The sequence below is a fragment of the Diceros bicornis genome, chromosome 12, assembly GCF_020826845.1.
Source record: "Diceros bicornis minor isolate mBicDic1 chromosome 12, mDicBic1.mat.cur, whole genome shotgun sequence".
NCBI classification, from domain to species: Eukaryota; Metazoa; Chordata; class Mammalia; order Perissodactyla; family Rhinocerotidae; genus Diceros; species Diceros bicornis.
Window position 1 is genome coordinate 4,779,900 of NC_080751.1, and position 230,704 is coordinate 5,010,603.

Below are 230,704 nucleotides of genomic sequence, written 5' to 3' on the forward strand. Positions count from 1 at the left end.
TTATTTATCTATTTTTTCCCCCAAAGCCCCAGTAGATAGTTGTATGTCATAGCTGCACATCCTTCTAGTTGCTGTATGTGGGACTCTGCCTCAGCATGGCCGGAGAAGCGGTGCGTCTGTGCGCGCCTGGGACTGAACCTGGGACCGAACCTGGGCCGGAGCAGCGGAGCCCGCGCACTTAACCGCTAAGCCACCTGGCCGGCCCCATGCATCTTTTCCTGAGGAAGACTGGCCCTGAGCTAACATCCGTGCCCATCTTCCTCTACTTTATATGGGATGGTGCCCCAGCATGGCTCCACAAGCAGTGCGTTGGTGTGCGCCCAGGATCCGAACCGGGGAACCCCAGGCTGCCACAGCCAAGCGTGTGCACCTAACTGCTTGCGCCACTGGCCGGCCCCCTAAAACTATATTAAACACAACCAGCAGAGGAGTATTCTCCAGCGATCCCCCCCACGTAGGGCCAAAGTCACAGAGACAAGGAAGTACAAAGCAGCAGGGAGCTTGGTAAAATGAGTTCTGGGTCTTTCTTACAGTGATACTACCAGCAACCAGCTCACCAGAATGAGGCCCCTGAACATGTGGATCCCAGAATGATTTGAGAGAAATAACCTTAAATGAAAGACAGTATATGGCTCTCACTCTTTCATTTTTCTTTTTTAAAATTACATACATGTATTTGTTTCTGCATAGAAAAATGTCTGAGAAGATGCACATCAAATTATTATTAGTAAATATTTCTGAGAGAAGGGATAGGCGGGAGGAGGACAGTTTTGTTTTCTACTGTCTACGTATTTTATTGTTTACAATAAGTAGATATGCCTTTTCTGTTTCTGACACAATTAATACATGAATACAGCCTCATAAAACTTTTTCAAACAATATAGATATATCTTGAGTAGTATCTTGAGTAAAAAGTAGAAGTTCCTCTTTCCCCCCTTCCCACACCTCCTTCCAGTTAACCGCTGTTACTGGTTTGGTGTGCATCCTTCCAGGTATTTTCCTAGGCAGCTATGTACACAGGTAAGCACATATACAAATATTTAGATTTACTTTCACATAAATAGAATTGTACTGTTCATATTATTGCATAATATTTCATTTTTATAAGTTTTTGAAAGTCAGAACGTTTTTCCCGTGGTCCGTAAACATATGAAAAACCTATTGTATTGGTTTCCCATGGTTGCTGTAACAAATCACCTCAAACTTGGTGGCTTAAAACACCAGATATGCATTCTCTCGCTGTTCTGGAGGCCAGAAGTCCAAATGAGTTTCACTAAATCAAAATCAAGGTGTTGGCAGGGCCATATTCCCTCTGAGGCTCTAGGGAGAGTATACTCCTTCTTTTTTTTTGTGTGTGTGTGTGTGTGAGGAAGATCGGCCCTGAGCTAACATCTGCCAATCCTCCTCTTTTTGCTGAGGAAGACTGGCCCTGGGCTAACATCCATGCCCATCTTCCTCTACTTTATATGGGGCGCAGCCACAGCATGGCTCGACAAGCAGTAGGTCAGTGTGCGCCCAGGATCTGAACCAGTGAACCCAGGGCCGCCGCAGCGGAGGAGCGTGTGCACCTAACTGCTTGTGCCACCAGGCCTGCCCTACTCCTTGCTTCTTCCAGCTTCTGGTAGCTGCTGGCGTTCCTTGAGATCTCATCACTCCAATTTCTGCCTCTGTGGTTACCTTGCCTTCTCCTTTATGTCAAATCTCTTTCTGCCTGCTTCTTATAAGGAAGGCACTTGAGATGTCATTTTGGGCCCACCCAGGTCATCTTGAATAATCTCCCTACTCAAGATCCTTAACTTAATCACATCTGCAAAGGCTCCTTTTCCTTATAAAGTAGCATTCACAGGTTCCAGGGATTAGTACATGGACTTATCTTTGGGAAAGAGCTATTATCAGTCTACCACACCTATCATCCTCGAAGAAATGCAAATTGAAACAGCACAGAGGTACCATTTTTTATCTATCAGATTGGCAAAGATAGAAAAGAGTAGCAACAGTTGGCATTGGTTGTGCTGAGAAACATACAGCTGCTGCGTATGCCATTGTGTAACATTTCTGAAGCGAAGTTTGGCAATACCTATGAAAAAAGCTTTAAAAGTGTAAATTCTTTGACTCATCTATGCACTTTATACTAAGGAAATAACCAGGTACACAAGTGAACCTAAAGAAGTGTTTTCATCTCAGAGAAAAGCTGGAAACAATCTCATTGTCCCCAAATAGGGACTTGTTAAATAAAATCATGGTGCATTCATCCAATGGAATGCTATGACATTGTGCAAATATGTTTGTCAATGTGGAAAGAGGCTCATGATAGTGAGAGAAAGTAGCAGATTAAAATTAATATATATAGACTGCTGCTTCCCATTATAATGGAGTATTGATGTCAGATTGACTTTTCCATCAAGAACAACTATAAATGCTGGAAAAAACACCAAAATAAAATATCAGCGGGGCCGGCCCCGTGGCTTAGCGGTTAAGTGTGTGCGCTCTGCTACTGGCAGCGCGGGTTCGGATCCGGGCGGGCACCGACGCACTGCTTGTCCAGCCATGCTGAGGCGGTGTCCCACATACAGCAACTAGAAAGATGTGCAACTATGACATACAACTATCTACTGGGGCCTTGGGGAGAAAAAGGGAAAAATGGAGGAGGATTGGCAATAGATGTTAGCTCAGGGCCAGTCTTCCTCAGCAAAAAGAGAAGGATTGGCATGGATGTTAGCTCAGGGCTGATCTTCCTGACCCAAAAAAAAGAAAAAAAGTTAAAAAAAAAAAATAAAACATCAGCAACAAAACCCAGCTGATCTGAAGGCATCAGGCCTTCAACTAAATCGTCCAGGACTTAAGGAGTCAAGATACCAAAGAGAAGGGAAGTTCATTGAAGTGAATTTGTATTTACTGCTGTTTTATCCCCTCAGAGCATTTGGTGATGTGCAGCATCAGGCATAGAGGCCAAAAAAGCAAATGTCTAGAGCAGGCAAACCATAGCCTACTGCCTGTTTTTTGTAGGGCCTGTAAGACATGAATGTTTTTAACATTTTTAAATGGTTCCCACTTCAAAATCAAAGAAGGATAATAGTTTATGACATGAAAATTATATGAAATTCAAATTTCAGTGTTGATAAATAAAGTTTTATTAGAACATAGCCATACGCATTCGTTGACATATTGCCTATGGCTGCTTTCACACTATAATGTCAAAGTTTAGTAGTAGCAACAAAGACTGTGTGTGGTGCTCTCATTGCTTCATACTGATGCTCACTACACTACAGATTGTAGTGATGCAGTGTTTCAAGTGCCATATATATCACTATACCATGACATTTTATTTTATTTTCTTATTATCAGATGCATACCGTAATGTCAGAACAAGAAAAGAAAAGTGGACTATGAATGTTGTGCTTTTAAAGCGTAATGGAGTGTGGATTATTTTATTATCAAATTAGATGGTAATGCATTTTGTTTATTATGCAACAACACTGGCTATACCAAAAGAATATATGTCAACATTAAATGATTAAGCACTCATCACAATTTTCCCAACTGAGAGGAAAGGAACAGTCAGAAAAATTAGAAAATTGAAAACAGAATATCTTATCATAGAAAAATTTCTTCATAAAGTAAGTTTCCTAGACAATTATTTGTTAGTCAAGCAGAGAAAGCTATTTACTGATGGTGAGTTAATTAAATTGTGTTCGATTACAGTAGCCCCAAAAGAGTATCTAAAGAAAATAAACTTCTGTATGACTATTAGCCTTTTAGTATTGCTTAAAGAGTTGAGGACATTGGGAACAACATCAGTAGTCAATCAGAAAACAAACCAAATGATTTCAAGTGGTTTTCCGTGGCTCTTGATGAATTGACATATGTTGACAATATTATTCAGTTATTGTTAATTCACAGAGTCAATGACAAATTTGAAGTGACTACCTTCTTGAATAGTCTGTGTGGAATAGCTACAAGCAAGAATATTTTCAAAGAAGTTGAGAAAACACTAATTCAGTACAATCTGAAGTGGAACCTGCTAAGATGTATTACAATTGATAGAGATAAAAATATGTGTGGCCGAAAAAGGCAGACTTGGACAAATTTACAAAGCTTGTGGAAAAGCAAGGTCTGTGGTGTTCATTATATTATTCACCAGCAAGTACTTTGCAAAAAATATTTGAATCCATTAACGTATTATTGAACCAGTAGTGTTGATGGTGAACTTGATTCACTCTTGTGGACTTAACCATCATCACTTTTGTGAATTTTTATCAGAAATAGAAGCTGAATATCCTGACTTGCCCTACCATACACCAGTTTAATGGCTTAGCAGTGGTAAAGTTTTATTGTGAGTTTTTGAGCTCAGGACTGAAATTGACATTTTTCTAAACAAGAACAACTGCTCTCAAGCACTATTATCAAAGTCATACACTTGCTTGTAGCTTTTGCTGCAGACTTGATAATGTCACTTAATGAATTAACCTAAAATTAAAAAGCAAAAAAAGCCCTTATATGTGAAACTTACACTGTGGTAAAGTAATCTTGATGACAAGTAATGTTGTTTGAATCGCAAGTACTGTTGAGTACTTTCCATGCTCTCAGAAGTTAAAACAAGAAGTGAGATCTGCATTTCCACATAAATTTGCAGTGGATATGACATCATAAGTACAAGCAGCAAAGGAAAAAGTAAATAAACTGAACATCACCAAAATTAAAATTTTTGTGCTTCAAAGGATACCATCAAGAAAGTGAAAAGACAATCCACAGAATGGGAGGAAATTTTTACGTATTGTTTACATGATAATGGACTTGTACCTAGAATATATAAAGAACTGTTACAACTCAATAATAAGCAGATAAATAACCCAATTTAAAAAGTGGCAAAGGATCTGAACAGACTTTTTTCCAAAGCAGATAAACAAATGGCCAATAAACACGTGAAAAGTTATTCAACATTATTATCTATCGGAGACAGGCAAATCAAAACCACAATGTGATACCACTTCACATCCACTAGGATGGCTATTAAAAAGAGAGATAATAACAAGTGTTGGTGAGAATGTGGAGAAATTGGAACCCTCATACACTGCTGGTGGCAATGTAAAATGACCCACCCACTTTAGGAAACAGTGTGGCAGTTCATCATGTGGTTAAAATGGAGTTACCATACGATGCAGCAATTCCACTTCTAGGTATATATCCAAGAGAGTTGAAAACATATGTCTTGGGCTGGCCCTGTGGCTTAGCGGTTAAGTGCGTGTGCTCTGCTACTGGCGGCCTGGGTTCGGATCCCGGGCACTCACCGATGCACTGCTTCTCCGGCCATGCCCCACACACAGCAACTAGAAGGACGTGCAACTATGACATACAACTATCTACTGGGGCTTTGGGGAAAAAAAGGAGGAGGATTGGCAATAAATGTTAGCTCAGAGCCGGTCTTCCTCAGCAAAAAGAGGAGGATTAGCACGGATGTTAGCTCAGGGCTGATCTTCCTCACAAAAAAAAAAGAAAAGAAAAGAAAGAAAACATATGTCTACACATATCTAGTGTAACAATCACAGGAAGAAGACAAAGGTCATGAGCGCCATATTACAATTCTGCCTATCACAGTCAGTAGAAAATATCCCACATTGAAATACAGACAGATAAAAAAGAAGAAGAACCAAAAGAGTGTATAAGAGACATGTGAACACAGTAAAAATGTCTAATTTACGTTTAGTTAGAATCCAGAAAAAGGGAGAGAAAATGGGGCAGAAGTAGTACCTGAAGAGATTCCAGCTGGGAATTTTTCAGCATTGACTAAAAACATCAAGACTCAGATTCAAGAAGTTCTACAGATGCCAGGAAGATAAAAACAAACAAAACAAAACAAAAACACAACCTTACACATCATAGTCAAACTGCTGAAATCCAAAGACAAAAAGGAAACCTTACAAACAACCAGAGAAAAAAGAATCACAATAAGAATTTTGGCTAACTTTTCAAGGGAAACAATGGAAGCCAGAAAGCAATGGAATGGCATCTGTCAGTGTTGAGAAAACAAGTGCCAAACTGGAATATGATATTCAGTGAACATGAAGGCTGAAATGAAGATGAAGGCAAAATAAAGGCAACTGCAGACAAAAACTCAGAATTTACTTCCAGCAGACCTCTTCTGGAAGGAACATTAGGAGAGTTCTTTAGGCAGGAGGAGAATGATCCCAGGTAAGAACATGGTAAAACAGGAGGTAATGAAGGGCACCAGAGTAGCTGAATATATGGGTAAGTATAGATGATTATTGATTGTTTGAAACAATAATCTAAATTTTTTTATGGTTTAAAATATATGTAGAATTAAAATACATGACAACAATAGCACAAAAGGCAAAAAGGGAATAATGAAATTAAACTGCACTAGAGTTATCTGAGAAAGGGTAAAAGTACTATTTCAAGGTATGCTGTAATATGTCAAGGATGCATATTGTCATCTCTAAGATAACACTCACAGAATAATTAAATAATGTATTACTAACAAACTAATGAGCAAGAAAGAAAAAAATTAAAGAACAAATGGCACAAGTAAAAACATTAAGATGATAGATTAAAATCAATGTATCAGCAATTATTTTAAATGTATTTTGTTTAAATATTCCAAATTTAAAGATAAGATTCTAGATTGTATTTTTTATTTTTTTTTATTTATTTAATTTTATTTTATTTATTTTTCCCCCAAAACCCCAGTAGATACTTGTATGTCGTAGCTGCACATCCTTCTAGCTGCTGTATGTGGGACGCGGCCTCAGCATGGCCAGAGAGGCGGTGCGTTGGTGTGCGCCCGGGATCCGAACCCGGGCCGCCAGCAGCAGAGCGCGCACACTTAACCACTAAGCCACGGGGCTGGCCCTAGATTGTATTTTTTAAAAGCTGCTATATGGTGCTTACAAAAGCTACACCTGTAACAAGAGGATACATTGGTTTGAAAGTAAAAGGATGGAATAAGATTAACATGAAAACACTAACCTAAAGAAAGCTAGTTCATTATACTAAGATTAGACAAAGTAGACTTTAAAACAATAGTATTACTACAGATAGAAGAGACATTTCATAATCATAAAAGAGGAAGACATAATAATTCAAAATTTGTATTTATCTAATAACAAACCTTCAAAATATAGGCAGAAAAAAACAGAACTAAAAGGAGAAATAGACAAAACTACAAACATAGCTGGCAATTTTAACATACTTCCTTCGGTAACTGATAGAACAAGCCACAAAAAATCACTAAGGATGTAGAAGACTTCAACAATACAATTAACAAACTTGACTGCAGAATCTACATGCTTTTTAGGTGCACATGGAAATTGCAAAGAATTGCCATACAGAGTATGTTCCTTAACCAGGGTGGAGATAGCTAAAAAACAATTTAAAAGAGGAAAAAGGGTCTGGCCCTAAGTCCTAGTGAGTGAGTTCCACGTGCTCTGCTTTGGTGGTCTGGGGTCCGCAGGTTCAGATCCCAGGCATGGACCTACACTACTCATCAAGCCATGCTATGGCAGCAACCCACATACAAAATAGAGGAAGATTGGCACAGATGTTAGCTCAGGGCCAGTCTTCCCCAGAAAAAAAAAAAAAGGAAAAAGAAAATTTGCAAATCTCCAAATGTTTGGAAATTAGGCTATGTGTGTGTGTGTGTGTGTGTGTGTGTGTGTGTATATATTTTTGTGTGTGTGAGAAAGATTGGCCCTGAGCTAACATCTGTTTCCAATCTTCCTTTCTTTTGCTGAGCAAGACTGGCCCTGAGCTAACATCTGTGCCCATCTTCCTCTATTTTGTATGTGGGACACTGCCACAGCATGGCTTGATGTGTGGTGCATAGGTCCGCACCCGGGGTTCCCAAAACGCAAACCCCAGGCTGCTGCAGCAGAGTGCACAAACTTAACCACTATGCCACTGGGCCAGCCGTAGGCAATATATTTTTAAAGAGAGAAGGGATACTTTAGTAATGACAGGGAAACATCAGACATTAAACATAAAATATTTGAAAAGCAAAAAGATATTATGACCAACTATGCTAATAAATTTGGAAATTTAAAAGAATGGAGAAATTCCTTGAAAAACTCAACTTACCAAAACTGACATAAGAACTAAAAAATCTGAATAGTTCTATTACTATTAAAGAAGTGGAACCCATAATTTAAAATTTTCCCACAATATATGCTCCAAGCCCAGATGGCTTCACTAATTCTTTCAAACTTTTACGGACAAAATAACACGATCTGCTTTGGGTTGAATTGTGTCCCCCCAAAAAGATCTATTGAAGTCCTAACCCCCAGTATTTCAGAATGTGACCTCATTTGGAAACAGGGTCATTGCAGATGTAATTAGTTCCAGATGAGGTCATATTGGAGTAGAATGGGCCCCTAATTCAATAAGACTTGAGTCCTTATTATAAGAAGATAGACATATGAAGACACAGAAACAGAGAATGCCATGTGAAGATGGAGGCAGAGATTGGACTGATGTACTTACAAACCAAGGACTTCTGGCCATTACTGGAAGTTAGGAGAGAGGTGTATTACTCAGGGTTCCCCAGAGAAACAGAACTAATAGGAATAATAGATAGATATAGATAGATGTGATAGATAGATGATAGATAGATAGATAGATAGATAGATAGATAGATAGATAGATAGATAGATACATAGGTACATAGATACATAGACACATAGATTAGAGAGGGAGAGAGATTGGTTGATTATGAGGAATTGGGTCATGTGATTATGGAAGCTGAGAAGTCCCAGATCTGCCATCTACAAGCTGGGGATTCAGGAAAGCCAGTGGTGCAATTCCAACCTGAGTCTGAAAGCTCGAGAACCAGGGGAGGTGATGTTATAAGTTCCAGTCCAAGGGCAGGAGAAGACCAATATCCTAGCTCAAGCAGGTAGGCTGGAAGGGAACAAATCCTCCTTTCCTCTGATTTTTGTTCTATTCAGGCCCTCAGTGGATTGGAATATGCCCACCCATGTTGGGGAGGGCAGTCTACTTTACTGAGTCCACCAATTAAAATGCTAATCTCATCTAGAAACACCCTCACAGACACACCCAGAAATAATTTTTAATCTGGGCACCCTGTGGCCCAGTCAAGTTGACACATAAAATCAACCAACCACAAGAGGCATGGAACAGATTCTCCCTCACAGCCCTCAGAAGGAACTAACCCCGCTGACACCTTGATTTTGGACCTCTAGCCTCCAGAACTGTGAAAGAATACATTTCTGTATTAAGAAATTACTTAATAAATTTCTTAATACATTACTGTTATAAGCCACCCAATTTGTGGTACTTTGCCAGGGCAGCCCTAGGATACTAATACACAATCTTAGATAAACTCTTCTGGAGAATAGAAAAAACAGGAATATTTACCAACTCATTTTACGAGATCAGCATAATCTTGATACTACACCTAACAAAGACATTATAAGAAAGGAAAGTTAGAGGTAAATCTTTCTCATTATCATAGATGCAAAAATTCAAAATACAATGTTATCATACTTAATCCAGCTATATATAATGAGGCTAATACATCATGATCAATTGGGTTTATTCCAAGAACACAACGTTGGTTTCTCATTAAAAATTTCAATAAGTATAATGTATCACAATTACAGAATAAAGGAGAAAAAATATATGATCATCTCAATAGATATGAAAAAGTGTTTTATAAAATTCAACAATCATTTCTGATTTTTTTAAAGAAGCTCTTAGCAAGCTAGAAGTATAAGAGAACCTCTTTATATGATAAAGGCTATCAATCAAAAAAGTTTACAGCAAGCATCATGCTTAATGATGAAATATTGAAAGCTCTCTCTTTGAGACTGGGAATGAGAAAAGAATGCCTGCTAATATCACTTCTATTCAGCATTGTAACAGGAGATCCTGGCCTATACACTAAGGCAAGCAAAAGAATTCAAAGGTATATGAATCGGAAGGAAAGAAATAAAACTATCATTATTCCCATACAACATTATTCTGTGTGTAGGACATTTAAAAAGAATTTATAGAGAAGCTATTAGAACTAATAAGTGAAATTAGGAAGACCACCAGATATAAGGTCAATATAACAAAAATCAATTGTATTTCTACATACTAGCAATAAACAATGAGAATATGAAATAAAAGATAATATTTAGATAGCATCAAAATATCTCAAATACATAGAAATAAGTTGAACAAAAGATGTACAAGTCCTTTACATAAAAAACTAAAAAAGAACACTCATAGAAATTAAAGAAGATCTTAACTAAAAAGAAAAGGTAGGAATATTCTAGTTTCATCAACTGGAAGACTTAATATTATAAAAACATTAGTTCTTCCTAAATTGATCTATAGATTCAATACAAAGCCAATAAAAAAATTCCCATTTTTTTTTTGTGGAAATTGACACGCTGATCCTGAAATTGATACGTGTGTTAATCGTGTTTTTTATTTTCTGGATTTCATGATTCTCTGACATCTTGAGGGCCTGGCTAACCCATGAGAGACTGCCTCTCCCAGGGCTAGCTAATTCCTAGAGACAGCAAATGACTCCCCAGTGAATGAACCTTTCATATGCAAACCAATCAACCCAAAGTCCACACCCTCTAACTGCCTCCTTTATTGGGCTCTCACCAGGCTCCCACATTCTATGCCAATATTCCCCTGCCCTAATCACCCCAGGACTAGGTACCAGACAACTCAAGACAGCCCCTACACCCCAGAGCCTGCTGAAATTATTCAAACTAGCCAATCCCAAACCTGCTTAGCCTGATTACCCTGCCTCACCCATTCCTTCCCTTGAAAACCACAATAAAGGCTCTTGTTCATGCTATTTCCTTGCTCCTTCTGCCTTCTAAACAAGCCTGGTGCTTCTCCATATGGCCCTGTGTGGCACAGCATGCTCCCTCGTCTTGGGAACTATGAGTAACAAACTATCTTTTCAGAGGAAGTTGTCTCCTGATCTGTTGGCCTCCCTATACCTCACTAATAATAAAATATACATTTTAAAACAATATGGCATTTAAAAAGGCTAAAAATAGCATGGAAGATCTTGAAGGACTTGCCTTGACAGATTTCAAGACTTGTACACCTATAACGTGTTAGTGGTGCTAGCTTAGACAAATAAACTAAGGAAAAAATCTAGAGACAGACCCACACTTATATTTATGATTTATAATAAAGGTGCCATTACAGGGGAAAGGATGACATTGGCAATCATACACATGGAGGGGAGGACCTTGACCTCTATTTCAAGCAATACACAAAAATATACTTCAGATGGATTCTAGATTTAGAGTAAAACAATAAAGCTTCTAGAACATAATATAAGGGAATATTTTCATGACTTTGGTGTAAGCAAAGATTTCTTAAATAGGACCCAAAAGCACTAACTATAAAGGGAAAGAAAGCTAACTGGATTATATTAAAACTTAAGAATTTTTATTCCTCACATGGTATAAGAATTTCTGTTCTTTCATTAGTAGAGTAAAATGACAAGCCACAGGCTAGAAGAAAATATTTGCATCACACATATCTGATAAGATACTCATATCTGGAATATATACAGAACTCATAATATCCATAAGAAAAAAACCAGAGAACTCAAGAGAAAAATAGGCAAAAGACTTGAACAGGTACTTCATAAAAGAGTATATCCAAATAACCAAGAAGCATTTGAAAAGATAGTCAACAAAATTAGTCATCAGGGAAATATAAATTAAAACCATAATGAGTTACTAATATATGTACCCACCAGAATGGCTCAAGTTATTAAAATATATACTGGAAATATCAGGCATGGTCAAGAATGTGGAGTAATGGAACTATTGTACACTACTGTGGGAGTGTGGGTTGGTATGACCATTCTGGAAAACTCATTGGCAATATCTGTGAAAGCTGAACAAATGCATATCCAATGACCCAGCAATTATATTCCCAGGTATATACTCAATATGTATCCCTAGGTATATAGTCAAGTGAGTGAGCGCTGAAAGACATGGAGAACAATGTTCCTAGCAGCATCATTAGCCAAAAATGTGAAACAACCCAAACATCCATCAACAAAAGAATGGATACATAAATTGTGGTATGTTCATATGATATAATATTATACAGCAATTCAAAAAAGAAAAAAATAACTACTGCTACATGCAACGACATGGATGAACGTCACAGAACTAAGATTAAGCAAAAGAAGCCAGACACAAAAGAGCACTTATTGTATGATTCCATTTATATGAAGTTCAAAAACAGGCAAAACTCATCTATGGTGACAGGTCTCAGAATCGGGACTACTTTTCAGGAAAAATAAAGACTTGGAAGAGCATGAAGCTTGTTCTTAATGTTCTATATCTTTATCTGGGTGGTGGTTACACAGATGTGTTCAGTTTGTGAAAATTCATCCTGCTGTACACTTAACACTTTTTGCACTTTTGTGTATATATGTTTAACTTCAATAAAAATTTACTTAAACAAAAGAGCTCCCTTCCTTACCTATAACCTGAAGGCTCCTCCTCGTTTTCTTTTTTTTTGTTTTTTATAATTTTTTTTTTCCCTCAAAGCCTCAGTAGATAGTTGTGTGTCATAGCTGCACATCCTTCTAGTTGCTGTATGTGGGACGTGGCCTCAGCATGGCCGGAGAAGCGGTGCGTCGGTGCGCGCCCGGGATCCGAACCCAGGCCGCCAGCAGTGGAGCGCGCGCACCCAACCGCTAAGCCAGGGGGCCGGCCCCTGGTTTTCTATTTGTCAGTGATATATAGTTCTCTCAGTCATCTTTGGCTTAAAACCTCAGAATCACTGTAGATGATTCTCCTTTCCTCACTATGCGAGTTCTCTTGACCTTTCCTTAAAAATTTTCTTAGAGCCCTAGATGGTTCCCTTCAATCCATTCCCACTGGCCCACTCAACTTCGGATCAAGCCAAAACAACTACATTAGCTCCTTAACTAGTCCCCTCTCTCTAGTCACTCCTGGCCAATCTATCCGGAACGTCAACTCAGTTTAAGATTTGGCCCTGGATACAGCACGTACATATGTGAAAATATAATTCACAGTTCAAGACAGCATATTGGTAAATGCCAAATCAGTGATACAGACAAGGAGACAGGAGTTGAGAGGAACCATAGTAGGTGCTCAATAAATTCTCCCCCATTACAATGTCAGTTCCGTGAGGACAGGGGTATTGTGTTTTGCTTTGTTTTGTTCATTGATGTGTTTCCAGTGCTTCCTAGCACACTACCTGGCACACAGTAGGCATACGATAAATACTTGTTGAATGAATAAATGAATGACTTAATAGTGGCCATTATTATTATTTCTACTATTCTATAGAAGCCTCAAAACCTTCTCCAAGACGTAAGTTCATTTATACATTTACTCATTAGTTCAACACCTATTGACAGAGTGCTAAGAATGCACAAGATACGATTTGTGCCCCAGGGAATTTGCAATGTGTCAGGAGCTTGGTTAAACAGGGATAGCCGTGACTACTGCAGTGGTGCCCAACGTCATTACCAGATGTCCGCCATTCTTACCTTTCTCTGCCCCATCTGGTTCAACTGCAGATCCCAGGGGTACCTCATGGCCTCCATGCCTGCCTCTCCCATCACCCCTGCCACCCCTCACACTGACCTCTTGGGCCCTCGGATCTCCCTGACTTTCATGGCCTGGAAGAGGGCAAATTCTTTCACTTCTTTCTTCAGCTGAGATCAGATGGGTATTTCCTTAAAATATCCTTATTAGGAAATCAAGACAAAGTGACAAGAAAAATCCTCAAAAGAAAAAAGCATAGAAATAGAAGGGTTTATACAACCTGGACTTTTCACCCCCAAATCTTGCCACAATGGTATTGTTTGAAAGGTTAATTAAATGCTTAGTGACTTAGAGCTCTTTTTTTTTTAATTTTTTGTTTATTGCAGTAACATTGGTTTATAACATTGTATAAACTTCAGGTGTACATCACCATACTTCTACTGCTGCATAGATTACATCATGTTCACCACCCATATACTAATTACAACCCATCACCACACACATGTGCCGAATTATCCCTTTCGTCCTCCTCCCTCCCCCCTTTCCCTCTGGTAACCACCAATCCAATCTCTGTCTCTATGTGTTTGTTTATTGTTGTTATTATCTACTACTTAATGAAGGAAATCATACGGTATTTGACCCTCTCCTTCTGACTTATTTCACTTTGCATAATACCCTCAATGTCCATCCATGTTGTCACAAATGGCTGGATTTCGTCGTTTCTTATGGCAGAGTAGTATTCCATTGTGTATATACACCACATCTTCTTTACCCATTCGTCCCCTGATGGGCACTTAGGTTGCTTCCAAGTCTTGGCTATCGTGAATAACGCTGCAATGAACACAGGGGTGCATGTATCTTTACGCATTGGTGTTTTCAAGTTCTTTGGATAAATACCCAGCAGTGGGATAGCTGGATCACATGGTAGTTCTATCCTTGATTTTTTGAGGAATCTCCATACTGTTTTCCATAGTGCCTGCACCAGTTGGCACTCCCACCAGCAGTGTGTGAGAGTTCCCTTCTCTCCACATCCTCTCCAACACATGTTGTTTCCTGTCTTGTTAATTATAGCCATTCTGACGGGCGTGAGGTGATATCTCATTGTAGTTTTGATTTGCATTTCCCTGATAGTTAATGATTTTGAACATCTTTTCATGTGCCTGTTGGCCATCTGTATATGTTCTTTGGAGACATGTCTGTTCAGGTCTTTTGCCCATTTTTTAATTGGGTGGTTAGTTTTTTTGTTGTTGAGATGCATCAGTTCTTTGTATATTTTGGAGATTAAGCCCTTATCAGATGTATGGTTTGCAAATATCTTCTCCCAATTGTTAGGTTGTCTTTTCGTTTTGTTGATGGTTTCCTTTGCTCTGCAGAAGCTTTTTAGTTTGATGTAGTCCCATTTGTTTATTTTTTCTATTGTTTCTCTTGCCCGGTCAGACATGGTGCTTGAAAATATGTTGCTAAGACCAATGTCGAAGAGCGTACTGCCTATGTTTTCTTCTAGAAGTTTCATAGTTTCAGGTCTTACATTCAAGTCTTTAATCCATTTGGAGTTAATTTTTGTGTATGGTGTAAGGTAAGGGTCTACTTTCATTTTTTTGCATGTGGCTCTCCAGTTTTCCCAACACCATTTGTTGAAGAGACTTTCTTTTCTCCATTGTATGTTCTTGGCTCCTTTGTCAAAGATTAGCTGTCCATAGATGTGTGGGTTTATTTCTGGGCTTTCGATTCTATTCCATTGATCTGTGTGTCTGTTTTTGTGCCAGTACCATGCTGTTTTGGTCACTATAGCTTTGTAGTATATTTTGAAATCAGCGAGTGTGATACCTCCAGCTTTGTTCTTTTTTCTCAGGATTCCTTTACTTATTCTGGGTCTTTTGCTGTTCCAAATAAATTTTAGGATTCTTTGTTCTATTTCTGTGAAAAGTGCTGTTGGAACTTTGATAGGGATTGCACTGACTCTATAGATTGCTTTAGGAGGTATGGACATCTTAACTATGTTAATTCTTCCAATCCAAGAGCACGGAATATCTTTCCATTTCTTTGTGTCTTCTTCAATTTCTTTCAGCAATGTTTTATAGTTTTCCGTGTACAGCTCTTTCACCTCTTTGGTTAAGTTTATTCCTAGCTATTTTATGCTTTTTGTTGCAATTGTAAATGGGATGGTATTCTTAATTTCTCTTTCTGCTACTTCGTTGTTAGTGTATAGAAATGCAACTGATTTTTGTATGTTGATTTTGTATCCTGCAACTTTACCATATTCATTTATTACTTCTAAAAGTTTTCTGGTGGATTCTTTAGGGTTTTCTATATATAAAATCATGTCATCTGCAAATAGTGACAGTTTCACTTCTTCCTTTCCAATGTGGATCCCTTTTATTTCTTTCTCTTGCCTGATTGCTCTGGCTAGGACTTCCAGTACTATGTTAAATAGGAGTGGTGACAGGGGGCATCCTTGTCTGGTTCCTGTTCTTAGAGGGATAGTTTTCAGTTTTTCACCATTGAGGGTGATATTAGCTGTGGGTTTGTCATATATGGCCTTTATTATGTTGAGGTACTTTCCTTCTATACCCATTTTATTCAGGGTTTTTATCATAAATGGATGCTGTATCTTGTCAAATGCTTTCTCTGCATCTATTGAGATGATCATGTGATTTTTATTCTTCATTTTATTAATGTGGTGTATCACGTTGATTGATTTGCGAATGTTAAACCATCCCTGCATACCTGGAATAAATCCCACTTGATCATGGTGTATAATCTTTTTAATTTATTGTTGTATGCAATTTGCTAGTATTTTGTTGAGGATTTTTACATCGATGTTCATCAGTGATATTGGCCTGTAATTTTCTTTTTTTTGTGTTGTCCTTGTCTGGTTTTGGTGTCAGGGTAATGTCGGCTTCATAGAATGCGTTAGGGAGCTTCCCCCCCTCCTCAATTTTTTGGAAGAGTTTGAGAAGGATAGGTATTAAGTCTTCTTTGAATGTTTGGTAGAACTCACCAGGGAAGCCGTCTGGTCCTGGACTTTTATTTTGGGGGAGGTTTTTGATTACTGTTTCAATCTCCTTACTGGTGATTGGTCTATTCAAATTCTCTACTTCTTCTTGATCCAGTTTTGGAAGGTTGTATGATTCTAAGAATTTATCCATTTCTTCCAGATTGTCGAATTGGTTGGCATATAGCTTTTCATAGTATTCTCTTATAATCTTTTGTATTTCTGAGGTGTCTGTTGTAATTTCTCCTCTTTCGTTTCTGATTTTACTTATTTTTGCCTTCTCTCTTTTTTTCTTGGTGCGTCTAGCTAAAGGTTTGTCAATTTTGTTTATCTTTTCAAAGAACCAGCTCTTGGTTTTATTAATTTTTTCTATGGTTTTTTTGGTCTCTATTTCATTTATTTCTGCTCTGATTTTTATTATTTCCCTTCTTCTACTGATTTTGGGCTTGGTTTGTTCTTCTTTTTCCATTTCCTTTAGGTGCATTGTTAGATTGTTGATTTGAGATTTTTCTTGTTTGTTGAGATAGGCCTGTATTGCTATAAACTTCCCTCTTAGAACCGCTTTTGCTGTATCCCATAAATTCTGGCATGTCGTATTTTCATTTTCATTTGTCTCCAGGTATTTTTTGATTTCTTCTTTGATTTCTTCATTGACCCAGTCGTTGTTCAGTAGCATTTTGTTTAATCTCCATGTATTTGTGGCTTTTCTGATTTTCTTCCTATAGTTGATTTCTAGTTTCATACCGTTGTGGTCAGAAAAGAGGCTTGGTATTATTTCAGTCTTCTTAAATTTATGGAGACTTGTTTTGTGGCCTAATATGTGATCAATCCTGGAGAATGTTCCATGTGCATTTGAAAAGAACGTGTATTCTTCTGTTTTTGGATGGAATGCTCTGTATATATCTACTAGGTCCATCTGTTCTAGTGTGTCGTTTAACCGCCAATGTTTCCTTATTGATCTTCTGTTTGGATGATCTATCCATTGGTGTAAGTGGAGTGTTAAAGTCCCCTACTATTATTGTGTTACTGTTTATTTCTGTTTTTATGCCTGTTAATAATTGCTTTATATATTTAGGTGCACCTACCTTGGGTGCGTAGATATTTACAAGTGTCATATCCTCTTGTTGGATTGTTCCCTTGATCATTATATAATGCCCTTCTTTGTCTCTTTTTACAGTTTTTGTGTTAAAGTCTATTTTGTCTGATATGAGTACCGCTACCCCAGCCTTCTTTTCATTGCCATTTGCATGGAGTATCTTTTTCCATCCCTTCACTTTCAGTTTGTGAGTGTCTTTAGGTCTGAAGTGTGTCTCTTGTATGCAGCATATATATGGGTCTTGTTTTTTCATCCAATCAGCCACCCTATGCCTTTTAATTGGAGCATTTAGTCCATTGACGTTTAAAGTAGCTATTGATAAGTATGTACTTACTGCCATTTTTTAACTTTTTTTCCTCAGTGTTTTAGTAGTCCTTCTCTGTTCCTTCCTTTTTCTATACAGAATTGATGGTCTCTTTAGTTTGACCTCTGTCTGAAAGCTCTACTCTGTAACTCCCGTCCTCCCTCCTTTTATGTTTTTGATATCATATCTAACCTCTTTTTGGTGCATTTGTATCCATTACCCTCTTATCATGGAAATAGATAACTTTTCCTATTTGTGGTCTTCTCTTTTCCCCTTAAATCAGTCCCTTTAACATTTCTTGTAGCACTGGTTTCTTGGTGACAAACTCCTTTAATTTTTGCTTGTCTGGGAAATTTTTGATCTCTCCTTCCATTTTGAATGATAACCTTCCTGGGTAGAGTATTCTTGGCTGTAAGTTTTTTCCTTTTAGCACTTTAAATATATCGTGCCACTCTCTTCTAGCCTGTAAGGTTTCTGCTGAGAAGTCAGCTGATAGCCTTATGGGGTTTCCTTTGTATGTAACTTGACTTTCTCTTGCCGCCTTTAGGATTCTCTCTTTATCTTTAATTCTGGACATTTTGATTATGATGTGTCTTGGTGTGGGCCTCTTTGGGTTTATCTTGTTTGGGGCTCTCTGTGCTTCCTGTACCTGGATGTCTTCTGCTTCCTTCCTTAGGTTAGGGAAGTTTTCATCTATTATTTCTTGAAATAGATTCTCTGCCCCTTTGTCTCGCTCTTCTCCTTCCGGGACACCTATAACACGGATGTTAGTGCACTTGATGTTGTCCCAGAGGTCCCTAAGACTGTCCTCACTCTTTTTAATTCTTTTCTCTTTTACCTGTTCAGTTTGGGTAATTTCTTCTAGTCTTTCGTCCAGCTCACAGATCCGTTCTTCTGTATCCTCTACTCTGCTTTTGAGTCCCTCTAGTGAATTTTTCATTTCCAGTATTGTATTCTTCATTTCTGATTGGTTCTTTTTTATATCTTCCATTTCTTTGTTGACATTCTCACTGAGTTCATCTATTCTTTTCCGCACATCAGTGAGCATCCTTAACACTCTTAGTTTGAACTCTCTGTCGGGTAGATTGCTCATTTCTGTTTCACTTAGTTCCTTTTCTGGGGTTTTGTCCTGTTCCCTTACTTGGAATGTATTCCTTTGCCTCCTCATTTTGCCTCTTTGCCTGTGCTTGTGTCTACGTATTAGGTAGGTCAGCTACGTCTCCTGCTCTTGGATAGGTGACCTTACGTAAGTGATGGCTTAGGAGGCCTGCTGTGTGCCTCCCTCAGTTCTCAATGTTCCAGGGGTGACCCCTATGTGGGCTATGTGTGTCCTTCTGTTGTGGCCTGTTTGCTCTCCCTGTAGGCGCCCAGTGAGGCTGAGTTATGCTCCTAGCCAGTTGTTGTAATGCTCAGCTGCTTGTGGTTGTTGTGGGCCCTTCAGTCTCTTTATCAGGTGTGGGGAGCCCCAGCACAGTTGGCTGCAAGTTCTAATACCACATTTGTGTTGCAGTATTTCTTTTAAGTGAGTAGGCCCCCCGCGTGGCAGGTTGTTAGGCTCAGGGCCTTACAATTACTGTAAGCCTCTAGCCTATTAGGTCTCTTGTCAGCTCTCTGAGGATTGCAGCTGGGTGGGGCTGGCCTCAGGCACGGGAGCACCCAATTCTTTCAGGCTATGGAAGGTGGGGCAAACCCCCTATGTGGGTCTTTGAGAAGCACAAGTCTTCTGCAGCTGACAAGCCCTGCCGCCCACAGGTCCACACACACAGTCAACACAGTCCTGCCCCGTGTGTGCGCCCCGACCTCCCAAAGCGGACCCAGTCTCTCCACGGCGGGAGCCCCACACACTCCAGCGCTGCCCCACACTTTCCACCCGCTCCTTGTGCACGCCCTGCCCTACTGAAGTCAGCTCAGTTGCCAGGCTGCAGAGAATCCAGTCACCAATCTATGCAGGCCCACATGTTGCCTAAGAACTTGTTGTTGGGTGGGGCCAGTCTCTAGGGTGGGCTGCCTGCCCCGGCTGAGCTGGATTAAATCGGTGCCCTAGCGGGTGGGGCAGACCCTGGGCTAGCAGGCCCCAGGGAGATCTCCAATGGCGTCTGTGTCAGCACGCCCACACCAGGCCACAACAATGGCTGCCGCCAATGTCCCAGTCCCTGGAGAGGTCTCACCTCTCACCGAGACGCACACAGGGCCTATTAGGTGAGTCTCTTTTCACCAAAGCACTGTGCACCTCTCTTTCTGGTGATTTTAGGATGCTTTCTGAAACGGGTGAGTTTGCGCGCGGGCCCTTTAAGAGCCGGTTTTAATGTCTTTGTGAACCGGATTTTCTCGGGGTGCTCCGCAATGTTTTAGTAGCAGGCAAAGTCAGATATTATGCCACTCGTCTCGATTGTGCTGGTTCCACAAAATGCCCACAGCGGGGGCGCTCCCCGGCTCAGGGCCCCGCGCCTCCAGGGAGGCTGCGCACCTGTGGGCTGCTCCCGGGCGGCGGTGAGGCTGGCGGCTTGTGAAGGCGGCGTTTTTCCTCTCCAGAAGGGAGTCTCTGCCTCTTCCACCTCAGTTAGGATTGTCTGTTGTTGCAGAAGTTCCTCTTATCCAGTTTTCAGGTTCTGTCTCAGGGGTAATTTTTCCAAGAGTAGTTGTAAATTGGCTGTGTCTGCAGGAGGAGGTGAGTTCAGAGTCTGCCTATGCCACCATCTTGACTTCTCTCAGAGCTCTTAAACAGCGATCTTTTGCTGACCATGAGATTTGGAGAGTAAGCCAATAGAATATTCCTGTTCTGAGTTTGTAAATTGTAATGAAATTAGATATTTAGGAATGTATGTATATTTTATATCTATATATACATATATTATATATATATTCCTATATATAGGAATAAAAATATCTATGTAGTTCTATATATCTATGTATAACATACACATTTATTATATATTATCTATATATCTATGTATTCTTTTTTTTTTTTTCCTGAGGAAGATCAGCCCTGAGCTAACATCCATGCTAATCCTCCTCTTTTTGCTGAGGAAGACTGGCCCTGAGCTAACACCCATTGCCAATCCTCCTCCTTTTTTTTCCCCAAAGCCCCAGTAGATAGTTGTATGTCATAGTTGCACATCCTTCTAGTTGCTGTATGTAGGACGCGGCCTCAGCATGGCTGGAGAAGCGGTGCATCGGTGTGCGCCCGGGATCTGAACCCGGGCCGCCAGTAGCGGAGTGTGCGCACTTAACCGCTAAGCCACGGGGCCAGCCCTCTATATATTCTTATATATGGGAATATATATATAAATGCCTAAAACCTTTTAACATTCTGTTACCTCCTTTAAATTTTATAGAGATTTAGGAGAATTACATAGCAACACAGACAATGCTAGGCAAAAATAGCCCAATGTGAAACTGTTGGTACCAGATCATTGCAATTATACATACATAGACGAAGTCTTCAAGGAAAATGAAAATGTGTCCATGTGCTAGAAAAAGTGGATAATTTCCCCCCTATTTTAAAAATATCCTTACTATTCTTTTGATGATGATTTAGTAATATATAAAAGTCACACAAAAACTTGACAGAGCATGAATGTAGTGGATTGCCAATCTGTAAACTGCTCTCAAGTCCAATTTTGTGTTGCTAATTTTATTTATTTATTTTTTATTTATTTATTTTATTATTATTTTTATATATATATATATATATATATTTTTTTTTTTGCGAGGAAGATCAGCCCTGAACTAATATCCATGCTAATCCTCTTCTTTTTGCTGAGGAAGACCGGCTCTGAGCTAACATCTCTTGCCAATCCTCCTCCTTTTTTTTCCCCAAAGCCCCAGTAGATAGTTGTATGTCATAGTTGCACATCCTTCTAGTTGCTGTATGTGGGACGTGGCCTCAGCATGGCCGGACAAGCGGTGCATCGGTGTGCGCCTGGAATCTGAACCCAGGCCACCAGTAGCAGAGCTCACGCACTTAACTTCTAAGCCACAGGGCCGGCCCCTGTTGCTAATTTTAAACTAGTGTTATTTTCTTAGTAAGAATATATGTATAAGTTTGCATTTCTTTTTGTCCATTTGACCACATATTTTAGCATCATCTGCAAAATGACAGATGAAGTGTAAGGCCTAACAAATGTTTTTTTGTTCCAATCTAGGAGAATTTCTTACAACAATCACTGGTGGTTGTTCTGACACGATATGGTGAATGGAAGCAGTGAGGGTGCAGAGGGCATGAGATTTGTTTTGTTGCTCTCTTGACTGTAGAGTCCAAGATTATTTACTTTTTTGGTTTTGGATTCCTTTCACAGGGCATTAATTAGCTGGAGAAAGTTTTTCCCAAAATTTTTTTGGTAACCATTTCTGAAGGAATGAATGTTCCTTCCAGGTGGTCCAAAAGTTTCCTGGCATGGAACTCCAGTTTAATATAGAGGTATACGTTTGAAGTTCTGTTCGTACTACTACACGTCTGTTCATAACAAATCTGCTGTGGTCATAATGAATTTTTCCAATTACGTCATTTTTTTGCAAATATGAAGTTAAATCATTTTATAGATGGGTTAAGATTTGAGCAAGAGTACACAGCTTACTCATTCCACGAGTTAAAGAATTTTCCCATCTATAAAAATCCCACTGAATCATCCCAATACATGATTATTAGGCATTCTTTGGATTTTAAACATAAAGTTGTGCAATAAACTCATCTTTCCTGTTGTTCTCAAGATGGAGAATATGGTAAGTCAAGAGTCATGAGGATTTGGGTTAGCATTTGCGTTCTGATAATTACTGTGTGAATCTGGACAAGTCAACTTAGTATCTTGAATCTTGGTTTCCTCTTCTATGAAACAGGGAAACAGAACCATGTGATGCCTTGTCTGGGCCTGATTATATTGACAAATCAGCTGTAAAGGACACTTTTGGTCCAACTGGGGAAATCAGAATATGGCTGAGGTATAGAGGAGATGACAATTCATCAAAATATGTCTTATTATTTAGTATTTTCCTCCAACAAGCTCACTTTCTTTTCTCAGTTTACTATGGACTTTCTGGCTTCTGATCATTTTGTGTTATTGTTCTTGGCAAAATTACATATACTTTATTTTCTTTTCCTCTCTGATTTTGAAAGAGGAGATGGCACTCTAGCACTTTCCTCTAATGGCAGCTTAAAAGTATTCCAGTATTGGGGCCGGCCCTGTGGTTTAGCATTTAAGTGCACGCGCTCTGCTACTGGTGGCCTGGGTTCGGATCCCAGGCGCTCACCGACACACCGCTTGTCCGGCCATGCTGAGGCTGCGTCCCACATACAGCAGCTAGAAGGATGTGCAACTATGATGTACAACTATCTACTGGGGCTTTGGGGAGAAAAAGGGAAAAAAAGGAGGAGGATTGGCAACAGATGTTAGCTCAGAGCTGGTATTCCTCGGCAAAAAGAGGAGGATTGGCATGGATGTTAGCTCAGGGCTGATCTTCCTCAGAAAAAAAAAACAAGTATTCCAGTGTCTTGAAGTGGGGCACACCTGGTTTTACTTTTCTTTTTTTTTTTTTTTTGGTGAGGGTGATTTGCCATGAGCTAACGTCTGTGCCCATCTTCCTCCACCGTATATATGGGACACTGCCACAGCATGGCTTGATGAGCGGTGCGTAGGTCCATGCCCAGGATCCAAACCTGCAAACCCTGGGCTGCTGAAGGGGAGCATGTGAACTTGACCACTACACCACTGGACCAGCCCCAGCACACCTGGTTTCGATAAAGGGTGTTAACTTTTGCTGCCTAGAGCCCTATGATTAACCAAATTCTGGTATAAAGTTTCCAATCCCATTTATTGTCATCTTTTGGTTTTTTAAATATTATTAAACTATTATTATTTTTCCAAATTATGAAAGGAATATTGGCCACATAAAAAAGAAATCTGAAGCAATCCTCAGCAAGCAGGGAGTGGTGCTGTTTTATGGAGATGAGCTAATAGGGGACTTTTTATCTTCTACATTTCATATGTGTGTGTATAAATGTACACATATATAATTCATAAACAAAATATATATATTGAAAAAATTTGTGCTTATTGTAGAAAATGGATGATTCATAAAATGTTGAAAGAAGAGTGAAGGATAAAAGGATCCAAAAGCATATTGCACAATTGGTCTGAGCAAGACACATTTGCCACGGCTGGCATTGTGCACCACAGTTTCCATTACAAACATTGCTGGCCCTAAACATTGGCTGGAGCTGCTGCCCTGCTCCGCAGGAGAACACCAGACTGCAACCACTAGTGCACCGAAGAGCATGTGCCATGGTTTTGTTTCTTGTATCAGTAACTCCTGATTCAAAGTCCAAAGTGGATATGTCCGTTTGTCAAAGCCTAAGTGGTATATCCCGTATCATAGACGCAAGGGAGACTGGGAGAGCGAAGGTGACATACAAGAGCAGTCTTAGGTCAGGCTCCCAGGAAACATATTCTGAGAAGGAGATTTGTGTGCAGGTTTAGTGGGGAATGGTCTCAGGAACAACATCTGTAAAGAAGTGAGCAAGGCAGGGTTGCTTAGATGGAAAAGTTGAACTGCAAAGCAGTTGCATCAGGGGACTCAGTCGATCCCACAGGGAGCTCTGGAGCTGGAATTTTCCTTTAGATTTGCCCCAAATTGAGGCAAGGGCCAGACCTTTGTACTCCTACTGGTCATTGAATATGAGTTACCACCAGAGTGGGGGCACAATCTTGGGCAAGGCAGCTCTCTTGCTCAGAGCAATTTCTAGAGTAAGATTCAGCTGGCAGCCAGTACTCCTGGCAGCTGAGGAAATGAGTATCTCAGTCCTAAAGGGGGAATGCTGGGTGGCACACCACAGCATCCACTACAGTTTATCCTGTGGACCTCTTGGATCTGCGTCCTTTGTAGTCAGTTGCCTCCATCTGGGAACAGCTCCAGGGTTCTGAATGATCTCCTTTCCTGGGCAAACTTTTGAGAGAAAGGTTAGTGGGACAAACTACAGCTCCTACTGCTTCAGCTGGTCTCGAGCCACAACCTCCCTCCACTAATACACATTCTAGTCTAGAATTCTAGATTTCTCTCATTTTCAATCTAGATAGCTTATCTGACAGGTGGCCCAGACCCTCATTACTGAGTGGTCTGAGCCCATGGTCACCATACTTTTCTTAGACTGTGGCTGTTTCCCTTGTCCATTTACCATAAATATTGGGCAGGGAGTACCAAGAGATTTCTTAGTGAATCATTTGGGTGCAAAATACATTCCTCCCTACCCCCATTGACTAACAGTAATCCTATCTCCTTCTGATGATCACAATCAATTAATTACCTATGATAGTATGGTTATTCCTTTCCTTTCTTGCTAGTCTCTTGGCACAAGGAACCCAAAGTGACTGGGCAGTAGTTGTAGGAAATTTTTATTATGTCCCCTGGTGGAAGCATTCCTCTCTGGGTACCAGGATCTCTAGGACTTAAAATTGAGGGGATAGGAATCTCATATTCCTTAAGCAGTTCCAACAGGAGTGATGGTAAGTGGGGCCACCCCTATTTACATTCCTTGGTTTCTAAACTCATGTACTTTGTCTATTGTGGACGTGATACCATATAATGGTCATTGATTTAAGGTGTATATTGCATCCTGTCCCATTCTTGTTGAATATCATCTCCAAGCTGGTACCTCAGCTACAACTTCATTCCACCACTTTAGTAGTCCAGAAGCTTCTTAGTGGTATGGTATATGATAGGACCAGTGAATTGCATTATCACGTGGCCATTGCCACACTTCCCTTGCTGTAAGTTGGGTTTCTTGGTCAGTGGTGATGTTATGCAGAGTTCCCTACAGGTAGATCTCTTTGTAAATCCTCAGATAGGGTGTTGCCCAAGACACTGCAGGCAGAAAAACAAGACTATATCTAGAACATGTGTTAATTCCAGTCAAGATGAAGCAATGCTTCTTCCAGGGGGCCCAATAATCAGCTTGGCGCCAAGTGGCTGGTTGGTTTCCTTGAGGAATGGCACTATATCAGACCCAGCATTGGCCTCTGCAGGTTGGGCATTGCATAGCAATAACAGTTAGCTGAGCCTTGGTGGGTGGGAGCTCATGCTTTTGGGCCCATTCATAGCCTCCAACTCTGTTATAGTGACTATTCCATTCCTGAGCCAATTGTGCCAGCACTGGGGTGGGTGATAACAGAGGCTGGCTGCCATCAACTAGCTGAGTCATTCTGTCAATTTGGTTAACTGGTTTTACGGGTGGATGCTCTCATGTGGTCACTGAAATGCAGTACAAAGATATTCACACTTTTTCCCCACTTCCTTAGGTCCTTCAATACCAGGAGTCGGCAAACTAAAGCCTGCAGGCCAAATCCACTCACTGCCTGTTTTGTAAATAAAATTTTTTGGGAAGAAAGCCATGCTCATTTATTTACATATTGTCTATGGCTGCTTTTGCACTACAGCAGCAGAATCGAGTAGTTGCAACAGCAACCATATGGCCTGTGAGTCCAAAATACTTGCTCTGACCCTTTACAGAAAAAGTTTGAAGACTCTTGATCTGCAGGCTTCTTTCCAATACCTCCTTGTCCCCGGTCTCCCAATCTTTTTCCTTTCTGGTCCTTGGTTAATTAAGTTATTTGCCATTGCCTTCAAGACTGTATATTTTTACCTGGAGCCACTTATCTCCCCACACAAAGTCGATGACCAGATGTACCACCCAAAGCTCGGACCATTGGGAGGATTTCCCCTCAACACTCTTTCAGGGTCACCCCTGAGCGAGACCTCCTGTATCAGAGGTCCACTTTTGGCTTACACCCATGTATCAAGGCAGTTCATCCAACACTCAACCTTGGCCTTTTGCCTCTTCCATCAGCTAATAATCTCAGGGAGAGGCATCAGTGCAACAGTGGAGGATGACACGGTGGTCTAGGTGACTTGCTTCTATAGCTTACTTTGGCCTCTGCCCTACTTGATATGTACTACTTCAATTTTATAAGGGATTGCTGCTGGGCTCACTCAACCTTTGACTTGGTAGGTCTGAGAGAAACCAGCTTATGATAGACATTTCTGACCACACGGTCACTTGATGTCCCATGGTCAGATGTGCCATCTCTATCATGGCCCAGGAGCATGCCAGGAGCTGTTTATTGAATGATATATGGTTGTCTTGGGCTTGCCATACACTCCTCACAGGTCTTTATTCACCATGGAAACCTCTAAAACCACAAAGTCTCCTGGATTACATGGCCCCTGTGGCAAGGTTGCTTGTAATGTCACGAACCAGTTGCAGAGCCTTTTCTTTCTCTGGGCCCCAGTTGTCAGACTTCCATGTGGCCCAATAAATGGGTCAGAGCGGTTTTCCCCAGTATGAAACATACTATCTCCAGAACACAAAGAAGCCACCAAGTATTGTGCTTCCTTCTCAGTGGATCTCTAAAAACACTTTACTAATGTGATGGACCCCAGAATCTTCCTAGGATTTATCTCTCATTCTGTGGAGAGCACGTATCTTACCAAAGCTCCAACATACTGCCACTTCTTACCTATGTGGTTCGATTAACATGATGTTATTGACATAATGGACCAATGTGGTGTTCTTCAGGGTGTTCAGATAGTCCAGATCTATTTGGACTATATTATGATGGTGTGCTGGATTTAAAATATGTCTACAAATTCTTTCATATTCCTTGCTTCAGGAGCAGAAGCTGTCCCAAGATGAGTAGGGTAAAGCCCTGGACAGCACGGAAGCTACCATGGCCCTGGAGAAGAACCTGAACCAGGCCCTTTGGGATCTTTGTGCCCTGGGTTCTGCCCACATAGACCCCATCTCTGTGACCTCCTGGAGAGCCAATTCCTAGATGAGGAGGTGAAACTCATGAAGAAGATGGACCTCTATGAGTAACCTCAACAGGCTGGCTGGCCCCCAGGTTGCATGGGCAAGTATCTCTTTGAAAGGCTCACCCTCAAGGACCTCTAGGAGCCTCCGGAGCCCAGTGGCCTTTGAGGGGCCCCTCTGCACCCCCTGCTGTCAGGACTCCTACCTGAGATTCTCTCTGCTGCCACTAGGCAGCTTTTTAACCACCCTGGAGCCCTCTCCCAAGCTGTGGACCAAATAGAAACAATAAAGCTTTTTGCAGCAAAAAAACCCCACAAAACTCCTATCTCTATTTGTAGATAATATAATTGTTTAGTTGAAACACCCAAAAGAATTGAAGGGAAATCTATCACAAATGATAAGAAAATTTAGTAAATAACATGATATAAAATCAACATGAAGAAATCAATAGCCTTCATGTATACAAACAGTAAGTAATTAGAAGATACGAAGAAAGAGAAGATGCATTTAAAAATACATTTAAGATCCGTTATTTATTTCTTTGTTGATCTTCTGTCTAGTTGTGCTATCCTTTATTGAAAATAGAGTATTGAGGACGGCCCTGTTGCATAGTGGTTAAGTTTGTATGCTCCACTTCGGTTGCCCAGGTTCACAGGTTTGGATTCCAGAGTGCGGACCTACACCACTCATCAGCCATGCTGTGGCAGTGACCCACATACAAAACAGAGGAGGACTGGTATGGATGTTAGCTCAGAGCTAATCTTCCTCAAGCAAAAAAAGAGGAAGATTGGCAGTGGATGTTAGCTCAGGGCAAATCTTCCTCAGCAAAAAAGAAGAAAAAAAGACAAAACAAAAAAAGAAAATGGAGTATTGAAGTCTCCAATTATTATTGTTGAATTGTCTATATCTTCATTTCTGTCATTTTTTGCTTCATGTTTTTTGGAGCTTGGTTGTTAGCTGCATATATGTTTATTATTATTATATCTTCTTAATGGATTGTGCAATAGCTATTCGCAGAAGAAAAAGTAGTCTTGAATTCCACCATTATTTACAAATATCACAAATGTTAAGGCATGATGTTTATTGGTGAAATCTGTTGACTCATCAGCCTAGTTAGAGATGTTGTTGATTTTGGTGTATTATACAAAACCTCTTTGACATCATGTAACACATCATCAACACAGTGCCTTACTGTATTTTGGGGGAACAGAATCTTTCCATTTTCTCACACTGAATTTTGTTTTAGAGTTCAGTCAACTCATTTTACATCTAGCTTTACTAGATTCTCACCAACTGTATGACGTATTCTTTCCTGGGCAATAAGTCCTCCTGCTAAATAATTTGATTCCTGAGCCTTTTCACTGTTCGTGACTTCTTTTAAAGTGAAAACTTTATTCTATTTGGACATTCCAGTAGCCATTTACAATAATTAGGCCCCTCACTTTTCAAATGGCTGTTATTTGCAGTATAGTGTCTTTCAATTTTGTTGGAGCCTGCTATAGACTGAATGAATGTTTGTGTCCCCTCAAAATTCATTTTTTTTAATTTTTTTTATTTATTAATTTTTTCCCCCAAATCCCCAGTAGATAGTTGTATGTCATAGTTGCACAGCCTTCTAGTTGCTGTATGTGGGACGCGGCCTCAGCGTGGCCAGAGAAGCAGTGCGTCGGTGCACGCTGGGGATCCGAACCCAGGCCACCAGCAGCGGAGTGCACGCACTTAACCACCAAGCCACGGGGCTGGCCCTCCCCTCAAAATTCTTATGTTCAATCCTAACACCCAATGTGATGACATTTGGAGATGGTGCCTTTGGGAGGTGATTAGGTCATGAGGGTGGAGTCCACAAGAATGGGATTAGTACCCTTATAAAAACGCCCCTTCCCTTGCCCCTTCAACTATGTGAAGACACAGCAAAAAGACAGCTGTCTAGGGCCGGCCCTGTGGCTTAGCGGTTGAGTGTGCATGCTCCACTACTGGCAGCCTGGGTTCGGATCCCAGGTGCGCACCAACACACCGCTTGTCCAGCCATGCTGAGGCCGTGTCATACAGCAACTAGAAGGATGTGCAACTATGACATACAACTGTCTACTGGGGCTTTGGGGAAGAAAAAAGGAGGAGGATTGGCAATAGATGTTAGCTCACAGCTGGTCTTCCTCAGCAAAAAGAGCGGGATTAGCATGGATGTTAGCTCAGGGCTGATCTTCCTCACACACAGAAAAAAAGACAGCTGTCTATGAACCAAGAAGCAGGTTCTCACCAGACACTGAATCTGCTGGTGACTTGATCTTGGATTTCCCAGCCTCCAGAACTATAAGAAATAAATTACTACTGTTTATAAGCCTCTTAGTCTATGGTATTCTGTGATAGCCCAAATGGACTAAGACAGAGCCATTACTGAATGTGTAAGTTGTCCACCACAGACTATGCACAAAGGAACAGAACAACTCAAATTACCAGCCCATGTAAAACCTATTCACAAATATCTTTCACTATAAAGATGAACTTTTTTGGATCCATTGTCCCCTAGTGCACTGAAATGACTCAGAAGACTGAAAATCTTCACCATTAACTTGATCAGAAATGTCTATAAACCTAGGCCTAGACTCCTCCTTGTATTTTCACACTACATCTTCAAAAATCACCACATTGGACTGTCAAACATGTTTTTAAAACACAAACGCTAGTGCTAATATGACATAAACCAGAAGGATATATTAAATACCTACATCAGAAAATTGAAAAAATAATGAATGCATCATGATACATGTGACTTCTAACATATGCAATACACATTTTGCAATATTTACAACAACTGAAAAATGACAGGAGTGGACAGCTAAGTTGCACTACTAAAAATTCCTTCTTCACAATGAAATTTTCCCTTTTATGTTCTGTTAAACTGGTAAGGCTTGTTTGTCCTGTGAGTAAGATAGCAGTGTATAAGGGAAGGTGGGGAAGGAAATTTGAGTAGGAGAGTGTGTTGTTTTGCAATATGCCCACAAATTTTTTGATACTTTTCCCTTCAAAAGATAGAGCCCAGGGGCCGGCCCAGTGGCACAAGAGGTTAAGTACATGTGCTCCGCTGCGGCAGCCCGGGGTTCGCCAGTTCAGATCCCAGGCACGCACCAACACACTGCTTTTCGAGCCATGCTGTGGAGGCGTCCCATATAAAGTAGAGGAAGATGGACATGGATGTTAGCTCAAGGCCAGTTTTCCTCAGAAAAAAGAGGAGGATTGGCATCTGATGTTAGCTCAGGGCTGATCTTCCTCACACACACACAAAAAAGATGGAGCCCAATTCTGTTCCCCTTAAGTGTGAGCAATTCTTGGTGATTTGCTTAATGAATAGCATGTGGCAGAAGTGTAAGTGTGTGACGTTCAAGATTAGGACATAAAAGGCATTGTGGCTTCTTCCTTGCTCTCTCTTAGATCACAAACTCTGGGGGAAACTAGCAGCCATGTTGTTAGGACACTCAAGCAGCCCTTTTAAGAGTCCTACAGGATAAAGAACTAAGGCCTCCTTCCAATAGCCAAGTGAGGGATCCATCTTGAAGGTGGATCTTCCAGCCCCTGTCAAGCCTTTAGATGACTGAAGCCCTAGCTGATATCTTGACTGCAACCTCATGAGAGACCCTGAGCCAGAATCATCTACCTAAGCTGATCTACAAAAACTGTGACATGATAAATATTGGTTGTAAATTTTGGAGTAATTTGTTATGCAGCAATAGATAACAAATACAGATTGGGGCTAACATCATCAGCTTACCATCCTCCTCCACATACAATACAGAGCTCACTCATTATCAGCTGCCTCCACTGTCTTCTGTCAAAACTGAGAATGGACTCAGCCATATGAACTCAGTATTACCGTGCACTGCCAATAATGTCTTACTGACCAAAGCAAGTCAGGTGGCCAAGCCCAGATCCAATGGGTGGAGAAACTGACTCCACCTCTTGACGGGAGAAGCTGCAACATCATATTGCAAAAGGGCATGCATACAGGAATAAGAGTAATTTATGACCATTTACAAAAATCTACCAAAAGCAGGGACATCTTATTGAGTCAGAAAGCACAGAAACTGTCAAAGACTAATGAAGTCATTTCAAAAGGACACAGGGGACAACGTGAAGGGGCTTCCACTGGCCTGGGATGGGACAATTGGAATTTGCTTTAAAATACTCCAGAAAAAACAAAGTTGCAGTATGGATGGATGAAACAAAATTGGCAGAAAGTTGAGAATAGTTGAAGCTGAGTGATGGACACATGAAGGTTCAATTTACTAGTCTCTCTACTTTTGGCATATTTGAAATTTTCCTTAATGAGAATTTTTAAAAAGTAATATATATTCAGGATAAAAAGTTAAGAAAACACAGAAATATTAAAAATATAAAATTATTGGTTAATCCCACCACTCAGAGATACGAATGGTAACAATGGACCATTATTCAAGGCTGTTCCCAGTCATATTTGCAAACCCTGGCCTCGCCGGCCTTGCTCAGGAGTGTCATTAACCATCTTTAAATAAACATGCCTTCTGCTATGCACCAGGGGGCCGCACCTTGTGGTTACCGACGGGAGAAGCAACTTGCTTGCAAATTGGCACTTGCAATTTGGAGACTCTGTCCTTGGCACTGAGGTTTTGGGGCACACGTCTGAAACCAGTTTTCTTGCCCTAACTCAGGATCTTACTTGGGCAGGTCCCTTCTGGCCCTCACACAGGTATCTCCTTGAAAGTGTTTAGTTGCCTATCTCTGCACAGTCTGTCAGGCCTTCACACCCACAAAGAGAATTGTGAGTATGCCATAAACCTATATTTGAATTCAGCCCATCCTAAATATCCCCTACACGTTTGGAGAGACTCTCTCCTTTTTATATTATTGAGTAACAAGAAGACTGAACTTTTGTTTAATTTATATGGATTTATTTTGCAACACTTTACCAAATTGGGATCATACCCTATTTTATCACTTTACATATTCTGGAAATATTTTCATGTGCCAACTTTATAATATGATTTTTAGTGCTGAAATAATTTTCTGAAGTCTACATGTTATACATCCAAATTATTTTCCACAGCATTCTCCCCAGCTCAAAATAATGCTGTAGTGAATAAACCTTCCATTACCTGCCTATTTCCTTAGAATAGGGTCCTAGAAATGGGATTACTGAATCAAGGCATTTGAACATTTTAAAACTCCCCATATGCACGTGTGTAATATTTTAAAATGTTGTCAATGTGTTATGTGAAAAATGGTATCTTCCTTTGATTTGCTTTTGTTTGATCACAAGTGAAATCAAGGAAGCATTTTAATGATTTGGGGGAAGGTCAGGAGATATTAATGGAAAAAAGGTCGCAGAACTCTCTCATTTGAAGGACAGTACCTTTAATGTGGGCCGCATCTGCTGCAGTGGTCAGTAGGGGTGAGTGGTAGAGCATTGGAGCCAGATAGACGGGTTTGAAGTCTAGCATCTTCAAGGCGTCTTCCAGCATCCTGAAATCTAGCATCTTGGGCAGGTTTCTTGCCCATTTCCTCACCTGTAAGAACGGAGTAACAAGAGTACTTATCTTCTTCTGTCCTGAGGCGATCTCAGGAGCTAATCCACGCAAGGCTCAGTATTTTCCTGCCCTGGAGTAAACTCTCAGCACGTCACTGTCTGGGTCGTGACATGTTCGGACATTTGGAAATATTCCAAAATGTTAGATATTATCACTGGATGGTAGTATTACGTGTGATCTTTTTTCCTTACCTTGTTCTGTATTTTTGAAGTTTTTTATAATAATCTTGTGTTACTTTAATGAATTCAAAAGACTTTTTTAAACATGTTTTATAAAATGCAGCACCTCCCAGCTGGAAGCCCTCATTCCCCAAGGTTTGCAAACGTTTCAACACTAAGCCGCCCCCCAGACAGCTGACCCCCCACCCCACCCGCAGCTGCCTGCCCGACCACGTCTCCGAAGGCTGCAAGGATCAGTGTCTCGGGGCTGCCTGCCAGGTGCACAGCTGTGACCCCTTACAGCTTGAGCCGCTCTCGCCATGGCCACTTGAGGGCCCGCCTGGCCGGAGAGAGGGTCCTGCTGGAGTTGAGCAGAGATGAGGGAGTCGAGAACTGCTGTGGTAGCCCCTGCCCATCCGGTCCCACCATCTGTGCCTCTGGCCTGGCAGTCCCCAACAGGCTTTGGATTAGTTTTAGAATTGACAGAGGCCTTCAAGATCACCTAGGCCGTGGTTCAGCCTAGGCTGCATATGAGAATCATTCAGGAAGCGTCTTAAAACAAACGGATGCTCGGGCCCCACTCCAGACCTATTGGATGAGAATCTCCAGAAGAGGACTCTGCCATGGGCAGGTGATTCTGATGGGCAGACAGGGTCCAGAACCACTGAGTCCAAGCTCCATGTGTCACAATCGGAGTAGCTGAGGCCTGGAGGCCAGGTAGCATCACATGGCACATTGTAGGACTGAACACACACACCTCAGCTGGTGATGCAGCAGGAATCATCACAGTCCTCCCTCATGTACTGAGAGGACTGGGTGCTTTACAAAGATTTCCTCAGATGTCATCTCAATCAGTCCACATAACATGAGATGGGGAAGGCAGGTAGATATCATCTCTGTTTTGAAGACCAAGAAACTGAGGCCCAGAAGGATAAAATAAATTGCAAGACTGAGATAGAGCCAGAACTATAATCTGACTTAACTCCCAAGACACCCGCAGGCAGGACTCCCTCCCGGGGGTGGGGTGGCGGCGGGCACTCAGGTAGAATGCCTTGGAAGGCTTGCATTCCTGAGCCTTGTCCTGGACCTACCGTATCAGCATATCTGGGCATGGGAGAGAGCATGTGCAGTTTTTAGAAACTCCTCAGGGCATTATAATGGACACCAAAGTTTAAGGATCATTTCAAGTGCCTCCACTGTGGTGACCTGAGGCTGAACAGCAACGATATATGCCTATTTAAACATTAATTTTAATTGTGGGAGAGGGACTTCTAAGTTCAAGATGGCCGAGCAGAAGAAAACCTCAAAGAAGTTGTAATTAATATTCTCAGAGAGACAAGATACTGCATTCACTAAGCTAGAATAGGATGGTATTTAATTCTAGAAAGGAGTGACAACATGCAAAAATAAAAGGCCATGGAGATACGCTTACAAAATTCTGAGTGATGATGCTTTTTTCCATGCCTAGCCAAACTATCAATTGTATGTACATGAAACATCAAGATGTTTTCAGAATTTGAAAGTAAAAAATGAACCAACCAGCAAATAAGCACACAAAAGAATGTGTCCTTTCTCAAAAAGCTACTGTGCATCACACCTAGAAACCAGCCAGTGCAGACTGGAGCAAGAGGACAGAGGCCATTGTTTGACTTTTTAAACTATGTGCATGTATTACTTTGATTAAGAAAAAAATTCTACAGCCTCCAAAGGTAATTCCAAAAGTGTCTGACCCAATAGCATAATTGCTTGGCTGAGTTTCAGAAAGGAAAAAGATATTTGCAGCACAGATACCCAATTACAGATTTGCAGGGAGAATATATAAAGAACTCCTACAGATAAATAAGAGGGGTGGGGGAGATCTGAATCCAAAAGAAAAATGGACAAAAGATGTGAACAGGAATCCATGAATGGCTCACAAACATATGAAAAGTTTCTCACTAGAAATCAGGGAGGGGCTGCCCCGGTGGAGTAGTGGTTAAGTTTGCCTGCTCCACTTTGGTGGCCCGGGATTCGCAAGCCCGGATCCCGGGTGTGGCCCCACACACCGCTCATCAAGCCATGCTGTGGTGGCATCCCATATACTGAATAGAGGAAGATGGGCACAGATGTTAGCTCAGGGCTAATCTTCCTCAACAAAAAAAAAAAAAGAAAAAAGAAAGAAATCAGGGAGAATCAAATTAAAAGCACAATAAAATACCATTTCATTTTATTCCTTTTTTGTCTTTTATTTTTCTTGGTGAGGAAGATTAGCCCTGAGCTAACATCTGGTGCCAATCCTCCTCTTTTTGTTAAGGAAGATTGGCCCTGGGCTAACATCCATGCCCATCTTCCTCTACTTTACATGTGGGACGCCTGCCACAGCATGGCTTGATAAGTGGTGCATAGGTCTGTGCCCAAGATCAGAACCTGTGAACCCCAGGCCGCTGAAGCAGAGAGCGTGAACTTAACCACTATACCACTGGGTCGGCCCCACTTTTTTTGTCTTTTTAAAATAATAACTTCTAAATTGTTTGCCTTCTTATTCTATTTTTTCCTTCTGATAGTATGAAAGTTATATACACTTTTTTTTAGTCTTTTAGTGCTACCCTTGAAAATTCACCAGGCATACTTAAGAAAGCCTAAAGTTAGTATCTTAAGAGTACCTCTGAAAAAAACCCCAAAGATCTTGTGTATTTGTTGAATATTTTAGTTTTGTGGTTTTTAACCCTACAAATTAGGCGTTAATATTATAATACAGTGCTTGTTCAGATTTCCTACATATTTACACAGCCAGTGAGTAACAACCAATGGTGGGAGAGGTGGAACATAAGCCCAGCCCCCTTGCATCAAGATGTGATTACTCCACAGCGCCACCTGTGCTCCAGAGCTCCCTGTGGGATTAGTCTGACGCTAGACCTCAGCTGAAACTCTCTTTGCCTCTCCTGCCCCATCTTGCTTCCCTCACTTCCTTACAAGCTTCTCCTGAGAGCACTACCTCAATAAATCACTCGCACAAGAACCCCGTCAAAGGCTCTGTTCTGAGGGATTCTGACCCAAGATAGCATCCTTTAGAAGTTCCTTTTGTATAGGCCTATATGTATGACTCTCCCCATTTTCGTTTATCTGAAACTGTCAATTTCCCCCTTCTTTTTGAAAGGTAGCTTTTCAAGGTACACAATTTTAGATTGGCATTTATTTTCTTCTTAATGCTTTAAAGAGATCATTTCAAATAAGCACATGTAAAGATGCTCAATATCATTAATCATTAGGGAAATGCGAGTCTAAATCACAAAGATATACCACTTCTCACCCACTAGGATGGCTATAACCAAACAGATAGACAATAACAAGTGTTGGCAAAGATGTGGAGTAATTGGAAGCATCACATATTGCTGGTGGGAATGTAAAATGGGGCAGCTATTTTGGAAAACAGTGTGGCCATTCATCAAAAATTTCAACATAGAGTTGTCACATGACCCAGCAATCCCACTCCTAGATATAGATCCAAGAAAAATTAAAACATGTGTCCACACAAAAACTTGTACGTGAATGTTCATAGTAGCGTTATTCATAATACCCAAAAAGTGGAAACAACTTAAATATCCATCAACTGATGAATGGATAAACAAAATATAGTATATCCATACAATGGAATATTATTCAGCAGAAAAAGAAATGAAGTACTGATACATGCTACAACATGGATAAACCTTGAAAACAGACTAACTGAAAGAAGCTAGACACGAAGACCACATATTGTATGACTCCATTTACATGAAATGTTAACAATGGGCAAATCTATAGAGACAATCTATAGAGAAAGCAGACTGGTAATTGCTTAGGGCTGGGGTGAGAAGAGGAAGGGAATGAGGAGTGACAGCTAATGGGTATGGGGTCCTCTGAAGGAGGATGAAAATGTTCTAAAATTGATTGTGGTGATAGTCGCACAACTCTGTGAATATACTAAAAACATTGAGTTGTGTACTTTAAAAGGGTGAATCATATGGTGTGTAAATTATGTTTCAATAAAGCTATTTAAAAAAAGATATCAGCTCAGCAATCGAATTCCTTGGTATTTACCCAAATGAATTGAAGACTTATGTCCACACAAAAACCTGCACAAGAATGTTTATAGCAGCTTTATTCATAACTGCCAAAACTTGGAAGCAACTAAGATGTCTTTCAGTAGGTGAATGGGTAAACTCTGGCACATCCAGACAATGGAATATTATTCAGCAGGAAAAAGAAATGAGCCATCAAGCCATGAAAAGACATAGGGGAAACATAAATGCATATTATTAAGTGAAAGAAGCCAGTCTGAAAGGCCAGATACTGTGTGATTCAAACTACCTGACATTCTGGAAAAGTCAAAACTATGGAGACAGTAAAAAGATAAGAGATTGCCAGGGGTTAGGGAGGAAAGAGGAATAAATAGGTGAGCACAAGGATTTTTAGGGCAGTGAAACCATTCTCTGTGATGCTGTGATGGTAGACACATGTCATTATACATTTGTCAAAATCCGTGGAATGTCCAACACCAAGAATGAATCTTAATGTAAACTATGGGCTTTGGGTGACAATGATGTGTGAATGTAGGTTCGTCGATGTACGAATGTACTGCTCCGGTGCATGTAGGGGTATATGGGAACTCTGCATTTTCCAATCGTAACTGTGAACCTAAAACTGCTCTAAAAATAAAATCTTTCTTTAAAAAAAAGAAAAAAAGTGACAATCACCTATATTAAAAATATATATATTATTTCATCGTCTTCTGGCTTCCATAATTGCTATGAGAAAGCTACTGCCAGTCTAATTGTAGTTTCTTTGTAAGTGATCTTTTTCCTGTCTTTTAAAAAATCTCTATCTTAGGTGTTCTGCAGTTTCACTGCACTGTGTCTAGGTGTTGACTTCTTATTTATCTTGTTTCCTGCAGCTATGATCTATGCATGTGGTCTATCCTCAGTACTAGAAATTTCTCAGCCATTATCTCTTCAAAGATGCTTCTCTTCCATCCTCTCTATTCTCTCCTTCTGGAGTTCTGATAGGCATATGTGGGACCTTCTCATCCTACCCTTCTCGTCTCATAACTTCCTTTTCATATTCTCCATCTCCTTGCCTCTCTCTCTTTCCATTCCAGATAATTTTTCTCTTCCTCTTTGTATAATCTCTGTTTAACCCTTCCATTACTTTCACTTCTCTTTTTTTATTGAGGTCATAATAGTTTATAACATTGTGAAATTTCAGTTGTACATTATTATTTGTCAGTCACCATATATATGTGCCCTTTACCCCTTATGCCCACCACTCAACTGGTAACCACTAGTCTCTTCTCTTTGTCCATGTGTTTGTTTATCTTCCAGACATGAGTGAAATCACATGGTGTTTGTCTTTCTCTGTCTGGCTTATTTCGCTTAACATAATACCCTCAAGGTCCATCCATGTCATTGCAAATCAGAGGATTTTGTCTTTTCTTATGGCTAAGTAGTATTCCATTGTATATATACACCACATCTTCTTTATCCATTTGTCAGTGGATGGGCACTTGGGTTGCTTCCATGTCTTGTCTATTGTGAATAATGCTGCAATGAACTTGGAGGTGTATAAGTCTCTTTGAATTGTTGATTTTAAGTTCTTCGGATAAATACTCAGTAGTGGGATAGCTGGGTCATATGGTATTTCTATTTTTAAATTTTAGAGAAATCTCCATACTGTTTTCCATAGTGGCTGTACCAGTTTGCATTCCCACCAGCAGTGTATGAGGGTTCCCTTTTCTCCACATCCTCTCCAACATTTGTTATTTTTTGTCTTGGTGATTCTAGCCATTCTAATACGTGTAAGGTGATATCTCATTGTAGTTTTTTCTTTTTTTTTTTCTCCCCAAAGCCCCAGTAGATAGTTGTATGTGGTAGTTGCACATCCTGCTAGTTGCTGTATGTGGGACGCGGCCTCAGCATGGCCAGACAAGCAGTGCATCGGTGCGTGCCCGGGATCCGAACGCAGGCCACCAGTAGCGGAGCACGTGCACTTAACTGCTAAGCCACTGGGCCGGCCCCGCAGTGTAGTTTTGATTTGCATTTCTCTAATGATTAGTGATGTTGAACATCTTTTCATGTGCCTGTTGGCCATCTGTATGTCTTCTTTGGAAAAATGTTCATAGCCTCTGCCCATTTTTTGACCAGGTTGTTTGTTTTTTTGTTGTTAAGTTGTGTGAGTTCTTTATATATTTTGGAGATTAACCCCTTGTCAGATATATGGTTTGCAAATATTTTCTCCCAGTTGGTGGGTTGTCTTTTCATTTTGTTCGTTGTTTCCTTTGCCTTGCAGAAGCTCTTTAGTCTGATGAAGTCCCATTTGTTTATTTTTTCTTTTGTTTCCCTTGCTTGTGTAGACATGGTATTCGAAAGAATCTTCTAAGACCGATGTCAAAGCCTGTACTGCCTATGTTTTCTTCTAGGAGTTTTATGGTTTCATGTCTTATCTTCAAGTGTTTAATCCATTTTGAGTTAATTTTTGTGTATGGCAAAAGATAATGGTCTACTTTCACTTTTTTGCATGTGGCTGTTCAGTTTTCCCAACACCATTTATTGAAGAGACTTTCCTTTCTCCATTGTATGTTCTTAGCTCCTTTGTTGAAGATTAGCTGTCCGTAGATGTGTGGTTTTATTTCTGGGCTTTCAATTCTGTTCCATTGACCTGTGTGTCTGTTTTTGTACCAGTACCATGCTGTTTTATTTTTATTTTTTTTATTTTTATTATTATTATTTTTTTTGTGAGGAAGATCAGCCCTAAGCTAACATCCATGCTAATCCTCCTCTTTTTGCTGAGGAAGACCAGCTCTGAGCTAACATCTATTGCCAATCCTCCTCCTTTTTTTTTTTTTTAATCCCCAAAGCCCCAGTAGATAGTTGTATGTCATAGTTGCACATGCTTCTAGTTGCTGTATGTGGGACGCGGCCTCAGCGTGGCCGGAGAAGTGGTGCGTTGGTGCGCGCCTGGGATCCGAACCCGGGCCGCCAGTAACGGAGTGCGTGCACTCAACCGCTAAGCCACGGGGCTGGCCCATGCTGTTTTGATTACTATCGCTTTGTACTATATTTTGAAGTCAAGGGTTGTCATACCTTCAGCTTTGTTCTTTTTTTTTTTTTTTAACTATTCTTTTCTTTTTTTCTTTTTTCTTCCAAAGCTCCAGTACGTCATTGTCTGTCACAGTTGAAGAGTTGTAGTTCTTCTATGTGGGACCCCACCTCAGCACGGCATGATGAGCGGTGAGTAGGTCCACGCCCAGGATCTGAACCAGCGAACCCCAGGCCGCTGAAGTGAAAGGCGCGAACTTAACCGCTATGCCGCCAGGCTGGCCCTCCAGCTTTCTTCTTTTTTTACCAGGATTGCTTTTACTATTTGGGGTCTTTTGTTGCCCCATATGAATGTTAGTATTATTTGTTCTATTTCCGTGAAGAATGTCCTTGGGATTCCAATTGAGACTGCATTGAATCTATAGATTGCTTTAAGTAGTATGGACATTTTAACTATGTTCATTCTTCCAATCCAAGTGCATGGAATATTTTTTCCATTTCTTTATGTCATCATTGATTTCACTCAATAATGTCTTATAGTTTTCATTGTATAGGTCTTTCACTTCCTTGGTTAAATTTATTCCTAGATATTTTATTCTTTTTGTTGTGTTTGTAAATGGGATTGTATTCTTGAGTTCTCTTTCTGTTAGCCTGTTATTAGAGTGTAGAAATGCAACTTATTTTTCTAAGTTGATTTTGTACCCTGCAATTTTCCTGTAGTTATCGATTATTTCTAGTAGTTTTGTGATGGATTTCTTTAGGATTTTCTACATATAAAATCATGTTGTCTGCAAAGAGGGAGAGTTTCACTTCTTCCTTGCCAATTTGGATACATTTTATTTCTTTTTCTTGCCTAATTGCTCTGCCCAAAATCTCCCATACTACGTTGAATAAGAGTGGTGAGTGGGCACCCTTGTCTTGTTCCTGTTCTCAGAGGGATAGCTTTCAGTTTTTCCCCATTGAGTATAATGTTGACTGTGGGTTTGTCATATATGGCCTTTATTATGTTAAGTTACTTTCCTGCTATACCCACTTTATTGAGAGTTTTTATCACAAATGGATATTACATCTTGTCAAATGCTTTCTATTGCATCTGTTGAGATGATCATGTGGTTTTTATTCCTCATTTTGTTAATGTAGTGTATCACATTGATTGATTTGCGATGTTGAATCATCCCTGCATCTCTAGTATAAATCCTACTTGACCATATTGAATGATCCTTTTAGTGTATTGCTGTATTCGGTTTGCCAATATTTTGTTGAGGATTTTTCCATCTATGTTCATCAGCCAAATAGGCCTATAATTTTCCTTCTTCGTATTGTCTTTGTCTGGCTTTGGGATCAGGGTGATGCTGTCCTCGTAAAATGTGTTAGGAAGTGTTCCATCTTCTTGAAGTTTTTGGAAGAGTTTGAGAAGGATATGTATTAAATCTTCTTTGAATGTTTGGTAGAATTCTCCAGAGAAGCCATCTGGTCCTGGACTTTTATTTTTGGTAACGTTTTTGATTACTGTTTCAATCTCTCTCCTTGTGACTGGTCTACTCAGATTCTCTATTTCTTCTTGACTAGTTTTGGGAAGTTGTATGAGTCTAAGAATTTATCCTTTTCTTCTAGATTGTCCAATTTGTTGGCATATAGTTTTTCATAGTATTCTCTTATAATCTTTTGTATTTCTGTGGTATCTGTTGTAATTTCTCCTTTTTCATGTCTAATTTTATTTATTAGAGCCTTCTCTCTCTCTTTTTTTTCTTAGTGAGTCTTGCAAGGGTTTGTCAGTTTTGTTTATCTTCTCAAAGAATCAGCTCTTAGTTTCATTGATCCTTTCTACTGTTTTTTTGGTTTCAATTTCATTTATTTCTGCTCTAATTTTTATCATTTCCCTCCTTCTGCTGACTTTGGGCTTTGTTTGTTCTTCTTTTTCTAGTTTTGTTAGATGTAGTTAAAGATTGCTTATTTGGGAACTTTCTTACTTGTTAAAGTGGGCCTGTATTGCTATGAATTTCCATCTTAGGACTGCTTTTGCTGCATCCCATATGAGTTGGTATGGTGTATTTTCATTTTCATTTGTCTCCAGGTATTTTTTGATTTCTCCTTTAATTTCTTCAATGATCCATTTGTTGTTCAATAGCATGTTGTTTAGTCTCCACATATTTGTCACTTTCCCAGCTTTTCTCTTGTAGTTGATTTCTAGCTTCATAGCATTATGGTCAGAAAGGATGCTTGATATGATTTCAGTCTTCTTAAATTTATTGAAGCTTGCCTTGTTTCCCAACATATGGTCTATCTTTGAGAACGTTCCATGTGCACTTAAGAAGAATGTGTATTCTGCTGTTTTAGGATGGAGTGTTCTATGTCTATCTATTAAGTCCATCTGGTCTCGTTTTTCATTTAATTCCACTATTGCCTTGTTGACTTTCTGTCTGGATGATCCAGCCTTTGATGTAAGTGGGTTGTTAAGGTCCCCTACTATTATTGTGTTGCTGTCAATATCTCATTTTAGGTCTGTTAATAGTTGCTTTATGTACTTTGGTGCTCCTGTGTTAGGTGCATATATATTTATGTGTTATGTCTTCTTGGTGGAGTGTCCCTTTTATCATTATACACTGCGCCACTTTGTCACTTATTGCATTTTTTATCTTGAAGTCTACTTTGTCTGATGTAAGTATGGCAACACCTGCTTTCTTTTGTTTGCCATTAGCCTGGAGTATCATCTTCCATCCCTTCACTCTAAGCTTGTGTTTGTCTTTAGAGCTGAGATGTGTTTCCTGGAGGCAGAATATTTTGGGGTCTTGTTTTATAATCTATACAGCGACTCTGTGTCTTTTGATTGGAGAATTCAATTCATTTACATTTAGAGTGATTATTGATATTTGAGGGCTTAATACTGCCATTTTATCACTTGCTTTATTTCCCTTGTTTCTCGTCCTGTGTATTTTGGACTGCCAGTTCAGTTTGGTGGCTCTCTATGATGGTTATCTCAGTTTTATCTTTATTTATCATCTGTGTCTCTGTCCTGAGTTTTTGTTTAGTGGTTACTGTGAGGTTTGTATAAAAGATCTCGTAGATGAGGGCCGGCCCCGTGGCTTAGAGGTTAAGTGCATGCGCTCCGCTGCTGGCTGCCTGGGTTCGGATCCTGGGCGCGCACCGATGCACCACTTCTCTGGCCATGCTGAGGCCGTGTCCCACATACAGCAACTAGAAGGATGTGCAGCTATGACATACAACTATCTACTGGGGCTTTGGGGGAAAAAAATAAATAAATAAAATCTTTAAAAAAAAAAAAGATCTCGTAGATGAGATGGTCCATTTTCTGATAGCCAGTTATTTCCTTAGTCTCAGCAGGTTCCATCCCTTTCCTCTTCCCCAACTAAGTTATCGTTGTCACAACTTAGTCCATTTTCTGTTGTGGTTAAAGTGAATTGATTATATTTATTTTTGATGTTTTCCTTCCCTTTATCTTTAATGTTATAATAGTGTTTGCTAACCTGTTCTGTTAGAGAGCTGCAGTTTTCTGATTTTGTCTGCCTATTTATTACCTTGCTCAAGGCTTTGTAAGCCCTTTCTTTTTTCTTCAGGTATGAGGGCCTTCTTGATCTTTTCTTGTAGAGGGGGTCAGGAGGTCTTGTGGCGATGAACTCCCTCAGCTTTTGTTTATCTGAGAAAGATTTTATTTCTCCATCATATCTGAAGGATATTTCCGCTGGATAGAGTATTCTTGGCTGAAAGTTTTTGTCTTTCAAAATTTTAATATATCATTCCACTCTCTCCTAGCCCGTAAAGTTTCTGCTGATAAATCTGCTGAAAGCCTGATAGGGGTTCCTTTGTAGGTTATTTTCTTCTGCCTTGCTGCCCTTAATATTTTTTCTTTGTCATTGAATTTTGCCAGTTTTACTAATATTCGCCTTAGAGAAGGTCTTTTTACACTGATGTAATTAGGAGTTCTATTGGCTTCTTTTACCTGTAATTCCAGCTCCTTCCACAGGTTTGGAAAGTTCGCAGCTATTATTTCTTTTAACAAGCTCTCTGCTCCTTTCTCCCTCTCTTCTCCTTCTGGAATACCAATGATCCTTATGTTGCATTTCCTAATAGAGTTGGATATTTCTCAGAGAATTTCTTCATGTTTTTCTTTTTTTTTCTTTTCTGTGAGGAATATTGGCCCTGAGCTAACACCTGTGCCAATCTTCCTCTCTTTTGCATGTGGGATGCCGCCACAGCATGGCTTGATGAGTGGTGTGTAGGTCTGTGCCTGGGATCTGAACCTGTGAATCTTGGCCTGCCGAACTGGAGCATGCAAACTTAACCATTACACCACCAGGGCAGCCCTTCTTCATTTCTTTTTAGTCTTAGTTTTCTCTCCTCCTCCATCTGAAGCATTTCTATATTTCTGTCCTCTAAATTGCTAATTCTGTCCTCCATAATATCAGCTCTGTTATTTAAAGACTCCAGATTTTTCTTTATCTCATTCATTGTGTTTTTCATCTCCAACACTTCTGACTGTTTTTTCTTTATAGTTTCAGTCTCTTTTGTGAAGAATTCCCTGTGTTCATTAATTTTATTCCTGATTTCCTTGAACTGTCTTTCTGAGTTTTCTTGTAACTCATTGAGTTTTTTTATGACAGCTATTTTGAATTATCTGTCATTTTAGCTTGTAAATTTCAGTGCCTTCAGGATTGATTTCTGGGTGCTTGTCATTTTCCTTCTGGTGTGGAGTATTAATATACCTCTTCATACTATTTGACAGGGTGGATTTGTGCCTTTGCATGGTGGTAGTATCTGGTCACAGATTCCACCTGCTGCCACTGCAGGGGTGGGGGCAGGAGCTGTGTGTTCTGAGCCCACTGCAATCTCTGGCATCTGTGCCTGTCCTTTGGAAGCTATGCTAATAGAGCCTGTGTTTACCTGGTCTCCACTGCTGCTTTCAAAAAGTATACTCAGGCACTCTGGTGGGGCTCCCCTGCTCAGGCCATTGGGCCAAGCTGGTGTGTCAGGTGGGGGGTGGGGTGAGGGGTGCTTTCTTTCGTGTGCACAATCCTGTTTGCCTCAGCTCTGTACTCACTGTCTGCCTGGCTTGGTGTGGAGACCCCCATGATTGCTTAACTGCCTTGGTGTAGGGCATTCCCACAGGCTAGGAGGCAGCTCTGAGAGCACAAGCATTCCTGCAGAAGGCTGCCTTCTCTCCCTTCTCCTCTCAGGGTCATGTGCTGGCCTCCATGAGGCCCTCCCCCCCCAGGTCACTGCACACAGGAGGGAGAGGCGATCCCCTTAACTCCTTCCACTGCCTCCTGGGGGTGTCCAGCACCCCCACCTTCAGACAAATGGCTGTGTGGATCTCTCAGACGTCTATTGTGTTGTGTGAATGTCCTCTGTTGGATTGTGAATGTCCTTTTTGTTGTATCCTGGGGGGAGAGACTAAGAGAAGAGCTCACTCTGCCATGATGCTGATGTCCTTCACTTCTTATTTTGAGATAATTATAGATTCATATGCAGTTTAAAGAAATAATATAGAAAGATCCCATATACCCTTTACTCAGTTTCCCCCAATGGTCACATCTTGCAAAACCATACTACAGTATCACTACCAGGATATTGGTATTGATACAGTCAAGATACAGAATTTATCCATCATACAAGGGCTCAGGTTGCCCTTTTATACTCACACCCACTCCCCTCCTACCTCTACCCTCTCCTTAATCCCTAGCAATCACTAACCTGTTCCTCATTTCTATAATTTTGTCTTTTTAAGAATGTTATATAAATAGAACCATACAGTGTGTAACCTTTTTGAACAGACTTTTTTCACTTGGCATAATGCTCTGGACATTCATCCCCTTATTCTATTTTTCAAATCATGAACAGATGTTGAATTTTGCCAAATGCTTTTCCTGCATCACTTGATACGATTATGTGATTTTCCTTCTTTAGTCTGTTAATATGGTAGATAATATTGATTGATTTTTTTAATATTAAACCAGCCCTGCATCCCTGGAACTCTGCTTGGTCATGGGGTATAATTCTTTTTATGTATTGCTGAGTTCTAGTTGCTAATATTTGTTAAGGATTTTTATTCATGACGGAGATTTGTCTGTCTGTTGAGTTTTTATTTCAACAATTATCTTTTTAATTTCTAAACATTCAATTTAGTTTTCTTTAAACTTCCTTGTTATTGACAGTCTCTGTTGCTTTCTCATTTTGTGTTCCTAGCTTTGTTTTTTTTTTGATGATAATGGATTGTGAGCTCATATTTGGTTTATCTTAATCTAGGGGAACCCCAAGGGCTTACACTGGGGATGATTTCTTCCAAGTAAAATTTGTATTTCTTTCTGCTGAGGTCAGAGAGCCCATCTCCTGGGGCCACTTCAGCTCCCTGTGCACTCCCCCCATCAGAGTCTCAAACTCCTGACTGCAAGGCTTCTGTCAGTATTTACTGTCCAGGCAACTCTTCCTCTCAGGACTTTTCCCCTTTGAAGATTTTGCTCTATTTCTTCAAACCCAGGAAAGTAATACAAACAATTGTTTTTGTTTTTGTTTTTGTGGGAGGTCCTCTAAGAATATCTAGTTCACTACAGTGCTGGCAGCAGAATGACATTCCATTTCACATCTATCAGAATGGCAAACATGTCAATGCCTGACACTTCAAGTGTTGAGGACATGAGCAAATTAAACCCTTGTGCATTGCTAGTTGGAGCATAAATTGGAACAACTACTTTGACGAGCTAGTTGTTATTGTCTAGAAAAATTTAAGATGCACATATCCTACATTCTACTCTTGGTATATACTCTAGTTAAACTCTTCCACACATGTCCTAATAGACATGTACAAGAATATTCATCATGTGTTGTTTATAAAAGAACTCATTGGAAACAGGCTTAATGTTTATTAGGAGAATACATTGTGGTATATTTATACAATGGAATACTACGCAGCAAAGGAAAGGAATAAATCAGAGCTACACGTATTAATCTGGATAAATCTCAAAAATAATGTGAGCAAAAAAAGCAAGTTTGCAGAAAAATATGTATAATATGATTGTTTCCATAAAGATTAAAACATGTAAAACAACGGTAAATATGACTTAGGAATGCATACATATATAATAAGACTATGAAGAAATGCATAATAGCAATCAACACCAAACTCAGAACAGCAGTTCCTCTGAAGAGAAGAGTAGGAACATAAATTGGGAGGGAGACCCAGGGGCTTCAACTCAATTAATATTGTTTTATTTCTTAAACTGAGTGGTGAGTACATGGTTATTCACTATACTATTCTTTGTATCTTGTCATAAGTCTTGCCTTGTTATCTATTCAGGTTATTACCTCTGACTACCTCTAATGGAGTGAACCCCAGAGTCACCAGTAGAAATGAGGTTAAGTTTAGTCAGGGAGAAGGTGTGGTCTGAGAAAAGAAGACAGCTGAGGTCCACTAACATCTCTAAAGGCTCAAAAGGTAAGGACTTGGCGAGTATGGTGTTTACAAATCTGCAGAAGAAGAGAATTTCAAGAATGCTTGTGTAGTAGGCAGCTTCTGAAATGGCTCCCAATGATCCCCACCTCCTGGTGTTCATATCCTTGAGTAATAACATCCTGATGAGCGTGGGCTAGACACAGTCACTTGATTCTAACAAAGAATATGTGATGGGATATCACTTCCTAGCTTAGGTTACAAAAGAATATGACTTCCGGGCTGGCCCCGTGGCTTAGCGGTTAAGTGCACGCGCTCCGCTGCTGGCTGCCCGGGTTCGGATCCCGGGCGCGCACCGACACACCGCTTCTCCGGCCATGCTGAGGTCATGTCCCACGTACAGCAACTAGAAGGATGTGCAGCTATGACGTACACCTATCTACTGGGTCTTTGGGGGGAAAAATAAATAAAAATATAAAAAAAAAAAAAGAATATGACTTCTGTCTTGCTTGAATTCTCTCTCTCTTTTGCTCATCTCCTGGCTTGCTCTGATCAAGCAAGCTGCCATGTTGTGAGTTGTCCTATGGAGAGGCCTACATGACAAGGGACTGTGGGTGGCTGCTGGCCAACAGCCAGAGATGAACTGAGGGCCTCAGTCCAATAACCCGTGAGGAACTGAATCCTGTCAACAGCTACGTGAGTAAGCTTGGAAGCGGGTCTTTACTTAGTGAAGCCTTCATATGAGGCCATAACCCTGGCCAAAACCTTGATTACAGCCTGTGGTAGACCCTGAGCCAGGGAACTCAGCTTGGGTTCATGACCCACTGAAACTATGAGATAATAAATGTTGCTGTTTTAAGTCACTAAGTTTTGGGGTGATTCATTATGCAGCAATAGATAACAAATATAGATTTTGGTACCTGGAAATGAGGGGCTACCATAAGTAATACCAAAATGTGTGGGAGTGGCTTTGGAATGAGGTGGTGAGCAAAGGCCGGAAAGATTTTTTTTTTAACTTTTTTTGTGTGTGTGTGAGGAAGATGCGCCCTGAGCTAACATCCATGCCCATCTTCATCCATGCCCTTCTTCCTCCACTTTATATGGGACGCCGCCACAGCATGGCTTGACAAGTGGTGCATCGGTGCACGCCCAGGATCCGAACCCGGGCTGACAGTAGTGGAGCACACGCACTTAACTGCTACGCCATGGGGCCAGCCCCAAAGGCCGGAAAGATTTTCAGGAGCACATTAGAAAAAGCCTAAATTGCCTTGAACGCGCTATTAGTAGAAATCTGGAGGCTTTGAGGAGGCTGCCAGTAAGGCTCAAGAGGAAATGAGGAAAATATTGTTGGAAACTAGAGGAAGGGGGAGGAGGGTTGATGTTACATAAAGGCAGAAAGCTTAGTGACATTGTCATCTGAAATTATGTGGAAGGTAGAACATGTGCCTAGTGAACTTGGTGATATAGCTGAAGAGATTTCCAAACAATGTGTTGAAGATGCCACCTGGTTTCTTCTTGCTGCTTAGAGTAAAATTCCAGAGGAGAAAGATAAATTGAAAGAAGGACTATTAAACAAAAAGGGGCCAGGACTTGACGATTTTGAAAGTTCTCAGTCTCTCTAGATGGCAAACTAGGCTAAAATTAAGAAATGACTTCTGAGCACTATCAGAAAACTATGATCTTGGGATAAAGGCAAGTGTGACTCTACAACCCTTCATTAAGGCCTCAGAAAAATCAAAGATTCGGTCACATTAAAAGCCCTTCAAGGGGCCGGCCCCGTGGCGTAGTGGTTGGGTGCGCACACTCCGCTGCTGGTGGCCTGGGTTCTGATCCCGCACACACACTGACGCACCGCTTGTCAGGCCATGCTGTGATGGCATCCCATATAGAGTAGAGGAAGATGGGCACGGATGTTAGCTCAGGGGCAATCTTCCTCAGCAAAAAGAGGAGGATTGGCATGGATGTTAGCTCAGGGCTGATCTTCCTCACAAAAAAAAAAAAAAAGGAAAAGTCCTTCAAGAGATTAAGAGTGTCCCTCCCAGATACTCTCCAATCAAACAATAGGGCCTCTAGAGTGTTTAAGAGCACTGTCTCTCAGCAGGAGCCCAAGGTAGAGAAGGGTTAATCTTAAAAAGATCTGTGGGAATGACTTTTGTTGAACAGAATGAACTTCAATGAGATTTACAGAAGACCCACAAAGTTTTTGAGAAAACTATATAATCAGAAACACTGCCAGCTTAGACTGAAAGAGACAGAGATGTAAAAAATGAAAAAAGACTGTTGGACCTCCAAAATTTTACTGGAAGGAAAGAAGCTGAGAAAACTATATATTCAGGTGCAAACATGCATTACCTTCATGATAAAGGAAGGATGGGCTCAGAGGCAGAACCAAGAGCCAAAAGGGCACAGCCAAAAGTCATGGAGAATTACTCCTAGGCCTTGAAACCTAATCAAGGAACTTGCAACATCTAGCCAGCTGCACTTCAGAATTTCTGTGGACCAATGATTTCCTTTGCTTCTCGTTTTTTGGATTTTTGTACAGGAATGTCTATAGCAATTATCCTATATCTGTCCCACCATTGCATGTTGAGAGGGACAAATATCTCCTCTCTTTAGTTTCACAAATCCACAGATAGAGAGGAACCAAATTTGAGAGCTGGAACTACACCTGAGGCGCTTCATCCACATGTGGACCTGATTTAGATGATCCATTTCTGAACTTGGAGCTGATGCCATAATGGGAAGAGATTTTGGGGGGACCTTGGGAAGGAGTGAATGTATTTTGCATGTAACAGGTACATGAATCTTTGGGGGCCAGAAGGTGGACTGTGGTTGGCAGCTTCTAAGAGGGCCTTCAATGATCCCCACCTCTGAGTAGTCACATCTTCTGTAATCTTCTCCCTTTGAAGGTGTGCTGCTGGACCTAATGGCCCTTCCTGAGACCAAGATCACTTAAGCCAGGCACTACAGACCTGGATGTAATGGTTCCATGCATGGCTCTGCAACAGCAGGTTCCCTGAGAAGGGCCAAAGGCAGAGCAGGCTGTGACATCTCCAGGGGGCTCCAGAGACCCTGCTCTGCTCTGGTTCTCCTCTAACCTCTCTGCCTACAGCTTCATGCCTCCACCCAGGTTCTCTTTGCTCATCCTGTGAGAGCACTATCTGATCCAGCCTCAGCCCGCAAGGTTTGTGCTATTTCCCAGAAACCTCACACTCAGCGGGGACCCTGAAGAGGAAAGCAGTCTTGGCCTTCTTAGGAGTGTCAGGGAAGGAAAACAGTCTGATTGTGCAGGGGCCCTAGCTCTCCTTGGACTCCAGGATCCTTACCCCTTGGGTAGGGGGAGGTGCTGGCCCCTCTGCAACATTGCCAGCCGTTAGTCACCACCCTCCTGGCCATACCTGCTGCTGCTGTGCCTGGCATCTTTGCTCACCAGCGTCTTCCTAATAGGAAGGTTGTGCTGGGAGCTGGGGTGATTGACAGCTGGAGCTCCTATGGGGCTCATTAAGGGAAGCTGGATGGGGGATCTAGGAGAGCTCACTCCCCTCTGCCAACCCCAGACCGAGGCAGTGGGCTGGGAGCAGGGAGGAGTGGGGGTCGGATCCTCCTGGGCTGGATGTCCTCTGCAGCCTGCCAGCTCAAGGCCCAGCTGTGGCCACTGCTGAGGGTGAGGCTGCACTCCTGAAGGCCCAGCAGGTGGCCTGGAATATTCATAAGTGCCAAAGCCTCCTATCCCTGGGCCTGTGGGTCTCCTCAGAGCCCCTGGCACATGCCCGACACTGCCTTCCATTCTAGAGACCCCGTGAGCTACTATGCACCACACCCAACTCTTCCTCCTCCCCCTCCGAATCCTCTCCTTCTCCAATTTCCCAGCCTTGTGACACGCTGGGCCTGGTTGTCATCATTTTGGTTTGCTAAAATAACCTCCAAAGAACTGCTTATAATATCTAGTGTTAGAAAGTCGCTGTATACTCTGTATCTACATCTCTCTGTCTAAACGTGGGCTAATTTTCCTTTTCCGTTTATACGCTTTTACTTTGTTCAAATATTTTTATGTCTCTTTAGTTACTTTCAAAATCAGGAAAAACAATAGATATTTCCAATTTGGAAGGGAAAAAAGGTCATTAATTTCTCTCCTGGTGATCAAGAGCATGGACTCTGTAGCCAGACTGACAATATTTGAATCCCTATCCTGGATGACCTTGGGCAAGATACTTAAGCTCTCTGTGTTTTAAAGTTCTCACGTGTGAAATGGAATTAATAATCATTCCTCCCTCAGAGGATTGTTGTGAAGATTAAATGAGTTATATGTATAAAGTGTTTGCTGATACATAGTAAATCCTAAATAAGTATTTGTTAAATAAAAGTTTAAAATTCAGCTCAGCTGCCTGTGAGAGGCAGATGAGTCATGGGGTCCAATGGCTCCCGTCTCAGCCCCTGCTCCTGTTTCTCCCTACTAACTTCTGGCCCCTCCTGCCCAGGGTCCAGAAGTCAGAATTTGTGCAAGTTCTGGTTACTGCTCCAAGATATTGGCCCAGGACACTGCCCAATCCCCAGCCCCTGGCAGGTCCTGTGTGCCTTTAGCTGCCTCTAACCTCTGCCTGTGAACTCCACTTGGAGGACCATCAGGGCCTGTGGACATGCCATTCACACCCCAGTTGCCCTCCCATCTGACTTTCCAGTGTCATCGAATCCCTCCCTGTATCTCCTGGACGACCTTGGGGCCCTAAGATTGTTCTGTCCTCAAACCCTAACTGCAACTGCCTGGTCCTCCCACAGCACCATGCCAGGCCTTCTGCCCGACCACTGTGGTGGCCCCTCCCCATGGAGCATGGTCTAGGACCAAGCCCAGCCTCCCCCCAGCCTCCCTGCCTTGCTGTGTGTGAAAGCCAGCCCTCCTTCCAGTGAAGCCTGTAGTTCCCTCCTGAGGCTCCAAACTCTGGCATCACACTTTCTCAGTCCCACCCTGCTTCTCTTGGGACAGAAATGAACTTGAGGATTGACTCAATACTTGACTGTGGCTAAAGGATCTGCCTCCAAGCTCCCTCAAGTAGTTCTTTCCAGGATGTTGGACTCAGGGTGTCAGTTTCTCACCGGCTGTTGGCTAGAGGCCTACATAGTTCTTTGCCACATGGACCTCTCCACAGGGCAGTTCACAATATGGCAACTGGCTTTCCCTAGAGCATCAAGTGGGAGAGCCAAAGGGAGCCCCCAAGATGGAAGTCAGACTTGTTTTGTAACCTGTGATACAATAAGAAATATATATTTGGTCTTTGTCCCTGGTTCCTGACATAGAGCTCCTAAATCCCTGGGATTTTCCTGAGTGATAGGAGAGATAGGAGCATCTTTTGTTCTAATGAGGCAACTCTTGGTGGACTCCTAGAAATCTTCAGGATAGGGGCTGGTCACCAGAAAGACTGAGGCATGATTAGGGGGCTGAAACTTCAGCCCCACCCCCTACCTCCAACCTCTGGGGAAGGCAAAGGGGCTAGTGATTGAGTTAATCAGTCACCATAGCCAATGATTTAATCAATCATGCCTACATAACGAATCTCCATAAAAAACCCTAACTGATGGAGTTCAGAGAGCTCCCAGCCAGTGAACACATTGAGGTGTTAGGAAGGTGGCACAGCCAGAGAGGGCATGAAAGCTCTGAGACCCTTCCACCACACCTTGCCCTATGCATCTCTTCCATCCGGCTGTTCCTGAGTTGCATCCTTTATAATAAATCAGTAATAGTAAGTAAAGTGTTTTCCTGAGTCCTGTGAGCAATTCTAGCAAATTATCAAACCTGATAGGGGGTCACGGGAATCCCTGACTTATAGCTGGTGTGTCAGAAGTACAGTTGGGTGGCAGGTAGCATCTGGGGCCAGGGGGTGGGGAGTGGTCTTGTGGGACTGAGCTCTTAACCCATAGGGTCTGCACTAACTCTGGGTAGTTAGTGTTAGAACTGAATTGAATTGAATTGTAGGACACCCAGTTAGTGTCAGAGCTGGTTGTTGCTGTGGAAAAAACTCACACATTTGGTATCAGAAGTGTTGTTAGTAAAAGCAGTTCAGGGGCCGGCCCGGTGGCGCAAGCCGTTAAGTGCGCACGCTCCTCTGCGGCTGCCCAGGGTTCGCTGGTTCAGATCCCGGGCTGGCACCAACGCACTGCTTGTTAAGCCATGCTGTGGTGGCGTCCCACATAAAGTAGAGGAAGATGGGCATGGATGTTAGCCCAGGGACAGTCTCCCTCAGCAAAAAAGAGGAGGATTGGCATTGGATGTTAGCTCAGGGCTGGTCCTCCTCACAAAAAAAAAAAAAAGTTAAAAAGGGCCGGCCCCATGGCTTAGCAGTTAAGTGTGCGTGCTCCGCTGCTGGTGGCCCGGGTTCGAATCCCGGGGGCGCACCGATGCGCCGCTTCTATGGCCATGCTGAGGCTGTGTCCCACGTACAGCAACTGGAAGGATGTGCAGCTATGGCATACAACTATCTACTGGGGTTTTGGGGGAAAAAATAAATAAATTAAAAAAAAAAAAAAGCAGTTCATAACTTAAACTTGGTTAGCAAGGAAAAGAAATAAAGGCATGGAAATTGGAAAGGAAAAAATAAAACTGTTCCTGTTGTCAGATGACGTGATTGTCTATACAGAAAATCCCAAGGATTTTACAAAAGAAACTCCTTGAACCAATAAGTGAGTTTAGCAAGGTCATGGGATACAAGAACAAAACACAAAGAGAAATCATATTTCTATGCACAAGTGGAAACCAACATTAAAAAAATATTCATACTGGGGCTGGTCCCATGGCGTAGTGGTTAAGTGTGCGCACTCCACTGCTGGTGGCCTGGGTTCGGATCCCGGGCGCGCACCAACACATCACTTGTCAGGCCATGTTGAGGCAGTGTCCCACATAGAGCAACTAGAAGGATGTGCAACTATGACATACAACTATCTACTGGGGCTTTGGGGAGAAAAAGGGAAAAAAGGAGGAAGATTGGCAATAGATGTTAGCTCAGGGCCAGTCTTCCTTAGCAAAAAGAGGAGGATTGGCATGGATGTTAGCTCAGGGCTGATCTTCCTCAAAAAAAAAAAATTAATACCATTTATAATATTTTAAAAAATGAAATACTTAGGTATACTATATGTACAGGATCTGCATGCTGAAAACTACAACACTCTCATGAGAATTATCAAAGAAAACCTAAATAAATGGAGAAACATACCATGTTCATGAATTGGCAGACTTAACATAATAAAGATGCTAATTGCCCCTAAATTCATTAAACTCAATTAAAATAAAAATCCAAGCAAGATTTTTTTATAGACAGACAAGACGATTCTAAAATTGATATGGAAAGACAAAGAACAGCTAACACAATCTTGAAAAAGAATAAAATGGAATTATACTACCCATTGTAAAGCTAAAATAATCAAGATAATGTGCTCTTGGTCAATGTTTAGATATGCAGATAAATTAAACAGGATAGAAAGTCCAGAAATTGATCCACAGAAATATGGAGATTTTATTTTTGGCATTGGTGCAAAAGAAATTCAAAGGAGGAAGGACAATCTTTTCAACAAATGATATTGGAATAATTCTATATCCATATGGCAAAATAAACTTAAAACTTCACGTCTTATTTTTTTGAATGAGTCAAAATTGATTACAGTCATGCACTACATAATGGTATTTTGATCAACAACAGAGCACATATATTATGGTAGCCCCATAAGATTAGTACCTTATAGCCTAGATATATAGCAGGCCATACCATCTAGGTTTGTGTAAGTACACTCTATAACGTTGACACAATGATGAAATTGCCTAACAATGCATTTCTCAGAATGTATCCATGTCATTAAGTGATGCATGACTGTATAGAGGCAACATTAAAAAGTGTGCATCGGGGCCGGCCCGGTGGCGCAAGTGGTTAAGTGCGCGCGCTCCGCTGCGGCGGCCCGGGGTTCGCTGGTTCGGATCCCGGGCGCGCACCGACGCACTGCTTGGTAAGCCATGCTGTGGCGGCGTCCCATATAAAGTGGAGGAAGATAGGCACAGATGTTAGCCCAGGGCCGTCTTCCTCAGCAAAAAAAAAAAAAGAGGAGGATTGGCTGATGTTAGCTCAGCGCTGATCTCCTCACAAAAAAAAAAAAAAAAAAAAAAAAAGTGTGCATCAAAAGACACTATCAAGAGAGTGAAAAGACAACTCACAGAGCGGGAGAAAATATACGTACACATGACAGGGGATTAATATCCAAAAGATATAAAGAACTATAACACAACAACAAAAATACAACCTAATTTAAAAATGAACAAAGGACTTAAATAGACATCTTTCCAAAGAAGATATACAGATGGCCAATAAGCACATAAAAGATACTCAATAATACTAGTCATTAGGGAAATGAAAGTCAATCCCACAATGGGATACCTTCACATCCATCAGGCTGACTATTATTTTTTAAAAAATAGAAAATAACAAGTGTTGGTGAAGACGTGGAAAAATTGGAACCCTGGTGCATTGCTGCTGCAAATGTAAAATCATGCAGCTGCTGTGGAAAACAGTATAGTGCTTCCTCATAAGTTAAACATAGAATTACCATATGATCTAGCAATTCCAATTCTAGGTATTTACCTACTTGAAAGTAGAGACTCAAACAGATACTTGCACACCAAATGTTCATAGTAGCATTACTGACAATAGCCAAAAGGTGGAGACAATCTAAATGTTCATCAACAGATTAGTGGATAAAGAAAATGTGGTATATACATACAATGTATGCATGTAGAAGCTAGGGGGAGGGGAGAAGAGGATGTTATTTTTTAATGGACACATTTGGGATGATGAAAAAGTTCTGGAAATGAATAGTGATGATGACTGCACAACATTGTGAATGTACTTAATAGCACTGAACAGTACACTTAAACATAGTTAAAATAGTAAATTTTACATTATGTATGTACACATATGTATATACATATACAAATTTTTCTTAAGTGCACATGGATCATTCTCCTGGATAGACCATATTTTAGGCTGCAAAAGAAGTCTTAATAAATTTGACTGAAATCATACAAAATAACAATATATCTTTTCTGATGACAATGGAATAAAATTAAGAACAATTGTAGAAGGAAAACTGGAAAAGCTACAAATGTATAGACATTAAATAACACATTTTTAAACCACCAATGGGTTAAAAAAAGAATCCCAAAGGAAATTTTAAAAATACTTAGAGATGAATGAAAATGTAAACACAACACCCCAAAACTTATGGGATGCAACAAAAGCAGTATTTAGAGGGAAATTTATAGCAGTAAATAACTACATTAAAAAAGAAAGAAGATCTCAAACCAATATCTTAACTTTAAACTGCAAGGAACTAGAAAAAGAAGTGTGAACTAAACCCAAAGCTAGCATGAGGAAGGAAATAATAAAGATTAGAGCAAAAATAAATGAAATAGGGAATAGAAAACAATACAGAAGACCACAGAACCAAAAGCTGGTTCTTTAAAAGATCAACAAAATTGACAAACCTATAGCCAGATTGAAAAAGAAAAAAGATAGATTATAGTAATAAAAATGGAAGTCAAGATGGCAGCGTAGGCAGACTCTGAACTCACCTCATCCCGCGGACACAGCCAATTTACAACTACTCGTGGAAAAATTACCCCTGAGACAGAACTAATACTGGATAAGAGGAAATCCTGCAACAACAGACAATTCTAACTGAGGTAGAAGAGGCAGAAACTCCCTTCTGGAGAGGAGAAACGCCGCCTTCACAAGCCGCAGTGCCTCACGGCCGCCCGGGAGCAGCCCACAGGTACGCAGCCCCTGGAGGAGCGGCCCCTGAGCCGGGAGCGCCCCCGCTGTGGGCATTTTGTGGACCCAGCATAATCGAGACAAGGGGCATAATATCTGACTTTGCCTGCTACTAAAACATTGGGGAGTACTCCCAGAAAAGCTGGTTCACAAAGAAATTAAAACCGGCTCTTAAAGGGCCCACGCGCAAACTTACCCATTTCAGAAAGCAACCTAAAATCACCAGAAAGAAAGGTGCACAGTGCTTTGGTGAAGAGATTCACCAAATAGGCCATGTGTGCATCTCGGTGAGAGGTGAGACCTCTCCAGGGACTGGGACATTGGTGGCGGCCATTGACTGTGGCCATTGGTGTGGGCATGATGACACAGACGCCATTGGAGATCTCCCTGGGGCCTGCTAGCCCAGGGTCTGCCCCACCCGCTAGAGCACTGATTTAATCCAGCTCAGCCGGGGCAGGCAGCCCACCCTAGAGACTGGCCCCACCCAACAACAGCCCTCAGGCAACTTGTGGGCCTGCATAGATTGGTGACTGGATTCTCTGCAGCCTGGCAACTAAGCCCACTTCAGCGGGGCAGGGCATGCACAAGGAGAGGGTGGAGAGTGTGGAGCAGTGGTGGAGTGTGTGGGGCTCGCGCTGAGGAGAGACTGGGTCCGCTTCAGGAGGTCGGGGCGCACACACGGGGCAGGACTGTGTTGACTGTGTGTGTGGACCTGTGGGCGGCAGGGCTTGTCAATTGCAGAAGACTTGTGCTTCTCAAAGACCCACATAGGGGGTTTGCCCCACCTTCCAAAGCCTGAAACAATTGGGTGCTCCCGTGCCTGGGGCCAGCCCCACCCAGCTGCAATCCTCAGAGAGCTGACAAGAGACCTAATAGGCTAGAGGCTTACAGCAATTGTAAGGCCCTGAGCTTAACAACCTGCCACGCTGGGGGCCTACTCACTTAAAAGAAATACTGCAACACAAATGTGGTATTAGAACTTGCAGCCAACTATGCTGGGGCTCCCCACACCTGATAAAGAGACTGAAGGGCCCACAACAACCACAAGCAGCTGAGCATTACAACAACTGGCTAGGAGCATAACTCAGCCTCACTGGGCGCCTACAGGGAGAGCAAACAGGCCACAACAGAAGGACACACATAGCCCACATAGGGGTCACCCCTGGAACATTGAGAACTGAGGGAGGCACACAGCAGGCCTCCTAAGCCATCACTTACGTAAGGTCACCTATCCAAGAGCAGGAGACGTAGCTGACCTACCTAATACGTAGACACAAGCACAGGCAAAGAGGCAAAATGAGGAGGCAAAGGAATACATTCCAAGTAAGGGAACAGGACAAAACCCCAGAAAAGGAACTAAGTGAAACAGAAATGAGCAATCTACCCGACAGAGAGTTCAAACTAAGAGTGTTAAGGATGCTCACTGATGTGCGGAAAAGAATAGATGAACTCAGTGAGAATGTCAACAAAGAAATGGAAGATATAAAAAAGAACCAATCAGAAATGAAGAATACAATACTGGAAATGAAAAATTCACTAGAGGGACTCAAAAGCAGAGTAGAGGATACAGAAGAACGGATCTGTGAGCTGGACGAAAGACTAGAAGAAATTACCCAAACTGAACAGGTAAAAGAGAAAAGAATTAAAAAGAGTGAGGACAGTCTTAGGGACCTCTGGGACAACATCAAGTGCACTAACATCCGTGTTATAGGTGTCCCGGAAGGAGAAGAGCGAGACAAAGGGGCAGAGAATCTATTTCAAGAAATAATAGATGAAAACTTCCCTAACCTAAGGAAGGAAGCAGAAGACATCCAGGTACAGGAAGCACAGAGAGCCCCAAACAAGATAAACCCAAAGAGGCCCACACCAAGACACATCATAATCAAAATGTCCAGAATTAAAGATAAAGAGAGAATCCTAAAGGCGGCAAGAGAAAGTCAAGTTACATACAAAGGAAACCCCATAAGGCTATCAGCTGACTTCTCAGCAGAAACCTTACAGGCTAGAAGAGAGTGGCACGATATATTTAAAGTGCTAAAAGGAAAAAACTTACAGCCAAGAATACTCTACCCAGGAAGGTTATCATTCAAAATGGAAGGAGAGATCAAAAATTTCCCAGACAAGCAAAAATTAAAGGAGTTTGTCACCAAGAAACCAGTGCTACAAGAAATGTTAAAGGGACTGATTTAAGGGGAAAAGAGAAGACCACAAATAGGAAAAGTTATCTATTTCCATGATAAGAGGGTAATGGATACAAATGCACCAAAAAGAGGTTAGATATGATATCAAAAACATAAAAGGAGGGAGGACGGGAGTTACAGAGTAGAGCTTTCAGACAGAGGTCAAACTAAAGAGACCATCAATTCTGTATAGAAAAAGGAAGGAACAGAGAAGGACTACTAAAACACTGAGGAAAAAAAGTTAAAAAATGGCAGTAAGTACATACTTATCAATAGCTACTTTAAACGTCAATGGACTAAATGCTCCAATTAAAAGGCATAGGGTGGCTGATTGGATGAAAAAACAAGACCCATATATATGCTGCATACAAGAGACACACTTCAGACCTAAAGACACTCACAAACTGAAAGTGAAGGGATGGAAAAAGATACTCCATGCAAATGGCAATGAAAAGAAGGCTGGGGTAGCGGTACTCATATCAGACAAAATAGACTTTAACACAAAAACTGTAAAAAGAGACAAAGAAGGGCATTATATAATGATCAAGGGAACAATCCAACAAGAGGATATGACACTTGTAAATATCTACGCACCCAAGGTAGGTGCACCTAAATATATAAAGCAATTATTAACAGGCATAAAAACAGAAATAAACAGTAACACAATAATAGTAGGGGACTTTAACACTCCACTTACACCAATGGATAGATCATCCAAACAGAAGATCAATAAGGAAACATTGGCGGTTAAACGACACACTAGAACAGATGGACCTAGTAGATATATACAGAGCATTCCATCCAAAAACAGAAGAATACACGTTCTTTTCAAATGCACATGGAACATTCTCCAGGATTGATCACATATTAGGCCACAAAACAAGTCTCCATAAATTTAAGAAGACTGAAATAATACCAAGCCTCTTTTCTGACCACAACGGTATGAAACTAGAAATCAACTATAGGAAGAAAATCAGAAAAGCCACAAATACATGGAGATTAAACAAAATGCTACTGAACAACGACTGGGTCAATGAAGAAATCAAAGAAGAAATCAAAAAATACCTGGAGACAAATGAAAATGAAAATACGACATGCCAGAATTTATGGGATACAGCAAAAGCGGTTCTAAGAGGGAAGTTTATAGCAATACAGGCCTATCTCAACAAACAAGAAAAATCTCAAATCAACAATCTAACAATGCACCTAAAGGAAATGGAAAAAGAAGAACAAACCAAGCCCAAAATCAGTAGAAGAAGGGAAATAATAAAAATCAGAGCAGAAATAAATGAAATAGAGACCAAAAAAACCATAGAAAAAATTAATAAAACCAAGAGCTGGTTCTTTGAAAAGATAAACAAAATTGACAAACCTTTAGCTAGACGCACCAAGAAAAAAAGAGAGAAGGCAAAAATAAGTAAAATCAGAAACGAAAGAGGAGAAATTACAACAGACACCTCAGAAATACAAAAGATTATAAGAGAATACTATGAAAAGCTATATGCCAACCAATTCGACAATCTGGAAGAAATGGATAAATTCTTAGAATCATACAACCTTCCAAAACTGGATCAAGAAGAAGTAGAGAATTTGAATAGACCAATCACCAGTAAGGAGATTGAAACAGTAATCAAAAACCTCCCCCAAAATAAAAGTCCAGGACCAGACGGCTTCCCTGGTGAGTTCTACCAAACATTCAAAGAAGACTTAATACCTATCCTTCTCAAACTCTTCCAAAAAATTGAGGAGGGGGGGAAGCTCCCTAACGCATTCTATGAAGCCGACATTACCCTGACACCAAAACCAGACAAGGACAACACAAAAAAAAGAAAATTACAGGCCAATATCACTGATGAACATCGATGTAAAAATCCTCAACAAAATACTAGCAAATTGCATACAACAATAAATTAAAAAGATTATACACCATGATCAAGTGGGATTTATTCCAGGTATGCAGGGATGGTTTAACATTCGCAAATCAATCAACGTGATACACCACATTAATAAAATGAAGAATAAAAATCACATGATCATCTCAATAGATGCAGAGAAAGCATTTGACAAGATACAGCATCCATTTATGATAAAAACCCTGAATAAAATGGGTATAGAAGGAAAGTACCTCAACATAATAAAGGCCATATATGACAAACCCACAGCTAATATCACCCTCAATGGTGAAAAACTGAAAACTATCCCTCTAAGAACAGGAACCAGACAAGGATGCCCCCTGTCACCACTCCTATTTAACATAGTACTGGAAGTCCTAGCCAGAGCAATCAGGCAAGAGAAAGAAATAAAAGGGATCCACATTGGAAAGGAAGAAGTGAAACTGTCACTATTTGCAGATGACATGATTTTATATATAGAAAACCCTAAAGAATCCACCAGAAAACTTTTAGAAGTAATAAATGAATATGGTAAAGTTGCAGGATACAAAATCAACATACAAAAATCAGTTGCATTTCTATACACTAACAACGAAGTAGCAGAAAGAGAAATTAAGAATACCATCCCATTTACAATTGCAACAAAAAGCATAAAATAGCTAGGAATAAACTTAACCAAAGAGGTGAAAGAGCTGTACACGGAAAACTATAAAACATTGCTGAAAGAAATTGAAGAAGACACAAAGAAATGGAAAGATATTCCGTGCTCTTGGATTGGAAGAATTAACATAGTTAAGATGTCCATACCTCCTAAAGCAATCTATAGAGTCAGTGCAATCCCTATCAAAGTTCCAACAGCACTTTTCACAGAAATAGAACAAAGAATCCTAAAATTTATTTGGAACAGCAAAAGACCCAGAATAAGTAAAGGAATCCTGAGAAAAAAGAACAAAGCTGGAGGTATCACACTCGCTGATTTCAAAATATACTACAAAGCTATAGTGACCAAAACAGCATGGTACTGGCACAAAAACAGACACACAGATCAATGGAATAGAATCGAAAGCCCAGAAATAAACCCACACATCTATGGACAGCTAATCTTTGACAAAGGAGCCAAGAACATACAATGGAGAAAAGAAAGTCTCTTCAACAAATGGTGTTGGGAAAACTGGAGAGCCACATGCAAAAAAATGAAAGTAGACCCTTACCTTACACCATACACAAAAATTAACTCCAAATGGATTAAAGACTTGAATGTAAGACCTGAAACTATGAAACTTCTAGAAGAAAACATAGGCAGTACGCTCTTCGACATTGGTCTTAGCAACATATTTTCAAGCACCATGTCTGACCGGGCAAGAGAAACAATAGAAAAAATAAACAAATGGGACTACATCAAACTAAAAAGCTTCTGCAGAGCAAAGGAAACCATCAACAAAACGAAAAGACAACCTAACAATTGGGAGAAGATATTTGCAAACCATACATCTGATAAGGGCTTAATCTCCAAAATATACAAAGAACTGATGCATCTCAACAACAAAAAAACTAACCACCCAATTAAAAAATGGGCAAAAGACCTGAACAGACATGTCTCCAAAGAACATATACAGATGGCCAACAGGCACATGAAAAGATGTTCAAAATCATTAACTATCAGGGAAATGCAAATCAAAACTACAATGAGATATCACCTCACGCCCGTCAGAATGGCTATAATTAACAAGACAGGAAACAACATGTGTTGGAGAGGATGTGGAGAGAAGGGAACTCTCACACACTGCTGGTGGGAGTGCCAACTGGTGCAGGCACTATGGAAAACAGTATGGAGATTCCTCAAAAAATCAAGGATAGAACTACCATGTGATCCAGCTATCCCACTGCTGGGTATTTATCCAAAGAACTTGAAAACACCAATGCGTAAAGATACATGCACCCCTGTGTTCATTGCAGCGTTATTCACGATAGCCAAGACTTGGAAGCAACCTAAGTGCCCATCAGGGGACGAATGGGTAAAGAAGATGTGGTGTATATACACAATGGAATACTACTCTGCCATAAGAAACGACGAAATCCAGCCATTTGTGACAACATGGATGGACATTGAGGGTATTATGCAAAGTGAAATAAGTCAGAAGGAGAGGGTCAAATACCGTATGATTTCCTTCATTAAGTAGTAGATAATAACAACAATAAACAAACACATAGAGACAGAGATTGGATTGGTGGTTACCAGAAGGGGAGGGGGGAGGGAGGAGGGCGAAAGGGATAATTTGGCACATGTGTGTGGTGATGGGTTGTAATTAGTATTTGGGTGGTGAACATGATGTAATCTATGCAGCAGTAGAAGTATGGTGATGTACACCTGAAGTTTATACAATGTTATAAACCAATGTTACTGCAATAAACAAAAAATTAAAAAAATAAAAATAACAAAGATAGATTGAATTAGTAATCAGTAATCAAAACTTCCAAACAAATTAAATCCAGGACCAGATGGCTTCACTGCTGAGTTCTACCAAATATTTAATGAAAAATTAACACCAGTCTTTCTCAAACTCTTCCAAAAAATAGAAGAGGAAACACTTCCTAACTCATCTTATGAAACCATCATTACCCTGATACCAAAGCAAGTCAAAGACACCACTGAAAAAGAAAACTACAGACCAACATTCCTTATGAACATAAGTGCAGAAATTCTCAGTAAAATACTAACAAATCTAATACTAGCATATAAAAACACCATGGCTAAGTTGGATTCATTCCAGGAATGCAATGGTGGTTCAACGTAAGAAAATCAATGTAATACACTACATTAATTGGTTTCACAACATTGTGATTGTACTAAATGCCACTGAATTGTACACTTTAAAATGGTTAATTTTATTATGTGAATCTAAACTCAATAAAAAATTAATTGTAGAGTTCTTAGATGGTGTAATAGAATTTAGTGGTAAAATAAATTTGATTATAGATAGAAATGTATAAAGTAAAACTACAAAAGTTTTAGAAGAAAACATAGGAGAAAATCTTCATGACCTGAGGTTAGGCAAACAATTCTTAGCCAAGCCACCAAAAGCATGAAACATAAAAGGAAAAAAATTGAACTTCATCAAAATTAAAAACTTTTGCTCTGTGAAAGACACCATTAAAATGACAAGATAAGCCACAGATTGGGAAGAATTATTTGCACATCATATATGTAATAAGGATTCATATCCAGAAGAACATACAACTGTCTCATGTCCATAAGACAAACAACCCAATTAAAATATGAGTAAAGGGGAGCCGGCCCAGTGGAGTAGTGGTTGGGTTCGTGCACTCTGCTTCTGGTGGCCCAGGGTTCACAGGTTTGGATCCTGGGTGCAGACCTATGCACCACTTATCAAGCCACACTGCAGCAGGCGTCCCACATAAAGTAGAGGACGATGGGCACAGATGTTAGCCCAGGGCCAATCTTTCTCAGCAAAAAAAGAGGAGGATTGGCAACAGGTGTTAGCTCAAGGGTAATCTTCCTCATATACAAAAAAAATATATGAGTAAAGGAGTGACGTCATCATTGTGGCAGAATGAGTTGTTCTGTTTGTCTCTCCCCTCTAAGCTACAACCAGTAGGACATCCATTGACCATCATAGGACTCCATGCACAGCTTACCAGAAGGCCTGAGAGATCCATACTTCTTTACAGCTGAACGTAGATGGACTGGACCTCCGGGAGGCAGTGGAACTAGGGAAGCAGCCCCCTTCCCCTTCCCCAGCAGAGACAATCCAAAATGCAGATACCCCTGGCAGAGGTGCCCTGACCTGAGGTTTCGAAAAGCACACCAGTGCTGGAGACCAGAGGTTGCAGGGGCAGCAACGGCACTTGTAGCTTAGCCCCTGCTCATCCCCCAGCAGTGGTGGTCGGGGCCCATAACCTGATGCTTCAGGAAACACAGCAGTGTCGTAACCTAACACCCCGACCCCTGCAGCACCACTGGTCTTTCCAGCAACAGGAGCAGCATCCAAAATGTAGATACCACCAGCACGGGGGGGGTGGCATCCTGACCTGAGTTTTCAGAATGTGCACTGATGCGAGACCAGAGGCTGCTGCAGGAGGAGCCACAGTGCTCACAGCTCAGCCCCTCCCCCTCCCCCAGCAGTGGCAGATGGCACTGGTGACCTGAGATTTCAGGAGCCACAGCAGTACCCATGACACAGCCCCCAGTGGTGGCACCCCCAACACCAGCCCTACCAGCATCAGGGGTTGCATACAAGATCCCCAGCCCTTGGTGGCAGCAGTGACACCCATGAATGCAGCATCCCTGCAGTGGTGCTGCCAGCACCCCCAGATAACCCAGGAGCAGCAGCACAGGTGGTGAATGTGGCAGCAGCACCTGAGTCTGTGGAGACCCTGTGGATAGCCAGTGGGGGAACACAAGCCCCAGGCGACCTCAGAAGCAGCAGAGGTGCTGACAGCCTGGTGACCTTGGTGGCAACACCCACAACTGCAGCCACATCATAAATAGCAAGGCACCAGCAACCTCAGAGGCACAAGCAGCAGAAGGAGGGCACTGACGACACCTCTGGCAGAGGCAGTGGAGGGTAGAAAGTGCAGGCTCTTAAATACAACCAGCAGCAGCTCAGAATCAAAGTAACCAAAGCCTTACCCAAATAAGAAAGGTGTTTACCTCCACAAATTCACAGGCAGAGGAACAACTCATCATGCACCATGAAGAACTACAGTAACACGTTAGCACAGAAAGAAAATGACAACTTTACACAAACCAAACTTTAAGTCACAGAAGATTTCAATCTAACTGACAGAGAATTCAAAATAGCTTCCATGAAGAAACTCAACAAGTTACAAGAAAACTCAGACAGACAGTTTAATGAACTAAGGAATAAAATTAATCAACAGAAGAAGTACTTCACCAAAGAAATAGAAACTCTAAAAACAAACAGAAATTCCAAAGATGAAGAACACAATTAATGAGATGAAAAATAAAATAGAAAGTATTGAAAATAAAGCATACCATATGAAGAGAGAATTAGTGAGCTCAAAGATAGAAATCTAGAAATGATTCAGGTGGAAGAAGAGAGGGAACTAAGATTTTTAAAAAATGACATTTTATGAGAAAAATCTGACTCAGTTAGGAAAAGCAACATAAGGATAATTGGTATCCCAGAAGGAGAAGAGAGGGAGAAAGGAGCAGAGAGCTTATTTAAAGAAATAATAGCTGAGAACTTCCCAAACCTGGGTAAGAAACTGGATATAAAAGTACATGGGGCCGGCCCCGTGGCTTAGCAGTTAAGTGCACATGCTCCGCTGCTGGCAGCCCGGGTTCAGATCCCAGGCGCGCACCACTTCTCCGGCTATGCTGGGGCCGCGTCCCACATACAGCAACTGGAAAGATGTGCAGCTATGACATACAACTATCTACTGGGGCTTTGGGGGGAAAAAAAAAGTACATGAACCTAGGCCGGCCCCGTGGCTTAGCAGTTAAGTGCGCACACTCTGCTGCTGGGGGCCCGGGTTCGGATCCCGGGCGCGCACCAATGCACTGCTTCTCCAGCCATGCTGAGGCCGCGTCCCACATACAGCAACTAGAAGGATGTGCAGCTATGACATACAACTATCTGCTGGAGCTTTGGGGGAAAAACAAATAAATAAATAAAATTATTAAAAAAAAAGTACATGAATGTAATAGAGCTTCTAATTATCTCAATGCAAAAGGAGCTTCTCCAAGGCACATTACATTAAAAAACTGTCAAAAGTCAATGACAAAAAAAGAATATTAAAGGCAGCCAGGGAGAAGAAAATAAGTACAAAGGAACCCCCATCAGGCTATCAGTGGATTTCTCAGCAGAAACTCTATAGGCTAGGAGATAGTGGAATGATATATTCAAAATATTGAGACAAAAACTATCAGCCAAGAATACTACATCCAGAAAAGTTATCCTTCTGATATGAAAGAAAAATAAAAGTTTTCCCAAACAAACAAAAGCTGAGGGAGTTCATCACCACTAGACTTGCCTTACAAGAAATGTAGAGAGGAGTCCTCTTACAAGAAACAAAAAAGCAAAGGTATACAAAGCTTTGAGCAAGGAGATAAACAGACAGACAAAATCAAAAAATTGCAACTCTATTCCAGAATAGGTTAGTAAACACTTAATTACAACATAAAGGCTAAAGGGAAAGCAAGAATCAAAAATAACTATAACCACTTCAATTTGGTAACAAACTCACAATACAAAAAAAGGATAATTTGTGACAACAAAACACAGAAAAGGAAGAGGAAAAAGATTGAACCTCCATAGGCTAATGGAGATAAGATGCTATCAGCAGAAAAAGGACTATCTCATCTATGAGATCTTTTATACAAACCTCATGGTAACCACAAAACAAAAAATCAGAACAGAGTCACAAAAGATAAAAAAGAGAAAACTGAGAAACACATCACAAAAAACCACCAAAATGAAATGGTAGACAAATACAAAAAAAAGAAACAATGGAAATATACAACAACCAGAAAACAAAAGATAAAATGGCAACATTAAGCTCTGATATATCAATAATCACTCTAAATGTAAATAGATTGGATTCACCAATCAAAAGACACAGAGTGACTGGATGGATTAAAAAACAAGAGCCAAAAATATCCTGCCTCCTAGAGACACAACTCAGCTCTAAAGACAAACATAGGCTCAGAGTGAAGGGATGGAAGATGATACTTTAAGCAAATAGAAACAAAAGGAAGTGGGTGTAGCAATACTTATATTAGACAAAATAGACTTCAAGCCAAAAAAGATAACAAGAGACAGGGATGGACATAATATAAGGATAAAAGGGACATTTCACCAAGAAGATATAACACTTACTAGTATATATGCACCTAACATAGGAGTACCAAAGTATATAAAGCAACTATTAACAGACCTAAAGGGAGAAATTGACAGCAACACCATAATAGTAGGGGAAGTCAACGTTCCACTGACATCAATGGATAGATCATCCAGATAGAAAGTTAACAAGGACATATTGGCCTTAAATGAAACACTAGACCAGATGGACTTAATAGATATATAGAGAACATTCCATCCAAAAGCAGTGGAATACACATTCTTCTCAAGTGCACATGGAACATTCTCAAAGATAAACCATATGTTGGGAAACAAGACAAGCTTCTATAAATTTAAGAAGATTGAAATTGTATCAAGCATCTTTTTGGACCATAGTGCTATGAAACTAGAAATCAACTACAAGAAGAAAACTGGAAAGTTACGAATATGTGGAGGCTAAACAACTGGCTAAACAAAAAAATACCTGGAGACAAATGAAAATGAATGACAAATACCTGGAGGCTAAACAAAAAAATACCTGGAGACAAATGAAAATGAAAACACAACATACCAAAACTTATGGGACACAGCAAAAGCAGTACTAAGAGGAGAGTTTATAGCATTACAAGCCTACCTTGAGAAATAAGAAAAATCTCAAATAATCAATCTAACACTATACCTAAAAGAACTAGAAAAGAAGAACAAAGCCCAAAGTCAGTAAAAGAAGGAAATAATAAAAATCAGAGCAGAAATAAATGAAATAGAGACTAAAAAGACAATAGAAAGGCTCAATCATACTAAGAGCTGGTTCTTTGACAAGATAAACAAAATTGAAAAACCCTTATCTAGACTCACTAAGAAAAAAAGACAGAAGTCTCAAATAAATAAAATCAGAAGTGAAAGAGGAGAAATTACAACAGATACCACAGAAACACAAAGGATTATAAGAGAATACTATGAAAAGCTATATGTCAACAAGTTGCATAATGTAGAAGAAATGGATAAATTCTTAGACTCATACAACCTCCCAAAACTGAATCAAGAAGAAATAGGGAGTCTGAATAGACCAATCAGAAGTAAAGAGATTGAAACAGTAACCAAAACCTGCCAAAAAACAAAAGTCTAGGACGGCTTCTATGGTGAATTCTACAAAACATTCAAAGAAGATTTAATATCTGTCTTTCTCAAACTCTTCCAAAAAATTGAAGAGGATGGGATGCTTCATAACTCATTTTACTAGGTCAACATTATCCTGATACCAAAACTAGACAAGGACAACACAAAAAAGGAAAATTACAGACCAATATTGCTGAAGAATATAGATGCAAAAATCCTCAACAAAATATGAGCAAATCGAATACAAGACATTAAAAGGATCATACACCACAATCAAGTGGGATTTATTCCAGGGATGCAGGGATGGTTCAACATCCACAAACCAATCAATGTGATATACCACATTAACAAAATGAAGAATAAAAATCATGATCATCTCAACAGATGCAGAGAAAGCATTTGGCAAGATTCAACATCCATTTATGATTAAAAAAAACCCTGAATAAAATAGTATACAAGGAAAGTATCTCAGCATAATAAAGTCCATATATGACAAACAGCCAACATCATACTCAATAGTGAAAAACTTAAAGCTATTCCTCTAAGAACAGGAACAAGACATGGAGGCCCACTCCCACCACTCTTATCCAACATATTCAACATAGTATGGGAAGTCCTAACCAGACCAATTAGGCAAGAAAAAAAAAAATCATAAAAGGGATCCAAATTGGAAAGGAAGAAGTAAAACTGTTACTATTTGCAGATGACATGATTCTATATATAGAAAACCCTAAAGAATGCACAAAAAAACCATTAGTAATAATTAACAAGTACAGTAAAGTTTTGGGGTACAAAAACGACATACAAAAATCAGTTGTGTTTCTCTACACTAATAATGAACTAGCAGACAGAAATCAAGAATTTACAGTCCCATTTACAGCTGCAACAAAGAGAATAGAATACCTAGGAGTAAATTTAACCAAGGAGGTGAAAGACATATACACTAAAAACTGTAAGACATTATTGAAAGAAATTGAAGAAGACATAAAGAAATGGGAAGATATGCTGTGCTCATGGATTGGAAGAATAAGCATAGCTAAAATGTCCATATTACCTAAAGCAATCTACAGATTCAATGCAATCCCAATCAGAATCCCAATGACGTTTTTCATGGAAATAGAACAAAGAATCCTAAAATTTATATGGAACAACAAAAGAACAAAGTTGGAGGCATCATAATCCCTGATTTCAAAATATACTACAAAACTATTAGTAATCAAAACAGCATAGTGCTGGCAGAAAAACAGACACACAGATCAATGGAACAGAATTGAGAGCCCAGAAATAAACCCATACATCTATGGATAGCCAATTTTCAATAAAGGAGCCAAGAACATACAATAGAGAAAGGAAAGTCTCTTGAATAAATGGTGTTGGGAAAACTGGACAGCCACGTGCAAAAGAATGATAGTAGACCATTATCCTACACCATACACAAAAATTAACTCAAAGTGGATTAAAGACTTGAATGTAAGACCTGAAAACATAAAACTCCTAGAAGAAAATGCAGACAGTACACTTCTGACATCGGTCTTAGCAGTGTCTTTTTGAAGATCATGTTTCCTCAAGCAAGGGAAACAAAAGAAAAAATAAACAAATGGGACTGCATTAAACTAAAAAGCTTCTGCATGGCAAAGGAAACCATCAACAAAACAAAAAGACAACCTAACAATTGGGAGAAGATATTTGTAAATCATATATCCAAGAAGGGGTTAATTTCCAAAATATATAAAGAGCCCATACAACTCAATGACAAAAAAACAACGCAATCAAAAAATGAGCAGAGGATATGAACAGACATTTTTCCAAAGAAGATATACAGATGGTCAACAGACACATGAAAAGATGTTCAACATCACTAATTATTAGGGAAATTCGAATCAAAACTACAATGAGATATCACCTCATACCCGTCAGAATGGCTATTATTTATCTAAAAGATGAGAAATAACAAATGTTGGAGAGGATGTGGCAAAAAAGGAACCTTCATACACTGCTGCTGGGAATACAAACTGGTGCAGCCACTATGGAAAACAGTATGGAGGTTTCTCAAAAAATTAAAAATAGAAATACCATATGACCCAGCTATTCCATTCGGGTATTTATCCAAAGAACATGAAAAAACTAATTTGAAAAGATATATGCACCCTTATGTTCACTGCAGCGTTATTCACAATAGCCAAGACTTGGAAGCAACGTAAGTGTCCATCAATGGTGAATGCATAAAGAAAATGTGGTGTGTACACACACACACACACACACACACACAATGGAATACTATTCAGCCATAAAAAAGATGAAATCGTCTCATTTGCAACAACATGGATGGACCTTGAGGGTATTATGCTAAGTGAAATAAGTCAGATGGAGAAACACAATTACCATGTGACTTCACTCATGTGGAAGATAAACAAACAAGCAAACACATAGATACCAAGAACGGACTGGTGGTTACCAGAGGGGAAAAGGGTAGGGGAAGGAAAAAGGGGTAAAGGGGCATATATGTATGGTGATGGATGGAGACTAGACTTTTGGTGGTGAACATGATGTAGTCTATACAGAAGTCGGAATATAATGCTGTACATCTGAAATTTATATAATGTTATAAACCAATGTAACCTCAATAAAATAAATTAAAAGGAAAAAATATATGGGTAAAATAGAAAAAAGAAGATATATAAATGGCTAATAAGCAAATGAAAGATGCTCAAAATCATTAGTCTATTTGGAAAAGTAAATTCAAACTACATTGAGATACTGACACACACCCATTCAAATGGCTGTGATTAAAAGAACTGTAGGGATTAAGCCAACTATCAAGTATGTCTATTTTGAATACACATTTGGGGTTGGGGGGGAAATGACCACTGAGTACTACAAGCCTCAAAGGACTTACTCTGAACTGGGCTTTGGTCAGAATTGCACTCATTACCATTTATTACCTAGCCCCTATATGCTCCTATTCTAACAAGAGGCCATGGTTACACTTTGGGTCTCAGGTTATCAAAGTCAACTAGGAGTATGTATCCAATTGTCCTCAAAATGTTTAGGTCTTTTCCTTTTCCCAATGCCCAATTACCTAAGTAAATAGCCATAGGTCTCTTTGGGAGAAGGCCAGAAAGAACTATTACCATGTTCACTTGCCATGTGTAAAGGGTCATGCCTCCTGGAATTCCAGCCTCTTCTTCAAACAGGGGGTTCTGGGTTTGAAAACAGGCTCAGTGTAGAAACTGGGCAAAGGGGTGTGAATTTTTATTGGAGCAACTGCCCCTGGCTTCATCATCATCATCTTTGATTTCTTTCTCTTTCTTTTTATTTGGCAAGGAAGATTAGCCCTGAGCTAATATCCGTTGTCAATCCTCCTCTTTTTGCTGAGGAAGATTGGCCCTGAGCTAACATCCGTGCCCACTTTCTTCTTTTTTTTTTTTTAAAGATTTATTTATTTATTTATTTTTCCCCCCAAAGCCCCAGTAGATAGTTGTATGTCATAGCTGCACATCCTTCTAGTTGCTGTATGTGGGACGCGGCCTCAGCATGGCTGGAGAAGAGGTGTGTCGGTGCTCGCCCGGGATCCGAACCCAGGCCACCAGCAGCGGAGCGCACGTACTTAACCCCTAAGCCATGGGGCCGGGGCCGGCCCCCACCTTCTTCTACTTTATATGTAGGGCGTTTTCCACAGCATGGCTTGATAAACAGTGCATGTGTCCACACCCGGGATCCGAACCTGTGAACCCGGGGCTGCTGAAGCGGAGCGTGCAAACTTAGCCACTACGCCACCTGGCCGGCTCCATCTTTGATTTCTTTTGAGGGTTCAATTTGAATAGTACCATTGTTGGCTAACCAACTATTTTGCCTGTGGTCATGCCAAGCTCTATTAACAATCTCCACAACTCTCTTCTGTTGGGACTCCATCGGCTGCCACTTCAACCTTGCTGCTCACTGTGATAATTGCATCCCCCTGGCTTCTAGCAGTTAAGCACTGCCACCTGTCCGCTATTGCTTTGGAGTCCTTTCCCCCTGTTGCTGAGTGAGCCATTCAGAGGAGGAAACAAGGTCCACGAGAGTAAATAACTGCCCTCAGCTCATACAGCCGGTAAATGATGGAGGCAGCTTCTATCCCAGGCAGTCCGGCCCCAGACACCACACTTTTACCCAATTCCCACTAGTGCCTGGGAAACCTATAAAATAAATGTTAAAACGGATGCCTTGGAGGCTTCCAAGTTGCTGAGGGTTGGGCAAGGGGTTGCCTTTCCATTTCGTGTTGATCCACTGCCCCCACGTGGTCACATCCTGAACTTCATCTTTGTTTGTTCCCAAATAGGAGTAGGCTCTCCAGATTCTGTCACTGCTGAAGAGACCCCCCAAAGTCACCCTGCTGGGAAACATACCCTGGGCGGCCACAGGTAGCACTGCGTGACCTGGGGCAGGTTACTTCACTCTCCTGACCTCAGTTCCATCCTTTCTAAGATGGGGTAATGACAGTGCATTAAATGAAATGATGAAATGAAATAATATATCTAAATTCCTGGCTCAAACTAAGGGCCCAATAACCATTAGCTATGGTGCTGCATGCTCAGTTCTTTTCTCTCTAAAATGGAATTGGGACAGTCGCCTTCATACCTTTGCTGCAGTGAGTGAGCCACAAAGTCAACTGCACGTGTTGGGAATCGGTATTCCACGCAAGGCCACTGCCTTCTCAAAGCTCCTTGAAAAATGCTTTACCAGACTAGCTTGGTTCTTGCTGGCCTAACTAAGATCACAGTTGAGTAAAAGGTGTAGAAGTTGATGATGGAAGGCCTGGCTCAGATCACTGATTTTGAGTCTCAGGAGAAGTTCCTCACCAGACAACGCTCTCCTCCTCTTAAAGCTGGAAGGACAGATCCCCCATGGTTGGGGTCATGGAAGTGGGTATTTTCCCCAAATTTCTCCTCCCTGGACCAGTTGGAGCCTTCTAGGTGTGAGACTGCCAGGTGCCTACATGGACATGATTTCTGCTCAGAGACATAGCCAGCCTGTGAGGAAGCTATTGGTCCCCTTGGTCTCACAGAGCAAGAGAGTGAGGCTCAGAGTTAAGGAGCTGCTCCAACCTCACCCAGCCGCCCTGGGCCTGCGCTGGGATTCAGGCCCAGATCTGGTGCTGCCCAGGCGTGGCCCCATGTCACTAGAGCAGGACCTTCTTGCTTCTTTGTTAACACAGAGCCCATTCATGATGGCTGGTCACCAGCCTCCAAGACCAAAAAGAGGAACCCTGCCACTGCCTCCATACTCCCCACCACTGCTGAAGCAATCCCTTCACCCAAAGACACAAGCAGAAACTTTTCAGGGTCTGCTTCTCTTGTTCCCAGGAATTAACCAAGTGTGTCCACCTTGAGGACAGAAGAGGCAGCAGGAAGATCAGGGTGGTAGTTGAAGAAGGCCTAGGTGAGACGCCAGACTCAACTGTTCCTATAGAGCGATGGCCTCCAACCTTTGGAAACTGCAGCGGCAATTTTGGAGGCAATGTTCAAATACAGTCATGTGCCATGTAACAACGTTTCTGTCAACAACAGACTGCATATACCATGGTGGTCTCATAAGATTAGTACCATACAGCCTAGGTGTGTGGTAGGCTATACCATCTAGGTTTGTGTAAGTACACTCTATGATGTTCGCACAGCGACAAAATTGCCTAACAATGCATTTCTCAGAATGTATCCTCATTGTTAAGTGCCGCATGACCGTATAGCGTAAAGACCACCAGTTTAACATCTAATCCTGAGATAGAAATTTATGTGCATTCCTAGTCCAGCGTTTCTAAAAGTTATTAAGTGGCTTTAAGTGTCCTACCCAAACATTTTTCCAAGGATGACTGTCTAAATGTCCCCAGAGAGACTTTTCTGAGTTCTTGATTCCTCTGAATTTGTTGCAATAAAGATAAGGTGGAAATATTGAAGAGGTCAAAAAAGAACGTTGGAAGAACAGATCATCTTGTGTTTTCTAGAAATGTCCTATTTTTATTTGCTGTCACATCAGATATCATGCCAGATGGCTTTTACTTTGATTTGAGTCAGACCACCTGGGTCAGGATCTTGGCTGTGGCACTGGTGGGACGTGGGAAAACCTATTTCATCTCTGCATCTTAGTGTCAAGCATTCCCAAAGCAGCAGTGCGGTGGCCAACGGGGCTGTCAGGGTCACCGTTGGTGCTGCTGGGCTGGCTGGCCACACTTCCACAGACTGGGCTGTGTGGAGACGTTGAACCCACATGGATTCATAGAGCATGTTACATATACAGACAGCAAAAGTAAAGTCAGCTTCTTGTGTCCCTAGTCCCACAAGATGACACCGAGCTGGAGGTCCAGATAACAGATGTCATGGGCAGTGGGTCATTCTGCTGTGCAGAAGCTAACTCTCAACTCTAGCCAAGCAGTTTTACAGACTTACAAGGGGGCCTGCAGACCTATCCCCGTGGAAGTGGGGCAGGCAGGTGGAAAGTGTTGCACTAAACGGAAACTAGGGAGATGGATGAGGAATGGCCTCGCAGCAGGCTCCTGAAAGACAGGGAGGCAGGCGAGAGACAGCCTCCTGGCAGCAACTCATAAACTGCTTATCTCCACGGCAGTCCAGCCCTGCCTGTGTGGAGACGGGCAAGGTTGCTGGGCACCAGGGTGGAGTGCTCCTCTAAACTTGGTTTCATCATCTGTAATATGAGGAGATTAAGAATATCCAACACAGGTATATATATATTTTTTGAGACAAAGTTCACATGAAACTCACCATATTAAAGTGTTCAATTGTTTTTAGTATAGTCATAGAATTGTGCAACCATCACCACTACCTAATTCCAGAACATTTTCATCACTCCAAAAAGAAATCCTGTACCCATTAGCAGTCACTTTCCACTCTCCCCTTTCCCAGCCCCTAGCCATCACTAATGCACTTTCTGTCTCTGTGGATTTGTTTATTCTGGTCATTTCATCTAAATGGAATCATACAATATGCGGTCTTTTGCATCTGGCTTCTTTCACTTAGTGTAATGTTTTCAAGGCCCATCCAAGTTGTAGCACGGATCAGTACCTCATTCCTCTTTATGGACAAATGGTGTTCCATCATATGGCTAGATCAAGTTTTGTTTATCCGTTCATCACTTGAAGGACATTTGGGTTGCTTCCACTTTTTGACTACTATGAATAATGCTGCTATGAACATGCGTGTATGAATTTTTGTGTGAACATATGTTTTTAACACTCTTGGGTATACACCTAGGAGTGAAATTGCTGGGTCATATGGTAACTCTATGTTTAATTTTTTGAGGAGCTGCCAAACTCTTTTCCACAGTGGCTGAGTACTTTCTATGGTCTGCATTTTTAAAAGCATAAAAACTCTTAATAGAGCCTGGCCCACAATATCCATTCTTTCATGCCATAAATATTTATGGAGCACCTACTGTGTGCCAAACATTGTTATAGACATAGGGATATAGTGGTGAGTAATAGAAAGCTGGCATCTGTGTGTGTGTAGGTATGTATATGTGTGTGTGTGTGTATGGGTATGTGTGTGTATAGGGGTGAGTCAGCTGGTGACACGAGTTATGGGGAAGGGGGCTAGGGAATTCTGGGTGGGTATGGGATGGCTGTTTTAAATTGGATCGTCAGGGAAGGCCTCACTGACAAAGAGAAGGAGGTGAAGGGACATGGACTGTCCAAGAAAAGGGAACCGTGAAGGCTCAAGTCCCAGTGCTGTGGCGTGCCCCGGGAACAGCCAGGTGGCCAGGGAACAGAGAGTAGGAGGCGATGCACACAGACAAGGAACAAGAACCACATCCTGCAGGGCCCCGGCGCCATGCTGAGAACTCTGGCCTTCACTCGGAGAGAGACGGAGCCACTGGATGGACTCGAGGCTTGTAGTGACAGGATCTTACTGGGTTCTGACGAGATGGCCCAGCTGCTGTGTTGAGAAGACACTGGGAAGAGACAGAGCTGCCAGTTGGGAGACTATGGCAATGATGCTGGCAGAAGAGGATGGTGGCCCAGAGCCAGCAGTGGAGATGGTGAGAGAGGTCAGTTCCTGGATAAGTTGTGGAAATAGAGCCAGCAGGTTTTGCTGATTAAATGGATGTGAAGTGCGAGGAAGAAAGAAGAAGAGAAAATGGCCCCAACAGATTTTGGCCTAAGCAACTGAAAGGAAAGACAGCTATGCTACTGAGTGAGCTGGGGACACCTTTGCCTAGTTCACCACAGAACCCAAGTGCCTAGAACAGTGCCTGCCACTTAGTAAGGCTCAAGAAATTGACTGAATAAATGAGAAGGTGGCAGGATCTGCGGTAAGTCCTCCATCAATGTTCATTCTTTGCTACCTATGGTCACCTGACCTAGGGTGATACCTCTCTCCCACTAATCTCAAACTCTTCAGATAGAGACTCTTGCGTTTTTGTGACTTTTTCCTAGGTCACTGATCCTCATGGAGATTTTTGCCAGAGCCTCTTAGAAGTGTTTGAAGGAGGGCAGGCTGATCGAATCAATGGACTGCCTTTGTACAGACGCACGTGCTCTGCCTTCTGGAGTTTGCTCCCATGCAAATCTCGTGCTGTGTTCTCTGCCTTCTGGGCTACCACTTCTCATTAATTGAATGATGACTTTTTTTTTTTTTTTTTTTTGCTGAGGAAGATTTACCCTGAGCTAACATCTGTGCCAATCTTTCTCTATTTTGTATAGAGAAATAGAGCATGGCTGCCAACCAGAGGTACAGGTCCACGCCCAGGAATCGAACCTGGGCCAGCAAAGCAGAGCTCGAGAAACTTAACCACTAGGCCACGGGACTGGCCCCCGGAATGGTTACTTTGCATCAGATGCTGTATTAAAACATTACTTAATACTATTATTAGCTCCATTGCATAGTGAGGAAATAGGCACACTGTTTAATTAAGGTTAATTAAATTGACAAAGATGACATAGCTAGTAAGTGGTAGATCCAGGATTGAAACCTGCGTCTCTGCTTATAACCACTGCACTCTATCTTCTCCCTGTCCTGGGGTGGATATTCACTTGTCAGGAGTGTTTCCGAGGGAACTCCTACATTTAGGGGGTAATTGGACCTTTCCAACTCTAAGCTTTAATTCCAGAGGTCCATTCTCTAGGTTTTTTGTAAACTTCACCCTTAACTCAACTTAATTTCGAGCCCCGTCCATCACCCTTGATACAAAAGTGTGCATTGCTTAATCCTCACTATGAATTTCAAATTCTAACCTTTGATCAAGGAACACCATCGTCTTCCCTCTCTCTCCCTTGGGGCAAGCAGTGTCAGTAATTCAGGGAATTCTACAGATTTCAGACTCCGGTCCAGAATTGACTGACCACTTATTTCCCAGGACTTGCCTCCTAGTCGAGACATGATTTGGGTACTTTTGAGGAGGCAGAGGGAACCTCAAGATGATGAGCTGAACCCTAATTTCTAATACTACTGAAAACTCATATCCACTCTTATTGTTCATTGTAATCTTTCCAACCACTTCTTTCCATCAACCTTATTCCATTGTTTTTGCTGACCACCATCTGTCATGGCTGGGTATAGACTAAAACCTGAGCATTTTCCAAATACTTCATCAAATATTCCCCTAAATTCTATTTGAAATGCCCCCTAACAATGTCTATAATGTCCACCTTAGAACAGTATAAGATGTGAAAAGCAATATTTGTTGCATCCGTAAGAAATCTTAGCCAACCCTTGTCTGCCAGACTCCAGCAGCACAGAAGGTAATTTGAGATAGAACGATGTGAAGAGGGTGACTGGCACCAGGGCCACTGGACAAGTGCCTGAGTGAATGTTTACAAGGTGGGTGTTGGTTTAATCAGGGGGACCTGTTTGGTGCTCTGTAACCAGAGAATGGTGAACACTTCGAAAAAAATACTATAAAAAATTAAAAGACTCATTGAAATATGCTAAAAGTGTTCTTAAAAAATACATTCAACCCTCCTTCCCAGAGACCCCACTTTATAGTCTCAAACTCCAGACCTCTAGGCTGAAGTGAAAGGCTCTGGTTCAGTCTAGATGCTAAAATTTTGTGATTTTCACTGATTACTTTGAACCCTACTATTCACTGGAGGCAGCTGGGTGCTCAGAAAGGGGAAACCAACAACCACCAAAAAGCCTAGAGGGACTCTGAAGAGGAAAAAAAATTGATAAGGAGCAAGCCTTTGTCCTAGGCTGGTGGGACCCCTGTCCATGCAGATGAAGAATTTCTGGGGACTCCTTCCCAATTCTACTTACAGTGAACCTGTAAGTAGAGTGAGCATTCCAAAGGTCTTTTCTGGACTGAGGACAGAGGCCACACCTGCACCTCTCAGGCTCAGCATGCTCTTCACCGTCATCTCAAATGCCATCAGCCATGGGTCTTAGGGTAGCCTGGGCGGGTCCTGAAACTTCTGTAGGCAAATGGAGCCAACACTTCAGATGTCACTAGAAGCATTAATCACACACACACACACACACACACACACACACACACACACACACACACACAGATGGAAGGCAGAAGGAAAAAGGAGAGGAAGCAGAGGGGGGCAAAAGGAGAAATAAGATATTCATGGGGCATTTAAAACTAGAAATTCCCTGTAGAATGGCTAAGACACTGGTGCCACAGATGTCCCAGTCTGTTGCTGAGCATTACTTATATCTTAGGATGACACAACACAGCCACTGAGGCCAAGCTCCATTATCCACATGAAGGAAATCGAAAGTGATGTATGTAACACAAAGTTTGTTCGTAGATGTACCCAAGAATATATTCAAATCAGAAAACACAGATGAGCTGGGTGGCCAAGTGATGATGTTATAAAAGATAATCTATATAAGGGTGCAGTGGAAATTAGTCTGGGAGCCTGTTACAATGACTAATTTATTTTAAAATACTACTGTACAGTCAGTGTGACGTGTGGTATTTTCCAAGGTAAGCTTTAATTCTAAGTGGTCAGCTAACACGGTGGCTGCCATCCGACTGGGCCCTGCTCCAGTGCCGCTACAAGCTCTTTTGTAATTCAACAGGCTTTCCTAATTAGCATACTGCATATCAAAAAATGGTTTTTTTAATTGGTGAAACTAGTGTCTTATCATGAGAGGCGCTCATAGACAAGATTAAAGGCATTCATGACTGGCCAGAACGGTTTATGTGACTAGGGTGTAAGAATCCATGAACTCTTCAGCCCTTAGTGATATGGCTGAGGCCTGCACCCAAGTTGGTCCTGTCCACTTGCTGATTTAGGAATATTACAGAATCTTACCAGGCTAATTTACCAACAATTAGGAATAATGTTGCTTCTATCTCAAATGTTTTTTTAAAGGGTGTGGTCAAAATATTTAACAGGGGAGCGTTGGGACTTTATCCAGCTTACAGAATAGGGTGTATCAAGTGTTCTTTTTGTACCAGTTTTGCTATTAAATGCAGACTGATGTTTTATGTGCAAGGCAGAATTCTAAACACTCTCACTCAAATCTGGTAGCAAGATTTAAAGGAGTAGCTCACTCACCAGATCAGATTGGTCACCTGATCTACCAAAGGCAACAGGCTTGGTGACCTTTGAAAACACTCCCAATGGGGCAAGGGAGCAAGGCTCTTTTAGGAAATAGTTTCTGAAGAATTCTCTTACAGGGAATGTCTGTAAAAACCGCCAGTTATAAATAATGCTTAGGATTAGACCAAAGCTCCGTACCTCCTGGGAGCTCAGAAGGTATGTATGAATGAGAGAGAACAGGGGTGCAGTGGTTTAGGCAGACAGAGGAGCCAACAAACCACAGGCCACATCCACTGTCTAGAGAGGAAACGTCAAGACTAGGTCAAGACCTCTTAGACTACAGGAGAAAAAGCATCGGTGTAGGCCTGAGGAAAGCAGCCCCAGAGGGGCCTGTGCACGTGGCCCACAGGGGTTTTCAAATCAAACGTGCACATTCATCAATCTGTGCAGTCTGCATGCCAAGGAAAGTGATCAGGGATACAAAATCATACTTATGAGTTTCTTTTCAACTGAATGATCTTTGACTATTTGCTGTAAAGTTCAACCGACTTTATAAAACCTGAGGACTTGAGAGGAGCATCCTATTTTTGTAATTTGAAGAACTTAACCAAGGCACTAGCCCCCTGACTAAAATGCCATGTGGAATTTAGGTTCAGGAGCAGCTTCTCTGAGAGATGAATAATTTTTCAGATCTGAACCTGCTAACCAAGTTGAGGAGTGGCAATGAACGTCTTCATGTGGGGCTTGCTGCAGGTTTCCTTAAATAAGGCACTCCCCAAGCTCATATATTTGTTTATAGAACAATTATTTGACAGAGATGGGCTGAAAAACTGCAAGAACCAAGAATTAATGAGTACTGTTCTGAAACAAAGACAAAACACTGCTTAAGCCTGGCTGAATTTGAGGGGGACAAGGAATTCGATTTTTATGCTATTCTGAAAAACAAAGTCACTTGAATGTGGCTTTAGAATACGGATAACTTACTCAGATAAGGCCATGTTTAAAGCCACAGAATTTCATAACAGTGTCACAAAATGACCAGAAAGTCTGCATACAGCTGCTCCATCTTGCATTCCAACCCTAACCTCTCCCCACCCCACCTGGAGACAAGGCTTCAGTTACCACGGCCGACGGAGAGAACTGTTTTGGTTTTCAAGTGTCTAGCGCAGCTTGAGAAAGAGCACAGAAAAGCATGACCTCTGTGCTATTAAAGCATTAACATCAGCTTCGGCATATAATTCTAGGAAAATTTCATACCTAGTGTTTTACTTCTTTACACTCCCGTTTCACAGGGCTGTACTAACCATATTGCACTCCCATGACAGGACACGTTTTTCACCGAACGGTTTTCAGTTGCAGGGATCCCATTCAGAAGACCCCTTTTCTCCAACCACCTCCTCCTGCTACCCATCTTCCTGACCACCTCTCCTTTCCTTATTTGCCCTTAGAGCTACAAACTGTTGAAGCCTGTGCTGATCCCAAAGCCACGGAGTAAAACATACAAGGGCAGTGGACTACGTGCTGTGAGGGGCCATCAAGAGAATTCTCTGGGCCCCTCACTTGCCTTGTTTTTAATTGTGGCCCACAGACCAGAAAAAATAGGCTTAGTGACCACTGAAAATCTCTTCGTATGTTATTGAAAATTCAAATACTGAGAGGGGAAAAAAAACTGGGGGCAGGAGGAGGATAACAGGATGGATTTTGTGTATTACTTCTGTTATTCTAATAATGTAATCTGCTCTCCTAAACTACATTTCTTTGGGGGCCATAGGGAGAGGGGCTTTCTCTATCTTACCTGCGTCTAGTTATAAATAAGAATCCACAACTCGGTAACAAACCTAGGCTCTAATTCTGTGGGATTTAAAAAAATAAAAATAACAATACAATCTAAATACAAATTCAAGTATTTCATGTAGCCAGCCTTAGAAATTACATCTTGTGACTGCAGCCATAAAAGCACAGGTATTTCTATTTGTTCAAAGAGGTGAAATATTTTAGGAAACTAAATGAAAAACCATCTGAGGAAGTCATGAGGTAGATTCTACTATTTCAGTCAAATTCCAAATTGCATTTGTTCTCTGTGATTAAACATCCAGGAATGTGATGCTCATGGATAATCCTACACACAATTATAGGTTAGCAGGCATTACTTTGGGATCCTTAAACACACTGCGTTCCATAAATTACACAGAAATAAAAACAAATAAGAGTTTCAAACATTCTCTGTAGGTTTTCCTCTTCACTGTAAAGTTTTCTGGGTTTTCTCTGAGACATGATATTAAACTTCTTCCAGAACAACTTGAGCAGAAACATTTAAATTATTTCCAAACAGGAAGGAGAGACAAGCACTGTACAATTACAAACTTATACCCTAGACACTCAAAACAAAAACATCTCAAAACTCAGATCTGGTTCTTAGAAATTTGAAGGTGTAGCCAAAATAAACAATGGTATATCAATTTCATCTCCTCTACAGCAGGCTTTGCAATTATTTTTATTCAATAATATGTTAACTCAGAAACTAAAGAAAAAGGACACAAGAATTTGAAGGGCTTAAATATATTTTTTATATTGATAGTCTGTGTCTTTCTACCCTAAAATAATACATTATTATTGATTACATACAGGACGAGGTGAGGTATTTGTAAAATATCTGGTAAAAAATAATTAATATACAGTATTCTACACGAGATGGAATCTTATGAACCTTCAGGTCTTCTGAAGTGTTAAATTGAACATCTAAATTAAACTGCCCTGAATGGACTTACAGTTGTTCCCTCAAACCATGTTAAAAAAGGAAAGATCTTACATTTTCCCAGAATTCGTGCAGAAAAGGGAAAGTACACAATTGGTAATTTCTATTTCTCACATCCAAAGTAATGCATTCATACAAAATCATGACCTCCAAGTTTAGCATAAAAAGAAAACTGGGTTAGAGATATAAAATCTCTGAATAATGGTTAGGCTAATTTACCAACACCAAAGAAATTCAAGTGGTCAACAGTCTTGAAAATGCTTTATTGAAATGTGTGACTTATGTGCAGAAGATGTGTTTGAGAAGACCACAGCTTTAAAACTGGTTTTTGAAACGTCTCAACAACCAACTGAAAAAAAGAAAATCCCGACTGGACTTGACTTCTAGTATAACCAGAAGCCTGGTGTGAAATTTTCCTTTAAAACATTTTCCATCACAGAAACTAAAGAAAACAAAGCTATTATATTTGGAAATTGTTGGAGTCTGAAGTTTCAGAGGAGGAGAAGCAACAGTTTTTTAGACATGTGGGGTGACTTCTTTTTTGGTTACATTTGGATGAACATGGACTTCACAGTTCTCGGAAGAACACCGGAGGGTGTTCAAGTCTGTATGCTTGTCGTGTTGAAGAAAAAGAGAAACACAGACGGGCAAGGAAAAGGATGACGGGAGAAAGAGAGGAGACTGAGAAGAGGGCTCAGAGAAAAGAGAACTGGAACAAGACATGATTAGGTTAAGTCTAGTTATAAATTTATCAGAAGCTGTGCGCACCTTTTTTAAAAGTCCTAAATTTACATTCCAAAAACTGGCCCCCGACCCCCAAACCCGCTGTCCCTGCCTTGGAGCTATTGTGAAAGTCTATGCACAAAAACTGGAACAGAAAATAAAAAATATCCCGTCCCCTCCAAACCCCAAAACAAACCCCAAAAAGCTGTACATTTTTTTTTACACATAGGATTAATAATATAGGCATATAGGTGGCATGATTCAATTAAAAGGCTTTACTTTTTATGCCAGAAAAAACCCAATAAATAAAAGGTGCTAAAGTTAGCATTAAGAATTTGGTTGTAATATATTGACAAAATCCGGGAAAGCAAATCCTCAAAGCTTCCCTGATACTGATCTGTCTCAGCAAACTATGAAGCAGATACATAAATAATGCAAAATATGATTGAGAAAGTGAGATTTTCAAAAACAAAGACAACATAATTCAGGTTAACTTTCTTGAACAGTGAATAAATGAAATTCATCTACACCTGAATAAAACATATTTAACAATTGAAAAAATTTTAAACAACCACAAAAAGTAAAAACTTTAAACAAATATGAACAGGATTTGTTGTTAGGGCACACAAACGCCCTGCAGCAGGTTCCAACAGTAGCTTTACTGGTGTCTCTTCTATATAGACGAGTTAGAGACAGGCTGAGCTCCACACGGGCAAGATGACTAACAGGGCGACAGGACAGTCACACAGGGCAGAGCGCGACACCCGGCTACGACCCCCAGATTCCACTGCAGAGCTGGCTTTGTGCGTAGGAGGCACAGAAAGAAAGGTGATTCAGGCAGACATTATTCAAAAGCTACGTCATGTAACTCTTTTGCCGTGTAACCATTGAATAATGTTTGGGAAAGCTTTGGGCTTTTATTTTTATTTAAGTTTTACTCCTTGTATTTAATTTTTTAAATAACAAGGTCACTAAAACTCATGCACGCTGCAAAAAACCTCATGCAGTAGTTAAGGTAAACCATCCAAGCAGTTTTTATTCATTAATATTCATAAATACACACAGCAGCTTCATTAGAGATTTCAATTTTCCTCTTCAGTTTGAATGTGGAGTATTAGGAGAGCCTTTTGCATGTCAAGGTACAGGAAGCAGAGATCACCCCTGCACTGCTACCTACATTTACCTGCTAGAAGTAAAAATTAGTTAAGTGGAAATGATTATCATATATATTTTCTCTCTTCCTTTTGAATGTACACAATGTAACAAGAGTGACAGACCTGAAATTACAATCACCAAACAAACCCAAGATAGTTGTTGTCCACTTTCATTGGCAAATACAGCACAGAGGACATTGTCTGCGGAGTGGGATGTCATCAAAGAGGAGGTGGTGGAGGCTCATTTCCTTTATTACTCTCTTTTAAATTTAGGTTTTCTAAAGCAACATCTAAAGGCATAATATCTACACAGCCCATAGCACCAAAATCTGCCATCTCCCCCCGTTCATCCTCGTCTGAGGACGAGCTCTCTTCACGCACTAAAGTGGACAGAAGGAGCTCTTGGACAAACAGGCTGCGGTCTGCGCGCTCACTTTCCATGGACTGGCGCTCTGTTTCAGACATTTTAGGATCATTCAACCTGTGTAAGTTAAAAAGAAAAGATCTTATTGGTAAAAAGTCAATGAACGACAGCATGGTCAATTTCTCCAATGTCCTACATTGTGCAAGCTTCCCAGGTGGCTAAACTCAGAATCTGAGACATATTATTGGAACACCTTGCTCTAATTTATCACCTTAATTATGTTGAGAAGAACTCGCTACACTTGTAGCAATACTGTTACTCTGAGGTACAAATCTATGCTTTAATTAGATTCAATGAGAAAAAATACATTTAGACTTCTCACACTCTCTCCAGAGAAAACTGTGGTGAAAATTTTTTTGAGGTAAACAAAATTTCTAACAGGTAATAGGCTTGGCGATGTAGTGACTTTCCTAACCAGAACTTCACCTGTAGGTAGTAAAGAGGAAAAGTAGCAACTCCACTCACAAAAACACTGTAGTGACTAGAAATATTCAACTGAAAAAAAATCCTACAAGTTCCCTTGACTTTTCTCTAAAGTTCCCTTTATCTCCATCTAATTCTTCCTGAAATGAAGATATGTCCAGAAGCACGAGAGGGCAAGAAAACATAGACACACACACACACTCCCACATTTCTCCTACCAAGGACTGTGTAGCGGGGCTGACCTGAGGTTTAACGGCCTAGCATACTCATCTGACATGCACTTATGAGATCTGCACTGTGCTGGGAAACTTGGTTCATGTTAAGAGTTGGCAGATGTTAAGAGTTGAATTCTTGTTACTAACTTGTTAAATGACTTAGGCCAAGTTCTGCTTAGATTCAGTACTGATTTTATTTCTCTACATTGCTAGTGGCAAAGAAAGGGAAACTAGCTGGAGCATGGGAGTCAGGAAAAGTAACAAAACAGGGAGAAGATGGTGACAGTGAAAGGAGGCCCAGCAGGCATGCACGACAGGTGCTTCCCCCAGAGAACCCACGTGCACGCAGAGCCCACGTTCCTCTACCAACTGGCACCTGCTCTCTGCCGCCCCATCTATGCTGAAGGGCGCAGGGGCACCCCGAAGTAACAATGGAGGATGCGTCCTGAGCACTTACTACGGTCAGGCTCTGTTCTAAGTGCTTTTTGTATGTATTATCTCTTTTAACTCCTATGAGTTAGGTCCTATTATTATTGACATCTTACAGGAAGAGGAAACTGAAGCAGAAGTTAAGTAACTTGCTCAAAATCTCATAGGGGTCAAGTTCAAACCCACTGAATGATTCAATCTATGGCTCAGAAAAATTAAAAAGATCTAAATTTCAGAACTTAAGGAAAGCAAAGGATCTGGAAGGTAATTACATAGAAGCCATTAAATCCACATTGAAGGGAAATGACTGATGACATTTATGGTGAAAACCAAATTAAGAATATCACAAGAGAGTATCTAATGGAATAGGAGACTGAGCAACAGGCTACATATTCTCAATCAGAACTATAAAAGTGTTAAGAACTGAAATACATTCCACATCCTTAGCTTTGGAAAGGGACTTTGGTAAAGAAAAACAAATCTAAAGTCAAACTTGTCATAGAAAGATAAAGGAAGTGCAGACGACTACATAGTCAGCACGCAACCTAGAAACATACAGGCTGAGACCCCTAACCCCTTGGGGAGAATGTAATTCCAATATTACTGATTTGATTTTTAGGAAATAACTGAGAAAATGTTTCATTCCTAAGGCGCTGATAAAATCTGGTACTAGGGCTAGATTTCCTGATGGGCCAAACTTCCTTTGGGATCTAGAAATAACTGCCAAGCTTGTAAGGATGTTCAAATTGGGGTTAGCAAAACTAGCTGGCTCCATTACCAAAAGACTGGAATCTGGCATAGGTACCTAAACAACCACTTTTTAAAAGGTTAACCATTCTGGACCCCAAAGAAACTGCGTCCCCACCGTCAGTTCCAGGGCAACATGGACAGGAACCAGCCCTGGTCAAAGAGACCAAAGATGAGCCTCGAGACCTCTGGATATCCCATAATAGCTGTGGGACCAGAGGCCAGGATTTCCCCTGGAAACACTGCAGCCGCTCTCCTTGCCTTGAAGATTCACAATGCATGTTAATATATTTAAAGTTCTGAAAAGCCCAACAATAAACTCTTTATTTTTGTTAGTTTTGTCCAAACTTACTAGGAAAAAAATTGAATATAAGTAATTATATATATTCCTTAGAATACATAAAGTTCAGGGAATATTTTTGGGGAAATATTGCCTTAGATAAAGCATATGAGTCAGGATCAAATGATACAAGGAAAGTCATGGGAAGTGCTCTGCAAACTGCAAGTTACTATGCAATGTATCGTGTCAGATGACAGAAGCGGGCCTTCAAGAAGCTACAACCAGAATCCAAGGGGAGCACTTGGAGGCCACCCATACGATGGCCTGGGAGCTGGGCGTCTAGTGTAGAATAACCACACAGAGATAAATCCCAGATCAAGCCCACTGAGTTTTAGGAGGGGAAAAAAAAAAAGAAGAGGGGCAGGGTGGGAGGATGTCTTTTCCCAAGGGCACTGGCAAGCCATTCATTCCACCCACAGGTCAGTGAACTCTCAGTGGATATACATATTGGTGGGTCTCCTTGTGAAGCAGGTACCCAGATCTGGCAAGTCACAGGCCTGCTGTTGGTCGGCTCATGACAGCAGGGTGCATCCACCTTTGGCTCTGTGATTTCTTATGTTGAAGCAACAGCTTCTGGTAATAACCAGGCACAGTCACACAGTTACTGACTTTGCAGAAATAATCCAAAGGTAATCCACTTGAAACTTCCTCCTTAGATCCGTAACAAATGATACTAACAGGTAGCATCAATGGGGCCTTTACTATATGCTAGATACTGAGCCAGACCATACACACACCAGTAACTCCATTTAATGCTCAAAATAATTTTCTCTCTCATGAGGCAAAACTCAAGGGATAGTGATGATACAATTGAAGTTTGGAGAAGTGAAGTGACTTGCCTAAGGTCCAAACCAGTAAGTGGCAAAGCTGGGACTCTAGCTTTGCCAAACATTTTTTATCCTGCCTTCACAATATGTTATTTACGACTACACACATGTACCACTGCACTAACAGAGATATTTAAAAGTATGAGATAAAAGAAATATATATATAAATTATAATATTTTCTTCAAACATCCAATTGCTACACACACTACATTTTGGAGATAACTGATATAGTACACTAATCTTCTTCATTTTACAGTTTTTACTTTACATTCCTCTCTGTTCCACTAAAAGACCAAATTAGTCCACGTTCAGTATCTGTCGAGTCTAAGTCTCTACTCATCATTGCTCTTTCTAAAATCCTTTATATTCTTAAAAGTCACATAAAGTGCCTGAGGTTCTGGCAGAGGAATATATTTAATTGCTAACAGTAGTTTTAGAAGCAAATAAGAACTCTACTCCATCCAGCAGAGCTTTTCACTGTGTGTATTGAATATTATTTACACCATGGTAAACCATTTTTTAAAAGTTACTTTTGGGTATGCCAACCACAAGAATTTAAATCCTGCTTCTTCTGAAATTCCTAGGAGAAACCACCACTGCATCATGAAATCCTCTCCTATACCTTTCATATTTCACAGCAGACTGAAATTGGCAATGAAAACAGTGTTAATTATGATAATAAACCTATCTAATATGACCCATATTTGTAACAATATATTGTTTAAGCTTTATGGGCAGGATGAGAAGAGAAATTCATATCAGATGATATATACTGTTAGAACAAGACCACCAGCATTCCCACTTTATCTAAAATATTATTTTTCATTTTCTTGCAGAAATACTGAATATGCAGTTTTGATTAGAGATGTGTGAGTTTAATGGTTTGATCAAAGGCAGAGACTTTAAGAACATATATAAGCACAAAAGAGAAAAGATGATTTCAGACTGTATAGTGCTAATAAAACATTACTTCTCAAACAAAAGTTATCTTAATAAACGCACTACCTTGTTAAAAGAAATTGGGAATTCTGGATAGTTTGCTGACTGCCTTCTGTATTAGCTGTGTTGGTTGTTGCTGTGGACTGTGTGATTGTAGTGGTGACACTGCTTGTGTTAGTACGCCGGGTGGTGTTGCGTGCGGTCTCCAGCTGTTGCCGCGCCGCCTGGGCGTGCTGCCGTTCGAGCTGCAGCTGCATCTGCAGTTGTTGTAACTGAGAAGCGGAAGGGCCAGAAGAATTAAGCTGTCCTCCTGCAGAACGCCTCACTCCTGATAACTGAGATAAAAGCTCTGCCAACGGAAATGAAGACGATTAGTATCTACTTAAAATACTGAGGAAAACAAAATGCTACAGATCACTCTTTTACCTGAGGAACACCGCAAAGGACCGTCAACAGGCAGGTACTCATGGCAATATAGATTTTCAGCTTGGAGCTCAATATCTTTTAAAATGCCTCCTGGAGGCAGGCATTGTTGTGTACAGGGAATGCAAATATATGTGAATATTAACCCACATACTATTATTTTTGTTTTAAGTGAAACATAATAAAGATTGTTTTTTAAGCTATTTGCTTAAAAGACTAATTTAGTTATACTTTCTTTTAGTATTTTAGTAGATTAAAGTGGTTCATCTACTGCTCCAATCATGATATAAGCCCTCTCAACATGAGCTCCATGGAAGCAGGGATCAAGTCTACTGGTTACGACATTCCCAGCTCTTAGAACAGTGTCTGACATGTAGTAGGCACTCACACATTGACTGAATGATTAGAATTAAATCTAAAAGACCTAGATCATTTCTGTGACCCTTGTACACTGGCCTCTGCCTTCTCTCTCTGGTACTTTCTGGTACCGTCATTCGAGAGCACCACTGGCGACACCCAGTAAGGCTGACTGGCTCCAGACTGTACAGCCTGTTTAGTGGCCTGTCCCCATCCTGTCTCTCTTGTTTCAATAAGGTTGTACTCATCAAGAGTGATGTGGACCTATGTCCCTGCCTTCTCATCTAAGCAAGGTGTAGTAATTGCCTCTTGCACGTGCAGGGTCTACCTAGCTTACAAGGAAATGATGATCGCCTCGCAGACATTCCCAGGCTCGCAAATGCTTTTCATCGTTAAAACTCATTAACCCGGTATGCTTCTGTTTTCTTGCTCACTGTTGCTTTATCGCAGGGGTTCTTACTCCATTCTTTCATACAGTCAATCACTAAAATAAACTAATCTCCACTGACAGAATAGAAATAATGGAGAAAATTTCTCAATTTTGAATTTTGCTCCTAGAAATTACTTTAACATTTAGAGCCGCAGGTAAACATTCCCCTTGGTTGAAGAAATAGTTTTTAAATCCCCAAAACTCAGTTTATTTGGCTTATTGCACATCCAAATGCCCAAAGCACATTTGGAATTAAGATTTTACACTATCTCACATTTTAAAGAACATTTTATGAGGACAACGATTCCTAGTTTCTATCACAGACTCACGCTTCCCAGCGTCTCCGGGTGTTGTGCACGGTGCATCATGGCTTCCAGGTGCACACTCCACTACGCGCACACATCTCAGAACTCGCACAACTTCTCCGAGTCTCACCGCCCGTGTGCGCCTGGCGTCTTTCAGATTCTCAGGCTCCAGTGCTTGTTGACATTTTGACCCCCAACCCTTGTGCTCTGCTGCCAGTTTCCCAGGTTGGCCATGCATTAGACCCAATGATTTGGTTACGAACTACATGTTCAAATGTAGTTGTTTTTTCAGTAACATTTCCCCAAGCTATTAAAACATGTACTTTTCAGTGTGTTCCACAGCAATTTAGTTCAAAAATCAAAGCAAGGATAAAGAAATTCCTACTTGACTCTCTTCCATGAGAAGAGCTTAATTCTTTAGCCAACAATTAGTTTTCTTATCTGTGTACTTATGGGGGTTGAATCATGGAATTCTGGGGGTCTTTCAACTCTGAAATCTTTTATGATTTTCTGGGGTTTCAATGGAGGCCACAAATAGAATATAAAGCCATTTCTTATTATCTTATGCCTCTAAGTACTTAAAGAAATGACAGAATAATAAGAACTACTTTATGTTGTCTAGTTTTAAAATCTTTTATACTTATAAAATATTTGGGAATTTTGTGAAGGAATATAGGAGCATGATAAGAGATAAATCCCACAAAAAAATTTTATAGAAGCCCCCCTCCCCTCCCATTTCCTTTATTAATGTGAAACTAACTTACCAGCTATAGGATCCATGGCTTCCCTATTGCTTGGAGAATATGAACTCTGAGAAGAAGAAAGTCCACCAGTAGAACTGCTAGTAAAGTGCATGTTTGATCTACGAGCACGAGGACCTCCCAATCCCCGGCCAGGGTGAAACATTCTACGTACATGTCGAACACCACTCGATTCATCATAACTCCACAGTTAAGGAAAGGACCCAGGTATTTCACAGGAAGGCAAAAAACACCACCTGAGCCCTTGCTACATAGACATGCAGATTTCCTAAACTGTCAGCATTTAAAAATAGCATATTTATTGAGAATGCAAAGTCACAACTATATCTATGAGGGCTATTAACTCTAAAAAAGACACTCAAATATAAAGCAATGTGTGAGAGGGTGTGTATTGTATGTGTGTATGTTTTCAAACGGAAAAAAAGGTTCTCCAGGTGGGAAGAGATTTCTTCCGAGGCTCCCTCTACAACAACAGAGTAACTCCACCAGATGGGGTGCCTGGTCAGACACCCAACGTGGACATTCTCTTATCCTAATTCCAGGACTGAATTTCATAAATGTTTATATCTGAGGAACCACAATTAATAAGCATAACTTTTTAATCTGGGGAGAATTGTGCTAATATAAATGCTAATCAAATCTCAATGATCATATACAATGAGAAAGGAACAGTATGAATAATTTAAATTTGGAATTAAAGGACTCCTTTTGGTTATTAGTTTTAATCTGTCTTCAAGTTTTTTTTCAGTGCTGCTGCTAAGCAGAAAACTAGATTTAAATTTCTTATATAAGCAGAGACACAAACTAACATCACATTTATTAAGAGGTCAAATTTCCAGCAGCCTCAACCATCTTATATGGCTGAGTGTGAGTCAAAGTGAAGAAGGGGTCCCAAGTAGCAAACAGCAAAACTCATGAACACAATCTTGTGTTTCCACACAGGCAAAATGTGTGTGGGGGAAAAGCCAGATATTGTAGTAAAAGAGACTTATCTTTTAGGCTGGCCTGGTGGCCCAGCAGTTAAGTGTGCGCGCTCAGCTTCGCCAGCCCGGGGTTCACAGGTTCAGATCTGGGGCGGAACCGCGGCTCGCACCCAGGCGCCACTTGTCAGGCCATGCTGTGGCGGCGTCCCGTATAGACTAGAGGAAGATGGGCACGGATCTTAGCCCAGGGCCAATCTTCCTCAGCAAAAAGAGGAGGAAAAAAAAAAAGAGACTTTTCTTTCAAAGAAGCAAAAAGAATGGCTACAGAAGATAAATTTTTTTTGCTGGCTTCTCAGTGTTTCCGCTGATGGTCATTTAGGGACAGGGTGAGTGGCTCCGTGAGACCCTTAGGCACCACCATAATGTGCACTGTTTCACTGTGGTATTCTTGATGATGGCCTGGATTCTACAGAAAGTGATGTTATGATCTTTTTTTTTTGTGAGGAAGATCAGCCCTGAGCTAACATCCATGCCAATCCTCCTTTTTTTTTTTGTTTGCCGAGGAAGACTGGCCCTGGGCTAACATCCGTGCCCATCTTCCTCCACTTTATGTGGGACGCCACCACAGCACAGCCTGATACGCAGTGCATTGGTGTGCGCCTGGGATCCGAACCCGGGCCACCAGCAGCGGAGCATGCACACTTAACCACTAGGCCACGGGGCCGGCCCCTGTATTTTGTTTTTAAAAAGTAGCTGGGTGTAAAGTGTCCTTTAGGAAGAGTTCCATCAAAATAGTAAAAAAAAAAAAAAAAAAAAAAGTTCTGGCGCTTGAGAGGCTTGGAGAAACCACTCCCTCATGTCAAACACATAAAGTTACCACATAGTAGCACTTTTGTTTTTTTAATTTTATTTACTTATTTTTCCCCAAAGCCCCAGTAGATAGTTGTATGTCATAGCTGCACATCCTTCTAGTTGCTGTATGTGGGACGCGGCCTCAGCATGGCCGGAGAAGCGGTGCGTGAGTGCGTCGGTGCGCACCCGGGATCCGAACCCGGGCCGCCAGCAGTGGAGTGCACGCACTTAACCACTAAGCCACGGGGCCGGCCCAACATAGTAGCACTTGAAGAACCTGAAAAATTAGTATGTTTTCAGGAGAACTGCTATGCCAACATTTTGTGTTCTAGAACTTAATGGTAATACTCACTAGGAATCTACAATGTAACATATGCTTTCTCTTATTCTTATATTTTGCATAATTTCATCTTCTCTTGCTAACCAGAAACTCTTATAAAAATCTCACAAAAATGGATGTAGATGATGTGGGATATTCTATTGAATGGATACCAATTTCACTAGAGGCCCCTGAACTTGCTGAAAAAGTTCAGGATATAAATAAATTTATATAAAAAAATTATAAATTTATATAAAAAAAATCTGATGGTAATGAAGTAAAGATGATGTGCAAGTCAACTTTCCCTTAATGAGCATGGTTCATTTAACAGCCATAGCATATAAAAAGAAAAATAAGAAACTGCATCTCAACACTGAGTCACTTTTAGAGAAAGGTCAAATAAATTAAAATAATTTGGAGATTAGTTTTTCTCTTTGAGGACATCATCCTTATCATCCTTAAAAATAATTAAAATGACAAATGTCACAACAACTCTTTCCCTTGTTGCCTCTTAAAAGGATATTAAATCCCTAGGGGCTCTGTGTTCAAGTGTAAGATGAGCTGCAAAGTCATCCGTGACATGATTAGGATCGCCTCCAGGTAATGCTGCACATATTGGACAAATCTGAAAGGAAAATAAAGCAAGCAGAGTTAACAGGTAAACACTGATCAGACATCTTTCTGGATGAGTATTTTACTACAAATTTTACTATTACCAAGTTTTAACCAGGCAAAAACCCAGTAGATCATGAGCTAGTGAAAAGTCCTGGAGGCCTGAGTAAGAACTACAGTACATCCTGAACAACAAAAAAACAAATAACGTGATCAAAAAATGGGCAGAAGAAATGAACAGACACTTCTCCAAAGAAGATATACAGATGGCCAATAGGCACATGAAAAGATGTTCAACATCACTAATCACCAGGGAAATGCAAATCAAAACAACACTAAGATACCACCTCATGCCCGTTAGAATGGCTATAATCACCAAGACAAAAAACAAGTGTTGGAGAGGATGTGGAGAAACAGGAACCCTCATACACAGCTGGTGGGAATGCAAACTGGTGCAGCCTCTATGGAAAACGGTATGGAGATTCCCCAAAGAATTAAAAATAGAAATACCCTATGATCCAGCTATTCCACTACTGGGAATCTATCCAACGAACCTGAAATCAACAATCCAAAGAGGCTTATGCACCCCTATGTTCATTGCAGCATTATTCACTATAGCCAAGAAGTGGAAGCAACCTAAGTGTCCCTCGACTGATGACTGGATCAAGAAAATGTGGTATATATATACAATGGAATACTACTCAGCCATAAAAAGACAAAATTGTCCCATTTGCAACAACATGGATGGGCCTGGAGGGTATTATGTTAAGTGAAATAAGCCAGAAAGAGAAAGACAAACACTGTATGATCTCACTCATATGTGGAATATAAACCAACACATGGACAGAGAAAACTGTATTGTGGTTACCAGGGGCAATGGGGGTGGGGGGTGGGCACAAGGGGTGAAGGGAGACATATATATGGTGATGGACAAACAAAAATGTACAACCCAAAATTTCACAATGTTATGAACTATTAAAACATCAATTAAAAAAAAAAAAAAAAAAGAACTACAAGTGCATCAACGCTGTTACAACCAAAACAGACAATCTCTCAGGGTCAGACACCCTGAGACACCAGTTCTAGAGAGACAGATCAAACTTGAGCTCTGGCAAAACCTTCTAACAGCCTGGTCGACTCATTAGCATGGTCTAGCAAAATAGTTTCCATAAAAAAATTTTTTAAATGTGCTATTTAGTGCACATTCATGTTTGGCTAAGTCCAGTCTTCCATGGTAAAGACTGAGACATAAGCTTCCCCAGAGTAAGCTAGACTTGAGGGCCAGTCTCCAAACACTACAGCAGAGATCTTATTAAAAGATCACTTTGAATGTGATACGGTAAGACAGACAATGATTACTGATAACATGCAAATGTGCTCTATAAATTCATGGATGGGAGTTCCAAAGGGAAAGGATGGGGGGTGGGAGTCTGTTTTTAGAACCTTATTTCCCAGAAGGATAGGAGGTTGGACAGAAACTGGTGGTCAGATCAAGGTCAAAGAGGAGAAGACCAATTTCCCTGTGGGCTTTAAGGCAAGGGATAGAAAGAAAAAGTAGGAATAAAATGGTGTGTATGCAGGCAGAGCTCAGAGGATGCTTTAGTTGGGAATGTGGTTTCTGAAAGAGTGGTTTCAACAGAAGTGGTGAAATAGGGGGCAGGAGAGGGGAAGGATAGAAAGAATGAAGAATGAAGAACTTTCAGAGAAAAGGTCCTTTCTCTTCCAGAAACTCAAACGGGCAGATGATGGTCTAAGAGTGGTAGCCAAGCCTTGAAGTATGAAGAATTTCAATCTTAAAGAACAGAGCTAAGAGGAAAGGTCTGAGCAAAGGAGCATGACCAAAGGGAGCCTCAGGAAACATCCAGTTAAACTTTTAGGCTTGTGCCTTTCTGGGGATAAGAGAGTTGAGGACAAGATGTGTGATTCATCTTGCCAATACATGTGCCATTATCTAAAATCTTTAAACCTGGAGTAAAATTCGGGCAATCAGTTGACCTTATTGCCTGCTGACAGCAGAGTGGGAGAAGAGAGTGGCAATGGAGAAGAGAGTGGCAATGGAGACGAGGAGGAAGGGGAAAGGTGAGACTTGGAAGGACAATACTGGGGTTGGGGGGGGGAAAACAAACTAGTCTTATTTCTAGAGCCTCAGCAAACACAAATCCCCATCTTCTAACAACTAGAGAGCAGAAGTTCCCTGGGAGTTTGATTTGATACCAGTTCCTTGTATGCTCAGCCAGCTGTCCTGATTATCTGCCTCAGGACTGAGAAATCCTCAAGAAAACCTGAAGATGCTCATGAGAAACAACATTTAAGCATGACAGTGTGCAAAAGAACTAGGTAGGTCACAGTGGAACGTGCCCATGAGGCAAATGAGAGGAAGAAATAGATAGACACGTGTGTGCCTTTCTTAGAAGATGCAAGAAAGGTGGTCAGACATTTTTTCCTGTCAGAGAGAAAAGCAATTCTACCTGTTCACAAGTTCACAGATTATCAACTCTCTCTTTACTAGGAATTTGTACCATTCCTGTGCTGTGACATTGCATGGCAGTGTCTGATACACTTATTTTACTTTTCGTGTTTCTGTCTTGCCTAGCTAGATTGTTAACTCTTTGAGAAATCCAGAACAGTGTGATTTGTTTCTTATTTGACAACTGTGACCAGACCTGCTTAAAACAAAAAGACCACCAAGGTTTGAGAAGCAGAAACAACCTCTAGTTATTTAAAAATACAACAAACAAGCCAGCTTAGATATTTTTGAGACTCTTCATTTTGTAACAATGAACAGGTGCTGGACTATGTATAGTGTTATTACAGTATCATAAGACTACAAGTACAAGGTTTTTAAATCCTTGAGAAACATTCCCCTTTTGAGAATATCTGTCCAAAAGCTGTGGTTTCTCTACATCATCTTCTGTTTTTACTCTTTATTGACACCAAATATTTGATGCACCATTTCTCTGGCAACCATGTTCTTATAAGGGGCAACACAACTTCTTCGTAATTTCTACCCCCATTTTTCCCCATGCTCATCCACATAAGCATCCTGTTTCAAAAGAACTAGAGAATCACTCAAACCCTACCATCCTTCCCTTCCCAAATGACAGCCTAGGTGGCATGATGGTGGAGAAAGTAATGCCATTCCTCTGTACAGGTACCAAAACATTTCTTTATTGTCCACCAAACCAGGTGGACAAAGATTCTGGTTTTAAAGTTCTCTATTATCTGGCCTCACGCAGCTGGCTGATTCAATTTTATTTTCCACTATCTACCACAATAATCAATGCCTTCCCATCCCCTCCACCTACTATGCTCTTTCTCAACACTACGTCTTGGTTCATGCTACCTCTTCTCTCTGAATAATGCCATTCCCTTCCCATTTTGTCCACTTTTTGAAATCATACCCATTTTTCAAGGTCTACCTCAAGTCACAAAGCCCTCTCTGACTGCTTCCTGCCTTCTTCTCCAATTGTGTCAAACGAGCTAGTTTGGTCTTTAGACATGCTATAAAGTCTGTGTGGGTAGAAGGCATGTTTTAAATTTATTATCATGCTGACAGCCATTGTGCCTTACTCCAAGAATCTGATGACTTCAGAAAGCAATACTTCACACTTCACATATTAAACGTAATGTTCTTGGTTAACACTTGGAAAGACACATTCAGAAGTTATGAATATTTATCTTGCAAAAGACATGTTTCCCTTTCCAAGCTGTCCTTAATAACTGACCCAGGAACGATCCAGAACTGCATTTCTTCTGACACTATCCTTCTGAGGGCAATATTACGTGCATTATATTTTAATCCTTATACTTAAAAAAAAAAAAAAAGATGACATTCTACAGAGCTAACGACTACTAAGGCTAATTGGTAACTTCAGGTTTTTTGGATCTCTTGCCCAATTAAAAGTAGTTTAGGGGCCGGCCCGGTGGCGCAAGCGGTTAAGTGTGCGCGCTCCACTGCGGCGGCCCAGGGGTCACCTGTTCGGATCCTAGGCGCGCACCAATGCACTGCTTGGCAAGCCATGCTGTGGCGGCGTCCCTTATAAAGTGGAGCAAGATGGGCATGGATGTTAGCGCAGGGCCAGTCTTCCTCAGCAAAAAGAGGAGGATTGGCAGGTGTTAGCTCAGGGCCGATCTTCCTCACAAAAAAAAAAATAGTTTATCTTATAAAATCCTCAGATATAATGAATATAAGACTGAATATCAGAGTTTTGCTTTGAGAACATACATATAGCACTGGTGGAAAATCTATGCTGCATGGTTAATAAACTCCTTTTGGGAGCCTTCTAGAACTATCTAAGTTGTAGTCACTTGTACCTTAGCCATCCATTTTACCAATAAAGATACAGGTCTTTTCAAGATTTTCAACTCAATTATAATCTAATTTTCTGTTGTTGCAGTGAAATACTGAAATTATAATTAAGTATGAGTTACTTCATATTGAATTTATTTCTCTCCTCAGCTCCATTCTCCCCATTTTAATGCTTAAGTTAGAACTGTCACCTGCTTCTAAAGAGCAGCATTTAGAATGTTAGGGAGTTTTTGTTATATACAAAAGTTTTAATTTTCCTTACATTTTTATACATGATTTAAAAGTCCTAAAAAATAGAGTTTTGGTTTTAAACATGTTTCTTGGAAGAAATTTAAATTACATGTGCATGCTGATCTACTGGGAATTCACAAAACTTGAAAAAATACAATTTAGCCACAGTGAGAAATAACTCCAAAGGAGTAAGAGCTATCCTATTCCTTTATCCTGTCCACAGTTCACTCTAGATATGAGCATCTATGCTTACCTAGAAGAAAAACCCCAACGTAAGCTCAACGTTTTCTATCTTCCCTGGGGTAAGCTATATATTTTACTTGTAGACTTTGAGAAAGAAAAGGAAATGGGAAGTTCTTATTGCTTAATGGTGTCAATAAGAACCTGAAAGCTGTAGGGGGACAGAGGCAGGGAGGCAGTGCCCCAAAGCCAGCAACAATTTCAGTAAAGGATCAGAAATGAACTCTACCTAAGTTAGTGGGTTTATGTTGTTTATGATGAGTTTAAATTAGAGTCTGGCGATGACAGAAGCTTTGTAAGTTTCTCTTCTCAAGGGCATAACCAGTTTGCCAAGTGAGGCCAAGTTTGGTAGAGGTTCCTAGAAAAAATGACGTCATCTCTGAACAAGACAGGCATCTTCAAAAAATTTTCTTAACCTGTCTTTTTTTTTTTTAATTGATGTTTTAATAGTTTATAACATTGTGAAATTTTGGGTTGTACATTTTTGTTTGTCCATCACCATATATATGTCTCCCTTGTGCCCACCTCCTACCCCCATTGCCCCTGGTAACCACAATACAGTTTTCTCTGTCCATGTGTTGGTTTATATTCCACATATGAGTGAGATCATACAGTGTTTGTCTTTCTCTTTCTGGCTTATTTCACTTAACGTAATACCCTCCAGGCCCATCCATGTTGTTGCAAATGGGACGATTTTGTCTTTTTTTTACAGCTGAGTAGTATTCCATTGTATATATATACCACATCTTGTTCCAATCATCAGTCGAGGAACACTTAGGTTGCTTCCACTTCTTGGCTATAGTGAATAATGCTGCAATGAACATAGGGGTGCATAAGCCTCTTTGGATTGTTGATTTCAGGACATTGGTCATAAAGGAATCTTTTCGGATGACATGCCTACCCAGACTAGGGAAACTAAAGAAAAAATAAGCAAGTGGGACTTTATCAGATTAAAGAGCTTCTACAAGACAAATGAAACCAGAACCAAGATGAACAGACAACCCATCAGCTGGGAGAAAATATTTGCAAAACATATATCTGAGAAGGGGTTAATCTCCATAATATATAAAGAACTCACACAACTGAACAACAAAAAAAACAAGCAACCCAATCAAAGACTGGGCAGAGGAAATGAACAGACACTTCTCCAAAGAAGATATACAGATGGCCAATAGGCACATGAAAAGATGTTCAACATCACTAATCATCAGGGAAATGCAAATCAAAACAACACTAAGATATCACCTCATGCCCGTTAGAATGGCGATAACCACCAAGACAAAAAACAACAAATGTTGGAGAGGATGTGGAGAAACAGGAACCCTCACACACAGCTGGTGGGAATGCAAACTGGTGCAGCCTCTATGGAAAACGGTATGGAGATTCCTCAAAGAATTAAAAATAGAAATACCCTATGATCCAGCTATCCCACTACTGGGAATCTATCCAACCCGTTTTTTTTTAATCTGAGGGGGAGGGCAGGAAAAGAAGGGGTGATAGGAGGAGAAGAGACAAGGCTGACAAGTGCTTAAAGAACTCAAGTCAAAAATCTTCTGCTGGGATACTAATGGCTGTATCACCCTTAAAATCAAAAGTACCACTGATTTTAAACAAGTAAATGTGCTAAAAATAACTATTATTAAAAAAACATGCAAAGATAACAAGTACGCAAGATAGAAAAAAGTGATTTATAAAGTAAAAAGTATTTTGAGTCAAAAGTAATGAAAAGCACAAATGGTAAAAGTACCAAACCCTAATCTTCTATAATCTCTCTAGCTAAAAGCAGTTGAGTAGTGGCAATATGGTTGCCTGCAGCAACTATATATTTTAAATCTTACCTATTTCTCCACTATTATTAAATACAATACTACTGTTAGTTCACAGAAAAGCAGGCAGCACCCAATTGTGTTCTTTGATAAAGAAGAAATGCAAGCAGTAACAGTCAATTAAAGCCTATTTTCCCTTTAAATGTATATTTGGCTTTTAAATGCTTACCTTTCCTGACTACCTGATTATAAGTGTAAATAGGTAATTATAATATTTAAGAAAGTGTACAAGATTAGATTAGAAGATTTATAAAAATTGTGGTTTATTCTACTATTATTGCTCCTAATAAGGAAATATATGTGTTGGAAAGTTAGCTCTATATATCTACATATTAAAATAGTCTTTCAATGAAATACAGATATATTGATGGTCAAGATTTAAAAGTCCAAAAGGCAATTTAAAAAATGTCACCTCCCACACCCTTCATGCATAAATCATATCAGTCATGTTATTCTGATTTACAGTGTATTTGATCTAATACTTTCCTCTTTGTTTAATTTAGAGATCAAATGCATCTAATTGTTTATAAACAAATGCCACAATGATGATGATAATTTCTATTCTGTGCTCTATGGCTCCTTTTAATTGACACTAGAACAGATATTTAAATATTAAATAAACTATCAGGTAAAACTGATTATTCTGAATAATTAAAAGATTTAAAAGTCTTTTGATGCCATCATTTTTCTCTATAAGAATTATTATTCCAAATAAAATATCTAAAGTCAGATCGTGGAAAATTTCTAAAATCATTTTTTCTCCTTGATTTTTTTTTTTGCTGAGGAAGATTCACCATGAGCTAACATCTGTGTCAATCTTCCTCTATTTTGTACGTGGGTCGGCACCACAGCATGGCCGCTGACGAGTGGCGCAGGTCTGTGCCAGGGAACCGAACCTGGGCTGCTGAAATTAACCACCAGGCCACGGGACTGGCTCCCTCCTTGATTTTTATTCCTTATCAAATTACTATAATTGGGACATAATACAACCACGCTATTTCAAATATAAACTCAATTTGTTACAAACACATCCAAGTCTTCATTAAAAAGGGAGGAAATAAGGAAACATATCACTAACATATACAAAGAGCACCTAAAAGCTGGAGATACCCTAACCCCTTTTCTGGAGAGTAATGAAAACAGAGTAAATAAATCACAGGAAAACTAGAAAGCAAAAAGTTCCCAGCAGTGAACTATTAGAGGACTGCTGCAATGACCAGAGTAATGTATTATAACAGATTTCCAGAAGTGAGAAGTAAATGTTGGTGAACTTAAAGTGCTTTTACCTTTTAAGCATAACGTTCTTTGTATAAATTGCAAGAGATTTACTAAACAAAGAACTGAAAGATTAATTACACATCATTAATTAACGGTAAAGGCATGTTTCACTTAAAAACAACAACAGAAAACCCTGAAGACTTTCTAATTTGCTGCAGTGCAAGTCAGCTCAAATATAAGATTAAAGAAAAATTTCAGAGGAGCCACTCTTAATGCCCTTTCATGTTCAAAGAAAAGTTTCCCCACCATGTTTCTTCCACAATCCTAAGACTTCCTCAATAGATCCTTCGTATCTGCAATTCCCTTGGACCTCTACTGCTCACTTAACTACCAGGTTGATGGACTTTGATAATTACATACTGTGCTACTTTGCCTTTTAGTTCTTCCCACAGCCAAAATCCAGTTAGTTGTCCCAATCTACCAAATCTTGTGATAACTACAAGGGTTTTTAAGAACTTTTGTTTAATTTCAAAAATCACATTGTTATATTTGGTGTTTACGTAAAGACTCCTGAGACTATACTCAGTCTGCTTTTTAAGTTCTTAACTAGTAATTACCTTCACTATGCATTCTATGTCAGATGTTGTTTTTCATAGTATCTGGTTTTGAAGGATTCTCCATACTCTAAAATCAAAAGCCTCCTGAGTAATCTTAAATTAATCTTATATTGGGGCCCTGGAGTCCTTAGTTGAAAAAAGAGGCAGAAAAATATAGACAAGGATTACAAAGTTGTTTTAAAAATTAACCTTCAGTAGACTTTCTTACTAGCTATGTCAGGTATCAGTAAATGTTTAGTAGTGGTGAAAGTAATATCTGCAGTGATATATCCTCTTGCCCCTAAATGTTCCAAAGAGATGCTGGTTAGAGGAGAGAGATCCTTAAGTCCTATAGGAAAGTACAAGCTGGTGGTCTAGAGGACATATGCAGGAAACACAGGGGCAAAGCAAGATAGCAAATTGAGCATCTAGAAAGAAAAATGTAAACAGAAATAGAAAAGGAGATATAGTCAGTTGTTCTTGAATATAAACCCACACCAAAATGATGTAAGTTACTCCTGAACTCCAATATCAATATGAAAAACAGTATAGCCACTCCCCTGAGCCATATTCAACTTAATGAATGCACATAACTGAACACAACTTATAAGAAACAGATCACAAAACCATCTGTAGATGGTGAGTAGTGAATTCTTCAACTCGGTATCAGGTATAGAGGTGTGTAAACAAATTGTGAGTATTTACTTTTGGAAAAAAACAAAGGCAAGCCTGGCGGGGGTTGATTCTTATTTCAAAAAATGAATAATTAGCTTTTCATTCATGGAAAGGACTTAGATTTCCACTGGATTCTCCAGTTTTGGATATGGAAAACTGAGTAGTTGTCCTGCCCCAGTGGGGTGATGAAAGTATACACTAGGGCCAATTGGAAAATAATGATTTTAAGAAAGCCTAATTTATAATAAAGGAAACCCCTCCTTATTGTACCTTATTGTAAACAAAGCACCCAAACTTAACAGAAATTAAATCAAAGAGAAATTATTCCAAGTTTTCCACAACAACCAGGATGGAGATGCAATCAAGTCAGCATTCTTCATACTAGTATGTGGGACTGTATCAAAAGGAAGCAAAGTCATCTTTACAGGATAAAAAAAGAACGAACTAAGAACAGTAGTAAAACGTGACAATAGTGTTCCGAAGCTCCCCAAGATGCAAGACGGGAGCATTTCTGAGCCACTAGATAGTAAAGTTTGGCTTGAGGACTACATAATGCAAATTTACCAACTGTGTGAACTATAAATCTTATAACAACTTTAAGCATTGAACTAGCAATGTAAGTGGGAATGAAAGTGAATCTGTGTTACTCATAGCTGTACCAGCAGAATTGTAGTGGAGACAGAACAGAAAAGTGGTTAAGTAGGGACACTACGACCCAGAGGGACTCTGGCTGAGTTCATACACCTGGACCTGCCCCTTACTAGCTTTATGTCCTTGGACACACTATTTTATCTCTCTTGAGTTTCAGTTAATTTTTTTTTTAAGCACATTTTAGGGGCTTATTAGTTGATGCAATATGCGATTACTTGTGCCAAAATTCTCCAAATTCCGTAACTACAGTTCAATCTCTCATCTCACTTTATCTACTATTACCTATGGTAAACGGTTTGGGAAGGGAACTCTTTTGGGTACACTTTATCATTTCTTGAAGTTGGATGTGTGCTGACTCAGACGTCAAGTAAAATATCCAAAAACGTTTCAAGGCAAGACTTTGTGTATTATTCTGGGTCCGTGGTGTTTAGCCACTGGAAAAGATCAGAGTAGGAGGAACTTCTAGGGACCTCAGAGCTTTGACCTATGAAGCAAGAGATTTGATCTAATGAAAACTAAGTAATGTCAGTGAATATTACAATGAGACGTGACAATGGATTATTACTTAACACATGACAAAAGATTTTTAAATTTCCTCGTGAAGGTTCCTTATAGAAGAAAAATTTTAAGCAGATAGCAAGAATACTATAAAAAAAAGATATGTTGCAGGCTGGGGTGCTTTTAAACTTCCCACAATGCATTTACTGAAGGGCTCCTGAATTTGGTCAAGATTCCATACTGTGCTTTTAGCAACAGGGCAAGAAAGCCTCCTATGGACAAATGAGGGGCATTATCTTGCACACATGCAGCCTCCTAGGATGTGTAAAATTTGTTGTTAAAAGATAACTTTAATGATTAATATGCAAACAGTATCAGTACACTTAGCAGGAGGTAGATAATAATGACCTAGCTTTATTTATGTCAGAAATAATGTACTTTATGACATCATTTTATTCACAAGGCTGCTTCACTTACCACTTCTGTTGATGTTTCTGCGTGTTCAGAAGTAACATGTTCCTGAAGAGATGTCTCCGTATAGCCCATTTTTCCACAATAGGGACAAGTAAAAGACTGTGGTTGCTCTACAGAGAAAGCTTCCCCACCATAGTACAAATCTGAAAAATGAAGTGGAATTCTATTGAGAAATATTATTGTGAGTTTTTTAAACATAAAAAATGTAATGCTATGGTACAATCAGGTAAAAAAAAAAAAAAAAACTGTGCCTGAAATCTCCACCAACAACCTCACTCTTTCAAGGGTGCTTAAGTACCTCTCTGTTTACATCTGAAACATGCGTATGCTCCCAGGGACTCCATCACACCCTCTAAAATTCCTTCTCCATATAGCTACTATAGCCTTAAGAGAAAAACAAAGCGAACAGCTTTTTAGCCCTTCATTTAATTTGGAAGCATCTATTATTTCAAATCTGGTTCTAATTTTATTGTAATTTATTTTTTCTTTATCTCTGTATACTGTGGCAACGCCAGTGACCATACAAAGAATTAGTAGCGTGTATCATATACAAGAACACAAGTGGGGCCGGCCTGGTGGCCTAGTGGTTAAGAAGTGCACGAGCTCCGCTTCGGTAGCCTGGGGTTCAGAGGTTTGGATCCCGAGCGTGCACCGACTTGTCAAGCCATGCTGTGGCGGCGTCCCATATAAAGTAGAGGAAGATGGGCACAGATGTTAGCCCAGGGCCAATCTTCCTCAGCAAAAAAAGAAGAGGACTGGCATCGGATGTTAGCTCATGGCTGATCTTCCTCACCAAACAAACAAATAAAAAAAGACAAGTACTCAGAGGGAAAGAACAGATGACCATGATCAATATGCCAACTTTCAGATGCAGCTATTTGTCTACAGAACATACTATTCTTACAGCAGAAAAGACCCCAAACATTCAGTTATTGTAAATGCTAACGTGAATGGGGTACTCCCACAACACATTCTCCCCAACTTGGTTACTGAAGAATGACCAATTAGTAAGAGTCTGTGGGAACAATCTGTTTGCCTCATTAGTACATCTAAAGGAATAAGTCTATTTTTCTCCACTAGTAGCACAAAAGGAAATGCAATTGAAGTATATTTAGTATGTTACTTTACTTTACTACAATTCTTTACTACAAAGAATTATCTCATTACTTAACATGAAAAAATGTCTAATTTAAGATGATATGATCAATTTTGTGAGAAGAGAGAAAGGAAGAAAGTGTCCACTACCCGATAGATTTGTTCACATTCATTTTTAGGGAGATTTAAGCTTAACTATCTTAATATTTAAATATCTTAAATATTTACCCATTACATATATATTGACCATTTATTATGTGCCTAAGACTTGCCAGATTTAGGGTAGGTGGGGATAAATATATAAAAAAGAATAGAACTTCCTCACCTTATAAAAGGCATCTACAAAAAACCCATAGCTAACACCATACTTACTGGTGAGAGAATGGATGCTTTCTCCCTAAGACCAGAAACAAGACAAGAATGTCCACTTTTGCCATTTCTATTCAATATTTTACTAGGGGGATATAACCAGAGTAAACAGGCAAGAAAACGAAATGAAAGGCATCCCGATGGAAAGGAAGAAGTAAAACTCTCTATTAGCAGATGACATGACCTCGTACATAGAAAATCCTAAAGAATACCCTAAGAAATATTAGAACTAATAAACGAGTTCACCAACATCACAGGATATAATATCTATATACAAAAACCAACTGGTTTTCTATACACTTGCAGTGCACAATCAAAAAATAAAATAAAAATTCCATTTATAACAGCAAAAAGAATAAAATACTTAAGAATACACTTAATGATAAAAGTATAAAACTTACCTTCTGATAACTACAAAATTAAAGATGACCTAAATAAATGGAAAGACATCCCATGTTCATGGATTGGCAGACTTAATATTGTTACTCTCCAAGCTGATCTACAGATTCAAAACAATCCCTATCAAAATCCCAGTTGGCTTCTTTGCAGATATTTAACAGGCTGATTCTAAAATTCACACAGAAACTCAAAAGATCTAGAATACTCAAAATAATCTTGAAAAAGAACAAAGTTGGAAGACTCACATTTCTCAGTTTCAAAGCTTACTACAAAGCCACAGTAATCAAGGCAGTATGGTAATGGCATAAAGATAGACATATAAAACAATGGAATAGATTGAGAGCCCAGAAATAAATGGTCAAATTTATAGTCAACTGACTTTTCTTTTTAAACAACTTTATTATTTTTGGTATATAAAAATTGTATATATTTATGGTATACAACTTGATGTTTTGACATATGTATCCACTGTAAAAAGATTATTACAATCAAGCTAATTAACATATCTATGACTTCTACATAGCTACCATTGTGTGTGTGTGAGTGTGTGTGTGTGCAGTGAGAAGATTTAATTTAAGATTATCCTCTTTGAAAATTTCAAGTATACAATATTGTTAACTATGGCCACTATGCTGTACATTGGATCTCTACAACTTAATTCATCTTGTGTAACAAAACTTTCTACCCTTTGACCAACATCGCCCCCTGGTCAACTGATTTTCATTCAAGACAATTCACTGGGTAAAGAATAGTCTTTTCAACAGTTGATGCTGGGACAAGTGGATAACCATATGCAAAAGAATGAAGGTGGACGTCTACCTCATTCCATATACAAAAATTAACTCAAGTGGATCAGAGATCTACACATAAAAGCTAAAACTATAAAACTCTTAGAAGAAAACATAGGTTTAAATCTTCATGATCTTGGATTAGGCAATGTTTCCTAGATATGACACCAAAAGCACAACAAAAGGAAAAAAATAGATAAAATGGACATCATCAAAATTAAAACTTTTGTGCTTCAAAACACACCATCAAGAAAGTAAAAAGAGGGGCCGGCCCTGTGGCTTAGCGGTTAAGTGCACGCGCTCTGCTACTGGCGGCCCAGGTTCAGATCCCGGGCCCGCACCGCTTCTCCAGCCATGCTGAGGCCGCATCCCACATACAGCAACTAGAAGGATGTGCAACTATGACATGCAACTATCTACTGGGGCTTTGGGGAAAAAAAAGGGAGGAGGATTGGCAATAGATTTTAGCTCAGAGCCGGTCTTCCTCAGCAAAAAGAGGATGATTAGCATGGATGTTAGCTCAGGGCTGATCTTCCTCACAAAAAAAAAAAAAAAGAAGAAAGAAAGTAAAAAGACACCCCACAGAATGGGAGAAAATTTCTCCAAATCATCTATTTGATAAGGAACTTGTATATAGAATACACAAAGAACTATTAAAATTCAATAACAAAAAGACATACTATCCAATTAAAATAATGGGCAAAGGATGTGAATAGACATTTCTCCAAAGTAGATATATGTACAAATGGCCAATAAGCACAACAAAAGAGGCTCAACATCATTAGCCATCAGAGAAATGCATATCAAAACCACATGTGGTATCACTTCACACTCACTAGAATGGATACAGTCAAAAAGACAGATAATAACAAGTGCTGACTAGGTAAGAAATTACAGCATGAAACATTTATAGCTTTTCTTATGGACTGACAATGTCTTCTAATCAATTGTAGAAATAATCTGCTTTCTGATAACTAGAGCAAGAACACTTGTGTACTGTTAGCAAGAATAGTCAGTTTCACTTTATTGCTTCTTAACTGAGGCATTCTTCCATTTCACACCTTGTCAGCTGCATATATTTCTGAATGGCTTTCATAAAGAAGTAAACTATGATTTAGAGAATTACCTAGAATACAAAAATAAGATTCATTTTATTTTTAATGAATTTGGAGCCTCACGTATGCTATTGGGGATAGTTTTAGAACATTTTGCCTTTACTTCTCCACACACACACACACACACACACCCCCACACACTTCTAAATGATAATCCATTAAAGTTTTAATTAAATACGTACCAAAATCTACCCTTGTTAATATGCACTGCATTGGGTGGTCAGTTGTATGCCTTGTTGTTGTTGCACCACTTTCATAACAAGATGCACAAAGATCGTAATCGTAGCAAATTAAACACTTATATCTGCGACCTCGAAAATTTCCTTTTAAACATGCATCACAGCTGACACCTATAAAAAAAGAGACATCATTAATTAGCAGCTGTAAAAGGGACTCTCTATTTCATTTTCATAAATTTAAGATGCTTATTTAATCCCATATTTCCTCTCCAAATTCCCAGAAATGACAGAGTAAAATGATATAGGAATTTCCAACAATATGGTGGATTTGTTATCCTGATTTACACTAATGAAAATAATTTAAAATGTTTGATATAATGTAAAAACAACTTTTTAAATGCCTCCATGAGCTAGCAAGAGGGTAAAAACCAAGTGAAAGAGGAACTGGTAACTGGAATCACTAAAGGGAGTGGGCATTTGCCAAACCAGGTAAAAATCTGAGCTTCGATTTTCACAGCACTGCAGGACAAAGCACAGGGAGCAAAGATCAAGGTCTAACAGACAGTTCCTCATACAGCTGAGACCCTCAATGTATAAGTGAGCTAGAAATCCTCCCTAGGGGATCACAAAACTTGCCTTGGTGAAATTCCCCCTCCCCCTGGCACAAAACAACAACAATAAACCCTCAAAAGTCATAACCACAAACCAGCTCAGCCCTCTTATAGGTGGATAGCCCAAATTCAGACTACCAAATGGTTCCAAAAACCTTGGGTCAATAATTTAAAGTGGTCCTAAATTAGCATCGCCACCAAGCATCTGGCAGAAATCAACTTCGAAGAATTGAGAGTTCAAACACAAAACACACACAAAAAAACAAAGCACCACCAGAAAGAAGCAGCAGAAACAGACAGCAGAATCAGACTGGCAACGAGCTTATATCAGAATTGGATATCAAATAACAATACTTGATAGGTTAAAAGAAATAAAAGCTTGAAAGGGGCAACCAACAGATATGAAAATGAACCAAACAACGTCTAGAAACAAAAAAATAACAAATTAAAATTTAAAACTCGATGGGCAGGCTTAATAGTAGAAAAAGCCTTCTATTCACATGTGATATGCTTGTTTACATAGGAAACCCAAATACAGCTAAATTATTAGAATTCAGTATTTTAAGCAAGGTTGTTAAATACAAAAACCAATTTAATAAAATATTGTTTGTATTTCTTCACTCCAAACAAGACAGAAAAATGTATAATTAAAAAATACACCATCTATGATTCCACTTATGAGGTACTTAGATTAATCAAATTCATAGGAAAAGAAGTACAACAGTGGTTACCAGGGGTTGGGTGGAAAGAGAAACGGGGAGTATTGTTTAATGAGTACAGAGTTGCAATTTGGGCTAATGGAAAAGTTCTGAAGATGAATAGTGGTGATGGTTGTACAACAAAGTGAATGTACTTAATGTCACTGAATTGTACATGCATAAAACAACAGATGTTATATATGTTTTACCACAATAAAAAAATTATGCCATTTGCAAGAGCATTTTTAAGAAGTGCTTATGGATAAATCTAACCAAAGATAGACAGCCCTTCACGAAGCAAATTAGTAAAAATGTATTCGAAGACATTAAAGGACTTTAAAAAATAAAAATACCAGGTTCATGAACTAGAAGGTTCAACATAATAAGAGAATTTTTTGTGGAACATGATAAGCTGACTCAAATTTTTATGCAAGTTGCAAAGGGCCCAAAATAGCCAAGATATTCCTTAAGAAAAACAAGATGGAGAGATTTGCTTAACATATCAAGAGCTGTTATAAAGTCATAGTTATTAAGATAGAATGGTATTGGCATAGAGACAAACTGACCTATGGAACAGAATAGAAAGCCCAGAAACAGATGCAAACATGTTGAAATCTGTTTTACAACAGCAAGATCACTAGAGATCAGCAGCAAAAGGAGGGAGTAGACAATAAATGTTGCGAGGACAGGTGATTATCTGTATGTGGAGAAAATAAAATTGGATCTCTTCCCCAGATCCCACACACAAATCAATTTCAGATAGTTTAAAGACAAATGTGAAAGGAAAACGAAAAAAAAAACCTCTGGAAGATAATATAGGGCAATATTTTTATGAACTCAGAATAGGAAACAATTTCTTAAATCACACACATACACATACACACACACGCACACAGACACGGTCCAAATCATAAAGAGATAAATTCAACTACATTAAAATTAAGATTTTTCTTTAACTTTTAACACCCTAGAGTGACGGAAAAGTCCCAGAAACAGGTGATATGTGCAACACACACGACAGACAAAAGTTTGGTATTCAGAATACATTAAGAACTCTCACATACGGGCCGGCCCCGTGGCTTAGCGGTTAAGTGCGCGCGCTCCGCTGCTGGCGGCCCGGGTTAGGATCCTGGGCGTGCACCAACGCACCACTTCTCCGGCCATGCTGAGGCCGCGTCCCACATACAGCAACTAGAAGGATGTGCAGCTATGACATACAACTACGTACTGGGGCTTTGGGGGGAAATAAAATAAATAAATAAAATCTTAAAAAAAAAAAAAAAAGAACTCACATAGCAGTAAGAAAATGACCAACATTCAATAGAAAAATGGGCAAAGACTTCAATGGGCACTACTAAGAACAAACAGAAATGGCCAAAAAATATATGAAAAGTTGTTCAATCTCATTAGTCATCAAAGAAGAGCAAATAAAACCATCATGAGTTATCATTTTATATCTACCAATTTGGCAAAAACCTAGAAGTCTGATATCAAGTGCTAGTGAAGATAAGGAGCAACAGAAACACTTCTGCTCTACTGGGTGGAACATACGTCAATACAACCACTTTGCAAATTTTGTTCATATTCTAGTCAAGTTAAACGTGCAATTTCTGTGCCTCTGCAATTTCACTCAGATATATTCCTTGTGGAATCTTTTGTCCATGTGCACCAGAAGAATGTAGAAAAATATTCACAGCAGGTTACGCAACTGAAAAAGAAAAGGCCGTTAAAAACCCAGAGGCCCATCAACAATCTGTTACAGAATGAATTAAAAAAAAATGAATCATAGCCACAGGTAAAGACTTCTAAGAATCTCAGATGAGTGAATGAAAGAGTTCAAAAACAATATCTAGTTTAGGAAATCAAACATGTAGTAAACTATAAAAGGAAAACAAAGGAATGATAAACAAAATTTTGGTCAGTGGTTCCCTCTGGAGAGCTTGGAGCCCTCAGAGATCATTCTTTTAGATCTGATGGAGGGACTTGTAGTACCATTCTTCTTTTCATTACATTTGACAAATGTTCTCATATATCCACTGAATTTTCAAAAAATCTCCTCCCCCTCCAATCAAAAAAATAAAAACAAAAAAACAAAGCTGGGATTGTTTATAACAACCCTTGAGCTATCAGTTCAAGGTGGAAAACTAGCTAAGTTTTTTTTGGCAAATTGCAGATTCTCAATAAATGTTTGTTGCATGCATACATTCTTATTTTAAAAAGAACATGGGATTCCTGTTATTACTTAGTCCTTAACAATGAGCTCTTAGGTAAATCACTTATTGTCATCTGCTCAATTTCTTTATCTATCAAGCGTGCTGTGAGAATCAAGTGAGAAAAAAAGACAAAAGTCTTAAATTTTAGGGTGCTAATATTATTTCATTCAGATGCAGTGAGATTATGTTATCATGTTTTCTGGTATATAATTCGATGTCAATAATACTATAGGCAATCTTTCAAATTCATCTTCTAAATATCTTTCAAGATCATTGAGATTTTCAAAGTTGTACTGTGATCCCACCAAGTGACACTGATTGCCAAATGATGGCATCAAGCCGAGAATTTTTCGGCAAATGCAATAAATATTGATTCAGTGCCTACTATGTTCTAGGTGCTGGGGATACAGCAATGAACAAAACAGACAAAGCTTTGTCCCATGAAGCTAACATTTTAGTGGGTAAAGACAGGCATAAAAACAAACCAAGTTATAAAGCAAGTTAGAAAATAAATGCTATGGAGAAAAATAAGGCAGAGAAGGATAAATAGTATGGGCAAAGAAAGCTTCACAGAAAAGATGATATTTGAGCAAAAAGACAAGCTACTTCAAGATTTGCTTATTCAAAATAGCTTCCAATAACCTAAGTGCAAATTGACAGATGAATGGATAAAGAAGACACACACACACACACACACACACACACACACACACAATGGAATACTACTCAGCCATAAAAAAAGATGAAATCTTGCCATTTGCGACAATGCGGATGGACCTTAAGGGTATTATGCTAAGTGAAATAAGTCAGAGAAAGACAATTACTGTATGACTTCATTCATATGTGGAAGATAAACAAACACACAGATATAGAGAACAGAGTGGTGGTTATCAAAAGGGAAGGGGGTGGGGGGAGGGTGAAAGGGGTAAAGGGGCACATGTATACGGTGACTGATGGCAACTAGACTTTTGGTGGTGAACACGATGCAGTCTACACAGAAGTTGAAACATGATGTACACCTGAAATTTATATAACGTTATAAATCAATGTTACCACAATTAAAAAATTTTTGAAATGAGAAAAAAAAAGCTTCCAAGTGTGACAATGCTTTAAGCATAACCTTGAAAAGAGGTATAAACACCTATTTAGATTCACAAATCAAAGTTTAATGTAACTGGGTATAATAACTTTGCCAAACAAATGTAGTGTGAATTGTGCTAAAAAAGTGCCAGAAAGGTATATCCAGCTTTGAACATTACCTTTTTGGTGTGTCGCATCTGACATTACTCTGTAGGCCTGTTTTTCTTTCTATGGTGGGGATGCCTACTGACTAGTATGAATGAACAAAGTTTAAGGCGACTGTGGATGGCAATATTGCCAAACACTATCATTTGCAGTAAAAGATGCTGATGATGCTTGTCCCTTGCCTGTTTTACTCTTCTGAGAGTAGAATTTAATTCAAAGCTATCTAAATCTTAATGCCCACGGCTCTCCTAAGGGCAGAGGGTAGGGGTGGTGTCAGGCTTCACCTACAACCCAGCTGGAGTTCAGTAACCGATAGCTCTTTAAGAAATAGATTTTTTTTAAAAAAATTATTAACTATTTTTGATGAAATAATTTCTAAAATGTATGCTTTTGTAACTTCTTAAACACTAAAAGACATTTAACAACTTTTATGATTCAAGGTCATTATTTCAAACACAAATATATATTTAAGTCATACCATCAAATGTTATGTTAGGTAAAGTTCTCAGCAGGATTTCTTACACATAAGACTCACTTTATAATGATCTAAGGTGGTAAGTATGCTAGAGAGGATTTTTTTTGTGATCAGTATACTATGAATCAGAAGGTAGGGAAGTAAAAATGTTTTATAACATATAGTTTTCCATAGAGCCTGCTATCCCTTCTCATTGTAATAGTGCTGCCCTTAGAAACTTCTAATTAGTTGTCATAAACTTAAGTCAATTTCTAACTTTATAGAAGATTCCATACCACCTCTGACTTGAAAGTAGCTCTAAGTCTCTAAATGAAAGCACAGAGGCATGCAAAGGCTTTGCCACAGTTTTTCAATAGCAATCCCCCGTCTTCCCCTACTCCCACTTAGAATCTCATTTAGCTTTCAAAAGGACCCCAGATTTCCCACTCAAAACGGATTCCCTTCTAAGTATATCTGTCAGAATTCATTTTTATAATACAGACTAACGAAAGTTGCTCCCTTAGTGTCAACTACGTAATCTACGTTCCTATCAGAATAAATTAGCTCTTTGCTGCACAGTCCCTTGGCTGACAACAGTGGTTCTACCTGGTACCAGAAGGCTCAGGAAAATCTGAAACAGAACATATATGTGGCATATGTAAAATTAGCAATTCCTTGATAGGAAGAATGGAGCTGCTTCTGATGAGATATCAATAAGCTATTTAAGACATTAAGAATTTGGGGCTGGCCCCGTGGCATAGTAATTAAGGTTGGCAATGCTCCGTTTTGGCAGCCCGGGTGCACAGGTTTGGATCCTGGGTACAGACCTACACCACTGTCAGCCATGCTGTGGCAGTGACCCATATACAAAATAGAGGAAGACTGGCACAAATGTTAGCTCAGGGCTAATCTTCCTCCAGAAAAAAGAAAAAAAAAAGAAAAAAGAGGAAGACTGGCAACAAATATTAGCTCAGGGTGAGTCTTCCTCAGCAAAAAAAAAAAAAAAAAAAGAATTCAAGTTCCCATAGAAAAGTATCATGTCATAACAGAAAGAAGAGTTCAAATACTGTCAAACAAAATGTCACCTTGAGAAACAAGGCTGGAGATGGAGAACAACTACGTGTTTGACAGCACTGAGATCTACTGGATTAACAGAATGTTTAGGTTCCATTTACCCTATATTATATACACACTGCAAAACCAGAGTTAACCGAATAATAAAATATGCAACTCATCCTTGAATAATCTAGCTTGAGCCATTCTGTGTCGTAAATAAATTCAGACAATCACTAGTTTGTAAAATAACTAGCACAAGCTACATCATAAAGTTAAGATGGGATATTTGTGATTCCCTATTTGATCAAGCTCACCTAACAAGATAAAGAAAAATGCTAGGAAATATAGTTTAACCTAAATGCTGACACTGGCACAGGTTAAACTTAAACGACAAGAATGGTGTACATCTGACAACTCCTAGCTGTAAAAGGTATACCTGAACACATTCATATTCTCAACACTTACCCTTGTAGTTAGCAGTTCTGTAAAACAAATACATAAAAGCTATGAACTAAAATCAAAGGAAAGAATGCCCTGTAGTGGCAACAGATGTTTAAAAAGCCACTGAAATATTTAAAAAGTCTTTTCTTTCTTAATTTTTAAAAATGAAACAAAGAGGTCTATTTATTCACTTATTTACAGCTTTTTAAAGAGGAAAAACCCAAAGGTTGGTAGAGCTTTTTCTTTTGATTTGAATCAATTTTTGGGTAGGGAATAGCGAGCTGGTGGGAAGGAAAGGTCAATAAAAGGCAAGTTATCTATCAAGAAACAAAGTGAAAAAGAATGCAACAGGAAGTCGATCCCCCTGGAATTTGAAGGTCTGGGATTACACAGCATTTGCCACTGACAATATAGTTTTACTTCTAGGTGCCATGTAATTTGGGGAGAAGGCCCTCTTTTTACCTCAGAGAAATGTCTAAGTATTATCTCTTCAGGGCACATGCATCTCTAATGAAGTGTGACATTTTTAAAAAGAGTGTATGTGTATTATATGTGTTATACAATAATTTAATACTGAGAACTGCACAGAGAACTGTGCCACTAAAATAACTTGACAATGATAAGGACAATTCCCAAGAAGAGGCTCTTTGCATTTACATGGTTGAAAAAATCACGCAACCCTTTGAGGAATATCTCAGATGAACACGAAAGCAATTAAAGAAACGAACTACAGGGGCCGGCCTGGTGGCGCAAGCAGTTAAGTGCGCGTGCTCCGCTGAGGCGGCCCAGGGCTCGCTGGTTCGGATCCTGGGCGCGCACCGACGCACTGCTTGTCAAGCCATGCTGTGGTGGCATCCCATATAAAGTGGAGGAAGATGGGCATGAATGTTAGCCCAGGGCCGGTCTTCCTCAGCAAAAAAAAAAAAAGAGGAGGTTTGGCAGACGTTAGCTCAGGGCTGATCTTCCTCTCACACACACACAAAAGAAATGAACTACAGTAACTCAGTGAAAAGCAGAAGTAGGCAGAATTAAAGAAGATGATCAAAGGACATTTCCAGGACCAAAACTGCTGGAGGAAGGAATCTAAGACAAATTTTATAATGCTTCACAAGCGAGGAGCCTAGACCAGGAGTAGAAAGCTTTTCCTTCTTCTGTTAAAGAATCATAGAAGAAATACAATCACGCCTTGCAAAGGTGAAGTAACTCTAGTGTTTGTTTCTTAAAAAAAAAACAAAAACAAAAAAACGAGCTCTACTTAATTATTTTTAGAATTAGGAATAGAACCCAAAAAAAGTCTATTAAATATACATGTAACTCTATACACGTTTATTTTTAAGAATTTATGCCATGTGGTTAAGGGAGAGATTCAAGAGGAGAAAATCGGGTAGAGACCCGCACAAACATACCATTCAAGAAAAGACCTAAAGGGGCCGGCCCCGTGGCTTAGCGGTTGAGTGTGCGCGCTCAGTCACTGGCCGCCCGGGTTCAGATCCCAGGCGCGCATCGACGCACCACTTTTCCGGCCATGCTGAGGCCGCGTCCCACATACAGCAACTAGAAGGATGTGCAGCTATGACATGCAACTGTCTACTGGGGCTTTGGCGGAAAAAAAAAAAAAAAAGAAAAGACCTATAGTTAAAGAGATTCCAGGGACAGAGACAAAGGGTATACAGCTGGAGGAGGGGAAGATTCAGCAGAGAGAGAAGGAGGTGACCGAGAGGAACATCAGAGTAGAGGAAACAGAGAAAAGCTTAGGAAGTAGGTTCTGTGGTATGTGCGCTCTTCACACTCAGTACACAGGCTTGAAACTGTGATACGTTTACCTGGCAATTTAAAACAACTCTTTCTGTAGTGGGACTAGCTTTTTTACTTTTACTGTATTGTTTTGAGGTGGAATTCTACAAGTTTTGTGATATGTGACAATAAGGAGCATCCACGTATCCTTTCATTATTTGTTGAGTATCTATGTGCCAGGATACAGCAGTGAATAAAAATCTTTGCCACATAGAGCTTATACTCGAGTGCTTATCAGGAGCAACTTCCATCATCATTTATTGTGTGCCAGACAACTTACATATGTTACTTTATTAATCTTCACAATAAAGTCATTAGGTAGTTGGGAAGTATAATAATACTTCTTTCATGGCTATGGATGATTCAAAGCCAGTTCAAATTTGCCCCACAAAGTAGATAGAAAGGTAGGCTTGGACATTATATTTAAGGAGTTCCTTATGCATTTTGTCAGAGGGAAGTTTAATTTATCTCTAAAAGTTTTTGGCATAGAGGAAGTTGGTCCATTTTGGAACAACTGATTGGTGTGCTTGGTTTTATTTTTATTTATTTATTTATTTTTTAAAAGATTTTATTTATTTATTTATTTTCCCCCCAAAGCCCCAGTAGATAGTTGTACGTCATAGCTGCACATCCTTCTAGCTGCTGTATGTGGGACACGGCCTCAGCATGGCCGGACAAGCGGTGCGTCGGTGCGCGCCCGGGATCCGAACCCGGGCCACCAGCAGCGGAGCGCGCACTTAACCGCTAAGCCACGGGGCTGGCCCATGGTGTGCTTGGTTTTAAAGGACTAGTTTATGCTCTTATTTAGTAGAAATGCATCCTTGGCCTGCAAACAGAAACCTATCTTAGTAACAATGGACTTGCTCATGAGTGAGCTTAGGAACAGCCTTTCAGAAGCTCTTATCTGGAAATAGAGAAGCTTCTATATTACTCAATATACTATTACACTCAGCCATGATTAGAGGTGTTTTCTGACTCACACATCAAATGAAGGAAGAGGAGGTGTGTAAGGAGTGCCTGGGACAAAGCAGGAATTCGATGAATATCTGTTGAATGAATGAAGCGAATGAAAAGAGAAGGGGACATTTTCCTGGAGTAACTAGATAAGAGTTCAAAAAGAGAGAAAAGAAAAAGTGTCTAATGTGTGTCTATGATAGACTTCTTGATGTGAGAACGACTGAACGACGCAAGTAGAAAGAAGCGACTGAACAACAGGTGCTTGTCTCCCATAGGAGAAAAGAAAGTTAAGTGGGTGAAAATGTTGCACCAAATACGTTCAGGCATCAGCCATCACTTAGCAGCATCAGCCCAGGAGAGCCTGGTGGCCAGCTGTAACAAACGATGGGGTTGTTGTTGGGAAACAGGTTTTTGTCAGCCATGGTTTTGTGTTAACAATTTTATATGTAAAAACTAAAACTAAAAACCCAAAATGTTCATATATTTGTGCAATTCAGTTTAGCTGCTTTAGACAATGCACACTGCACAGAAACTACTGCTCTGTTTTGAAGACCCTGCAGGCAGGTCTATGAGGTAAGGCAGAGAACTCCAGCCCTCCCAAAAGACAAATAAACTTAAGAGAAAATGATAATTTTTATAAAAATAGCTAGTGATAACACGAACATTTTGCAGAGACTTATAAAGGAGAATACTAATAAAAAATACATTAAATTTCAAACCTGTAGGGGCCTGCCTGAAAAATTAAAGCATGTAAAAAGGTATAACATGACATAAGAGAATCTCCCTCAGCTCATCTCTACCCAGCAATGTCCCCTCCGTAACCAATTAGTGTTTAACTGACCTTGATGCCCCAGGCATCTGCTAAGGGCTTAGTCACCTAACTGTAGTTTTTTACAGATGAATAAACTGAGGCACAGAGGCACTAAGTAACTTGCTCCAAAGGCACACCGCCATTAAGTGGCAAACCAGTGATTAAGAGGAACGGGTTACCTACTGAAGTATTTTTTTTTTTGGGTGAGGAAGATTAGCCCTGAGCTAATATCTGTTACCAATCCTCCTCTTTTTGCTGAGGAAGATTGGCCCCAGGCTAACATCTGTGCCCATCTTTCTCTACTTTATATGTGGGACGCCTGCCACAGCATGGCTTGACAAGCAGTGCACAGGTCCGTGCCTGGGATCCAAACCTGCAAACCCCAGGCCACCAAAGCAGAGCGCTCAAACTTATCCCCTACGGCACCGGGCCGACCCCCTGAAATAAGTATTTTGACAACGGTAAATCTGTTTTTTTCAGAGTGGATGTCTTTAGAACTTTTTATTTACTATGACATAGAGCTAAATATTGAATGTCATGTTTATTGTTTTCCCCCTAAACTCTTTATTTTCTAAGAGACCTAAATTTTACCAATCACATAACTTCTCTAAAATGAAACTCAGAGGTTGAAGAATTACTTTTGAGGCAGGTGCTTATGGATATTTATTTATTTCCAGAGGTGATAATCAATCAAACACAGTTCTACCTAAAGTCACTATTTTGTAAGTTCTTGCTCTAGAGTAGTATTCTCTCAACTTTTTGAAAATCCATGTCCTACACTGGTAAATGTTTAAAAACATTACCATCTCCTTTATGTAAAATTTCAGTAAGCTAGAAATATGTCTGGCCTCACTTTCAAATCACAGCAGAATATCAATATGACTCAAATTTATAATTTATTTTTCATTTTTAGGCTTTTCAAACATATAAGGAAATCTGGCATACATATATCTTCAGAATCAACAACCTATGACACATGACATAATCATAAATGAAATACCAGAACACGGAGCTCCAATGAACTACCAGACTTACACATACCAACATGTGTAAGTCCCCACAAAAACAAGCTGTAAAAGGATATATACTATATGGAACCACTTATGTAAATTTCAAATACGCAACACAGTACTTTATAATTGTTTATGGACACACACATATGTGGAAAGCTTATTGAAATGTCGACGGGAAGGATACACACCAACTGCAATAAGTGATGACCTCTGGGAGGTAGAGAGAAAAGGAAGAAAAGAGAATAAAATCAAGAAAGGATACAAAGTGGGATTCGCCTGTATCTGCAAAGACTTATTTCTTTCTATACGTTTAAAATGTTTCATTAAAAAAAAAAAAAGCAAGAGCTGGCCCAGTGGCATAGTGGTTAAGTTTGCGCATTCCGCTTTGGGGGCCTGGGGTTTGCTGGTTCAGATCCTGGGCGCGGACCTAGTCACTGCAAATCAAGCCATGCTGAGGTGATGTCCCACACAGAAGAGCTCCAACTCTACAACTATGATATACAACTATGTACTGGGGCTTTGGGGACAGAAAAAAAAAGAAGAAGATTGGGAACAGATGTTAGCACAGGGCCAATCTTCCTCAAAAAAAAAAAAGAAGAAGAAGAAGAAGAAGGAAAAGAAAAGCAAACCCCACATAGACAAACTCCCCATCCCGTCTCAACTTGTAAAGTAGTATGGAAGATGACTTTTGGCGACAGGATGGCTGGTTTTATGCTGAGGTATAAACGGGTGAAATAGTTGCCTTAGTGAAACTATAGAATAAAACTGCCTTTTTTTGGCCCCTGAGTTGGATTCTATATCCCATACTTATTAATTCCTGCTAAAGTATAAACTAGTCACTGAGTTTCAAGCTAAGAGTTCACAGAATGACTTCTCCTAAGCACAGTATATGATCTGGGCATGCTAGACAACTCACAGGAAATAATGAAGACTGTACTACTGGGCAGTGACAACAGGGTCAAGATGCTGTTTAGAATGCCTTCCCATCATATAATTGGGATATGACGGGAAGGCATTCCCATCATATGGCCAATAAAGTACAAATAGCAGTAGGGAACTTCTTGCCTGGAAAGGCAGACTACATATATTTGTGAGAGAGAAGAATGCCATTTCCAACTAAAAGGTGAAACATACTTACCGGTATTCCCCACCCTGGAACTTCCTGACCCATGGTTTAAACACTTTTAAACTGATTTTCTGCAACTGTTTGAGGGAAAGGGGAAGAAAACTGGAAATCATCAATGTGCCACAAGATGAATAGGGAGAGAGCAGAAAACACACCGTTTAATGATATTTGAGGTAGAAACGTCTGCAAGGTATTTGTGATAACTTTCCAGTCAAGTAAGGCACATGACAGCTCTATTATAGTGTACAAGATTGTGCTGGATCAATATTAGGAGACAATTTCACATTAACTTACCCTACACATTACAACATCATTTCAATCAACAAAAATGTCTGAGCACCTACAGTGCCCATTTAGTGCTTAAAGTTTAATAGGGAATACAGATTAAGCAAAAAAGGCATTAAAGTACAGTATGAAGGGGCCAGCCCCGTGGCTTAGTGGTTAAGTGCGTGCGCTCCGCTACTGGCAGCCTGGGTTCAGATCCCAGGTGCGCACCGACGCATCACTTCTCCAGCCATGCTGAGGCCGCGTCCCACATACTGCAACTAGAAGGATGTGTAGCTATGACTTACAACTATCTACTGGGTCTTTGGGGGGAAAAAAAAGATAGAGGGTTGGCTATAGATGTTAGCTCAGAGCTGGTCTTCCTCAGCAAAAAGAGGAGGATTAGCATGGATGTTAGCTCAGGGCTGATCTTCCCCCCCCCCCCACACACACACAAAAAGTACAGTATGAAGAGTTGAGGGACAGAGAACTATGGGAACACCTGCAACATATAAAAACAATACAAGATGACCTGTTCTGGTTGGGAGGGTTATAACAGAACCCCACAATTAGCCTCACCCTGACACAACTCTTCATACCAAGCAGTCCCTGAGGTACCTTCTCTTCAAAACACTGAAATACAACTTCAAGTCCCTTTGTTCCATGCTCCCTACACCTAGAGCAGTTACTCTAAATCTACTCTCAGAAACCCACTATATTGCATAAAACAAGAATTAAGTTGCTTTTTCTTCTTTTCTAGGCTAACCATTTTAAAATCTAACAGGTCCACAAAAATCCTACCTTACAACTGTTATGTTATTTTTACATCTGCTCCAGTTCCTTCACTGATTTTAAAATAAAGGGACCTACAGCAGGCATAAAACTCTGGAGAGGACTAAGAATAATTAACACAAAGGAGAGGGAATGCACTGGAAGAGAAGAGGCAGTCTGGTTTAGGAAGTGTACGAGCCCAACTTGAGATGTTAGCTTTGAGGTGATAATGAGACATGCAAGAAGAAACGTATCGTAAACAGTTGGTTAGGCTGATCTTTGTGAGATTTCCTTTGAGAGAGGACATGTCTTAGCGTCATTGAGAGTGACACACAATAGTATGAAACAGAAGGAAAGGACTAAGCATAAAGACGAAATGAGGAAAATGGACAGTGCTTGCATAGTTTGAAGGAAATCTCTAGGAAATTAATTGGTATCTAAATATAAGTATTCAAAACTAAAAAACAAAACACTGGCTTTAATATATATATATTATTCATGTTTCTTCTTCCTTCTATTTATGAACACTGCCAGCCATGATTCTTAGTATGACCCTGGTAGGGCACCATCTAGAAAATGCATCCAGATTGACAATATATCAATAATGACTTTGAAAGGCAACAAACAAAAGAGCAATTCACACACTTAAAAAGAGTATGGCAATAACACCAACCTAGAAAATTCAAGAGCAAACTTTAAGAGCACGTAAACAAATAACCTTATCAGCAAAGATCTGAATCCTGCCTACCTGCAAAGAGATTGCTTAACTGGTCTTTACTTTCCTCATCAATTAAAGAGAGGAGAAAAAAAGGATATAATAATCTCTCTCTATTGCAGGGCTGTTACAGGCACATAAACATAATTTCTCTTCCCTTCCTTCACATTTCAAGGACATCTGAAGTAAAGTAGGGTGCCTTATTACTACTGTTTCTCAGCTCCAAGCCTACCCTTCTATATTCTTCCCTGCAATGCTGGTCCAGGAGGTGGTTCTCAATCAGGGGCCATTCCCCCCACCCCGGCCCAAGGAAATATCTGGCAATGTATGGAAACACTCAGGGAGTGGGGGGTGTACGGCATAAACTGGGTAGAAGCCAGGGATGTTACTGAACATCCTACAAAGCACAGGATAGCCAACTGGCCCAAAATGTCAATGGTGCTGAGGTCGACAAACCATGGTCTAGGGTCTGCAAACTCAATTACTCAGACTCCCTTGGCAGCTGGCTTCTGGTTTACGTAATGCCAATGGGAGACCCTAGAGGGTGAGAGAAAGCATCCCTCCAGCAGCACAGGGGCTCCAGCACCAGCCTCTTCTGGCATTCTCATCAATAGCCAGCTACAAACTAGAAGGCAGAGTGCCAACTGTCTGGAGATGGGGGTTGGGGTAGGGGTAGGGGTGGCGGCTTTGAATTCCTAAATTCTAGTAATTCCATCTTTTCTCTTTTTGCAATGATGGAAATATCTACATCTGTACTGTCCAGTGCAATAGCCACTAGGCATTAAAATGCCTTGTTAGCTACAAGGACCTAGAAGCAGTGATGCTCCAGTAGCAATGAGCCCACCAAACACCCAGATCTTGGTTTCTAAACAGTATCCTCCACTAAAAGGAACCAGAGTTCCTTGGAGAAGTGAACAATTCCAGGAGTTGGGGCAGGGCAAGTACATGAGCCTATAATATCCAGTTCTAGAATGAATGATCCAGAAAGAACAATGGGTACATGTTAAGAAGATACAGAAGAAATTTTGAAGGGGTTTCCACTGGCCAAATCTGAGACAATGTGAGCGTGAAAATAAATAATAAAAAGTAATAGATTATAACCCATTGAATAATATAAGAATCTATGTGTCCATACTGATATAAATGAATAAATAAATAAATAAAGGAGAAGAAAACAGGAAAAAAATTTTCCTTATGGTAGATATATTGACTAGAGTGTATATTCCAACTCCTACTTCACCAGCACTGGACCTGCATTGTCCAGTATGATAGCTACCAGCCACATGTGATTATTTAAATGTAATTTATTAAAATTAAATAAAATTTAAAATTCATCTCCACACTAGCCACATTTCAAGTGCTCATGTGGCTAGTGGCTACCGCAGTGGACAACAATGCACGGGACAATGGCATTGGAGACTGGGCCACAATCTGTGATGATAAGGACCAGAACAAGGTAAGATCTAATTTTGTTCTTTTCCGAAACTCTTAAAATTTAGCATTGGAATAAAAAAAAAAAGACAATTTCATAAGGATAGGGAAAATAAGAGTAAACAATAGAAACAAAATTTTGGAAGCCAGAAAGCAGATGGATGAGCAATAACTGAGCTAGAAGACTGGAGAAAGCTGAATCCTAGTATGGGTAAAGGGGAAAGCTAAGAAACAACCCAAGATACAATGCAGATGCAACAAAACGTCTGGCAGCAGCAGGTTTCACTGGAACTTGGGTTAGGGTGGAGAACCGCTTAGAGATGGAAGATGTAAAAGCTCTTTGAGAAGCAGTGCAATTTCTAAGTTGCCTCTCTGACATTATACTACACCTCAAGTGGGAAGGAGAAGTTTATTCACTGGAGAGGGTAAAACAGGATCTCTGACCTAGGGAACTCAAGGTACTGTTGACAACCAAGTACAGTACATACTTTACTGAAAACAGAGGATTTGGAGTTAAGTAACTACATTATTTCCAGAAAAAGGAGGAGGAGGAGGGGAGAGAGAGACTAGAACAGTAAAGAGAGGAAAATTGGAATACCAGTCTAGAAGTTGCAATATCCTGAAAGTGAGAAAATGGGGAGAGGAAATAATCAACAGAATACTTCACGAAAACTTCCCAGAAAAGAGGATAGGAGCTGCCAGACTGAAAGGGCCCACAGAGTACCCAACATAATGGATAAAAGGAGAGCTACTAACCACATTTCAAAAGCGCAGGCATAAAGGAGATTCTATTAGCTTCGGGGGGGGGGGGGACGAGGGAGGAGGAGAGGTCATCAAGATTAAGAATCTGATGTTTTCCACAGGAACAAACAGTGGACACTAAAAGGTAATGCACTAATGTTATCAAAGTTCTGAAGGAAAGAATTTCCAAGTTAAAATTCTACACTTTGGAAAGTTATCATTCAATGTATAACAACATTTTCAGATGTGTTAAGTTCTTCAAAAAATTATTTCCCATGCATCCCTTCTCTAGAAACTACATAAGTATATGTTACCAAAAGAGTGAGAGGAGAAAAAAATGGGGAGATGGAATTGAGGAAACAGGAACTTCAATAAAGGAAAGAAGCAATGAAAATCACCAGGAAGATGGTGAAATGAGAACCCCTAGAAGTTCTCATGTAGTAGATGAGTGCAACTAGTTCACACTGGAGCAGTGACATTCAAGAGCCACAGATATTGAGTGGTCATCACCCAGATCCTGAAGCCATAGTATTGTTTGTTTTACACTGTTTTCCGAAGTGTTAACACCATTCAGAAAAGTACACAAATCATCAACACACAGCTTGGTTTTCACAAAGTAAACATATCCTGTGTAACCAACATCCAGATCAAGTAATAGAACATCATCAGCACTCCAAAAGTCTCCTTCATGCCCCTTCTAGTAACTACCACAAGTCTCTATCCTGACTTCTAACATCCTAGATTAATTTCCCATGTTGTTTATATATCTACAAATATACATACATACATACATATCAATACGTGCAGTGCTTTCACAGTCATTCGTGCACATTCCCAGCTGAGGTCAAACAAGTTGCTGCTCTGCTTTCTTGTTTCAACTCTTATACTGTAAATAAGAGTCTTTTTCATGGTCTATTTAGTGCCATGTGTTTCACCTTTTGTAGGTGATTTTCTGTTTAAAATGACCCCTAAGTGTAGTGTTGCAGTGCTGTCTAGGGTTCCTAACCACTACAATACTGAGATGTGTCTTACAGAGAAAAAATATGTTTGATAAGCTTTGTTTATTCATTAGTTACAGTGCTGTTGGCTGTGAGTTCTATGTTCATGACACAACAATATATATTAAATAAGGTGTCTTTCAACGTAAACACACACCAAACAAGATTATGTATTGATCGTTGATGAAAATGTGACCAGAGGCTTGCAGGAACCTAACCCTGAAATTCCGCTAGGAGCAGTGGTTCAGTATTTGCTAATTCAGTGTTCATGGCAACTTTATAGAAGACAACTACCAAGAATAACAAGAATCAACTACACACAAACACAATCATATAGTATTGTACCTTTTCTTTTAGATCTGAGGACAGAGTGACGCCCGGGCAGTCTGGCCCAGGCTCAGCTGCTTTTCTGGTTCTGGCTGTCATGACCGTGTGCTGATGAAGTTCCTGCTCTCCCCTCCGGGAGAGAGGTCCAGCTGAGGACCCTCATTTCACCTCACGAGTGGTCAGAGCAGAACACCAGCCTGGGAGCTGGGGGTGGGCCACAGGGAGCAGTCGTCCTCTGACCACATCTCTGCTGGAAATCCACCCTGGTCCACACGACCACCCAGCCAAACCCTCCCTCTGCGGTGGCCCTGGGTTTTCAAGGTTCAGTCGTGACCTCACCCAAAGCCTTCTCCAAAGCGTCTCTCGGAAACCCTCAGGGAGGCTGACGGCAGGCCTTGTTCAGCTTCTCCAGTCCTAGGAGCTTTCACCCAATAGTGCACACAGCCCTCTCCTCACACCGCGAGGTGTGAGCTTACTCCCCGTGTTTCATAACTAAACAACTCGTTGCTGACATAGGAACAGATATATTGGGGGTAAAACTATAGAGAAAGGGGATGATCAAGACAAAGGTCCAGAGAGTGATTATGGACATGTCTGTGAGATGGTCTGTGTTTTAATATAAATACAAGGATCTTTGTTTTATGTTTTTACTCAATATACACATTTTATACACTCTTCTGAATGCATGATATATACACATGCATGACATTTCTCACACATACATAAAAATTTCATTCTCAAAGAAAAGGGTAGACTGACTAGCCATATATCTTAAAAACGACAAATACTGTTGAGATGTTTTTTTTTAAAGCTATAAACTTCTTAAAAGAAACTATAAGAGGATATTTTTATTTCCTCTTAGTGGGTGAGGACTTTCTAAGCAACACAGGCAACCTGAAACCATAAATAGGGGGAGGGGATGAGCACACTGTAAATTTGATAATAGGTAAGCATAAAACTTTAATATTGGCAAAAGATTCCATGATCAAAGTCAAATGATAAGATAGGGAGAAATATCTGCAACAAATAGACAACGGGCTCTTAAAAATTAAGAAAAAGATCAACAGGAAAAAAAAGAAAAATGGGAAATGATATATGAACAGGCATTACTGAAGAGGAAGTGTGTCATTTAAATACACCCATGCTAATAAAAGACGTATGCCTAAAGTCCTCCAAAATTTTCAATGCCGTTCATAAAAAGGCCTAATTCAAGAAAGGCTCATGAAAATCTTAAAGTAGAAGGTTCAGGTATGGCCAATAAGATGAAAGGTAAGCTAACAATTCTGTGAATCACAACCAGCTTCATTCTTAGGTAAGACTGACCCTCCACCTACCAGTCCTCCTCCAAAAAAATTCAACTGTTCTCATTCCGCAAGAGTTTGAGGTTAGGCACCACCCACAGTTAGCACATAAGTAAGACTGAATCAAGGCCTTCACCCTATGCTAACAACATTTTTTAGCTTCCTCACACAGTTACGTACTTGCTACATCTTCGTTTCACTTGCCCACTTATCTTGTGCCATGGTAAGGTCCTGTACTTGACCCTATTCTATGTAATGTTTTTATTAGTGACTTAGAAAATGACAGAAAACATACTTAGAAGCTTTGCATAAAAGAAACTGTTAAAGTATTGGATGACAGAAAAAAAATTCAAAGAGAGGCGAATGCGTGTGCCAAAACAAAAAAGATGAATTTTTAAAGGGATTCACATAAAGTCTTGCCTATGGATTAAACAGCAATTCATGTGATAAAAAATTCTGGGTGAATTAACTAAACAGAACTTAAGCTTCGACATTAGCCCAAGATGGGATGCAGTTTCTAAAAAAGCCAGCAAATAAACAATCAAGCTTAGGCTACCTATATTAACAGACACGCAAGATACATAACTGTAATATTTCCACAATATTTTCTCTTGTCAGACCATATGTGAAGAACTGCATTCAGTTCTGGGTGTCTTGTTTTAAAATGAGAAACAGTATACTGACAGAATTGCAAAGGATCTAGAAACTAAATGAAGAGAAATTACTAAAAGACAAAACGGGCTAGTCAGCAGAAGAGCTGAGAGTGGGTGATGCTGAGGGGATGCGACAGTTTCACACAGAGCTAGCATAAAGAAGTAGCGCACTTGTTCCCTGCGCAGCTACTGAGGTCAAAACCAGGAGGCACTAAATGCAACATGCTATCCTGGACTTGATCCTGCAACAGAAAAGGGACATGAGGGAAAAACTGGTAAAATTCGAATAAGTCTGCAGTTTAGCCAGCAATAATGTACCAACGTCAGTTTCTTAGTTTTGACAAATGTGTCAAGGTAATATGTTAACATTAGGGGAAACTGGGTGAGGAGGAGTATACGGGAAGTCTCTAAACTATCTTTGCAACTCTTCTGTAAATCTAAAATTACTACAAAATAAAAGTTCATTTAAAAAAATCAGAAACAAGGAGGCAGATGGTTCAGTGAATGACTCTCAAATAGTGTAGTGAGGGCTCTATCAATGCATGGATTGTGTTCAGAGGTTAGATAAATTGAAATGTGCCTTTGAAAGGATTTCTGCATATTTTATGGGACACTGGTAGCATCTAAATTGGAGGTCAAATTAATTTAGTAGGGCCATTTATATCTATCTTGAAGTCTGAAGCTATGTAAAGAACAAAGCTAAGCAAAGGGGATCCATCAACACCAGGGAAGTAACAACCTTATATCTGCAATAATCTTGCCGTTGATCCTTCTACTAGTTTTGAGGAAGACTCCAAAGCCTCTGTAAGTATTTTTCAAACTATAGGTCATGACCTAGTGAAATCAGTTTAGTCACAGTAGCTCTCAACTGTGAGGTACCAATCTAGGGGGGGTGATTTTGGAACTCTGTGGGGGGTATTTTTTAGTCATCACAATGATTGGGGGCCCTACTGGTATTTATTGGGGAAAGTTGCCAAAGATGCTAGGCATCAGAAAATGCAATAAAGAACTGTCCAGAATCCCAAGAAGATTTTCCAAATCTCCCACCAGACATTCAAGCAGGAAATTCAAAACAAAACTTTAAAATTATCTAAGCATACTACCACGGCGGGCCAGCCCCGTGGCTTAGCGGTTGGGTGCGCGCGCTCTGCTGCTGGTGGCCCGGGGTTCGGATCCCAGGCACACACCAACGCACCACTTGTCCGGCCACGCTGAGGCCGCGTCCCACATACAGCAAGTAGAAGGATGTGCAATTATGACATACAACTATCTGCTGGAGCTTTGGGGAGAAAAAGGGAAAAAAAGGAGGAGGATTGGCAATAGATGTTGGCTCAGGGCTGATCTCCCTCACACACACAAAAAAATTAAGCATACTACCAAACTCCATTTTCCCCAATATTTTTTGCAGCTTTAGTAAACACATTTTCCAGTTATGCCATTATCCCATAAGTTAAGAAAAGATTGCTTTGCTTCATTTAGAACTCCACAAAAGACCGTTTAGCATTTCAGAACACCTCATGATGAAGCTGCTTGTAGTAGCCGAGTTTCTAGTACAGCATACCTGTACCAGACTGCTTTTACAGCTGGACCTTCCAAACAGGTAACAGACACTCCTCTGAATAGACTTATTTCCAAACATTATTGTTAGTAGGGACTTATGAAAGAGGGTTCTTTCCAAATTTTTTAACATTAAAAAATATTTCAGGGGCCGGTCCCGTCGTGTATTGGTTAAGTGCGTGCCCTCCGCTGCTGGCAACCCGGGTTCAGATCCTGGGCGCCCACCGACACACAGCTTGTCAGGCCATGCTGTGGCGGCGTCTCATGTAAAGTGGAGGAAGATGGGCACAGATGTTAGCCCAGGGCCAGTCTTCTTCAGCAAAAAGAGGAGGATTGGCATGGATGTTAGCTCAGGGCTGATCTTCCTCAGCAAAAAAAAAAAAAAAAAAAATTTCACATCAAGGTCATCCTATATATATTTAATTTTTTGTGCAGAATGATTAGAAATCTATGCTGTGAAAATTAAATATTAAACTTATTTATTTTGGGGTTGCTATTCTTTTTCTTTTTTACTCTAATAATATCCCCCAAAGTCTACCACATGACTGTTACTGTTTCTTTTTCCTTCCATCCTCTACTCCCCATTGCCTATCAAAGGATATGCTCTCCACGGGGTTAAACATTCGAGTCTGAATGTAGGTTGCTAATGGTGGATTCCTCCAGGTTTTCTGAGACTTCATCATTTCCTTGTCTCATGTCAGGTCATTTCACAGGGAATTATTTTGACATCACACTTATAAATAAGGTCAAACTCACTGGTGAGTGTGTGATACTACTTTTATTTCTCCATGTTGACAGTCTAACTTAATTTGTCTTATGTTATCCCTACATCAAGATTATTTCTCTCTTTCTCCTATCATATTTTCTCCTCTTTTTAAAATTTCCTTCTTTTTCTTATATTTTGTTTTTATTTACTCTAACAGTTTTTATTCTAGTATCTACATATACCTCAGCTCTTAAATTTTCCTATAATTTTTAAAGGGTGGGTATGTCTTCTGATCTTATTTCTTTTAAATCCAAATGTATTTACTATAAGTAGGTGCAGGTACTCAACTACTCACTGCAACATCTAAGGTAGGAGATGACTTTCTATTAACTATTTCAGGATAATCGACAGTGTCAAAATATTTGTTATAAAAATAAATGAGGCACTGGGTCTAAGAGGGTTGAGAATCACTAATTTAGTGGATCTTAATCGGAATTTCTTGAAAATCAAACAGAATTAAAAATTACCAGAGTACACTGCAAATAGGGTACCGTTTCATGAAACTTTTGTTTCCATTATGTGTGTGTTTTCTGGGTGCTGTAAAAATCTATTTCTTGGGGCCGGCATGGTGGTGTAAGTGGTTAAGTGTGTGCGCTCTGCTTCAGCAGCCTGGGGTTCGTGGGTTCGGATCCCGGAAGGGCACCAACGCCCTGCTTGTCAAGCCACGCTGTGGGGGCATCCCATATAAAGTAGAGGAAGATGGGCACGGATGTTAGCTCAAGGCCAATCCTCCTCAGTAAAAAAAAAGAGGAGGATTCACATTGGATGTTAGCTCAGGGCTGATCTTTCTCACACACAAAAAAAGAAAAAAAATGTATTTCTTGCTATAAGTCAAGGTCAAATACATTTGCAAGCCGCTGTTAAAGTGCTCCCCCAATAACCGAACAGACCAGTGGTCAAGAATTCTCCTCCAAGGTCTGTCCCCTCTGGGGCTCCCGGTCTTACTCAGTGATGTTTCCCACCTCCACATCCTCCTGCTGTCTCTGAAGCAGAAGCTTTCACCTTCCCTACTTCCCACATATATGCCTTCAAGTTACTCCTTCAATTTCTTTTTTACCTTTTCTGTCTTAAAAGCAAACAAACAAACAAACTGTGGGTATAGCAAAAGGCCCAAAAGTGGCCTTTTTAGGCATAATGAAATCCAGAAGGTATAGAGAAAGGCATATGCCTACAATAAAGTGACAATCTCTGGAGGAGCCAAGCCCTCATATACAAGGCAAACGAACTGGGAAGAAGTCCTACAGTATAAAAAAAGTTGAATACCCTTAAGACTGGTAACAATCAGGAAGAAACAAGCAATTCTATGAGAAAAAAAAGTGAGTGCAACAAAAATTTTTAAATGAAAACTAAGTTGCACACCTACCCTACGACCCAGCAATTCTCACTTCTAGGTATATACCTAGCCACTTACTAAATTATCTTATTAAGTCTAATAATTTTTAAAGAATCTCTTAGGTTTTCTAGGTATAAAGTAGTATTAGAAAAGAGAGAGATGGTTTTTATCTCTTATTTTCAAATGTTTACTTATAGCAGTTATTTGATTTCCTGTCTTAATACATTCACTTAACTAGTGGTTCTTAAAAGAGGGTGACATTACCTCCGAGAGTTTTTTGAAAATTTGGTTGGCACAATGATTGGGTGTCATCTTGGCATTTGAGAGATCAATGCCCGAGATTCTAGAAACCTGCAATGTGATGGACGATACTATACGATGAAGAACTGTCCCACCTTTCACATGACTTTCAAATGACCCAATAGAAAAATTTATAATTATTTGAACTTAGAAGCTAACTCGATTTTACGTACAGACACTAAGTACTTTTGCATGATTTTAACACACACTGAAATCATGAGTAATAAAATTGTTTGAGTAAATTGCTTAGACCTAGATGCTACAAATTGTTTAAAAAGAAACAGCATAGACAGCAACATTGTTTAAGGTATCGCAATTGCTAACACAACACATCTGTTATGCATTTGCATTTCAAGGGGTCACATTCATAGTGATTCTGCATAAAGGTACAAGTATCTAACCTCTTCATTATTTCCTCTAATATAATTATGCCTGAGCATTAAAATCTTGAAAGATTTATTATTTTATTATACATTATTTCATTTTATTTTTCCTTTATATTAGAGTATTACAGTGATTTCTTTAAAGTATGTGAATAAGAGTTCTTTATAGAAAAACTCCAATAAATAAACACAGGAAAAATGATAGGAGTTGGAAAAATCAACATCTTGCAACCACTATGAAACAATAGATCCAGAGAGCTTACATCAGAGACTGCCAATGGAGGGACAGGCTGACATTTGAAACCACGGAGACAATCAGACAGAACAGGCCTCTTGATGTGATATAATAAGAAGTACTATGAAATATTCAGCACCTATGAAATATTCTTACCAAAACAAACAAACATCTGAATCAAGCCTCTAGAAGTGAGTATCACTTAAATAGGGGAAATGAAATAATATGTTAAAATGACATCATAAAAATGCGAGCCCGAATGTGGCAAATACTACCAAAGAAATGATCCAGTTTCTTCAACAAATAAATAGCATTTTTTAAAGGGAGGAGGGCTGTTATAGTTTAATAGAGATTTTAAAGGACATACCAACCCAATGTAGTATGTAGACCTTGTTTGGATCCTGATTTTAACAAATGAAAGACATTTTTGAGACAACTGGGAAAACTGAACATGAACTAGGTACTGTATAATATCAAAGAATTATTAATTATGTTATTAATTATTGCATCCTTATCAGCTAAATACTGAAATATTTGTGGATAAAATGATATGCATATCTGGGATTTGCTTTAAAATGTTCAAACCCCCAAAAAGAGAGGGGGCAGGAAATTGATATAAAAATGGCAAAATGTTAAGATATTAAAACTGGGTAATAAAACAGAGGAGTGTATTAACTATGTGTTAATCTTAGTCACTTAAAAAAAAAATCTTAGGGCCGGCCCCGTGGCTTAGCGGTTAAGGGCGTGCCCTCTGCTACTGCCGGCCGGGGTTCGGATCCCGGGCGCGCACCGACGCACCGCTTCTCCGGCCATGCTGAGGCCACGTCCCACATACAGCAACTAGAAGGATGTGCAACTGTGACATACAACTATCCACTGGGGCTTTGGGGAAGGGGAAAAAAAAAAAAAAGGAGGAGGATTGGCAATAGATGTTAGCTCAGAGCCAGTCTTTCTCAGCAAAAAGAGGAGGATTAGCATGCATGTTAGCTCAGGGCTGATCTCCCTCACAAAAAAAAAAAAAAAAAAAATCTTAGAACAGAAAAAAGAGATACACAATCATCTCCTTAGTCCTCTCTTTACTCTAGGTTACTACTATCCTTTGAGTAGCTCACAGAGTGTTGATGCAATCAGTGATGAGTTCCTCTTACATCATCATCCAATACATCTGTCCTGTCCACGAGGACAATGAAGTCTGTGATATACCCTAATGAAGGAGAGATACTGTCTATGGTGACACTTTGATATACCAATTTAGAAGCCCAATAAAAAAGAGGTTATGTGGTATGCTTGGACTTGCTATATCCTTGATGGATCCTAACCACTACTATCTTCAATGTGCATTTTCCTTAGCAAAACTGTTCTTTTCTCTGTTCACAAACCCTCCCTTGTGTTTCCCACCTTGGCCTTCTTCTTACACACTCACTTCTGCTGATCCCACTGGTCTGGAATGTGTATCTGCTTCTATTCTATCCAGGCAAGTCTCTTCTCCACAGAGCTTGCTCCTATCCCTTCTCCTCAGTCCCCCTGCCTTCATCCCAATGCTTAGATTCACAGAATGTCAGAAAAGGAAGAGACTATTCATAGCTCGCACTGTCCTATAATTTTAAGTAGGTAAGCCTTTCAGTGTCTCCTGTATTTTTATACTTCCTTCACGATTAGAATACAAATTCCTTGAGGGCAGGGACCATATCTTATATAAGGAAATATACTTTGTATATTGTTAGCACTCAAATTATATGCAAAGAATTTAGAAGTATGATAAACAGATGTTTTCTATATCCAAGATGAAAATGCTGAAGATGGCTCAACGGAGTGCTTACTATAAGCTAGGCACTGCTCTAAACATTTTATATATAATAACCATCAAATATAACCCTGAGGTTACTAAGCATTACGCCCATTTCATGAAATGATGCACAGAGAGACAAACAACTTATTGATGTCACAGTTAGTAAGTGATCAAGCTGGGGTTTGAACCCAGGCAGTCTGGGTCCAAAGTCTCATTCTTAAATTTACTATTCAGTATCTCAGAAGAAACTTGAGTAAACAGAAAACTTTTATCCACTGCAGAAGTCTAGCCTTGTAGAAACTAATAAGCTCCCTCTGAGCCTGCATTTTTGGGTCACTTCCTTCCAGTAGCATATACAATAGAAAATGGGCTGGAATAAGAGTCATAAGATCTGAGTTCTAGTCCTGACTGTGATCTCAGTAGTATGACTCAGCCTTTCTAGACGGCAATTTCATTTGGAAAAAAAGGGAAGAAGGTTGATTTCCTTCTGGACCAAAAGGTCTATTATCTATCTTCCTCTTGATTTTATTGGAGAGAAAAGAACTAAAATAAACTAATTCATTATCTAGCTGCCAAACTGGCCTAATTCCCACAGTGAGCTCCCTGGCCGGGACCTGTCTCACTGCAGCACTGGCACACAGGAGACACACGCGGCTTTCAACCTCTATGCTCCCTCTTTCCTGCTACTTTGGGAAAAAGACAAGGTTCACGGGCCCCAAACAGACATTTACCTAATAAAAGGTTTGAGGAACTCAAGCCACAATAAACTGGAGAAAAGGGCAACATAATTACATCAAGTCTCGGCTTTAAGATCTGTAATGATATTGCTGAGCATGTATATATTTATACTCATTCAACCAACTGAACTCCAGTTTATTCATTCAATTGCCTACACATCCCCACTTGAACAAATCTAACAGACATCTTTAACCTAATACATCTGAAACAGAACTCTCCACCTCCAAAAATGCTCCTCCCCTCCTCCTGCCTTCCCCATCTCAGTAAATGTCCCTCTTCTCATCCACTTGCTTTCGCCTACACTACACCAGCAAATCCTGTTAGCTCTACATTCAAAGAATTAAATGCAAATGCCTCCCCGCATCCTATAATGCTCCATATATATGATCTGGACCCAGTCTATCCCTACACCTCATCTTCTCTGCTTCTCTTTAGCTAGTCAGCTCCAGCAATCCTGTTCCTCAAACAACCTACTTTATTCTAACCCCAGGGCTTTTGTAGGTGATGAAGTCTCTGCTTGAGGAGGAGTCGCCTCCCCAGAAAGGTCTTCCTGACCACCCTTTTAAAAAGGTGGCTTAGCAGTTGGGTACGCGCGCTCCACTACTGGTGGCCCGGGTTCGGATCCCGGGTGCGCACCTACGCACTGCTTCTCTGGCCATGCTGAGGCCGCGTCCCACATACAGCAACTAGAAGGATGTACAGCTATGACCTACAACTGTCTACTGGGGCTTTGGGGGAAAAATAAATAAAATTAAAAAAAAATTAAAAAAAAATGAAAGAAATTAGATTATTAAAAAAAAAAAAAAATAGCCACACAGACCAGCCATTCACCTTCCACCACATTCAATTCTTATTCCCTCACTCTGCTTTATTTTCTTCAGAATATTTATCACTAACCAAAGTTATATGCTTCTTTTCTGCCTCCTCCTCCCCCATTAAAACGTAAGCTCTACAGTGAGAAGAACTTCCTCCTATCTTTCATTACTCTAGCCCCAGTTTCAATAACAGTGCCCAGCACAGTATTTGTTGAATGAATGAATTTTCCCAGTCTCAAGGAAGTGCCAACCCTGCGCTAGGTGCTAAAGATACCTTTAGCTGTTGTCATCTCTCTTTCCCTTCACAGCTAAATCTTTAGGTAGTGTTCCCAACTTCTCATGTTCATTCAGGATTTAACACACTGCAATCTGGGCTTTAGCCCACTCCTTCGAACATGCTCATTAAGTTCCACAAGTTCCACAACCTTCCTCACTGCAATAGCTCCAGCCAATGAACACCTCAGTCCTTATCTTCTTGACCTTTCTGCAGCAATACTCACCATATCCTCCTTCTGGAAAATCACCTTGCTAAGTTTCAGTGCCAGTACTCTCCTTGTTCTCCTTCTCCTCTCCAGGCTATTCCCATTCAGTCAGTCTCCTGCTCCTTAAATGTACCCAAGGGCTTAATGATCTTCTCAATCCACATGTTCTCACCATCACTGAGCAATTGACTTTACTACTATGTTTTTATCTAAGCCCCGACCTCTTCCTCCTGAATTACAGACCTGTGTGCTCAACTGCGCCTGGACATCTCTACCTGGATGTCCCAGAGGTACCTCAAACCCAACACGCTAAAAATGAAAGTCACTTCTCTTTGCCCTGCTTCTCAACTTCACCCTCAAAGCATGCTTCTTTGTCCCAGATATCCATCTTGATGAAGAGCACTGCCCAACTAGTCAAGCCCAAAACCTGAGTTTTCCTAGACTTTTCGTTCTTCCACAATCCCTATGCCTAATCAATCACCAAATATGTCTCCTATTTGCACCCACCAAAGCAATTACCTTACCTTGTGGTAACTTAGTTCTCCCCGTCCTCCCTGCAAATCCACCCTTCCGAGCATATCTTTCTAAAACACAAAAATCAGATCCCTGGCTTAAAATTTCCTAAAAACTCACTCTCCATTGCCCTACCCTCTTGACAACGTTCATCTCCTGGTATGAGCCCCTCCCCTTCTGCTCCAGTAATGCTAAATTTCTTAAGGTGTCCCGTCAAAGGAAAACTCTTTCTGTTCAAGTTTCTCTCCACGGGATACTCTCCCAACGCTGTACAGCTGGCAATCCAGCAACCGCCAGTTCAAATGCGTGACTTCTTTGGGGATGCCTTCTTGAATTCACCCAGAAAACTGAGAAGCCTCACCTATCTATTCTTTCACTCTACTTTGTAAGTAAAAATTTGTGATAGTTCTTACTACACTGTATTATAATCACCTGTCTCCTCTTAGAAGGCTGGAACTCCCTTTGGTTTTTGTTCCCAGTGGCTGACACAATGTTGTATTCAATATATATTTATTAAATGGATGGATTAAAACAGGGGTCAGCAAACCATGGCTCCCAGGCCAAACCTGGACGACCCCATTTTTATACAGCCTGCCAGCTACAACTAGTTTTTTTTTTTTAATTTTATTTATTTATTTATTTCCCCCCAAAGCCCCAGTAGATAGTTGTATGTCATAGTTGCACATCCTTCTAGTTGCTGTATGTGGGACGCGGCCTCAGCATGGCGGGAAAAGCGGTGCGTCGGTGCGCGCCCGGGATCCGAACCCAGGCCGCCAGCAGCGGAGCGCGCGCACTTAACCGCTAAGCCACGGGGCCGGCCCTACAAATAGTTTTTACACTTTTAAATGTTTAGAAAAGAAAATTTTCAAAAGAACAATATTCAGTGATGCCTGAAAATTATATGGAATTCAAATTTCAGTGTCCATAAAGATTTACTGGATCATAGTCATGCTCATCTGTTTATGTTTAGTCTTATGGCTGCTTTCATACCACAAGAGCAGAGTGGAGTAATTGTGATGGAGACCAGATGGCCCACAAAGCCATATCTGCCATCTAGCCCACGTACAGAAAGTGTGCTGACCTCTGAATGAAATATAAATGAACATGGGCTTTGGTTTCTGACAGAACTTGGTTCAAATCCTGGCTTTAACACTTACTATCTGCGTGACCTAGGACAAATAACCTAACCTCTCTGAGACTCAATTTCCTAATTTGTAAAATGAGATAATGTATCTTACTAGATTGTTTTGAAATTTTACTAAGCCTTTTAGCTGAGGTCCCTGCTGTAGGAACCAGTCTATAAAGTGCCTGGTACAAAGTATAGCTTGATGTTGAGAAGCCAGGCCTGAGTTTGAATTCCAGCTCTATCACAGACTGTGTGACCTTGGGCAAGGTACTTAACTTCTCAGTGCATCGATTTCCTTCAAATGTGAAAATGGGATAATAACATATATCTCACAGGACTGTTGTGAGAATTAAATGAGTTGGTACATGTGAAATGCCGAGCACAGTGCCTGGCAGATAGTAAGCACTCAAAAAATAGTACTACTAATATAGCAGATGCTTGGTTAATATTAGTCCCCCCTCCAACCTCTTCATCTACTCTATCTCCCACTCCTATTTGAAGAAGCCTACACATATAGAAGTAAGTCAATACTTGCAAAATGGGTGGTCAGAAAAGGGTCTTCGTGGCTTCCAAATCACATCACAATCATGGTTCTCCTCTTAGCTCTCTGATCCTCCCTTCTCTAGATGCTTTCTTCCTTAGATATCTAGCCAATCCCCATGCTTCAACATAGGGGCTATAAAATTCTTATCTCCAGCCAAGATTTCTCCCTCCTGAGCCCCAGCATAGTATTTCTCAACTCCTGATTTCTACCTAATGGCCTACCATCATCTGAAATTCAAAACGTCAAAAGCTGAAAATGAATTTTTTTCCCATCTTTCCCCCATCTCTCTCCTCCTATCTTCCCTATTTACTGGAAGAACCGCTATTCTTCCAGCATCCTGGCTGGTTGTCCTGAAATTATACTTCAGTCCTTGCTCTCTAGCAAGGAGACTTTATCTCAAGTCATCTTTTTCCTTTTTGTTCCTACTGCCATTGACTAATTCAGGCCCTTTTAATTTAGCTCATTCCACCAAAAAGACTCTAACTGGTTCCCCTGCCACAGGCACCAATCTATCCCCCACACACTGCACCACACTAATCTTCCTAAAACACGACCACTTTGCACCATGTCCTTTCTCTGCTTAAAACTTTTGGTGCACTAGCCTCTCTTCCACGCCATCATCTGTATGGAAAAAGGAAAAGACTGACTTTAGTGTGGCAATCAAAATCCTTCCCTATCTACCTTGCTCCAATCTTCCTTTCCAATCTTATCTCCCATAATAAAAATACCCTCACCTTACATTTATGCTGTGCTTTATCTGAGAAAACATTCTTCCATGCACTGGCATCTCCTCTCCACAAGAACCCTGGGAGAAAGGCTAAACAGGCATTAGTATCCTTCTTTTACAGAAGAGAAAACAGACTTCCAGCACTGACCTGGAGGTCAGAACACATGGGTCCCTGTCCCACTTCACCCTCGGAATCTCAGCAAAGTCCATCAATTTTTCTAATACTTCACTCCCACCACTTACATACAGGAGTCTTCTGTTCCAAAAACTAGTCTCCTCAGTGTTGTCTCATCCACCTCTCTCCAACACATCTCATGTTTTCTTAGCTTTGCACTTTACCTCTTACCATTCTCTCACTTGTTAGACACCCCTATCCCCAACTCTCATTATAAAAATACAGTAATTCTTCAAGTCTTGAGTTTAAATGCCACCTTTTTGGAAATGCCTTCTCTGACACACAAAAAAACATTCTATTCCACTTGCCAACACCATGGAACTTGTAGTAATCGATTTGACACTTATTGCCCCAGTCACATTATAACTAGTTTATTTTATATACTTAGACCTTCCCACGTCCTCCTCCAAGAGGAAAAATTATTAGAGTTTTCTATTTACCTCATAGTACCTATTATAATACCTTGTACAAAGGACTCAAAAGTTTTAGATTAGACACCCTAGGCCAGTGTTTTTCAAATAGCAAGCCACAATCCATGAGTAGAATGTGAAACCAATCTAGAAGTTCACAACTAGTTTTCGTTTTTAATGAAACAGAACAGAAAATAGAATACATCTCTCATGGTAAAGATGAGTACTGTTTTGTTAAACTCTTATTTCATTACATATGTATGTAACTAGTGGATCATAATATTAGATACATTTCTTACTAGGTGTTATAATATACTTTTTTGAAGTTTGAAAGCTGCTGATGTAGATGACCCAGTTTCTAGGCTCAAGGGTTTTACATTCAAACCAGGGAGATATTTGCTTACCACCAAACCCCACACCCTTCAAGAAACATCAGCTAAATAGAACACATAGATACACGGAGGCTGAGGAAAACAGAGCTTAAAAGAGCGATGAGTGCAGCCGAGAGTTTGTAAAGAAATGTTTCTTAGAGATGTTGGAATGTGCTACAACCCTAGATATTTAGTTTCTAGTCTCTGCCACTTGTTTAGCCAAAAAGACCCCTCCAGAGAAGAAGGGTGTCTAACACGTATTTCTCAAAGCACTCACAGTCAAGCAGCCCTCACTGCAGCCTACAATACAAGGGATGCAGGATCTGGCCCCAGCTATGCCAGCTTCATTTCATACCCCTCTCCCCTTCAATCACTGTCCTCCAGCTGCAGTAGCCTTGCTGCTGTTCCCAGAACATTCCAAGCTTCAGGTCCTCTGTACTTGCTGTACCCTCAGCCATATCCTTCCTCCTTTAAATATCCTTTACTTAATTCAGGTTTTTTCTCTTAATGTTTCATCTTCAGAAAGACCCTCCCAGACCACTGTATCTAAAGTCGGCCCCCACTCTCTACTCCCTTAACCTGTGGTATGGTTTTTCATAACACTTGTCACCTCCTAACACTATTACATATTTATTCCTTTATGGTCTATCCCAGGGATCCACAAACTTTTTCTGTAAAGAGCCAGATTATAAATATTTTCAGCTCTCTCTGTCACAACTACTCAACTCTGCCACTGTAGCACAAAAGCAGCTTAGATAATACGTAAATGAGCAGATGTGGCTATGCTCCAATAAAACTTTATTTACAAAAACAGCAGGCCAGGTTCAGTCCACAAGCAATATACCCCTGGTATATTCCTTCTAATAGAATGTGAGTGTCACAGGGACAGGAATCATCTCTGTTTTGTTCACTATGGTATCTCTGTGGCGAGAAGAGTGCCTGGCCCCAAGTACACATTCAATAAATATGTGCTGAGTTAATAAATAGTACTAGTCTGGAGTGGGGAGCTACACTCATCTTCTACTTCCTCAGGTAGCAGTAACATGTTACAACCATTCAAGAAGAATGATGCCAAGGTCAGCAGCTCCATTTCCACTTGGTCAGTATTATACCATGAAAAATGGTCCCACAACCATTGCGTGTCCATGTCACCAGCAATAACCATCTCACACATAAACAACTTTGGTCCTAACTGGGTCCAGGTAGGAGCTGGAGCTTGTTAACACACAGATTGCTGGGTCTCACCCTCAGAAGCTCTGATTCAATAGGTCTAGGGCAGGGTCCAAGAATCTGCACTTCTAGCAAGTTCCCGGGTGATGCTGATACTGCTGGTCTTGAACCACACTTTGAGAACCACTAGATGAGAGCACCCAAAAACTATAGTACTAGCATTTTTATACTATTAAAAAAAAAAAAAAAGAGCCACAAATTCCTGATGTTCCAGTGATCTGGCGGGAGAGGGACTGAAAAAGAATAAAACCATAAAACTGACTGCTCAGTGAAACTGCTGCTTCAGTAAAATAAAGACGGAAAAATACTAGGTCTTTAATTTTTAACAGACTATCTTCCAAACACTCTATTTTTACTTGCAAATCTAGTTTTAACTGGCAAAAACAATAAGCTAAACAGGTAAAAGAGAGAAATCACGAGTGGGTGGCTAACCTTGATAGTGGGCTAAGTATTAGCTCCATAATCAATTTCCTTAAAATTACTTTAAAGAAGAATCATAACCACGTGCTTTTCTATTGTTAGATGCTAAGAGCCTTTCCAAGATGGATGCTAAAGACCCAATCTCATTACAGTGAAATACACCTACAATAAATTACCAAGCCTAGGGTCGGCCCGGTGGCACAAGCGGTTAAGCGCGCGCGCTCCGCTGCGGCGGCCCGGGGGTCACCTGTTCGGATCCCAGGCACGCACCGACACACTGCTTGTCAGGCCATGCTGTGGCAGCGTCCCATATAAAGTGGAGGAAGATGGGCACGGATGTTAGCCCAGGGCCAGTCTTCCTCAGCAAAAAAAGAGGAGGATTGGCACTGGATGTTAGCTCAGGGCTGGTCTTCCTCACACACACAAAAAAAATTACCAAGCCTAGAGAGGTCACTTTCTTCAAAAAATGAAGTGTATCACCACCAGATAGAATCCATTACTATCCTCTGAATTCACCATAATAGAACTTGCAATGGACTAGTAACAATTTTTACACGTTCTACATTTGTCAATGCAGGAGACTTTAAAATAACCCCAAAACCCACACCTTGAAAATATTACTTACCCCTCCAACCTGAACAGCCCACAAAGGAATTAGAATTTATATACATTTGTAGCTACTTATAAAGTGGGTTTCTACTGTGATGGTTATATGTAGCTAAAGTAGGTTAAAAAAGAATTTTAAGATGAAAATTAAGGCAAAATCTAGGTTCTTAGGAGAGAAATTCAAGAAGTAAAAATACAGAATGTTAATAATGGACCATTAAGTAGATGACAATACTGCACCAAAATGTGCCTACCGAAGGAGACAGCATATGATCGAAAGACGGATTAGCAGACTTCCAATGTACAAGTCTAAAGATGTTTCTCAGCTAAGATCAAGTATTCTTGATGAAAATTCAGCATCTGATTTAAAATGTGCTAAGTGTAAAATATACAGTAGATTTTTACAACTTTGTAAGAAAAAAAGAAAGCAAAAATATCTCTAACAATTTTTATGTTGATTACATGTTGAAATTTTATTTGAGATCTATTGGGTTAAAGTACTACATTATCAAAATTAATTTCACCTCCTTAGTTTTGTTACCCGGCTACCAGAGAATTTAAAAATTACATGCGGCTTGCATTAGATTTCTATTGGACAATGATGTTCTACCCCAATTCTGCAAGTAGATTTGCTATCTTCTGTTCCTTTCAGTGATTTCTATAAAGCTTGTAGAAAATGATATGGAGCAATGAATGAACATGAAGATATGCAGTGTGTTTGACATGGAGTGAAGATCCTTGATCCTGGCCTAATATAGAACACCACAGGCCAGGTGCTCATCCACTGTCACTTGCGGTTCTACTCACCATTTTTCCCAGGGAAGGGAAGATTAGTTCCACCTTTGCGACCACTACGTATATCCATATCTATAACTATACAAACACACTGCACTGTTTACATTAATATCAAATTGCAATTAACTGTATCAGAATCCCTAGCAATATTAATAAGACTGAACATAAGATCTCTCATTATAAAAACTATCTGGTTCCCAACACCCAATCACCCCCAGCTCCCAGCACGTATTTCATTCTTACAAAAAAGGGACACATTTGTAACAACTCCTTTATATAATCCCTGCCCATTTTACTTCAATGTACTTAACTCCTAATTTAGAAAGCCTCTTATTTGCTTACACTGCCAAACCTCTACAACCGTAGAGGACACCAAAGGAGAATACTGGTTGAGGAGGAACAAGAGAAGGAAGTAGGTTCTAGTTATCCCAACAGTTGCTAGATAACTACTGGGACCTCACAAAAAACTAGACTGAATACAAAAATTAAATGTTTAATCCCTTGAGCTCTTTTCTCTCTAAGCATCAAGATACCTACACACCTACGAGGAATAACTTATTTGAACATACTTGAACATATGCAGATGTGTGTTGAGACTTTCATAGTCTAAAGACAATACTGTTAAGGAAAGAAACGTACTGCTGGGCAGAATTAGAAGTAATTGTGAAAGTTAAATGAAAATAAGCTTAAAAAAAAGAGGAAGGTGCAAATATTGCCAAAACATTAACATACTTAAATGATTTAATTACCCCGTCATAAAATATAAACTTCAAGGACTAATTCCAGCACACTGGAAAATACCACAGCCTATGCAACAGGAAAGCATTTAGTTCCCAAACATCAGTTTTGAAAACCCACTGATTATTATCATCCTGTAGCAAGGGTCAACAACTTGTGTCAAGCTCTGGAGATGACTCTGAGTGGTACTTGAGTAGGTAGTCTATAAATTTTCACCAAATGAATGACTGAACAAACCAGAAAACTCACACACACAGTGCAATTAATATGCAGAACCTATGACCAGTTAATCTGAAACCAGAGCTAGAAGTAGAATAAAACAGTACCCCGAGTTTAGTCCCAGGCCATTCCCCCAGGAGTCAGCTCCCCTAAGTTATTTTTACTCTATGTAGTTTATTCATCCCCTCTTACTTTTATTTAAGTTCCAAGTCCTCTTTCCCACAATCTCCCTCCCTCTTAACCAGAAGTCCCCAGATGAAAACAGAGGAGAGCATTTTCCAGTCTCACCATTTTTTAGACAAGTATTGACATCTCTAACAATCAAATGTTCACTGGGCCTCCCAAAGGCCAGACACTATGCTAGTTGGTAGGGTACAAAGGTAAGTGTAACACTATACCTATCCCTTCGGTAGCTTGTGGGGGAAGCAGACAAGTAAATAATGACAACATAAAAAGGGCCTGGAGAAGAAGGCAGAAGTGCCTCTGGAGGGACCCTTAACTTTGCTGGGCGGGGGGGAGAGGGTGACAGTTTTAAAGGAACAATAAAAAAAAAAAGTCAAAACCAAAAAATAAATTATAGTCAAATATACTTGTGACTGTTCTGATAGTCAACTCATCAAGTTAGCACTCTAAAGTGACTCTCCTAACGAAAATCCTCTTACTACAGAAAAAGTTCAAGTTCATGACAGTGGCACTGAATACTAGTAAGAGGAAAAAAAAAAAACCCACACAATTCAGCAGAAGATAATATATGAACCTAATTAGCCATGACGTCAAGAGGCTTCACCCACTTATTGTCTGTCCCTCCTAGCTGAAGGTGACTTGACTGACCCACTCTTGTGATTTCAGTTGGTTTTTTCTAGCAGCAGTGATGGATTTGCAGGGATCTATCCATACTTTCTCCTTGATACTCCTCGTGGCCATTGGCACAGTCTGCTGGACTGCTGGTTGGCACTGTGGCCATGGAAGAGAAAAACTGACCATATACATGAACTGGATGGACCCACACTCTGCTTTGTTACTATTCAGAAAGACAACAACTAAAAACAGGATTAATAAACACTGTGGGTGGCCAGAGAGAGAGGTAGTAGGGATGGCACCCTGGAAGGTGCCTAACAAGGCAATTCATCTCTTGCTAGTTTCACAGGACACTGAGTTTTTACCTCCTGGTACCAAGCTCCTAGAACACTTCATCAGGCAGGAGAGTTGGAGTTCTGTTTCTGACTCCCTGAGGCTACAAATCATTTCCAAGCTTCACGCCCACCTTGCCTAACTTTCTTCTGCCAACATTCTCCTGGCCTCTTGTCCTTCCCATCCCAAGAACACTCTCTCTTTTCTTGACCACTCACTTCCTTCCCATGAAATCTAGATAACATGTTCCCTTGAGAAACTGTCTACCTCATCCCATATCTCCAACATGAATCAGGACACGGCTAATATGTAAAACTTACTACATTTAAAAAATGCTTGATCTGTATACCTCTTAAGGGCTCTTTTATCAATTTTAAGGAATAACTTCAGAGACTGAAAAAACTATACCTTATCATTTTAAGGAAATAAAAAACATCATGGCTCCTAGCACAACACTAAAATTAACACAAAATTAATCTTTTATAAACAAAGATTTTAATTATGAACAGCATGCTTTTAACTTTTATGAATATAAGTGCAGGAAATGTTTCCTTTGAGTCCATATTCATAAAAGTGGCCCCACAGCAATATTTATAATGTAATAAAAAACACTATTTCTAGGATGATCCAATACCTTAACCTTCACTAGAAATAACTTTTGGAACCTCCATTGTAAAAAAAAACAACAACAACAACAAAAAACCAAAACCTCAGCAAATGTATGTGGTAGATGTTATAAAGCTGATGTTTTGAAAATTAAGTTATGACTCATAAGTGCATGGATTTCTTTTTTTAAATGTTTCAAGCCGAATATGAATGGATTTGTTTGGGTATTTCTTATCAGAAGTTTCATAAGTTTCTACTGTGAAAAAGTTTTCAACCTTCAAACAAGATTGCTGCTAATACATCTTAAAATTCTAAGACTAAAAGGAATTTCTTCCAAATTAAATTTCCAGCTTAAAACGAGAGGAAAGTTATATTTTATTACATTTTAACTTCAACACAGGGCCGGCCCTGTGGCTTAGCGGTTAGGCGCGCGCACTCCGCTGCTGGTGGCCCGGGTTTGGATCCCCGGCGCGCACCGACGGACCGCTTCTCCGGCCATGCTGAGGCCGCGTCCCACATACAGCAACTAGAAGGATGTGCAGCAGTGACACACAACTATCTACTGGGGCTTTGGGGGGGAATAAATTAAAAAAAAAATTATAACTTAGACACAAACATCAAAATATGGGAAAAATGGGCTTTAAAATCAGCTTTGTATGAAATCATGAAATCAAAGACCCCAGGAATTAAAATATTTACATTCTTATCTATCCTTAATTGAAAGTCAAGGTAAATATAATCCACAATTTATTGAAATTGAAAAAGTCTTAAGTAAGAATGTCATAATCTTTTAATATATCATAGTTAAAGTAAAATAAATTGTCCAACACGATGGTAAAGATCTTTTCAGTGGGAGTCAATTTACTTTGCTATAGGAGGGCAAAAGTCACCACATTAAAATCACATGCATATTACCAATCCTGGCTTTGCAGTTCTCAAATCCTGAAAACAAAATTATTGCAATTCACCCTGGGAATTCACGCACCCTGCATTTGTGTTTTTAGTGTCAGAGAGCATTTTTACAGAACAGAAAATTTAAATCTACTAAAAAAAGTGGTACAATTTCAAAAAATGGTACAACTTTCAAAAATGAGATTAATGGCCTACTTACTCTTGTACTTTACATTTTGAAAATAAACAGTATCAGATGCTTCTGAGAATAACATGACAATATGATCACCTGTCCATTTATTCACTATCATTTTTACATATGAAAGTCTTCTAAAAGCTAGGGGAAATACAAATCAGGTAAACATAAGGACTCTATTTGAAATCTCAAACAATTTTATCCAAAATCAAGAGTAGCCCACAAAAAAGTTAAGAAGGCACTCAAGAAAAAAGTGTTAGAAATCACACAAGATTCCCTCTCTGAAACTGGGTAAAATTAGTAAGAAAAAAGTTGGTAATTATTTTGTCATCAATTTGTTTCTCCCTTCCTTATAGCATGTCGCACACTGTGCTGTAGAAGCTACACGTAGAAACATGCATCTTCTCCACCAGATTTAATGTGAGGAGCTGTGTCTCATTCATTCATCCCCACAGTCCTTGGTTTCTAGCAGAATGTCTTATACATAGCAGCGAATGAAAAAAGGTTGACTGATTTAAAGCAATAAATGTATTCCTAACTCCAGGTAATCAGTTAGGCTCCAACTCACATAAGAACATTCATAATCTCATTTTAGCTAATAAACACTGAGTAATTTGATATATTTTTTTTAATTTGCAAAGCTATTAAATGGATTTTAAGCTCTGAATAACATACTTATATTTTAAATGTATTTAAAAGAAATTATGTAGTGAAACATTAAAAAATACTCTTACAAATAAAATAGAAAATGACTGGTTTCACTGTCTATAACATGGAACTAGGTGGTGCTGGTATGGTGAATATAGAGTGACTGGGCGATAAATAAAAATGTTTGTTAACATGACAAGAACATTACAAAGTGAATTAAAAGAAGCCCTAGAATTCTAGCTGGAAATTCATAATGGGCAAGCAAGAGAATTAATTAATGTAAAGTACTGCCATGTCCACTTAGTCAGGGTCTGGGAAGGTGGGAGTTTCCCATCCTTGAGAAACAATTACTTCTATCCCAATCTATATGGTGGTGCTGTGTAAACTGAGCTAGAGAACTGGTTTAGTCCATGGACTCACTCCCTATTACCCAAGGGGAACCAGGGAATGAATATCAAGCAGAGTGGGCTTCTGGGCTCCCAACAATTCCAGTTCCATCAACTCTCTAACGCTCTACTTTAGAGCAGAAGTGTGCAAATTACAGCCCACAGGCCAAACTGGGCCAAACACCTCCTGTGTTTGTACAGCCTGCAAGCTAAGAATGGTTTTTACATTTCTAAATAGTAAAATGAAGAATCATATTTCATGACACAGGAAAATTATATGAAATTCAAATGTCAGCGTCCATTAATAAAGTTTTAACTGGAACACTGCCCTGCTCATTCATCTACACATTTTCTATAGCTGCTTTTGCACTACGATGGCAGAGCTGACAGAGACCTTACAGCTCACCAAACCTACTATCTTTATTACCTGGACTTTTTCAGATAAAGTATGCTGACCCCCGGGCTACAGCATTTCTCTATGCTCCTGGTTGCACCTCCCTTCTCAGAGGTAGTCCACGGCTTCACAGGGCAGAGACTCTAAGCTTGACACATGTCCATCTTGGAGCTGTGTTGTCCAAAGTTATATCATTACATACAACATAGTGCAACTCATCAGGGTGGGCACAAAGACAAAGTAACAAATTACATGCATACAGACAGCACTGAAAAGGAAGCACAATTCAAATACAACATTATAGGTAGCACAGTTCAGATCTTTTAACCAGACTACATCCAATTCTGGGTCCCACTACAGAAAGAAAACAAGAACCACATCGATTTGCAGGTAGAGAGATGATTAAAAGAGCACAAAATCATATCACTAAGGAAACGGGTTTAGTTGGCCCAAAGAAGAGAAAGGTGAGAAAAGAGCTGTAATAGTGAGGATGTCAAATTCTACATCTGTTGATACGTTAAATTCCTACTGACAAAAATAATGGCAGCCTGAACTAATATACCACAAAACATACATCTAATGAAATAAATGTGATTCTTGAGACTGCCATTCCTGCCTCAGGCCATGACCTAGGCCCTTAAAAGATAATCACTTGTCAAATACTGTACTATAAATCTTCAAAGGCTAGATTATCGGAATGTTCCTTTTTCAGATACATCTGGCATTATGTAAGTTACCAGAAAAGGTGTGCTATTAATGTGCTGAGGTTCAGTAATATTCAAGTAACTAAGAGGTAATGGAAGTTTCACAACCACATGCCTTTCTACGGGACCAAATAGGGGAAAATGGGCTTAAATTACAGAATTTGTGTCACATTCAAGAATGTTGGCACTGCGCGATTTTAATTATTCTAAAACATTACTGAGGTTAAAAGAATCTTCCCAGGACACCATTCATTTAGAATACTCAGTCTGAAAACTATCTGGATGTTTTCTCGAAGCATGAAGAACAGGTCTCAAACACCCTTCTCCCATTGCTATGATTCTGTAATTTTACTTCTCCCAGTTCTTATGAGTAAGAGAGCCTGCAGCCATTGCTCACTTTCATTTTGTCTTGAAGGTGGTCAATGTGCACACAACTACAGTCTAAGATAAACTTTAATATCCCAAATTAAAATTTGATTGTAACTAACTACAATTTCTTTTAAATTATAGAGATAGAAAAAATGGGAAAATAGGCACAGCTTCCAAACATTTCTATGAACCTAAGTACTTTATTATCTCAAAATGTCCAACACTTGTACACAATAAGTAAAGAAAATACAGTATATTTTCTACTAGTTTTGTGACTTTTAAAATACAGAATCCTTGAACACAAAATGTTCTTTGAGTCAATCTCAACATTGCAATTAGTAATGCAAATTCTGAAACTTGCTCTAAATATGATTTTAATCTATCTGAGTTTTTCAACCTCGAAATGCTAAGGTCTGTATTTCCCTAAGAATACCCTTCCAACGGTGTGAAGCACACACTAATCTGACTCACTAAACTTCCTTCACTCCTACATCACCTATACAGGATTTTAAAATCAGGAGTGCACAATACTTTCAAGCCACTTCTACAATCTTGCATTAACCTTACCAGGATAAACTTTTCGCCAAGTCTCTTAATACTTTTTATTTAAGGACCTGTGGTAGTGAAACAAAGAAAACACAACCCCCCTCCCCCTTTTCTAAACCATATGGCAGTAAATTGAAGTTAACTTATGTTTTTTACCAGCTCAATGCCTATACATGGGTCCTACACATTTTTCTCTTTGTGTCCTGGGACTGGGCTAGAGCTGTCTGCTTATTCACAACTGTACCCCAACAATGTTTTACAGCAAAATAAAGTCCAAAACGCCCCCTGATCATTAACAGACCTCACCACGGTCAATTACCAAAACCCGGTGTAGGCAGGCAGTGCACGCAGGGCGAGGGGCCCGCGGCCGGCCGGCCGGCAGCGAGTCCCGCTCCGACCGGGTGACCGAGCAGGGAGTTTGCTCGCCGCGGCCGGGCCGGATCCGCCCCGGGAACTTGGTTACCCGAGCCCAGGGACGCGCCGAGGCCTAGCCGCGAGGCCGGGGCGGGCTCTGGCGGCGGGGGCTTCCCGTGCCCGGCCGCAGAGCCTTCCCGTCGCCCCGCGGTCGCCCGCAGGCAGGGGCACTAGCCGTCGTCTCCCGGCGACCGGACGCGCCCGCCGGGTCCCGGGCCGGCTGCTCTGTCTCCTGCCGCCGTCTGCGGCCCCGCTCGGCGGCCGCGCCGGGCCCTTCCGGGGCGGTGGGAGCGCTAGGCCGCGCCGGGGCCCGCGGCTCCGGGGCCGGCGGGGCGGGCCACGGCGGCCGGTATCGGTCCCGAGGGCCGAGCTCCCGCCGGTAACGGGCCCCGCCGCCTCCCCTCCCCCTCCCCATGACAGTGCAAACCCTCCGGCCGGCCCGGCCGCCCCGCCTCCGGCACCAGGCCCAGCTCAGGGCCGCGGCCGTGGCGGCGGCGGCGCCGCGGCTCTCCGCCCTCGCTCGCTCGATCTCGGGCCCGGCGCCTCGGGCCGGGCTCGGGCTCGGCCGCAGTCTCCGCCGCTTCCCGGCCGCCCTCCGCGGCGCCTGGCCCGGGCGGGGTAGGCCGAGGCCCGGGCGGTGGGGGTGGGGGCGGGGGCTCCTCTCACCTTCATGTCGGGACATCCTAGTTCAGACGGTGGCGGCGCGGCCCCTCCCGGGCTCCGGCTGCAGTGTCCCCCGCGGGGTCCCGGCGCTGCCCGCGCCGGCCGGCCGACTCCCACTCGACTCCCGGGCTCGGCCGCGGGGGCGGGGTGGGCAGGGGAGCGCTCCCGCGGCGGCGGCGGCGGCGGCGAGGCGGCGCGGGGCGGGAATGGGGCCGGGCCTGGCCGGGGCTGAGCTCCTCCAGGAGGCGGGTCCGACGCCGCGGCTCCGCCGGCGCCCGCCGTGACTCGGTCACTCTCCGGCCCGCCGGCTCCCGGCTGCGGCGCCGCGCTCCGCAAATCCCGCTCCTCCCCTCCCCCGGCCCACCCCCCGCCCCTCTCCTCCGGCTCCCGGCCGCCGCCGCCTCCTCCTCCTCTTCCTCCTCCGCCGCCTCCTTCCGCCGCCCGCACGCCGGCCCCGCCTCTCGCTGCCCGCGCCGGGCCCAGCCGCCCGGAGGCCCCGCGGCCGGCAGGCGCGGCGGGGACGGCGGGGCGGCGGCGGCGGCGGCGGCTCGGGGCGCGGCGCTTGCCCGCGCTCGCCGGCAGGCCGCGGTCGGGTGCCCGAGCCCGGGCTCGGCCTGGCCGCCGCCGCCGCCGCGCAGCGCGCAGGGAGGAAGAGGAAATGCCCGGCCGCCCGCGCCCGCTGCTCTCCCGTACGGCCGGCCCGCGTGGCCTGAGGGGCGCCCGCCTGCCCGGCCGCCCCCCGCCCCCCTTCCCGTCTGGGGCCTGCCGGGTCCGAGCTGTCGGCGTTCCCGCCGCTGGGGCTGGGCTGACCGCGGGCGGCGGGTGCTTCTTGGCGGCGAGCTGCGACCCCGAGGGGCTCCCGCCCTCGGGCGCATGGCCGCCGGGCCCGCCTGGGGCAGCGAGCTGCGGCCCCCGACCCCGAGGAGAGGCCGCAGACCGCCTGGGACATGTGTTTGTGTTTCTGTCGAAGCCAGCAGCCCTGAAGGGAAAGGCGGGTGGCCTCCGATGGTCGCCGGGTGCTGCCCGGCCGGGTGACTCGCGGTCGGGAGAGGGCGTGGGCGCGGGAGGGAAGCCGGGAGGCGGCCGGGCTTGGCTGCTGTGCTCGGGAACCATCTGCTTTGAAGACTCCGCTCCGGCCAGCCCGGGTGTCCGGCGGGACCCGCTCAAAGTTTGTTCCAGCAGCTTGGCTCACCCTGAATGCACTGCTTTGGAGACTGTTGGGGTGTGTGTACGTGTGTGTGTGTGTTCCTTTTTTTCCTGCTCGTGAACTTCTTTTCCGTTTGTATCTACTTTTTACATTTTTACCCTCTTCCTCGTTAACTTTGTTTTCAGGCATTATTAATTCAACAAATATTTATACTGCCCCTTACCACGGGTCAGTTGGTAGCGCGGTTTGGTGGAAATAGATCGCGCTTTGGAATCGAGACAAAGCTGCCGTAGGATCATGGTTCTGATATCCTGTGTGTAACCTTGGACAAGTTATTTAACTTTGCTGAGCCTCTGTTTCTTTGTCTTGGTTTTGGGTGTTATTTTAATTTACTCTTTTATATTTGAAATTGTTCTCTATTTTTTCTGTTTTGCGTAAAGTACAACTGTGTCCCTAGGCCAAGTCTACCGAAATTGGATTCCCAAGGGCTGCTTGCTCTTAATCCTGTGCACCATGACTTCACCTCCCTGTGCCTTTAAAGATGCCTTCTCCATCTTTAAAATGAGCATAATTACGGATGATAATAACATTATTAATAATGACAGTACTAACAGGTAGCCGTTTGGAGGCTTAAGTGCAAAGATGTATATGAAATATCTAGCACAGGACACCGTGAAAACAGTTTGTTACCATATTTCGTGAAATCTGATTTTAAGACACTTCCTAATTTCAACGATATTCAAAAGCTCATCTTAAAGTCGAGGAAATAGGTATTGGGTCACTTAGATCTACCCAAAGGCTATATTTGCTAGTAACTAGTTTTAAACTCGATGTCAGCCAAACTAAGGTTTAAACAAACTGGGATTTAAATGAGGACTTTGTCACCAGGAGTATTTCCATTGCATGCGTGGAGCTTTTGCCTAAATTCAGCCCAGCACAGCTGTTGAAGAAAGAGGTCCATCCAGGCCCTAGTTGGGGTTCGATGAAGTAGAGAGAACAGGGCTTCCAACAAGGCTGGCTAACATTTACTGAATGCGCACCTATGCTAGCGCCTTTCTCAGCATTCTCAAGTATTGGTGTGTGTGATCCTGGGTACCAAACACTTAAGAGCCTTGATTTCTTGGGCTGTAAAAGTGAAGACAACACCCCACAGTCTTGTGATGAGTAAATGATGTGTGTAAATACATTAAATTATAGAGATTAAGTCATTATCAATAATATAGTCAGATAAAATGCTGGAGCAGGTAGGAGAGCTAAGAATACTGAACTCCAAGAATAAGAATGATTATAGAAGTTTAGTTTGTTTTAGTTTGAAGAGTTGTTAGCTAATCCTGTTAAGGAGAGCAAACATAACTCTAAATCTCAAGGGACTATCAGATCTTTGACAATTATTTCATTGTTTTCAGTCAGGCAAACGTAAGAAAATGAAGAAAGTGACTAAAAATATTTTTTTTCCTGTTTGAGTAAGAGCAGGAATATTATGGTTATTTGGGGTTTTCGTGACTGGAGGAAGCATTTCCTCAATTCAGTTAGAGGTTAGGCCCTTCAGTTTAAAACAACCTTCCGCTTGCTGTCCTGCCATATGAGAGATTTCGTTTCCAAAAAAAGGATTAAATTAACCGCTCATAGCAAGTTGTCTACACGGTGATTTCTCTTCTCCAGAAGTGTTTCCTCCAGTCCCTTCTCCCTGCACTTCTTTGAGCTGTCTTTTCCGTCTTCTTGCCTCACCAACCCATCTTCCATACTGTGGCCCAATTATGTTCCTTAAAGCAAGCTAATTTGTGTCAACACTAGTGAATTTTTTTTTTTCGTGAGGAAGATCAGCCCTGAACTAACATCTGATGCCAATCCTCCTCTTTTGGCCGAGGAAGACTGGCCATGGGCTAACATCCGTGCCCATCTTCCTCTACTTTATATGCGACGCTGCCACAGCACGGCTTGACCAGCGGCGCGTCGGAGCGCGCCTGGGATCTGAACCTGAGAACCCTCAGAAGCAGAGCTCGAGCACTTAACCGCTATGCCACGGGGCTGGCCCCTAGTGAAATCTGAATAAGGTCTGTAGTCTAGTTAACTATTGTATGTCAGTTTCCTGGCTTTGATATTTTTCTATAGTTTTGTAAAATGTTACCATTGGAGGGAGCTGGGAGAAATGTACATGGGCCCTCTCTGCAACTTCCTATGAGCGTATAATGATTTCAAAGTGAAAAACTATGAGGACAGAAATCAGATCAATAGTTGCCTGCAGCTGAGGGAGTGGGGGATGGGGATTGACTACAGAGAACTTTTTGAGGTGATGAGAATATTCTATGTCTTGATTGTGTTACTGTTGACTGTATACCTAAAATGGTAAATTTTACTTCTATGTAAATTATACGTCAATAAACTTGACTTAAAAGTAGAAAAGCAAGCTCTTCTCACCCCAGCCTCCTCTGATCTAGAGGGTGAAATTTAACTTCTCATATAAGGCCCAACAATCTTTTCCAACATAATGGCATTTCCTTCCTCTGCCCGGGTACCCTGTGCTTACTTGTACTATATTGATTCCCACCTCTGGGCCTTTGCACATGCTCTTCCCTTTGTTTAGAGGGAGCACAGGAAATTCAAGCCCAAATTCAAATTCCCTGTACTCTGTTAAGCCTTCCTTGCCTCCCTTAGGCACACTAGTAACTTCCTCCTCTGTGCTCACTTATGCTGTGCTGTAATTTTTAATGAGTTTTCATCTCTTCTCTCAGCTCTTCCTCCAGGGCAGGCAACTACATGATTCATTTCTATCTCTGGGATCTAATAGTGTTGAATGAGTGAATGAATGAATGATTTAAAGCTGAAAGAAAGCTTAAAGTAATCATTCTCAAAATGTAGTCCAGGGTCCTCAAGACCCTTTCAGAAGTGAGGTGCTTGGGTTTTCTCATGTATTTCAAACAGCACATCTCAATAGATTGAATGTAGAGGCAGATAAGAGAATCCAGCTGTCTTCAATTAAGCCAAGCGTTAAAGGTATTTGCAAAAATGTAAAACAATGTTGCACTTCCAAATGATTTTTTGTTTTTAAAAATATTTATCCCTAAAAAATATTTGTTACTAGGAAATGGGTTTATTTTAAAAGATTTTCTTAGTTTTAATTTCTAATATAAAAAATATCAGAGGCCAGCCCCAGTGGCCTAGTGGTTCAAGTTCAGCGTGCTCTGCTTCAGTGGCCCGGCGTCAGTTCCCAGGCGTGGACCTACACTATCCGCTACTCATCTGTCAGTGGCCATGCTGTAGTGGCAGCTCACATACAAAAAGAGGAAGATTAGCAACGGATGGTAGCTCAGGGCAAATCTTCCTCAGCAAAATATATATATATATATCTCAATAGATATTATACATTTAAAAAAAGTTCTTCAATAATTTTTAAGAGTGTAAAGGGATTCTGAGACCAAAAAGTTTGAGAAGCTCTGCCTTGGAAACTGTTACAACCCCCTCATTGTTCAAATGAGAAATGATAAGGAGGCTGACATTTAAGTGCTCAGGTACGCGTTGAAGGCCCTGTTATAAGCGCTTTACTTGTGGGTGCTGATATATCTTCATTTTACTCATAAGGCAAGTGAGGCACAGAGAAGTTAATTGACTTGGCCACATACCTAGTCACTGGTAGAGCCAGGATTTGAGCCCCCCGTGTGTTTCGGGGGCCCTGCTGCTAACCACTTTACAAGGCTTTACGATGCCTTGATTTTTTCAAATTTAACCACATGCATCTGCAATTCAACCACCCACTCCCCTCTCATGACCATACCCGGGGCTTTAATATATGACTAACTATTTTCTCGTAACTTCCAATTTTTCCAGTTTTCTTACTCTACCACTAAATCTGTTTTACTTCTTCAGGACCCCAATCCCTTCATCTTTCCACTTAGCCTTTTTTGTTTCTCTTAACCCCATTCTCTGCCTGACCCAATGCATGCCCTATGGTCAACTCAAACTGTTCTCATTCATTCTCTTCAACTCTTTAAACCCCTTATTCTCAAGCTGCACCAGCTTGCGAAACTCCCAATTGTGAATCAATTGCATGACTCAGTTTCTCCCCACCTATATCTGCTTGGGGTACAGAACACAGAGTGTAAAAATGATGGAAATGTACAAAATCTAGTGGATCCAACTGTAATTGGACCTCAGTACCATTGAGCAGTCCTTGTCTTTGATCAGCACCCTCTACCGTTCTCAAGTTATTATAAACCCTCACCACTTGGCTTCAACTGCTTACTCATCCACATCCCCAATAGATAACCTCACCTTCTAATTCACAGAGGGAGTCGAGTTCAAAAAGCAAGAACTTCTTCCTCTTCCCACTGTGAGCCTCCAAAGGAATCTGTACGTGTGTCTCCTGCTGCCTCATGCCACTCCCATCCCAGAAGAACTGAGATGTCCCTTTCAGTCCTGTCTCTGCTTATGGTCCCACTTCATCCAATCTTGGATCATACTCCTTCAGTCACCCACTTAACGTCTGTACTTCTAACCACTCAGCCTCTACTCATTCATTTCCCTTGGCTGAAAAACACTCCTTCAGCTGTACACTCCCTCTGGTACTGCCCTATTGTTTCTTTCTCTTTCAAGCTTCTTGAAAGAAGTGTCCCTCCTGTGTCTGTGCTCTTCCTGTATCCCCTATTGGGGGACTCCCCTATGGGGGAGTCACCATCAACCTAGTCAGTCACCCAAGATGAAACCCACCAGTCATCTTAGGATTCCCTCCCATTCACCTCCATGGCCAGTCAGTCACCAATGGATTTTACCCATTAGACAAGGATCAGGTTCACCCCTTTCTCCATTCCCGTAGCCACCAAACCATCCCAGGCTGCTACCATCCTGCTTGAGTGATCTTGGCTCCTCACCACCAATCATACCCCCTTCCACTGTCCTTTCTACTGCTCCCAGTTAGCTCTTTTCTTTTTTGACTAAATTTTTAAAACCATAAAAGTAACATGCTCCTTGGAGAAATTTTGGAAAATACAGAAAAGCATAAAGAAAAAAATAAAAATCACTTACAATCTTACCACCCAGAGATAAACATTGTTATATATTGATGTGTTTCCTTTCTAGAGCTATTGTTCAGAGTCACAAACTGGATCGGATTATTCTCCTGCTTAAAGCCCTTCGATGGCTCACCTTCAACGCTCCACTCATATTCCTGCCAAGGTTTAAAGTGCTTGTGGGGTCTGCCTCTCTTGACTCCTTCAGCTTGTCTTCTGCCACCTACCATGCGGCCAGTATTAGACGGGCTGCCCTGGCTGCAGTGTGGTCTCCTTTCTTTCCTGCCTCAGGGCCTTTGCATTTGCTTCTCTGGAACGTCTGTGCCTGATTCTTCATATGACAAGCTTAACTCAAGGTCATGTCCTTGGAGAAAACTTTCCAGACCACTCTATCTAATATAAGGCCCTCCCCCCCACTGATTGTTTTTAAAAATCCTGTTTATTTTTTAAATATTTATTCCCATGAATTGTTACAGTCATTCCAAAACAGGATCTCAAGAGCCATAGACTTTTGCCCATTCTCTGACATAGCAATCCCACTTCAACTCATTGAATCTCTTTATTTTTTTATTTTATTTTATTTATTTATTTATTTTCCCCCCAAAGCCCCAGTAGATAGTTGTCTGTCATAGCTGCACATCCTTCTAGTTGCTGTATGTGGGATGCGGCCTCAGCATGGCTGGAGAAGCGGTGCATTGGCGCGCCTGGGATCCGAACCCGGGCCGTCAGCAGCGGAGTGCGCTCACTTAACCGATAAGCCATGGGGCCGGCCCCATTGAGTCTGTTTAAATCAGGATTGATACATGCTAAGATTTTAGATACAAGGATGTTTATCACAATGTTCTTTTTAATATTTAAAATTGAAGACAACCTAAATAAATTATGGTTTATCCAAACCCAAAACAGCTAGAAATATATTTGTGGTATGTCTTCAGTAAAAAAGCCAGTTTCTTTTTTTTTTAATTTTTATTTATTTTATTTTTTTTCCCCCAAAGCCCCAGTAGATAGTTGTATGTCATATTTGCACATCCTTCTAGTTTCTGTATGTGGGACGCGGCCTCATCGTGGCCGGAGAAGCGGTGCGTCGGTGCACGCTGGGGATCCGAACCCGGGCCGCCAGCAGTGGAGCGCGCGCACTTAACCGCTAAGCAACAGGGCCGGCCCAAAAAAGCAGGTTTCAAACATAGTCTGATCCTTTTCTAAATGATGTATATACAGCATGATGCCTTTTTTTTTTTTTTTTTTTGGTGAGGAAGATCAGCCCTGAGCTAACATCCGATAACAATCGTCTTCTTTTTTGCTGAGAAAGATTGGCCCTGGGCTAACATCTGTGCCTATCTTCCTCTATTTTATATGGGACGCCACAGCATGGCTTGACAAGCGGTGGGTCAGTGAGCACCTGGGATCCGAACCTGTGGACCCTGGGCTGCCGCAGCAGAGCGTGCGCAGTTAGCCGCTGCACCACTGGGCCGGCTCCCCATTTTTGCTTTTTAATAAAGCAAACGCATAAAGACTGGATGGATATCAGACTCTAGGATAAATATGGACAATTTATGTTAATTGTTCAATTTATACATATTTATTGGGAGTCTTATGTGTCCACCGAGGACACAAGGATGGAAAAGAAAACCATGTCCCCATCCTCGAGGTGTTTACATTCTGGTGACAAAATTCATTGAATTGCCTTTCTGATAAGTGTTGAGAGGGTCTTGAGAGCTTATGATGTGGATGTGAAGGGCCTTTTCCCCCTTAGTTTTGAAATTGTCTATAATGAACACGTCCTAGTTTCATAGCCGTTTTGTTCTTTTCTTTTTTCTTCCTTTTACATTTAAAGAAGCTTGGCATTGAAGTAAATGGGCACTAGCCCATGGTTACAGAAGCTGGTAAGTGGGGGGCCCAGAGTGAAGGGAACGATTCTGATTGTTTTGGGAATGGGAGAGACTCCAGTGTGTTTAGAGGCTTCGAGGAAGCGGCGTGTGTGTCTGTGTTCAAGGAGGGCAGAGGGGAAGGTGGAAGAGTGAGGAGGAGCCCAGACGGGGTGAGCTTTCACCAGTAGGCAAAACACTTCGTTCTCTGCTGACAGGCATCAGTGGAGATAAAGCTATCAGTTTGGGTAAAGCAGGAAGCTGTGGCAGTCCAGCCTCATGACCTTCATTTTCTCAAAGGAGAAGGTAAGGTCATGCCATTTCGTGCCTCTGTGCCTGATAAAATTGCTACTCCTTCCTCCTTTAAAAATCAGCTGTAGCCCCCTGCCTTCGTGAACCATTCCCTGACCCCTTCCTTCAAGTGTGCTAGCGCCATTTCCAGTAGAACCACCTTGGAGGGAGGTTGGAGGTTGGGGGGCGCTTGTTAAGCCTTCAGAATCCCTGAACACACTCTCAGTCTCACTAGGTCGGAATTTCTGAGGGGTGGGGCCTGCATTTGATCTGCCTTTGAAAGAACTCCCATGAGGATCCCGATGGTGCAATAAAGTCGGAGCACCGCCCCACTAAGTGCTCCCAGTTCATTTTACAATTCCTCACTACTGCAGTTCAGCTGTTCCCCCACCTGCTGCCCTTGGGAGGGAGTGTGTCCTCGCTTACACACTCCTAGTGCAGCCCTGCGCGTGGCTGTCACCGTGGGCTTTGGGTGCTTATTTGTGAAATGAGTGAAGTGTCCAAAACAAGCCCAGGTGTCCTGATCCCCCGATCCACAGTTTTCGCTATCACATCAGGTTTTATCTCCATAAGCCGCTGAACTCTTCATGAAAGCATTTCCTTCAACTATGCCTAAAAATCACAGGCCAACTTAAAAACCTCACAAACCCACATAGAAAGATCCTGGGAAGAATAGGACTTATGGAGGACTGGTTGCTCTAAGGAGAGTCAGAAAATGAGCCCTCTGAAAGTGAAGTGAGTAGGATCAACACTGAATGAGCATGCCCCTGCAGCCGGCTTTCATTCTGTCACCCAAGTCTCCGCTAGACCCATCAAGGAGTTAAAACGTACTCTGGAAAAGAGCCCCAGAATGTAACAGTTAATAAGCTGGGAGATAATGAGTCATCACAAAAGGCTTGTGTGTGGCTCCAATAGAGAAGTTATAGTGTATCTCTCACACTTTCCAAGGATAAAGATGCTTTGATACTATTGGCTAGTGCTGTTAATTTAGACAGAACTAGTCCAGAAGACTGCCAATTTATTTTAGGAGAAATGGGTATATCTCCTAAGAACAGCTAATCCCCTTTCTTTAATCAAAATCTTTACTGAGCACCTCCCATGGGTCAGGGGCCGTACTAGCTGTTAGAGATGTGACAGGGGGCAAAACAGGCCCAGTGCCTGTCCTGAAGGAGTCACAGTATTGTTCTCCGCTCACTCGTCCAATTCCCAGCCTGAATCTGGTAGGCTTTGTGGATTCGTCTAGAAAAGCATAATTGACCCTGAGCAGGCCAATTATTTTGCCAGTTAGGCCTCCTATTCTCACACTGATAACATTCTGGTTTCAAGTCACTTCTGATTTGGGTGAGTGTAAAACAGTTGTTGAAAAACAAAATTCAACTGGGCAAATTTTAAAGATCTTATAGGCTTTGTTCAACGATTCTTGAATCGGGCAGCATCGAATCTAGCAGAGAGAAGGGAGCTCTGAGGAGTTGTACATAATGAAAGACTTATAGGCAGAAAGGAGCAGGAACAAGAAAGTTATACTAGCAAAAAAGCAGATTGGTTGTGGCCTGGTCACTTTCCTTTAGGGGACGGCAGGGGTCTGTCAAGCAGATTACCTGCTAGTGCTGATTAGACGATTCCTGGTTGACTGGTTTAAGACTCCATTTCTGGGAGAGCCAAAGCTATAACTAGGTTAAGTCTTGGTTTGGTGACGCAGGGTTTAGCATAAGCGATTCCATTTAGGGCCTATTGTCTCGTTTTTAACACAGTCAATTCCGCAGTTTGATTTCCTGTGGGCAAATGGATACCCTGTCCCGAGAAGTCCTCCCAGCCCAGAGTGGCCTGCCTTCAGCGGCTCTCAGTTACTGCACAGCCTCAGTCCCATCCCCAGCCCCATTAGGACTGCATGTCCTTTCCTGCCTTAATGGGCCACCGAGAGGTTGTGGAGAAGATTCTTGGAGCTGAATTCCTAGAGCTTGAGTCAGCAGAAACCACAGGGCCCAGGGGTGATTTTAAAAGAAAAGGGAGCAAGGGCAGCTGATGGTAAGTGGGGGAGAGTGGACATAATGGGAGAACAGACTTTGGATTGGCCACACCTGTGACTTTGAGGGCAGCCCCCAGGTTCTTAGTTTCCTTGAGAGAAACCCTGAGAGCCAAAACTAGGATCCTTAGCCTCTGGTAATTCCTGAAAACAGCATTTGACAGACCTGGCTCTGACAAATATTCACCTAAGGGGATCTAGGTTTAGGGGCCTGAGGCTTACGTATTTCTAAGGGGCAACTCTTAAGAAAGAAATACAAAAATTAGACACAGGGCCTCAGAAGACGCTGTTTCGGGAAGCAAGGGACCCTGAAGCTTAAGCTTCAATAGTTTCACAGTCAATCCACTTATGCATTCAAGGCTACAGGGTAAAAATATCAGGTGTCTATGATCCCAAAGGATCAGAGGGCTCTCTCTGGATGCTTAGAGGAAAGAAGGAGGCAGCGAGGAGATCAACTTCAATGTTTTACTTCCTTGATCTTATTAATAAATCATACTTCCTTTTCTTCATCCCCCACATCCATCTATAGGTTTAAATGCTAGACCCTGAGCTAGTCAAGGACAGGAGTCATCTCATTCATCTTTGTATCCCCAGTACTTGCATATAGCATAAGCAAAATATTTTTTGGAGGAATGAATGAATGGATGGATGGATGAATGAATGATTGAATGATGAGTGAGTATCTCAGGCACTGAGAACTGAGAGCCCTGTATATCCCCCTCTCTCTTCCTTCTTGACTGCCTCCAGGAGGTGGCATTGGAATAACAAAAGAGCATGAGCTCTAGAATCAGACCTGAGTTTGAATTCTGACTTTACCATATACCATCCCTATGACCCTGGGCAAGTTACCCAACAGTTCTCAGCCTCAGTTTCCTTATCTGTAAAATGGAGCCAATAATACCTCCCCTGCAAGTTTGTAAGAATCAGCAATAATGTCTGTCAAGTGCCTAGTACATGGTAGGTCTCAATAACTGATAGCTGTCCTATTATCACTTTAGTACAGGGCTAGGCAAACTGCAGCCCATGGGCCAAATCTGGCCCCCACCACCTTTTTTGTAAATAAAGTTTTATTGGAACACAGCCACATATATTTGTTACATATTGTCTATGCTGCTTTTGTACTACAACTCAGAGTTGAGTAGTTGTGACAGGCTGTATGGTAAGCAAAGCCTAAAATATTTACCATCTGGCCCTTTACAGAAAAAGCTTGTCAACCTTTGATGCAGGCCTTCATCTCCTTACTTTCAACTTGTAGTTACCTCCTAACTGGTCTCCTAGCTTCTGGTCTTCCTCCCAGTCTGTTTTTTCCCTACTCTGCGGCTAGATATTTTTCTAAAATATAAATCCCATTAGGATTTTACTCCAAAAAACCTTTGTTAGCTCCGGATTTTTTGCAACTCCCTAGCCTAGTCTATTTTCAAGATTTGTCACAATCTGGCCCCAATCTTCCTCTGCAGCCTCATCTCTCCCCACTCCCAGTCCTCTCTGTCCTGCACTCCAGCCATGACAGATCACAGAGCAGGCTGGTAGCTTGTGCAGCTCTGTAACTCTGCACCCCCATGCGTCTCTAGAACGTCCTTTTCTCTGTTCTCTACTGCTGCAATCACCTCTATATTCCAAGGTTCTCTGTGAAGCCTGTCCTCATCTCCTTCCTCCCTAATCTTACATAAGTCAGGATAAGGTAAGTTATGCTGCAGTAACAAACAAGCTCAAAATCTCAATGACTTAAAACTACAAAAAAATGGAACAAACAATAACATATATACAAGTGCCCCACTCCTGGAGTGCTCAACAAGCATCTATGATATTTTTCTTCCTCCCAAATAGAAAAAGAAAACCCAGCCTAGCCTTTTCTTTGTAATATGCACACAGTGGCTACCTTATTAACAAATACTTGTCATTTTGCCTAAAACAAAGGCTCTTTTATAGGTTGTGGTTGATAAATAATTGTAAAAGGAGAACTTCATTTAAGGGAGAAAATGGGAAGTCTGAGTGGGAGAATGGAAAGCATGCTTAGAACTGCTTTTGGCCACCGTAAGAGCTCCATCAACACTGGCTCACAGCTGGGCCCACTGCTCCTTTGTCTAACTCTAGTTCTTGAGCCAGTCTTTCCCCAGGCAACGAGTGTGGGAGCAGCCTCAGCCCATGTGCTGGAGTTGAGTGAGGAGGGAAGGAGCCTCTGTCTGAACCAGTGTGGTGCTTTCATCAGTACCCGCCTCCCAGGGGGGCATCGAAACACATTTGACCTGCTCCGGTGGCTCAGGGGAGTTTCTCCAGGGCTGTCTCCTCCCTCCATTCAAACGTGCTTGTTCCATCCTGACATCTCTAGTCCTCGTCCTGCCTCCTGATGTTTGGTTTCTGCCCAGTCTGTTCAGAATGACAGCTTGGAAAGTCTCCCTCAGCATCCTGTTACGTACCCATCGGCCCACCTTCATTCCAGGGAGCACGTTGGGAGCAGACTCAGCTCTGTTAGCCCTGGGCTGATCCCTGAGCACCTGTGTTGGCGGTTTCTCATGACTTTGCTTTATACTCTGGCCCCAGGAGTCTGTGGCCGAGGGATACCCATTGAGCCTACGAGTTGTTTCTGAAATCATTGCTTGCCATGCCCATGATCCCCATCCCTGGGCTTGGCCTTTTGTTTGGGGTCTTACCGTTTTGTCTTGCTCTCTTCCTCACCCTCCCCGTGAAATGGATCTTTGAGCACCACCCAGAGCGCTGGATCCTGCCCTCATTCTCCCAGGCACTGCCCTATCAGAACCCATGGGAAAAACAGGCTTGGAAATCCACACTGGCGTCATCTCTGCACTCCATGTCCAGATCCATGCCTCACCACACACCTCTGGCCCCAATCTTACCTCCTATGCAGTGCCAAGAACTCTTGATGTGGACTTGGATTAAATTTACCATCCTTTATGGGGAGTTGAACGCTCCCTTTTGGGAACCCTCCTCCCACTCTGATTTCTTTTCCAATCCCAGTCTGCAACCTGGTTCCTGATTTTTGAGCTTCACCTTGTTCTGTTGCTGGGCACTGTCCCAGGCTATCCTCTACCAGGGTTCTGAGTTTTCTTTTGATTCTTTTGAACCCAGTGCCCTGTGCTCTCTCTCTGCACCACTGCTGCCCACCATCTCGATGCTGAGGCCAACTCTCCAGAACTCTGATGGGGAGACCTCAGGGACCAGAGGTGTAAACAGTGGCTCCTCCCACCCAATAAGTAAATGTTAAAGCACTTAGCATAGTGTCTGGCTCAGAGTAAGCCTATATAAGTGTTACTTATTGTTGTTTCTATCACCATATAATTAAAGTATGCAAGCTGTGGCCCACAAAGAGGAAGGCATACATAGCAGCGAAAAATAGTAAGCCATAATTTAAAGGTTGTTGGACACCGCCTCCCGCTGCCATGTTGCCTCAAACTGTGCTCCGTGTATCTGGCACTTAGGGATCACTTTGACCTTTCGTGAACTAGGACTCCCTCTTGGTCTATTCCTTTGGCTTTATTCTCAGTTAGTGACCCAACGATCTCTTTCATCCAATCCCGTGCCCCTATGAAGTCATCTCCCCTACGCTTTGCTACAAGTGACCTTCCACCTGAACGAAGACTGTTAATTATCCTTCCTCTAATGACCTAGGGAAGTGTGAGGAGCTGGTAACTTGGAGAGTGTCCAGGACCCACTGGCCTTCTTTCATTGTAAATAGATTGCGGCCAAGAGGCCTCTCTTAGTCAGGGAATTGTACTCCAGTGGACACAGGCTTTGAAATAGGAAGATACAATGAACGGGCTTCAGGTTGTGAGAAGCTGCTGGGCTGTTGCTGACAGACTCCGGGAACAGAGGACATGGCCATCAAGGCCACCATGGCCACTGAGGAAAGTCAGCCAGGATGTCAGCTGGGAATAATCAAGAAAGAAGAGGAGCTTCATCAAAGGGAAGAGCAAAACTGAAGCAGAAAGCATGCAGCTTCCTCAGGGCCTGGTCCCGTGCCTGGTACATAAGAATAGTGTATGAGAGAAAGAATGAATGGATAAATTAACTCAGGAGGGAAGGAAAGAGAAAGAAAATTAAGAAGAGAATATCAGGTAAACCAACTAAGAAATAAATGAGTCAAGAGCAAGATATGGTTTCTAGCGACCTGGAACCTTCCTTCTCTTCCTTCTGTCTGTCTGTCTCTCTCTTTTTCTTTCTTTCTTTTCTTCCTAATGAGGCTATTTCCCATCTTGGAAGAGGCACTGACTCCTGTTCACACCAGGGTGGCGGTCTAGCTGAGCAGGGCACTATGTGCAGGAAGGAAACCAGTGCATTGGCTCTGAAGTGTGGTTTGGGGCCTGCAGGGCCCAGGGGAGAAGCACCGTCTGAAGCAGGCCCGTCAGTAGTAGGGCTGAGCGGAGGACTTGGTTTCAAAAAGGAACTAGCAGGATTAGCTGGAATAAGGGCTTAGGTGCAATGTGCCAAAATGAAGTAAATGTTCTTTCTTGTACAGGGAGATCTTTGGCATGGAACTTTGGGTGATTTAAGGCAAATCACCAATGAACATGGTTCATTGGTGTAAAAATGTGTAATTATTAAAAGAATTTTATTTACATGCCATAAAATTCACCCTTCTAAAGGGTGAATCCAGGTTTTAGTATATTCACAGAGTTGTGCGACCATCCCTACTATCTAATTCTAGAACATTTCATCACTCTGTATCCACTAGGAGTCACTCCCCATTCCCCCTCCCCTTAGCCCCTGGTCATCACTAATCTACTTTCAGTCTCTATGGATTTGCCTATTCAGGATATTTCATATAAATGGAATCATACAATATGTGTGTGGCCTTTTGTGTCTGTTCTTTCACTTAGCATAATGTTTTCAAGGCTTACCCATGTGGTGGCATGTATCAGTACTCCATTCCTTTTTATGGCTCAATAATATTCTATTGTATGGATATACCACATTTTGTTTATCCATTCATCAGTTAATGACTATTTGTGTTGTTTCCACTTTTTGGCTATGGTGAATATTGCTGCTATGAACATTTGTATACAAGTTTTTGTGTGGACATGTTTTCATTTCTCTTGAGTATATACTAGGAGTAGAGTTGCTGGGTCATACGGTTGGTAACTCTATGTTTATCTTTTTGGGGAACTACCAAACTGTTTTCCACAGTGGCTGCACTATTTTATATTCCTACCATCAGTTCCAGTGTCTGCACAGCCTTGCCAACACTTGTTATTGTCCATCTTTTTATTATAGCCATGCTAGTGGGTGTGAAGCTCCACCTCATTGTGGCTTTGATTTGTACTTCTCTAATTACTAATGATGTTGAACATCTTTTCATACACTCATTGGCCATTTGTATGTCTTCTTTGGAGAAATATCTCTAGGAGTGTATAACTTTAGCTCTATACACATATATCCATTTCCCCAGTACAGTCTGAGACTGTGCAGAAGTTCTGATAATTGCTTCTTTAGTTACCATTGGTGGTTAGACTGGAGGGGATAATTTCCTGAGGCTTCCTTGAAGAAAAAGGAATGCTGTGTGGGTTGATGTTTTTCCTCAAAGTTGCTTTTCTTTGCTGTCAGCTGGCATATTACTGTGGGGATTAAATTGAGTAATAAATTATGAGCAATGTGATATTTGGCAGCTCAAGTGGGTTCAGCAATACCCATTATTTAAAGTCTGTGTCTCTTCTGATGGGCTAATGCCCATGCCATGGTGGTTATTTAACATTTGGAATATTATGCCTATATACAGAGTATCTGGCCCACGTGCCTGGCATATGGTTGGTAACTGTTAATTTCCTTTCCTTCTCTTTTGGGCCCCTTTATGTCCTGCCATCGTTGAGCATAGGCCCTTGATTGCTAGTATCTATTTTTTATTGTCTTACATCCCTGAATTTTCACCTCATCCTGGACCCTGCAGTGTGCTCTGATGCTCTTTGGTAGGTGTTCTGATTCTTTTTCAAGAAAACAAGATCTTTCTATACAGCCCTTTGCCTCAGTGACTTTGGTAATTGCTCATAATCCCAGAGTGCCCCTTGAGCCACTTGGTCTGTTAACTTGAAGACCCTTTTTAAAGGAAACTCTTTCTGTGTGGACACATTTGGTTCTATTCGGTCATGTTATCGTTCACTGATACCCATGGTGGTCATCAACTGGTGTAATGCTGAAAAAAAAAGTATTAATTGTGGAATCATAATGGAACAATTTAAATGTTATTAGAGGACTGGTTAAATAAAACACAGTACAACCATATATTGCAGGGGTTGGCACACTTCTGTAAAGGGCCAGATAAAAACGTTTTAGGCTTTGTGGGCCACAGAGTCTCTGATGCAACTATTCAACTCAGCTATTGTGGGGCAAAGCAGCCACAGACAATATGTAAATGAATGGGCTTGGCTGTGTTCTAGTAAAACTTTATTTAGGTGCTATGTCGTCTTTGGCTTGCAGGCCATGGTTTGCTGACCTCCGATATAATGAACTCTTATTATGTGACTATTAAAAAGAAGCAAATAGAATTATGTGTATTGACAAAGATGTCCATCAAGTTGTTTAAATACATGTATGTATATATATTTTTTGAGGGGGGGGGCATGGCAAAATTACAGATACATTGTATAGGCCTGAAAAAGAGTCTTGAAGGACACACACCCAACTGTTAATAGTAGTCACACCAAGCCATTAGGATTGGGGAAGTGGGAGGTTGGGGCAGATGGGTGCTTTTCCTACCTTATTGTTTGAATGTTGTGTACTGAGAGCCTTGCTTTTGTAATTAAGTAAAATTCATTTGGGATATTTTGTTTTAATTCAAAAGAGTTTTACCAGTCTTAATCATAATGTACATAAACTTGTATTCTACATAAAATATAACAACTTCACAATCATAATAACCACACAACCACTATTACACAGTGCCTCTAAGCCACAGCATCTCATGGTTGTAAATGGGAGTCTCGACAGATCTATGGACAAAAAGGAGGCACGTTTGGTTGAGAAGCCAGGTCAGAGATTGGTTGGGAAGCATGAGGCTGTGCTGGAGCCAGGGTCTGAGGCAGAGCTGGGGCCAGAGGCATCAGCCTCAGCTCAGGTCTTCTCTGGTCAGCAACTGAGATCGAGCTCCTTCTAGGTCTAAAGGTCTCAGGAATGTTACAGCAGCTTCTACTCTCCTGGTCATTAGCTGCATTTTCACCGATCCAGGAGCCCTCGTTCCCTCATGTGCTGAAGGTCCACAGCAGGTCAGTGTTGGTGCCGGCGGGTAGAGGAGGTCTGTACCCTCACAGCCAGAGCAGAAGGGAGACTTGTAAATAGGTGAAATTCACAGCCATGGGATGCGTGCACCACAGAGGTGAGTGCAAGTAGGAGGGGACTTATGTGCAATAAGTCACATCTGAGTCACATCTGAGTCACTCTGAAGTATGAACAGGACTTCGCCACGTCAACCAAGGCAGAGCTGGAAATTCCAGGCAAACAGAAGAGCAGAGATGAAGATCCAGAGACGGAAAATACTCTTGAAGCCACACTGAGAAGTTTATGAACAGAGGCGAGGCTGAGAGGCCGCAGATCAGGAAAGGAAACTAGCAGAGGGCTGCAAGCAGAGACAGGAAGTCAAATTTGAGCTTTAGAGAGATTTTCTGACGGTAGTGGAAGAGAATAGGTGGGGAGAGTAGTTAATGATCTCTTGTCCGGGTGAGAAGTGATAAGACCTTGGATTCAACCGGTGAGTGGATTCAGACCACACTGCCCTCACTTCTGGGTCATTCTCAAAGCTGCCCTCTCTGCTGCCTATGTCCTCTGCTCTCCTCTTGGCATGGCCAGTTCTCCTTCAATCTTTTTTTTTTTTTTTTGTGAGGAAGATCAGCCTTGAGCTAACATCCGATGCCAATCCTCCTCTTTTTTGCCGAGGAAGATTGGCCTTGGGCTAACATCCATGCCCATCTTCCTCTACTTTACATGGGACGCCGCCACAGCATGGCTTGACAAGCGGTGCGTCAGTGCGCACCCGGGATACGAACCTGCGAACCCTGGGCCGCTGAAGCAGTGCGCGCGCGCTTAACCGCTGCGCCACTGGGCCAGCCTTCTCCTTCAATCTTTTAAAACTCAGCATCACCCCCACCAAGAAAAGTTCCTGGACATTCCCACTCCCTCCCGCTCCACTCCCAGCTGGGTCAGGGACCCCTACTCTGGGCTCTCTGAGGCTCTGGGCATTTCTCTGTCTCTGTGTGAATCTGATTGCTTTATGATTGTATTTTCAATTCTGAATTATCACTAGACTGTGATTTTCCTAGGGCAGGGGCCAGGTCTCATTAGTCTTTGCGTCTCCAATGCCTAGCATAAAACCTGGCACTGAGAAGGTAATTAGTAAATATCTGTGACTGAATAAGTAAACATGTGAATGAAAGGTGAAGAAGAGAGATGAGAGAGATTTGGGAGGTTGAATCAGGATAACTTGTCGAGTGATTGGGCATGGCTAGTGGGAAGGGTGGGCCGTAAGAGGGTGGCGTCTAAGAGGACTCCGGGTTTTCTGGTTTGGGAATAGGGGAGGTCTGAATGGTTCTTACTTACAATACTTCTGACATCCAGTGTGTGGGTTTTTTTCTCACACCAACCAATTCTCCAACTCTTCAGACACCAACTGGGTGTACAGCAATTGAAATCAATTCTGACATTATCTGCCTGGAGTTACTGTCAGATCCCACAGGTTAAGGGCTCAGTCTCACAAGACTGCCTCTACTTCAGATGACAATAGCGAATCCCAGGTTTTCACCTGTACTTCTGACCAGCCGGCTATAAATTGAGGGTTTCCACAACCCCCTCTTCAGGTTCAGTAACTTGCTAGAACAGCTCACTGACCTCAGGGAAACACTTATATTCATCAGTTTATTATAAAGGGTACAACTAAGGAACAGCCAGGTGGAAGAGATGCGTAGGGCGAGGTATTGATGGGGGTGGGGGAGGGGGTGGTGGCACCGAGCTTCCATGCCTTCTCTGAGTGTGTCACCTTCCTAGTGCCTTAATGAGTTCACCAACCCAGAAGCTCTTTGAATCCTATCGTTTAAGAGTTTTTATGGAGGTTTCGTTAAATAATTGGTGATTAACTCAATCTCTAGCCTCTTTTCCCTCCTCAGAGGTCGGGGGTAGGACTAAAAGTTCCAACCCTCTAATTATGCCTGGGTCTTGCAGGTGACCAGTACCCATCCTGAAGTCGTGTATGGGCCTCTATCCACCAGTCATTTCATTAGCATGCAAAAGTCACTCTTATTACTCTGGAGATTCCAAGGGTAGGAGCTATGTGCCAGGAACCAGAGACAAAAACCAAATATGTGTGTATCACAGGCGGTGGTGGTGGCATTAACCAAGTCAGGAGACACGACAGGAAAAGCAGATTTGGGAAGGAAGATTGTTCCAGTTATCTATTGTGCAGTGACACAAAACTGTGAAAATCATTTATTATTATCTTTCATAGTAATAAGGGTTGACTGGCACCTCCATTCCAAGCCCTGGGCCGAGCTGACAACCTCTAGGCTTGGCGTTTGACTGACCCGTTCCCCATTCTCTGCCGTGTCTTACACATCTGTTGTATCTCAGTGTAGTGCAGAATGCCTCTTATTAACCTTCCTCAGTGTCTTTGTTTCATCCACGTATTCCAGGAATCTTTTCTCTTAACCTTCACAAGGATTATTATATATTATATAATATATTATATTCAGACTTATAGCTCAGGCCTCAGGCAGCTTTGTGAAATCAAGTTTCTTATGCGATCCATTCTCTTTACTCTGAGGGACCACATGATAGGGCTCTTTGTGGCGTATAACTGAAAGCCTGGCATGCATATGTTTAAGCAAAAAGGGAATTTATTGGCTCATATAACTGAAAATTCCAGGGGGTAAATCTAACTTTAGCTATGGCTGGATATAAATGTTATTTGATTTCCTTCACTGACAATTTAGTCTCACTTCCTGTCTCTAGGCTCTATGCTCAGCAAGTTCACCCTGTACAGTGGTGAAAAATGGCTGCAGTAGCTCCAGCCCATTCCTTTCCAGCTCAGTTCCAGCCAGAAAAAGCAAGCCTCTTATCTAGAACAGCCTGCAACAGCCCCAAGTCACTCTGATGAGGCCAGTATGGCTGTTTGCTGGCCCCTGTACCCACCTCTGAGGTCAGGGGCCAGTGGCACGGTCTTGTGCTGGATAAGGAGGGATGGGTCCTTGGGGGGTAGGGGAAGCAACAAATGTTCACTACAGGTATGTGTGTGGGGGCGCAATTTGCATCTCTGGGAGGGTGCGCCTGGCTGATTTCATCTCAATGATCCCTTTAGCCTCCACCAGAAAAGCCATTTTTGGGTACTTCTTTCTCTACGTTGACTTGGCATAAAATTTAGTGTTACCAATAGCTGCTCAACCTCATATTAGCTTTCATTTCCTTTTTCCACCCGCTATGACAGGCTTTGTGCTTTCACAAACCTCTGGGTTGGGTCTGTCTAAGGTCCTAAGTCTCCAACTTGACAGTCACCTGGTTGGTTCCAGCTGTTGGCAGTTGTGTGGATACCCCCGCATCTTGTGCTTTATTGCTTGCCAGCTGTAGCTGTTTTCATCTCAGTTTGTTCCTCGCTCTGGGTCTGTTCCAGTTGTCAGCTCTTCCTGATCCGGTGGGGAAAGTCCCCTTTAAAGCCACGTGCTTAAAACTGAAACCAAAGTGTAACGGCCACGGCTACCACAAGGGCGGGGTCTCAAGTCCCTCCCAAAGCTTCGCCGATATCCTCCTTCATAGGAAGTTCAAGGCCAAGGTAGCTCAGGAACCCAGCTCCTAGTAGTTTCTAAATCTAGATTTTTTTTTCCCTCCAGGGAGGGACTTTTGTCCCCTGCCTCTCCCTCCTCACCACGCCTTTTCTTTCATGATTCACATTTTAAATTTAGCCAAGAATCGCAGAACATTTTTTAAAGGCGAAAAGAAGTCACAGAGTGATGCCCTCAAACCAAAGAGGAGGGTCGAGGAGCTGACCTTCCCATTTCCCTTAGAAACCTTAGTAGGGGCCGGGCAGGTAAAGCAAATGAGGGTAGCCATCCAGGAGTAACAGGGGCGCTGTGGGCGCTGTGGGAGCTGGATCCACGCCCTTATAAAGGAGGCCACTGCTGCTCTGCTCCAGCCTGTGTTGGTACATGGGATTTTTTTTTTTTGAGGGGTGGAGGCACATGAGATTTTGATGTGAAATACCATGCATCTTTAAAACATTGTGAGTGTCCCAATCCAGGGTAGGTCTCCTGTGCACACACTCTTTCCTAGGAAAAAGGCTGCACTTTTTTTTTTTTTTTTTTGGTGAGGAAGATCAGCCCTGAGCTAACATCTGCCAATCCCTCTCTTTTTGCTGAGGAAGACTGGCCCTGGGCTAACATCCGTGCCCATCTTCCTCCACTTTATAGGGACGCCGCCACAGCATGGCTTGCCAAGCGGTGCGTCGGTGCACGCCTGGGATCCGAACCGGCGAACCCCGGGCCGCCGCAGTGGAGCACGTGCCCTTAACCACTTGCGCCACCCGGCCGGCCCCAAGGCTGCACTTCTGCCAATTTTCCCGGCTGCCCCTCAGTTGGAAGCCTTCAGTCTGTTGGGACTGCTTTAGGATGGTTGCATACTACTTGACCTTTGTCTCAGTCCTTTCAGGCTACTATAACAAGATACCATAGATGGGTAGCTTATAAACAAAGGAAATTTATCTCCCACCATTCTGGAGGCTGGGAAGTCCAAGATCATGGAGCCAGCAGATTCAGTGTCTATTGAGGGACTGCTTCCTGGATCATAGACAGCCATCTTCTCTGTGTGTCTTCTCATGGTGGAAGGGGCCAGGGAGCTCTGTGGGGTCTCTTTTATAAGGGGACTAATCCCATTCATGAGGGCTCCACCCTCATGACCTGATCACCTCCCCAAACCCCCACCAAGGAGATGGGGGTTAGGATTTCAACATATGAAGTTTGGGAGACACAAACATCCAGACCATAGAAACCTACCAGGCAAGTCCTCCAAATCCTGTGGAATCAAAGGTTTTTGATCACTACGTCCTTTCAAAGAGAGGTTAGCCGAGCATTTGAATGGTTTCAATATTTGTTTTGGTTGTTTTTACTATTTAATCTGTATCTCTACCATTTAGCATTCCAATCATTTAAAATTGTTTATGCCTTTATAGATTACTAAGAGATTTTTTTTTCTTATTTACTGTTTTTGGTAACAGCTCTATTGAGACAGAATTCACATTCTATACAATTTGCCCATTTAGATTGTACAATTCATGGCTTTTAGTATATTCACAGAGTTGTGCAACCATCACCACAGTCAACTTTAGAACATTTTCGTCACCCCAAAAAGAAACCAGGTTAGCAGTGACTCCACATTTACTCCCCAGGAGAAATATTCCCCAGCTCTAGGCAACCAGGCAACCGCCAATTTACCTTCAGTCTCTATGAGATTTGCCTACTCTGCTTATTTTATATAAATGGAATCATGCAACATATAGCCTTTGTGTCTGTTCTTTCACTTAGCATAATGTTTTCAAGGTTCATCTATGCTGTAGCATGTATCAGCTTTTGTTGTTAGTACCATTGAGTCGATTCTGACTCTTAGTGCCCCTGTGGACAGCAGAGCGGAACCCTGCCTGATCTTTTTGCACCATCCTCTCACCTTCTGGCGCTACATCAGCCAACGCTCTGCTGCTTTTCATGGCCAATTTTTTTGGAAGCGTGTGGCCAGGTCCTTCTTCCTAGTCTGACTTAGTCTGGAAGCTCCGCTGAAACCTGTCCACCATGGGAGACCCTGCTGGTATTCGAAATACTGGTGGCCTAACTTTCAGCAACACAGTAACACACAGCCACCACAGCATGACAACCGACAGATGGGTGGTGTGGTTCCCTGACCAGGAAACAAACCACGGGCCACTGTGGTGAGAGCACTGAATCTTAACCACTAGACCCCCAGGGCTGGCTGTATCACTGCTTCATTGTATCAGTACTTCATTATTTTTTATTGCTGAATAACATTTTATTGTATGGATATACCACATTTTGTTTATCTATTCATCAGTTGATAGACTTTGGCCTGTTTCCTCTTTTTGTCTATTGTGAATAGTGCTGCCATGAACATTCATGTACAAATTATTTTTTATTGTGGTAAAATATACATAATATAAAATTTACCATTATAACCATTTTTCGTTATTGTAGAATATTTTATTAAATGTATAAAATAATTTGCTTAAATTTATAGAACTGTGTTTGTTTTATTTCCACTTCTTTTTTTATTTTTGGTAATTATTTTTTTTAATTGTGGTAAAATATACATAACATAAAATTTACCATTATAATAATTTTTAAGTGTACAGTTCAGTAGCATTAAGAACATTCACATTGTTGTGTAACCCTCACCACTACCCATCTCCAGAACTTTTTTATTTTCCGCAACTGAAACTCTACCCGTTAAACAATAATTCCCCATTCTTCTTTCCCCCCAGCCGCTGGCAACTACCAGTCTGCTTCCTGTCTCTATGAATTTGCCTGCTCTTGGTACTTCATATAAGCAGAATCATACAATATTTATCCTTTTGTGACTGGCTTATTTATTTAGCATAATGTCTTCAGGTTTCATTCATGTGTAGCATGTGTCAGAATTTCATTTCTTTTTAAGGCGGAATAATATTCCATTGTATGTGCATACCACATTTTGTTTATCTAGTCATTATGTACAAGTTTTATCTGGACATATGTTTTTATTTGTCTTGAGAATATACCTAGGAGTGGAATTGTTGGGTTGTATGGTAACTCTGTGTTTAACTATTTGAGGAACTGCTAGACTTTTCCAAAGTGACTGCACCATTTTACATTTCCATTAGCAGTGTGTGAGGGTTCCACTTTCTCCACACCTTCACCAACAATTGTTATTATGTGTCTTTTTGATTATAGCCATTCTAGTGGGTATTCCATTTACTTTTGTAAACATTTGGGATAAATAGAAAGGCACAAAAGAGAAAATAAAAGCCACCTATAATCCTACCATGCTACCACCAGAGGTATCCACTTTTAACTTTTTGGTTTTAGCTTCACATATATAATACGTACATACATTATATGTATATATATTTTCATACTGTATGCATTGTTTTGCAATCTTTTTTCTTTGGTAAGGAAGATTGTCCCTGAGTTAACATCTGTGCCAGTCTTCCTCCATTTTGTATATGGGACTCTGCCACAGCACGGCTTGGTGAGGGGTGCGTAGGTCTGCAACCGGGATATGAACCCGTGAACCCTGGGCCGCCAAAGCGAAGCACGCAAACTTAACCGCTATGACACCGGGCCAGCTCCACGATCTTTTTCTATGTAACTTAACAATAGTTGTTTCTTTTCCTGTGTCCTAAAACATTATTCTACAAATATTTAACAATGTAATTGTAGTGAAGTGCCATTTTTAGCTGTGCCCCTTCCTCTTTTGGGAGCATCTCCCCACGTATATACTTTGATGGGAAACAGGTAGAAGCTGAAAGGTGGCCAGACACTTTGCCCCTTGCAACTAGGGTGCTGCCATGTGATCAGACTCAGCCAACCCAGAGCTTCCTCCAGGTAGAAGAATCTGGAAGGACTGACCTAAAGATGGCAGACAAATAAAGACTATTCTCAGCAGCCACAGCAGTGGCGTACAGGCTGCGGCTTTAAGTAAGTTGACTGAGATCTCAGAGCTAATAACTAGAGCCCATCTGACCCCAGACCTCGAACTCTGAACCACTACCCAATTTAAGGCTTTTATCAAGGTTTCCTCAGCCTTTGACTCTATGGCAGCAATTACAAAAGTGAAGCCAAGGCACCAGCTGGGATGATCCCTACCATCTCTGATGGTAGTGACTTTTCATAATATTTTTAATGTTTTATGTTGACATAACAATTGTTAAGACTATGACAAAAGGCATTAGAGAAAGAATGTTAAATCAAGGCTGGGGGCTGGCATTTTTATGAGCTGGCTTCCACCTCCATCCCATAGACCAGTCCCTTCCCTGGGCCTGCCCCCCAGGAGTTAGAGCCTTGTTCCTGCCTCTGCCCACATAGTAACACTACCCGGACAGCCAGCAGCCATCGAAGCAAAGCAGCATACCCTCCGGAGGGGCCCCTGGGCCCTGTATTCTACTCTCCCTTCTTTATAACTTTCTTCCTAATGACTGGGCCAGCTTTGGAATGGAAAGCTTTGGAAGCACGGCCCCTGCTGCAGAGAAGAGAAAGACAAGCTTTCTCTCACAGATGAAGAGATGGCTCTGTCACATTGAAGTAGGTAGAAGGGGTCCCAGCTGGCAGAATTGCCACCAGAAAGAAGGACCCACAAGTTCATTGAATCTAAAACTCAAGCTATGATCTTGGGTAGATGTTCCCCAACTCTCAACTGGTTTAAAAACGGCAATCTAAGCCGGGGTCAGCATACTATGACTTGCAGGCCAAATCAGGACTGCCATCCATTTTAATAGGACCTGCAAGGTCAGAATGGTTTTACATTTTTGATGGTTGAAAAAAAATCAAAGGAAGAATAATCTTGAGGGACTTGAGAAAATTATACGTAGTTCAAATATTAGTGTTCATCAATAAATTTTATTTATGAAATGAACACGCCTGTTCATTTACAGGTGGCTTCTTTTGCCCCACCACAGCAGAGCTGAGTAGTTGCGACAGAGATTTATGGCCTGCAGAGCCTATTTGCTGTCTGTCTCTTCACAGAAAAAAGCTGTTGACTCCTGATCTAAGCAATCAAGTCACCCTTTCATGCCGTCTTGCAATACTTTTGCCAACACCTCCCAGGTGGAGAGGGACACTAGGAGGCAGCATTGCTGAAAGCTGGGCTTGGTAATGGTTCTCTGAGTGACTGACTGAATGTTTATTTTGGCCAAGGCAGGTGTCAGATTTCACTGCCTTTATACATTTTTGAATAAAACCATTTTGGCCAGGTCATTTAGAGCAGAACTTTGAGGCCTCCTTTGCCTGTGCACTTACAGGAATGTAGAATTATCTTTTGAGGAGAAGCCTGGCCCTCCCAGCAGGTACTGCCTTGGAGAAGGGGTAGGCGACCTTTGTGCTTTTCCCTTGGCTGCTGGTCACTGCCTGGAAATCCTAGGTTCAGTCCCCTTAATGGTATGTGCTTCCTTCTACACAGCCCAACTTCAGAGAAATGCGGCAGCAGGCCACATTTCCTTTAGCTTTACTGCCCATTCTCTGTGTTCTCCAAACCACTCCCACCATCACCATCACCATCACCATCACCCCTACCATCACCACTATCACCACCACCACCACCATGACTACCACCAGCACTACCCCCAACATTACCACCACCATCACCATCACTATTGCCATCATTTCCTTCACTTCCATCATCATCACCACCACCACCACAGCCATCACCTCCATCACCACCACCACCACCATTACAACCAGCACTACACCCACCAACACCATTACTACCACCATTGCCACCACCAATATCACTACCATCACCACCACTACCACAATCACTTCCTTTACTACCACCATCACCATCATTACCACCATCATCCCTACCATCACCACCAGCTGTTCCATCACCTCCATCACCACCACTACCACCACCATTACCACCATCACCACCACCATCACTACCAACACCACCACCATTTCCTTCACTACCACCATTACCACCATCACCACCACCACCATTACCACCTCCACTACCCTCATTTGCTTCACTACCTATTACTACTATTAGTTACCTTCACTAACTATTAATATTGGTTATGTGTTGGTGTTGTTAAGGGAACAGTCACCAATGTATCCCCATGGATCTGAGTGGGAGAGGGCGGGCAAAGGAGTTCTACCAAGGACATCCCTTCCTGCAGGCTGGTGTGTCCTCAGCTAAATAATCTAGAAAACCGTGTGGAGTATGACATAATGGCATAAATATACTCTGACAATGTGTGGGAACTTGTTTCGTAGCATGTAATCCAGTGCACTGAACTCTAAGGTCTATTACACTATGTAAAGGCTCAGTTAAATTCTCACCTGGGGATCTTTCTCCTCTGGTTTCACTTTTTGAGTTACTATTAATCACACACACACCAGCCATCTTTACGAGAAACTCCGGGATAGAGTTTTTTCTGGTCTTAGTACTAAGAAGAGTTGTACTTGTTTGGATCCAGGAGTTTGCCTTTATCTCACAGATATTGTGAATTGTATAGCCAATCAGATATTCCTTTATACACAGGCTGCTAGAAAGCTTGGAGCATGACTATGGCCCACCTCTAGCAAGCACTGAGGTCTTTAGCTCTGAATATTGGGCCTCGTGCTTGGCTTTGCTTTGTCTTTACCTCATTTTTGCCTCATTTTTGATTTCTGTTTTGTTATAAACCTGTAAACCACCTTTAACCATTTCTGGAACAAGATGAAGGTTAGATGGGTAGATGTGTATCATATAACCTCCGCTCATAAGTAAGTTGAAGAGATTGTGCTGCAAATGACGCGAGACCTCTGGAGATTGCACACTGAAAGGAAGGCTGTCTGAATGAACACGTGATTCTAATCTCCTGACGGTAATTGTTGCTTTATCTCTGCAGTTAGAACAATGGAATCATTCATTTATTCAACAAATATTTACTGAGGACCTACTATGCGCCAGCCACTGTTCTCAGTGCTGGGGGAACGGCAATGAGCAAAAGTGAAAAATCTCTGCCCTCATTGACCGTGCGTTCTAGTGGTGTGATCCAATATTCTCTGAGAATGGAATTCCACCTCTACCCCTTAATACTGGGGAGTCTTGGGAGAAAATCACTTAACCTCTTGGGGTTACAGTTTCCTCATCAGAAAATTGGGGACGACTCATAGTACTATGCTAAGAGTAAATGAAATAATATACGCAAATGTCATCAATGAGACCCACATGATGGGAGGCAGGATACCATAGTCCCTACATCATGGCCTCTGGCGTTTGATTCCTGTGTGTGTGGCCTTGCTTAACAAATTGCTTAACCTCTCTGTGCCTCAATGTCCTCGTTTTAAAAATTAGGATAATAATGGCCTCTCTCTCATAGGATTGTGAGGACTAAAAGGATTAATAAACGTGAAAACTAGCACATGGTAAGCCTCTCTCCTCAAAAAAGTTAACTATTCTCAATTACATCAAAGTGTTTAGTGCTGTGTCTCATGTTTCTATGTCTTTCCCTCCTCTAAAAATACAGTAAATATTTTTATAATCATCCAATCAGGGCTCTATACAGGTTAAGAAAAACATCATAATTAAGCCACATTGTGGGCCAGCCCCATGGCTTAGCGGTTAAGTGCGGATGCTCTGCTGCTGGGTTCGGATCCTGGGCGTGCCCCGACGCACCGCTTCTCCCGCCATGCTGAGGCCGCATCCCACATACAGCAACTAGAAGGATGTGCAGCTATGACATACAACTATCTACTGGGGCTTTGGGGGAAAATAAATAAATAAATAAAATTAAAAAGATCTTGTTAAAAAAAAAAAAAGCCACATTGCGAGTACCAGGTATGAAAGGGAGGCTTGGAACGGGCGTGGGATGGGGTGGGATGGAAGGTGGGTAGAGCTGTCCACACTAGAAGCTTCTGTGTATGGTGGCTATCTGTTCAGATCATCCTTGTTACCAAAGACAGCAAAGATATTCAACTAATTTTTCTTCTCCACTCTTTTCGCATGTCAGAAACGTTATTTGTAAGAACCGCTGCTCCCTGGGTAGATTCTGTTATTGTTACTGCCCAAGCAGGGTCGTCTGCCTGCTGTAAGACGTGCCAATAGTCAAGAGACAAGGTGGTAGGAGAGAAAGGGTTTTATTACAGCTTGCTAGCAAGGGGGAAGATGGCTGACTAATGTCTGAAAAAAACCATCTTACAGAACAAAGACTACAAGCCCGTTATATAGGAGGCTGGTCTCCTGGTGGTGGAGGCATCTGGTCTTAGTTCCTGATAAACTTTTGTTTTACTGAATATGCATCAGAGAGACCAGCAATGCCCTATACCCAGATCTTTCAGTTGTCATTGATGATGGCTATCAGTGTAGACTCTCTGCCTGGGGGTCATCACATTCCTAAGGAACTCAAAAGAACAAAGTTATCAACTCATTGAAGCTGGAAGGGGCCATAAAATCTACAGAGCATGTGTATCTCCTGGAGGGTGCATATCCAGCTGGGTTAGTTAATCAGGTCATTCAAAGTTACAATATGGTTTCTTTTCTACAATATGGCTTCCCTTATGTCAACCTTGTGTTGAGCTGGGATCATTACCAAGGAAGGCATTTCAGACGCTGGCTTAATGTGCACCTAGTGTGCTGCTACACACTCTGTTTTAAAGGAGAAAGCATTAGTATGCTGTTTTTGAAAAGATATTTTTTTCCTCTTTTCTCTAAGGTCTTTTAAAAAAGTTATGATGGATGCTTTTGATAAGAAAAGAGTGCTGAGGAGCAGTGAATGAGAGAGAACACCTTTACTCTGGAGGCTGGAACAAGGAAGGTTTAGCTAATCCTTTGTGTGAGTGAATCCTAACCCACAAACTCAGGTGTGCAAAAAATGTGATTTTCTGTATTTAAAAAACTCAATCTAATTCCTATTTTCTAGTCAGGTTTTCCTCTGTCGATTATTGGGTTTCATCTGATTTTTGAGGCACGTGGAGAGGATCATGGCATCAGGGTGGGGATCTGGGGCGAAGAGGAAATCATCCTTGCTGTTGTCTGTCAGGCTGGTGCCCACTGAGGTGGACATTGTCCTTCTGGTCCAGGAAGGTTGCTGCGTGTCATTGCTTCTCCTGACTGAGGGTGCCCATAGGCCTGATTCTATCGCAGCTCCTTTTACACAAGGAAGTCTGGCTGCCCTTCCTCTCACACTTGCCTGAGATGACAGGCTCCTGAGGCTGTCTTGGGCCTCTTCTCCCTCCTGTGTTCCTGTCATGCTGAGTTCCAGGGAGCTCCCGAGGATCTCTACCCCAGGCTCCACCCAGAAAGGAAGGGAAGGTCTCTTCCCCCTCAGACCCTCATCCAGACCTCTCTGGGTTCCTCTCACTGGCCCCTCTCCTACACCTTGGGGTCTGCTATAAACCGAATGCTTATGTCCCCCCAAATTCATATGTGAAGTCCTAACTCCCCATGTGATGGGGCCTGTGGGAGATAATTAGGGTTAGATGAGGTCATGAGGGTGGGGCCCTCGTGACTGGATTAATGTCCTTATAAAAAGAGAGAGACGTGAGGTCTCTCTCTTTCTCCTTGTGCACACACCACGAAAAGGTCATGTGAGGGCATAAGAGAAGACAACCATCAGCAAACCAGGAAGAAGGTCCTCATCAGACACTGAATCTCCCAACACCTTGACCTTGGACTTCCCAGCCTCCAGGACTGTGAGAAATAAATGTTTGCTGTGTAATCCACAGAATCGATGGTATTTTGATATAGCAGCCTGAGCTGACTAAGACAGGTCCTCCTTAGGTCTTTCTCATCCTCCTGCTTCCCCTCCAGTTTTCTCTCTCACTCCAGGACATTTTTTCCTACTCCTCAATATGAAAACCACCAAATAGATTGCATAATCTTCTAAATCACTTCTGGATTTTTGAAAGCCCAAAGTCAAGATTCAGACTCTTTTGTTCTTTGTTCCTCTGTAATCACCCTTCCATTAATCAATGGAGGGGAGGGGCTCTTTGTCTAGCTGCCTGGGTAGGGAGGATCATGGAGTAGCAGGAAATAGCAGGGAAAAACACATCTGGTCATTGATGCTATCCATCAATTTGAGCCCCACGTATTTTTAAAATTAATAGACCGTTTTTAGGTTTACTGAAAAATTGAGCAGATAGTGAAGGGAGTTCCCACAATACCAAACTCCCACACAGTTTCTCCTATTACGAACATCTTGCATTGGTGTGAAACATTTGTTACAATTAATGAACCAATATTGATACTATTATTAGCTAAAGTCTATAGTTTACATTAAGGTTCACTCTTTGTGTTGTATAGCTTTATGGGTTTTGACAAATGCATGATGTCTCATATCTACCATTAAAGTATCATAGAGAATAGTGTCACTAACCTAAAAACTCCTGTGCTTAACCTATTCATCCCCCCTTTCCCCCCCCGCCCCTCTCACAACTCCTGGCCACCACTGATCTTTTTACCATCTCTATAGTTTTTTTGTCTTTTCCAGAGTGTCAGACAGTTGAAATCACACAGCTTTTCAGATTGGCTTCTTTCACTTAGTAACATGCATTTTATACTCCTCCATTATGTGCCTTCTTGATAGCTCATTTCTTTTTATCATTTAATAATATTGTATTGTGTTACTACAGTTTGTTTATCCACTCTCCCATTGAAGGACATCTTGGTTGCTTCCAACTTTTGGGCAAGTATGAATAAAACTGCTACAAACAGTTATGTGCAGGCTTTTGTGTACACACAAAGTACCCAAGAGTGAGTACCTAAGAGTGTGATTGCTGGATTGCCTGGTAAGATTACATTGAGTTTTATAAGAAACTGCCAAAGCGGCTGTACCATTTTGCATTCCTACCACAAATGAATGAGAGTTCCTGTTGCTCTACATCCTCCCAGCATTTGGTGTTGTTAGTTTTTTTTGGCCATTCTTGTGCGTATGTGGTGGTATCTCATTGTTGTTTTAATTTGAAGTTCCCTAATGACATACGATGTTGAATATCTTTTCATATATTTATTTGCCATATGTATATCTTCTTTGGTCGGGTGTGGTTAGATCTTTTGCCCAATTTTTATTGGGTTGTTTGTTTTCTTTTCTCTTTTCTTTTCTTTCTTTTTTTTTTTTTGTGAGGAAGATCAGCCCTGAGCTAACATCCATGCCAATCTTCCTCTTTTTTTTTTTTTTTTTTTTTTGCTGAGGAAGACTGGCCCTGGGCTAACATCTGTACCCATCTTGCTCCACTTTATATGGGACGCCGCCACAGCATGGCCTGACAAACACTGCATCGGTGTGTGGCCGGGATCCGAACCCGGGCCGCCAGCAGCAGAGTGTGCGCACTTAACGGTTACACCATGGGGCCGGCCTCTTGTTTGTTTTCTTATCGTTGAATTTTAAGAATTTTTTGTATATTTGGACACAAGTTCTTTATCAGATATGTGTTTTGCAAATATTTTCTCCCAGTCTGTGCTTTGTCTTTCATTCTTGTGACAATGCCTTTCAAAAAGCAGAAGTTTTTAATTTTAATGAAGTCCAACAAATCATTTTCTTTCTTTCATGGATTGTGCTTTTGGTGTTGTATCTAAAAAGTCATTACCATGCCCAAGATCATCTAGGTTTTCTCTTCTGTTATCTTCTAGAAGTTTTATAGTTTTGCACTTTACATTTAGGTCTATGATATATTTTGAGTTAATTATTTTGAGAAATGTAAGGTCTGTGTCTAGATTCAGTTTTGTTGCATATGCATATCCATTTATTCTAGCACCATTTGTTGAAAAGACTATCTTTTCTTCACTGAATTGCTTTGCTTCTTTGTCAGATGACCATATTTGTGAGGGTCTATTTCCGGTCACTCAATTCTGTCCCATTGATCTATTTGTCTGTTCTTTTGCCAACACTGCACTGCCTTCGTTATTGAAGCTTTAAAGTAAATCTAGAAGTCAGGTTGTGTCCGTCCTCCGACTTTGTTCTTCCTCTTCAGTATAGTGTTGGCTATTCTAGGTCTTTTGCCTCTCCATATAAACTTTAGAATTAGTTTGTAGATATACACAAAATAACTTCCTAGGATTTTGATTTGAATCTATAGATCAGGTTGGGAAGAATTGACGTCTTAACAATATTGAATCTTCTTATCCATGAACATATCTCTTCATTTATTTAGATCTTTGATTTCTTTCATTAGAGTTTTGTAGTTTTCCTCATATAGATCCTGTACATATTTTGTTAGATTTATTCCTAAGTACTTATCTTTTGGGGGTTGCTTATGTTAATGGTATTGTGTCTTTAATTTCAAATTCTAGTGGTTCATGGTAGTCTATAGGAAAAGAATAGACTTTTGTATCTTAACCTTCTGTCTTGCAACCTTACTATTATGCTTACTAGTTCCAGGATTTTTTGTTGTTGTTGTTGATTCTTTGGGCACATAGACATTTATGTCATTTGTGAGCAAAGACAGTTTTATTTTTTCCTTCCCAATCCGTATATTCTTTCCCCCTTTTTCTTATTTTATTGCACAAGCTAGGACTACCAGTGTGATGTTCAATAAGAGTGATGAGAACAGGGGCCAGCCCAGGGCGTGCACCGACGTAGCGGTTAAGTGTGTGCACTCCGCTTTGGTGGCCTGGGGTCTACATCCCAGGCATGCACCAACGCACCGCTTGTCAAGCCATGCTGTGGCTGAGTCCCATATAAAGTGGAGGAAGATGGGCACAGATGTTAGTCCAGAGCCAGTCTTCCTCAGCAAAAAGAGGGGGATTGGCAGATGTTAGCTTAAGGCTGATCTTCCTCTCTCACACACACACACACACACACACACACACACACACACAAAGAGTGATAAGAACAGATATCCTCTGCTTGTTTTTGATTTTAGGGGAAAGATGTCTAGTTTTTCACCATTATGTATGATGTTAGCTGTACATTTTCCGTGGGTATTCTTTATTAACTTGAGGAAGTTCTACTCTATTCCTGGTTTGCTGATTGAGTGTTCATTTATTATGAATTGCTGTTGGATTTTGTCAAATGCATTTTTCTGCGTCAATTGATATGGTCATATGATTTTTTTCTTTATTATTGATATGACGGATTACATTAATTGATTTAGAACGTTGAATTAGCCTTGCATACCTGGAATAAATCCCACTTAGTCATGGTGTATAAATCTTTTTATACATTGTTGGATTTGGTTTGCTAATATTTTGTTGAGGATTTTTGCATCTATGTCCATGAGAGATATTGATCTGTAGTTTTCCTTTCTTACAATATCTTTATCTGATTTTGCTAGTAGGGTAAGACTGGCCTCATTCAATGAGTTAGGAAGTTGTTCTAAAATATGTTCCTAGGATTTGTTTTAATCAGGTATGGCAAGGTGACAGATGTGGAGACAACAGCTTTTGGAAGAATAATTTATCGCTTACATTTCCCAAGAGAAAGGGGCACGTTACGCCATGCAGGGCCATGTGGGGAAGCACCAAAGTTGGTCCTGAGGCAGAGACAGTGAGAAGAAAGCCCGGCTCAGAGCCTTTATTGTGTTTTCCATGGGAAAGGCAAGGCAGGGCAGGGGAAACAGTTTAGGATTGGCTAGTTTGAATAATTCTGGGGGGCTTTGGGACATAGGGGTGTCTCTAGTTGTCTGGCACTTGGATCTGGGTTGATTTAGGGCAGGGGAAATATTGTCTTGGTGTGTGAGAGTTAGAAAAAGGGGGAGGTTCAGAGTATTGGCTAGGGATTGCAGGGAAGATGTAAACAACTTTGGTCATTAGTTTGTCCCTGTGACTAATGGATGCCAAGTAGACAAACACAGAATCTAAGAACACATGGTTAGAATAGAAGTGTTCTCTCTGCTTCTACTTCCTGGAAGAGATTGTAGAGAATTGATATTATTTTCAAAAATGGTTTGGTAGACTTCATCAGTAAAACTATTTCAATTTGGTATTTCCTTTTTTGGGAAGTTATTAATTATTGATTCAATTTCTTTACAGCTGCAGGCCTATTGAGATTATCTATTTCTCCTTGTGTGGATTTTGGTAGTTTGTGTCTTTTAAGAAACTGGTTCATTTTTATCTAAAAGTTATCAAATTTGTGGGTATAGAGTTGTTCATAATAATCTTTTATTGTTCTTTTAATGTTCATGGGATCAGTAGTGATGACCTTTCTTTCATTTCTATTATTAGTGATTTGTGTCTTTTCTCATTTTTTTTTTCTTGCTTAGCCTGGCTAGGATAAAGCGTGATTCATTGATTTTCTGTATTGACTTGTTTTTGGTTTCGTTGATTTCAGCTCTAATTTCTATTGTTTCTTTTCTCCTCCTTGCTTTAGGCTTGTATTGCTCTTATGTCTCTAGGTTCATAATGGAAGCTTAGACTGTTGACTTTTAGATCTTTCTTCTTTTCTATTATATGCGATCAATGCTATAAATTTCCCTTTAAGCATTGCTTTCATTGCATGCCGTGAATTTTGATGTTGTATTTTCCTTTTCATTGAGTTCAAAATATTTGAAAATTTCTCTTGTGACTTTCTTCTTTGACACGTGTTATTTAGACATGTGTTGTTTAATCTCCAAATATTTTGGGATTTTCCAGCTATTTTTCTGTTACTGATTTCTAGTTTAATTCCATTGTGGTCCGAAAGCATGCTTTGTATGATTTCTATTCTTTTAAATTTGTTGAGTTGTGTTTTATGGCCCACATATGGTCTATCTTGGTGAATGTTACATGTGAGTTTGAAAAGAATGTGTATTCTGCTGATTTTGGATGAACTATTCTGTAAATGTCAATTAGATCCAGTTGATTGATAGTGCTGTTCAGTTCAAATATATCCTTATAACTGTCTGCCTGATGGATCTATCAATTACTGATAGAGAGGTGTTGAAGTCTGCAACTAAAAGAGTGAATCTGTCTATTTCTCACTGCAGTTCCAACAACTTTTCTATCTCATATTTTAACACTGCATACAGGTTAAGGATTGTTATATCCTCTTGGAGGGTTGACCTCTTTATCATTATGTGATGTCCACTTTATCTCTGACGTTCTCCTTGTTCTGACATCTGCTTTGTTTAAAATTAACACAGCCATTCCAGCTTTCCTTGGATTAGTTTTAGCATAGTATGTTTTTCTCCATCCTTTTACTTTTAATCTACGTGTGTCTTCCTATTTAAAGTGGATTTCTTGTACACAACATATAATTGGGTCTCTTTTTATGGTCTTTTATTTTATTGCAGTAACATTGGTCTATAAAATTATGCAGATTTCAGGTGTACGTCATTATACTTCTATTTCTGCATAGATTACATCATGTTCTCATGTTCACCACCCAAATACTAATTACAATCCATCACCACACACATGTGCCTAGTTGTACATTTCACCCTCCTCCACCCCACCTTCCCCTCTGGTAACCACCAATCCAATCTCTGTGTCTATGTGTTTGTTTGTTGTTTTCATCTTCTACTTATGAGTGAGATCATATGCTATTTGACCTTCTCAATTGGGTCTCTTTTTAAATCCACCCTGAGTCTCTGTTTGTGTGTGTGTGTGTGGGTGTGTGTGTGAGGAAGATCAGCCCTGAGCTAACATCCGATGCCAATCCTCCTCTTTTTGCTGAGGAAGACTGGCCCTGGGCTAACATCTGTGCCCATCTTCCTCTACTTTATATGGGACGCCGCCACAGCATGGCTTAACAAGCAGTGCATTGGTGTGTGGCTGGGGTCCGAACTGGTGAACCCTAGACCACCATAGTGGAGAGCATGCACTTAACCGCTGAGCCACTGGGCCTGCCCCAAGTCTCTGTTTTTAAATTGGTGTATTCAGACCATTCACATTTAAACTGATTATTGCTATAATTAGATTAATATCCACCATGTTTGTAACTGTTTTCTAGTCATGGCACTTGTTCTTTATTTCTTTTGTTTTTATTGTGGTAAAATATACATAAAATGAAATTTACCATTTTAACCATTTTTAAGTGTACAATTCAGTGGCATTAGTACATTCACAATGTTGTATAACCATCCTTATTATCTGTTCCAGAACTTTTCACCATCCCAAACAGAAAATCTATACTCATTAAACAATAACTCCCATTCCCCTTCATCCTAGCCCCTGGTAAGCTCTGTTCCACTTTCTGTCTCTATGAATTTGCCTATTCTAGGTACCTTATATAAATGGAATCATACAATCTTTGTCCTTTTGTGTCTGGCTTATTTCACTTAAGATAATGTTTTTGTGCTTCATACATATTGCAGCATGCATCAGAATTTCATTCCTTTTTAAGGCTGAATAATAATCCATTGTATTGATATACCACATTTTGTTTATCCATTCATCTGTTGACGAACATATATTGTTGGGATAAAGGTTGTTTCCACCTTTGGCTATTGTGAATAATGCTGCTGTGAACGTCAATATACACATATCTTTTTCTTGTTGTTGTTGAGGAGATCAGCCTTGTGCTAACATCTGCCAATCCTCCTCCTTTTGTTTTTGCTGAGGAAGGCTGGCCCTGGGCTAACATCCTTGCCCATCTTCCTCCACTTTATATGGGATGCCGCCACAGCATGGCTTGCCAAGCAGTGTGTTGGTACACTCCCGGGATCCGAACCGGGGAACCCTGGGCCGCCGCAGCAGAGCGTGAGCACTTAACCACTTGCGCTGCCGGGCCGGCCCCTACATATGTCTTTTTGAGTCCCTGATTTTTCTACCTTTTTTGGTTTTAAATGAGTATTTAAAAAATTTTATTTTTTTCCTCTCAGAATATCAATTATATTTCTTAAAAAATTTTTTTTTAGTGGTTACCCTAGAGTTTACTATATACATTTACAATTAATCCAAGTCTACTTTAAATTAACACTATACCACTTCACAAGTATCACAAGTAGTGCGGATACCTTATAACAGTATCCCAATACCTTGCTCTTGTCCCTTATAACATTGCTGTCATTCATTTCACTTATCCATGTGCTATAATTGCCAAATACATTGTTGCTATTATAACTTTGAACAATTATCTGTTAGATAAGTTAAGAATAAGAAAAAGAAAAGATTTCATTTTACCTTCATTTATTTCTTCTCTAATACTATTCGTTTCTTTATGTAGCTCTGATTTTCTGTCTAGTTCTGCCCTTTCCTTGCCAGAGGCATTTACCCAAGTACAACAAGAGGTATTTGCAACAGTTACAAATGGTACTCCTTAAATCTCTGGAGGTTCCATTAGTTAGGCAAGGAGTCCCAGACACTTAGCACAAGAAATGAGCGGAGGAGTGGCAGAGAGATTGGTAATTAAATGTACTAAAGGATCTCTAGATTCCTGTACAGAACGAGGCTTCTGATGACAAACCCAACAGTCAAAAAGATTTCCCCTTTTTGCAATAGATTGGGAGATGCCAACAAGAGCATTGTCTTTCCAAGAAAGAGAGGACAAAAAAGGTGTACAGGCCTGGTCCAGCTGTCTGCCTCAGATGTCAGCTGCTTCTCTTCCTAGTCAATTTGATTTGTAGGTCTCCAGTGTTTGTACAGGACCGGATGTCAAGTGGAGCCTTCTTTAGCTGTGAGATGTATCTCCAAGGTTCAATGCCTTCTAGTTCTGCAGCTGTGTCAGGGGTCAGGAGCACCTGGTAAGGTCCTTTCCAATAGGGCTTGAGGGATGTCTTCCTCTGATGATGCTTCCAGAATACCTAGTGACCAGGCTCTAGACTGCGACAAACCGGATCTTTTAAACTGGGATCTGGGAAAGCTTCTTGCTTGTTCATAGAAGTACTTTACCAAGCTGTTGATAGCTTGAGAGAAAAGATTTTTTTTTTAATCTGGAAAGATAAAACATTAGAGCATCCTCCTCAGTTCATGCAAGTCCCATGTAATTAATACTTGTTCTGTTTGAATCCAGTTTTTCCATTTCTTGACTTTGCCTGATGATTGTGAGTGATAGGGACAGTGATAATTCCAAGAAGTTCACAAGGTTTTCATTAAGGTGTGTATGATTTTCCCAGTGAAGTGGGTGCCTCAATCTCTGGAGATGGTTTGGTTTCCAAGTGGGGAACACACTCTCTAACAGTTTCTTTGCCACTGTGAAGGCATCAGCCTTGTGGCAGGGAAAGGCTTCAACACATCCAGGAAACATACATTGAATAACAAGAATATATTGATAACCCGTACTAAGCAGCGATTGAATGAAGTCCAGCTGCAGGTGCTCAAAGGATCCAGAGGGAGGAGGTCTGAGTCCTCTGGGGACAAAAATAGTTTTTCCTATTGTGGGTGAAGGAATACAAAAACCAAAAAATGGGGTTTCCCAGGGAGCCAGGAAAAACCAAGCAGCCATCTTGGGTTTCCTACAACCTGGACTGTTTAATTTACAGTCACTGTTTACCCATCTTAATCTCTCTGATTCAGGAGCAGACTGTTGCCATTGTAACAAGGGCATCAGAATGGCAAAAGCCTGCAATGAGGGGTCATTTTTGCAGAAGCAGAATGGATTTCATCCACATGTGCCATAGTCTTTATAGATTCTGTTGCTGCTACCTTTGCATGAAAGTCAGCTGGGGAATTTCCCTGATATTCAGATTCAGTCCTTTGTGTGTGAGCCTCAAACCTTATGAAAGACAACATTTTATATCAGGATATATCAGACTTCCAGGAATTTCACATAATTTCTGGATTACTTATAACACATACCTATACAAACAGAATCTATAAGTTTAGCATTACTTCTTAATTGACAGTGTTTCTTATGTAATTTAAGACACCAAATAAGCCTAATTAGTTTACCATTTCTCTTTTTAAAAAAACTTCATTTTAGAATTTGATTTTGGGAAGTTTGTAAAAAATATCAAAAAAGTTTTAAAACTCTTGGTCAAATAGGATCATATGTCACTGTAAAATAGTACTCAGTTATCCATTTAACCATGGTGATAGTTAAAGACTTTTAGGCAAATACAGAAAGTTAAATAGTTGTAAGAAAAATCTTAGCTCTAGTAATTAAAGACCTGATAAAAACAACACAGAAAATTATTTTGATAGAGCATAAAATTCCTGCCTTTTAAGCTGACTACTCAAAGGTAAAGAAAAACCTTTCACAATGTCTTTATCAAGAGTAGACTAAAAGTCCAAGAAACATTATCCTTTTATTGGAGAGAAAACAAATTGTAATTTTGCACCAGCGTATTTTTGATATCAAAATTCATTTACTTAATTAAATTCATTCCAATCTTAGCCAGCTTGGCTATGCATAAAACTCTTTTCTCAGGGTTCCTTTTCCACAAACCTTCCACAACTTTCATTTTTACATTCAGAATTTGTCCTTTCCTCTTTCCCATAACAAGTTTTACTTCAGGACAAATTTTCTTTCTTAACAAAAACATCTCCATTCCTTATACCTTCTTTTACTGAAAACATACATTTTCTCACAGCACACATTTTTCTATGTGGCACACGATGTGTTTACTAATAGACCCAAACATCTTTTAGTTTTTCTGTAATAAGAAGCCCAAAGTAGATAAACCTATGTTAGTAATTAATGTCTAATATTTTATCATATTTGGAAGTGATCTAGATACTCAAATTTCTATGATTTAACCTAATTTAGCAAAAATCTAAGGTTTCAAGTTACCAAAAGGTTTTGAAGTTAAGTACATATACTCATAACACATATTTATTGTTCAAAAGTTCACCTAAAAACTTTTTATCATACTGTCAACACAAAATAACCAATAATCATTCTATAGATAAAAGAGATAAGGTGAGTTTCACTTGAGCCAAGCTGAGGATTATAACCCAGGATGGCAGTCTCCACAAAGGAAGAAAGCATTCAGGAGAAGCATGGTTTTCAGTACAGTTTTATATCTTTATAGAACAAAGAACATACATTAACCACACTCAGGATACATATCCATCAAAGTTTCAAACAGGTATTTAGTTGCAAATTAGTAGGTCAACATGGCCCTGATGTCACAGAAAGGGAACTTATCTGTAGGAGTACTAACATGGGCATCATGGGTGGGTGTAGGAGGGGAAGTATGCATTCTTATCTTAAAAGACTGCATTCTTTTACTTTGAGATAATGTTTAAAGCATTCTTTAATGGTTAAAGCAGATGTACAATATACATTCAATAGGCCATAAGTCAGGCTTCTTTAGTTCAAACTGAATCAGTTTTGAACCAGAATAGCTACCCTATATACCTCAACATGTGAAAATCTCTTGCCATTATTTACATCTATTTAGTTTATTTGTTCGCAATAATTATGTTTAGATTACCTACAAAAACTTCATAAGACATTAGACAACATCAGCCATCAATTTTTTATTTTTATTTATTTTATTTTTATTTTTATTTTTTGTGAGGAAGATCAGCCCTGAGCTAACATCCGTGCTAATCCTCCTCTTTTTGCTGAGGAAGACCGGCTCTGAGCTAACATATAGTGCCAATCCTCCTCCTTTTTTTTTCCCCAAAGCCCCAGTAGATAATTGTATGTCACAGTTGCACATCCTTCTAGTTGCTATATGTGGGACGTGGCCTCAGCATGGCTGGAGAAGCAGTGCGTCGGTGTGCGCCCGGGATCCAAACCCGGGCCGCCAGTAGCAGAGTGCAGCGCACTTAACCACTAAGCCACGGGGCCGGCCCAGCTATCAATCTTTTGCTGACAAATTTTGTAACAGAGATAACATAAATTTGTTTGACTTTTAGTAAACCTAGGTAGCACAAAAATTTTATATTTAATGCTGATAACTCTAAAGATATGTGCATTTTAATTAACCCAACAAACTTAAATTAGCTTTAATACCAAATATTTTCATAGATCATGTGATTCTGAAATTCATTTGGGTTACTTTCTATTATATATATATATTTTTTTATAATTTTATTTATTTATATTCTTTTCCCCCCAAAGCCCCAGTAGGTAGTTGTATGTCATAGTTGCACATCCTTCTAGTTGCTGTATGCGGGACGCGGCCTCAGCATGGCCGAACAAGCGGTGCGTCCGTGCGCACCCGGGATCCGAACCCGGGCCGCCAGCAGTGGAGTGGGCACACTTAACCGCTAAGCCATGGGGCCGGCCCAGTTTCTATTATATTTTTGAGAGTATATGCAATTTATATATCACTTTGTTTTTAAGCCAATTAAATAGAATTCTCTTATAAATTAGTTTTGACTATACCATCTGGAGGTAGAAAAATATCACATATTTACAACAGACATATATAGACACACAGGCAGACATAGAGACCCTATAGTCTGTTTAATTTTAGCTGCAAAACAGGTACAATACGAAATTCATTAGTTTATAGAAGAATGGTTGGATCCAAATTTTGTTTTGGCAATTGGAATAGGTTAAGTTTATCTGCTTGGATAGCTAATGCTTTTTACTACTTGGAAATGTGAATTCGATTTTGGGCAAGAGAGCCTTTCTAGCAGTTTGTGTTTTAAAACGGCCATTTTTCCTTTTTTTTTTTTTTAGCCTTAGGAATCTGGGAGGGTCTAGGTAAGAGTTCCTGGAGAGGTTACAGGCCGTTTGAGATGAACAGGGGAGGCTTCGGGGTTGGCGAGAAGGAAGGGGTGGAATCTGGACTGCCTTTAGGGTTGCATTTCCAGTTTTGCAAAGATTTGTTAGATGCAACTTAAATGACATCATAGCACATCATGCATCCACCCATCCAGCAACAATGTCTTCAATTTGCTTTTTTCCCCTCTGAGTACATAGTTTTATTTTAGCTTAGAGGGGAAAGCCTAAAAAAACTCCTATGAGGCTCTGAATATCAGCTTCTAATTTGGCCAAATTTTTTATCAGATCATAAATCCTTTCAAATATCTTGTCAGGTTTCAGCTGGGACAAACAGTAAATATTTCTGGCAGTATTAAACAACTCCATTAAATCTAAGTTTAGTTTCCACTTGGCTGTTTAAGGGAATAACATAGCAGTTTACAAGGAAAATCCTCAGAGTCTTGTTAACTCTGGGAGGGGCCCATACGAGGACCCTCCGATGAGAGTAGATATGAGACTGTCTGTAAGGCCACTAACTTGATGGACTTTTGTTTACAGTCATGTAGTCTTTTCTTTTACGTACCTCTTACGTCTTTAATTTTTCATTAGCTTTTTGCAACGAAACTTTCAATGAAGCTATTTTGGAATTTTGAAGCCTTTGCTTTTAAGTGTATTTTTAAAAGGTGATCTTACCTAATTGAATGTTCCTCCTAATGGTCAGTATAATTCTAGGTTGTAAGTCCCCTGAGGGCTGGCAGCACTTTGGTAGGACGCTATCCGCAAATGGAGTTCAACCTTCATTTCTGCCCAGCCATTTCTGGCTGCAAATGCGGTGCAACCCACATTTCTGGCTGACCATATTTTGGGTCCCCAACCTGATGGTCACCAAGCCAAACTCTCAGGATACAGAACAGGCTTAGTAAGATTTTGCTGTTTTTGTAAATATTTATAGGTTCCAGGACCATAGTTCTTAAGCAGGTGTGCCAGAAGGTGGTGTGCTTAACTCTTCAGAAATTAAAGATCTCATTCACTTTGTCTGGTCTTAAATTCACGGTTCTCAAGTCTAGTGTGCAAAAAGACAAGTTTTGGGAGTTCAAAAGAGCCCCAAGGTGGCCACTGAGGATTGATCCCAAATAAACACATTGCCTTTTAAACCGGTTTGTTTTTTAAATCATTTTAAAATTCGTAATTTTAAATCATCCTTAGTAATTTGGGTCCATTGAGATAAAAATTTACAAGAGAAGGGACAGTAATTTTTGAGCATAAAACCAGCTGGAGTTCCCAAGGGAGGAATTTCTTGGAGCTTTTTAGAAATTGAGAGTCCCATGTTAAAGAAAAGCATGCAACAAGGATGAAAATAGGGGAACCTCTATGGAGGGGAGCCCCTTTAATTTAGTCAGAGTACTTACCAGATAGGGAAACCCTTCCAGACTGCAACAGCCGTGAGCCACTGTGAGCCAGCCCAACTAGGGAAACCCTTCTAAACGGCAATAGTGCTGAGCCGGCCTTGAGATAATCGTCTTCTGCTGGGCAATCACCCCCAAATCTCAAGAAAGGCAATGACCTCAACCCAAAGGAGGGACTGAGAGAACTCATGGTCGGAGGAGAGGGCAGTCTGTGGAAGCGATGAGCACAAGGGGCTCATGTAGATGCCGTACCTGGTTCCAGGAACACCAGTCTGAGAACATGAGATCACCTCCTGTCCTGCTTTCTGATATCATATGTTAACCTACAAAAACAGAAACTGGGTTAAGAGGCAAAGTGTTTATTTGGGATCAAAGAATTGCAATTTGGGGACACAGATTCAGGTAGAAACCCAAATAATGTCCTGATTACAGAATGGAAGCACAGGGTTTTTATGAGAAAAGGAAGGGGATAATTACGAGTTGAAAAACGAAAGACAGAAAAAAATTTTGTGTTTGTGTTAACAAGCTAAGCTACTCTTGATTATACATTGATTGACTATCGATTCTATCTTCACAAAGTCCACAATCCTGTCTTTGTGATCAGAATGTCCGTTTTCCTATTGACTTCTCAAACAATTGCTTGTAAAACAATTGCCATTTTGGCCCAGTCTAAAGGTTTGGCCCAGTCCAAGGTTTAGTAGATGGCAAGGCAGTTCCTCTGGAAAGGCAGTGCTGACTCCATTTTAAAATGGCTCCACTAAAGTCAATTTTGACAGGTTTCTCCAAGGACTTAAAAAAAAAATTGTGGCAAAAAAACACATAACATAAAATTCATCCTCCCAACAATTTGCAAGTGTACAGTACAATATTGTCAACCACACACAGATTATTGTGCAACTGATCCCCAGAACCTCCCCATCCTGAGTGACTGAAACTCCGCTCCCATTCAACAGCTCCCTACCTCCTACTCCCCTCAGCCTCTGGTAACCACCATTCTACTTTCTGTTTCTACGAGTTTGACTATTTTAGACACCGCATATAAGTCAAATCATGCAGTATTTGTCTTTTTGTGATGGGCTTATTTCACTTAGCATAATGTCCTCAAGATTTATCCATGTAGCATGTGACAGGAATTCCTTCTTTTTTAAGGATGGATAGACAATATTCCATTGTAGGTATATACCACATTTTCTTTATCCATTCATCTGTTGATGGACATTTAAGTTGCCTCCACTTCCAGGAAGTCCTTCTTAAATAGAGTCTGTTTATGGCAACTATCTCAGTTGTAATCCACTCTTATTACATTGGAGCCTTGTTGAAGTGATAGTAAGGTACTGGGGAGAAAAAACATTGTATAACCTTTTGATTAAATCTCAGGTTTTATGGGACCTGAGTCCTTGGGCTGTGACTTTCAGAAGTGCTTCCTCCGGGGCAGCCCCGTGGCCTAGTGGTTAAGTTCAGCGCACTGCCCTTCAGCAGCCCAGGTTAGGTTCTCGGGCGTGGACCTACACCACTCGTTGGTGGCCATGCTGTGGCAGGCACCCACATATAAAATAGAGGCAGACTGGCACAGATGTTAGCTCAGGGCGGATCTTCCTCAGCAAAAAAAAAAAAAAAAAAAAAGTGCTTCTTCACCTTTTTTTCTCAGCTTACTTGTAACAGGAAGACTAGAAGGGTCTGGAGTTGCTAATGTCCCCACTCCCCCATCAGATAAGACTGGTAAAGTGGTTTCCCTGAGCCAGCAGCCTTTTGTAACAGAGAATGCTTTGGGTATATTTCAAAATGGTTACGTATCCTCTCTCCCTATCTGAAACATGAGGAGATTTTTCTTGGATCTTTATTATGAGAAGCGAATGGGGTTTCAGGTGGTAAAAACTCACGAAAGTGTGGGGGCCCAAAGACTGGGCGCCCAGAGGTTTCTCACTCTCAAGCCAGTCCCCACTCAGCTTCCGGCCATTCCTCAAAGTCACCGTTAACTGTCCCTTCTGGTTTATGGCTCCCGCAGCATCTGCTCAGGTAAGCTGGCCTTGGCTTTGCCGGTCTCCATTTGCCTTTCTCTCCAGTTGCGTGGAGATTTGCCCCGCCACCTCAATTTTCTGATGGCTCTAAGAAAAGTTGTTAATTTTCAGTTTGTTTTACATTTTCTTGTTGTGAGTATGGGAGTGACAATTTTCAACCTGCTTATAAGTTGTGGCTGAAACTGGAGATCTTCATATTTTTTTAATGAAAACATTCAAACATATTCAAAAGTATGGAGAATAGAAAAAGAATCCCCATACGCCCATTGCTCAGATTCAATACATATGAACACTTGTTCACATTTGTTTTGCCTATCTGTCCCCTCCTTTCAATTTTTTTTCTTTTAGTCTCTATTGAAGTAGTTTAAAGCAAATCCCAGACATTGATCAGTTCATCCCTACACACATCAGTATGCACCACTGAAAAAAAATCAGGTTTTTTTGTTGTTGTTGGTTTTGCTCATGTAACTTTGCTATTTTAGTAACTTTAGTTATTTTAATAGTTCTTCTTGGGGCCGGCCCTGTGGCGTAGCGCTTAAGTGCGCACGCTCCACTGCTGGTGGCCCGGGTTTGGATCCCAGGCGCGGACCAACGCACCGCTAGCCAGGCCATGCTGTGGTGGCGTCACATATAAAGTGGAGGAAGATGGGCACAGATGTTAGCCCAGGGCCAGTCTTCCTCAGCAAAAAAAAAGAGGAAGATTGGCATGGATGTTAGCTCAGGGTTGATCTTCCTCACCAAAAAAAAAAAAAAAGTTCTTCTTATTTCATGTTGCTGACAAATTTGACGGCAGAAGCATTTCCTTTTAAAAATCCGAATGTGGCTTTTAATATTAAATATTAAGATATTCCTAAACCAAATTTTCTACACAAAATAGTATTTATGGAAATATTTCCTCAGAAAACTCTATCATTATATCTGGCAATTGCTTGTGCATTTGGGTTTTTTAATATGTGTGAGTTGAAGAGATGCTTGACCTTGGACTTTGGACCAGCCTGGCATGTTTTCATTCTTTTGTACAGCATTTGCTGTCACCTTGGGGTTCTGTGTTCTTGGCTGACTCAGTTTCCCTCTTTCCACTGGTGCCTTATTGAAGCTTGTCCATTTTGCCATTAGCTTCTGTCTGAAGCAGCCTTTGGACACCAACACCTGCCTCGTGTTCCGCCTCCTGCTTCTGTTTGTCCCTCTCTATGACCTGAACACAACTCTCATTACTCACCTGCCCCTCTTTCCTGTTCCAACCTGGATATTTCATTCCCTCACCAATCACTCATTCATGAATTCAACAGACCTCTTATTTGCCAGGCTTTGGGTACACACACATATATATGTACGTTCCATCTCATACCAGAATTGATTTAAAGTGACTTTAAAAATATATACAATGTAACAAGCTAAAAACAGAAAGAAAGAAAAAGAATGTTGGCCAGGGAGAGAATTGCAAGGATCAGCAAACACAAATACTCCTTGCAAACTTAGAATCCTTAATTAAGAATCCTTAATTAAGAAAATATCAGAGCTTCATGGCATTTTCCCCTCCTACAAGCAGCATGGGGAGAGGTCATAGGCCCCAGACCTGCTTTCCTCAAAACGCATTCAGACCTGCCCTCCTGTGTGTCTCCTAGTGGTGGTCAGCAGTAAAGATGATAAAAAGGACCCACATGTCTGTATTTGGGGCATATACAAGAATTTACCCACTTAAATCAGGCTTGTGTTGAGAGGTGCCCAATACAAGGTGTGAGCGTGGATGGAAAGGCAGCTTTCGAAAGGAGGAAAACAAACCCATAGGAGACCCTGCTGAGGCTTGGAGGCTTCACCGACACCCTCTTTTGGGGGGTCTTTTGAATATCTCCCCTACACTGAATGTTGTATCTCCTTTTACTTATCCTAAACTCCTCTCAAGCTTAAAGGGTAGTTCTTTTGTAAACAAGTTATAGAATGATGAACAAGAATTGTTAGAGTAGAGAGCAGGGATCTACTGGTAGGGAAGCTCCCTGCAAAATAAGGGACCGCCAGAGAGCCCAGACTTAACTCTGAAGTTGAGTCACAACAGGAGGAAGCTTTGTGAGGACTGAGAACAGAGCAGATCAGTCGTGGTCAAGAACTCATAAAGGATCCCCCCACTGGTGGGTTTTGCAGGACTTAGGGACAAGACTGAATCTCAACATTCCTGGGCCCTCTCTGTCCCCCAGCTGTTGAATCAAGAAGGGGACACTAATGAGAACATGGCATCTCATTCCTCCCGGTGACCCTCGTGGCACCTGACCCACAGGAGTCACTCCAATACAAAGGAAGGAAGAGCTGCTCATTAGCTCCTCGAGGAGCACACACCTGGCGTGGGAGACAGTAACAGAGCCGAGACGTGACCCCACACAGCCATGAGTGCAGGACTGGTTTGGCCGAGGCCTGGGAGAACACAGGAGGAGGCATCGGCTACATGGGAACATGGAAGAGATTGCCTTTGAACCTTGCGTCCAAGGATGAGCGGGCTCCGGCCCGGAGGGAGGGAAGGGCATTCAGACAGAGGAATAACATTAAAGGGAGAGGCGTGCCCTGTTTGGGGAACTGGGGGGAGGTCAGTTGCTGCCAGAGAAGAGGGAATGTTTTGAATTTGCTGTTTCTGGTCTGATGTGGCCCTTAGGTACTAAAGTCTCTCTGGATTTTTTCTTCTTTGCTTGTGATCATGGAACAGAGTCAGAGCAAATTATAAAGTGTGTTCCAGTTCTCTGTGTTTCAGAAATGGCCAGCAGATGGCGCTCTGTCCCCCTTCTAAGGTCTCTGGTCTTGGGCACAGTAGCCACCACCTGAGCCCAGGTGTACTTGGAACCTGCCTACGGCTGCCTGCAGGGCAGTGATTTGAGTTCCTTGGTGTCCATCTAACCCTGCATGAGAGAAGTTGGCTTTGCCTCTGAAACACTCAGTGCATTTTGGAGAGGACAGAATCACAGAGAACAGAGACTTGGGAGAGCCAGGAAGAGGCGATCCTTGATATCGGGGCAGCCCAGACAGTGTTGATCAGAAGCAAGGACAAGAAAGCTGACCCTGCAGTGCTCTGCGTCCGGGGCTCCGGTAGGACTCAGGTTTCATTGGGAGCCTGGGCACCCCATGGCATCATATAGTGATGATGACTATGGGGTGCCCACCTCACCCCCTAAATCATCCAGTGAGAAGGAACAGAGGCCGCTGTCACACCCCTCCTACCACTGGCAGGCATGCCTCTGTTTTCTGTCAGTTCCTAGGCATGCTCTCCAGAACCAGCACCCCACGCCCTTACAGGGCCATAAACCCACCTGCTTTAGGGGCTGGGGAGGTGATGCGTGTGGGTGAAGCAGACGCCCTTCCTCCCCTTCCTCGCCTCTCTCGAGATCCAGCTCAGGTGCGGCCCTCTTCTCCATTGGCTTGTGGGTACCTCAAAGGCTGAGACTGCCAGGACCGCCAGACCGCTTAACTCCAGGGGCAATTTCACTTCGGATTCTGTGAGAAGGGTGCCCCGTGGTGTCCTGGGAATTGTGCAACATATATCAACGTATGCCAAGGTGACTTAAGTTACTGGGGTCACTCTGCTCTGTGAACACCTCCACGGCGCGCCACTAGATGGCACTCGTCCAGCCTTCTAAGGGCTCCACATTCACGGCCCCTGGACCTCCTGAGCCCAGTAGAGGCCCTCCTTGAGGTCCGTTTCTACCCTATCCTCCCACACAGCTGATCCGGAGCACCCTTAGCTTCAATTTCTTCCCACATGAATGATGTTGACTCAAGAAATTGTTACCTGGGTCATCAGACCATGATGACTCTTGTGATGCTTAAGCTGTAGAATAACAGCCCAGAGCATCCCACTTCCCTAGACCTGTCCCGGATCCGCTGTGCCTTCCCGGCTTGGGGAGGCCATAGACTAGGCCTGGCATCTGGGTGGGCGAGCCAGACAGCCTCCCAGAGTGAGGAGAGGCTCTGGAAAGACCCCCTCAGCGCCCTCAGCCTGTGGGCGGAAGGGCAGGAGGCAGCTATGGGAGAGCCTGCCACAGCTCTGGCACCTCCAGTGTAGCTGAGCATAAGCCATGGGACAGTTGTGGCTAAAGGACCAGTCACCTGCCTTGTTTCCATCCTCAGTAGGGCCTCTAGAATTTCTAAAAAGGAAGGGCCAGGGGCAGCAATCTGGTTGCAAGAGGGTGTTCTGTGGGGCGGGGATGAGGGAGGCAACTACAGATTTGCGTTGAAGCTTTGTGCCCCTAGTAAGGACACTGCTTCTGCAGCTTAATAAAAATAGCAACATTTTCTAGAGATGCATTTAGTCACATTTACATGAGGATATTATTGTAGGTCTTTATTTTACTCAGGAGGTTGATGAAGATTACAGTGGGGCAAAGCGTCCCTTGGTACAAATCATATCCTGGTGACAGGTGTGTTGGTGAGCTGTGCTGGTGGTAAGCAAACTCTGATTGGCTTTATCATCCCAATGGGCCAGCCCAGGAAGGAATGGCCAGAGTGGGTTTCTGAAGACTAACGGAGGAGAGGTTATGTGAACTGACCTCAAAAGAAGAGAATGGAGAGGAAGTGGCAAGACCTGTTTTTCTAGAGAACTCTGACTAATTTGTCCCCCATCTTATTCAAATCTTACTCAGTTTCCACCAGTAGAATTTAGGTAGTGTTCTGTACATTTCTTGTTAAATTTATTCCTAAACATGTTTTGTTCTGGCTTACTGCTCTTTAACAAATGACTCCAAAATTTAGTGGCTTAAAACAACTATTTTTTTCCATCTCATATGTTCTGTGGATCAGGGAAATTTTTTTATTGTGGTAAAATTTACATAACATACAATTTACCATTTTAACCATTTTTAAGTGCATAATTCATTGGCATTAAATACATTCAAAATGTGTAATCATCACTACTATCTATACCTAAAACTTTTTCATCACCCCCAAGAAAAACTCTGTACACATTAACGAATAACTCTCACTCCTCCCTCCCCCACAGCCCCTTCCTCTAGCCCCTGGTAACCTCCATTCTACTTTCTGTTTCTATGACTTTGCCTGTTTTAGGTACCTCATGTAAGTGGAATCATACAATATTTGTCCTTCAGTGTCTGGTTTGTTTCACTAAGCATAATGTGCTCAAGGTCCATCCATGTTGCAGCGTATATCAAAATTTCATTCCTTTTTAAGGCTGAATATAATTCCATTGTATGTATATACCACATTTTGTTTATCCATTCATCTGTCGTGGACACTGGGGTTGTTTTCAACTTTTGGCTATTGTGAATAATGCTGCTATGATCATGGGTGTGCAAATATCTGTTCAAGTTCTGCTTTTAGTTCTTTTGGATATCTACCGAGGAGTGGAATTGTTGGGTCAGGTAGTAGTTCTATGTTTAACCTTTTGAGAACCAACCCCACCCCCCAACCGCCGTTTTCCACAGTGGCTGCACCCTTTTGCATTCTGTGGGTCAGGACTTTGAACAGATTCATCTGTGCAATTCTGCTCCTTGTGGCGTCAACTGAGGTCACTCCATGGTACTCAGCTAGCAAATGGGATGGTCTAGAAATTCCAAGGTGCCTTCATCACATATCTGGCCCCTTGCTGGGGATGCTGGAAGGCTGGGCTCTACTGGGACTGTGGGGACTGAGGGCTGGAGTGCTAAGTGTGGCCCCTCCAGCATGGCGGCCTCAGGGGATTGGGCTTCTTCCGTGGCATGTGGGTGGGAGCAAGCAGCCCAGGGGCACCAGGCAGGAGCTGCATGACCTAGCCTCAGAAGTCAGCTGAATTCTATTGGTTCCAAGAAAGTCACAAGGCCAGCCAGATTCAAGGGGCAGGGACCTGAACTTTACCTCTTATGGGGGAGTGGCCAGGATACCCTGTGGGATGAGATTTACTGTTGCTGAGAATTTAAAGTCTGCCTGAGTTTATTGGAAATATAATCTACTAGGTTTTTTACTTTATGAATGGCATCCTTTTTTTCTTTATATTTCTAACTGATTATTGCTGCCATTGATTTATGTCTGTGATTAAAATAATCTAACAAAACTCTCAATAATTTATTTGCTGAATCTTAATTTAGATAGATTATTATATTGTCTGTAATAATGACATTTTTCTCTTTTCCTTCAGTAATAATGCCACTCATTTTTTTTTTCTTGCCATATGGTGATAGTTAGGACTTCCAGAACAATGTTCAATTGCAGCGGGGCTAATTCACAACCTTATCTCTTTCCTGATTTTAATGGGAATTACTCTAATGTTTCACCATTAAATAATATTTTGGCTATTACTATCAACCAGATATTTTAATGTACTATTAAGAACAAATTCATCGGGGCCAGCCCAGTGGCCTAGTGGTTAGGTTCGCGTGGTCGGCTTTGGTGGCCCAGGGTTTGTAGGTTCGGATCCTGGGTGTGGATGTACTCACCACTCATCAAGCCATGCTGAGGTGGTGTCCCACACAGAAGAACTAGAAGGACCTACAACTAGGATATACAACTATGTACTGGGGCTTTGGGGAGAAAAAAGAAAAAAAAAGAGAAAGATTGGCAACAGATGTTAGCTCAGGGCCACTCTTCCTCAAAAAAAAAAGACCGAATCCATCTATTATCAGTTTGCCAAGAACTTTTAAAAATCAGATATAGCTGTTGAAATTCATAAAAAACAAACTTTTGGGCTCATATCAAGATAAACGTATGTATTTTTTCCTTTTACCAATTAATGTGCTGAATTATGACAGTAGATTTCCTGATATGAAATATCCTTGCATTCTTGTAATAAACTTTAATTAGCAGCATTGTAGTAGTATTATTTTAATACACTTCCTGATTAAATTTGCTAGTATTTTGTTTAGAATTTTGCAACAATATTCACAGTAGATTTTGTTTTCAGGATCATTTTATCGCTTTGTAAAATGTGTCGGTAGGCATATGTCTTCTTCTTGCTACTGAAACACATTTTGAGGTACTGAAGTCACTGCTTTCTTGCAGCTTTGAAAGAAATCATCTGTGAAACCATCTGGGCCTGGCGCTCTTCTAAGCGGTAACAATGTGTGAGTGTGTGCGCGTGTGTGTGTGATGTTATTCAGTGCATAAACGTTTATGGATGTTTTTAAAATAGTGGACTGCCAATATTAAATAGCACTCTTTAATCACGTACTGTTTTCTGGCTTGAATTTCATTTTGTTTAATATTAACACCCTAATCTTACCTTTCTGAAAACTATTGCAATTGTACCTCTCCTGAAAAAATATGACTAAAGATAGTTTTGACCCAGTCTGAGAGTCTTTTACAAATATTTTTAAAACTAATTTATATTTATGATAAAAAAAATCTCTCTAGTCTTATTTCTCTCATCTTGAATTATGCTTTCTTTTTAAAAAACTGCTTCCTCGTTTAGTCCTTTGTTTATCATCTTTTCTTAAATGAGTTGCCTTTTCTTTGTTTTTTGTGTTACAGAGAATTGACCTCAGTTGCATATAACAGAAGACACCCTAACACCCTGTGACTTAAATATCATGGAAGCGTTTTCGTCTCCCCCATAAAGAAGTCTGGAACTAGGTAACCCAGGCCTGATATTTTGGCTTTGAGGTCCCCGGGTTCGGAACCGAGGCTCCTCCCAGCTTTCTGTTTTACCATCCAGCATGTAGTTTCTATCCTTGGGATCATTTTCTGCCCCTGGGGGTGGGGGTGGGGTTGGTGGGAGCTGAACTTCTGCATTCTGTGTTCCCTGCTGCAGGCCAGACCTGGGATGGCATGGACTGGTGCCTGGATCCAGCGAGACATGCCTGCTGGAATCTGGGTGCCTGTGAGGATGAAGTGGAAAATCAACCTCAAACACTGTGATGGGTAATTTTGTCTGTCAACTTGGCTAGACTATGGTGCGCATTTCTTTGATCAAACACGTCTAGATGTTGCTGTGGAGGTATTTTGTATTTTGTAGATGTGATTAACATTTTCAATCAGTTGATTTGAAGTAAAGGAGATTATCCTCCATAATATGGGTGGGCCTCATCCATCTGTTGAAGGCCTCATGAGCAAAAATTGAGGTTTCCTGGAGGGAAGGAATTTTGCCTTAAGACCGTAACATGGAAGGACTGGCTGAGTTCCCAGCCTGCTGGCCTGCTCTATGGATTTTGGACTGTCAGTCCCCACAATCACATGAGCTTATTCCTTACAAATCTCTCTCTGTATATGCAGACACACACACACACCCACCCACACACATACACACACACCTACATCTATGTATGTATGTACATGGGTGACGTGTGTGTGTGTGTGTGTCTGTCTGTCTTTAATCTCAGGACCCTTGCCCCAGCCCTGGTTTTTGGCAGGGACATCGGGAATAGGGCCGTGATGACAAAGAAGTTAGGTCTTCTCCACCACTTCAAGTCTGCCTACTCCAGGGTCGGACTCAGAGTGGTCCACGTAGTCCCCAGGGGTTAACAGGTTAATATGGGACCTGTGTACACCAGTTTAGCACATGACTGTGGTGGACACTGACAGGTTTGGGTGCTTAATATCCATTTACCTTGTTCTTAACAGCAGTTTCCAATTTTCATTCAGGAATCTACTCCTCCAGTTGATGTCCCTGTGATTCTAATAAAGCTGACCCACCCCCCAACACCAGAGGTAGCATATGACCTAGTCCTAGGTTTAAACCAAGCTCTGTCTTCCCTTGTCGTGGCCAGTGTGACTGGGTCAGGGATGGGCACCCGACCTAATTCAGGCCAGTGAAAGTTAGGTCCAGGGTTTTTGTTTGAACTGGGTGAAGAGAAGTCTTCTCTTCTCTGCTGTTCTTACACCTGGGAGGATTGTAGTCTTTGAGCTGCAGCAGCTGTATTGTCACCATGAGGGGGGGAAGGTCAGCCTGAGAATGAAGAAGCAGAGTTGAGAGATGGAGAGAGAGAAACCAGGTCCCTGTGACATCACTTGACTACCTCCGTCAGCCACACCTGAAGCAGAATCTGCTCCCTGGGTTGCTCATTTACACGAGAAATAAATCCTTTTTGCTTAAGCCAGGTTGGATAGGATTTTTTTTTTAATCAAAAACTGAAGAATCCTCATGATATGATTATGTACTCTACCAATTTTTTTCTTAAGAACAAGCCAGATCAAATAACCTGGCATCTGGGTAGCAGGAAACAAAATAAGGGACAGTTTGGCAGGAGTTAACATTTGGGGAAAAAAACTGTCTCAAAGAGTAGGTTCTTTTTAGCCACAAATGCCTCCGATGAAGGTCTTGGGGCTGCGTTGATGCATGAGTGAGTTTTTCTCAGCAGAATTGCCTTCCTAGAGAAGAGGATTTCTCCACAATATAGAAAAATTCTTAGCTATAGTTTGAGTGCTTGATAACCTTAAATAGCATTCCTGGGTCCAACGGTTTTCATCTTCTAACCAATAGCCAAGTCCTTCTGGTCTTGTTGACTTCTATAAAACACATTAATTTAACATTACAGAGATAGACATGAATGCCACAGAAATTCAGAATAAATGCTGACTAACACCAGGGCTGAGCCAACAGGGCCATCACTCAGTCTTAAGGGCTCAGTTTGCTGAATTTCACTGGGCAGGTAAAAAATAAGCTTAGTGCCTGTCTAGTTTTAGATCAGAATACAGAATTCCCTGATTCCATAGTTTGTCATTAATCTAGGTTACCTGTTCATCTTACCTGTGAGAGAGTGAAGTCCTGGAGAATCCATTTTGTTTATCCTGAGCAACTACCTGGCCTAGGACCCAGTACTTAACAGATGCTTAATAAATTGTGGTTGAATAAACGGAGAAAGCAATGGACCAATGAATAACTATGGCTTCTCCACTTTGGCTGCTCCTAACCAGCTTGTTGATTCTGGCCAGCCCAGCTGCTTTTCTCCTCCCATGTGCTTCCACCCAGACCCCCGCTAGTGTTAGCTTCCAGGGTTTTGCCTGGTGCAGGTTCTACGACACTGTGATCTTGCAAGTTCACCCTGCCCTTCCCTGGGCTCAGTGCCAGAGACACCCACTTTATCACGGCCTCGTCTTATTGTCTCTCTGTACAGTGTGTTTGCCATAAAATTAATTTATGATACTTATTTAGGGACTGTGAAATCTCTCTCCAAAGCAGTACTGTGTCTCCCAGTGTACTTTCTGAGAAATGCCCTGGTTATCGGGTGCTTTGGTCTTTCCCTCTGGACTTTGAAGCACAGGAATGAAGTCATGTAGACAAGCAAAAGTTTCTGTTTGTCTGTCAGATTACACCTTCTGTAATTGCCCACCTAATCTGAAGTCCTGCTAATTCTCCCTCTGCAAAGTCTTTTGTATCTTCCCTGATTTCCTATCCCTACAGCAAGTAGTGTGCTGGATCCAATTGGAACTAGTTTGCAAAGATTCAATTATTAAAATTTTCAGAAAACAGGCAAGCTGGTTGTTAAACTGTTGGCAGCCTGAAACTGGCAATATTTACACCACAGAAATTGGCAAATGCTACACATTAGCTCCTACCCACCTCTACCCTGAACTGAGAGCTGGTTTTTAAACATTTACCAGCATACCGCTATGTACAGTATTTCCCTAATTTAAGTCCCCATTGCCTCTTGCCCAGGCTGTTACAATATCCTACTAACCAGTATCTCTGCACCCAGACTCTTCCCGTTCCAGCTGGTCACTGTAGAATAATTTTAACTACAAGTAACAGAAAACCCAACTACAGATTTCTTAAATATAAGAAAAATGTATCATTTTACATAATAAAAATTACCAAGATAAAGCACTTTTGGGAAAACTCAGCAGCTTGAGAGCTCATTGAGTTCCCGGATTCTTTTCATTTTTCAATTTTGCCACTCTCAGCATATTGGCATTTCCCTTCATGCCTCTAAGATGACTGTCATGGTTCAAGTATCACATCCTCACACAAGACATGTGCACCTTTCCTTCTGTCCTCTTAAAGAGGACATACAATCTTCCCAGAAGAGCCCCAGCAGCCTTCCTCTTTCGAGTCTCCTCGGCCTGAACTGCAACCCACGCTTATTCTGTTTTTGCTGAGGAAGACTGTCCCTGAGCAAACATCTGTGCCCACCTTCCTCTATTTTGTATGTGGGACGCCTCCACAGCATGGCTTGACAAGTGGTGCGCAGGTCTGCACCCAGGATCCAAAGTCATGAACCCCGGGCCTCTGGAGCAGAGTGCACAAACTTAACCACTACGCCCCCGGGTCAGCCCTCACAGTTATTCTTCAGTCACTCACTGTCAGGGTAATTGGTTGGCTGGTTCATGATTGGTTCAGACCACTGGTTCCCAACCTTTCAGAACCAACATCTCCTTTTGCATCAAATATTTTGTAACACTTCTCTTTCCTGAAATGGAAATCAAAGATAATATAACCTACCCACACACATACTTGAAAAACATAAATCAGTACAAGCCCTAACTGGACCAGAAAGGTGAAATAAAAAAAGATAATTTACAAAAAATTTTGTGTGTGTGCATTTCAATATATGTGGTAAATTGTATTATGACTTCCAATTATTTCCTGCCCTCCCTATAACAGAATTACACCTCCCAGCCTGTTGGCATGTAACCTGCAGTGCCTCAGCTCCTGATGTCAGGCTTGCTTTATGATTTGCTTTGGCTAATGTAACGTGAATGGATGTGCCACATCTGAGAAGAGTTTGAAAAGCCAGTGCATGGCTCTGCCAATCCTCTTTCCTTCTGTCGTAATAACAGCATGTCCTAGACAGTGGCTACTTCTTTAGCCTGGCTTTCAGAATGAAAAAGACATGTGGAACAAGAGCAGAGCTTCAACTGATGTATAATACGAACAAAAAATATGTTTTTTCTGCTTGTAAGTCATTGAGATTTTGGGGGTTGTTTCTTACTGCAGCATCACTTATCAAAAGCTGACTGATACAACATGGCACAACAATATTCTGCACATAAAGAAGCAGTCCGTACTTTGAGTATATTCGCACCTATACCTAGCATTACTATAAATCCAGCAGCTTCAGATAAACACTGAAACAATTGTGTTGTATCAACAATTCAAAAACCAAGAGAGATATTGCTATCAGTGCCATGATTTTCTGCAATGGTGATAGACTCTTAGTAAAGCTTGGAGTTAAAAAAAATAGGCATCCCTCAATTTGCATGGTAGTTGCATTCCTGGAAAACACAATGTATAATAAAATGTGCAATGAATAAAATGTGCAAAATTAGTTGTTGCTATACCCACATAATTATAAAGAAATATTTCATCCACATGAATGTCTAGTGGTTTGTTCACAAATCATGGGTCCATTTACATAAAGTTCAAAAACAGGCAAAATGTATACATGCTGCTAGAAGTTAGGACAGGTGTATGACTGGAAGGAGGCACGAGGGTGTGTTCGGTTTGTGAAGATCTATCGAGCTGTACACTTATGATCTGTGCCTTTTTCTATATGTATGTTACACTGCAACAAAGAGTCTTTAAAAAAAAGTCATGCAGGGCATGGGACAAATCTTTGATGTGTGGTATTGCCCTATGCATTGCAGGATGTCAAACATTCCTGATTCCTGTCCATGATCTGTCAGTGGTGTCCCCTAATCATTATGACAACCAAACTGAAACAAAATATCTCACAAATTTCTATAATGCTGGATCCCTGGGTGCCTTAGGTTTATACTAATCAAGCCTCACTCCTGGGGCTGGGGCCCTTGAAACTCATCAACTGCTTCATATCTAAATAAAATTGGGCTTCTATTAGTCATGAAGAAGGCAGGATAGAGGAGGATGAGGAGTGTGGGGTGATGGTGGTGATGATAGTAGTAGGGTAAATAACCATCATGTCTGCCACAACATCCTCTACAAGCTATTGAATACATCTCAGATCACTTTGCCCCAACCTCCAAAATCTGCAGTGGCTCTCCACTGTCTACAGGATAAAAAACTCAACTTACCTTCCTAGGCTAATTTGGAGGCTTCTTCTGTTTTCACTGAACAATTGCTCTTTCCCTTTGCTGAACATGTTAATGGTATCATTCTGCATTCCTCTTTCTTCTGTTAAGAAAGCCCTGCCCCCATTCTCACTCTGGGTCTTCATTCAAATGCTTTTTTTCCCCATAAAGCAGCCTTCTGTCCAAATCAACCACTCCTTTGTATACCTAGCTTCCCAGAGTGCTTTGTTTAGATCTCTCTTTAGCATTTACTTGATTCTGCCTTTTGTATAGTTAGTTGGCTCATATCTTGTATAGCTTCCAATACCTAGCACTATGACAGGCACTCACCGGGTGCTCAAAAAATGCAGGCTGAATTAAACTGAATGAGAACACAGCCTCTGAATTTCACAGAAATCAGCAATCCAATATCTAAAATCTTTTAACTGGTTGAGACTCACAGGTGCCATCTGGGTAATATCTAGCTTTCCATCAATAGCCTCAATTGTGAATTAACTGTACTTCCACTCATTGTAATAGGATTGCATACTGAACTGGGCTGCAGGAGGAAAATGAAGATGTTTGGCTTCCCTGGACTATGTTAACTCCCGTGTGCCCATCATACTTGGGCCCTGTCAATGTACAACAGAACCAACGACAAGACAGTGAGGGGCCTGGCAGCAGCTTGGCTGTAGCACAGCCGAGATGGAACAGGCGAGGCCAGGTCATATTTCAGTTACAATTCAATACGTGTTTACCTAGTGTCTATTATGTGCTGGCTACTGCATAATTAATTAATAAAATTATTAATTAATATCAATTAATAAAAATCTTTCTCCATTCGGTCTAACCGAGAAGGTGATGTACATACCTGATGTCCATATCTGATGTCCAGGTACTGGTAGGGAGGTGCAGAGAGGAGTTGAGAGGAGAGAGACATCATCGTTGGCTGGGAAATCCAGGAGGGCTGATCGGAGAAGGTGGTGATTGGTAGGGCCTTGTAGGATGCCTAATATTTGACTAATTAGAAAATAGATGGAGGGTCATTCAAAGTGGGGAAAACATTCAAAGACAGAGAAGAAGGAAGGAGAGGGCCAGGGAAACTTCATGGTTTTCTATTGCCCTTTGAAACCAGATATGGGCTCTGCTGATACAATCTTCAGCAATTTCCTCTGAGTTAATAGTATGTGCCTTAAAAACTGGATCCTTAGCTCTTCATAGGGTTAAAAAAACTTATTATTTAAGTAAAACATACACAGTGACGTGCATATGAGTGCTAATCATAAGTGTACAACTTGATGATTTTTTACACATGTACACACCCACGTAACTACCACTCTGATCAAGGTATACAACATTTCCACCACCCCAGAAGGTTTTGCTGACTTTTATCATCAAAAATTATTTTTGCCTTTTCTAGAACGTCATCTAGATGGAAACATACAATATTAGATATCAGTACTTGGTTCCTTTTTATTGTTGAGTAACTCAACGATTGAGTAACTTTGTGAATATATGAAATCTGTCTATCCATTCTGTTGATGGACATTTGGGTTGTTTTCTCCTTGGCTAGTATGAATAAAGCTGCCAGGAATGTTCTTGAGCATGTCCTTCGGTGGACACATGCACTCGTTTCTCTGGGAGATGTAACTAGGCATGGTGTTGTTGGGTCACAGGGGTGCGTATGTTCAGCTTTCGTAGATGCACACTGTCAAGCTGGACTTGCGATTGGTGTCTGAAGTGGGGAGAGGGGGCAGTCCGTGGAACTGAGCCCTTAACTTGTGGGATCTGATGCTAACTCCAGGTAGAGAGAGTCAGAATTGAATTGAATTGTAGGACACCCAGCTGGTGTCCAGAGAATCAGAGAATTGTTTGGTGTGGAAAACCCACACGTTTGGGGACCCAAAGTAGAGTATTCTGTGAGTAGGGTGTTGTAGTAAAGGAGAAACAGAAGAGTTTTTCCTTTACATCTGGTGTGAGTAGCGGAGTAGAGTAGAGAGGAGAAACACAGGAGTGTTTTCCTACTCGAGGGAGATGACAGAAGGTGGGAGAAGCCATGGGGACTGAAGCCCCTAATATTGTCTGAGGAGAGGAGGTGTTTGCCTGAGGGTGAGAGAAGAAGGGTGGGAGAGCCATCGTGGGGATTGCGAAGTGCTGGGAACAGAGGTCGGGTCCTCCTTCTAATCTAGACCGGGTGCTCCCTGAGGAGTCTTCTGTCTGTTTTCCCAGCACCTTGAGCGGCACGGGCGACATAGCAGGAATAGGAGGTGGAGCGCAGGGAGGGGGATCTCTTGCAGTTCTGAGCCCCCTGGTGCACCCTAAGAAAGACAGTGAAAAGTCCCAAGCCCTGAGCTCTATTCCTAACCCGGAGGTCTAACTGTTAAAGTATCTTAGGACTGAAATAAGAAAATGAAACTGGAAAGTCAGATATGCTTAAAAGAAACATTACATCTTTATTTCAGACTGATAGCTGGTTCCTGAATTCTTAGCTAGAAGGAAAAGGGCATAAATCAGTAATTCAGTATAATTCTTCTCAAGGGTGTCAGTATTCCCAGGTGGCAAGGAATAGAAATGGTGGGATAAGCAGGGGAGGAGGGAGGAGAAGAGTGGGCCTGGGGTGACACTCCAACTCAGAGTGTGGATGCTGTCTCCACTGTGATGCCCGTGTGATCCCTGGGGATCAGTCATGGGGAGAAAGGCGGGGCTGAGGAAGGCCTTTTGGGCCTGTCTTCTGGGGGTTTTAATGTTCAGCTGTGAGATGTCTGGGTGTGCCCACCTTCGTGCAGCTTGGGAGCTGCGATGGGTTGGGGAAGGCCAGCTTTACCTTATAAACCGATGTGGTGTGATAAGATTTCTGAACTAAAAACTCACTCCCCTCCCCCATCCTTGTCTCCTTTTCCCACCGTGCCCTGGACCCGCTCGTTCAGCTCACTGTCTTAGAGTAGAAATGCAAAAGTGCCCTTAAGTCTCCTCTCAACTTTTGTCTTCCTAAATTCTTAGGAGGAGCAAGGGTCTCATCAGCACCCCACAACCTCGGAGTAGAAAGGAAACCTGGGGAGGGGGTCAGAAAGTCATGGGAATCTTCTGAGGGTAAGGGGGTCCCAGGCAACGGGACTCTGGAGCTGGGGACCAGGAGTCTGTGGGTTCTGAGGGAAGAGGGCCTGAGATTTGCTTCCCAGATGGAGCCCCAGAAAGGAGCCTGGGTCCAGGAGAGGCCTTAGGTGTGGCGTCCTGACAGGACACTTCGTGCCCGGGAGGGGTTCCTATGGAGTGCCCTGGGGTAGGGGAAGGAGGAAGCCCTCACAGCCAGCCTTGCAAAGGTTTCAAGTACTTCAAGATCTGCCTCCTCCCTCTCCTGCCCTCTCTCACCTCATCTCCCTCCTCCTCGCTCGCTCCACTCCAGCTTTTTGTTCTTCCTCAGAGACTCCAGCAGTCTTATCTCGAGGCCCTTGTACTTGCAGTTTCCTCCAGGTATCCTTTGTTCTCTTCCTCACATCCTTTAGGTCTTTGCTCCAAGGCTGTCCCTCCTTGACCGTCCTGTTGAGAACCTGCTGAGAACAGTGGCATTCCAATCCCTCTCCCATCCCCAGCACTTATCCCCCTACCCAGCTTAATTTTTCTCCAAAGCCTTTCTCACCAACAGATACTGTGTTACTGTTTGCAGGGAGTAGTGATTGCTTGTTTCCTGTTCCTTAACCTCCCAACAACAGACCTCAACATGAGCAATTATAAATATGCTTGAACATACATAGTGAACACTCATGAAACGTTGGACACAACAGATGCCCCAAACATTGGGTTACAGGATCCCCCAAAGCACACCCTTGGCCCCTAATTCTGGCTCCGCTACTCAGTGGGTGACTTGAGCAAATCGCTAGTCTCTTGAAACTTTAGTTTCCTCATCTGTAAAATGGGATAATAATTATCCTGCCTTAATAGAGTTTCTGAGAATTAAAGCTCCTAGCACAATGCCTGGCCCACAGCAGACACTCAGTAAACGTGTTTCCCTACCTTATTTCTCCTCCCCAGGTCCACTTACCCTCCACAGCACAGGTCAGTCAAGTCACTCCTTTACGTACAAGCAGTGGCTCCTCCAGCCTTGGTGTCCCTATCTGTGGTCTGCTCTGCCTGTCTCACTCCTGGATTTTAAGTTCTCATGGACAGGGACCACACCTCATTCCAATTGCCTGCCCTCACCCAGTACCCAGCCCCTTACCTAGTCAGGCAAAAATGTGGGACAAATCATTAAGCAATGTGTCTTCTCTCCTTGTAAGAAAACTTCACTCCTGGAATCACAAGCCCGTTTCTTCTGCTTCCGAATGCCCTGCAGCCCCAGGCACCACCCTCCGCTAGGCCCCTCCGGGCTGGTCCACCCACTCCCTGTGAGTCCTGAGGGTGTGACCCAGTGGGGCTGACGCCAGCCCTTCCCACCCTTCCTGCTGATCACAGCACGGGAGGCTGCTCAGCCCAGCGCTCCCTCTAACGGCTAACGCTTTTGTGGAAGGTTCTGAGCTAAGGGTAAAGACAAAAAGCGAGACTGTCCCCCACAGCTCCTCTAGCTCAGATATTCCTGCTCGGTTCCCCGGATCTCGCCATTGTTTCTATTCCAATGCCTCCTCTTTAAGCTCCAAGAGAAAGCTTCTTAGAGACTTGTGTCCTCTCCAATTTCCAACATTCCAGATCTAGTCTTTCCCCCATTCTGCTCAGACTTTCAATCACTGTTCTCTCCGGGTGTGAATCAGAGCTATGAGGAGGCCGGAGGGAAACCGTGGGACTGTAAAAGCTTATCAAAAACAAATCCTGCTCTTCCGAAAAAGCGTTTTTCAAAACACCTTCCAGGAGCGAAAAGTGGGGTTAAATTTTACATGGCTTGCATCATAAGCGAGAGCTAAGCAGCTAATAACGCACGAAATGTTACGGAGAAGCAGATAAAGTCAAAATTAAAAATCCCTCCACACCAGCCCACTCTGCGACCCCCTCCCCCGCTCTGCGGCAGGAACTCCGACTCCCGCGCGCGGGGCTTTGCTGCAGCGGCACTGCCCACGCATACTCAACGAAGAGACTCAGACCACGCCAGCCATGCCACGAGGTGTGTTTTATTTTCATTAATCATACAAATAATTTTCTATAATATCCCAGGGCAAACCGGAGAATTTGGCAGTCCGATTGGGGGGGTCCCTAGAGACCCACAGGCCGGTGGCATCGGCACGGCGTGCCCGGGTTCACAGTGCAGCTTGTCGCTCGTGTCCATCTTGCAGGTGGCTCTCCCTCCTCATCACGACCAGGGTCTCGAAAATGACGGGGTTGGGGAATCCTCCAGGTTCTTAGGAAATATCACTCCGCTTCTCCTGCTCAATGGCTGTGGAGAACAGGAAGCGGGCGCTGGGGGATGAGGACATCTTGCAAACCCCCAACCGAGGCGCTCACAAACCTGGTGTGGGCGAGGCACCCACGAGGTCTGGCGATTAAGGAAGAGACTTGGGGCTGGGCGCTTTGTGTAACAGACAGGGGGGTTGTGGCCACCCAGGTCGGGGGCATACGCCGGGTGGGGGTGGGGGCTGGGCCCGCGGAAGGGCGGGGTGGGGGGCTGAGCCGGGGGCCCGCGGAGCGCGAGGCGGGGGCGCACTCACTCTCTTTGGTCGGCAGGGTATTCTTCTCCTGCGTCTCCGTTTTCTTCAGCTTGGCCTTATCGAAGCTGGCGATTTCCCCCATGTCCGGCTTGTCTGCCATTTTCTTAAAACAATCCTGGTGGGCAAACCAAGGCGGTTGGCCTGGGGCGGGGGCCAGCGCCCCCCTCCGCCGACGCCTCTCGACGTGGCACTCCAGCCGGGGCGTTCCCGGCAGCCCCACAGCCGGGGACCTGGGCGCGTCCCGCACCCCCCTCCGCAGCCCCAGGGCGTGGTCGGCCCGCCCGGCGTCCCGTCGGGGAAGGCCGCCTGTTGCGGCTGCAGCGCGCCGGCCGGGGGCTCCCGCTCCGATCCCAACCCCAGTGGGGCCCCCACCCCAGCGCAGGGCTCACCGAGGTGTCTCGCTCCGGGCCCGGGACTCTAATGCTCCCACTCGCGTTGCTGCAGCAAGAGACAAAAGAGCGGCGCCCGCCCCGCGCCTTATATACTCTGCGCCCCGCCCCGCCCCTCGCCCGCCGCAGCGGGGGCGGCGCCGGCAGCCGGGGGGCGGGGGCAGCGCGGGCGGCTCGCTTCCCCGCCGCGCCCTCCGCCCCGCCGCCCGCCGGCTTGGGCGCGGCTCTTCCCGCGCCCGGGGCCCGTGCGCCCGGCGGCCCCAGCTTGCCGTTCGCCAGGCGTGGAGGCTGCAGACGCCGCCAGGGTGGGCGCCAGGCCCTCGATTTTCTTTTGGTTCTGCCCTCCCCTCTCCGGGAATCTGCTGCTCACCCGCAGAATGGGCGTGGGGGGCCGGCGGGGGAGGGTTGTATGGTTGTGTGTGTATATGTGTGTGTAGTGTGTAGTTGTGGGTGTGCATGATGTGCGGTCATGCAAGCGCGCTCTGCAGCAAACCCTGCTCGCAGGAGACGCCCCCCCCAGCCTTGTGCAGTGCCCAAGTCTCTGCCATGCCCCATCAGACCCCTGCCCCCTCCTTTTCCTCTCCTCGGGGAGGCTGAGCCCTTGCGTGGTTTCGCAGTAAAAGAATCCGAGTCTAGGTTCCAAGAGATGAAGAGATGGTGGGGGCGGGGGACGACGACGACACAGGTTTCCACTGCCCTTTGCTCAGATTGGGGGCCAGTTGCTCTCTTGTCGTCGTCTCCCTTCCCTGAGCTGAGCGGCTCCTGCAGGACTCGTGGCGGGGGCTCCTTAAATGCTTGTTACAAGGCTTGTCTGAAGGGCGGTAGTGGGAGCAGGCGGTCCCGAGAGGGCTCGCGGCGTTCTTTCTCTCACAGGGCTCCTGGGAACACTGTCAGAGGGTGCCTTATCCTCCTTGAAGTTAACCTTGAAGATATCCCTACAAACATTCTAGTTTTCTTTGTTAACCCATTATAGGAGTGGTATACTGCAATTGTTCAAATCTTTCTTAGAAAAGTTGTATTTTCAACCTGTGCAAACCTTTAGATAAGTTCCATAAATTAACAACCCAGGGGCTGAAGCTGGTCATTGTTTTGTTTGTCCAGAACTTTCCTTTTTCAAGCGTCAAGGAGTGTTAGCAAGCTCTGTTAAAGGGGGATTTGGTGTCCAGTCCCTTCCTGATTTTATCTGCTTTTCTCCCATTCCCTCATTGTGTTTGGAACAGAAGGAAAAAAGCTTAGGCTTATGAATTTGATATGACAAACTCCTTGTGTGACCTTGGGCAAGTCTTTTCTTGCACCTCTCTTTCTTCATCTGTAAAGTAAGTTTGTCATAAACCTTAAATGAGATAAAGAACAGGCATCAAGTGAAAGCTTAATATGGCAGCCCCATTGGAATGCCACACTCACACATTATTAGTGTGTCAGTCAACTGTTGCCACAATGTGCTGTGTAACAAACTACCCCAAAACTCAGTGGCTTAAAATAATCATTTATTCTCACTCATTCATCTACAACCCAGCTGCTGCTGGGTTGGGCTAGGCTGGGCTTGGCTCCAAGCTCGTTGGAGCCAGGTCTGCTCCATAGGTGTGTCATCCTCTGGATCAGGATCTAGCTGGAGCTTGTTCTCTCAAGGTGATGGCAAAACAGCAAGAGGGCTGTGGCATAAGAGAGTGTAGAAGTGTTCAAGTGTGTGTGAAAGCATGTCACGTCACCTCGTGTCTGTTAACATCCCATTGGCCAAACAGACCATCAGTGGAGTGGGGCGGTATATTCCACCCATGGTGGGAGACAGAGGGGAATGAACATTTCCCCAATAAAAATCCAACTTCACACTCAGAGTAGGCAAACAACTCTAACAAACTTCCTCCAAAGTGACTTAATGCAATAAAAGTTTATTTCCCATTCATGAAGCAACATCATATGCTGATGTTTCTGGTCAGGCAGCCCTCCTCCATTTAGTGACTCATGCACCCAGGCCCCTCTCTCGTCACTCTGCCTTCCTCTAGATCCTAGAAGTTTAGTCCATCCAGCCAGTGGATGGGAAAAGAGGAGGAGATGGAGGACTGCACTAGAGTTTTTACGGACCAGGCTTGGAAGTAGTCTCCAGTACTTCTGCCCTATCTCTTTCGCCAGGACTCAGTCACATGGTCTCACTTAATGGCAAGGAAGGCTGGGAAAGGTAGTCAAGCTGTGTGCCCAGGATAAAAAGAAAGTAGAGTTGGAAAATGTGGCAGACGTTACGCTTGTCAATTAATGAGGGTAGGTCATAAAAAGCCTGACTGACTTGGCCTGACTGTCTCTCAGGATGCTTCCACGCGCTGAGAAAACTGAGCACCAACAAGGAAAGGCCACAGGTAGGCATTCCAGCCACAGCTCAGCTGGGATCTGAGCTGACAGCCAGCATCAACCACTAAATATTCAAGCAGCTGAGGCTTCGAAGCCTCAAACTGCCCCAGCTAATGCTGAATGGAGCAGACACAAGCTGTCCTGGTCAAATTGCAGATTCATGAGCACAATAAATGTTGTAGTTTTAAGTCACGAAGTTTTGGAATGTTTTGCTATGCAGCAATACATAGCTGGAACATCATGAGATGGACAAATCATAACTTAGTGGTGCCAGGGTCTCAGGTCCCATTTGGGGATTTTTCCTACGTGTCTTCCATAGTACTCACACCTATACCTATTCAGTAAACGTTTATTGAATGCCCACGAAGTATCTGGCAGTGTTCTGGATGTGGAAGATATACAGATGATGAGACTCTTAAGTTACAAGTCTAGCGTAGGAAATGAATGACTCTAAGTCAACCAACAAGCTCACACTCATGCCTTGCACTTACTTATGATTTGGGGTGTCATTTATGTCTCACAGCACTTCAGCTTTCTGCTTGGAACGGATCATATACTGTTTACAGATGGTATAGAGAAAGCCGAACCACTTAACTCCAATTAAATTTCCATCTTCTTTGTTGAGAAGGATGCTCTGGAAAATGTAGAGCTAACAAGAGGGACCTAAGGGAATCTTGATGACTGTCACCCTGGAGGGGGAAGCCTTTGGAGATTTGCCATGGGGGTCCATCCCCCAGGCCTGTCCAATTTGACATTTTTTAAAAATCGGGGACTTCGATGGGGATGTAGATAGAGTGTTGATTATATTAGGAAGGATGCAACTCTGTAAACTCCAAAGCAAGTTGAATCCAGTGGAGAAATGGACGAAATATGTTGAGATGAACCTGGTGAGGACAGATGTGGAGCCTTCTCGGTCTGACTGTAAACCCTACAGAAATGGGGAGACATGATTAGCATGATACCCTCTCAAGTGGCGGTGAGATTAGTGGCTGGATGAATAGAAAGAATTCAGTCCAGGTTTCCTTTGAATATAAGGGAGACATTCACTCCTGCTTCAAGGCCTTTGCTCTTGCTGAGACGCTCACGTGAGATGCTCTTCTTGGTCTAGATATTCCCATTGTGCACCTTCTTATTTCATTTAGAAACTTGCTTAAGTGTCCTCTCCTCAGAGAATCCTCCTTGACCACACATATAGAGGAACACCCCTGTCATTCTCTAAACCTGTGTTTCATTTTTCTTTATAGAATCCATCTCTACCAAACATGTTATCTATTCATTTCTTTGTTGTCTATCTCCCACATTAGGAAACGGGAGGCTTATTTACCACTACTACCCCAGCACCAAATGCAATGCCTGATATATAGTAAAAGCTCAATCAATATTCTTTGTATAAATGCATAAAATTCCTAATCAAAATAGAATGAGCTACTCTGGGGGAGAGGATGAGTTCCCTGTCATGGGAGGCATTCAATGAGAAGCAGATAGCGAAGTACTTGGACTGTTATAGAGCTGGTTCACACCTTGGGCCAGAGTGGGCTCATAAGCGAGCAAACCTGCTTCTCCCGACATGACCTCCCTGCTCCTTTTCTTGCTGCTATTCCAATTGTGAAACAGCCTCTTTTTGGGTGCCAGTTTTGCCAGCCTGAAAATAGTTATGTGACTCTTACACAAAGGAGGTACGGGAAGCAAAAATATCAGGATGTGACCTCTGTATTTTCTATACGCTGTTTCTCTTTTGAGATCATGGAGTTTAAGGACTTGTCCAAGACAAAATTGTGAACAGAGTAAAGCGGGTCTTTGAGGTTCAGCCTCAGTAGTGATTGTTTTGTTCTGTGGAAGTGTGGATGAACCCCTAATAAACCTTGGTAGTTTCTTAGGTCACCCAAGTGGCTAACAGCGACAGTGTAAGAATATTATTGTTTCAGTTTTCATCTCTGGTGCTGGAAATGATGCTATAATGATGGCAACTAACATTACTGCACAGTTGCTGTGTTCCAGGCCCTGTGCTAAAGACTTTATGTACATTATCGCACTTAATCCTCATGAAACACTGAAATGTTTCAGTGTTTCATAGATGATCACTATGTTGATCATCTCTGCTCTACAGTGTAGGATCTGAGGCTTGGTCAAGGTCACACATCAGGTGATTGGCATTGCTGGAACTTGAATGCAGGTCTGGCTGATTCCAAACCCTGAGCACCATGGCACCACCCTTGCCTAGACCTTGCAGCAGGGTTTGCAAACTGGCAGCCTAGATCCAGCTGGCATATGTATTTTGTTTGGCTGCCTTAAATTTAATGAAAAACTTCAGCCAATACTCAAACCTTGGGACATTTCCGAATTGAAGATCTAGCGAAAATATATAGGTCTGTATTTTCTCATGGCAGCACTGTGATTAGCAGCTACACCCTTGAAATGGGGCATGTTCTCTTCACTTTACTGGATTCTCTACCACTCCCTAATGTCTTCCCAGCATGGAGACCGTTGCCATTTATCATATTTGTACTGGTGTTTTACTTATAGTAGAGAAATATTCTTGTCCCCAGAAATATTTCTTGTCTCTATCTGCAGAAGTCAGCTTGCAAGATGGCCCCTGCCTCTTGTTCCCACCCTTGTGATGTCCCCTCCTCTATTGTACCAAAGTTGGTCTATGTGACCAATGGTATATGACAGAGGAGATAGTATGTAATTTCTGAGATTAAGTTGTAAAAGACTATAATTTCCATTTTGGTGCCTGGCTTTATCTCTCTTTCTCCTGTATCTCTTGTTCTGGGGGAAGCTGACCAGCATGTTGTGAGCAGCCCTACAGAGAGACCCCTGTGGTGAGGAGCTCAAGTCTCTGGCCAACAGCCAGTGAGGAGCTGAGGCTTGTTAACACCTGAGTTTGGAAGTGGATCCTGTAGCCCCTGTTGAGTCTTCAGATGGCTGCAGCTCTGGCTAATTCCACTGCAGCCTCCCGGGAGACCTTGAGCCAGAACCACCCAGCTAAGCCATTCCCAGAAACTGTGAGACAATAAATGTTTGTTGTTTTTTGTTGATTTGGAGTAAGATTTGGAGTAATTTGTTACTCAGCAATAGACAAACTATTTCATTATCCAAAGTGGGGGGAACAGATAGATCAAGAGTGCCACGAAGTTCAAAAAAAAAATTAAGAAACAGAGTATTTATCTGTGAAAGTTAAGAATATTTGTATCCAGGGCCGGCCCGTGGCGTAGAGGTTAAGTGTACACGCTCCGCTGCTGGCAGGCGGGGTTCAGATCCCGGGTGCACACCGATGCACCCCTTGTCAGGCCGTCCTGTGGTGGCGTCCCATATAACTAGAGGAAGATGGGCACAGATGTTAGCTCAGGGCCAGTCTTCCTTAGCAAAAAGAGGAGGATTGGCATGGATGTTAGCTCAGAGCTGATCTTCCTTGCAAAAAAGAAAAAAAAAAGAATATTTGTATCATTATGAAACCTGCCGTAGTTAGAACTGTGACTGGGATGTGGGAAAGGTGAGAGAGGACAATCTTAATTAACCAGGCCTGTTTTACTACTTCTCATGGTCTACCTGGCCCATCTAGGTCTTTGAGTCTTCCAAGCTTGCTGTAAAGCAGTGGTTTTCCAACTGTTTTTGATCTTGACCACTGCCCCTCCTCCCCCAAGAAGTACGTTAAGTACATTTCTCGTGGTGACCCAGTACTCCCACAGCACACACAAATGAAACAAAAGTTTCCCCAGAACAATACTTACTCTCACTGTAACCTTCTCTGTTCTCTTCTATTCCTTTTCATTTTTAACATCTTTTTATTTTGAAGTAATTACAGAGTCATAGGAAATTGCAAAGAAAGTACACTGAAGTCCCCAGTGTGCTCAGTGGTAACATCTTACGTAACTATTATGCTGTATCAAAACCTGGAAACTGACAGTGGTGCAATTTATAGAACTTATCCAGATTTCACCAATTATTATTTGCACCGTGTGTGTGTGTGTGTGTATAGTTCTATGCAATTTTATCACACATATAGAGTTGTACAACCACCACAATCCAGATACAGACCTCTCCCATCACCACAAAGAGAATCCCTTGTGCTACCCCTGTATAGTCTCACCTACCACCACTCCACCCCTACCCATAACCCCTGGCAACCACTAATCTGTTCTCCATCTCTAAAATTTTGTCCTTTGAGATTGGCTTTTTCCACTCAGCATAATGCCCTTCAGATCCACTCAAGTTGTTGAGTGTATCAGTAGTTCATTTTTATTTCTGAGTTGTAGTCCATGGTATGAGTGTACCACCCACTGAAGGTCATTTTGATGTTTTCCAGTTTTTAGCTATTAAAAATAATGCTGCTATGAACATTTATGCATTTTTATTTGGTGTGTGTGGACATGTTTTCATTACTCTGGGATAAATGCCCAGGGGAGTGATTGCTGGGTCACATGGTAAGTGTATGTTTAGTTTTATAAGAAATTGCCAAACAATTTTTCAGAGTAGCTGTACCTTTTTACATTCCCACCAGCGATGTATAAGAGATCCAGTTTCTTAGCATCCTCACCAGTATTTGGTATTGTCACTATTTTTAATTTTAGCTGTTCTAGTAGGCGTAGAATTATAGCTCATCAGGGTTCTAATTTGCATTTCCCTAATGGCCAGTGGCATTGAACTATTCCTTTCCATTTTATTATTGCACTAAAAATACAAATTGTGACCTGCCAATTTGATTTTATCACCGTTAATTGGTTGTGACTGGCAGTTCAAGTACTGCTGTAGTGGGATCATTTCAGTCAGTGGCTTAGCATCTATTATTCAGAAATCATCCCTTTAATTTCCAGATTCTCCTTTCACCTCCACAAGTCAGATGTTTCTGAAACTTTATGTGTAACCAGATGTCCTCTGGGATCTGATGAAGATCTAGTAAGAATGATTCCAACTCCTATCTGATGCTTTCCCATGGTTGCTTTTAATTTTTAAGGGATATTCTGTTCTTCTGTTCTCCGAATTTTTATGTCTCCACCCTGATTTACTTCCAAATGTGGATAGAACCTTGGCCTTGATTTCCTTCTTCAAAACAACTATAAACATAAGGCTGGTATGTGGAGCACAACTTTTACCAAAGGTTTGTGGCTTAAAGGGAGGGCAAACTTATATTTTTAATGATACACTCTTGATCTTAAAGGCCCTTTTGGTGCCCTGGGGGAACCCTCTCCGTGCTTCTCCTCAATAGCCCCAAACTCACACTGTCTCACTGTCTCCTCATTTCCGTTTTCTGATTCCTTCTTCTCTCTTCATTCTTCTTTTTGAGAAATATTAGCTCCCCTCTTTCTTTCCAGCAGAACAGTGCACTTGTTCTTTGCTACTCTGGTTCTCGCTGAAAGGAGATTTTGGGGCCTCCCTTTCTACCACAAACAGCTGGTGGAGATGTTTCCCCAAAGGTAATTCCCTTCCTCAGTGGAATTTTGGTGTTAGCTGTTAAGATAATACCTCTTGTGGCTTTGAACAGGATAGTCTGTCTTTTTTGTTTTTCTTTCATTTAAATGTTAAAGAAGTTTTTTTTTTTTTCCAAATGAATATCACTCTGCCACACTTGTATGTATCTCAGTGGAAAGCACCAGGTTCTGGACTTTGCCTGCCCCTGGTCTATATGTGATGTCTGCTCTCTGCTCCAGTGCTTGCCAGTGCTGTTAAGTCCTCCACTTTCTATCCCAGTTGTCTGTTCGGTCTGCTGTAACAGAATACTATAGACTGAGTGGCTTATAAACAACAGAAATTTCTCTCTCCTGGTTTTGGAGGCTGGGAAGTCCAAGATCAAGGTGCTGGCAGGTTTGGTGTCTGGGGGCGGGCCCTCTTCCTGGTTCATAGACTGCTGTCTTCTCACTGTGGCCTCATGTGGTGGAAGGAGCAAGGGAGCCCACTGGTGTCTCTTTTATGAGGGCACTAATCCCATCGTGAGGACTCCATCCTTATGGGCTAATCACCTCCCAAAGGCCCCACCTTGGGGATTAGGATTTCAACATATGAATTTGGGGTGACATAAACATTCAGTCTATAGCACCAGTGCTCTAAGTTGATAAAATTCTTTGAAAAGCCACTCTGACACAAGATGTGTCTACCTAAAAACAAATAAGGCTTTGTTTCTAGAGTTGTGAAACTTCAATCTCTATGGCATGGTGTTAGCCAATGAAGACGTAGGGAGCATAGCTGGCTTTGGGAAATGGAGACTAAAAGGATCGCAGAGAAAATGAGAACATGTATTCGTATTTCTTCATTTACTCCACCAAGATGTTTCTGAGTACCTGTGCTATGTCCTGTGAGTGGCACAGAGGTGAGTAAGCTGTATGTCCTCAAGGATCGTACAGTCTAGTGGAGGACACAGACCTGAAAAAACCTATAACGTTGGTAGAATGAAATAATAGCAACGAGCCAGTAAAGACCACAGATGTCATGGAGCGGGGACGAGCAATCCTGTCGGGCTGTGTCAGATTTTCTCGCCCACAGAAACCATGAATCTTATACATGATTGCTGTTATAAGCCACTAAGTTTTGGGGAATGATTTGTTACACAGAGTAACTGGGACATACAGGGAAAAATCTCTCTCCCACCTCCAAGCCCAGCTGTCCAATCTCCCTTCCTGGAAGCAAGCACTAGTGCCAGTTTCTTGTGCACTCTCAGAGATGCTAGCATTGTGTATACACACACACAAGGATACAAGCCTATGTGTACACACACACACATTCTTTTATTTATTTTCACAAATGACAGTGTATTATTATACTCTCTCCACTTTATTTTTTCCCCTTACTATATCTTGGAGATTGTATCATATCAGTGCAAATAATGAACACAATAATACTGATAGCAAAATTTATATATAATTACTCTGTGTCCATCACTTTTCTAAGCACTTTACATGCATTGACTCAGTCCTATGAGCAAAGCACTAGTACTTCCCTATTTACAGATGAAGAAACTGAGGCACAGAGAGCTTAAATAACTCAAGGTCACACATCTAGTAAGTGGTAGAGCCAGGATTTGAATCTTAGCCATTTGTCTTCAAGTCCACTATTTTTCTTTTTCTTATTAAAGGCTGCCTAAGATTCTATTATATGGATATATCATATGTTATTTAATCAATACCACATTGATCTATATTTATATTGTTTTCAGCAGTTTGTTACTATAAACTACTACCCCTGAAGTTTGCAGGGCCCAGGGCCGCGTATATGTGGAGACTCACATACCACTAATTTTTACGTCTAAATATTTAAGTTATAAAGCAAGCTAGCGTACTGTTAAATAAAATATATCCCATCCTTCTGCATAGCAGATACAATTTCATAACACAATTTAAAAAATGTGAAAAGGGATGGTTCTTGTATGAGTGAAAGTGGGCAAAATATCACAGATGACTGAACTTGATAAGTATTATACATGTCTGGGTAGTCTATTGATGGGCTGGGAATGTTTGAAAGAACAACAAAATAAAGACATACAATTCATAAATTATTAGAAATTTATTCAACAATTTTTTTCTTGTTTTCACTTAAGCATAATTACTAATTGTGTTGTTATCAAGATTTTCACGTAACTTATGTTCTATAGATAGTAATGATCTAAAAAATTAAAAAATAAAATGTAATTGTATTCAAAGTGTATGAAATTTGAGCATATATACAGTCAATTCTCATTATTCGGGGTAGTTATGTTCTATAAAGTGATTGCCAATGCTGAATTAGCAAATACTAAACCATTGCTCCTAGGGGAAATACAGAGTTAGGTTCCTGTAAGCTTCTGGTCACATTTTCATCAGCTGATCAATATATAACCTTGTTTTATGTGTGTTTTTGTTGAAAGATGCTTTATTTAGTATAAATTGTTGATTCATTAACATTGGACTTACATGGCTAACAGCACTATGAAATGCCCAAACAAAGCTTATCTAACAAATGCATTTTCTCCGTCAGGCACATCACAGCCTTCTTGTGCTTAGGAACCCTAGACAGCACTGCAGCACCATGCTTTGGGCCACTTTAAACAATGAAATCACCAACAAAAATGAGAAAAATGGCACACCAAGTAGACTGCAAAAAGGACACTTGTTTATTTTACATTATGAGAGCTGAAATAAGAAAGCAGAGCATTGCCTTCTTCAGCCTCAGCTGGACACGTGTGCACTGGGGACTCAAGTTTTTTGGCACTCTGCACATGTTCTCAAATGACTCCAGAATCGCTGTTGGTATTGATTTTGAGGTTACAAATAAATTTTAGCAAGTAGGCGAATTCTAAAATATGGAATCCATGAATAATGAGGATTGACTGTATTTTCATTTAAAAAGTGAATTTAATTATGTAAAAAACAAAAAAGTTAAAATAAGTTTCACATATATTTAAACAAGACATTTTCTTCTGAAATATTAACATTATCTAGTATTCAAAAGCAAAATACAAATAATTATTAATGAATTTCAAAATTGTAAACCAAATCATTTAAAAATAAAATATTTAATTAAAACTTTTGTAGATGTAATTAAATTCAATGAATAATTTTATAAAAGTTGAACTATTTGTAATACTAGCATTCATTGTCTATCTTGTGGCCAATGTAAAGAACCTGTGGTTTGCTTCATATATGTTATGTCCAGACCTACATATGCACAAATACATGAATAACATGAGCTATTCACTGTTGCAAAATATTTCTTAGCTATCGTATGCTACTGTAGGGAATATGTGTTGATTTGTAATTCCTGCAGCTCCAGGGATTCCTGTACTAATTTTTGGAGCCACAGACTAGACCAGGAAAAGGAGCAAGAAGACGGGCACTTGTACTGCTGGGAATCATCGTTACACAGGAATCCATGAAAGAAAAGGTTTGAGTGACAGAAGTGCGTGGGTAAGTGTGTCTGTCACTCCAATCATCCCTGAACTCAGAAGCATATTATCTTTGGTGTTGGCAGCAGCACAGCCCACAAACCTCTCTGGCTTTGAGATGAATTCGCCCTTTACTTCCAGAATACAGAGCAGAGGAAGCCTGTGCTCAGGGTCTGCATCGTGCTTGTGTACGGAGGGGGGTCCTCTAAAGTGCCAGCCTCTCTTGTGTGGGCCTATGGAAGGGACCACTACAAACAATGCTGCAATGAATTCAAACAAACAAACAAACAAACATATCCTGTGCAAGTGTCTGTGTAGTATAAATTCTCGCTGTTTCTGTATCCATTTTTGTAGTTTTCACCAATTTTCATTCATTTCTGACTTCTGCTTAATTTGCATAATTTTCTGAAAACTGGCCCGTTCTGCGTACTATACATATTTTGTTTATCCTCCTCCTTAAAGAATATGCAAAATTTCCATTTTCTTTTTAGTTAATTTGCTCATTTCAGAACTTATATTCTTTTTCTCTTTTATGCAATGTGTTGCTCTTTGGCTTGGAGCCAAATTTCTAAGCTTCTTCCCAACCAAGCCTTATAAAAAGACAACTACAAGCTCACTGGGTAGGGAGTAAAAATTTATAACAGGCAAATAGAAAAAAGGGTTTTACTTACCACTATTGCACCTACAGAAAGGAGGGTGGTAAATGTGTGCTTTCAGGCAAGCCCCCTCTTTTCTAATGAAGGTATAGACATATTTATGAAGCACCTTGGATGGTGCTGAGGTCAGGAGACCTGGGTCCAAGAGCCGGCACCATTACCCGCCAGCCCTGGGCCATTGGACAATCACTTCACTTCTCTGAGCTTCAGTTTCCCATTCTATGAAATGGAGACGGTAATTAGGCTGTCATGAGGGTCAGTGAGATCAAGCATCTGAAAGCATTTTATAGTGAGATGTATTACATGAAGGAGAGTGGTTCAACCACTTTGGTTTATTTTTATAATTTCCCCACACAATGCTAATTACTCTTCTGTAGTATTTTCTGAGCTAGTCTCAGTGTTGCTCTATTTTTGTCGTTCCATGCTGCCCAATACATGCTCCCGAGCTGAATATTAATGCTTCACAAGAGGTTCTGGAAATGTTAAAGGACAAAGTTGTTTTCAGGACATAGTGATGATGGTGGAAGAAAACGTCAGAGTGCTGAAATTAAGATCACATCATATCAGGGCCAGCCCCTTGGCTTGGCGGTTGGGTGCGTGCGCTCCGCTGCTGGCGGCCCGGGTTCGGATCCCGGGCGCGCACCGACGCACCGCTTCTCCGGCCATGCTGGGGCCGCGTCCCGCATACAGCAACTGGAAGGATGTGCAGCTATGACATACAACTATCTACTGGGGCTTTGGGGGGAAAAAAATAAATAAAATCTTTAAAAAAAAAAAAAAAGATCACATCATATCTGGAATTGACTGGAAGATGCTTACCAGGAAGTTAGGGGAGGTTTCCAGATATGGAAGTGGGCGGGGAGGCAGGGACTGGGCCTAGCCTGCTGTATTAGTTTGCTTGGGCTGCCATAGCAGAATACCACAGACTGGTGGCTTAAACAACAGAAATTTATTTTCTCACAGTTCTGGAGGCTAGAAGTCCAAAATTAAGGTCTGGGCGGGTTTGGTTTCTTCTGAGGCCTCTCTCCTTGGCTTGTAGATGGCTGCCTTCTCACTGTGTCCTCACATGGTCGTCCTTCTGCACACACATCCCTGATGTCTCTCTGTGTGTCCATATTTCCTCTTCTTATAAGGATACTAGTCACGCTGGATTAGGGCCCCACCCTAACAGCCTCACTGTAATTTAATCGTATCTTTAAAGGCCTTATCTCCAAATACAGTAATATTCTGAGGGACTGGAGGTTAGGACTTCAACATATGAATTTTGGGGGCACACGATTCAGCCCATAGCAACCATCGACATTTAAATCGCATGTCAGTACAGGACCTGAGTTTGGTCCAGAACAGGAAGTCTGATTCGTAGCCCTCTGTGAACTGATGCAAACATATGAATTCTTGTCCTCAAAGCGTGTACCAATACATCTTGTAACCAGTCGAGTAA

The 230,704-nt window shown here is 41.5% G+C and overlaps 2 protein-coding genes and 3 long non-coding RNA genes across 7 annotated transcripts; 2 read left to right on the forward strand and 3 right to left on the reverse strand.

The window, feature by feature from the left end:
* The first annotated feature begins 40,605 nt into the window (after positions 1-40,605).
* LOC131411777 (uncharacterized) lies at positions 40,606-75,857 on the forward strand. Its single transcript, XR_009221641.1, has 3 exons — positions 40,606-40,683; positions 47,801-47,938; positions 74,030-75,857. It is a non-coding gene; the product is annotated as an uncharacterized LOC131411777 (long non-coding RNA).
* An 8,335-nt stretch (positions 75,858-84,192) lies between these two features.
* On the reverse strand, positions 84,193-152,954 carry KCMF1 (potassium channel modulatory factor 1). The gene is made up of 7 exons (XM_058550811.1): positions 152,659-152,954; positions 109,819-109,986; positions 105,874-106,013; positions 95,075-95,165; positions 92,450-92,635; positions 90,237-90,519; positions 84,193-86,306 (listed from the first exon to the last, which is right to left on the reverse strand). The coding sequence occupies exons 1-7, from the start codon at positions 152,672-152,674 to the stop codon at positions 86,045-86,047; spliced, it is 1,146 nt and encodes a 381-aa protein (XP_058406794.1). The 5' UTR covers positions 152,675-152,954; the 3' UTR covers positions 84,193-86,044.
* Positions 152,955-169,742: 16,788 nt separating this feature from the next.
* On the forward strand, positions 169,743-206,159 carry LOC131411781 (uncharacterized). Its single transcript, XR_009221645.1, has 3 exons — positions 169,743-170,677; positions 205,494-205,555; positions 205,962-206,159. It is a non-coding gene; the product is annotated as an uncharacterized LOC131411781 (long non-coding RNA).
* A 1,364-nt stretch (positions 206,160-207,523) lies between these two features.
* Positions 207,524-215,558, reverse strand: LOC131411780 (uncharacterized). 3 transcript variants are annotated; one of them, XR_009221644.1, is made up of 4 exons: positions 215,434-215,558; positions 214,764-214,945; positions 212,266-212,414; positions 207,524-207,935 (listed from the first exon to the last, which is right to left on the reverse strand). It is a non-coding gene; the product is annotated as an uncharacterized LOC131411780 (long non-coding RNA). The 3 variants fall into 3 exon arrangements; XR_009221643.1 differs by having other exon boundaries at positions 214,764-214,931; positions 215,434-215,556; XR_009221642.1 differs by having other exon boundaries at positions 214,764-214,942; positions 215,434-215,556.
* A 912-nt stretch (positions 215,559-216,470) lies between these two features.
* On the reverse strand, positions 216,471-217,515 carry TMSB10 (thymosin beta 10). Its single transcript, XM_058550813.1, has 3 exons — positions 217,414-217,515; positions 217,025-217,139; positions 216,471-216,753 (listed from the first exon to the last, which is right to left on the reverse strand). Exons 2-3 carry the CDS (start codon positions 217,122-217,124, stop codon positions 216,719-216,721), a joined length of 135 nt encoding a protein of 44 aa, XP_058406796.1. The 5' UTR covers positions 217,125-217,139; positions 217,414-217,515; the 3' UTR covers positions 216,471-216,718.
* Between the last annotated feature and the right edge of the window lie 13,189 nt (positions 217,516-230,704).

What these genes read in the sequence shown, in the direction of transcription:
- TMSB10 (XM_058550813.1), bottom strand. Translation starts at nt 217,124, where the DNA reads ATGGCAGACAAGCCGGACATGGGGGAAATCGCCAGCTTCGATAAGGCC. An exon ending in TACCCTGCCGACCAAAGAGA is followed by an intron (nt 216,754 to 217,024) that starts GTGAGTGCGCCC and finishes TGTTCTCCACAG; the next exon opens with CCATTGAGCAGGAGAAGCGG.
- KCMF1 (XM_058550811.1), bottom strand. An exon ending in ATTAACAAGGGTAGATTTTG is followed by an intron (nt 106,014 to 109,818) that starts GTACGTATTTAA and finishes TTCATTTTTCAG; the next exon opens with ATTTGTACTATGGTGGGGAA. An exon ending in TACACTTGAACACAGAGCCC is followed by an intron (nt 92,636 to 95,074) that starts CTAGGGATTTAA and finishes CCTTTCCTTAAC; the next exon opens with TGTGGAGTTATGATGAATCG.